Source organism: Phoenix dactylifera, chromosome 3 (genome assembly GCF_051530095.1).
Source record: "Phoenix dactylifera cultivar Ajwa chromosome 3, Ajwa_hap1_PhDact_Kaust_v1.1, whole genome shotgun sequence".
In the NCBI taxonomy this organism is placed as follows: domain Eukaryota; kingdom Viridiplantae; phylum Streptophyta; class Magnoliopsida; order Arecales; family Arecaceae; genus Phoenix; species Phoenix dactylifera.
The window spans coordinates 55,009,174-55,295,404 of record NC_143192.1 but is presented as its reverse complement, the minus strand read 5'-3'; the positions used below and the strand labels follow the sequence as shown (position 1 = coordinate 55,295,404).

Here is a 286,231-nt window from a genome sequence, read left to right as displayed (position 1 = left end):
GACCTTACCTATACATTTTAATGACTTAAGGATACTTTGGGGAGAAAAAAAAAGGACCCCAATTTCTAACTTCCATATCCTCCATAGATTTTCTTTCTTATGAAATATAGAAATCTTATTTCTATGCAAATACTACTTTCTCATCACGTTCCTTTGAAAACTCTAATTAAACAAAAGGCATTTTTTTGTTCTCTCCCATTGACCACACTTTTCTCTTCTTTTTCCAAGAGCCAAATGAGTCCTTGGAAAAGTTTGATCGGGCTTAGTTTTGTCGGTCCTATTTATCAATAAAAGTTTGTTCATTTTCTCTCTTTCCAAGTTTATTTTCTCTGCGTACTCTCTTTTCACGAGACATCCTTTGTTCTCGCGATCCTGGCCATTGGACAATCCTAACATAGGGTTATTGAAATGGGAAGATGATCTGATCCGCTTAGAAGGAAGAAGGTAAAAAAGAAAGAAAGAAAGAAAAACAAAATTTTGGCACAAAAGGTCGATTTCCCCTTTCACAAGAACTTAATTAGTTGTTCTTTTCCATCACAAGGTTCTGAAAATCTGGTCTTTGAACGATTTAGGAAGACATATGTATCATCTTTGCAATCCAGAGGAATATAGATTGCAGGATAAAATATGAACTTTTTCCCTTCAGAGAGGCCTGTAAAAAGTGGATTATTTGGTGATCTAGATTGCCAAATAAAGGCGTCCGAGTGTAATCATAGCCTTTTAAGAATGGGGATGTTTTAATGATCCAGGTCACCAAGTAAAGCAGCCTAAATCTAAATTCTGGGATAATTGTAATACCCACCAATCAAAGTACGCATGCACCTTTTTTTTGTTGCTTATTTTTCTACTCTAGCTTTCAGGATATAGCAACAAAACCAACAATCTCGCTAGAGTCGAGAGTTTTACAACACTTTTCAGTTTTCTAGTTTAATTTTAGCTTTGCAGCGCTTTTTTGTGCTCAGCTCAGTGTCTTGGTTGAGTAGAAGTATCAGGATCTGTGCAAGGATATGTTTAATTCTACATCAACTATGTAATAGATAAATTTTGAATATATATATACAGAGGCAAGGAACTCAAATAACACTCTCTAGCTAGCTTTTTTAAATGAGGTCGGGATGATCCAATACAGGTCTATTAGGCCTCATCATAGATTGGCCATAATAGTTGTGATTGGATCTGAATGAATTTGGATCCTTTAGGTCAAGATCCTAGATTGTTATAACGAGCAGGAGAAAGTATTAGAAATGATCAGTTTCGAGATTGCAGCTTGGATAAGTGGGAATTCTTGAGGAAGTGCAGGATTCGTGAAGCTGAAGAATATAATAGAAAGAGACTCTAACGGAAAAGCTGCAGGCAGTCGAAGTGCAAGGCCCTTTCTAAGTTTAAAAATATATATATATATTCTAGAAGGTAAAAGAGAAAACTTATATATAAAGTTGAAGGCTAATATGGAGATTAGGACTCGTTTTTGGGCCCCTGATTGTGGGAGGGAATGAGTACCAATTTGCTGTTAACCAAGTTTTGCCGCATCGCATGAGTAATAAGTTGCAGAAAATCCAGTTCCGAAATTACTTCGTCGAGCTTGACTGCTGGATTAGTTTCGACGCAAAGCTTATTTTGTTGTTAGTCTTGACACACTTTTCTTACTTGTGGTATTGTTAGGCTATATATTGATGTACATATTGTTGTAACTTGAATTCAAGATACAGAGAATAAACATATACTTTTTATATAGATTTTTAACATAACACTCTGAAAGCACTTCATCCATGTCACTGATGTTGATGTTCACAATATCTTATATGGATGCCGCGTGCGCGTGAGTGGCTGAAGACAAATGGCTGTAAGGATCTGGTTAGAAAAATCTGAAGTTTGTTGAAGCATCCATCTGGACTGAAGTATTTGAACATTAGTTTCTGTTTCGGATTGCAGAGCATAAAAGTTTCGTGCTTGATCCACTTTTGAATATGTAGGATAATTGTTAAGCTTTAATCTGAAGAATGCTCCCCATCACACAATGTCATTGATTAGTAGACTAACTCGGAAAAACTAGAGGCAGCGGCCATAGGAGTTGTGACGGTCTGATTTTTTACAAGGAGAATCATGAAACTTCATATACATCAAAGTATTAATCCGTCTTGTCTAGCCACTCATACGGATCTCCTCCACTAAATTTTGGAAAATCTATTTTGGATTTCCTAAGCCCTTGCTTTTTCGGTTGTAAACCCCTATAATCATCCTTGATGTATTGGCAAATCTAAAGACCATGTTCTAATTGCACTTCCATATGATATCTGCCTCAGCTAGGGACTTTGGTGTTGAGGTTCAAGAACTCCTACAATTTAAACTACCCATTTTGCGAAAGATTAGAGTAGTTATCTTCTTTCATTCTCTTCCCGTATAGCCTCAAACATAATTCTTGTAATAAATTAGGACTAGGCAGAAGGTGTTATTTGGATTTTTTAGTTCTGTATAAGTACCCAAGATTTACCAATTATCTTCTTTCATTCTCTTGCAGTATAACCTCAAACATAATTCTTGTGACAAACTAGAACTAGCCAGAAGGTGTTGTTTGGGTTTCTTAACTCTGTATAAGTACCCAAGATCTACTCAGTACATAGTCAATATAGGATGCCCTTACATACTCACCAGATAAATGATCTAAATCTATTCAAATCTAATCACAAATACCATGATCAGCCCGTGGTCAGTCCCAATGGACCAATACTGCGATGTCTTCTAGTCCAGATAGGCTATAGACCATGTTGGCTCGGATATCATTTATACTAACCTAGGATCTCATCCAAAAAAACTAGCTAGAAGATATTAGTTGAGTTTCTTGGTTCTGTATAAGTACCCAAAATTTACTCGTTGCATAGCCAATATAGAACTAAACACATGTCTGCACAGACCTAAACAATCATCTTCGCATCAAGACATTCTTTGGTCGGCAACTGCTTTGATCGTCGCTCTCTTTCGGGAAAAAAAGCTCGACACCAAGGCAAGTCATCTAGATCTCACGTGAACCTCAATCATATTATGTTGCCCATTATACTGAATATTATCATATGATAATCGATGGTACATGGAATCAAGGATCAAGTGCTGCCACTTGCTCTGGGACTGGCTGCGCAAAGGCCGATGCTTCGAAACCCTGCTTTACAAGTTTCAGAGGAATGGCAATATCCAAAAATTAGCTGAGACTGTCGACTGAATGCTGCAGGCTTAACCTGGAATACAAGACAATAACAAGAGTGGAAACTTGCTCCAAATGATCTAGAGCTTGAATCCTGCCTGAGGTGCTCAAAACATGGACGAGTGGATGAGCCTAGGTGGAAGTTGGAAGCCTCTGAGAACTTCTCTGCTAAATCAAATTAAGTTGTAAATTAAAAATTATCATTTCCTTCATAGCTCTTAGGCAAGATTAGACTTCAAAGTCATCTTATATATATGGCATCATCAAGTGATTAAGTAAAAATTTGAAGCAACAAGAAAGCATGGGCTCAAATAATGCAAAACTTAGAATGAGACATGCTGAATATACGCGCCTAGACTTAAAAGCCTACTTTCAAGGGTCGATGCATTCTTTGGGTCATCCAAATGGAATCCTCTCAATTCTCGTGCTTTTGTATTTTTCAAAGTGTGACGATGTGTTATGGATTTCTAAGGTGCAAGAGCTTCAATCAACATTTTCTTTTATTATTTCAAAAGAAAAATATGTGATTCGATTTGTGATCAACAAGCGTTGTAGTTGAACTCTTTCCTTCACCTATGCCAATAATGAACCTGTTGAGAGAAAATAAAGTAACTGGGTATTTTGGGTTCGGGGTAACTAATGTTACCATTTCGGATTCAAGCACTTTTAGATCTTCACATAGTTTGAAAACTCGCCGGGTCGACTCAAAACCTAGCCAAGTCGACTCGACTCAGCAAGTTTTCAAGTCGACTCGATAGGAGACTCTCGGCTGGCGTGGTCTTGACTCGGCTGATGTGGAGTTACTTGAAATATGGTTCAAGTCATTTGAAGAGTCTTAGACACTTCAATTCTTTTTTCAGATTTTCACCTAATGTTAAAGGAGTGTCTTTTATTATATTTAATGTATAAGAATGCTAATAGAATATAAAAGGTTGGGACTTTTATTTCTTATTCCTCCCAAAAGTTCATTATTCCCAGTATTCCCAACCATCACCACAAATCAAAATGTTACTAATTCTCTTCAATGTCATGTGTCAAGGGGTTCTACTGGCTACCCTCCTAACACTCGGTACCAAAAGAAATCATTGCCGAACTACACTAATACTTTTGATTGCTAGTCAGATGAACTTAACCAGCCAAGAAGTTCATCATCTTCTCCATTTGCATCACAGATCTTCAGAGTTTTCTATCAAATTTTCGATGTCTATTATACTCTGCACTAAAGAATGAATGATTGCGTGTATTTATTTTAATTGTCGAAAATTATATATAAAGTTATCTCCGTTCATTTAACTTCCCAAGCAGAAGTCCAAGAGCTTAGGATTCCAAGGGGCTAACAATTAAAATGGTTTGAGCAAAGTAAGAATGATTCTTTGATTCTTAGAAATTTTACAAGAATTCCAGAAAATAGCATTGAACAATGATGATATTATGGTATTGCGACCAAATATGTCTAATTCTCAATCGAGCGAAGCAATACAATATATTGATAGCTTGGACATGCTTGCATATATTACAATCTATTAAACTGACAGCAATGTGAATTTGATCAACTTAACCCAAGCAAGTATTTCTCTATCTAGGCTTATCATATCTAAGGGTCATCAAGCTAAGGTTAAAGTTTTATGCGTGCACACATAGGCAAACACATACGAGCTTAACTAGTTTTCTAGCCAAATGAACTCAAATAGACCTTTTATTGAGCAAGCCAAAGCTGTTAATTAAGAACCCTGGTCTCTTGCAACCTCGTGGTTTGGAATCTAATACAAATTGTTTGACTGTCGAAAAGTTCTGATATAGTTAAGTATATGTGATAAGAGTGATGAATATGTACATTTAAATTATTAAAGCAAGAATATCTAGTTATGAGAACCACAGTTGCCATGGCTTTATGCCACCCAGGTTTGGAGAGAAGGTGATTCAAAATGGTTGTTTAAAATGGGAGGCCAACCAAGCAAGCCCATTCATGTACTCGAAATGCCCACATTATTATCAGCACTTGCAAACCAAAAGGGTAAAAACCACCTAAAAAGCACATAAAATTTCACTTACTTTCACAAACCACATAATTGTTGTTTTTCTCTTCGTTACAAACTTTAGATGCTACCCATGTCCCACCTATCTCTACCCTTCAAGTTAAAAAAAATAAAAAAAAATACAAATTAAATAATTAAAAGAAATCTAGAGAGTAATCCTAATTCTACACCCCGCCATGTCGAGCACTCAAACCTAGCCAATCATTCAAGCCGATGTCATTGACCCATCCTAGCTCTCCATTACTCTTGAATTATACTCTATAAATAGGGTTCTTAACCTTGGTCAAAATAAAAGCAAGAAGTTGAAAAAAGACTACCACTTTGAAAACTTATCTTGCACAGGTTCTTAGACGAGTGCGGTCTAGCATGGGCCTTACACGTCTATTATCCATGATTGTAAAGAATACTCAGCGATGGAATTTTCTATTAAGAACGACCACTTTCTCTCCAATTAGTAGCTCATGGATGAATCAACAACCAAGCATGCCCTGGAGTCCTCCTCTACAATATCAATGAGATTATAAAAATGTGTTTTCATTTTACAAACATACTCATACTTTATCAACAAAGGTCTGCTTACAATCATCATCCTTGTGGGCCTAGCCACTTATAATTAACCGATTATTATCGACAAATCCATTTTGGCACACCTAATGTATGCCAAGGGCTCCATGAACCTTTGTCTCTCGCATGTCCACATTCATTCTCTGTCCAACATGATGCTGATATGGTAGTTGAGGAGTGACCTTATCTCCTCCTTGTTTGGTTGGAATAAAACAACATTAGGTTAAAAATGCTTAAGTGTCACTTTTTGAATTTTACGAAGAATAGAAGGCAGCAACAAAGAAAGGTAACAGGTGACCAAAAATGAAGGATAAGTGGCTCAATCACTTGGCTAAAGTTACTTTGTTCCCCTCCATGAAATGTCTTTAACCATCGTTAGTTAGTTGATTGGTTAAATTTAACTAGCTAAAAAGTTGAGGTTCTTAGCGGATTAAATGCAGCCTAAACTTTCACTTAACAGCCTATATTACTCATTTATTAGCGTGTTTTTTATCAACATATTTTTTTTTTGTTAGTACGATTTTATTAGAGTAATTTTAGATATTACATAACAATTTATATTAGTCAGTAATATTTTTCATTGTTAGTATTATTTTATATCAGTCTATATTATTTTTTTTATATAGAGTCTGTATACGAATATATGTAATTTTTAATATGTGTCGTATATTCAACAACTTCAACTATTGTAACCATGGTGCGCCGTACCAATGTACATATCGACCGTGCCATACCGGTACGAAATTGATGCATGCTACGAGGAGCGTACAAGTGTCAGTACGCCAAACCGGCCCCATATCGACTGACATATAGTAGGATGGTACCAGTATAGTTCCAATACTAAGATGACGAACTTTGATTGCAACCAAATGGGCCTAATAGTTCTAAGAAATAGAGAAGAAGGTTACCTCCAAACAGCCAACATTGACCTCTTTTGCTGAAAAATAACATTTGGCCCCTTAACCTGCCTTCTTTCATATACTTATTTTCTTGTACTCTTTACTTTTTCGTGACTTGGCAGGATGTACTCACATTAGAGCTATATGAATTGTCGTTTTCATCAATATATATATATATATATATATGATGATGATTTTTTATAAATATTTTAATAATTTGTGACCTATCTAGGGATGTAAATGGATCAGGTCGGATCCGAGTCGGATCGGGTTTGGTCCGAGTCGGGTCCATCTCCTTTGAAAAGAATTTGGGCAAATTTAATTTGGTCATATCATAATTATGAGGTGCTGGGTGACTTATGACTCTGAAACAGTTGCAATTGACCTCCGGTCAGAACAGATGGCCCATGGCTTACTAACTAAGTCGGCCTACAAACCAAATTTCATATCACACTATTTTTTATCCACATGACTGATTGGACGGAACTTGGTGTCTCTCAGGCCCCAGCTCCCCTCTCACGAGGTCAAAAAAAAAAATCCCAGACCTTCTTCTAGAATCCAGTTCCATTGCGGAAAACTGGCACATGACCCATATTCGGTTCAGTGTTCCCTCACTTCCTCCCTGCAAAAGTTAAGAAAAACAAAAACCAAAAAACAGAAGGAAAAAAGAAAAGAAAAAAAAGCCAGCTACCAAGACACCAGAGATATCAACGGTGTAAGAGATCGAGAGAGAATCCTGGCAGACCAACAGTGCCACGACCCACACATACAAAAAAAAAAAACTCTCTCTCTCTTTGGGTCTATTCGAGTCGGATTGGATTCATTCGGTAAACCCAAATTCGATCCAAAAAATGATTTGGATCTAATTTTAGAATTTGATTCGGACCCGTGAATCCTAAAATTTGGATCAGATCGGATCAAATCTATACGAATCGGGTTGAATCTCGGATCGACCCGATCTATTTGCAGCCATAGACCTTTCCGAGACGGTAGAGGCGGAGCAACAAGACTGCGGACAAGCCCGAAGGGTCGCGAGGAGGTCACCTGACCGGGAGATTGTACGAACTCGAGTACCGGCCTCCAGGACTACGATGGCGTTGGACGAGGCTGGCAGCTGGGAAAGCATCACGAAGAGGTCACCAGACCGGGAGGTTGTACGAACTCCAGTACCAGCCTTCACTCCAGGACCGCGCATTTCGTACATGGCGTTCAAATCCACCGATGAACCTGAATGGCGATGCGGCAACCAACTTCGGGATGGATCCAAGGGCCATAATTGTTTTGCCATCAATTATTTTGCCATGGTGGGCTCTGCGAAATGGACTTTGGAAGGTACCGCGTGTTGCACGTGCCCTGTGCACCACCGAGCGCCTACGGTGGACCATCGGGCAATTCATCACCATCAACGCCTTATCTGCTCTTCCTGTGAGCCCCACCTGATCAGCAGCCCAGATCCAAGTTCAAACCTACCACCGATAGCTTATGCACATACGTATATAGCGTAAAATTATAAACCACTGTTGTTATAATATAAGCTCTCTGACCATTATAAGCCTTTTAAACCTCTCTCTCTCTCTCTCATGAAAATGTTTGAGTATGCTATTAGCTTTAAGATTTGATTTGCTGCAGATCGAGCTTCCTATTGTCCGATAAAAGATGTTTTATTGGATAATAAGGTGCAGTTTGGAGAGAAAATATGCGAAGAGTGTTTAATTTTCTTTTGATGCGAGCTCTGCCACAGAATGCAAATATATCCAATATAGCGACCCAATTAAAAAAATATATAAAAGATTGTTAAAGATGAGATTTGAAGAGAAAATGTGAAAATTTGTACGGGTGTATGTTTAGTTTCATATTAATTAATTATTAGGTAGATCTTGAGTACTTATATAAAATTAAATAATCAAAATAATACTTTCCGGCTAGCCATTTTATGTGAGATTCTGCATTGTTACAGAAAATATATGACTATTTAAAATATATAGAAAGTTATATGCATGTGGTAATCTACTATGCATATAAATAATCCAAACATCATAAGGTGGGATGGCATGCCATGCTTGTTTATACGTTCATAATACTTAATAGTCTAATATTTAGTAACATAGGTGGAAAGATTAAAAAACTAAAATAATTGCACTGTAAATTATCAGTCGCGTATCAATCATGGAAGCAGCAAGACCTCAAAATTTTCAAGAAAAATCAGGATCTAAAAAACAGCAAAATAGAATGAATGATTGGATCCTGTTATTTGTCTAGATCTGTAATTGTCGATGCAGTCGCATCACAACGAGGACGGTCGTGCGACCAACCGCAATAATGCAGGTGGATACCGACCTTGTGAACAAAATTCGGATGCGTCCGACGGACCGCTGACATTATTTTATTCCAGGGCCCTTGGAACTATGACCTATCCGTGATGCTTTAAGAACGGTGGCCCTCTTGCTCACTTAGATATGATCTCCAGGTAAATTCAATGGGTGTACGTGAATACGTGTTAGAAAAGGATGGCATGCGACCAGTGAACGGTTAGGTGTATCATCTTATCATAGATTGAAGAAAACGTGGCTGTCCTTTTTTTGATTAAGAATCTTGATCACCACCCATGCAGCTTTTTAAGGAAAAAAAAACACTCCTTCAAATCTGAACAATTTATGCTTAAATTCTACATATTTGAAAAATATTAATTAGTCATGAAAAATTTTAATTCATTGCAGTATGACCTAGCTGTCTATATTCATTACAAAATGTCATCGCATAAATATCGTATAAGAACTATTTTTTGTAAAATTTTGGAACTGGCCATCCTATTAACTTGGCAAGAGGATTGAGTACTTTAAGATCTATGCAGATGGATGGCTGACGAAGGATAGACCACTTCGAAATTTGTGCAAATGGATGGATGATAGAGGATGGACTGTTTCGAGATCCGTATAGACAGATAAAAGATAAAGGATATAGTACTTTGAGATATATGATAGGAGAAAGATTGCTTTGAGATTTTTAGGAGTAAATAGATGATAGAAGATGGAACGCTTGTGAGATATGTGAAGGTGAATGGATCACTAACAAAGTGTTTCAAGATCTGTGCAGTTAAATAAATAACAGATGGAGCGCTTCAAAATATATGCAAGTGGATGAGTGATAGAGAATGGAACACTTTGAGATCTATATAGGTAGATAAATAATAGAGAATAGAGCGCTTTGAAATTTGTGCAGATAACTGAATGACAAAAGATAATCTCTATGAATCAAGAATATTTTTTGTTGTTTCTTACTCTGTGAACGATGTTAAGATCCAGATAGACAATTGAGCTATATTACAACAAATTTGAAGTTTTGCTGGCTAATTGATACTTTTTAGTTCTAAACTTTTAGGATCTAAATATAAAAGGCTTAAACTTGAAGAGGTGTTTCTATAATTTATTTCTAATTTTAATTATTGTGCTTTCCTACGGAGAACCATTGGAAATGAAACCAAAGTGCCATGACATCTCTTGTGGGACTAATCATGTGATCTCATATTGTATCATGATTGGGTGAGCTGAACTGCCCCACTGCATCTTTATGGATATAACTCATACACGGAAACTCGATAACTTGACTATATTATTTTATGCTAACCGCTAGATCCAAATTAATTTTTGGATAACTTTATCATATCGAATTCAGATTCTATGTAGAATCTGTTGTCTCATTAGATGGAACATGGATTATATATAGTATATATAAATATAGAAATGCGAAGAAAATTGGCTGCATGCTTCACATTAACCCTTTTCCTTTAAAATTTTGCTTTACACTTTTTTTCTTATGTATACTCTTCTTAAATCTTGACCATTTCTATTTTAGCTTCGAAATCCTGACAGATATTTAGATTTTGATTATATTTCAATCAAACTAATTATATATAGAAATTTAGATCTATTTTAAAAATGATTTCAATTTTTAGGAACTAATTATTTACTTCCAAATCATGCTCCTTTTACACTAAAAGCTGCCATAAACTGTTATGACGAGTTTTTTTAGTTTTGAAAATTGTTAATCCTTAGCTACTCAGTTCACTAGAATCATGTTGTAAATTAAACCTTAAAAAAACTTGGATCTAACTTGCACGTGATTATTCATTTCAAAAATTTAATCCTTAGCTAGTTCAGCACTTACTTATTTTGATGGATCCAAGGCATTAAAATGGCAGGGAACGTGGGAGATATAGTCATATGTTTATAATGCCATTCTGTAATTGTGGTTACAAGCCACGATAATTATTTTTCTATTCTTTTATATTTGGTACATTTTAGGATGATATATATTTACATACATACTATATATATAAAAAAATATAAGTTGATATAGGATCATGCTAAAAAAAAAAAAAAATATTGACTGATACAAATTGTTACATGATCTCTAAAATTACTCTAATATGATCGTACTAACAAAAAAAATAAAATATAGTTTAATATAGGATCATGTTAATAAAAAAATAATATACTCTGATATATGATCATGCTAACAAAGAAAAAATATTATGGGCCGACACAAATTGTTACATGATTTCTAAAATTATACTAATAGGAACTAGCTACATATAATTCATATTAGACATGATATGAGTGAAAAAAGAATTTTTGATGTTAAGTGTATAATTTTCCTTTCTATATTCATGATCATGTGGTCCTAGCCAATGTTTCTTTCTTTCTTTCTTTCTTTCTTCTTTTTATTTTTTTTTTATGAAGTTGATTGGACACCCAAAAGGACTTACCCTAAAACCCCCAATCCGCAATGTCTTTAGAGGAAGGTCCAGCAGATTTTGAGGGTCTCCTTGCAGTTACGCTGCTACTATGTGTGTACCAAATACCAACCTCTCACTTTTTAATAGATAAGTGTGTATGCTATCAAGTCTCGCCAAGTCTAGCAATTTGTATTTTCCTTTCAAATAAAAACCCATTACTAACCTTTTTTTTTTTTGGCAATTTCACATTGTCCTTCTCTAGTTTCTTCTTCTTCTTTTTTTTTTTTTTCAAATTTCATGCTAGAAAAAAACCATTACAAATCCTCAAAGTATATCCATAACCATTAAAAATTATCATCTAAAGATAGCCAAGGTGCATGATGGTTATTTTTCATTGAGCTGCTAAGACCAGTTGATAAAAAGAAAAGAGGGATGGGGATTGTTTACCATAGATAACTAATAGGTTTTTTTTTTTTTTTTTTTTTTTTACCGCATGCAACAAATTTTTAAAAATATATATTCAATGTAAAATTAATCTAGAAAATTCCTTAACAGGTTGATCTCAACAAATTGGCAAAAAATTTAATTCCTTATTAATTCATTAATGAGAAATGATTAAAGTATCAATATTAATGTTTCAGCAAATCAATTAATTTTTATTTTATCATATTGACCAAAATTTTCAATATCTTTGCCAGTTATATTTGTTGTAGCAAACTCTAGTCACTTAATTAAGCACGGAGACAATTCCATTACTATTGTAATAAAATACATATATTTTAATTATATCTATAATTAATCTGTTTAATTTGATATTTTGACTATATTTTTTGGTGTGAGAAGTTTACTTGGTGTGATGCAGAACACCGCAGGAACAACTTACCTTGCGATACTCCTCAGGCATATCACAACATCACGCTCCATCCCTCCCTCTATAAATACCCCTCCTCCCCAACTCGCAAAACCAGATTAGAAGAGTTTTATCATTAATAATAATATAAGTTATAATTAATAACAAAAAAGAAGTGAGGAGTGGGAGCAAATCCAAATCAAATGGGTTCCCTCGCCCCTCCCCGCTCTCCGCCACCCGCGATGGCCGCCCAGGTCGGCGGCGCCGCCCATAGCAAACATCCGACCCCGCTATGCGCCGAGGGGCTCCGGCGTCTCTTCGAGGCGCAGCAGCGGCACCTGAACCACTTCTTCGACAAGCTGGACCTCGAGCAGGCACTGGCCTTCGCCCAGGCCCTCCTCGACGCCCCCGGCGGCGTCTTCTTCTCCGGCGTCGGTAAGTCCGGCCTCATCGCCCGGAAGCTCTCCCAGACGCTCGCCTCTCTTGGCTTCGCCCGCGCCGCCTTCCTCCCCCCGGTGGACGCCCTCCACGGCGATATCGGCGCCCTCTGCGCCGCGGACGTCCTCGTCCTCCTCTCCAAGTCGGGGTCCTCCGACGAGCTCCTCCGCCTCGTGCCCTGCGCGCGGGCCAAGGGGGCATTCCTCGTGTCGATGACCTCCGTGGAAGGCAGCCGCCTCGCCGCGCTCTGCGACATGCACGTCCACCTGCCCCTGGAGCGGGAGCTCTGCCCCTTCGATCTGGCCCCCGTGACGTCGACGGCGATCCAGATGGTGTTCGGCGACACCATCGCCGTCGCCCTCATGGCCGCCCGCCGCCTCACCAAGGAGCAATACGCCGCCAACCACCCCGCCGGCAAGATCGGCAAGCGCCTCATCTTCAAGGTCTCTTCTCCTCCTCCCCCACTGTTACCAGCCATCATATTTTTCTTTTCTTTCGTCATTTCCTGGTTCCCGTCAAAATCTTATTTTGGTTCACTTTTCTCGTTAAAGATTGAAACTTCAACTGCTTTTGTTCGTGAATTCGATAACGTGAGTCTTGTTCTTCTTTTTCTTCTGTTTTTGAGCAAATGATTGCTGCTATGATCCCTTTATTCAAGAATTTGTATTTTGAAGTGAGATACTTGTGAAGGCTTTTAATATTTTATTGCTGTCTAACTAACGGTGCTTTATTCAACTATAGAAGAACTGAAAGTAGGATATGCTTGAAGATTGCTTATTCTTCTCCTTTGGTTTGTACTTTGTATATAGCAAGCAGATGGACTTTACACTATAAATCTGAACTCGTCATTTAACCTATAAGACCACCATCTTCTTGAGCCATTGAGGCGATCATCCTAGTGAAAATTATAAAACTTTTACATTAGATTAAAAAAAAAAAGTTTTGCTATATGTAAGGCTGCAAATGGGTCGGGTTGACCCGAGACCCGACCCGGCCCGACCCGCGTAGATCCGACCCGACCCCGAATTTTAGGACCCGCGGATCCGGGTCGGGTCCTAAAATTGGACCCGAATCATTTTCTGGGTCGGATCTGGGTTTACCGAACGGACCCGGCCCGACCCCAATGGACCCGAAAAAAGAAAGAGAGAGGGGAAAAAGCAAAAGAGAGTTTTTTTTTCTTTTTTTTTGTGTGGGTCGTAGCACTATTGGTCCGTCAGGATCCTCTCTCGGTCCATTACACTGTTGATACCTCTGGGTCATGTCTCGGTAGCTGGCTTTTCTTTTTTTTTTTTTTTTTTTCCTTCGGTTTTTGGTTTCTGTTTTTTTAACTTTTACAGGGAGGAAGTGAGGGAACACCGAACTGAATATGGGTCATGTGCCAGTTTTCTGCAATGGAATTGGATTTTGGAAGGTCTGGGATTTTTTTTGTCCTCGTGAGAGGGGAGCTGGGAGACACCAAGTTCCGTCCAATCAGTCATATGGACAAAAAATAGTGTGATATGAAATTTGGCTTGTAGACCGACTTAGTTAGTAAGTCGGGGCCATCTATTCCGACTGGAGATCAATTGCGAGTCTTTCAAGTCATGGGTCACCCAGCACCTCATAATTATGATATGACCAAATTAGATTTGCCCAAATTCTTTTCCAAAAATACAAAAAAATTGGATCCTATTCGGACCCGAACCCGATCCGACTCGGACCCGGATCCGATCCGGACCCAACTCGGACCCGACCCGACCCGACCCGATCTTCAACCGGGTCGGGTCTGGGTCCAAAGTTAGAACCCGAACAAAAAATCGGGTCGGATCGGGGTCACCCAGGACCCGACCCGACCCGACCCATTTGCACCCCTAGCTATATGAAGTTTTGCCAAGTATCCTAATGAAAAAAACTCGAGGATTAAATGGTACTACTTTTGCTTGCTTAAGTTTTGCTATACAAAATTAATGTTTTGTTAGATGAAAAATCCATAATGCAAGCATATATCAATTGTTTAATTTTACTGTAGTTGGTAACATGAGCTTCTGCATTTTTGGCAGCTGAAAACTGGAATCTTTTCTTTTCACCCATTTTATTACTTCTTCTAATGTATAACATGATGCTTTTTCAGGAGCTCCTTTTATTTTTATTGCTTCATTTAATTTTACTTTTTGTACGTGTGTGCGGGGTTCTTGAATGGTCCAGTTCAGTATTGGAAGCTTGTATTGAGATGTTTTTATGATATTATTGGTGAATCATGTTAACAAAAATTACTATACTTTGCCTTTATACTGTTACTAATGCAACGATAGTTATTTATATATAATTGGTTCTCATTTTTAATGTGAATAGGTCTTAATATTACTCAGCATAATCCTGACTTGTAATACTGTTAATGATATTTTCAATTTGCAATAGTTCTAAATAGATGAAATGGTGGAGGTGAGTGTATGTCCAATGATAGGTGCATACATATTGAAGAAAAAATTGTAAATAGACTAGTAGTAGATTATAAGACAATGGTGGTTGCTCATCACATTTGCTTTTCTTCCCAAGGAGATGTTGGTAACAATACTTCGATTGTATTCTATATAGGTGAAAGATGTCATGAAGAAGCAGGAGGAGCTTCCAATCTGCAAGGAAGGAGATCTCATAATAGATCAGCTCGTAGAGTTGACAAGCAAAGGGTGTGGATGTTTGCTTGTTGTGGATGATGAGCACCATATGATCGGGACATTTACAGATGGCGATCTCCGGCGTACACTCGGAGATAGTGGTGAGGCAATCTTCAAGATCACAGTGGGTGAAATGTGCAACAGGTAAAGAGTTAAAATACTCGATTATCGAAGTAGAATACTAGTACTTTTTGTATATTACATAGACCTAGATGTGGTTATTTTAAGTAGCATTATGCTTGTTTTCTTGTTTTTTTTTTATTGGAAAAGATAAAAGAAAATGATTTCTGATTTTATGATATTTCATATGAGTCCTGATTAAATAGTTCTTGGTGATACTTCGTAGCTGAAAGAGAAGAAAAAGAAACTACCTAGGACTAGTATGGATGGTCATGTAACATAAATAAGATTCAAAGATGGGCATGAGTGCTTATTCTAATTGGTTGGCAAAGCTACTTCTGTAAATGAAGAAAAAGGTTGACAAAGGTGGTGGCAACCTTGGAGTTCGAGGATTTAACCAGTAGCCAAAAACACGAATCAAGTGGGGCTTAATTTATGGGCACTCTTTCAATATTGACACATCAACATGCCCTTTTCATGGTTACATAAGAGAATTCTGCAAATTTACATCCTATTTCCCTCATATTTAGCATTTCAGTAGAGCGTGTGGCTGTTAACCACAAGGTCGAAGGTTCAAGCCCTTCCTCTAGCGTTTTTCTTTTCTCTTGTTTTTGTTACTTTATCACCAAACAAATGTTCTTTTCTTTATTTTTTTTCTACTTTATCACCAAGCAAACATTATTTTCTTTTCTTTTTTTTCCTTTATCACCAAATAATGTGTCTCACTGTTCTACAAACTTTCTGCTTTCTAAGATATATAGTTATATGCATTTATGCTTTATCACCAAACAAATGTTATTTTCTTTATTTTTTTTCTACTTTATCACCAAGCAAACATTATTTTCTTTTATTTTTATTTTTTTACTTTATCACCAAATAATGTGTCTCACTGTTCTACAAAGTTTCTGCTTTCTAAGATAGTTATATGCATTTATGCTTTCTAAGATAGTATGTATGCAACTATAACTGCCATTCATATTCTACTGACCCCCACCACAAAACCGAGAGAGAGAGAGAGAGAGAGAGAGAGAGAGAGAGAGAGAGAGAGAGAGAGATGATGTTATTCATAATATATTAGTCGAGATATAACTTCTACTTAAGAAACTAATCCAGTACTGGTTCCATTGTATCGTCAGTCGGTAACATTTTCTTTCTCATTTGGTCTTTTAGATGCCCGAGAACAATCAGCCCTGATGCGATGGCAGTGGAAGCAATGCAGAAAATGGAGTCACCTCCATCTGCTGTGCAGTTTTTGCCCGTGGTCGACCATCAGAACATTGTGATTGGGATTGTTACCCTCCACGGACTGGTTTCTGCAGGCCTGTAAATTTAGTGCCATGTATGCTCTGTCCTCCCTTCTTTGTGTGTTTCTAAGTCACCAGGGTCCTAAGCTCCAAGGGTCTTGAGAATTAATGCTGTGTTTGTTAGGTCCTTCTGTTGATCTGGTTGAGGTTCACCACCCCTTTTGGTGGACTGACTAGGAGGGCATAATGCCTGGGAAACTCAGTCCTATGCTTCCCTATCTTTCTATGTATAGTTTTTTCCTTGTTTTGTTTCTTCTTCTCAGTCCTTTGGAGCTCTGTAACTTCAGCTGCCTTGAGCTGCTTGGAGGTGTGGTCTGAGGTGATTTAAGCACTGCTGTATTTGGCTCTTGAATAAAATATAATAAGAATGAGAGTTGCTCCCACTTCTCCTGAAAGACATTCTTACTCCTGTATCTAAAACTTGCCTCTTGGATTAGCGGTGATAGGTGGGACAATAATGCATTGGTGGATGAAAATATAACATGAGCAATGTAAGTGTTGCATGCGTGCTGTGACTGTTAATAAAAATGGCTGGTATGAGGGTTTGAGCACATTGCATCTATGTCATAGTTCTAGCGACCAAAAATAATAGCCGTCGTTATTATGCATGCCTTACAACAGCCATTATTCAACCATCTCGCTATATTATTGGAATATTGTTTATAATTATTTATTTAAATAAAAGATGCAATGGTGAAAAGTATTCCATTATGACCTAGCAATAATAGTAAGTAATAGGAATATGTGTGATTGATAAGGTAAGTCAATACTTTTGATTTGGTGTAATTATGCACAGCCGCACTAACTCGATAATACTTCAGCCCTGTAAATCTTGCAAGCTGCATGCCATTTTACCTTTTCTTTCTTCTTTTCTAAAAGAAATGTTTTTTAGTCAGGCATGAGGGAGGCGATCTTTGCCTGGCCTGGGGTCAAGCTGTGGATGGGGTTGAATCTCTCATGGCAAAAAAGGATCCACCTTCTTTCATCCATAATGGTCGCTTTGAGATCTATGCAGATAGACGGATGAAAGAGTTTAAAGATCTATATGAAGCATGACCCAACAGTTGACGCTGTGAAAGATGATCAATCATTCTTTCATGCAAAAGATAAAACTTTGAACCCTCGAACCACAGCCTCTTGCTTACCACTTTTTACCGTTCTTAGCTTGGGTTTCTACACCCTCCAAACGGCTCAAGTTTGTTCGCAGTGCATTAAAAAGATAAAAAGGTCTACTTGGGTGTCTACGCCCTTATTTTGAAGCCGAGCAAGATGCAGAACATCATCATCATCTCTAATTGTTTTACCTCATCATTGGTTTACACCCTTTAATTTATTGATATCACTGGAGAAATTCTTGTTCCTAAGTTCTTGTAGTCGCAAACCTGTGAAGTATGAACACAACACCACTACGATATAGGGCTCTGGATCAAATCTGAACATGCCTCTGAGCCACCTCTAAACCTTATATTAATGTTTATCTGTAATATTGGAGTTCTATAGGATATTGCACTTTAAAAACAAAAAGAATAGCAAGGACCTTAAAATAACGCATGCTTAACACGCTCGACGCATTGCCAGCATTCATGCAGAAAATCATACGATAAAATAATTTAAGAGTTAAATATTTAAAAAATCAGCAAATTGTTGTTTATGTCTTCTCTACAAGTGAAAACTCCATGTTAAGGTGGTGAGGACATCATCTTGTGCTTCCATCATTGCATATAATAATACTTCAGAGAGATCTTGACGCAAGGAGGCGCCTAACCAGCCAAAAAAAAAATGGTATGCTTTTGTCCATTAATTAATTCTTCAATCCAGAAATTACATTATGCCGCCAAGCTCTTTATTTCAGCCGTTGTCTTCATAAATCCACAACGAAATCCACAAGCAATGATATATGAAACCCAACATGAATGAATGAATAATTGTTCTAAAATTCATAACGTTTGCACTAAGAAAATAAGGCCTTGCCCATCACCCGTTTGGTATCAATTTCCAGTAACATGATCTAGGAGTATTTGTCAAACTAGGAGTGTATTTATATAGACATAAAATAGAAGATCTTGTTGGAAAAGAGAGGTTACTTGCACTTCCTGTTTAAAAACCTGCCACGAGCACAGCACGTCTCCAAGAAGGAATTCTTCCACATATCATCTCAAAAGCAACTTCAATCAGGCTGCAGCTCTGCTGGTCAAGAGAAGCGTTAAATAAACACGAAACATCATTTTGCATACAACAGCCTGCGATTGATCCATATTTGCTGATAACCTCAACTGAAGTTACATATCTCCAACAAATAAAAGCCAATCAAGTATGCATAGGGAAAAAAAAAAATTTAAAACAATTTTTGAGGTTCATGGATACAATTTCTGCAGCATATCTGAAACTTTTTCTGGACTTGTGCCTACTTTGTGCAAAAAAGAATGTCTGTACATCAGTTCAAAACCCTAAAAGAAAAGGTGCAGTATTACCTCTACAGAATAGGCAGAAACACAACTAAACTAATTACAGATTGGACTAGAAAATATCGATCCTGAGCGGCTCTCAATTTCTTCATTGAGAATTTCAATGACTTCCTGCTTAGAACTCTGATGGTCGTTACTTAGGATGCTATGCAAGATATGCAACTCCTCGGCATTGGCCTTTTTAAGTAGCTCTCTAAGTGCTGCATCAGTTCCGACCTCCTTAGCACTTGGTCTTTGATCCGCGATTGACGCAGTAGGAGTAGGAGGAGCATCAGGCCTAGATCTCCAGTACTCCGAGCAAACATGATTTGGGTCAATTGCCTCGATGGCCTGTAAAAATCAAAACAAACAACTGTCAGCACAGACTTTAAATTGGGTCACTAAATAAATCGGGCAATGATGGAGATAATGTGCTAACATTGTTTTCAATGCATTGATAATGAGAACTTGGAGGTAAAATAGTAAATCTAATAGTTCTTTTGGAGGTAGACTACCAGAATCATAGATTGCATCTGTAAATTTTGAGGTAACATAGTCCAGTATTATATGTCTACAAAGAGCTTTCTAAATGGGCTCTAGATTTCAGGTTACACTGTGAGCCAGATTTTTTCAGTTGCCACTAGTCTCTTCACGTTCAAGATATGGAGAGCCTGAGAGTTCTGCTAAATGGTACCAGACAGGTTAGCTGATGAGGGGAGGAAAGTAGTTTTATAAACTCGGATATGGGATCATGTAGTGTGGTACCTTCTGATATAGCCTTTTATCTGGCACCGATATGTACATTCAGTTACTAACAAAACACAAACCAAACTACAAACAAAAGAAGGAAAATTTATTTCTCATGCCAAAGACTATCCCATTATCTGGGATCTGTTTGGTCTCTCTCTTTCCATGTGGCATGTCGCATTTTCTCAGAATCCTGTCATAATAGTTCCTCCCCTTTCTCTAATACTGGCCGCTGAAACAATTTCCTCAAAGCTAAGACCAAGTTTGTTTTCGGTATGTCTAAAGGCAATCTCTCCAACATCAGCCAGTTAAAAGAGACAGAGGACAAGGATGTGGCTTTACGTGATCTTGCGCACCTCCAGAAACATGTCTCAACTATGATTTTTCCTCTGTCAGCTTACATGGAACACTAGGGTGTCTTTACTAGTTTTAAAAACTCTCATTTGAAAAATATACAGGGTCAAACTTCTAAAAATCAGGATTCGTTATTTTCAAATTATGTTCATGATTTTGCACTAGCTAATGTCTGCTCTTCATAATTTGCCAAATGACCTCCTTGTTCAATCTATATTAAGTGACAACGTATTTTCCAAAAACATACCCATAAAATTTGTTCGAAGTGTTAGCTTGGTAACCCAAATCTTCTACGTAGGGTGCACCACCTACTCTTGAATCTTGCTACAATTCTCGCACCCATTCCTTGACCATTCAAACTTTCCTGAATTCAACCATGTCTGGTTACCACCATATTTAGAAACAACTTCTTACTTCAAATGACTAATCATTTATTTTTTGTTTCTTGTGTTATGCAGATAAATGTAGAACCTATGATCAATTTATTATTATACATTTATGCACACATATTTTTAATAACTTCGACATCCTAAATTTTATGAGAGCTTGGTCCCCATTCAAAGTGCCCAGGTTACCCCCAAAATATTGCTCCTAGCCAGCACATCTAAAGGTATCAGTACTTTCTGCCCCTAAAATAAGCTCATCTCTTTAATTACCCAGCCTGTAATTGCTTTTCTTAGCATTATCCAGAGGATAGAAACATGTGATAGCCAGCAAAGCAAGGAATCCTTGCATGCTTTGGAAATGTAATCCTAATCTAATTAGTAAAAACAACCACCAAACTTAAACCTCACATCTCTCACACTCGGTCGTCTTTAGCAACATCATTTTTTTTATTTAACACTTAGGTAGCATGAGAAGCATTATTTTAGGACGAAGTCTTGTTAATGAAATAAATATAAATGAGTCTAAGTGATTGAATACATAGGAACATAGAAAGATAATATGGTTCTTGGAATTGGAGAAGAAACATAAAATTCAAATGCGTGCCGCACAAAATTTAGTTGTAGGAACCTTCTACTTTGCTGGCACGCATGCTTTGAAGAAGCTCATCCCACTTCTACATACATTCAAGCTACTGAACAATAGTCCAGGTGTTTCCTAATAATGTTCTATTTGCCATTTTTAACTTGGCTAATTACATGCTCTGTATTTCCATCTGATGGGTCTATATGTTCTGTCTATTGCCAACCCATTTCAAACAGTAATATGAAGTTTAATAGTCAGAGTATGAATTATGATTAAAGTATGATATCATTATTCACAGACTTTTTAGACACCATTGATTCCCATCATTTTCTAGATCACCATTTCCCAAATCCCCAAAATTGACCTGCCATCATTTTCACTCCTTAGCTAGCAAATACTGTCCAGAATATATTAAATAGATGCAGCAAATTCTAGTGAAGGTACATGATAAAATGAAAACTCTATCAACGACGAAATTAATGGAATTCAAAATGGGAAAACTACTCCAAGAAAATGATCCACTAAATCAGAAAGTTTCTCAAGTTCCTGTGGATAGTTTCATAGTTTGAAGAAGAGGCACTGGCAATTGAACATGTTCATGGGAAGGAAATGCCTACATAGAAGAACTAAATCAAATACTACATAGAAGCATCAAGGGGGTAAAGTTCTACCAATGAGGGATTTGATGCACAATTACCTGAATGATCTTTAGTGAGGTCAAACCAAACATATCAAGCCCATCAAGGGATCCTGGAGGCTGTAGTGGAGGAAGGTTAACCATTCCCAGGTTGTGCTGTCTCCTTATTTCCTGATTCACCCGCTCTCTAACCATATCCCAGCACTTTGTAGCAGATACATGAAAGAATACCTCACTTGGACATTGCTCTACTGAAACCTGCAACATCAGGAAGCTCAAAGATGACATGCATGCATATTTTAGCAGGATAACAATAAAATCACAAATTCATCCAGAGAATGACCCCCTGCAAAAAAGAAAAAAACATCGACGAGGTCTATAACACATTAAAGTGTGTCAGAATGCCAAGCAATGCCATCCATATGGTATTCCTAATGTCAGAGGAAACATGACTTCAAGCTCTTGGTTCGGCTGGAAAGACGTAGAGGGAGTAGGAAAGCTCAAAGTTAACATTAAACCACCATACCAAGGTTCTTAGATACCACAGATCACCTCTTTTTTTTTTGGATCATGGTTTCAGTATTCATAGGGTGGCAGTGGATTGGATTGAGTCATGTTTGGGTTGTGTCAACTATGGGCTAGGTCAAAAAACCCTAAAAAATACCCAACCCAATTATAATCGAGTTGGTAAAAAGAATAAAGTTATGTCCAACCCAACTACTTTCAATGGACTTGTACTCAACCTGCCAACCCCCATTAGGTTGTCACTTGTCAGTTACATAACCTAGAGAATGCAAACAAACAATTCTAGGAAGAAGTGAACTAGAGTGGGTCTTCTCAAAGAGAGAGAGAGAGAGAGAGAGAGAGAGAGAGAGAGAAGATATAAAAACTTGATAAATCGTGAGCAAGTTATTGCTCCACTTTTTCTTCAGCATATTTTGTTCTCTCTTAACAATCAACACAACCTTATTAATCAGTTGAACCAAGCTTTTAACTATGAAGCAAGGACAAGGATGGGATACGGATACAATATGATACAGATATACTGATAAAGCAAATCCTGAAAAAGTAGGATACAAATACAACTAGAATATGTCAATATATATACATATTTATACACACATACACATATATATATGTATGTGTGTGTGTGTATATATATATACATATCTACATACATATATATATATGTACAAATATACATATATAGACTTGCACATATATTTATGTGTGTATTTACCTTGTACTAGCATTTTGCATGTGTTTTGCATGTGCTCATATAAAAAAAAAAACAGAAAGAAAGAAAGAACATCCCCCATACCGTGTACCGGTATCGAACTATTTTTCATGACTAGAATCTACAAAAGGCTGCCTGGAGACATCATAAAAGGATAGAAAGTTACCTCAGGTATATATTCTACAAATAAAATATGGAAAGATAAATGAGATGTATGACATGCAACAAGCACATGATTGTTTACCATTTTAATTCAAAGAAAGCAAAGATTGAACGGCATAAACATCAAAAAAGTAGGCTGGACCAAGAATAAAATTGGCTATTGCTACCAACAACAGGCCCAAAAAGACAGCTAAAACTTTTCCCTTCTTGTAGCAATCCTCATTGCAGCTAATCCCTTATCAGTTCTCTTTGTAGAAATTCACATTCAGGGGCATGCTGTAGAGGAAATATAGAACACCAACAGGTTTTGTTTCTAACAATCTAAGCAAAGAGGAGTCAGCATACAAGGAAAACAGCATAGGAAAGAAAAATATGTTTAAAGTGATTAAGGAAAATATGTTTAAACTGAATTCAGGTGAAAAAAATCTTATATCATATAAGCAGAGGAAAGGGGGGAACCAGGATATTGGCTGAGAAACCACAAATGAAGTAGCACTAGCCGGTCAAAGATTAGACTACCGTATTGGAATTTCGCGAGAGAAGCAATACTCGCATTAATCACACTCTCAAATCTTTACTAAATTAAGTCTAAGAATAACCGTGTGCAGAACTCATGTTAAACAAAACTGCTTCTTACACAGATATCTTGCTTATATGCACATTTAACTACCATTAATTTATAAAAAATAATTAACCATCTTAAATAAATTAGTTGAATATTGTCCAACAAAGAAGGTGAGAATTATTACCATAAATAGAGGTCCAAGCAGACCAGCATCCAGAATTTCCGAGATGTAGTTACACATTTGAGTTGGGTCTCGTACGCTGAAGTACCTAACTTGACTCCTAAATCCTGCAATGAAAAAAAGCGAAGAAAGTTGTGATGAAAGCCACAAAAATATAATCCACTCTAGAGTATTGAATGATGAAAAAATAGATAATTATATTGATGTAACATAGATAATTCTGAATTCAAAAGAAAAAGGCAAATATGAATACAAGGTCGAAAGCTGCCTAGTAGAAGGAATTAGGATGCTGGAGTTCAGTTTGGCCATTCAATCATATTAACAATACAGACCTCAAAGGTGATTCAAAACATAATTGTAACCTGAAAGCATACCTTTAGGGAATATGGCCTTGCTTGAAGACCACAACTTTCCCGACAAGACAACACCATACTCCAAGGGTTCAACACTACAATTCATTCTCCGCACCACCTTGGCCATGCGAGGCCCCTTCTGTGGACAGTTGGATCTATCTATGCTATTTCTAGGGCAATATGAGCCTGCTGTGACAGAATCTGTTTTATCTATTAGGTTATGAACAAAATCTGGTCCACTTTTGTCGCCCTTTATTCCACCTTCTGTTTTTACACTTCCAGACTGCTGAAGATAAGATCTAATATTTGTAGTAACAAACTCATGCTTTCTTTTAGCAATCAAAAATTCTACATTTTGCCTTGCATTTGATACAGCAACAGAGTTCTTACTGTGAGAAGTGTTTTGAGGATAGGACCTAACAAACTGCTGATTTTGTAAACTGGAACTTTGTGTTTTCCCATCACTGCCCCATAGAGATACTGGGTATGGCCTATGACCAGACTTCCCCACAATGGGTAACAAACTGGCATCTTTTTCACTCGTCACAGATGCATTAGTCTCGGGTGTTACCAGAACTAGATCCTTCTGAGAATTGCAGAAATTCACCTTATCATCACCATTTGTCAGCCTAGCAAAAATTTCTGAGCTTTCTAAAACTGGCTGTTTCTTTAAGTTATCCAAAAGCAGCTTTTCTGCTCCTTCATACCCAGCACCATTTAGATTTTTAACATCACCATCATTAGCTAATGCATTTTTTCCAGTACAGCACACCAATTTACCCGAGTTGCTCGAGTGCTTACCCTCAGGCACCAAGACAGGGTAAACCACTGAGTTCCTTTCGCTAGAAGTATTTTGCAGTGTACCAATGTTAAGCATGCTCCCTTTTTCATGACTAGAAATGCTACGTGCACTTGAATCAGAACCTTTGAGTCCTCTATTAGACTGTAAGCTCTGATATACATCAGATGAAGACCTACCTTGTAGATACGATTCTTTTGTAGGCAACATGGTTGTAGATTTGGTTTGTTGGTGCAAGGAAGCGGGATCAGCAATTTTGCATGTTGAATCAACTGTGTTAATCTTTTCTCTCTCTTTTGGTACTGCTACAAAGGTTGGCTGAGGCGAAGATGCCTCGACTTCTTGAGATAAAGCAGAATTTTTTCCACTGCTATTCAAAGTACTTTGCTTTACTTGTCCCTTCTCCCTCTGATGTATATTTTCTGAAAAAGTTTTAGCAGTGGGCTTCTGTGTTTTTTCTTTTGCAACATAAGAACTTAAACTCAATCCAAGATCTGAAAGTCCCCATCTATGAACTGCGCTCAACTTGCCCCCCAGAGCATCAAGAAGGACATTCAGTTCACTGATCTCATAACGAAAGAGAGAAAACCTAGTGCTCCAAGCACATGAGCAAAGCTGCTTTGCATGACTCAGACATGCAAATTTGTCTGGAGAACATAGACAACCAGCAGCAGAAAGGTGTAGATCATAGTGGCACACAATGCACTCCCTTTCACAGTTAGCATCAAAATCTGCATCCATTTTCCTTGACTGAAAAGAACAAAAATATTCTCTTTTTGTACGCTCCATTTCAATCCTCTCCTAATCAAAAGGAAAAATAAAGTCAGCAAACACTTATGACAGCAAAATAAAATGAGGTTGAACATAAAGAGTTTACCTTAAGTGCCTTTGCTAGGATCCCATCCAGGCCACATGCTTCTTTCCATCTTAAGTTATCTAATGTATTTTTCCCTAGAAACAAAATATTCCACTGAGCTCTTACAGCTTCCCTTGCAGCTCCTAGCAACAACTTGTCATGGGAAATCGATATCTTGCGGCTCTGTTCGGAATAAAGCTCCACAGCATTCTGCCCATGAGGCAACCAGTCAATGGGAGCAACATTTACAGCCTCTGCACAGTTGAATCCACAATTGAAACCTGAATGATATGCTCGGGGAAATGTGATAACAAACTCCCCTGAATGCTGAACACAACGATAGACTGGTACACCCTCTGATTTTAAAATGGAAGGTGAAAATTGAGTAACCTGTCAAGAAAGGTAAGGAAAAACATGAGACATCAAGCAGATATAGGGGTGGAGGGGGATGAAAAAATAATAAAAAAGAAGAAGAAAAGAGCATATCAGTAGTTGTCAAGCCTGCATTCAAAAAGTTGTTTTTCCAAGAAGTGGAAACCCTTCCAGGAAGAATAGATGATGCATGACAAATCATTACTCACAAGATTGTGAAGCAAGTCTGGCTGTTCTTCAAACAAATCAGCTAAATGCTTCTTCATAGCCACCTCCAACTTTGTCGCTTCTTTGCCCGGGACTCCATACCACACTTTTGGAGCACCCCAGTGTAAATAATTCATTGAGTACAAATGGTGATCTTCAACATGCTGAAGAAGAAGAAGAGAATAGATTGACTTACCAAAGAAAAGAAACACAAGGCATCATAGGCAACTAAAGTAATTCATGCACAACATTAGTAAGCACAGCATGCCATTATATATGTATATATGAGTGTGCCTGTGTGTACAGAGAGAGAGAGAGAGACTTGGCTATACTCGAGTAGACCTCCATTTAGATCCGATTAGGTCTAGCTCTGATGATGGGTATCCCACATCGATGATTCAAGTTGTTGGATATCTACTACTTCTGAAATTGCTTACACACCAAAAATAATGTGATTTGGAGACCCATCAAGTGATCCAAAATTGGACAGCTTAAATAACATAAAACCTCCAAATCATATAAATTTTGAGGTGTAAGCAATTTAGAGGCAGCAGATCGTATCCACTAGTTCGGATCATTGATGTGGGATCCTATCATCCGATGTAGACCTAATTGGATTTGAGTGGAGATCCACTCAAGTGTAGCAAAGTCAATCTATATGCATGATACATGCATGTATATATATGTGTATATATCTTATGTCTTCTAGAAATGAAAACTAATGAGAAGAAAAATTGCGACCATATTATATAAAGTAAATATAGCAAAAGTATCATCATTGCTGTTGTTAATTGTATAAATCTGGATATCTTCAGTTAATTGGTAAGGACGTAATGAGAATCTTACCCAACAAAATGATGAAAAGCACATCCCTACATACAACCATGGAACAAGAACACCGGAAATGTCCCCATTTTCAAAAGCAAGCAAAGAACCTGGAAGCCTAGCAAAGTTGTTCAAGTTCCAACCTGACTTCACATATTGCTCCTCAAAATCAGAACTTGATGGCGGTGAAGATCCTTTAGGAAATCCGCTGCCAAAAACTCCTGTCTCCAAATCAGCACCATAGAGCACCTACAGAGGTATGAAATTTAATTTTACAGAACAAAAGATTAAGGCAATCAGCTGCCTATTGGGCTAATTTACATCTATTAAAGGTACCTCAATCTCTTCAGTTGGCTTCTCAACAATTCGCCAATATTCACCTTCAATATTCTCCACTGATGGTTCCAATTGGGCTGATCTTAAATCTACATCCATGTCTCTTATGCAAAAATAGTGTTCCTTGAAATCATCAGCATACTTCTGAAATGATTCCAGAGTGTAGTCCGGACCAGGTTCAAATCCAAACCTCTCAGTATTCTTACAGTGTGCAAGTCCATTAGGTTCCACCAGCTTCTCAATATTGTTTCTGCATTCCGCCTCCAGTCTCAAGAGCTTTCTCCTTTTCCTCTTCATAGTACTATCAATTCTGCAATTCTTTTTGACTGGATCACGATTTTGAAGCTTATCCACTTGTTGGGTACGAGTTGCAAATTTTGAATTTTGCCACACACCCTTTTCTTTAAGAGGGCAAGGCGGAGTCCATGATGGTGGAGGTACAATGCGGCAAATTCCATATGGTTCTGCCATCGGACGTATACTTGCAATATATTTGAGAGTATCCTGGAACTCCTACAAGTAATATCCAAAATAATCAAATAATAGGGACTTTGTGGCTCAAAGAATAAATGTTAACATAAAAGCTAATGATTCTCTACAAAACAAAACATGAAATACCTCTTCATTTGGATAAAATACAGGAGCTTCATCAAGAACAGGCCTGCAGGCATCTTCAGGATGCCATCTTGCTGTGACCTGCAAGACTTTAGACGTTAATTGAAGCCAAACGGGTAGGAACCGGGAAGACAAAGCTAACTGAGTATCATGAGATTTAACAAAACCTTTTGACAGGTTTGACATTCAGAACATCCCCGAATAACCCCTTTTGGTAGGCAATGCACTGAATGAATTTCCTGCACAAGAAAATTAAATTGATGGATCGTAAAGTCAAAAGGACTACCATATGACATTACAACAACATATCAGGACCAAGAAGCACCTTAAGCAATAGATGACATCAATTGCACAGTAAAGAAGATCAAGTAAGAAATCCATAATGATACAACGACATTCAACCTAAGCACTTATAGGCAGTGATTAATAAGGCAATATCAGAAATAGTACTAACTTGCTCTAAGAGCTCAGAGTCAGACTCCTCTTCTTCCGAGCTATAATCAAACTGCCTGTAGTTTACCCATGATCTATGCCGAAGCGATTTCCTAAACTTTTTGTCATCAATGATGCCAGACTCAGTATCCTCTGGAGCCTGTATCGAATTTGAAGCACATGCAGAGGCCAAAGCATTTTCTTGTACTCTCTGCAAGGTGAATGGTGTGAGAGACGCAAAGCCAGGAGGAACAGAAGGCATTCCATCAGAGTCATCTTTAAGACAAGCTCCTAGGCATTCTGTCCCCATCAACACTGAAAAAAAAAAAGATTATATTAAATAGATGATCTCAGAAAATCTTAAAACTGATAACTCACAATCACACTATGGATTTGTGCGAACATAAGATAATGGCCTAGAATATCAGTCTTATCATAAAAAAGAAGAAGCATGCAACTTATTATAGCCAGCAGTGCAGATCTGAAAAAACTAAAGAAGCACAAGCATTCCTTGAAATGACAATCATATAATTGCAATTTGAATTACTACCAATTAAAGCTACTCTAAGGAACCATGAAAAGCGCGTGCACACGTGCGTGCGCGCACAAAAAATACTGTAAATTCAATGTAAATAATATTAATGAGTTATTTTTTCATTTCCAATAGCCATCTTCTTATATGTGAAGGATTCAACAGCTATTTTTTTTTTTGTTCCTGGGATGTTTGAGTGCGTATAGAAAATAACAGACAGTTTATGGATGAACTTCTTCCATATAAGAAAGCAAAACAACTATTTCCAGTTTGTCATAATGAATAAGATTTAGGAGGGAGGAACTAGAAGATACAGCAGAGGTGCTGTGATTCAGCATTATAGTCTCAAAGTTCCTATAATCCCTTCTGGATTGAAAAGCTGGATACAGAGAGAAAAAGGAAGGAACGAAAGAAAGAAAGAAAGAACGAGGGGGGGGGGGGGCTTATAAATCTAACAGATCAAAGAAAAAAAAAAAATTTCACAGCCAGCGTCTGCAATCTATAACACAACCGTGTGCGACAGAGACCGTGGTGTATTCAGATCATCTTTTTAATAAACTTATTACAGAAAAATCTATAATTATCAGATCCAGTGACCGATCCAGACGCTAAATAATTGGTTAGGGTCTGAAAATACCCCCTGTTCAACCCATGAAAACATCTCTGTTCGGCGACAGAATCCAGTCCAAAGATTCACAGAAAACAACAAAACAACATCTCGATTACCCATACCCATATCAGAATTCTTTGCATAAGACCTCACAGATCCTAGATTTTATTAATGTTTTAACGAAATCAAATGGACCAAAATATCACCAGCATGGAACTAATCAAAATTTTATGGAGAAAATAGGTGATGTTGGTCTTGATCAGACCGTCAACTTACATGCTCTTGAGAAGCCCACAGATCTTCTGTTGGCCTAAAGCGGTTTGAATTCAGCAATTCATTAACAATTTCCACAAAATCTTGTGAGATGAAAAATAACAAAAGTTAATAGTCCAGATCTGAGTAAAGGGAGAAATAGGGAAATATTCCAATTCCTCCAGATCTGAGCCCAACCCTAACCCTAATCAGCCTGCAAGGAGATGGTCCCGGGCCACCAAAACCGCAAGTCTTTAGGGAAAGTGGCTTTGGGGTGCAGCAGGACAACCCACCCTTTCCACTCTAATAAATAAATCAAACAAAATCTAAGAGAGAACAAGAAGATTTATAGACCAGTAGGGAATCTGGGGGTGGCAAAAAAAAAAAAAAACTTAAAATAAAACAGGGGGTTGGGGGAAATCAAGAAGATGGAATAAGATTAGAAGCCCCAAACCCAAGTCTACCAGTTCAATAACTCCTAACCAAATCAGAATAAGATTGGAATTTTCTTTTCTATTATTATTACTATTATTTTACTATTATTGTTTGGAAGTGGGGACATCAAATTGGGATAATACAAAGCAAAAACTCACATATTTTTTTTCACGAGAAAGTAGTTGAGATTTAATGATCTCCGAATCAGGGCCATCCACGTAGCATTTGTTTTTTTGGGGTAGATAAAGACCCGACGTTTATTAAGTTTCGGGTACGAGAGGATGGAGGATTAGCGCTGGAAGCTCCTGGAAGCTTCTGGGAATCTACGGGAACTACAGGAGGAGGAGCGACCGATCATCATGCCATCATTGCCGTTGATCGCTTGATTTTCTCTTGGATCTCATAAGAGACCCCAGTGTTCTTCCGACCTTTGTCCAATCATTATCCTAAAGCCAATTTAGGTGAGTTTCAAGTCAAGTCGAATAGAACCCGGCTTGACCTATACTACTCGTAGCCCTGGCTATATTCGGTAAAGGGCTTCAATGAGCTTAACTAGTCCATGCTCGAAAAAAATAACAAAAAAAATCTTGGCTTACGTAGAGATTAGAAGTTGTCAGATTAAGCTTTGTCTGAAGGAAAGTTTGACCAGCTTGCCCATAAGATTTTAATTCCCGATTTCTCTTGGGGCTCGTTTCGTTTGCGGAAAGTATTTTTTTCTAAGAATATGATTCCTGAAAAGCAGATTTTTGGAAAGAAGATATTTAGAAAAGTATTTTTGACATGTTTGGTTGATAATGAAAAAATGACAGATTTCCAAAATGCTTATATTTGGAAAAGTTATGTGTAATTTTTATTATACCTTTAATAAAAATTAGGTCTCTAATGCCTCTTTAATGCTGAAAGATTTTTTTTGGAAAAAAATAAAAATAGAGTAATTTCCGGTTCACGTAAAAGTAATTTTCTCATATTTCTCATGAGAAAGACTTTTCCATGAACGTGGGAATCATATTTTCATGGGAATACAACATTTCCATCTTTCTTCTTTAAAAACTCCAATCAAATAAGAAGCATCTCATTACTTTTCCGTTGACCACATTTTTTTCCTTCTCTTCCTGCGAACGAAACGAGCCCTTGAGAAAGAGAGGGAGAGAGGAACTAACTCTATATACTTTACCAGGAAAATAAAAGGTATAAAAGGAGGTAGACAAGGCCTAATATTAATGTTATATTCTTGATCATACACCTGCAATGCATTGCATGTTCCACAATATATTTCATTCTTCTATATTTTTTTAGAAACTGATCACTATTTACGACTATTATCTTGACACCAAAGAAAAGTTCGGCTTGCTCAATTTTTTTTTTCTTAAGTCACTTTTTTTATCTCATAATTATCCTTCAAGTAAAAAATTGCCATCCTCTTTTTTTTGATCTTTTTGGATTTCTTTTATAATTCCAAGTCTTTGCTCTAATCTCCTCGCCTTCTCTATACTCCACCTGGGCAGATGCAGTGTGCCATTGTTAAATACTCTACTCTTTGTAGTGTAGACTTGGACGCAAGCAGTGTATAATTAATTAACAGTTGTACAACCAGCCATATGAATGGCCGGATGATGACTTGTGCCAAAGGACCAACCATTTGGTTTCCCGTTTCCAATGTTAGTGCTCGATGGATCCAGCTCCTGATTGGACCTCACTATTTGTTTTTTATAGTTGGGCAAAGGCTTGGTATAGTTTATAGAAGTTTCAGCCCAATTGCAGGTCCGGTTGGCCTGTTTTTTAAATACTCACTATTTGTTTAAACTCTTCTTACATTATGGTTCCACCATTATCAAAAATTATATGAAATCTATTGAATCTTATGGAAAAGAGCTGTTGCAGTCAAACCTCTACTAGCGGACTGTAATTGTAGAATAATAAAAAGCGTCCGCACGCCTACAGATGCAATAATTCTCAAGTCTTGAGGAGGATGGCCGTGGGCTTATCTGAGGTGACCTCTACTATTAAGACCAATAGACCTGACCTGGGCTCAACCTAAACCCATATAAGGAGCACAAAAGGGCCAGTTTTTTTGATAGACATATGATTGATGGAATTATAAATAAAGTTGGCCTTACAAATTCCCTTATAGATGACAGTTGTTAGAAAAATTAATTTTGGCGCGCGGCCCAAGATGCGCATCTTGAGCATGCGCTGGCGCCCTCCGCGGACAGACCGCATCTGCGGAAGGTGCGGACGCATTGGCGGATTTGCCTCTGTGATGCTTTTTTGGGCCAATGAGACATTGGGCCAAGAGGGCTATAAAAACCCCCCCTTTCCCTTCATTTTGGGGACGGAAAAAAAAAAAAAGGGAGAAAAGAAATTCTGAAAAAATTCTAAAAAAGAATATTGCTCTTCCTCCTCTTGGCCATTTTCTGATTTTATTTTTTGCGCCTTCATTCAGCGAAGTTCTATTTTATTTTTGTTTTCTTTCTTTGCTGGATCTGCAAGTCCGATCAGGTTCATATTGGTTTCTTCCGATACATACAGAAGAAGAAACTTTGGGTCATCGTATCTCGGAGGAGGATTGCCGGAAGATCCGTACATGGGGGCAAATACTTCTTTAGGACAACATTAACGCGCTTCGATCTGCCTTCATTCAAGCTATCTCCATTTATCTTATTTCAAATTTAATATTAGTAGATCTGTAGCACTTACAATTTATGATTTAAATTTATTGCATGTTCTATGGAATAGATTTCTTTTGTGCTCAAATAGATTTCTTTTGATTCCGAATAATATATATATATATATATATTATTTCTTTTTAAGATTATTCTATTAATTGTTATTATAGTTTTATTTACTTATTTAGGTGATATATTGCTAACAATCCAAAGAAGTATTTATTTTTGTTGGTAATCAATTATTCTAATAAGATAATAAATTATTCTAATATATAATACATTGAATTCTCAATTGCATTTGTGACATATTAGATCTTAATTACAATAGTTGTTTTGCTAGCACAAACTTAGTAATCAATTATTCTAATAAGATGATAAATTATTCTAATATATAATTCATTGAATTCTCTATTATATTTGTGACATATTAGATCTTAATTACAATAGTTGTTTTGCTAGCATAAACTTAGTAATCATTTATTTTAATAAAGTAATCAATTATTCTAATAAGGTAATAATTTGCTTAACCTCCAAGAGGTTTATCATACCTCCATTTGGACTCCTCAAGGAGTAATTTTCAAATCCCATTCCAACGAAATTCAGAAATTGGTTAATCCATAATAATTAATTTAAGTTTGCACTTAGACTTTTCTAAAAGTTGAATTTATGTGATATCTAGTGATTATATACACTAATTAATAGTGTCAAAGAAAAGCCAAAAGGACACCTAATGAGATTGACTATCATTGCATCTATAGAATCCTTGGTGCCCTTTCTGAGAGACTGTATGACATTTATTACACAGCCAAAAGTGCCAAAGAACTCTGGGACACCCTAAAAAGCGAATATGGTCTTGATGATGATGGGGTAAAGAGGTTCAAGGTCTCCGACTTCAATAACTTTAGGATGGTGGACTCAAAGCCTATGAATGACCAAATCCATAATTTTGAAATTATGATCCACCAGCTTAGGGCTAATGGAACCAATTTGGATGAATCACTATGGGTAGCCTGTCTGATAGATAAACTACCTAATTCTTGGTCTGATTTTGCTAAGACTTTGAGCCATACCCAAGGAGGTCTCACCCTAACCCAAGTTTTGAACTCCATTAGAATTGAAGAGCATCATAGGCTCAGGAGTAAAACCTCTACTGGATACAAAACTAATGCTTATAATGTAGAGGCCCTACCTAAGAAAAATCAGAATCGACCCTTCCGTCATACCCAAAATAAGTATTTCAAAAAGAAACCCTACAATCCTAAAAACCCTAACCACCACTATAATGGGAAACCTATCCAATCCTAGAAGTAGAAGAAGAAGAAAGAGAAAGGCAGTGGTCGTTTTTGTTTTGTGTGTGGTCGGACCAACCATTTGTCTCCTCAGTGTTTCTATAAAAAGACTGCACCTCTTCAATCCAAGAAGAAAGGTCCAAACACAATCAGTGCTCAAGTCGACATAGTGACTTCCGGCACTGACTCCTTTGAGACTGCTTTAGGTCTATTTTCTTCACTCCTGAAGTTAACATGACTTTACAAGCACTTGATTGGTAGATTGATACCAGAGTTGGTATTCATATTTGTTCGGATCGCTCCTGGTTTTCTTCTTACCAGATCTCAAGTAAAGGAGCTATGATCATGGCAAACAGTTCGGAGGCGCGTGTGCTATGAGTGGGATGTGTGGACTTAAAGCTTACTTCTAGAAAAGTTCTGTCCCTGCACGACGTCCAACATGTCTCGGTTGTTAGGAGAAACCTTATTAGTGGTTCCTTGCTTGTCCAACAAGGCTTTTCTCTTATTTTTGAGTCTAATAAAATTGTAATTTCTCATGGTGTAATGTTTATTGGAAAAGGATTCCTTAGTGAAGGATTGTTTAAGTTGAATGTTGTAGTTCCTTCAATGAATGAAAATCCTCTGATTATGAATATAGAATCTCCTTCTATTTGGCATGGTAGATTAGGTCATATAAATTATAATTCAATTAAGCAACTTATGAACCTAAATTTAATACAAAAAAGTGATCTTAAGAATCATGAGAAATATGAAATTTGTGTAGAAGCCAAACTTTCTAGGAAGCCTTTTAAATTTATTAATTGGGATTCAGATCTATTAGAGTTGATCCATAGTGATGTTTGTGACTCTGGCAGAACTTATAGGAGAGGTAACAAATATTTTGTGACCTTCATAGATGATTTATCCAAGTTCTATTACATCTACCTATTTAAAATCAAGGATTAGGTGCTCAGCAAATTTAAGATTTTTAAGATCGAAGCTGAGAACCAATATGAGAAGAAAATTAAAATTCTTAGATCATATCGGGGATGTGAATATACATCTAATGATATAACTCAATTTTGTGAAGATCATGGAATCATTCATGAAGTGACTGCTCTCTATTCTATCCAATCAAATGGAGTAGCAGAAAGAAAGAATATGACTTTAATGGATATGGTTAACTCCATGCTTATAAGCTTAGAAGTACCAGAGAGTTTATAGAAAAAATTTTAGCCTATTATATTCTCAATAGGATTTTCTCTAAAAATAATGATTTTACCCCATATAAAATTTAAAAATATAGAAAATATAATCTTAGCTATTTGAAAGTGTGGGGATGCTTAGCAAAAGTGAAAATACCTAATTTTAAAAGAAAAAAAATATGACCTAAAATAGTGGATGCCATATTCATAGGATATACAGCCAATAGTAATGCCAATAGATTTCTGGTAATTAATTCAGAGAAAAATGATATTAGTAATAACACTATCATAGAAGCCAGAGATACAACATATTTTGAGGATACCTTTCCACTTAGAACTCTAGTGGATAGTGGTATAGCTAATAGCTCTAGTAGAATAAGGACAAGAGAAATAGAAGTAGAAGCAGAACCTAGGAGGAGTAAGAAATCTAGAGTAGAGAAATCGTTTGGAGATGACTTCTATACCTTTCTTATAGAGGACTCTCCAACTACTTTTGAGGACGCAATGAAATCTTTGGATTCATCTTTTTGGAGAGAAGCTGTGGATAATGAGATGCAGTCAATTATCCAAAATCATACTTAGAAACTGATTGATCTTCCTTTTAGCTATAAAATTATAAGGTGCAAATGGATATTTAAGAAGAAACTTAGGCCTGATGGCTCTGTAGATAAATTTAAGGCTAGATTAGTTGTCAAGAATTTTACTCAGAGACCTGGGATGGATTTCTTTGATGTCTATAGCTAGGATTACTACTATTAGGGTCCTGATAGCATTAGCCTTCATCCATAGATTAGTGATTCATCAAATGGATGTGAAAATAGCTTTTCTAAATTGAGACTTAAATGAAGAAATTTATATGGACCAACCAGAGGAATTTATAATCTCAGGCCAAGAAAAGAAAGTTTGCAGATTAGTCAAATCTCTTTATGGTCTTAAACAAGCACCCAAGTAATGGGACTTGAAATTGATGAAATTATAGACATGTGGATTTGAAATCAATAATACAGACGAATGTGTATACCATAAAAGAGTTGGAAATAAATTTATGATCTTGTGGCTTTATGTAGATGATATACTTATTTTTGAGATAGATCTTCAGATAGTTGATTAATTAAAGCAATTCTTATGTCATAAGTTTGATATGAAAGATTTGGGACAAGCTGACTTAATTTTAAATATCAAAATAATTAGAAGTGAAAATAGAATTGAGTTATCCCAAAGTCGTTATGTTGACAAGATTCTCAATAAATTTAATTATACCGATTGTCAGCCTATCTCTACTCTCTTTGATCTCTCTACACACCTTAAGAAGAACTTAGGAATTCCTATCCTTCAAAGCCTATATGCTCAAATTATAGGCTCACTAGGATTCTTAGCAAACTACGTTAGGCCAGACATAGCATATGCTGTAAATAGACTTAGTAGATATACTATTAATCTAAATAAAGATCACTGGACAACATTAGAGAGGATCCTTAGGTATCTTAAGGGTACCAAGTCCTATAGTTTGCGCTTTAGTGGGTTTCTTGCTGTTCTAGAAGGCTATAGTGATGCCAACTGAATCAGCAATACCTTAAATGTTAAATCTACCACATGATATGTCTTTCTTCTAGGAGGTGCTACTGTATCTTGGAAATCCACCAAACAAACCTTGATATCTGGGAGTACCATGGAATCTGAACTAATTGCTTTAGACACCACTAGCATTGAGGCTGAGTGGCTCAAAGACCTACTTATAGATCTTCATGTAGATGAGTCAACTTTATCACATATCTCCTTATATTATGACTGTAAATATGCAATAGACAAGTGCTACCAACAAAACGCCAATATAAAAATGAACAGGCACTTAAAAGTGCGTCATAAATCATTAAGATATACATTGAAAAATAATGTTATAGCTTTGAATTTTGTAAAATTCGAAAATAATTTGGCTGATCAACTTACAAAAGATTTGTCTAGAACAGTAGTTCTAGAGTCGTCAAGGGAGATGAAGCTTAGCTCATAAAGATAGATCACCACGATGGGAACCCAAGCTTAAAAGGTTCAATAGGTAGAAACAAACTGGAGTGTAATTAAGAGGAATACTATTTTATATTTTCCTCATTCCTATGACGCTAGCGTTCATAAAAGCAAGCAATAGGATGAGTTTGTTTGTATAACTCTTAATAAGTTTGAGACCCAAGAGGCAAGAGCTTTTTTGCTAGCTTCCCAATTAGGACTCACCCATATGTGCAATCGTGAGGCCGCAACTATGAAAAATGGACGATTTCCTAAAAAGCACATGAAAGATATCTGTGCATGGCCATGTTAGCGCAACCCGCTTAGAACCCAGATCGAGCTATATTTTGTGTGCTGTTGATTTAATCTAAGCCATGAACTGAGGTTCACGGTTAAGACCACCTTGACTCTACAGATGTAATCAATTATCACTAAGTGAAGGTTCAAACCGAAAGGCACCTACACCTATTACATAATATAAGATATCCAACATTTTGTTTTAACTTTGAAATTATTTTAAAAAATTAATTTTTATGAGAAATTGTTAGGAAAATTAATTTTGGCGCGCGACCCAAGACGCATGTCTCGAGCGCGCGCTGGCGCCATCCGCGAACAGACTTGTCCGTGGAAAGCGTGAACACGTCCGCGAATTTGCCCCTTTTATGCCTTTTTGGGCCAACGAGACGTTGGCCCAAGAGAGCTATAAAAACCCCCCTTTTCCTCCATTTTGGGGATGGAAAAAAAAGGGAGAAAAGAAATTCTAGAAAAATTCTGAAAAAAATATTGCTCTTTCTCCTCTTGGTCTGATTTTATTTTTTGCGCTTTCATTTAGCGAAGTTCTATTTTATTTTTATTTTCTTTTTTTGCTGGATCTGCAAATCTGATCGGGTTCGTATTGGTTTCTTCCGAGACGTACTGAAGAAGAAGTTTTGGGTCGTCGTATCTCTGAGAAAGATTGCCGGAGGATCCATACGTAGGGGTAAATACTTTTTTGGGACAGCATTAACGCGCTTTGACCTGCTATCTTCATTTACCTTATTTCAAATTTAATATTAGTAAACCTGTAGCATCTACAATTTATGATTTAAATTTATTACATGTTCTATAGAATAGATTTCTTTTGTGCTAAAATAAATTTCTTTTGATTCTGAATAATATATATATATATATATTATTCCTTTTAAGGTTATTCTATTAATTGTAATTATAGTTTTAATTTACTTACTTATAGGTGACTGTATCATATATATATATATATATATATATATATATATATATGGGGGGAGGACGAATCTGGTCTTATTAATTTATATATTTTTTTAATGTATCAATATTTTTATCATTGGTGAATTGAAAGCAGTTTGGATCGTGTGTAATATTTCATGGCTTGAACCTTATCCTATGGAATGCTTTTTTTGTATGGCACTATCTCTTGTGCCTCTCTTCACACGGAACCATTTGGAAGATTGGGAGACGACCAATCCTTCTTGGATGACACAGTCAACAGGATCGTAAAATGATGACTGCCGGCTTCTTTCCACGAACCGAGTTGGTACTTCATTACGATGCCCATATTTATCATGAGAAAAAGCTTCATCACACCTTCCATTCCCCCACGGCACACCGGAATGCGGTGATCAGTGGGCTTATTCACGAAGCTTGTCCATCGCTCATGTGATCCGTGTACCGCACCAATTCCATCTATCTTGGGAGATTGGTGCTCCTGGTGGAGAGGAGAGCAGTGCATACTCTTCTTTATTTATAATAATACAGAACTTTGTTCAAAAAAAATTAGCCAGAAGATATTATTTCAATTCGAACATCAAGCTAGCTGGTAGACAAAACCATAACCACAACAACCACCACAGGTGCTGTCAATCATGCCATAAAGCAAATTAAATCATGTATACAAGTAAAATTATTATAGTGGACGAGGGAAAGAAGGGTTGGGACTGATAGGACTAATAATTAGGCAATTAAGCAACTTTCCAAGCACTAAGATTAGTTCTATTAAGAAAAGCATTTAGTGAGATTAGATTGTGGATTCGATCGAGAAGATTGGTTTTGATTCGCTGAGGTGGGATTATTAGGTAAACATATAGCATACTTGAATGGCCTAAGCCCAGTCATCCACTTGCTATGTAACATAGGCCACGTTTTTTGTGTTTCTAATTTGTAGAAATTTTGGAACTTAAAACCTGCACCATGGGATTCCAGTTTTCAGTCTATAAGTCAAAATATGCAGGCTGGAAAGATTAGCCTCCTTCCTAGCACGGCTATTTGGGGAAATCCATTGACCATTGTGCCACTATTGGTCCTTCTCTTGTTCATGTTTCTCATTTTTCTAATGTGTTTATTTATAAATTGTTTTAAAATTTTAAAACAATTGTTTAATGGGTTTGAAGGAGTGTTATTTTTTCAAAAAATGAAGAATTAATATTTGATGCACTACTTATGAGAATTATCTAAGTAAAATACAAGAAAAACAGAACCAACCAAATCTAAATCCATTTTTTTTCCTTTTACTTGGAGATGGATGCAACTACTGGTTTATAGGTCTACAGCACATTGTTGGTTTTAGAGAATTTTAGATTTTGATAGAATATTTGGAATTTAGGGTGATCTCCTTAAAATAATCATAATAGTTTGTGATTTTTGACGAAACGATTCGTTGGTTTAGAATTTTGTACATTTGGTTGCGCTTTAAGATCACCAAATTAGAATTTTCCACCATCAAAATTTTTCAAGTTTATGATTTTCTTCTTGACATAAATTTCTATTTTTTGATCTTTCTCATTTTGACAACAAAACGACCCAAAAAATCCGTTTCAAAAATACAAAAATTTGAATCTAAATAAAACCATAGTTTCAAATTTAAAAAAAATCTAAATATAATCATTATCTTAATGAAAGCTAGTGGAACTCCCTCCATCCTTTTTTTTTTTAACAAAAAGAAACAACCGCATAGTCTACATCATTTATTTTTTCTAATAAAAAGATCTAAAGAAATAGAAATAGAAAATGCCCCATTATATCCACATTTAAAGTTAATTAAGCAACCCATCACTAAAAAAAAATTGGGCATTAGCGACGCTTTTATCTAGCATCGGCAATATAGAGTCAACAAAAACCTTTTTTGTTGTAGTGCATAACTGCTAATTTGGTAACTCCCCAATCAACTAACCACTTGTTTCTGTAAACACATCTGTGGGTCTCATCAATTCCTTCTTGCCACATAGCAATGCAATTATTTATGTGTATGGAGTAGAATTTCCTGGCATTACTGCATATAAATAGTTCTTTTGAACCAAGCAACTCAATATTCAAATACTCCCTATATATTACACCAATCTAGTCAAATAAACCGATCTTTCAAGCCACATACAAGAGAACTTTTTTCCTTGATCAGTGTGGCACGCACGAAGGAGAACCTTTCATTTGCATGAAATGGTCACCTTCTAGCATTACTGATTACTTAATTGAAGCCAACTTATAGATTAGCTTAAACATGGTGAACTTGGAACTCTATTTTATCATGGGTTCTTGGCTCAAAGAAATTATTTTGGATTGGGGTGCGGCGACGCGGAGTAACACAACTATTAAGTTCACCCTAAACTACGACCTTAAAAAGGTACCTATGAGGATCCTTGCAGGCGTGTGTTTAGTCCCACATCAGTTATTCGCTGGATAGATTTTGGGTACTTATACAAGATCAAGAAATCCAAATAATACCTTCCGACTAGCCATTTTGGGTGAGATCTTGGGTTATTATGAATGGTATTAGAGCATATCCGGCCCATAACTTATGTGGACTAGGAACCTAAATAAGCACGAATCCATTGGGGCTGACCACGGGCCTATCATGGTGCTTGTGATTAGATTTGAAAAGATTTAAACCCTTAGCTCGACGATTACGTTGGAGCTTAAATGGAAAAAGTATACGAGGACTCGTGCGAGCATGTGTTTAGTCCCACATTAGTTATTTGCTGAAAAAATCTAAATAATATCTTACGGCTCACTATTTTGGATGAAGTTCTGGATTGTTACAATAATAATAATAATAATAATAATAATAATAAACTATGACCTCAAACATCTCCCTCAAGGGCACCATGGTCTAGCACCATGGTCTATGAGCCTACGGATATATTTTTTATTATATCTTGTTGGAAGGAAGAAGTAAAAAAGAGGATGAAGGATCTCATCGTGGAAAAGGTGGACCTTTTGAGACAAAGGTTCACACCATAGAGTACCAGATCATGAAAGAAACTAGTTCAGGGAAGCTCGTCAATGAGAAACTGGCAAGAAATCGATCGAGACGTATGGAAGAGGGAGGGTCAGGGTGGTGGTTTATTGAATGCGTTTTCTTTTTTATTATTATTTCATTCTCCAGTAGTAGGGTCGGAGACTTCCTATATTTGTTAATTGCATGCATGCATTGAACGTACTCCTTGTTTGTATACTGGCACAAGTGCAGCACAGGCGCAACAAAATGGGTAACTTTGTGTCTATGTGGGTGGGCACTCTAGAAAATATAAGAAAGGGCTTTTTAATGCATAGTGTGGTGCCAATAAATATATTAACATCCCAGAAGTTCTTATAAGTCCATAAAAAGTGTTGTTTTATTTTATTTTACTTTATTTTCAAACCAAACTTCTATATTTGTTATAAAATAAAAAAAGATCATAGTAAAAATTAAGGTCGTTCATTATAATGAGACCCGATCTGATATAGCCATTGGGGTATATTTCAAGGCAAACTAAAGAGTTTTTCCCTTGCAACTTGGTTAATGAGCCTGGTCTTGAAGGAAATCTATTTGTGTAACATTTTATTTCCTTTTTTGGGGGGGGTCTTTGCGTATATGCGTGTGTGAAGGAAATCTATCAGTAGGCTTGCTGTCACCAATCTTAATTTGTTGTGGCTAAGTTTGTCTCCAATGATCTGGCCAAAAGCGTAAACCCATAACCATAATAAGGATCGAATCATACGGCAGGTTGCAGTCCACCTGCAGGCTGTACTGTATCAGCAGCTCACTATTTTCCATTCTCAAATGTAGAAAGCTGCAGGTGGCGGCCGGATCTGCGGTTCTAATCTATGGTGCCCAAAAATATTTCCATCTAGATTTCTATGAATCTAAGCATTATGAGGCCCCTTGTTTTCCTTGAGCTCAAGACCACATAAAAGAAGACATGGCTGTTTCTCAAGGGCATCGTGGGTGACGTATCAAGCGTTTGTATCATTGTATGCAACAAAATAAGGGGACTAAAATACATGCAAGAGCCAAAATAGGTACCTAATAGTATTTAAATGAGGGTCGGGTACGTTCTAATCCCTCCTCATTTCCTCCAAAAAATTAGAAAGAGGAGATAAGTAAATAATTAAGCACTCATTCCAATTTTTTTTTCTTGCACATAAATAGCTTTTTATTAGATGCAACAAACGTAATATTTACAAAAAAAACGACATTGCCGTGTAGTTGATCACCTACTAGGTAACAGGTACACATATACCACCTCAATCATTCTCTTCAAATCCAAATCAACATGAAATGCCTAGTTTGGAAGCATGCATCTCCCTCCCAACAACCATATCCTCTCTAGAATCCAAAGTCTCTAAAAGTATAGCTTATCCTGGCCACCTTGGAATCTCACATCTCCTAGGTTTGGCATGGCCCCCTCCCCCACGTCAGGGTCCTCAAACCCCATATCCAAGAGGAACCCATACTCATCCCCTCCCCTTGAGCCCATCCCCATCTCCTGTGGGAAGTCAAGAAAGTTGCAGTGCATCAGTGCCAAATTGAGGAGTGGGTTTGCGTTGCTCCCCTCTTGGTGAGTGACGGCGGCCAGCGACGAGCTCATCTGGTCGTAGCACCCATCCGCCATGGGCTGGTCCGCCATGGAAGAGGAAGGACCCGAAGTTGGGGAGGAGGAGCCAATGTTGTCGGCCAGCTCCGTCTCCCCTTTTCTCTTGTGAAAAACTCTGCACAGCACCCAGTCCTCCTGCCATCAAAGCAAAGCACCCAAATGAGCAGCAGAAACAAAAGTAAGGTAGATGCGAGCTTGTCCCGAGCAAACTCACATCACATGCAGCAGATAAGCTCGAGCAAGATGGTCGCCAATGAACGTTGGTGCACCGCTGGAAAGTGTTTTTAAGTCAAATTATCTGACCCACTTGGGAAGCATCAGATGCTTAAAGCTATTGCCTTTTTCCTTCTAATTAATGAAATATATATATATATATATATATATATATATATATATATATATATATATATATATATATATATATATATATATATATATATATATATATATATTGATAAAGAGAGAGAGGCAAAGCCATTCGATATTTATTAAAAAAGAGAGAGTTTACATAAATTATTTATAAAAAATTTACCAAAAAGAAAAACTCAAAAAAACAACAACTTTTTTTTTATAAAAGATAGTGGTATGTAAGGAGACATGTTAAGCTATTTAATAAGCCGAATAATCTCATAAGTGGTTTGAAGGATCTCTGTATGCTATTTTTAGTATACAGCTATATGAGCTCTGTATTCTGATATGATGATGAGTCGGCTTTTTTTGCGGGGTATTGGAAGACGTAATGGGAGAAGAAGAAATTGAGTTTCAATTTGGAAAGAAGAAATCGGATACTTATGAGAGAGGGGTATTTTTGTCTCATAAAAGTAGTTAAAAATGTGTTGGACTGGTTGTTATGAAATTAGTCAGCAGGAATTTATGGTTATAGTGGAGTCTTTTGGAGGGTGGGGAATTTTTTTTTTTTTTTAAAGGATAGATCAACGTCTATTGAACTGTAAAAATTGCCCATAAAGAAGTTGAAGAGTGTACGAAGAAGAACGAAAAAATTTATGTGAGGGGACTTTTCCTTGATCTTGAGTTGTTCTATTGGTGCATCGATCTGCTCAATACTTGCAGAAGACATAATTGCAAATAAATTTTCTTCATCTTTTCTTTGAAGTGTTTTGTTGTCTTACAAACTCTTGTCTGACTAATTATTTGCCACGTATCATTCCTTTCTGTCTTTCATATTCTCAGCTAGATTTCCTGAATTTTCGGAGACAAAAGGCTGTTTCATTACGTTTTAATGAGCAAATTACTATAAAGGCCAATAGCAAAACATACATACCAAGCAAAATAGATGAGATAAATACCGATGTTTTACTTCCACTTAGTCCAAGTATGAGGGTGGAAACAATTAAGGAGCACTATCAAGCAAGTATTTCAGCAAATTAAGCTACGCATCTGGAAGAAATGAAGACAATTAGAAAGCAGCCAAGGAAACAGTGGTTTAAATACCTTAGGGGGTGAATGTGGGGTCTCCAACCGGAACTCATGCATGACCCAACCAGTCTTCACCCCATTGGGAGCTCGCCCTCGGTAGAACACCAATGTCTTCCTCATACCAACGATCACACGCGATGCAGGATCATGGATCGTTCGATCCTTTCCGGTGGCCTTCCAATATCCGGTCTTGGTTGCGCGATTGGTTCTCGAGCCAGTGGCATACTTGCGATCCCGGAAACTGAAGAAGTACCACTCGTTCGCACTCAGCTTAGCCACATCTGAGACCAAGAAATAAAGAGACAGGCTTAATTAGTTTTGAGGCTAGAGAAGTCATCAAAGTAAAAAAAAAAAAAAAGCTAGAAATAAAACTGCAAGCAAGATGAAATTAACCTACCCTAGGTTTAAAGAGGACGACAAAAATAGTACTGTTCCTCATGTGATTCCTTCTAAAAAGACGGGATTGGAATATTATAAACATCATGACAAACATTGGAGGTCTTGTATACGCTACAGGGGACCAATAATTTAACAAGCTATCCCAATTTAGAAAAAACTATCTAGATGGCAGTTTTTTGAGTTCCTTAATTCAGATACCCAAATAAGACTGAATATACATCCATATGAATCTTCACATACTTTTTTCCATTTAAGAAGATGATCTCATTGGGCTAAGGATTCAAATCCGTTCAAATCTAATCATAAGCACCACGATCGGCTTATGATCAGCCTTAATGAGCTTGTGCTAGAGCGTTGCTATAGGCTGGACCTGCTCTGATACCATTTGCAATAACTTAGGAGCTCAGCCAAAATATTAGCTAGAAGGTATTATTTGAGTTCTTTGATCTTACACAAATTTTAAATATCTACCGAGTGAATAATTGATGTGGAACTAAATATATACCTGTATCGATCCTCACGCAACCATTAGGATACTGAAAGGCCAAATGGCTAGCTAGCCAAGCAACATGATTTTAGCTTAATTAATGTCAAGAATATGGATCAAATGGTTGTTGTAGACTATAATTACCATGGAAGAGATATTATTCTAACTCTATATATGGCTGCAAAACTTTGGACTGGAAAATAATTAAGCTTCCTTCCTGATTTCCCTATAAGATCATGATATATATATTAAAAAAAACCATAGTGCTCGCTCCTTGCTTAACTATTAAGAATTTCTTAACGTACCAAACTCAAGATAATCTACAAGAAATTTGTCGGAAGACTGTGCATGAGAATAGTTTTTTTTTTTTTTTTCCTTTTCAAAATTTTTTGATAAGAGAAGGAAAACGCTGATGAGGCTATTATAAATTTCAACGATTGATGAGAAAAGAAACATAAAGCAAATCCTTTTTTGATGAATAAGCCAAAGCTATGCAACAATAGATCAGATTGAAAGAACCAATCTTTATAGCTATTTCTTTGCCAGTTAAGCACTTCTAAGAAAGAATATTACGTGTCTCTGTAAAAAAAAGAATAGAGATTCAGATGCAATGAAGAGGAGAAAATTCAAGGAATTTTACGAGCCCGAGCATAGTATGGATTTAGCGAGCAGACATCCATGAAACTTCATAGAGAATGGGAAGGGAACTCACCTGGAAGCTCCCAAGGCTCGCGAGTATGCAAATCCACCTCAACCAGTGTTCCCCCAGAGATACTCTCGTTGGTCACCTTCTTGTAGAGATAGTGGCAAACAAGCTCCTCATCACTTGGGTAGAACCTGAACCCTGGAGGAAGTGTGGACTCGATGTCTCTCAATCCCATCTTGATCTCTATATGTTACTAACCAGGTAGCTGGATATATATATAGACAGATGCAGGAATATAGATTGCAAGAGGAGAGGGTGGCAAAAAAAGGTGATCAAAGATTGCAGTACAAGGAGAGACCTTGCCTCAAGGCTTTGTTGTGGGGAGCAGGCAAGCTATAACAGTCTTAAATTCTCGAGAGTTGAAGGCTTTGATGCATATATATAGAAGGGGAAGGCTTGAATTTTGGATAGTTAGGCATTCAAAGCTGCGCCCTTGGCATTTGAATTCTCATCTCTATCACCTGGAGCCGTCGCAATCTCCGGGACAATGCTGAGGGCCTCATGCTTGTTCTACAAGAACTAGAGAAAATCCATGATCACAAGAAATCCTTCTAGAGGTAAAGGAAAGCCAAGCCCCACGGCTGATGTGTCATGAGTTGAGTTAACGCAGAATAACTTCAAGGCATATAAGGTCGTTACGCTCGGAAAAAAAAAAAGGAAAAGGAAAAAGATTTGGATGATGATGACAAGTTGGCATGGTGAAATAATTGGCTAAAAAGTTTGCCGTTGGATAAATTATTTGCAACAAAGCGTGTCGAGTGGGGTCGAGCATGTTTGGTCTCTTTCTATCCATGACATAGAGGCACGGATTAATGACAAATATTGTCGGTCCTAGCTAACTTGTACGAAAGAATATATATAATTGGAAGATAATTAGATAAGATTCAGACAATCTATTCATCATTTTTTTTCCTTCAAAAAAAAAAAGAATAGGAATCAGACAATGTAGCAGTACTGTATCAATGTTGTTTTTCTTATCACTTGAGAATGTTTTAAGAATATTTTCTAGTTTAACTTGTATAGTATATAATACAGCAGGCCAGAAGATCATTGCATGCATGTATGTAGATTAATTGCGCCACCTACCGAAGGAGGGACCATTGTAATCTCATGCTAAGTTCTAATTTGCCATGTTGCGCAAATGCCATGGACCTAGCTAGGGTTTTAATTCCGAAAGGGGTTTCGCGGTGAAATAGAGATTCCTTCTCATATTTAATGTTGCTTATAATATTCTGATTTCGTCCATGTCAAGTTAGGGGTGACTAAATAAAATGTGAGGCATCAAATCCTTTTGTCAATGTGTGAATGAATATTTTGGTGACATAGAATATTAAGGATAACGATCTCAATGTTTGCTGTGCCTGAGATAAGCAAGCATCAAAAAAGACGGAGATTCAGTTTCACATGAAAGCTGCAGCCCTTTGATCCAGTTTCATTTGTGGGTCACACCCGGTTGGTTTGTGGGATTCAATTAAAAGAGTCTTGCTTCCCACCACCACTCTGTCCCTTTAATAGTCCATGATTGGCGCGACGCATAGGGTAACATTGGTAAATCATTCCATCAAATAGCAGGAGTAGGGACGGGTGTGAGGATGGGAATGGTGCGACGAAGCATTTTTTTCGATTCAAGCATACCGTGTTCTAGACCTTACCGGTACCAGCCCTTGGCTAAACGTATGGAGAAATTCGAATTGAGCCATTAAAAGTTCTAACCCTTCTTATCAACTAATCCTAGTTACAGCAAACCATGATTGTGGTTTAACGTACGAAGAAACTTGGATCAAGCCATTGAAAGTCGCAACCATCCTTGTCAACTAATTGAGCTATTAACTATACGAAACCGGTATTGCGAATCTCTTGTCTCACTTAGATTAAACTTGAAAATTGTGTTTGAATTATTCGTATTCGATCCAGATTGAAACTAAATCAAGTTAGAGTTAGATTGATAGCATCAATATATATATATATATATATATATATATATATATATATATATTCGATGAAGGTGTATTAAAATTATATTTGTAGGTCATTAAAGTTCTAACTGAACCCTACTAGAGTGGGGAATATGTTTGGGGATTAAAATAATGAATGAAAACAATTATAAATTGATTAAAATTGCTATTGCATAAAGGAAGTAATGATTCTTATTGTAAAAAAAAAAAAATAATGGCGAGAACTCGGACAAGAAGATACGGCGGCGCTTAATCATTGGGCTGTCCAAAAGACAATAACACCCATGCACATGAATAGTTGCTTGACAGCAGCAAGTCAAGAAAACTTGCCGGAATTGCTTCCTTCTCATCACAAAGCCCCGCCTGATACATGGATGGCCGTGATGGCTCCATGGGGCTCTCCCATTCATTCTCGGAACTAGAGAGTACAGTTCCCATGCAATAATATTAGTCCTCTTCTTCTTCTTTTCCATGTACAAAACTTATTACTAGTCTTGAGCAGTGAGGTGATGATGTATATAGAAATTTCACAAGAAAAGGTCCAAAAAAAGAGTTTAATGATTGATCATGTTAATAAAAAAAAAATCATAAATAATACAGGTTGTTACGTAATTTCTAAAATTATGCTGATGTATAGTAATAAATAAAGAGACACAAAAAGTGAAAAGGAGCCATTCCCATTCACCAATCCAAAGTTTGAGATATCGTATTAACCCATGAGAAGGAATAATATCTAACATCCTTAAAAGAAAAGGTCTTACAATTAATTAACTGCAGGATCACCAGTTTCCATCTCTGCTTTTCAACCGTTCTCATATGTATGCGCACTAAGTTTTGAGTTTGAATCCTTGTCAATTCCCACTGATCAAAACTAGGTGATTAAACGGATAATGGGACCAACGAGCCATGGACCAAGGTCATGATTAAACTAGGCTCTTCCAAACCACCTACTTATCTCGAATCAAAACTAGGTGAGAAGCCTCGCCAATGGCCAAGATAATTGAGAGTCTTAACCCTTTTGAGGGAGAAATTAGTAGGTCGATCGGATCCACCGTAGACCTAGGGTGAAATGAATCCATTTTAATAATTTCGCTCTGGAGTAAAACGAATCCATATAGAATGATTTCATCTTAGGTCTACGGTCACCTATTTATTACGTAATTCTGTAAAAAGGGTATTTCGCTCTTCCAAACCACCTACTTATTACGTAATTCTCTAAAAAGGGTATTTCTGACAAATAGAACACGAGCGGACATGGCATCCTTGTCGTCAACCCCCCTTGGTGAGTTGGAAGAAAGCAACCCCATAAATTTGGGTGTGGACTAGAGGAAAACATGTAGCACATGAAGGACGCGCGGAAAAGGAAATGAGCTGCAATTATTTAACTCCATGATTGGGAGCTTGAGGGGGTTTCTCCATTTTGGAGAGCTAATAGTAGCCTTCAGGCCTTGTATAAAGAGTGACGTCTCCATACTCTCTTTCTTCCAGCAGCTGCAATTCCCTCCTTCCCTTCACCAACACACACTTCAAGATCTTTCTTTGTTATCAAGTGTGAGAATACATTGCATCATCGTAAACTAAGCTCTTTAGCCAACACTTGGCATCTCGGAAGCCAATGGAGGGAGCTGACTCCCCATCATAATCAGTCCAATCATTCCGTGATGATATCACGAACAACCATTATCTTATGGTTCACTATCACAAGCCAATGGAGGGAGTAAACAGTATACTTTTACGGTCAGAAGTTGCTGCAGCAAGCTCCACAATCAATCACGTAGAAAGAGAGAGAGAGCAATTTTTACCACACTGTATCTGATATAGGGGAAGCGGGTCCAGGCGAGCACGTCGCCTTCGAATAAGGATGGAAAGGAAAGAGCAAGCATGTTATTCCCTTGTGGTCACAGCAAAAGGAAACTTGTGGAACATTATTTTTTTTACTCAAAACTTCAATGAATCTAATGCAAGGAAGCGGGGTCTTTATATAATAAGAACGAGCCACACATAAGTAGAAAGACAAGAAAAATAAAGTAAAATTTTATGGCAATAATTCTAAAAATGCTGAAAAGATTCAATAGGTTGGTTGACCTTTTCTTTTTTAGCTGGATTCTCCAACTAGGTATGGCTGAGATCACAGATAGGCGATTTGGAGTGGACACCTTGATTGGCCTTTTCTTCTTTAGCTGGATTCTCCAAATAATTAGGTGCAGCTGAGATCGCGGGTAGGAGATTTGGAGTGGGCACCTGTGTCAGTATCACTCAATAAGGGTGAGAGGGAGTTGCTTTCTAGCTTACCATCAAAAAAGAGTTGCTTTCTGGCTTGTTTGTAAGCATTCAAGTTGAAACCATTGATTGGATGATTGGGTTCATTTAAGGGATGCCCATCATTGGTAATTCTCTAAACCAAGGATGTTGGCCATCAAATAAGATGCATTGATTTGGATGGCTTAACCGAGAAATAAATTGATGCAGCTGTAACATCAGTGTTGAATTAAATTAAGGGCTACTGTAGCTCTGACATATGCTCTGATCTAATTAAAGGTTTCAGTTACTGTTATAAGCATCCATGTAATACTTCAGACTATCTTATCATCTATATATGTAAAGGATAGTATATATGTGTTATGACCAGTGATCGTTCCATCTATTCGGATAACAAAGTTTTATGTGCTAATCTTTCTAGATGTTTATTTATATTATTATCTATATCATCGAGTACATAATTTCATATTAGCTCCATGCAAGCTATTGAATACCAACTCATGTAGCTTTTATAATCTCCATGTCTCTATTAAATTTTTGTCGATCGTTGTCACTAAGATCTAGATTGATATCTTATGATGTTCGCTCGATTAATAGACATAAATTAAAAAAAAAACTCGATCTATTTTGCGACTAAGAAAATTCATACCAATCGAAACAATTCTCTTTTGGAATTCCATGCTACAATTACACATTATTTCAGTGGCACTTTTATAAAAAACTCATTAATTTCTACAAGCAGTGTTTTTTTAATTTGCAGAGTGAAACTAACATTTGGGAAAGTTTTCCTAATTAATCTAAAGTATCAGTTTCTATTTGCTTTATCCTTTATGAATAATTAAATCATCTCACTGTCTCTTAATATTTATGATTATGATTATTAAAGTCTAATTTGATACAATAATCATATGGAGACATTATACCGTACATCAGAATTGATAATAATAATAATAATAATAATAATAATAATAAATATAATGGCCATGGCTATGTTTGAGAATATTCTGTGGATATCCTCCTCCAAGATAGGTAGGTCGCAGTTTGGAATCATTCTTCAGCCTCTCTTCAGGATGCGATCTTAAATAATAAATATGTGAATAAATTCATTCCAATGACCCACACTCTTCCATCTGCCGGTGTCTGATGTTCGTCATCAAACGCAAGCCCTCGATCAGGTATGATTTTGATAACTACCATCCATATATACCTGACTACATACCAATGGAGCAGTAGATGCTTCCTTCTTTATTCCAGTAGAGGTGGGATTATTTGTGGTGCATTTTTTGCACCATAGAGGGTTGTGCATGCATGGATTGCCCATATCAGAAATGGAAGGTTCCCACACAAACTCTTAATCTTGTGTGTTTGGCATCCCAATACAATGCCCCAGTGTCCATTCATGCATCTAGCTTTTTGGGTGCAAAAGATGAACAAAAATCCTCTGGTGTGTGCACCAAAGAAGATTGCTTAGGAGAACAAAAATTATATAGGACAAATATTATAGAATATCATATAGAGCGAGATTTCTATTTTGTTACATCTCCTTTAACGCCAATCTTAAAAAAGAAACTTAAAAGTTAAATAAGGATAATTCCATCACTTAAAAAAAATAAAAAAAACTACACGCGCCAAAAAAGATCATTCATGAACAGAGACTATTTGCATTTATTTTTTCTTTCTCGTCCAGCCTCTCCATCTATCTTCTTTATCATCATGTTGTTTATTCTATCCATGAGGCCTTCCTTCTCCTTCCTAGTTTCTATTTTCTCCTCCAAATTTTGCATTTTTTTTAGAATTTTTGCACCTAAAAGTTCATAAAATCTAAGGAATGATATGTATATAATTTCTTGAATTAAACAAAGCTAAAAAACATGTATCGGCATTAATGAACATTGTATTCTAAAAATTATGTATCGATTTATCTAAAGGTATGTATTAGCTTGCGTGATGATTAATTTGATTGGTGTGTATCACTTGGTCATGTAGTGTATATTGGTAAAAAGCATATTCTAGAAATTGAAGGTGTGTATTGGATCACTGGTAGGTGTATATCAAATAAACTTGCAATATGTATCAGGAAGTTGACGGGTATGTATCACGAGCTACATAGTGTGTACTGGTGAATATAATGTTCTTGTATCAATTTGCTTTGAGGTGTGTATTGGATTGCTAAATGACTATTTGCCAAGTGTATCATCTAACCATATACGTGTGCTGGTGAACATAATATTCTTGAAATTGTGTATCGATTTACTTAAATGTGTGTATTGGTTTTTTAAATGACTAATTTGCTTGGTGTGTAATATTTGGTCATATAATATGTACTGCAATTTTCTTGTTTTTAATCATGGGACTGACACTCTGTTAAAAAGAGGGGCTTATAATTTTTGAGTTTCTTCTTTAAGATAGATACTAGAAGAAACATGGCCAAATAGGAAGCCCGCTCTATATTTATTTCTCTGGTGCCCGCCCCCTATGATTTTTGTTATGCTTAGGGATCTGTTCCTTTTGTGCCACGTACCTCGTGACATTAATCTTAGAGTGGAAACCGAAGAGATAAGGTGGGACGGAACTCCTACTAACGTAGTCCGCCCGTCTTGTAACATCCCCCCCAAAAAAAATACGTGAAGTATCCTTTCACTTTCAATAAGCCATTTGTCATAAGACCATTCTACTCCTTCCCAAGTCCCTTTTTTTCCTTCCCACAATCACATACATACCTTCAGGTAAATCGATATATAATTTTAAGAATATGGTATTCACCAATAAATAATCAATAGCCACATAGTACACACTTGACAAATTAATCGTTCAGTACACTAATATATACCTCCAGATAAATTGATAGATAATTTTCAGAATATGATATTCATCCATAGTCTATAATGCTCTAGAAGGCACGAGGAGCAAGGAACTCGGAGGAGAAGGCCTCAGAAATGTATGGAAAGGGATGGACTGAGAAAGAAGCGGTATGGAATGTATGGTGTGAAGATGCTTCACATATTTCTCCGCCCCTTTTTTTTTGTGGAAGTCAAGGGAACAGACGGGCTCTTTTATCTCCCATTAGGTGTAAGGTGGAAAAAAGAAAAAGGAAGAAGATTTTTATTTGCAACAGATGGGTGCTTGGGAAAATATTGATATAGTGAGACAATCGTCATCAATTGTTTCTCTCGTTCTCCTGACAGGGACTGGCTACAATGTCAAAAACAACTAAAATGTTGCAGCGAGCTAGGATTTGGATCCGGCAATCGGGGGATTCTTTTGATAGCTTCGGAGGGTGGGAAAACGTTGTCTGCAAGCATTGCCTAGGCTGATTGGGCTGCTTCGTTTGAAAGCGAAGCACGAACAAAGGAAAAACAAACAACGAGAGATTTCGTACACCAGGAACAAAAACACATATCGCGCTTAATAATTAATTGGCATTCGGGATTGGTAGCGTATCAAGCTCGTGGCTTGCCACGTCAAGGTCACGGGTCTGATCTTGCCATGTCTAAGTTAATTATAGCTCGGCCTCGTTCTTTAACAGCAATTCCTAACATTGGGTTATTTGGTTACAGTTATTGGTTGGATTCAGCAAGATACGAGGATAAGCATGCGCCACCCGCTGCTTAGAAACATTCGGGCTATGACCAGTGGTAGAATGATCGTACAAACGAAGCACGTATATTGGAAGGCCAACGAGGCAGCAGATTGAGTAGCCTCATATGTGGCTAATTAATCATTCTGAGAAAACTCTAGAATTACTTAGTGCACTCCGAAACTTGCTATCTTTTAACTCTTTTGGATGTATTGGTGTCCGACATATATGATACATCCGCTTCAGCAAAAACAAAAAAGCAAAAACAAAAAAGCAGAAACAAGTTGCATCAGAGGGCGATCAGTTTGATAGAAAAGAAGATTTAAAAAGTGACAAGAAAACTCCTATCCGAATCACTCCCTGCCAATTGTTTCCTCTAAAATAATTATCATAGAAGTGTAGTTACAAAAATAGAAAATGCGACATTAAGTGAGGCGACAAAGCAGCGGATTTTGTGACATACATACCAAGGCAAACTTGAGATTTATTAAAGACCATAGGATCCTATAGATGTGTACTCAATTGCATGACGTATCTCCACCAATATCAGCAAACCAGGAGCAAACGAGCGTCTTCAAATAAGATAGAATCAAGTTGGCGCCCTTGGGCTCACGAGAATCGGGTCGGTGGCTCACAAACAAATAGCTTCCTTCTGCCAATTAATAAGTCGCCGCAGCCACACGTGGATAGCCGTCGTCAGGCAGTAGTTAGGACAGATTCTGAGCATCCCCATTAGATTCCAGCCGGCACACATCCGTCCAGAGTCCCAACTCAAAATATAAAGGGATGCGTGAGGTTGGCAGACGAGGCTAGTGACAGTGACTTGTGCAAGAAAAGCTTGAGAAAAGTTTTAGTTCATGCATCTAACGTTTCAACTGTCTGCTGATTGATGCAGATGAACGTTAATATAGGTGCCCAACGATAAAAACTAGTAGATTAGAACTTTGAAAGCATCGACAAAGTTAGATGACATGGATTTTCTGACTTTATTAGGTGTATCCGAATGATCTATCTGCTTTACCAAAAAAAAAAAAAAGATGACATGGATTGTTTTGCACCAAGCTGGAACCTGAAGGGAAGGATTGGTGAAGGTCAGCTGCTTGCATTAAATCCCCTTCTTTGTTAAGGAAAATTGTTCATGAACCGGGATTAAGTACAAAAACATGGTCATGGCAGTGAAATGCCTTAGAGAAAAGCCATGCATTGCATGTCCAGGTTCCAAACTACCAGCCCTAATCACCCTAGGAATGACCGAGGAAGAGTATCCAACCACTTCTGGTTGAACTATGACGACGACACAGAGACTCTTTTGAGAATCACCTGGGGTCCTCTAGACTGGATTGCTGAAGGGATATCTTATCCCTTGTCCCTTTCTCTCTAATTTATTTTGGAGTATCTACCTCCTGGATGGAACCTCCTTTTGTCTCCTTTCAAATCATCTTTTCCCAAACTATATCAAAAATCCAATCCATGTCTTTTTTAATGGAGAATGAAAAAATAAATCCGATCCATGTCGATGACGAGATGCAGACTAAAATTGAGAAAGGATTATTGTGTTGTGTTCCGTCCGCTCTTGGGGCAACAGGCAACAGGAGAAAGCAGGAATGAGGTAGCTCAAAAATCGCAAGTCAATTAACATGACTCTTTGCCCATTGGTATCACATTTGAGTGAGCTTCCTTGAAAACTTCAAATGTAACCTGCTTGTGGCACTAACGAACTTGACAGATGAAACCATTTCCATTGGACAAGAACTATAAGCAGCAGTTTCATAATTTTCACAGTTTCTTAAAGAGTTTTTGTAAGGACCTAAAACCTCATTCAAAAAAGTAGCCAGAATATATTACCTATATTCATTGGCTCTATATAAGTATCCAAAATTTATCTATAACCAATGTAAGACCAAATTCATGCTCTAATAGGTCCTCGGACACTTTCTCCCTTTTAGCCCCAGCTTCTTTGCCAAATTAAGATTCTAAATCCAATGAAATCCAATCACAACCCATAGTCAATCCTAAAAGAGCCTGGATGCGGTATCCCCTAATCCATATGGGTCATGAGCCATGTATGCTTCGATACTATTTGTAACAACCTATAATTCCACCTAGAAAGGGTGGCCAAAAGGTTTTATTTGAGTTTAGTTCTAATTTCATTATGCATTGCTAGATTTTGGATACTTATATATGGGGCTCAGAAACCTAAAATAAATCTTACAACTAAGTCTTTCTGGTGAGATCTTGAGTTGTTACAAATTATGTCATAATAAACCCAACATATAGCCCATGTGGGAGTAGAGGATATTACGGCATAGACCCTTTTGGACCTGACCATAGACGGATCAACATATTTGCTATTGGATTTGACTAGATTTGAATCTTTAGCCTGGTAAGGATATAAAAGCTTAAACAAGAGTATGCAAGGAATCATGCGGGCGTGTATTAGTCCCAAATCAGTTGTGCACTGATAAATCTTGGATACTTATATAGAGCCAAGAAGCCCAAATAATACTTTCTAACAAACGTTTTTAGATAAGATCATGAATTATTATAAATGGTATCAAAGTAGACCCATCCCACACGAGCCCTTTTAGAACTGCCTATAAGCCAATGATGGTGTTTGTAAATAGATTTGGATTATTTGCTTAGCAAGGATGTTAGAGCTCAAATCGAGGGAGTGTTTGAGAACTTATATAGACGTATGTTTAATTCTAGATTGGTTATATGCTAGCAGACCTTAAGTATTTATAGAACTCAAATAATATTTTATAGCTAGCCTTTATAGATAAGATCCTAGGTTATTACGGAAGCGTTTGGTAACCCCAACAGGATCAACACGATGATCTAAGATCCCCGGTGATCCGAATGCCGGGGTGATTTGATCCCCGGTAATTTAAGATCAATGTGTTTGGTAGGCTATGGTTCAGTGATTAAAAATCTTCGGATATCCATGAGTAACTTATTTGGTATGGTACGGAGATCCAAGGTCACTAACCACATAATACCACAAATATTCTTAATATATCTTAGATGGATTTTTTATATATCTTTTAATTCTCATGAATAAAAAATATAAGTCAATATACTAATTTCTATAATAGCTCCATAATTTTGTCACATATTCTACTTTTAGTAGCCCTTATCATATATTTATTAATCATATAAAATATATTATAATAAAATATTAATATATTTATCAATATATTAATTATTAATATATTCTATAAAAATATATTTATTACTCCTATAAATTATTAATCTTATAAAAACATGTTATTTTTCATTATAGAATTAATATTTCTATTTATACTTATAATAGATTTTTTTAATACTAATAATTATTTTGATTGGAAAAATAAGGTAAATAGGAGTAATATAGTAATATATTAAATATATTCATGATATAAATATAAAATATAATAATATATTTCTACTAGAATTTAAAATTATCCTTCAATAATGATAGGATAATAATATGATTAGTAATATATTATAATATATATATATATATGTGTGTGTGTGTATAACATTGATATAATATATTGATAGTATATTGATTTATCAATTTTTCTGCTAACTTGAGAGGTATTTTTGTCTTTAACTTTCAACCCAGGATCACTGCCCTGGGGTGATCTTGGATTTCTGACCTCACGGACGGGTATCCCATCACCGAGTTGGGGGGTGATTTAAGGAGTGGAGGTGATTTAAAATCACCGCCACGTAGGATCATTGTGGTGCAACCAAACGCGGTGATCTCATCATCTCCACCTACATCACCCTTGATCCTAGGACGATCACCCTATACCAAACGCCCCCTACACTTCTTCTCACAAATTAAATGAATAACACATTGTCATGAGCTTTACCAATGGTTTTAATTCAAGCTACTTAGAGATAAGTACCAAAATTGCTTAATATATTTTTTCTTTTCACTTTGATTTTAACTTTCCCTTATGGTTGCATGATATACATCTTATCTTTCATAATTTAATAATGGATCTTGACTTGGTGATTGAGTTGGCAGAAAGTTGGCAATGCAAAATAGGATATACGTAAAAGGATCACATGTTGTTTAAGCAAGCAAAAGAGAGTAACAGAAATATTTACAAGTTAAAAAACTTACGAGGCCAGTATTACTGCCTAATGCTGCTTAGAGATAGCAATCAGATCAAGTAGGACCAAATACGAGCCAGGTCAAATACAGAATAGGTCAAAAATATATCAATCTGAACCCAATCTTTTTATTAAGAGCGTGTTTTTGAAATCCATCTGGACTAGTTTCCTGTTGGATCATGGATTATACAGTTTATTTAAGAAAGGCCCCTATTAACACTCCCTCTCTAGCACAAACCTGGGGAAGAAAAAAAAAATCTCCATAAGTTATTTTTTTTCATCCTATGGTCCAACAGGCTTAGAGATGGGTTTTAGACTTAAGAGTAGGATGGGCCAATAAAAAAAAAGGACTAGGCAGGTTAATACACCTTATTCTTATAAAAAAAATCTAGCTGAATCCTCCTGAATTTTCCAATTAGACCCTAAGAGAGCCCAAAATCCAAACCCGAACCTGATCATTTTATTAAATAAGTGACCTAACCCAATCTACAATAGGTTGAATCAAGTTAAATGGGTTGAACATTGCCGCCCCTAAAATTTCTACCCTAGAAGGATGTTACAAATATTTAAAAAGGATTTGATTACAACACTGCTTTATCTTGTTCAAGACAGCCTGCTTCTTTGATTTCCTGATCTCTTGATAGAAATTAGACAAATCACACTAAATTGAGCCAGCTCTAGCTAATATGAGCATAAGTTTTCTAATTGGTAAAATTCTGCATATGATCCATGACACAGATATCAAACCACCCAGACAAACTAGTACATACCAAAGATTTTTTGGAGGGATTTTTAAGAGAAAGAAAATACCAAAAGTTCGTCAATCCAAGTTAGTACTTAAAAGATTTTACTAGGTTGGCTGCCTAACTTGGGTCTTTTACTGCTGCTATCTACCATCTAGGTAACCATTTCAAGACTCCAAGCCTGCAAAACCAAAATATCACAATAATAATTACAGTAATGACATTAGTGATGATGATAATGATAATGGTAATAAGGTGATGTTAGTCAACTTTGCCAAATTCTATTGGGCTGACCTTGTGTAAATAAATTTCCAGCCTCCCAACACTGAAGAATTCACTCTCCTTGTGTAAATATTGCGGCATTCATCTTGTTTCGCAAAATATATATTCTTGTTCGCATGTCATTGCATGCAGGTGTTCTCAGCCCATGTCCCAGGATAGCTGCTGCAAGAATCAGTTTGGCAAGAGCTAGAGTCCAACCTTGTTCACTTAAATGTTTTCTTGCATTCAGTCCAGCTCTGATTAATTACACAGACATTGTTGCCTACAGGCTAAAATTCAGTTGATAAATCTGTTGGATGTACAAAAATTAAGGACAGCAGATTGATGTGGTGAGAAGCAAATTCGGATTGTCATTTGGTAGGAATAAAGGTTTGGAATTCACAGTGCAGATTGATGTGTTGAGAAGCTAAATTACTTATGCAGCAATCATGTTGGTTGTACAATGCATGTCAATGTATAATGATCAACCAACAGCATGCTTTTGCTACCTTGCTTCTTTCTCAGAAAATGATCAAAAGATAGATGGGGATGTCTCTGGCAGAATTACAGCATCCTTACTTAGAGGAAATTTTTCATAAGACAATATTTAGAAGTAGTTTGTTTTTGTGGATTCATTTTGTACAGTGTAGAGGGCGTGTAATATAAGATGTGCAGTGAAAAATAGATGGTTAGGTGAGCCAACATTAAAGGATATTTAGCCTCCGTTTGGGAGTTTTGGGGAGAAAAGAAAAGAAAGGAAAACTTTAATGAGAAAGGAAAAGAAAAGAATGGAATAGAGTAGACTTTCCTCTCTTCTTGTTTGGGAGTTTTAGGAGGGAAAAGAAAGTATTTTCCTTCCTCTTGTTTGGAAGTTTGGAGAGAAAAGAAAAGAAAGCATACATTTTTAACACTTTTGCTAAAATATCCTTATTATAAAAGAAGCATGCTTATGAGTAGAGGGTAAAATAGGTATTATAAAAAATTATTAAGTTCCAATTCTTTTCTCTCCAAATCCTCCCGGGAGGAAAGAAAGGAGAGAATTGGAGACCAAAATTTTTCCTCCTATTCCCTCCTTTTCTTTCCCTTTTCCTTGACTAAAAAACTCCCAAACATCAAAATTTTTAACTTTCCCTTCCATTCCCATTCCTTTCTCCTCAATTCCAAGTTTTCAAACGAAGCCGTATTGTGAGGGAATCATTTGTATCAGTTGAAATCTATATGGTAAGCCAAATTGGCCTCAGCTAAATGTCAAATACATTCTGAACAATTGGAGTGAGAAGAAGACTAAAAAAAATCTATGTATTCATAGTTAAAATGATATAGATATAATTTCATTTTTGGAGTATGTGGCCTTACACAAGAACTAATGGTCAAATAGAATTCTTATAGTTCTCCCCAATTGATGGAGTAGGGCTTCTTATCTTACAAACAGCTGATACTATATAACAATATATAAAAATGCCTAGTAGATCTCCAAGATCTTAAGAGCCTTCTAAGAAGTGCACAAGGTCTCTTTCCAAAGTCAATGTCTTAAGACATCCTATATTTAGACATTCTAGCAAAACCTATTTCCCCTATAATTGCACAAACCTGACAAGGGCACCTAGCAATTCACTGCATGAAACCTCCAGTGCTGGCACATAATCATGGGCAAAACCTCCTGACCCAAGCTGACTCAATCTGTGCTCCATGACCCCAGGGTTAAATTTTTAGCATGTGCACTCAGGCTGCCCTGCCCTTGCTTCTCCTTCCAACTGCCAAAGCTGGGTTTCCTTTTTGAGATCTCACACCATCATGAACACTTCAATCAAGTGAAAATCCTACAACAAGGAAAAAATAAATCATGGATTTTAGGGATTCTGTGCACAAAGCTAGTCCTCCTAGCATCAAATACTTGTAATAAGTTGATCGCAGATTATTACATTTCTTTTAATCAATCTAAGGCAATCTCTTATTGATTGGTGCCACTTTTATAGAGCAGCTACTATTTTAAATGAAACGCAGGTCACAAGATGGTTTTGGAGCTATTTTTGGTACATTCTGGCAATCTAAATTCTACATCCTATAAGGAAGAGTTATGGCCAATAGAAGGTTTTTAGGTTTCTTAAAGGCCCAGAGTCAATGACCAACTTTGCTTTGAAGTGAAAAGGATTTATCATACTTGCATTAAGTCTATGGCAAAGAAATTAAAATTTGATGGTTTTCTTATCTAGGTGATTTGAATGCTCTTTTATTTGTTGCATTTTCCTCCTAATTTGCTGCCTCAGACTATATGGCTAATCTTCTAGCCCCACTTGCTAAGAGGGCCTCAGCTTTATTTTGTTTGAAAGTGAGTTTTGATCTTCATGGTGTCCATCTAATTTGTACAACAATTTCAATCTGCTCAAGAGTGGTTGAAAACCAGCTAAAGTGAGAGATGCAATGCCTCCAAATGAAGCAATTAAAGCAGAAGGACAACAAGGGGATGTTACTAAATTGCTAGTCAAGACGATTTTAGAATCATGAACATGAGGTGCTTTTGATCGAGTCTCTGAATGCGTTGACAGCATTATCCATCATCATGTTTGAAGTCAACAATTGATGAATATAATGTAAATCAGTGGAGGGATGTCTTACATGACATCGAGGCTGAGTTACCAAAGTTGCACTAAAGATCAAAACCTTGGAGTGGATCACAAGCTTGGTTCATTACCTTGGTGCTTTGAATATTCCACACGGGAAAGTGAACCTTTACAGTTCTGAATATATGTGGATATTTGTTAACATAATAATAACAATTTGTCATAAAAAAGATGGAAGATTAACTGGAATAATCATGGATTAAAGTCAGCACAGAACCGTCTGTACTAGCACCACTGCATGCTAGTAGCCTGCAAAAAGAACTGGCACAACACAACATGTACCATGCTAGTTTCAGACTAGCATGGCACTGGAAAATGATGCTCTAATCCCTGACTAGGAGAAGAAGAAGCAATTTAGGTAGTATTTCCTACTAAGGGTGCACATGTGGACTTTTACCAATGCCACATAAATCTCCAGCAAGGAGGTGAGGTGTTGCATCGCTGAGTTCTTTCAGCTCACATACAGGCATGTGGCGATGAAGCTGAAGACCAAGGTACGCCATACCGGCCCAAACTGGATGGTACAGGACACACCGGACCGGTACCTAGTACCCGATATGGGTGGCGTACCGACACTGGATATGTCAAAAACAATTCCATACCGTACCATACCGACACTGTGCTAGTGTGACATCGGTACGAGGTCTAATACCGAGACGGCGAGCCTTGTTGAAGATGCACATGTTTCTGCACTATTGAACAAACAAAATATCTCCGTTTATGATGAAACAGTGGAATACACAATGTGGTGTCTTGGTAATGCCTCAACAAGCAATCCACTCTGAAGAAAACAAAAGTAATCTTAAATTATTCAAAGATTTAACATGGAAACCTTAGTGCTTAGAATTGGTGTTGTTACCTGTTGTTTCCCATTATAAAAGTTGATAATGCCATTATACCAACAATTATTTTGTAAAAAATACTCAATATAAAGGGTGGAAATCATGTGGTCCAATTGCAATCAGTTGCAATAATGAAATAATGTCATTGTTAATGTATGTATATCTATAGGTACATCATGTGGTCCAATTGCAAGGTATAACTCCTACACAAACCCCACTATATTCACCCAAGAAAACTAAAGTTGAATGAAGATATATGTATGTATGTATGTATGTATGGTACATACATATGTACGTGTGTATGTATGTATGTTTGTGTGGATATGTGCATGCATATTCATAGGAACAACTCAACATAAAAAACAATTGCAATAAAGAAGTGAACAAAGTGTTAAAAATAGAATTTGGGATAAAAGAAACAAAACAAAAGCTAGAAAAGTGAACAAGGGGAAGAAAAAGAGGCAGCTCAGATTCATTGCAGTACCCATCATTGTATCCACAACCAAACAAACTCAGCTGCAAGCAGTTGCCTGCTGAAAAGCATCAGACCTTCCAAGATTGCCTTGCCGTTTGGAATTAGCTGTTTTCTGCTTCACAATGCCGCAAAACCTCTGACAGAATCATCACAGTCTTTTTTGTAAAGCAAGAGAAATAAAAATCTAAGGAGAAAGGAAGAAAACAAGAGGCAAAACATCGTGGCCTTTACCCACCTGGAAGAGCAAGAAGGATAGACGCAAAGTATGAGGCTCAGATGAAATCTTGAATCAATAAGACATAAAGATCTCCCCTTCTCTGCTCCTCCATCCAGCGAACTCTCCATCTCAAGATGGCTGTAGATCGGTTGCCTGCAGAACAGCAGACCTTCCAAAGCTGCCTTGCCTATCATTCATGAAGAGAAGACAAGCAAAAGAGAGGAGAGATGGGGGTTGATTTCCCCATTATTGCCTCGTTACACTATGATAAAGGCAAGTAGAAGAGAAGAGAAGCAGAAAAATGATTTCCCCATCATTTTTTAATAAAGCAACCATGGACTTTTAAGGCACCTTTATCAGCATAAATAGTAATAGCATTCAAAATGTACAATGAACTTGAGAAGGGAAAGAGCTGTGAAATAGGGTTTGGGGCTCCGATAAATCCATAATTTATCAGATCTAATCACCTTCCAACCATTCCCACCTAACAATGGCTACAACAGGTTGCCTGTGATGGCAGACCATGCAAGTAGCCCCACCATCATCAGAGAAGACAGGAAGAAGAGAGGTGATAGGGCTAAACTAGTAAGGGTCTAATGTTCCATAGCATGCAAAGATACTATCAGCAGAATCACATGATTGTGGCTTATCATCATCACCTATTAACATGCACATACACACAACGCAAGTATTGAGAGAAGAGAGACAGAAGGTGGTTCAGATTTTCCTATTTTCCAACATTGTGCTACGAGAGATGCAAAACCCCTCTCTACACAACAGTGTGAATGAATGGCAGAAAGAAACTGGTTCCTGCCACATGGATGATCCTTAAATATTCATCTCACTATATCCAATCAGAATAAAGAAATGAGAGCGCACAACTTAATAAATCCATACAATGTACAGTCATTCAGTGGACAGCAAAATAAATTTCTATATAATCAAAACCAGAGAAGTAGTCTACAAATATTCACCATAAAAATTGGGAAAACTGAAAAAATTGATGAAGATGCAATAGCATATAACAATATCTAGAATTAAAAAAAAGGATAGGCAAGTGCAAGCATGTATGTGGATATACATAAAGATTTTCACGTACCCATGTATATTATCTATGTATGCATGTATGTATATGCAAAAGTGAATAATGGTCGGAAATTATGCAGAGATGTTGTCTCACTGCCAATTATCGCTAAACCAAGCCGAACTGGCCGGTTCAGCCCGAACCGAGCCGACCCAGCCTCCGACTGGGTCGGTTCTCCAATGGAAAACGGTTCCATCCGGTTCGACTCGGATCGGTTCGCACCGGATTCGGGGCCCCGCTGTGGGGCTGCGTCGCTGTGGCAATTGTTACAGTCCGCTGTGGCGTGGTGTCGGCTTTAAAAACCGAACTCCCTTGAATGAAAAGGCCCACGAAGGCCTTCCCAACGATCAGGAGTGGATTCAGAACCTCCTTTTTTTCTTTCCAAAAATCTATAACACCGATTAAGGCTATCAAAAGAAAGAGCCAAGGGTAAGCTGTACTTCCTTTTTCTATTTTCTTCTTTTATTTTTTTTAGGATCTTGAAAAAATAGCTCAAAAATTGCAAAAATAAGAGGAGATCATACCAAATTTTTCAATTTGGGCTCGAGTTTTTTATATGTTGTAAATCTATGGACTATGTATATGCTAACATAAAAAGTTTTAATTTTTGGATTATATATAATTTTTAAAAATTATAAATATATTTTTAGATTATTTTTTAAAAATAAAAATAAAAAAATTTAAAATTAGAAACGTATTTAGAGCCATGCAAGCTATTCTATATAAAAATTTGGTGACCATTTATTCAAGTTTTGATGTGATCATGCGCACAGTAGCGTAGGCCTAAATTTGAAAAAAAATTGAGAAATAAGTAATCTTTTATACATGCCCGAGGGCATAGAAAAATATGTGTAGCATCCATTATTGGGTTCTACATGGGTCTAAGCTGAAATTAATTTTTTAATTATCAATATTTAGAAATTAATTTTAAATATAAAAAATAATTTAAAATATATAATTAATATAAAAAAATTAGTCTATGTATTACATAATTCAGAAGTAATTTCTGAGGTAACAATCATATTTTTCTGAATTTAGGATATATAAACATTTTTAAAAATATAAATTACTAAAATATAAAAATAAATAAAAAAAGTGAAAGAGGAAGAAAAAATTGAATCAAGATCAAGAGCACGGTGGAAGCCTGCTATAAGAAGCAAATATTCCCTGATTTTCAACAACAATTTTTTTAAAAAAAATTGGGGATTTGATTCCACAAAACCATAGCTACTATTTATGCAATCCCCATCCCTGATCACATTCATCAGCCTCCAAAACCTATGAATTTTGAGGAGCCACAGGAACAACTCATCAGAAAAATTTGATTATAGAAAAGAAGTTCGAAAAGCATTGAAATATAGAATCTTGGGAAAGAATACGTACAGATATTAGAAAAGTGAAGAAGGGGAAGAAAAAGGAGATATTAGAAAAGTGAAGAAGGGGAAGAAAAAAGGAGGCTCAGATTCACCATTGTCTCCAGCATTGTATCATTACCTTGAGTGTTCCCTACAACTAAACCAAACTGGCTGCAAATGGTTGCCAGCTAAACAGCAGCAAGCCATCCAGGATTGCCTTGCCATTTGGAATTAACTGTTTTCGACTTCACGATGCCACAAATGCTCCAACTGGAATCATCACAGCCTCTTCTTGTAAAGCAATAGGGAAAGGACTATAGGTAAAGGAAGAGAGAATGACACAGAACATCATGGCCTTTAAACACCTAGCAGAGCAACAAGAAAGAGAAGAATAGCAGATGCAAAATGCGAGGCTCAGAGGAAATCTTGAATAAATGGGACTGAAGGATCTCCCTTTCTCGGCTCCTCCGGCCAGTGACCTCTCCATCTCAAGATGGCTGCAGATCGGTTGCCTGCAGGACAGCAGACCCTCCAGAGCTGCCTTGCCTATCGTTCTAGAAGAGAGAAGACAAGCAGAAGAGAGGAGGAAAGGAGAAGGGACGGGAGTTTGTTTTAACAAAGACCGATGCTAACAAGAATTACCTTTATGAATTCACCTACCATCTCCAAGAAAATTGTGTTTGGTTCGAGAACAAGAAAACGTAGAATAGGAGTAGAAGAAGATGAAGGAGAAGAAGGCCAAAGAAGAGAGAAAAGGAGCAGCACTAGAAGCCCTAAGAGCCAAGCGCCTCTAACAAGATAGAGAGAGAAGCGAGCAATGGAACAGCAGTCAGAAGCACTGCTGCACATTATATAAGCTACCAGCTACGGACCTCTGTAGCCGTTATGCAGAGCTGTTGTCTCAGATGTCACTATTGTTAATACTAAATACATTCTTCTTGCAGTAAATATGCCCCTCCATGGTTGCTCCCTAATAAATAGTTAAGGCAAAGGATGCACAACGACAAAAAATGGGAAGTAAGTTCAACACATTAACACCTAAAAATTGTAAAAGACGAGATTATAGTCATGCATCACATGATCCTTCCCCTAGAACAAACAACATGCACCATACATGACCAACAATAGTACATCTATAGAGATATTTATGCATGCATGTACGTACAATTTTTGTTCATGTAAATTTACAATACATGGATATATGCGTAAAATGTGTACAGAACCAATCTTTTAAAACAAATTAAAAATATAAAACAAATGGTTATATAATCTGGATCGATCAGAAAACATGAAAGTTACATGCATAATCTACATCTACCAGCAAATTACGTTCAGAAAATCTCATTATTGCCTCAGTAATCAGAGAAAAACAATCATACTAGAATCATAACTTGAACAATAAGCCACAACCCTCCTCCACAAATTATCACTATTTTAAGATTGGAAAGAAGAGGAGAAAGGAAAGGATATCGATAGCACCTTCCACCACCACCAGCAAAAAGAAGCCATGGATTAATAGTAAAAGAATTACTGTTTTAGACGAAGGGCAGCCTTTCACGAGATCATCATCAAGACCACCAGAAAACATATGCTGCTAAATTTTACTGGAGGAAACGACCATAGCATTAAAAAAATTCATAAGTTTTTTGATACAAGAATAAGATATAATATTTAATAAAAAATGAAAAGGAGACAAAAAAATGGCTTGCGGAGTTGAGCTGGAGGAAAGGCTTATTTGGCCCCACTTACCAGAAACCTTGTGCCGTCATAAATTGGGGGCAGAGGTAGCCCTCAAAGCAACTGACCTTCCAAATTGCAAAGAATGCAACTTTACATTTTATTTCCACCTTGACCCAAACTAACTGGAAACTAATACTACAAAATACAGAGTAAGTATAAATTATTGATTTTAAAGAATAAAAAAATCAATGCAAGATTAAAACCCTTGTCCGATGGGTAAAAACAACTTAAGTGAAAACAGAAGAAAAAATTGAGTTGAGATTGAGAGCACGGTTGAACCCTGCTAACAAGCAAATATTCCCTGGTTTTCAAAAACAATTTTTTTTTAAAAAAAAATGGGGATTTGATTCCACAAAACCATGGCTACTATTAATGCAATCCCATCCCTGATCACATTCACCAGCCGCCAAAACCTATGAATTTTGGGAGCCACACGAACAACTCATCAGAAAAAACTGATTACAGAAAAGAAGTTAAAAAAGCATTGAAACATAGAATCTTGGGAAAGCACAAGAACAGATATTAGAAAAGTGAAGAAGAGGCAGAAAAAAGGAGGCTCAGATTCACCATTGTCTCCAGAATTGTATTATTACTTTGAGTATTCCCTACAACTAAACCAAACTGGATGCAAACGGTTGCCTGCTAAACAGCGGCAGGCCATCCAGGATCGCATTGCATTTGGAATTAACTGTTTTCCACTTCATAATGCCACAATCACTCCGACTGGAATCATCACAGCCTCTTCTTGTAAAGCAATAGCAAAGAAAAGAAAACATAAAGAGAAAGGAAGAGAGAAAGAGACAGAACATCATGGCCTTTACCCACCAAGCAGAGCAAGAAGAAGAAGAAGAAAGAGAAGAATAGCAGATGCAAAATGGGAGTCTCAGAGAAAATCTTGAATCAACAGGACCAAAGGATCTCCCTTTCTTGGCTCCTCCGCCCGGCGACCTCTCCATCTCAAGATGGCTGCAGATCCATTGCCTGCAGGACAGCAGACCCTCCAGAGCTGCCTCGCCTATCGTTCTAGAAGAGAGAAGACAAGCAGAGGAGAGGAGGAGAGATGGGAATTTGTTTTAACCTAGACCAATGCTAAACTGATGAACAAGAATTAACCTTACAAATTCATCTATCGTCTCCAAGAACAATGGGTTTGGTTCGAGAACAAGAAAACATAGAATAGGAGTAGAAGAAGATGTAGGAGAAGAAGGCCAAAGAACAAAGAAAAGGAGCAGCACAAGAAGCCCTGGGAGCCAAAAGCTCTCTTACCGATCAACCTCCAAGAAGATGGACAGAGAAGTAAGCAGGCAGTGGAACAGCAGTCAGCAGCCCAGTTGCACAATATATAAGCTACCAGCTATGGACCTCTGTAGCCGTCATGCAAAGCTACCAGTTGTACATTCTTCTTTTAGTAAATATACCCCTCCATGGTTGTTCCCTAATGAATAGTGGTGGGGACACAGACCACCGTTTCCAGCATGTGTATAGGCGTCGCTGGCGTGTATAGCACTTTGGCTGCCCTAGTTTTATTTTCTTATGTATTTTTCGTTTATTTATTATGTATTTTCGTCCTTGTTAGTTGTTGACTTGTTATGACTGTATTTAGCTATGTTGTGGGGATCATGGGTAGTTATATGATGTTTTGTGGGAATCATGGGTAGTTACATAGGGGGGGCTATATATGAAACCCTCATGTCTATTGTTGTAGTGAGGATATTTTGGATTAAAAAAAAATCGTTGCTTTGACATCTGGTGGACTCCAGAACTCCCCTCTCCTCCTTTTCCCTTCTTATTTTCTCCTTTAAATCATCTGTCCCGCATCAGTTTGGTATCAGAGCCCTGTTGGGCTTTGCCTCTGTGCCAACGCCCCGATCCTGTCTGTCTATTTCCCTTCCCTTTCTTTCACTGCCATTTTCTGGGCTGCAGTGAGACAGTCGGCAAAAAAAACAAGAAACCTTTGCAGCTGGTCTTCCACATCCATTCTCAGCCGGTTCTTCTTCCACAGAAGCACCACAAAGTGTATGGCAGAGCACCGCCGGATCCCAGGATTCCGGTGGGCACACGAATCTATGCGGTAACCCGACCCCGGACGCCGGAGCGAGCTGACGGACCACGGATGACTCCCTCTGTCAAAAAGAAGAGGAGCATCGCTGCCCTTCTTTCAGATCTGTCCCTCGGACCCGCCGAAGCGCTTGCCGGCCACCGCGCACACGAAGAGAGACAGGAAGACATCTCTAGTGCAAAGAAACCCAGTGCCGGAGCAGGTGACCGGTCGCCGGCCACCACCACAGACCACTGAGATCCACCCGCACTGCTAGCGTGGACTTCGGCACGATCGGCCGCCGGGAACTGCCAGCAACCGTGGGCGTGAATCTCGGCACGCTCACTTGAAACTGTTGGAGAGTTTCAAGTGGGTAAACGGGTAGACTCCAAACCCGTTAACCTTCGGTCAGTAACCCGGATCCGTTCCCAAAAAAAAAAAAAAAAAAGGGTCACATGACCCTCACGTGAGTCTCGCACGTGACTATCACACGTGACAACTCCAGACGCAAGCACGTGACTTGCACGTGCTGTTCAAAAAAAAAAAAAAAAAAAAAAGAAGAAAGAAAGATTGTACCTGTCGTTCGACGGAGAAGAACCCTAGATCTAGGGTTCCGCCACCACTGCCGCCGTCGCCGCATTGCTGCCACGCCACCACCGCCGCTGTCGCCGCTCTTACCACCGCTGCTGGCGCCGATCGTGGGATCCCTGTTGCTGCCGCCGAGCCGCCTCTCCCTTCCGCCGCCAGGCCCTTCTCGCTCGCCGACGCCGCTCACCTCAGCGACCGCATGCACCGCTGCTTCAGTCACACCGCCACCCTCCCCTTCCCCTCTTTTTCATCTTCTCCGTTTCCTCCACCCTCCACCGACCCTTGAGTTCTTCCCATTTTCTTCTCCCTCCCATCTCACCGAAGCCTCTCTTTCCCCGCGCCACCACCTCCACTTCCGTTGCCGACTCCATCCTCCGCCCTCGCCGCTTCCTTCGCTCCCCAAAACGAAGATCGCCACCCTCCGACATCGCCCCTCTCTTCTTCCCCCATGTCTCCCTCAGCCCTTTTCCCCTTGCTCAGAGGGATCCGAAGCTAATCCAGAAGCTTCGGGTCCCTTATAAAATCCTGCTTTCGGGCGAGCGGGCCGGCTTAGTGTTTGGCCCGTTGTCAATTGAGCCCGGCCCATTGTCTTGCGGGCCCAGCTTTCAGGCCCTGTACCTGGATCCAGACCCTGCCGTGAGTTGGGCTTCCACAACGATACTGCAGTCAGCCATCTTCCAGCAGCATCTTCTACAAATCGTCGGGTTCCGGTTCTGCATCCTACACTCTGACATCCAAACTCATCCACTGATTCAGATCTGTAAGAAGAGGTCGTATCTTTCCTTTAAATAATTTTTTCAACCTTTTTCTATAAACTAGTTTATCTTTAGATTATTATTGTTTTCACTTCATGTTGTCGGTTTGATATAGGACCTTAATTTCATAAAAGCCTATGCCCCTTGAAAAATACACATTGAGCTTTACAAATTATTCTCAAATCCTCGAAAGGCAACTAGGAAATCTTACTTGAATCTGGTGAAACCCAAATCAATTTGAAAGACCCCACTTTCATTATATTAACTTGCAAAGATTTTGCATGATCCAGACCAAGGATAGCAGTACCTAAGGTCCTGATATTTTGTTATCACTTGTGCTAATTCGAAGATAACTGAGACCATGTCAAAAGTCGTCTTTTATTCAAGATTGTTGATTTTATTCTGAATGTTAATTATATATCTAGGAATTTTGAATTCTAGAGTATGACAACACGCAGCGGTACATCTTACTCACATGAGATGTCGACCAACCCAAACCAACAGGTGTTAGATGCCATAGCAGCATTAGAAACCAGATTAGGGGCAAGAATCACTGACCTTGAAACTAGGCTGAATACTCGCTTGACTATGGCTGAAAATTCAATCACCAACCTCCAAGTTACTCACAACGATGGAGAATCTGAACTTGGTGAGTTTGAACCGCCCCGCCCCAGAGGCCTTGGGCCACAACACCAAAGGGACTATCTAAGAGCGCGTGAGACACCAGATGAGCATGTAATGCGCAGTATTAAGATCGATGCACCAAGTTATGATGGTCGTCTCGACCCAAAAGTCTTCATTGACTGGCTCGCTGATATGGACCATTACTTTGAATGGTATAACCTGTCTGAAGATCGCAGAGTTCGTTTTGCAAAAATGAAGCTCATTGGTCCCGCAAAGTTGCATTGGAACACAATAGAAAATATGCTTGCTAGAGCTAGACAACCCCCTGTGGTACAATAGGATGAAATGAAGGAGAAGTTAAAAGAAAAATATCTCCCAACATCCTATAAGAGTCGCCTGTTAGATCAGTGGCAACGACTGATTCAAGGAAACAAACCTGTGTCTGAGTACATAGCTCGCTTTGATGAGTTCTTCATGCGATGTGATGCACGCGAGAGTGTGAAATTGACCCTTTCTAGGTTTAGGTCCGGATTGCGAGATGATCTACAAAAAGAGCTTATTCTACGCGAGGTCAACTCATTAGAACATGCCTATCAACTTGTCCAAGACATTGAGCGTTATACTAATAAGACAACCTTTAGGCGATTTGATCTTAAGGAGACCAATTATAAGTTCACCCATGGTAGTCAAACTAATACTTGGAGTAAGCCTAATAATAGAAATCAAGCGACCGAGTCCCCAAAAATTATTGATCAAAAGAATAAGGGAATTTTAAGTGAACCACCCAAAATTTCTCGAGATCAGTATTACAGATGTTTTGGTTTTGGGCATAGAGCTAGTCAATGTTCTACTAAGAAAACACTGGTCATCGAAGAAGATAGAAATGATGAAGAGAATGAGTTGATCCACGAACCAGAGATAGACCCTGAAGAGTCCGATGAAGGTGAGGAACCTGGCTCACTTGAGGGTTCCACTCCTTTAAGCGTTGTTAGGTGTGTCCTTACACAACCTAAACAAGAAGATGATGACTGGAGGCGCCGATCCATATTTCACACCTATATCAAATGTGGTGAACATAACTGCAAAGTTATCATCGACAGTGGGAGTAGCGTCAATGTTGTATCCACAAGAACTGTCAACAAGCTACAGTTAAAGACAGTGCCTCATCCTAACCCTTATAATGTGTCTTGGGTGGATAAAACCGCTATACCAGTTACTGAGCGTTGTCTAGTCCAAATCAACTTTTCTGAATATAATGATAAGGTCTGGTGTGATGTTATTCCCATGGACGTTGGACACATCATCCTTGGTAGACCGTGGCTTTATGATTTGGATGTAACCATTTATGGCAAATCCAATTCCTGTTCTTTTGTTTACCAAGGAAAGAAAATTCGACTAAACCCATTACCTCCTAGGCCTTCTATTGCTGGAAAGAAGGATGTGAAGGTTGAAAAGCGCCTTCACATCATTAGTCCTAAGGAATTTGAGAAAGCAGCAGCCCAAGAATCCATAATCATTGTGTTAGTGTCCAAAGAAGTTGTTCCTGATTTTCAAGTAGATTTTCCACAGGAAGTTCGTCAAGTTCTGGAAGAATTTAAGGATCTCTTTCCTGAGGACCTTCCTGATGAGCTTCCTCCTATGCGTGATATTCAGCACGCCATAGACTTGGTTCCAGGGGCGACTCTCCCGAACTTGCCTCATTATAGACTCAATCCGATTGAACATGCTGAATTGAAACGGCAAGTTGATGAACTATTCCGAAAAGGGTTTATCCGAGAAAGTCTTAGCCCGTGTGCGGTGCCCGCGCTTCTAACGCCCAAAAAAAAACACTTGGAGAATGTGTGTGGATAGCAGGGCAATCAATAAGATAACGATTAAATATCGATTTCCAATACCACGATTGGATGACATGCTTGACATGATGGCAGGTGCCACTATCTTCTCCAAAATTGACCTTAAGAGTGGTTACCACCAAATCCGTATCCGCCCTGGTGATGAATGGAAAACAGCTTTCAAGACCAAAGATGGGTTATATGAGTGGCTAGTCATGCCCTTTGGGTTGACAAATGCACCTAGCACATTTATGCGAATTATGACCCAAGTATTAAGACCTTTTATGGGAAAATTCCTTGTAGTCTATTTTGATGATATCTTAATATATAGCAAAAACAAGGAACAACACCTGGAGCACCTACGTTTGGTCTGCAATTCCCTAAGGAAAGAGAGTCTATATGCAAATCTTAAGAAGTGTTCATTTATGACTGATCGTGTAATCTTCTTAGGATTTGTTGTGTCTTCTGAGGGTGTTTCAGCAGACCCACAGAAGGTCCAAGCTATTCTTGAATGGCCTGAACCCACTACATTATTTGAGGTGCGAAGCTTCCACGGCCTAGCTACCTTTTATAGGAGGTTCATTAAGAATTTTAGTACGATCACTGCACCGATTACGGATTGTATCCGAAAAGGTGAATTTCATTGGACCGTTGCGGCCTCAAGGGCATTCCAAGAGATCAAGACTAGAATGACTGAAGCTCCGGTAATGCGTCTTCCAGATTTTACTAAAGTTTTTGAAGTCTCTTGTGACGCATCTGGTCTAGGTATAGGTGGAGTCTTAAGCCAAGAAAGACATCCTATCGCATACTTCAGTGAGAAGCTGAATGATGCCAAACGAAAATATTCCACCTATGACAAAGAATTTTATGCAGTTGTACAAGCGCTGCGTCACTGGCGTCACTATTTATTACCTCAAGAGTTCGTATTATATTCCGATCATGAAGCTTTGAGGTACTTGAATTCTCAGAAACGATTGAGTTCACGACACGGAAAGTGGGCTGAATTTCTTCAAGAATACACCTTCGTGTTATGTCATAAAGCAGGAATTGACAACAAGGCAGCTGATGCCCTAAGCCGACGTGTCGCATTACTTTTGTCAGTAAGCATAAAGGTTACTGGATTTGATCGTATGATTGCCGATTATGCAACTTGTTCAGACTTCGCTGAGATCTATGCTAGTGTGTTAGAAAGTCACACCAGGGACAATAGTGACTACCTTGTGGTTGATGCTTTCCTGTTACGAGGAAACAAGCTATGTATCCCTCAAACATCCATTAGAGATTTTCTTATTTGGGAACTCCACGCGGGAGGAATAGCTGGCCATTTTGGTAGAAATAAGACCATTGATATGGTCGAACAAAGATTTTATTGGCCTATTTTAAAACGGGATGTTGCAAAAATTGTTAGTCAGTGTCATACTTGTCATCTATCCAAACAGCGCAAACAAAACACTGGCTTATATACACCCCTTCCTGTCCCAGATCGTCCTTGGCAGGATATTAGTATGGATTTCGTGCTAGGGCTGCCAAAGACTAGAAGTAAGCATGATTCCATTCTCGTGGTAGTGGATCGGTTCTCTAAAATGGCACATTTCCTGCCCACTTCCAAGACTTCTGACGCCTCCAAAGTTGCGAGGATCATCTTTGATGAGGTCGTTAGACTCCACGGGCTTCCAAAATCAATAGTGACTGATAGAGATGTCAAATTTGTTAGTTATTTTTGGAAGACCCTCTGAAATTTCATGGGTACAAAGCTTAAATATTCCACAGCGGCACAGCCTATCACCCTCAGACAGATGGGCAAACTGAGGTGGTCAACCGCAGCCTAGGAAACCTTCTACGATGTTTAGTGGGTGACCACCCGGGTAATTGGGATCTTCTCCTATCCACAGCTGAATTTGCCTACAATAGCTCTGTGAACAGGACCTCTGGTTTGAGTCCTTTCGAAATTGTCTTAGGCTATGTTCCGCGAAAACCTGTTGATCTTATCCCAGTAGCACCTAACAATAGAATCTCTGAGACCGCTGAGTCCTTTGCGCAACACATGCAAAATTTACATAAAGAGATTAATAAGAAAATTGAAATCAATAATGCGAGATATAAAATGGCCGTTGACTTACGTCGACGTTATCAAGAATTTCGAGTGGGTGATGATGTAATGATCAGAATCAGACCTGAACGGTTTCCACCAGGAAACGTTAGGAAATTGCACGCCCGAAGTATGGGTCCATACAAAATTCTGAAACGGGTTGGATCTAATGCATATGTGGTGGATATTCCAAGTGATTTTGGGATTAATCCAGTTTTTAATGTAGAAGACTTAGTTGCCTACCGAGGTCCGACAACTATTCCTACCGACCCATTCAATGAGCCTGACACTGACCTCACATCCAACTTTGAGACCATATCTCCTGCTCCTGCCTTGCCTCCTGTACCTATTTCTCCACAGATCACAGACACAGTGGAACAGATTTTGGACGATCAGATTGTCAGTACACAGAATGGTGGTTATCAGCGATATCTGGTCAGGTGGCATGGTCGACCTCCGTCAGATGATACTTGGATTAGCAGAGATGAGCTTCAGCGACTTGCTTCAGACCTGTTGGAGCATTACCAGACATCCGTTTCGCCAGAGGCGAACTCCTCTCAGCTGAGGGGAGTTGGTGGGGACACAGACCACCGTTTCCAGCATGTGTATAGGCGTCGCCGGCGTGTAGCACTTTGGCTGCCCTAGTTTTATTTTCTTATGTATTTTTTGTTTATTTATTATGTATTTTCGTCCTTGTTAGTTGTTGACTTGTTATGACTGTATTTAGCTATGTTGTGGGGATCATGGGTAGTTATATGATGTTTTGTGGGAATCATGGGTAGTTACATAGGGGGGGCTATATATGAAACCCTCATGTCTATTGTGGTAGTGAGGATATTTTGGATTAAAAAAAAATCGTTGCTTTGACATCTGGTGGACTCCAGAACTCCCCTCTCCTCCTTTCCCCTTCTTATTTTCTCCTTTAAATCATCTGTCCCGCATCAAATAGTTAAGGCGAAGGATGCACAAAGCCAAAAATGGGAAGTAAGTTCAACACATAAACAACTAAAAATTGTAATAAATGAGATTATAGTCATGCATCACACGCTCCTTCCTCTAGAATAAACAACATGCCCCAAACATGACTAACAATAGTACATCTATAAAGATATTTATGTATGCATGTACGTACATTTTTTTTTTCATGTAAATTTACAATGCATGGATATATGCATAAAATGTGTATATCCAACTTTTAAAACAAACTAAAAATATAAAACAAATGGGTATATAATCTGGATTGTCCAGAAAACATGAAAGTTACATGCATGATCTACATCTACCAGCAATTTACGTTCAGAATATCTCATTATTGCCCCAGTAATAAGAGAAAAATAATCATAATAGAATCATAACTTTAACAATAAGCCTCAACCCTCCACAAATTATCAATATTTTCAGATTGGAAAGAAGAGGAGAAAGGAAAGGATATCGATAGTACCCTCCACCTCCACCGCGAAAAAGAAGCCATGCATTAATAGTAAGAGAATTACTGTTTTAGGCCTAGGGCATCATCATGACCACCATAAAACATATGCTTCTAAATTTTTCTGGAGGAAACAACCATGGCATTAAAAAATATCATAATTTTTTTGATACATGAATAAGATATGATATTTAACAAAAAATGAAAAGGAGACAAAAAAACAGCTTGCGGAGTTGAGCAGGAGGAAAGGCTTATTTGGCCCCACTTACCAGAAACCTTGTGCCATCACTAATAGGGTGCAGCAGTAGCCTGCAGAGCAACTGACCTTCCAAATTGCAAAGAATGCAACTTTTACATTTTATTTTCACCTTGACCAAAACTAACTGGAAAATAATACTACACCATACAGAGTAAGTATAAATTATTGATTTTAAAGAATAAAAAAATCACATTTTTGTTCGGCATAGCCACTAAGAGGATGTGGCAAAAAATTACATAAGCGAATGATCTCAGTAGACAAGAAATGTTGATATGCTTAAGGGAGGGTTATTTTAGATCGTGTCAGCCAATGGAGTACACATCAAATCCAAGAAAGTCACATGCGCAGGTTTTGTAAGCACGGAGCATACGAGCAAAGCAAATTGCCACTACATCTGCAGAGTTCAGAAGGAAATTAAGAAAAAAAATAAAAGCAGATAAAGAAGCAGCACAAATAAGTGAAGGTCTGTATTAATTTTTGATGAGGTTAAAGAAATCATCGAGGGAAAGTTGAAGTGGGTAACCTTACCTAATACCAGCTCCAAGAAATTCCTATGGATTCCTGCAACTCCTTCATATAGGTTTAAAAAGTAATGCAACTCACAAAGCCCAGACAGCCCCTAAGCAAGCCATGTTAGAAGAGCAATGTTAGAGAACCAGCTCAAAGAACCAGGTAGTTACCGCAAAGTAGACTTTTCAGGTTGACATTTCATCACATTGATGCTCGAAAGAAGAAGGAAAAGAATACAAAGTAATTGAGGAAAAATGGATGCCAATGCAAGATCAAAACCCTTGTCCCATGGGTAAAAACAACTTAAGTGAAAACAGAAGAAAAATTGAGTCGAGATCGAGAGCACGGTGGAACCCTGCTAACAAGCAAATATTCCCTAGTTTTCAACAACAATTTTTTTTAAAAAAAAAATTGGGAATGTGATTCCACAAAAAGGTCCGCCATACCGACGGTACCGGTACAGTACCGGTATCATTCCGAATCGAACCGGATCGTACCGATCCAATTCGGGGACAGCGCGCTCTCACGCGCGCGGCCCCGTGCTCGCGAAACGTGTTTCCGCCCGTTTTCCTCGTTTTCCTACTTAAAACTGCACCCACAAACGCGTTTCCCCGCGTCGTTTCCCTTGCAGGATGCATTTTCCGCGTGGGATTTTCTTCCTTCTTTACGAGCCTTCCCGTTTCTTCTCCTCTCTCCTCCGCTCTTCTCCCGTGAGCAAGCCCTGACGAGGATCCTCTCTCCTCCGCTCTTCTTCCGCGAGCAAGCCCCGACGAGGATCGCACCTCGACGAGGCCCGGTACCGGTAAGTCTCCTCTTTCTATTCTTCTTCCTCTTCTTTCTTTCTCTTTCTTCCTCTTCTTTCATGTTCTTCTTCTTCCTCTTCTTTCTTCTTCCCCGATCGGTTCCGACTTAGAAGGGGCACCGGTCCGGTACGGGCTGAACCAACCAGTTCCGGTCGGTTCAGCATACCTTGCACAAAACCATAGCTACTACTGATGCAATCCCCATCCCTGATCACATTCATCAGCCTCCAAAACCTATGAAGTTTGGGAGCCACAGGAACAACTCATCAGAAAAATCTGATTACAGAAAAAAAGTTAAAAAAGCATTGAAACATAGAATCTTAGGAAAGAACAAGAACAGATATTAGAAAAGTGAAGAAGAGGAAGAAAAAAGGAGGTTCAGATTCACCATTGTCTTCAGAATTGTATTATTACTTTGAGTATTCCCAACAACTAAACCAAACTGGCTGCAAACGGTTGCCTGCTAAACAGCAGCAGGCCATCCAGGATCGCGTTGCCATTTGGAATTAATTGTTTCCCACTTCATAATGCCACAATCGCTATGACTAGAATCATCACAGCCTCTTCTTGTAAAGCAATAGAAAACAAAAGAAAAGATAAAGAGAAAGGAAGAGAGAGAGACAGAACATCATGCCCTTTACCCACCTAGCAGAGCAAGAAGAAGAAGAAGAAGAAGAAATTGAAGAATAGCAGATGCAAAATGGGAGGCTCAGAGGAAATCTTGAATCGACAGGACCAAAGGATCTCCCTTTCTGGGCTCCTCTGCGCGGCGACCTCTCCATCTCAAGATGGCTGCAGATCGGTTGCCTGCAAAACAGCAGACCCTCCAGAGCTGCCTCGCCTATCGTTCTAGAAGAGAGAAGACAAACAGAGGAGAGGAGGAGAGATAGGAATTTTTTTTAACAAAGACCAATGCCAAACTGATGAACAAGAATTACCCTTACGAATTCATCTACCATCTCCAAGAACATTGGGTTTGGTTTGAGAACAAGAAAACATAGAATAGGAGTAGAAGAAGATGTAGGAGAAGAAGGCCAAAGAACAAAGAAAAGGAGCAGCACTAGAAGCCCTAAGAGCCAAAAGCTTTCTTACCGATCAACCTCCAAAAAGATGGAGAGAGAAGTAAGCAGGCAATGGAACAGCCACTCAGCAGCACAGTTGCACATTATATAAGCTACCAGCTACGGACCTCTGTAGCCGTCATGCAAAGCTACCAGTTGCACATTCTTCTTTTAGTAAATACGACCCTCCATGGTTGTTCCCTAATGAATAATTAAGGCGAAGGATGCACAAAGACAAAAATGGGAAGTAAGTTCAACACATTAACAACAAAAAATTGTAATAGATGAGATTATAATCATGCATCACACGCTCCTTCCTCTAGAATAAACAACATGCACCATACGTGACTAACAATAGTACATCTATAAAGATATTTATGTATGCATGTACGTACAATTTTTGTTCATGTAAATTTACAATACATGGGTATATGCATAAAATGTGTACAGAGCCAATCTTTTAAAACAAACTAAAAATATAAAATAAATGGGTATATAATCTGGATCGATCAGAAAACATGAAAGTTACATGCATAATCTACATCTACCAGCAAATTATGTTCAGAATATCTCATTATTGCCTCAGAAATCAGAGAAAAACAATCATAATAGAATCATAACTTGAACAATAAGCCTCAACTTCCTCCACAAATTATCACTATTTTAAGATGGGAAAGAAGAGGAGAAAGGAAGGGATATCGACAGCACCTTCCACCTCCACCGCGAAAAAGCAGCCATGGATTAATAGTAAGAGAATTACTGTTTTAGACGAAGGGCATCATCATGACCACCACAAAACATATGCCTCTAAATTTTACTGGAGGAAATGACCATGGCAATTAAAAAATTCATAAGTTTTTTGACACAAGAATAAGATATGACAATAACAAAAAATGAAAAGGAGACAAAAAAATGGCTTGCGGAGTTGAGCAGGAGGAAAGGCTTACTTGGCCCCACTTATCAGAAACCTTGTGCCATCACCAGTAGGGTGCAGTGTTAAGCCTGCAGAGCAACTGACCTTCCAAATTGCAAAGAATGCAACTTTTACATTTTATTTCAACATTGACCCAAACTAACTGGAAAATAATACTATAAAATACAGAGTAAGTATAAATTATTGATTTTAAAGAATTAAAAAAAAAACACATTTCTGTTCAAGATAGCCACTAAGAAGATGTGGCAAATAATTACATAAGCGAATGATCTCAGTAGACAAGAAATGTTGATATGCTCAAGGGAGGGTTATTTTAGATCGTGTTAGCCAATGGAGTACACATCAAGAACATCATCCTAGCAGAGCAAGAAGAGGAAGAAGAAGAAGAGGAGGAGGAGGAAGAATGAGAAGAATAGCAGATCCAAAATGGGAGGCTCAGAGGAAATTTTGAATCGACAGGACCAAAGGATCTCCCTTTCTCAGCTCTTCCACCCAGCGACCTCTCCATCTCAAGATGGCTGCACATCGGTTGCCTGCAGGAAAGCAGACCCTCCAGAGCTGCCTCGCCTATCATTCTAGAAGAGAGAAGACAAGCAGAGGAGAGGAGGAGAGATGGGAGTTTGTTTTACAAAGACCAATGCTAAACTGATGAACAAGAATTACCCTTACGAATTCATCTACCATCTCCAAGAACATTGTGTTTGGTTTGAGCAAAGCAAGTTACATAAAAGGTGTTTTGTAAGCACAGAACCAAGAGAGCAAAGCAAATTACCACTACATCTGCATTGTTCAGAAGGAAGGTTAAGAAGAGAGGGAAACAAAAAGCAGATAAAGAAGCAGCATAAATAACTGAAGGGTTGTCCTGATTTTTAATGAGATTGAGGACATCATGAAGGAAAAGTTGAAGTCGGTAACCTAACCTAACACAGCCTCCATAGAAATTTCTTGAGGTTTTTGCAACACCTTCATATAGACTTAAAAAAATAATGCAGCATGAAGATGCCACAAAGCCCAAACAGCCCCTAAGCAGGCCATGTTAGAAGAGCAATGCTAGAAAAACCAGAACATGGAATGAAGTTGATAAAATTTTCACTTTGTAAAGAAGATGGAAAAGACTACAAAGTAATTGAGGAAAAAAGGAAGCCAATGCAAGATCAAAACCCTTGCTACATGCGTAAAAACAAATTAAATGAAAAAAGATGGGGGAAAATGACTCAATATTGAGGGCACTGTGGAACAGGCAAATTTTCCGAGATTTTTAACAACATTTTTTTAAAAATAAATTGAGGAATTGGGTTCTCTCAAAACCCTAGCTACTATTGACGCAATCCCTATCCCCGATCATTCACCAGCCTCCAAAACCAATGAATTTTGGAGGAGCCACGGGAACAACTCATCATTAAAATCGGATTATAGGAAAGAAGTTAAAAAAGCGTTGAAAAATAAAATCTTGGGAAAGAATAAGAACAGATATTAGAAAAGTGGAGAAGGGGAAGAAAAAAGGAGGCTCAGATTCACCACCGAATCCAACATTGCGCCGTTACTTTAAATATTCCCTACAACTCAACCAAATCGGCGGCAAAATGTTGCCTGCTAGACAGCAGCAGCCCATCCAAGATCGCCTTGCCGTTTGGCATTAATTGTTTTCCGCCTCACATTGCCACAAACCGTCCGCCCGGAATCATCGCAGCCTCTTCTTGTAAAGCAATAAGAAAGAAAAGAAAAGATTAAAGGGAAAGGGACGAGAACAAGAGACGAAACATCACGGCCACCTGGAAGAGCAAGAAGAGGAAAAAGAAGAAGAAAGATGAGAATAGGAGATGCAAACCGGGAGAGACTCAGGCGAATTCTTGAATCGACGGCCCGGAGGATCTCCCCTTCTCTGCCCCTCCGACCGGTTGCGACCTCTCCGGCTCAAGATGGCTGCAGATCGGTTGCAGCAGACCCTCCAGAACTGCCTCGCCTCCCGTTCAAGAAGAGAGAAGACGACAAGCAGAGGAGAGGAGGAGAGATGGGAGTTGGTTTTAACAAAGACCAACGCTAAACTAAAGAACAAGAATTATCCTTACGAATTCACCCACCATATCCAAGAAGATTGTGTTTGGCTCGAGAACAAGAAAACATGGAATAGGGGTAGGAGAAGCCGAAGGAGAAGAAGGCCAAGAAGAGAGAAAAGGAGCAGCGCTAGAAGCCCTGAGAACCAAACGCTCGCTTACCGACCGACCTCCAAGAAGACGGAGGGAGAATTAAGCGAGCCATGGAAGAAGCGGCTCTGCCCTTTATATAGGCTACCAGTTGCGGATCTTTGTAGCCGTTGCGAGAGACTCCACGGCATGTATCTCACGCCCTTTTGTAGAGCTGGAAGTGGGCCGGCCGGGCCCAACACGAACCTGGCCAGAATTTTTTCGGGCCTTAAGTCGCGCTTAGGCCTAAAAGTTTTTGAATAATCCAGATCCGAGCCTGATCCGAGCTCGGGCTCAAATCTGGCCTGAACATGGTTGGGCCAGCACGAATTACTCATTTGGGCCAAAAATAGGTCCGATCCAAACCCAATTGAAGTTTAATATTTCATAATATTATTTGATAAGTAAATAAACTAGTTAAAAATTAAACTCTCTCCAATAACATAAATAAATAATACATCATAAATTATTCTCAACTAAATCCATTTTAATTTGTTCTTTACTTCCTCAATGTACTCTCTAAATAACAATATACAAAAACAAATTAATTCGGGCTCCGTTTCAAGTCTTATTTGTGCTCAAACTCAAGCCGGGCCGAACCAATGACAAATTCGAGCCCGGCACGCAAAATAAATGAGCTCTACATTTAAGCTCAAACTCGATTTGAAGTTTTTGGGTGACTCTTCATAGGTGCAACCACCTGTGGCGTTTGGTCCCTGGAGAGAGCAATAAATAGCCTGTTAGACCCCTTCTCTAACGCACGCTGTGAGGACCCGTGTGGGCGTGCATTTAGTCCCACATCAGTTATTCACTGGGTAGATCTTGGGTACTTATACAGGATCAAGGAACCCAAATAATACCTTCCAGCTAGCCATTTTGGGTGAGGTTCTAAGTTGTTACAAATGGTATCAGAGCGGACCCGGCCCATAACCTATGTGGACTAGGGGACACTGCAGCACGGATTCATTGGGACTGACCACGGGCCAATCGTAGTATTTGTAATTAGATTTGAATAGATTTGAACCCTTAGTCTGACGAGAACGTCAGGGCTTGAACAAGAGGAGTATGTGAGGACTCGTGCGGGCGTGTGTTTAGTCCACATTGGTTATTCGCTGGGTAGATTTTGGGTATTTATACAGGATCAAGGAACCCAAATAATATCTTTCGGCTAGCTATTTTGGGTGAGATTCTGAGTTGTTACACACACATTAAGAGCTCTCTCTCCAGAAAACCTCTATGCTAATCTCTGTTTAGACCAGAGTTATTTCATGTTGATCGCGGTTGCAGATCAAATTGCACGCATCTCAAAGTTCAAGATAAATTTAGCGAATCAAGGTATGATTACGGATTAAAGTTTAATTATTCCATCATGAACTATACATCTACCAGCAACTTACATTCAGAAAATCCCGCTATCACTGTTTTTAGATTGGAAATAAGAGGAGAAAGGAAGCAAATTATCATTGTTTTTAGATTGGAAATAACTCGTGCCATCACCAATAGGGTGTAGCAGTAGCCTGCAGAGCAACTAACCTTCCAAATTGCAAAGAATGCAACTTTTACATTTTATTTCCACCTTGACCCAAACTAACTGAAAAATAATACTACAAAATATAGAGTAAGTATAAGTTATTGATTTTAAAGAATAAAAAAATCACATTTTTGTTCAAGATAGCCACTAAGAAGATGTGGCAACTAATTGCATAAGCGAATGATCTCAGTAAACAAAAAAATGTTGATATGCTTAAGGGAGGGTTATTTTAGATCATGTTGGCTAATAGTGTACACATCAAATCCTAGCAAGATGCAGGCTTTGTAAGCACAGAAGCATACAAAGCAAATTGCCACTACATCTACAGAGTTCAGAAGGAAGATTAAGAAGGAAAAAAAAAAAAAGCAGATCAAGATGCAGCATGAATAATTGAAGGTCTGTATTAGATTTTAATGAGGTTAAAGAAATCATCACGCGAAAGTTGAAGTAGGTAACCTTACCTAATACCAACTCCAAGAAATTTCTACAGGTTCAGCAAGCCATGTTAGAAGAGCAATGTTAGAGAAAGCAGCTTAAAGAACCAGGTGGTTACCGCAAAATAGAATTTTCTGGTTACCATTCGGAAAAAAAAAAACATGGTAATTGAGGAAAGGAATACATATTTTATTCTCTATTTCAATTTTTCTGTACGATAATTGGTGGGTTGTTTCATGAAATCGTAGAATTGGGTGGCGAGCTTTTTTTTTTTTGATAAATCGTGCTACTTCGCCAATGAAGCAATGTTTAATGATTCGTGCACGGAGCCCACCGCCCACATCCCGTTACTTTTGTCACTCGTGGCGCCCAGGCATGCCACGTGTTCCCGACGGTTCTGGAACATCCTTTCCTTTATAAATTCCGGTCGTCCTTCTTGAAATTTATCCTCTCGAGAAATCCATTCCAAAACCCCAGGCTGTTTTCTTCTTCGATCGCATCGATCCAGAAGCCCTATATCAAATCCCTCTCTCCTTCACTTGAATTCGATCCCATCCTCAGCTCCATCGACGGCGGTGATGGCGGCAGAATCAATTTCGAATTCCTCCGCCGCGTCCCAGTTCGTGTACCCTGCCCCGATCTACTTCCCCGTACCGTTCCATCTCCAGAACGCCTACGGGACGGTCCAGCAGCCCACCGATCAGCAGTACGCCCCGGCCATCAACCTCCCGGCGGTGCCGGCGCCGGCCGTTGTTCCGGTTTACCCCGCCGTGTATCCGTTTCCCCAATACCAGCAGGTATAGCTCTCCTCCTCCTCTTTTTTTGGAGGATATCTTGATCTTTAATTATATATTTATCAAGATTTGATGAATCTCATGATGCGTTGATGATGCATATGGGCAAACGGACCTTGCGGCATCTCCTTCAAAACTCTTCTGGAAGAGAAAAATAAGGTTGTCCTTATTATCTCTCACCGGGAGAGTGTCGGAAATGTCCGACAACTAGAGCCAGAACCAAGGATGGCACGAATCGCTCGAATGCAGAGATTGGCCAAGAGCTGACCAAGCGAGAGGACCGCTGGGAAGAGGGTTTTAGGGTTGTTCTGTTTAGTAATTAATATGTGCGGATGATCTTGTTATGGATCCAGTTAAGATGGTTGATTTTATCGGTTTTTTCTAGCTGCCTTTTGGGGAATTTTTTATTTTGCCCGTGTTAGAATCGGTGATTTGATGGAACCAACGATGTCCTTGATTGTTACATGATTTGTTACAAAACCTATTTGAGTAGAAGAAGGGAAAGTTGTTTTTTGATTGTTTCTGATGATACAAATAGAAGAGGTGGCAAAAAGAATGAGAAAGCGTCTTTTTGTTAGCACATACTGATTTGAAGAAATTTGTGGCACGTTTTCCTACAAAACTGGAGGGTGTCAGTGCTGGGGGCGTTTTTTTTTTCGCTCTCTCTCCGGCCATAGGTGAATTTATTTCTAAGATTCTGAAAGATAAATCCTGGTGCATGTCATCTGTAGATGACATAAAGTTGATCGATGGAAGGAAGACAAGATAAATGTTTGCTGGAATAGTGAAGAGGGAGTCTTAAAGGAAGCCACAGAAAACAAAAATAAAATGAGATTATGGACTGCAATTTTAATAGATATTGAAGTGAATGTTAGACCTATGAAAATAGGCAGCAAAGAGATACATAGGGTGATTGGCTGGTTCTATATGCAAGAAAAGAGAAAAAAAAAAGGGTATACATGCAAAACAAGTATTTTATAAGGGCATACATGCAAATATCAATTTTAGAAATGTATTAATATAAATTTTAATATATAGGAGGACATGTACGCAAAAAATCCAATTATTTATATAGTTGATTCCAGGTATAGAGGGGTTCGCTTACCTTGGCAACATTAAGTGTCCTGTTACTTTACAATATTATGTAGTTATGCTAAAGTAGAATTTACTTTTGTGTTTGAGGAGAGATAAATGCACATGTGGATGTCATAGGAAGTCGTGTAAAATTTGTTCACCGCCAAACGTTACCTTTTCATCATAAATTCGCCATAGCTTTTCCAAATTTGCTGCCTATGGTTACAAAATTATATCATGGTCTTGTAGAAATCTGAAGCAGCTTAACATGCAATCTGAAGTTTGCAGATGCTATGTTGAATATTATGTTTCTTGAATTGCATTATCATGTAGTCTGTATTTATTTCCACTTACCATTTGAAATATTCTTGTGTTAGAGGTTCGATTTGTTAGATATATGCCCTAGAAGCTAATTTGGCTGGCACATTATTAATTCTGGGGCATAGTTTTGTACTTGACTTTATTATTATTGATTAATAAATGGGCATCTTGTGCATTCATATTGTGTATGTGTCTATGAATCGTCCAAGAAATTAATAAGATGATGCATATTCTCAAGAGTTGAGAATTTAAGCCATGTATCATTGGTTATTAATTTCTAAATGCTCTTGATTGATGGATCATCACGAGGACGGTGATCAATCCGATGAGATCAGTGCACAGATCACTTTCTTTTTGGGTGGACGAGTCTCGAGTCCATAGTGTAGAGACACTGAAGTGATAGTGCAGGTGCTTGTTAGAGAACAAGGATACTGAGCTTGACCAAAATAAGAAGTCACTTGGATGTCTATTCACTCGTCAGTGACTTACTTGATATTGCAGTAGTGTGACTAGTTCTTTGACCTGCAGTGCTTCGGCTATTCACAGTGAGATTGCTGTAGTTTGACTGCACGTATACATGGTCTCTAGCCATATAGGTTCTTGTGGATTGTGGTATAGATTGGCTGCAGTAGGTTCACTGTAGAAGTAAGGTATGCACCTACAAGAAATCTATCAATTTTGATAGATAAGGAGTGATCCTATGTGATTTATAAGATTAAGTTTGTAAGACCTCGGCCGGGGCTGTATGTACAATGAAAAAGGAGTTTTCCACTCTCAAACTTCAGTCGAATAAATTCAGACATATGACAGACGATGGGGTTTGACGAGTTATCTATGACCTCCGTCCTGTAGGGATCCATGATAGAAGGACTGTATCATACGAGCTCCTAAAGGAGCTACGCCCCTTCTCTCTTAGAGATAGACTTGAGCTCCTAAAAAGGGATAAAAGAAAAGGAGGGCTTGCGGCACCCCTCCTAAGGGATTCCTCTTGGGATATACGTGAAAGCCTCTCCTCTTCCTCTTGGGTTTCAGCCGCAAGCAACACAAAAGGAGGAAGGCTTGTGGGCTATTTCCTCCTCTATTCCTTCTTCCACCATAAGAACAAAAGAAAAGGCTGCAAGGGGTGTTTTGATCTTCTTCCCTTTTCTCCTTTGTTCTTTCTCTCAAATCAATCAAGAGTGGATTGCAAAAGGGAGAACTTCAGCCATCAAAACAAATCTCTGCAAGGGAGCTAGCACTCCGGAAAGATTCAGGTGTTTAGATTGGTCCTCTGCCTCGTGTGGATACCTGTAGAGGCCGAACGTGTGTGCGGCTTCAAGCGAACCTTCAATAATTTCACGATCATCAGATTTGTGGTGATCATCTACCCACACAAGGTAAAGATCTGGTCTTCCTAATATTGTAAAAAGTTTTTAATCCTAATCTATCTACGAACGACGGTTTTAAAATACGTTCATGCGATGAACGGGATCTCGTGCATGTCCCTTCCGTTGTGTTTTGATTTTTCTGCAGCGTGCGTGGGATCCCAACAGGATTCGCCAGTCTATTTTTCGCTTCATGGTTGATCAAGAGCTCAAAATGTTTGATAATTAGGTGAAATCATCTTGTGCATCTGCTTTTCTTTTTTCTGAATTTTAAAAGAACATGTTACCTTCGATGTATTTGGTTGCCAACAAATTGTTGGATGCCAGCTAGAAAATTGTAGCTTTTTCTTTTTGCCGTTGACTCTTTGATGGCTTTGTTATCCCCTAAGATTGAAGAACGAGTATATCAGTGGAAATGGTTATGTATTTATTCTTATACTGTTGCTGTTACTTTGATGAATCTATTTATGCTGTCACAATCATGATTTTTTTCTGTTATGACATGGCTTTGTGGTTTAATTTATGAATAGGCACAGCAATTGTTCCAAAAGGATGCTCAAAAAATTACACCAGAAGCTCTGGCAAGTGTAAAAGCAGCTATTGCAAGCAGTGAAATTGAGCATAAAGCAGAAACAAAAAAGAAAGCAATACCTCGTAAAGCAGCTGGCCAGACCTGGGAGGATCCAACATTAGCAGATTGGCCTGAAAGTATGAACTCTAACCAAGTTACTCGACTTCTTTTTTATTTATATTTAAACACATCCTGGTTTTGGCTGTGACTGGGTTATTAGGTTTATTTTTGAACACTAATCCGTCTGTTGTAACTGTCTTGGTCATGCGGAATAATAGATCTATCCTTGCCTCTCACACGCTCCTGTTTTGTGCATCCCTGCATTAACTTGATGTAAGTTGAGTTCGTCTTTGACTTTTGTATGTTTCCCACTGCTATTTTTTATTCTGCTCCTGAACAAGAAGTGCTACTTCTTTGGGTTTTGTGGAACGTGGTGCAAGAATCTGATGACAGCCCATAAATACAGCAAGTATAAGACTTGACACATATAAGCCACATGAAGTTGGTTCAAATTTCTTTGGAGGGATTTAGGTGGGCCAGGTGATGTTGTCGTAAATATTATTTCTTACCACTTGGCTTAGTCTTAAGAGTTATTTTAGTTAAATGATGTCATTGTTTACTGTGGAGATTTTGGGTACAATTAAGGAGTGGCGTCAGAACTGCTAAGAACTTTTTTATCCAAAAAACTGTGTATATGTAAAGAAAATGTTGTGAGCCATGTGGGTGCTAATGCATGGTTATATATGAAATGTTATATAATGTTACGGTGTGTCAGAACTTTCCATTATGATACGCGCATGCTATTTCGTCCTATCCATTTTTATACAAATACATGTTATTTCATAAGAGTCCTCGATTCACTTCTCAAACACCACAAGTTGGTTTATGATATCAGTTTCTTGTGCATAACGAAGTTCTCTCTGTTTTTGCCCTCCCTCGCTCGCCATCTTGCTTTTTATTTCCCAAGAAAAACTAGTTTTTGCATAAGGTGGGCCATATTTGCATGATATTGCGTGTGCTTTTGTTGAAAATAACAAAACTATCCAAGTTGTAATATCTTTTATCTGCTGGTGTTGTACCTAAAATTTATTGGATACACTCATTAAAAATAGTGCACATAAAAGTTCTGCACTTCCATTACCAACTATGTAGATATCTTTGTACTCATAAGCATGTAACATTTTCTTTTTTCCTTCTCTCCCAACTGATATGCATCTTGAAATTATGCCGAAGTTTCTCGAGTATTGCTGCAATCTGACAATCATATAACTTCTCATGATCTTCCAAGCTTTTCATTCTTTTATACCATGGGAACAGATTCCTAACCTTTCCTGGAAGTACTGGAGATATTTCATGGTTCTAAAGAACCTTCAGTGATCTTTCATACTCAGCTCTGTCCTGCCTTCGTTCTCCATTTCTTTTCTTTTCTTTTCTTTGTTTTGGCCCATCTGTTACTTCTAAATTGTCATCTTGTCCCCATTTCCAGTCTCCATGTGCAGTGTTGAGGAGGTGGGGTTTTATGACTGATATACATTATGGCACATTTCCTAACTGGCACCTCTGAATTGTTTTAAGATACTTTTTTGACTACTGGCATCACATGATGATTGTATAACATTTTCTCATGATCATCCCATTCTCTCTAAGGACAAAAGTAATTTTATTTGGTGCTTTTAGACACACTCTTCATGGTTGAGAAGTCTCCGGTGATCTTTTGTCTGAATGATTGTTTCTTTTAAAATTGCCTTCCATTTTTGTAGATTTTTAGTTCACATCTTCTTTTTTGAGTTGGCAGTTTTCTTAGCGCGGGAAGAGTAGAAAGCGGAGTTACCATATGTCAGAGCATGATGTCATATATATGTATATATATATACATATATATGTATATATATATACATATACATGTATATATATATACATATACATATATATATATATATATATATAGCTTCTTTATGATTTTATAAATTCTAATTCATCTTGATTGCAGTTTCATCTATGTTATTATTTTTCGAATTTATCATTCCTATAGCTGTTTTACATGTTGCTGACTACCAGCAATCATCCTCTTGTGAGGCAATTGTGGGCTTACATGTTCTAATTGTTTGTACAAAGAATAAAAGAGTGGAGTATTTTTTTTTGTCAGTTGAAGAAACTGAAACATTTACCAGGCAAAATGCATAGGATAGCAAATATTTTCAAATGACTCCATGCAGGATCCTTGATGGGGTCATTCAAAAAACCAACCAAAATGGAGCGGTAAAATATAAAAGATGTATACACAAGGGAGCGGTAGGAGGTGGAGGTTTTCTTGAGCAATACCTCCAAAACATGTACTGCAAAGGAGTACAATATAGATTTCAAATAGTAGAATAGTTAATGTGGCAAAACATGCAAGACTATATGATTCTCTGTAACAAGCCTGAAATAGCATGACACACTGGTCGTTGAGATTACACTGGATACGTGGAGGATAAAGATGGTCAGACCCTTATGGGAGATATTTGGGATCATGCTTGGAGAAACGCCTCCAAATGATTTGGTGAGAATTCTGGATTTGCATTAATTTAGGTAGAGATTTAAGGGCGAGAAGAATTATAATGGAGTGTAGCAAAGATGAAGAAAGTTCAAGCTTTCAAATCCAATGCAATGCTGATTGAGGCATATAATTACTAATAGCAAAGAAATATTTATTGATTTGTAATATGGGCATTCTGTAGATATTTGTGGAAAGATTTTGGGGTTTGCACTGTAGGTATCTGTGTTACCTAGATGTTGGGCATAGCTTCCAAATATATGTGTTCTACAAGTGATGTATCAACTTTCAAAAATTTTGACAGTTCTCTGTTCCTTGACTGTTAGGCCCAAGGGAACATGATAAAATAGGGTAAGCCAATGCATGAGGCTCCCATTACTTGTGGGGTCTAGAGAGGGTCCGATGTACACATTCTTACCCCTGCATACGGGTGTTGTTTCCTTGTTCCAAATCTGTGACACCTATGTTAGAATAGAGCAACCTTACCCATGACATCCGTGACATGGTGCCTTTGCTTATAAACAATTTTTTTTATAGTATCAAATTAAAGAAAAAAGGAAATATGTAAGGTGTCAATCATGTTGCTGGTAAAACATCAAATTAGATTATACGTTAGTGGAATTTTTGTAATTTAGAAAAATCTTATATATGACAATGTCAAGACAGATTGGATGCCTGTTAAAGGACTTTGGAGGCACATAAAGACATTCCAAATTTTCCATTTGTATTGGAAATTTGACTTGAAGTAAATTTGATCATGGACTATGACTATAAGTTGGGGAAGAATTTGGACGCGCTATCAATGAAGATGGGCTTATGACTGCACAGAGATGTGTGTACCATGTATTTCTTTCACACACATCTGTATGCTTGTATTATGTACAACGATCCATTTGTGCATATTTTACTCATCATCTACTCTTTTGTATGGCTAATCACTCAACTCCGGTCCTTTTTGCTGTTGATATTTAGACTGCCTTCAATTATTATGGCCATAAACTCGGAAAATAGCTGTGGAAAACACCCATTTAGTTTGCAGTGTTCCTCATTTAGTTTTTCTGTTTTTGGTTCTTTTGTGCAGATGATTTTCGTTTATTTTGTGGAGATCTGGGCAATGAAGTCAATGATGATGTTCTTACAAAAGCATTTGCAAGATTTCAGTCATTCAACATGGCAAGAGTGAGTAGCTTGGCATTGCTTGAAATTATCAATATTTATTATTTTCTTTCTTTCTGTGCAGTTTTGGTTGCACTGTTTAATGTTGAAGTCTGTTCATCCCAATTTCGCAATATCATAATTTACTAGTTTTAATCAGTGATCAATCTGATCTTTGGCAGCATTCTGGAAAGCTTTATGAATTCTGAGAGAATCATTATTTCCTTGTATTTAACTGTAGTGTCGTGTGTCTCCCTGATGGCTAGTTAATGGCTTAGGTTCTAATATTTGATGTTCAATTTATATACTAATTTCTTTTATTGTTTTAAATGATTAGTTCCTTATAGCTGAAACTCGAGAAACCTCAACTGAGTTTAGAGTTGACTTGAAGTGGGTGCCAGAAATATCAATGAGCTAAGATGATCTTTCCTTCTTGTTAACTGAAGAATTTCGGATGTTTATGACTAGATATAATTTTATTATTCTTTCTTCAGGTGGTGAGGGACAAGAGGACTGGCAAAACTAAAGGTTACGGATTTGTGAGTTTTTCAAATGCTTCGGACCTTACAGCAGCATTGAAAGAAATGAACGGTCTGTATATCTTTGTTGTTGCAGTTAAAATGTCATATGATATGTGTACATCTATGCAGACTGTACCTCTTTTATACTAAACTAATTTACTCATGCTACAAATTTTTATCGACGAAATATTGCAGGGAAATATGTTGGAAATCGTCCAATCAAGTTGCGGAAGAGCACTTGGAAGGACAGGATAGATTATGAGGCTATGGAAAAGCAGAAGGTTGATTTTCATTCTTCCACCCAAATAACTCCTTTCAGTTCAGTCTCGTGTTATCGTATGTCTCTTCTCACTTTTAGTTTTATGTTGTGATCTTTAGACTCAGGCTCCGAAGAAACCTAAACTGCCAAAGAAAGGCATCCTCCACAAATGATGCTCCGCTCTGGTTCCATGAGTCACTGAACACTGGTAATAACTTGGTTAACCATAAAACTAAATGCCGTTGTGTCTCGTGTTGAAAGGTTTTTGTTTTGCTCGTGTTAGACTAGCACCTCGCTGAAAATTATAATGCAAGTTGTTTTTATTTTTATCTATTTATATATTTATTTTTGTCTTGTCCTTGTGTCAGCTGAAAGTTTCAAAAGCATCTCTGACAGGATTAAACTTATCAACTTTTGAATTAGCTTCAGGTTAGATGTTCTTGGTTGTAAAGTGAATTAATTTCATCCATTAATGTACATTTGTTGGGAGTTCTTCAGATTTGAATGGAAACTCATGTTTAAGTTGGGTACCTCTTCAGTTTTATTTGAATGTCAGGTGATTGGTATTTCATTACCAGCTTTTACTTTCTTCTGAAATAATATCATGCAGACCAAGAATGGATTAGCCCTCTGTAACAGGTACGGGTATGCTATTGTTGTTATTTTAAGTTGGGGAACAAAAATATATTGGCGTGGTGTGAGTGAAATTTGACTGCTAGTTGCTTTGAGAACTCCAGGACCGAAGAAAGCAGGATACCAGGGGTAATGAAAAAGTAAGAGACTGAAGGTATATTATGCTAGGTTTGCTTTAGCTATGAGCTCATCTGCTAGATTAATAACAAGAAAAACCACCCCATACACATACTGGTAACAGGAATTTAAATAACTGTTTATTTAAAGACGATAGCAATTTTCGAATTCCAATTTTTATGCTATTGGCATAAATAAACCAAATAAACCACCATCATCATCATCATTATTACTATTACTATTATTATTATTTGGTGGTGGGGTTTTTTTTTTTTTTTTTTTTTTTTGGGGGGGGGGGGGGGGGGGGAATGGCTATCATTCTCCTCAAAATTGGAGACCGCGTCTCTTGATTAATGTTTTCCGTTGGTATGGAGGGCAGTGCAGCAACTTATTTTTGGGCTTTAATTACGTCGTGAAACACTTATTGCGAACTTGAGAATGCTTATATGAGTCACGATTTAGACGTCATCTTTCGTTGCATCTTCGGATAAAACTCAGAGCGTTCTTTTTCTCCCCTGGTTGCGCAGTTCTCCTCTTGGCTTGAGTACTTCGGCTTAGGCATAAACTGAACATCCAAACTATTGGCTTGTGCAATGTTTTATCCGGCATGCGTTGATATATATTGAAAGTGGAATTTCTGATCAAAGTTGAATGTGAGGGAACTGACGGTTGAGATTCCAGGATTCGAGGAGCCTATGCATTAGAAATGGTATAGCTCCCATCTGCTATAATAATACATGATCAGGGGCCTATACATTGCTCTAACACCGACGACCTAATTTCAAATATATTCTGTTGTATGCGAATATGCTAATTTTTTTTTATATTTATAATATGAAAAGATTTTTCTATCAACGAATGATAATGAAAAATGCTTTTGTTTGTTTTTTTTTTTTTGGTCTATCGATTTCAAGCTTCACTCAAATTGAGTCCAAGTAAAACTTCGCTTCAGCTTGGCTTGCTCATTAATTGATCAAGCTAAACTTTAAACTCGCATGACCTAGTTGTGTGTGAAGAGATCGTTCGGATGACAGTATTTCTTGGGAATACAGATATCCAGAAAGGTTGAGAGCTTGCGCACGCCATGTATGTATGGCCATTGAAGACCGACGGTTCGGTTTTGAAGGGTGTCAACCTTCCTTTCCATACTTCCTTTTTTTCCTTCAGTATCCCGCTTTTGCAAGTATTATGCTCAGTCTGCTCGGTGAGGGCGTGTATGTATAGGATATATGAAGTTGGAAACCAGACCAATCTTAAAAACAAATATATACATGGTCTTATTGAATCTTTAGGATTAGAAACAGAATCTTTAGTATTGTAGAATATGAGATCTATTATAGCCCATGTCAGTTGAGCCTCTCCTAGTTCATTTCTATAGGATAGGAAAAAATAGATCTAGTACATTTTTTTTTTATCTCTCAATAAGTTTCGGGCCTGCCTGCTGAAAAAATTTCTATGCATTCTGTGAATATAGGCTAAGCCTGGCCTACATCCCTATGAATCTTATTAGACTGAACAAGACCATCCAAGCAAGCCCTAAAAATATTTTTAAAAACTTCCCTCCAAAAATAATTGTGGTAGAAAATAATATTTTTTTATCTAATAAAAGACATGGAAGATAAAACTATTATTGTCCCATTAGATTGTTGTCACGCCATTATAATAACCTTTACTTCAATGTTGTTTCAATAATAAAAATTTAAAAAATAACTTTTTGGGCAAACCCTTCTGTTCTGCTGTTATTCGGAATTTGTTTACAAACCCAGCAGTAAAAACTCTGAGGATGATAGTGTTATTTTGATGATTAACAAGTAATTATCTAGAGTATGTTATAAGTTAAATTGATACTTCATTTATAAGTTCATTACTCTCAGTATATTTGTGTGATTGATAATAGATACATGCTTTGTTCATTTGAATGAATCTAACCTTGAGAATGCAGCAAAGTGTGGATTGAGTCGACCCAAAGATTGTTTGAGTCGACCCCGGCACATCAAGAAATCATTTGGCACACTCCTGCAAAAATGGCACAGATGAACAGTTGGTTGGGTCGACCCAAGGTAAGCATGAGTCGACCCAAACTTCAAGAACCTCAAACCATGAAGGAAATATGTTCTCTGGATTTACTGAGAGGGTCGACCCAAACAGTGGTTGAGTCGACCCAAGCTTGAGTCGACCCAAACTCTGAGAGGGTCGACCCAAAGGCAAGACAGAAAGACAGACAGAAAATGGTTCTCTGAAATTACTGAGGGGGTCGACCCAAGAAGAAGTTGAGTCGACCCAAGTGAACTTTAAGTCGACCCAAAGAAAGGATGGGTCGACCCAAGTGAAGGAAGGCTGAAATCAAAGTTTCTGTGTTCTCTGAGAGGGTCGACCCAAGGAATGTTTGAGTCGACCCAAGGCAAAGTTGGGTCGACCCAAGGACAGGTTGAGCCGACCCAAACACGGGCTGAACAGTAACGGCTAGTTCTGCAGATGTACTTTTTGTCCTTCCCAAGGTCAGTAACGGCTAGTTTTTGAATTCTAACCATTGGGGCTTGACCAAAGAAGGTGGGAAGCTATTTAAAGGGGCACTATTCATCAGAGAGAATAACTTTTGAAAGGAATATCAAAGAGTACTCAAGAACACAAAAGTGTCCTAATCTTCTTCATCAAGAGCTTCATTCAAGAATCAAAGAAAGGGATTGAGCAGATTCAAAGAGGCATCAAGAGCTCCATCCCCCCTTGAAGAGTGAAGCATCCTTGACAAAGAAGAGCAAAGCCACTTCAAAGCGATAAATACTTTCTAACTCTTCTTTGTAGTTTATATTGTTTCATATGCTCATTTAGGAGTTTGAATCTTTTCTTTTTGTTTGTCAAACACTTTGTAAAGGTTCGTTGGTTAGCCCGCAAAACCAACAAAGGTTTTTGGTGAACCCGGAAAACCAAAGTGTAAAGGTTCGTTGGTGAGCCCGCAAAACCAACAAAGGTTTTTGGTGAACCCGGAAAACCAAAGTGTATAGGTTCGTTGGTGAGCCCGTAAAACCAACAAAGGTTTTTGGATTGTGAGCTCGGAAAACAATCCAACTGTAATCCGCGGGATTATAGTGAATTCCCAAGGGGACGCTTGGGGAGTGGACGTAGGTGCTAAGGAGAGTACCGAACCACTATATATTGTTGTGTTTGTGTTGTGCTTGTGCTTACGTTTATTCTTGCATCATCTTCTATCTTTGCACTAGTTTAAATCATTCAAATAGTTTAAGGAAGCATCCACCGCACTTAATTAAGAAAACGTTTAAAGCACCAAAATTTAGAAGAAACCAATTCACCCCCCCCCCCCCTCTTGGCTTGTCACCTTGGGCAACAAGTGGTATCAGAGCCAGGTGCTCTAATAGTACTCATTGATCTCACAATCAAGAGTTAAAGATCATGACAACCCAAGTGGGATGTTCTATGAGTGAGGGACAATTAATTGATAGACCTCCACTATTTGATGGTATAAACTACACATATTGGAAAGCACGCATGCGCATTTTCATTCAAGCACATGACTATGATTTATGGAGTATCATAGTCAATGGGCTACACACAAACACTAATCATGATAAAGAAAGGGCTCAGCAAAATGCAAAAGCCATGAATATTCTATATTGTGCATTGGATGATAGTGAACTTAATAGCATATCTTTTTGCATAACTGCTAAGGAAATATGGAATATGCTTGAAGTTAAATATGAATGCACTAACGTTTCTAGTGAATTTGAAACTAGTTCCGAAGAAGAAGAGTATCAAACTGAAACTGAAAATCTATGCTTTGTAGCACATGAAGATGAGGTATGTACTCGAACACAAAGTGATTTCTCATTCAAAAATCAAGTACATACTGAAGCTCAATCTGATTTTACATTTGATGAACTTATGATGCTTTTTCTGATTTATACTTAGAATACAAGAAGCTTAATTTAAAAAATAAGAAGCTTAGTTTAAAGAATAAAAAGCTAAATCTGAAAATGTCAGAAGAAAGAAATTCTACCGTTGAAATGAAAGACAAATTAAATTTTGAGAATGAACATTTAAGGTTAAATTCAGAAGAATTAATTCAGAAAAATCAGAATTTAATTAAAGAAAATCAAAACTTAAGTAAAAAGGTTAACCAACTGAAATCTTTTATTAACAAATTCACTGTAAGTTCAGAAAGATTAAAAACAATGTTTGAAAGCCAACATGCTGATTTTGATAAATCAAAACTTGACTGGACTTCCTTACTTAACAATAAACCCCTAAATAAAAAGGTAATTAATTCACCAAGCAAACCATCAAATAAGATAACTTGTTTCAAATATGAAAAGAATAGGCATAAAAACTTTACCTATTGTTTCAATACAAGCAAATCAAATGATAAAATTATTACAATTAAACAGATTTGGATTCCAAAAGGAACCATATGCACTAACTCCCAAAGACCCAAGCAAGCTTGGGTACCTAAAATGAAAAACTGAGATTATCTTGCAAATGTGTCAAAGCAGCCCTTGAAGCTCATGTGAAACTCTTAATTGGGTGCCATGGCACGTGACTTATAAATAAATTTTATTTCATCATTTGTGAATGTAATTTGAATTGTCATTTTATGTCTTGATATGCTTAACTTTATAAATTCAGTTAGGCTATTGAATATTTATTAAATGCCTTGTATGTATGACAAATCTTATCTACACGATCTTAGCATGAAATTTTCTAGTACTTGCATGATGATAAGAAAACAATGAATGAATATGTATAACTTTCTCCTTCAAGTTTTCAAAATCTAAATTTTCTCTCTAGTATAAATGATTGATGCTGATTTCATGCCTTTATGTTAAAACTTCATTGAGCATAATCATTGTATCCATGATTAATATCTTTCTCTAAATTATCTCAAATTCTACTGATTAATTGTAACATGTCATGCTTAACTTGATCATAAAAATCTTTTAAAGCATGAATATTAATTCTTTTAAACTATCACTCATAAGTCAAAATAAAATCCTAATTGCTCTAAAAGAAGATTGCTCAACTCCCTGAAACATGATTATTAGTGTTGAAAACTAAATCATAATCAAAATTTTTGATAGAAACAACTGTTTAAGATAATTTGATTAAAACTCAACTTGTATATCTTATTGATAATTATCTTAAGCAAATAGAATCTAAGCTAAATTAATTCTGAAAATAAAAAAAATTTGATTTGACCTTGATGAATCCTTCTATTGCCTCACATGCTTGTCCTTGAACCATTTTACTTAATGAAGTTATCTCTTTAGTTCAAGTGACTTGTGCTTGCTTATATTTAGGCAATCTCTTGAGTAAAGTGACTCAAATTCAATTATTATCATGTCTCATGTTGAGTCATCTAGTTAAGAAATATGTTGTATGAATGTTTTTGTATCCTAGAGAACCTAATGAATTGCCTTCAAGAAAAGAAAAAGATTTAGCTAATGATACAGGACTTATGAGCAAGAAATTTCAACTCGAAGGACACCTTGATGAAAGATACAATAAACATCCCCTTGCAAACAAAAAAAAAGAGAGATTTTCTTCAGCCAAGGATGTAAAGAATTTAAAAGATATTTGGCTTGAAGAATGCTAAATGCATTGGTAATCTAAACCCTTCTCTTGTGAGTTAGTTGAGCAAAATTAATAGTCTGAAATTATATGGTAGCATGATTAAACATTTAATTGCTAATCTTCTTGATATCATGCTTCATTCTCATGCTAATGATAATTGTTTCATGGTATGATTAAATTGAAGTTCACTTTTGCCTGTATAATGCATAACCATGAAATACACAAGTTTATGCCTCAAGTTTCTAATTCAAAATAACTTGTGATAAGCTATGAATCATTGGGCATAATGAAAATGCTGTTTGCATGATATATATTTATATGCAGCATATTAGATTAATTCTTTATTCTGCTCTTTCATGTAACTACTTGAAAATGACAAAAAGAGAGAGAGATAAAGAAAAAGAAAATGAATATTGCTCAGAAGAAGTAAAAGCTAAGTAAATACTCCAATCTTAAGTAAAAGCAGCGCAAGCATAATATATTCAGCATATTTGTGAGACTTGTGTGAACATTCTTTTGGAAGGGATAAAATTCGTAATTAATTATATTTAAATAGGGAGAGTTTGGAGTGAATATCTTGTTGCTAAAGAGAACAGTTTAACATTTCTACATTGCTCATTATAGGGATGGTGCCAATGGGGAGGCTAGTGGTAGTACCCGGCACTATTTGACCCAACTATTCGGTGTAGGGTATATTAGGGACGGCACAAGAGGGAGGCTAGTGGTAGTACCTCGTGCCCCTTCCAACTCCACCGGATAGGGAGCAAATGGAGTATAGAGCATAAGAAGGTAAAAATGAAAGTATATAAAAAGAATCAAGTCAAATTTTTAATCACTTGAAAACACACTTTAAGGATGAAATCAGTGCAAGATTATATTTAAATAGGAGGAGTTTATTTGAAAAGAATTAATTTTGATCATTGACATGCTTGCTCTTAATATTTTAATGCATGACTTAACACATAATATATTTTGCATATGGCATGATGTCTTAAATTATGGGTTCTCAATATTTTGTAATGCTCCATGCTTGGACAATTTGATTGAATGTTTGAAATATTACATAAAATTTTTATTTGGTATTATTGAAAAGAAATTTCAGAATTGTCGTTCACAATCATCTTTAAAATCTGAAAGTTGAATAAATTTGTAAAAAGGAGAAGAGAAGGATATCTCTATTTAGGCAAAATGAATTGATTTTGTTTTATCCTTCAACTTGCTTAACTTTGGTATATAATGTTCAAATTCATACCAAAACTCAACATAAATACAAATATTCTGAATATGCTCTTATATGTTTGAAATATGTGTTTTCAATCGTAATGATTTAAGATGAGCTACAATGTGAAGATACATATCTCAAATTACAACTTTGAAAGCCTCCTTGAGAATCTTTATGAAATTCAGAATCTGATTTTGTATAAAAGCTTAAACTCAATATGAATTTCTAGATAAAACTATAGCTTAAGAAAAATAGAATAATTCTGATGCCTTGATTGCTTGCCCCGATACGCATCTGAAACATATCATTTCTTATCTTCAAAGTGTACTAATATTGGTCTGAATGATGTGTCTTTCGATGATCTTGATTGCAAACAAATATTTTTAAATATGTGATTTTATTTTGATATTGAAAAGATTTATTGTGCTTCATATATACATTGCTGAAAAACTTTGATTAAGAAATTGAGTTCTATAAAGATATATACTTCAATGATCATCTATATGTTTTTTTTTTCCTCTCCTACATTATTAAAGACTTCTATCAAAATATATATGTATATATATATTATTAAAAGAGTGAATGATCTTAAGTTTAGAAATATTTCAGCTCACTCAAATGATTCTTAAAAGAAAGAAAATGTAAATGCTTTTGAAAGAATTTGAGCTTCAAATGAATTATTTTCTGATTAATATTTCAGTACATTTTCTCAAAGATTAAGAGGAAGCATAACTTGTTCTTAAAAGATTAAAAAGAGTGATTGCTATAAATTTTGAATAATTCTAGATCACTCTACATTCTTGATATCATAAAGTTTCAGTTTTATTCACGTTTATCATTAAAATCTGAAATTCAACAAAAGATAAGAATAATTAAAGAAGAATGCATCTTTTAAGGGGGAGCTTTAGATATTCAGTATCTTATCCTAAAGTTACTTTAATTTGATGCATACCTTGAATTTTATGGATTGATTTTGATGAACCTCCTTATATTGCAAGACTTGCTTTAATTATATAATAAGTTTATACCTTGAGATGAGTTCTATAAAGGTTGTCTTATCTCAAACCTTGAGTCTTATGAAAATAAAATATATTTTCGAGATTGACAATTTTATTGAACAAATTCTAAAACTCTCAAATGGAATGATTAATTAAGGGGGAGAAAGAAAATTTCAGAGGGAGAGATCATATAGAACTTAATCATGTAAATTCACAACTAAAGATGAGAGAAAGAATACTAAATGTAAAGTGGTATTAAACTTTGTGCCTCATTGAATATCTTTTGAAAGTTGGATTTTCATCTGTACTTAATTGGTAAATCACTTGTTTTGAAAACTAAGTGAAAAGGATTCCATTTGTCTTAGTATTGGAATTTTACTTTGGAATCTACTAATGAGCTCTTATTGGCTTGCACTTTAGTGTTTCAATCATGAGCCAATTCATTTTAATTGATTTTGATGATATGATCTTTAAAGGAGTAAAAGAAAGTCTTTAAGAGAGCTTTCAAAAAACTTTCAAAGCCCTGAATTTTATGTATCCTACATTGCATAAATTCATATTTTGGTATCTATGCTCCAATACTTTTATATCATGAAAGAACTTTGAAGTCATTAAGAATTAAGGATTCAACATAATCTTATGTTTTTCGAGTATATAAGTTTTGATCTTTATCTGCTCTTATACTATACTCTAAAAATTAATTAGATTGCTCTCATGTTGCTATATACTTAATATATTAAAAAAAAAGGTATTGAAGTTTCATTCGTGCTTTCTTTGAATATTATTCTTGATACTTCTTGAAATAACTTGAAAAAGATTCCATCTACACTTGATTTCAAAACTATCTTTGGAATCTACATTTAGAGATCACTTCTGGCTTATATCCTAAATATCTCATTCCTAAAGCCAAACACATAGAAATAAGATATGATTTTATTAGGGATCATGTGCAAAATGGAAACATATGTTGATGTGGGGTCGGAACCCCGACACCAGCCCGCACACCGGATGAGCAGGGAAAGCATCCGCGTCCTCGCCGAGGTATTGTCCGCTCTGGGATTGCCGCTTCGGGTCTGCGGGAGGTCGCCCAGGGCCGGAGCCCAATGACAGTCCCAATGACAGTCCCGAGCCCTGCCGGCGCGGGGGTCCGCGGAGGTTGCCCCCTACCCTCATGGTTTTGTCCCGCAAAAGGGCCCTCGGTCATGAGAGAGTGCTGGAGCAGCTCAGCTCAGAGCGATATGGTATTGTCCGCTTTGGGAACCGTGGGCGCTTTGGCTCGCACGGTGGCGGACCCACCTGCAGGCGCGTGGCAGCTGGACAGGTGTCCCTCACGGTTTTGTCCCCCCGTAGGGGGGCCCTCTTACCTCCAGCCCGTGGGCCTTCGGTGAGAAGAGGTGTTTGCACCCCCCATTTAAGGCACAGACCTTTCCGCTGATTATCCGATGTGGGACTAAACTGGGAACCCCATCCCACAACACAGCCCCCCGAGCGGGAAGGTCTGTGCGTGGCCGGGGCCCTTCCTCTAGCGCCATCTGATGTGGGGTCGGAACCCCGACACCAGCCCGCACACCGGACGAGCAGGGAAAGCATCCGCGTCCTCGCCGAGGTATTGTCCGCTCTGGGATTGCCGCTTCGGGTCTGCGGGAGGTCGCCCAGGGCCGGAGCCCAATGACAGTCCCAATGACAGTCCCGAGCCCTGCCGGCGCGGGGGTCCGCGGAGGTTGCCCCCTACCCTCACGGTTTTGTCCCGCAAAAGGGCCCTCGGTCATGAGAGAGTGCTGGAGCAGCTCAGCTCAGAGCGATATGGTATTGTCCGCTTTGGGAACCGTGGGCGCTTTGGCTCGCACGGTGGCGGACCCACCTGCAGGCGCGTGGCAGCTGGACAGGTGTCCCTCACGGTTTTGTCCCCCCGTAGGGGGGCCCTCTTACCTCCAGCCCGTGGGCCTTCGGTGAGAAGAGGTGTTTGCACCCCCCATTTAAGGCACAGACCTTTCCGCTGATTATCCGATGTGGGACTAAACTGGGAACCCCATCCCACAACATATGTATTGAGCATATATGCACTGAAAAACAATTAGCCGACATATTCACAAAACCCTTGAGTGAAGATAGATTCTGCACGCTAAGGAGAGAATTAGGTATATGTGATCCTTTTTATTGAAGAAATATAAAAGGGAGCAAGCAGTCTCATGATACATTCCTCCAATTTCTAAAAATCTATGAAACATGAGTCAAACTTGTTATCTATAGATTCCTTACTCATGTATCATTGTCCCAGAAAGAATTTATAAGGATTGGAAGCAAGGAAAATTTTTAGAAGCAAAAAGGAAGAGAAAAGAAAAATTCTGCACTTGGGTCAACCCAACCCAGAATAGGGTCGACCCAACGTTGAGTCGACCCAAGAAGTTTCTTGAGTCGACCCATCGTCGGGATCCCACTGTTAAAAGGGGGACCCGTGAGCTATCTAGGGCACTGTTTACCCTTTGTCCTCTTCCGAAAACCTTATTTTCCACTCTCAAATCTTCTCCAATCATCTCCAAACAGTAGATTACTTCAAGTCTTGGAGAAATAGGATCCGAGAGAGCCGTAGCCAAGCGATCCGGGAGAGTCTCACGATCTTGTTTAGAGACTAGGATATGTATCTAGTTCTCATATGTATTTGGTGGTTATCATGCATCTTTAAACTTTGATTGAGGAATATTGTATTTGCTTTTGCTTTTGATATACTAAAATGTTCCTATTTTGATCAATGAAGTTTGAAGTTTGGTATTTATTGCATCTTTTCCCATGTACCTATTTGATGATAACAAAAAGGGGGAGAAGTAAAGAAAGAGTAATAGGGGAGAAGTAAAGATATCTTTAGAGTAAATAGAGTAACAAAAAGGGGGAGAAGTAAAGAAAGAGTAATAAGAGGAGAAGTAAAGAAAGAAAGAGAAATAATTTGTAAAACAAATAGAAAATCATATAGGAAAGCATATACATCCAAGGGGGAGCAATTTGCAATAATGAAAATGATCAACTCAAAAATTTATATCAAATTTCAGAATTTGGCACACATAATTTCAGAATTTGGCACGCACCTTTCACACCTCGATACATAATCTGAAACTCATGTTTTATCTCAAATTTTTGGAGTTTCATCTTTAATGAATTATAAATGAAAGGGGGAGCAATTCAAAGAGTCAAATTGGCAACATTTAAATGATATAGGGGGAGATTTCACTCGTATATATGCAAAGCTGAAATTCAGCAATTTAATCCCTTTTACAAACTGATTTTAAAGACAAGTATCAACAGGCTTATACTCTTTATTTTGTAATCATCAAAAAGGGGGAGATTGAGGATGATAGTGTTATTTTGATGATTAACAAGTAATTATCTAGAGTATGTTATAAGTTAAATTGATACTTCATTTATAAGTTCATTACTCTCAGTATATTTGTGTGATTGATAATAGATACATGCTTTGTTCATTTGAATGAATCTAACCTTGAGAATGCAGCAAAGTGTGGATTGAGTCGACCCAAAGATTGTTTGAGTCGACCCCGGCACATCAAGAAATCATTTGGCACACTCCTGCAAAAATGGCACAGATGAACAGTTGGTTGGGTCGACCCAAGGTAAGCATGAGTCGACCCAAACTTCAAGAACCTCAAACCATGAAGGAAATATGTTCTCTGGATTTACTGAGAGGGTCGACCCAAACAGTGGTTGAGTCGACCCAAACTCTGAGAGGGTCGACCCAAAGGCAAGACAGAAAGACAGACAGAAAATGGTTCTCTGAAATTACTGAGAGGGTCGACCCAAGAAGAAGTTGAGTCGACCCAAGTGAACTTTGAGTCGACCCAAAGAAAGGATGGGTCGACCCAAGTGAAGGAAGGCTGAAATCAAAGTTTCTGTGTTCTCTGAGAGGGTCGACCCAAGGAATGTTTGAGTCGACCCAAGGCAAAGTTGGGTCGACCCAAGGACAGGTTGAGCCGACCCAAACACGGGCTGAACAGTAACGGCTAGTTCTGCAGATGTACTTTTTGTCCTTCCCAAGGTCAGTAACGGCTAGTTTTTGAATTCTAACCATTGGGGCTTGACCAAAGAAGGTGGGAAGCTATTTAAAGGGGCACTATTCATCAGAGAGAATAACTTTTGAAAGGAATATCAAAGAGTACTCAAGAACACAAAAGTGCCCTAATCTTCTTCATCAAGAGCTTCATTCAAGAATCAAAGAAAGGGATTGAGCAGATTCAAAGAGGCATCAAGAGCTCCATCCCCCCTTGAAGAGTGAAGCATCCTTGACAAAGAAGAGCAAAGCCACTTCAAAGCGATAAATACTTTCTAACTCTTCTTTGTAGTTTATATTGTTTCATATGCTCATTTAGGAGTTTGAATCTTTTCTTTTTGTTTGTCAAACACTTTGTAAAGGTTCGTTGGTTAGCCCGCAAAACCAACAAAGATTTTTGGTGAACCCGGAAAACCAAAGTGTAAAGGTTCGTTGGTGAGCCCGCAAAACCAACAAAGGTTTTTGGTGAACCCGGAAAACCAAAGTGTATAGGTTCGTTGGTGAGCCCGTAAAACCAACAAAGGTTTTTGGATTGTGAGCCCGGAAAACAATCCAACTGTAATCCGCGGGATTATAGTGAATTCCCAAGGGGACGCTTGGGGAGTGGACGTAGGTGCTAAGGAGAGCACCGAACCACTATATATTGTTGTGTTTGTGTTGTGCTTGTGCTTACGTTTATTCTTGCATCATCTTCTATCTTTGCACTAGTTTAAATCATTCAAATAGTTTAAGGAAGCATCCACCGCACTTAATTAAGAAAACGTTTAAAGCACCAAAATTTAGAAGAAACCAATTCACCCCCCCCCCCCTCTTGGCTTGTCACCTTGGGCAACAAACTCATATGGTGACATTCCCTGAATAATTAACTTGAACAAATAACTTTCTGGTGATAATAACGGCTTGTCTTGCTGGAATCTACTTCAACTTCGTTTACACACTGCAGAAAACAAAAGAAAAGGGACATGTGCCTATCAAATTATGAGCCACTTGAGGACAGTTTTCTTATTACTTAACAAAAGAGAACAAACATGAAGAGCTTGTAAAAGAGCCACAATCAGCTGATTAGGGGTTTAAAAATCAACTGTAACACCTGGAGTGTTAAAAATATACAGCTGACAGAAATGATCTGTGCAATCAGGCAACGCTTCTTTGGCCCAACCTGCACAGTCAAGATAACATTATGCTGAATCCTTGAGGCTCCCATCTGCAGACCACATTTTCTTCCGGATCACAAACACCATCTCAGTATCTTCTGAATCTGGATTGGCCTCAGCATCCGCCACAGCTACTGATTCCCAGTGCAATGCTGTCAAATACTTTTTTATAAATTTCACAACTGGCTGCTTGTCTCGAATAATTACAAAACCAGTTGGTCTGAGTATACGGTCCATCTCAATGAGAAGGTCCTCAGCACTGCAGCCTTTCTTCTCAAGATCAGAGAAGACGGTCCATGCATGGAGGAGATCATAGGTTCGAGGGTAGGTTGAGAAGGCTTGGCACCTGTCAAGAGTGATGCATAAGTCAGTTGGCAAACACAAAATATGCAAATAGATAAACACATGATATTTTGACTGATGCTGCAAGCAAGATACCGGTGTCTTTCTAATTGAGACAAAAAATCAGGTTGTCTATCCTATATGATCTTTTCCCTCAATCATTTCTATTGAGTACAGCCAAATTGACCAGGGAAAAAATATTTCATACATAATGGAAGAAAAAAGACGACGAAATAGTAAACCTAATGAAGAAAGGATTTTGTACTTACTAATCTTCACATGAAAATTAAATATATATCACTTTCTACTGACATAGGAAGCATATGCGAAAGTAACAAAACACTTCTGCAACTAAAAAGAACCACAACTATTGAGAGATGAATCTTTTAGATAGATGGCCTTCAAAAAGCCAGGGTTGACTGCAAATGTGTTTACCATGAACAGCTTAGGTCAGAAATAACTGTTATAAGATGGTAACCCATTTTAATATTAAATGGTCAAAAAGAAAGGGAGACAAATAAAGATTTGGGTGGACAAGAGACTTCACAAAAACTACTTCAGAGATACGATGCATAAGCTGACCCCAGTAGATGGAGCATAGCTTGATGACCACGATTATGTTCATATCACTTACAAAGTGCTTCTCAAGGGCACGAGAACAATATAATCTCATTACAAAAGAACTAGTAAAAATCTCATACATTTCCGCTCCAAGCATATATGAAAATTTGGAAGTAAAATGAAGGTTCATCCCCAACTCCTCCCCCCCTCTCCCTTCAAAAAAAAAAGAGGAGAGGGGGGGGGGGGGGGGGGGGGGGGAGGTAAAGAAGAAAATAACATATACACACATGCAAAGTTCACCGTCTTGGTACCGGACCTCGTACCGGTGCCATACTAGCACTGTGTCGGTACGGTATGCTATGCGATCATTTCTGCGTACCAAGTGTCAATACGCTATCCATACTGGGTACCGGTGCCGAATCGGTATGGTACGGTATGTCATGTACCACCTGGTTTGGGCCGATATGCCAAACCATGCACACATGCATGCACACACACACTGACACAGATAGAATCTTGGCAAATCTGTTGATAAATTTGAAAGTCCTATCACATCCTTTGCCAAAAAACAAGGATATTGGAACTCTTTTGTCATCACATACTGATGGTCCTAACCTGCCTTGAGTGTGATGTTTCTTTGCCAAAAAGTTAATGGTTGAAGATTTATTTTTCATTATTTTCACAATTGTGTGCCTTGCCCAATTGAACCTAATTATTCAGGCATCCTTGTGCTAGATCTGATTGTCTTTATGATGCATAAGAACAAGCAATTAACAATCAGCTGCAAAAAAGTAGATTAGAGTTGTCTCAAAAAAGATGCACTAATATTAAAATCTAAAACTAACAATAGCCTACCAGTCATGTACAGTCCCTATTAGGCCTCTGTCATAAATTATTTTAAGGGTGTTTGGTCCATCTTCTGGCACAACATTCATCACCCAAACATCCTTGTCCTTGAGAGCAGCTGCAAATGACCCCATATTTGCCTTCATGTCCATCAAGTTTCTTACAGTGTTTGGTTTGATTTTCTGATTCAATAAGCTCCAATATTTGTCAACCCTTCGTCGCCAAATTTCCTACAGCATATTAGAAACTATAAGTTATCAGATTTCCATTTGTCAAAGCATCTATGCTTGCTAATGAACCTATATGGACAACAACAAAGCAGGTACAAAGAAACATGCAACTCAAAGATAGTAAAATACCATGTCTTTTGTAAACATTTCACTGGTATAGTCAAAATCAGCAAGACGGGGAGGAGGAGTAGTTAAGCGAGCAGGCCAAGGAGCCAATCCACTACCCCTAGCTCTATGCATCTCTGTCAAAAACAAGATTTGTTAAGAAACTGAAAATCTTTCTGGAAAGAAGTAAGAAGCTGATTGTAATGGCCAAAAGGTCAATTTCGATAAGAGCCATTGCTTCTTCTCGAACAGAGCTCCTCGTACTTCAGTTATCAAATTTGAAAACTTTTCCAGTATAAGCATCATGTTACAACAAGTAGTAAACTTTATCATACTCTATGGGACATGACAATGGTCATATGAAACCTTTTGGAAGGGAAAGCTCATAGATACACAGGATTCGTTTGAAAATCAAGCCATGACAAAAAAGGAAAACAAAGAAATTTTAACTATGCTTATTTAATTATTATAAAACATATGGTGTCTTGTCATATTTCCTCTCCTAAAGTATCTATATAGAACTGTGGAAAAGTGAAAAATGATTCACAGACTAACTCAAAACAAATGGAAGACAAAATAACTGTTGTCCAGATCCCCCCTATCCTTCCCATACCCTCATTTAGGCTTGTGGCTCTGAGTTCAAGAGCTATAACTGAACATTGATGGACATTATCTTCATGACCCATTTTATTCCTAGTCCCTTGTAATGTCATATTTCTGTTTCAATATATGGAAATCATGCAATTAATGACTGGATTGAATTAATGACGAAGAATATTTGTTATTAGTTAGTTCAAAAATTACTTCTGAAACCTAGTGATGATCTGGTAAGCATTTTAACTCTAATTCCTTACCCTATTTGGTATATTTATTGCAAGTTTAAGTTTTTCTTCAATTTCCAATTCCAGTAATGTATTTGGTGCTCACCAACCATACCAAGTTATTGATTTAAACCAAGGCATCCCACCATAAGAAGTCCCTGGTACTCTTTTATATGACAAGATTACTCTTATTCTCATTTGTTACTATTCTTATTAGAGCAATGCTGAATTAATATGAAGCAGATAAGTAACCCTACGAAATCAGGATTAATGCCCAAAACTGTTTGCTTATAGGGGAACCTGCACACACTAGCACTGATCATTTGGAGTAATTTGTCCTTTTTCATAAGCAAGTTCGCCTGTTGCAAAATACAAATATTCACAAGCAAAACCTACTTGGGTATATGCAAGAAAGGTGCAGCAGTTTTCTTAATATGTATATATGGTTAAGATCATTCTATTTGGTGCCCTCGAAGGAGGAGAGATTTTATGGCTAGGTAACTCAATACTTTAAAGGATGTTAGCATTGACAAATTAATATGTAATGCTAGCAGCAAAGTATTAATTTCTTTAATTCCATTGGTACTGGTAAAGCAAATTTAGTCTTAACACTTTCAATGAGCATGGCCTCTGATGTGCTACATATAAACAGTTATGAAATGCACTGACACTGAAATGCATTATCATGACAAGCTCATAATCAACGGGTAGAAACCTGCAAATAGCGGAGCTAGTGGGATGGGTTAGGTCCAGGTCTTGCTTCAGCCATATCTCTCCCTAATTACCTTGAGTCAACAATCTAGATCTACCTCCAACAGATTCATGTTTGACACAGGTATAGTCTCATCATTTCTTTCTGATGGAAAGTTCTTTATTTATATCTACGCTCTTCTATATTTTATCTTTGACAACATAATAAACCTATGGCTATTTTCGGCATTAACAACACAGTTTTGATTCAACTTTTTCTCAATATTCATCAAGGCACTTCACAAGTCAACATGAATCTTGACAAGATGCATCCTAGTTACAAACTTAAATTCCATAATCAACAAAGGAAATTTCCCTACTTGCCAACTAGTCTTCTAGATTTCATGGCATGCCCCTCCAACAAAGTAGCCTCGACTAGGAATTGGACATTGATAGTTACACAGTTGAGATCAAGTTATTGTGCCCTAGTCCATGAAGCTGACAAAATACGGATGCACTAAGGCTTGTTTGTTGGATTGAGGTTTCACACATTAGTATATGACAAATTTGTTGCCAAGCCAGCTAACTGTCCATGCAATGAACCAAAAGTAAAATCAGGAACTTTGAAGGTTCCTACAACAGATACGCAGAAACGTGAATCTATCATTTCTTACAGAAAATGATCAGATAAAACAACATGCATTATGAATTACTAAATTAAATAATGATCATGTTCATGTAGTTGCATGTGGGAGATATGAAGTTTAAATGCAAAATTTTAATTTACACAACTAAGCACCAAAATTATTAAATCTGATGTTTATAACAATACACAGCACAACCAACTAAATAACCCAGTAAAGAACATTAATTTCAATGCATGGTCATTGACACAATCAGGGTACGCCGAACCATTACCGGTGGCGACCCAGACCGAGTCAGTACCGGTTTGGGCCGTACCGAACAGGTACCAACCCGGTCAGCCGTGGGAGCACGCCCGCGAGGTTCCCAACACGCACAGGCGCGCTGCCCATCACGCGCGAGACGCGTTTCCACGCATTTCTCCGCGCTTCCACGGGTGAGGCCGCACGCACGGGAGCATTTTCCCGCGCAAGACGCGCGCGGCCACGTTCCTTTTGTTTTCTTTTCTTCTTTTCGTTTTCTTTTCTTCTTTTCGTTTTCTTTTCTTCTTTTCGTTTTCTTTTCCTTCTCTTCTTCCTTCTTCCCGAATCTTCTCTTTTCTTCTCCTTTCTTCTCCTCTCTCCTCCTCTCTTCTCCTCTCTTTCCCCCTTTCTCCCGCGAGCAAGGAAGGATGTTTCCCCGCGCGAGGCCTGGTACCGGTACGTCTTCCTCTCTTCTTCTTTTTCTCCTCTTTCTCTTCTTCTTCCTCTTCTTTCTTCCTCTTTCTTCCTCTTCTTTCCTCTTCTTCTTCCCCGCGCGTGCGAGCGCGCTGCCCTGTGCGTACCGGTGGAACCGGTCCGGTTCGCACCTGTATGCAGCAGAAACCGGTCGGTTCCGGATAGGGGCCGGAACCGTTTTACACGGCTGAACCGTACCAGTTGGCCTCAGTACCAGTACGGTACGTGCAGAACCAGCCGGTACGGGCCGATTCAGCATACCATGGATGCAATCCTAGAATTCATCAATGTACTGAAGAAGAATGAAACAAGCATGCAAAGAATTTTGGCAGTCAGGTAAATGTAGTCAAGAAGCTTCTTAAAAATCCCATGGGCTTTTATAGATTCTAGAAGATCACTCCATAAATATCCCATAAGGAAAAGGTACTCACGTTTAGAATAAGGGGTAATACAGGTTTCCATCCGTACACCCCATACTGCATCTGGATCATCATTGGCTCTGCACAAAGGAGGTCGAGTGCCTGGTTCTCTGTTCATATAGCAATCATTTGTTAGAGGTTTGACCCAAATTACAGTCTGGTTTCGTTTAACAGCAATCTTCCAGCACATTCGTTCAACAAAAGCACTCATTTCCCTCCATATTCTAAGATCCTCTTCATCCTGTGCATATGCTTCAGGAGATGAATAAGCAAAGTAGCCTCCAGGCCTAAGCAATCTATCTAACTCAAGCAGAAGAATCCCATCCCTTTGAAGCCAATCAATCCTACAACGAGAACAATGAGCAAGTTCAAAGGATCTGCTAGGGTACGGGAGCCTCTTTGTCCCTAAAACACCAAGGTAAGCAGGAATTCCTCTCTCAAGAGCAAACTGGATCTGGTTTTGATGCACATCATTGGGTGCGAAAGACATTGCTACAATATCAGATGAAAGTAGATAACCCCCAAAGCTTGCAACACCACAGCCAACATCTAGAACTGTCCGGATCCTTCCTTCATTGTTGAGATTATTATTTGGAAAGCCGAGCATCTGTCAATCCAAATCAGGAACCAGATTTGTCAATGTTGAAAGCATGCTCAAAAGGGCAAGTCAAAGACTCCTAACATCAACTTAGCAATAGTACTAGCTTTCCATGAATGGAAAAAATAGAACTAAAATCTATGGAATAACTTTAGACATGTGTTATGATCAAAATAAACTTACATTTGCAATTAATGCTATATACTTATCTGCTCCATAATGAAAATGAGTGCCTCCCCCTGGAAATTTAATTTTTTCTCCCGCATCAACCATCCAGTTTTGATCAGACTTTTCATGTGCAAGGTGTGTATGAGGTATGTTCACTTTCCAAACTTCATCTCGACTTTTTGGCCATTTTATAGGAACCTGTAACGCCAAATTATTGATGCACTCAACTAAAATGCAGATGCCATAAATCTTACAGTGTAACTTTAAACAGGAGACAAGGAAAGCATACACGACAACATTAAGGGAAAAAAAGAAAATATGCTTCTACCTTATAGCCAGGTGGTGAAGGAATCAAACAATTGTAGCGCCTCTCTGGCTGAGGGCAATGCCTTTCATAGTGCTCCATCAAATTCAAATCCAGCTTCAATCTCATCTGATATATAAGATTTCTGTCTAAGCAGGGTATCAACTCAGAATGCCGATCATCACACACCTACACAAGCAGATCATGATTAAAAAAAAAAAAATCAACACAAGTTATAGACAATCTACGATCATGAGCAGATACAGGTAATTCAAAAACACTCACTGGAAAGGTCTTAAGCATGAAATTGTCATCACCACCTTCCTGCCCAAAAATAGACTCATCTGATTTGATATTCCCTCCATTGTTATCGCTAACCCACTTGAATGTTCGTAATTTACTAACCGACTCTATAGTGGTACTGGCATGCTGCTTTCCAGGACCAAAGAAAGATCCATAATATAGAAACAGTAGACCAAGAAAGACCACCATAACCCACATCAAAGTAACCAAATGCCTATTCTGTCCTCCATCACTTCTTCCCCTCATTGTTTTAGGAGCTGAGCCCAAGCTGGCAAACTTTATAAGATAAAAGATTTTGTTATTCAACACCACATGAGCTGTCTTCCACCTTCAATCATAGCGTACCCAATAATGAGCTCACTTCTCACAAGTTCTATCAATTTCCAAGCGGCATAAATCAGATCCAAATTGAAGAAGAAAAAAAATCAACAACAGAAGTTCTTGGATATGATGCTCCGAAAACCAAAGCAAATCTGTGACACAATAGAGCCATGAACCATACATCAGCAATTACCACATTAAGAATACATAACGGGAAAGAAAAACGTAAACTAGATTGAAAATGAATGAAATATGAAATGATTGCTCACATATTTCTGCCAAAGATAGGCCAAAAAAACCAAATACAAAGCAGTACCAGGTAGATCTCTTTGGCAAATCAAGAAAGCAAATTTCACCGATGAGAAAACAGGGAATCCTAAAAGAATTCGAAGAAGCAGCGGAGGAGATGGCAGAGAACCGTGAAAAACTAAACAGTATTCATGTGTGAAAGATGCCTCGACTCATAATGTTAGCGGGGAAAACAGACACCACCTCTTCTGGCGCAAGTTAGCCTGACTCAGGAGGAGCCAAATCCATCAATAACATTAACGGCCGACAGACCATACGTAATAAAAGCCCCTCACGGCAGTAAATTAAAGAAAAGGAGATCGGTCGATAGCGACACACCACGACAAACCGTGTCGGTGGTATTCCCACGAATCCAATAATAAGCAAATAGAAAAATAATCAACAAGTAAATTAAAAAAATTACGAATTCAAGAATTCGTCGAATTCGTTTCTCCCGATTTTAATCTCGAATCCTGATGACTTCACAAATTGGATGGCTTTTAATCGAAACTCACGAGGCAATTCACACACGCAAAAAAAAAAAAAAAAAGAAAGAAATCCAACTTAATACTCGCACAAATAGCAGAACCATCCGAACCCGCCGGAACTTCAATCAAATCAGTGAAGAAGCGAGGAAATTTTGTACCACGAGGAGAAACCAATCGAATCCAAGCTGTATTGCTTGCAAAACAAGCAGACTCGTCACTGCCCGGTGGCAGTTATTCAATCAAATCCGTGAAAAAAAATGAGGAATTTTTAACCGGGCAGGACAAACCGATCGAATTCCACTGGTCGATTGAAAAGAAAGAAAGATGGGGAACTTACTGGTTCCAACGCTGGGGATGCGGATCGGAATCTCGATTTCCAATAAGACGAGATGAAAACAAAGAACCCTAGATTTTGAGAGGATTTGTAAAGCGAGAGTGGGGAGAGGGAGCGGAAGCAGAAGGGAAGTGACGAAGAGAAGAGAATGTAGATCTGGTAGCGTTAAATAGATACTTCTTGTTATTATTATTACTATTATTACTATATTATGTCCGAGGATCCATACACTACTATATTTTTATTTCTTTATCCCGAAATAGAAATAATAAATAAGTTCTGAGAAGAAGTGCTCATTTAATTATCTAGTACCTACTGGGTACTACTTAGAGCTTAAATTTTTTTTCAAAAGTTATGCTTCAATTCTATATCAGCAAAATCAAAGCGAAGGAATTAATGCTGATTTCTTTGTGGCTGACCATGCTTTTTTTTATATTTGATCCTAAGACGATGCACCGACGATAGAGCATATTTGGATGACCATGCGTGAGCCTTTAACTTTCATGGTCCCACGTTTGAGGACGAGGGGTCCGGGAATTCATTAATGCTAGTTAATCAAGTCTGATCGATTGAGGAAACGAACAACGATATATCATTTCATTCATATCTCAAGGTGCGAATAATCAATTCACGGTGTTTACGGAGCGTGCAGGCAAATCAAATCAGTTTGCCACCTCTGATGCTTTTTTTTTTCTTTTCATATGCCCATGCCCACAAATTTTAAAATAAATTATATTTTTTTAAAAAATAGATAAATTATATTTATATTCAATAATTTTTTAAAAAAATTATACTAAAATTTATTTTTATCCAATATTTTAATTTATGACAGAATATTAATTAAATCATCAACTTTAAATAAAATCTAAATGTCTCATCAAAAAATATTTCAAAAATAATTTTATGCCATATAACAGCCATCAAAAAATATAAATAAATAAATAAATAAATATATATATATATATATATATATATATTCTTCTTTTGGCTTAAAAATAATTTTAACTTTTTATATGAGATAAACAATTTTAATAGCATCGTTAATTTAATTGGATATAAACATAAATATTATAAATTAATAAGTATATATATGTAATAAATATAAAATGAGAGGTTTTAAGTACTATTTTGTTGGTGGTGTAACGGTGTTCCGAAGACGGGTTAAAAATGGAAGCTACATCAGTTGGCACAATTTCTTTCGAGCGTGCAGTTTCGGGTTGAAGCAAAACAATGAATCCATTGCTGCCCGCGATAAGCTCGCAACCAAAATTTCAGCGCCACATTCAAAGGGCTGAAGAGCAAAAACAATTTACAAAACTATCTTTTTCCATTGCGATTATTTTAAAAAAAAAAAAAAGCTTCTCAGCGCGCACCCACGTGAACCCATCAGTATACAACAAGAATCCCTGATTGGGAGGAAGTGGATTAGTTGGAGGAAGAACCACTCTCGTGACACCTGTCATTCTCACCGTCATAATTCTCAGCCCATATAAAGCTTACAATTTACAATACGGAAGACAGCGTTATTCTTTCCGCTCACTATAGTGTATTTAGGGTTTTAGGCCCTGTATAGAGAGCTTTTGGAGGACCAAAAAGCACTTTCTGTCCCTCTAAAAATATTTTTAGATAAAAAATAGTATTTGGTAAAATTTTTGGAAAGCTGTTTCAAAGCTTAAAACAGATTTTGAAGAGAAGCTTCAATTTGGAGCTTTCCGAAAATGCTGTTTTCAGTTTTATCGGTAATCTGTCTTTTGGACGAAAATACCCTCATTTAAATCTCACTTTTTTCTCCAAAACCCTCATCCCACCTTTTACTCTCTCACCCATCCTCTCCCTCTCCCTCTCTATCTTCTTCTTCCTCTCAATGCCGCCGCCTCTATTCCTTCTTTTTTCTTTTTTTTTTTTGTTTTGGGAGATCGTGGCTGCCCACGGTGGCAGCTACCATGCCAGCCACCACCCATGGCCGGCGACTCTTCTATATTTCAATGAAATAAAATAATAAATAAATAACTAAATAACTAAATAAAATAAATAAAAAGAAAAATAATGAGTGAGTGGTAAATAATCTGATCTAAATAAATAAATAAATAAATAAAAATATTAGTAATTATTTAACCAATTTTATCACCTAGTTAGAAAATTTGTTAGAAAGATAAATGGTCATTAAAAGGATGAAAAATTAATTTACACTAATAACTATAATATTTTATATATTTATTATTGTATTATACTATAAATATAATATTATATTACATTATATCATAATACATTGATATGTTATGTTAAATAATTTAATACTATATTAAATTATTATTCTATAATACATAATGTTATAGTACTATATTATAATAATATTATATTACATTACACTAATATTATATTATATCATATATTTATGTATTAATACGTATTATATTTTATTATTCTCTGTTGTATAATACTGGTAATGTCCTTTACGGTCATTTTGTCACACAAAAGTACTTTCTCAGTTTGTTTATCAAATACATGTTAAAGTGCCACAGCACTTTAGAAATATAGTTACCAAACAGCAAACAGCTTTTTATAAACGCTCTGCTTCAGACAGCTCTACTTCCAACAGCTCTACTTCCAAAAGCTCTATTACTAACAGCTCTAATTAGTTTCACATCAATTATGAGAACCAGTATTGCAGCCTTTGGAGGCGGTTGCCTGCCCAATAGCTAGCTGGCATGATTAGCAAGGCTGTTACGGCCGTTCACTCCCTCCCTCCTTCCTCCTCCACCTTTCTTTCGTTCTCCTCTTCCTCCCAACTTTTCTTTCTTGTCTTTTTTCTCTCTCTCTCTTCTCCTAGTTGACCTCATAGCTACTCAAATTTGTACCCATCAAAAATCAGAGCCGTGTCGGGCACCACCGGAGCCGAGGTAACACTCTGGACTCCCTTCATGTGCCATCTTCTTCTTCTCATGATCGAGATCCACGGCCATCGGCTGAAAATCGATCGGCATGAGGATCCTACTTTTACCTCAGTTTTGGCTGAGCTTCTCTTCTTCTTTTCGGCCACTGACGCTGCCACCTTTGGGCGTCGGACCTCCGATAAAGGCCACAACCTCCTTGCTCTCCTCCACGATAGAGCTATGGTCCGCAGTCGGCGGCCAATGGCCGGAAGTCAAGGAGAGTCTGATTCCCTTGTTTTCGGACCTTTTCTTTGGTTTTCCTTGCCTGCCGACCTCCACCACTGGCCGTCACCACTGCCACCTCGCCGAACCACCTGACCACACCCACCAACCGTCCTCTCTCCCTCTTCTGTTTTGCCGAGAAAGAAGAAAGAAAGAAGAAGAAGAGGAGGAGGAGAGAGAGAGAATCATCTCTCTTTCTCTCTCTTATTCCACTCTCTTCTCCATTTTCTCTCTCCACTTTTTCTCTCTATTTTCTCTCTCTAGAATGTCCAAGGAACTTAGTATCGGGTCATGTCGACCTAATCTACAAACCCAAGTTGACCTTTATAAAGGGTTTGGTTCTGCCCTAGTGCCCGAGCTGCCTACTAAACTGATTACCCTGGCTCTATTGAATGTTTTTAAACCTTGTTGGTTAACTTTAGCCCTGATTGAGGCCATGTCCTATGATTTGTTGATCGAGTCGCTTGGGCCTAAACCACTTGGAACGACCGAACACTGTCGTCCGACCAACTATCTCCTTTCTTATTTCGAATGGAGATTAATCCGCTTTTTATGTTGCTAATAAGGTTAACTAAATCGCCCAATAAAGTTTGACAGCTTAAGACAAAAGAGGTAAGTAAATCTTATACTCCTTACTAGTTTTCAAAATATAAGTAGATCTTGCACTCTTTATGATCATGTCTTTCATGCATAAAATCTAGTTGAAAAGTATCATGCTTTCTTTAAAATTATAGATTAGCATATATGTTATGAAAATCATGCTTTATTATAAAAAAGAGTTTCATTAATATTTTAATGAAAATAGCTTTATTATGAATCTGATCATGTTATTTAGTATTATTGATTTATTTATGTATATCTTTTTCTTAAAAGATATACGTTTTCTAAAGGCTCTCAGATAGCAATATCCGCCTCTAGAAATGGAGGCTAATCAACACCCTGGAGCTAGCATCCAACGAAAATTGTTATTTTCCAATGGGTTAAGTTGGCAACGAATATGAACTATGAAATCTTGTCGACTACGAAGACGACTCTGTCACAGATTATAGTGACTATAGCACAAATATATGTGAGTAATATTTTGAAATTCCTGATAGAATTACATGATATGAAAAATAATTTACGAATTTATTTATGAAAGATGAATAATTTGTTCATGCATGATTTGCTTTATGATCTGTTTTTAATATACTCTGTCATGAAATGATTATTTTGGAATATCTGTTATTTTTCTTAAATAATGTATTGGTACGAAAAACTTATGCTTGATCTAGTAAGGTATCGAAATATTTACTTACTAAGCTGTGTCGCTCATATACCTCTATTTTTATTTTTCTCTCTCCAGACAAATAGGAACAGTATGGATGGAAGATGGTTCAGGCGTGGAGTTCATGCTAGCAAGTTTGATAATTTTGTAGAAGAATTTTAGTATTTAAATTGACTACGAATTTATAGTTAATAATTTTCTAAATATTGAGGATTATAGGTTTGGTATTTATATTTGGATTTAGAAGCTTTGAACCAATATTAGTTTTTATTTAATAAATAATAAAATTGGATTTCTATTTATTCTATTATATTTGGGATGGATTTGAAAACTAAATAAAATGTTTGGCTTCGTGTGATCGTAGGCCGTACCCCTTGGTAGCACGGCCATGTCACACGGCGGATCTAAGGTACGATAAATCATGCTCCGAATCTAGGTTGTGGCATATGTAGAACTAAAAAATCTAAAAAATATCTTTCAGTGAGCCTCCTGAGTTATTACACACTACTTGCTGTTCCGAACAAAATTGGAATATAAAGACAAGCTTGGAGCATGAAAAATAGGTAGCACAAAAAAAAAAAAAGAAGAAACAAGAGTGTGTATCAGTAGTTCAATGCTCGGTCCACCATGGCATACTTCAATCAAAGTTCATATAGTAAATATGCAGGCCTCATTCTATAGATTTTGATAAGAAAATGAAACAAGTGGGAATATCGGTATTTTAATTTGATACTCAATACTGCTAGTATTCAGTACAGAATTCGACAAGACATTTTCCAATTGATAGCAATGGATTCGTTGGTCCACTTTAGCATAATTCAATCATAGTTCTTGCATCAACCTCAGCTGGAATACTAAAAATGGATGTCTTCCAAACATAAAAGATACACTGTCCCAATTCTGCAAATTTAGAGAGGAAAGAGAGATGAGTGGGCAATATGTTATTATTCAGTAGAGAAATACAAAGGAATATTTTCCAATTTATACCTTTTGGTTGATCGATCTACCTTTGGATACTTAAATCTATAGCCTATTTCAAAAACAGGCGGTCAAGAAATCAAATTAATCATAGCCAAGTTTGTTTTTGGTGATCGGATTTGACCATAACATTATATTAGCTCAGCCTATCAGGAATAAGATTCAAATTTCTCACCACTTTGCTAAGAATTTTTCCTTCATCCAATTTCCCCTTTCATCTTCTTCTTCTCTTCTCCCTCCTTCGTTGCTTCGCCGCTCAGCCAATCTTTTATTTGCTCCTCCTATGGGCTGAAGTTGCTGAAGTACAGCAAATTTGCTCGGATCATGCTTGATTTGTAGGTGGAATTCTGCGATGATTTTTTAGAATTTCATTTCTTGCTAGGTTTTTATTCATTCATTTAGTTTTCTTTTTCTTTTTGTTTCTTCGTACAGTGTCTTGATTGTTTGAATTCCTTTCTTAGGCCCTGTTTGGGGGAGCTTTTGGAGGGCCAGAAAGCACTTTTTGGCCCTCCAAAAGTACTTTTAAATGAAAAACTGTGTTTGGTAAATTTTTCAAAAAGCTATTTCAGCTTTTGCGGGAAGCTGAAAACAACTTTTGGGAGGAAGCTCCAATTTGGAGCTTTTGGGAGGAAGCTGTTTCAGCTTTTTCGGAAAGCTGTATTTTTGACAAAAATGCCTATATTAAAATAACATAATTACATAATTTGTCCCTTTATAAACCTAAAAATCTGTTGGAGCCAAGAACCCTAGCCGTCAGACTCCCTTCCATAAGAAAAGATATTTTTCTTTTCAACTTTTGTATGCATCTCTTGAACCACATTTTAGAAGAAAAAAATTTTAATCCTTTTCTATACCTTCCAAAATCAATCTATTGTTTTTTTTTATCAACCTCGCGGCCCACGCTTATGTTATATTATGAAAAATTAATTTATACTAATAATTATAATATTTTATACTTTTATTATTGTATTATACTATAAATATAATATATATTACATTATATCATAATACATTAATATGTTATGTTAAATAATTTAATATTATGTTATATTACCAAATATTAATTTACTCTAATATATATTACTATTATGCTATATTAACATAATATTATTTTATATTACAATAATATTATACTATATCGTATATTTATGTATTAATTTATGTTATGTTTTATTATGTTCTGTTGTATAATACTATGCAATGTCCTTTATAGTAATTTTGTCATATAAAAGTACTTACTCAGTTTGTTTACCAAACACAAAACAAAGTACCACAGCACTTTACGAATGCAGTTACCAAACAGCAAACAGCTTTTTATAACAGCTCTACTTCAGACAGCTCTACTTCCAACAGCTCTACTGTCAACAGCTCCCCAAACAGAGCCTTAGTCCCCTTTGGTTTCTACCCTCTTTTTAAGTGCGTAGTTTCCTATGATTATGCTTTGATCTAATTTTTTTTATAAAAAAAAATGGTACCTTTAATTGGGTTATCTTTTTCTTTCCCAATATTTATGGGTTAGTCAAAATTCTAATAGCTGAAGAAATTCTGTTCTTCTCTACATCCTACCTCGTCAAACATATTATCCCCTCTGGAGTTTGTAATTTACTTCTTCTTACTATGCGAACAATGATCAAAAAATATCAACATGATTTTCAACATGTAAGTACAATACAATTCATGAACTATTAATTTTGGCAACTTCGACTAAATAAGTAAAATAGTTGCCCATAGAAATCATGTTTAATTAATAAATAATAACAAAACATCAAAATAGTTATATAGTTTCAAGACAGTACAGTGGAAACATGAGATAAGGAACACATAAATGGGTTTTAGACAAGAATGGTTTGACGATACCATTAAGGGTTTATTTGGATATTTCTAAAGAATTGGTCTAAAAAACCTATAGAAATTGAGCTTGTTAACTTACCTAGTCCACATCTTCTGGGGCCCTGCCAAATCCTAGCCTTTCGACTGTAGAAGAAAAAAAAAAGACCTAGAAAGATTTTTTTTTTTCTTCCTATAGAATGTGGGCTGGAAGGTGTTTAGTTGATAAAGCTATGCTTAAATGGGCAGCTTAATCTATGAATCCTATAGAATTTTCGACCTAATCCTATAAGAATAACTAAATAGATCCTAAAATTGTTAAAAAAATACTCTTTTTATATTCCATATCACTTACATGACTATCGTTTTCATCCCATAAAATATTAAATATCTTGTTTAATCACAATAATAGAGGATTTCGAAAGATTATAAACATTCGTATCAGGACAGCATGTCTTTTCTTTTCTTCCTATAAGATTCAGACTAGCCCACTTCGAAGTTATTCTTAAGTATTGATGAATATAGGCTCATTCTAGTATGTAATCCATAAATTTAATAGGATTTTCAGCCCAAAATGAGGACCAACGTTTCACAAATCAGGAGTAAACGGTTGGGGCATTCTTTTTAGCCCAAACATCTTGATGGAAATTTGGCCCGTTCTTACACAAATCTCAAAGCTACATCTTACTTTCAAATCACGCATCATGCCATTCTGATGGCCTCTCCTCGGGATTGCCGCCTTGGTTCGCCAAAACCCTAACAAAATCCTCTCCGTCTTCTTCTCTCCTTCCTCAGCAACCCACGATTCTGTAGGTCGGGAAAGATTTCAGGAAAGAGGTCATACGGAGAGCATCTCTTAGGGGTTTTCCGTTAGCTCCGTTTCTCATGGCCCAATTCAACGTAAGCTCATAGATAATTACGGATTCTGATTGTCGTTTGCTCTTATATACGTTTTCTTTTTTTTTTTTTGAATGGTTATGATCTGATTCATGGTTTTTTTCTGGGCTAATGGACCGATATATTTGAATCAGTAACAGGTGATTTTTTTTTCAAAGAATTGCTTCGGTGTTCTGAAGATTTTTTTAATAAAAAATTGCTCCTTTTTCGTTTTCTTGTTTGGGGTGTTGGAGAGAGTGATTTCCGAATAATTGTTGTGCTTAGTCCACTTTAGTGAATAAATATCAATTTACCTCTATTTGATAAAAAATGGACCGATTTAGTTTGAATTCACTTTATTTTTCCCTATAATTTTCTTGCATTCATAATTCTATCCTTTTGGGTGAGGAATTTTGTCACGAAAGGTATAAATCTTGTGTCATTTCTTGTCCTCTTTTCCACTACAGTCGTGCTTTGAGGAAGTATGCTGGCAAATAACTTTACATCTTGTTTGATTGGAATTGGTGATATGGGGCATATGGTATTCACACAACACACCATGGGCGATGTTAATTGCTTTCGTGGATCATTCGCATACTATTCAAACCATTGTTACAGTTCCAAATCTTGCCCATGGATGAGAGCATCCGCGGTTCACCTAGATTATGTGAACAAGCTCGAGCATAAGCGTGACCCTTGTTTGCATCATGACAGTGTCAATTCTTCCCAGGCTGCTCATTATAGGTCAGAGCAAAGAGGTAGTTCTTTAGATGTGGTTAATGGAAGTAGCAAGGTCATTTATAATGCTGAAAAGGCGATGATATCCACACACGCTAGACCTGTGCAGCTATCGAATTCTAATGCAAATGCCCTAACTCTTGATGGGTACTATGTGGAACATGATGAGGTGTCCAACAATGATGTTCTTCGTAATTTCTGTGCAAATGGGAAGCTCGTTGAATCCTGCAACCTGATTAATGTCATGGCACGATTGGGTCAGGTCCCTGACTTCCCTTGTTGCATTAACATTATCCGGGGATTAGTCAATGCTGATAAAATGGAAAAGGCCACTCGCGTTCTTGAGGTGATGGTTATGTCTGGGGGGGTCCCGGATGTCATCACCTACAATAAATTGGTTGGAGGTCTCTGTAAAAGAGGACAACTAAGTTCTGCAATTAGAATTGTACAAGATATGAGTTTCAGTGGTTGCCCTCCTGACGTGATCACATTTAACACTTTATTCCGGTCCATGTTTGACCAGTGTAAGTATGATGAGGCAGTTTGGTTTTGGAAAGATCAGTTAAATAAAGGCTGCCCTCCTTATCTAATCTCTTACACGGTACTTCTTGAACTCATATGCAAGCACTGTGGTATTCGACGGGCTATGGAGGTTCTGGATGATTTAGCTTTTGAGGGATGTCATCCTGATCTTGTGACTTATAACTCTCTCATCAATTTGATATGTAAGGGAGGGAAGTGTGAGGATGCAGCAACAGTTTTTGTTGATCTTCTGGCACATGGCTTGGAACCAAATGCGGTCACATATAATACCTTACTTCACTGTCTCTGCAGCAAGGGAAAGTGGGCTGAGGCTGATGATGTACTTGCAATCATGAACCAGGCTTCTTATCCTCCTACTGTAGTTACCTACAATATCTTGATCAACAGTTTGTGTAAATACCAGCTTTTGGATCGGGCAATTGATGTCTTGCATAGAATGGTAAGTGAAGAATGTTCTCCGGATATAGTCACTTACAACACTCTCCTGGCAGCTATGTGTAAGAAGGACATGACAAAGGAGGCTGTGGATATACTTCACTATATGAGGGACAGTGGATTCTCTTTGGTTGTCATAACATATAATACTGTAATAGATAGATTAGCAAAGATGGGTGATATTAAGAAGGCAATGATTCTGTTTGATGAGATGGTCAATGATGGCATTACTCCTGACGACATCACTTATGGTTCATTGGTCATGGGTTTTTGCAAGGAAGATATGGTGGAGCAGGCACTTGAGATGTTGCAGGAGATGATTAATATCAACTGCAGAATAAGAGGCAGTACGTTTACCCTTGTGATACAGACGTTATGTAGAAATGGCAAGGTCGATGCTGCTATTGAAGTTTTAGATATGATGATATCAAGATGTAGCAAGCCCAACAAAGCAATCTATGCATCGCTGGTAAAAGGAGTGGCTGCCTCTGGCATGACAGAAGAGGCTACCAAACTGCGTAAGAAGTTGATCGAGTACAAGATCCTTAAGGAAGACTCTTGAGTTGGTAGAATTGGGACTGTGGAGATGCAAATCTCCGCTGATTTGAGCTGCTGCTGCTCTGGGTCTACTGCACTTTTGATTCTGAATGCTGCAACGGGTTGCTATGTATCTTCTGTTTCAAGAGGTAATAGACTTTATCTTCTTCAATTATATTTGTTACTTGCTGGAACTTGGTTTCAAGCTTCAATGTTTCCTAAATTTGTCAGTTATTAGTCAGTTAAGATAATCTTTTACCCCCGTAGTCATGATAGCCATTTTCTGATCAAAGACATTGATAGATCACTTGATCTGCACTTGTAATTTTCTTTCTGAGTTTGTAATTTAAACATTCAATGCTCATTGCCCTATAATATCTTGAACTTTTCATTGAGTTCTATAACTTATTATTGTCTTGGTATGCAATGGTTTTTTTTATTCCAACCTTCTCTTTAAATTTTAGCTGTTTTGCATATATAACTAAATTCCTCTCCAACATGTATGGGAATATTGAAATTACAATAGTGAGCGACAGTGGATTATTGAAAGAGAATGTTGGATAATCAAATATTATAGTAACATAAATGTTCCTTTCAAATAGAGCGGAGATGAAGTTTTATGTAGTTAAAATGTGCTTGTAGCTCAATCCATTTAATATTATTCATGACTTGCTGATGTCAGGGTGTATATTTGAATCATGGACCTATCTATTGGAAGGCCCTTTCATATGGAGGTTTGACATAATGAGGAGGGGAAACACTGCAAGAACTTTGTTCGACTTTCTTTATTTAGAACTGCTGACATTTTGCTATGCAAATCAGAGGTTGCAATATCATGTTTTCTATTTTAATATAGTCTTAAGTTATCAGCGCAGCAAGTTTCCTTCTCTAGAGTTTTTCTTGCTTTACTTTAATTGTCACATGTATTATGTTCAAAATCTTGCAGATTCGGGTTCCTAGGGAACACATTATGTGTACTCTTGAAATTACTCTTAGTGCTAGGTTCTGACGTATGGAAATGTGATTATTGTAGGACAAGCTACTTCATATGTCGAACATTAAACACCCTGAAAGTCTGATGCATATTATTAATTTTCTTCACAATTAAAGTAATTTGTTATTGTATGTGACTTAATAAGTCACATGCACCTTCTTCATTTTCTGCTCTCTGTTCTCTTGTACAATATTTGCTATGGCAAGCTTTGTGGCCAAGTCATTTATGTACTTTTGGAACCAGAGGGCAAGCAAGCTTATACATCTTTTACTCAATTGTACATTTGGAATGGCTTGCTCTTGCATGCTTTATGGAGGTTTCGGGTCCATTGTATGGTTGAAGACTAATATGTCATCAGCATGTGGAATATTAGCTAGGCTGGTTATAAACTACTGTTTTGGATGGGCTATAAGGTAAACAGATCCTATAGGCATTGGAACTGAAAGTTTCTTCAAGTATAATCTTCATTTTTAAAGATTTTGCATGTATTCCTTCCACACGCAACAAGATGACTGTCTCAGCCCATCATATAACCTTCTCTTGATTGGCAGGTAGTAAGCGCGATTCTCAAAATTGGTTCTCTTTTGAGAAGCTAAAGCTGATTCATGACTCATGAGTGCATAGGAGTATTTAGAATTGCAATCGGCCTTAACCCTTTTTCTGTGAGACTTTCTGATGCCAAGAAGTAGCTCAGGTAACGAGAACTTCTGGCTTATCAATCCTTTGAGAAAAATTCCTCTATCGAGCTTATCTGGACGCTCTTCGCCTGCAATAAATGGCTCCATTCTATTTTGCTTGCCTGAAAATGGATTTCGATTCACATACATTTGATTGCGGTACACCAGTCTCTTTGGTATCCCTGTGTTTTCTAACTATGTTTAAGGCCTACGTACTGCTCACTCCAAGCTGCAATAGTGCATCCAAACAGCTGAAATTTGTGAGAGTGCACCTTAGGGGATGCATCATCATATAAGCAACTGCGAGCAGGGATCAGAAACGTTTTGAGACCTGAACTTGTGAATATATCATCCATCTATGAAGATTGAAGAATATATATATTTCTTGAATGCAGATATTAGATGAACTTTGTAGGCAAAAGAGTTTCATCAACTTGTTGAGATTTGGTTCTGCTTCCTTTTCAATTTTAAGAAACGAAACATGGGAATCAATTTTCTATAGCTGCTTCCTGTTAATGAAGCTTGACCATTGTTTTGAGGCTCTTAGACGGTACGTTGTTATAAATAATAGTTTATTCTTATCGCTGTCTGGTTGAGAATCTAGACCTCATTGTTTATTCTTTGCGGTAAATCATGTATCTGAGTGTTTTATGAAAAATTGGAGGGTTACCAAAAAAAAAATGGTGGATTCTCATTTTTCTCTAGTTCTCTTCTCCAGTCCCTTTTCTTCCAATGCCCCCGTCTACCAGCAAGATCTTCCAACTTTGTATACAGGAAAGAAAAATCTTGGACCCTTGGATGAGAAAACCATTAGTTCATCACCAAGATGGGAGTAGGGGCGGGGGGGAATATTTTTCGCTGGGGATAATTGAAGGAATAGCTTTTAGATCAGGGGGATGTGTTCTTGGGATTTTTTTTTTTTTTTTGTGAATTTTTGTGCCGTCCGAGCAATAATCATAAAAGAGGGAAACCCATAAGGATGGAGGGTTACCAAAGAGAGCCTTTTGACAGGTTTCTACTATTATGGAAGAATTAGGCTCCTCATATCTTGCCTTCCTCATCGTATAGGTATAAATTGCTATACCTTTCCTTCCCCAACTGATAGCCATCCAAACATTTTTTTTCCCCCCAAAATTATCCAAACAATGTTTTAATATGCGCTTGCTGGATATTGTTTTAACATAATATAGCCAACAATTAAATATATAAAACCAGGACATGCAAGACGACAACATTATAGCATCTTTTTGAAAAATCTACCCGTGAAACTTATTTTATAAAGATAAAATGCAAAAATCTGGCAACCAAACTGCCCAAAATGTATCTGAGATATGAAATAGAGCAATCTCTCTCTAATAGCTGGAGATGCTTGTTATGCCAGCACCTGATCAACAAACAAATGTTCTAACATACATGCCATGCTTCTGAATTTCCACCAAAATTTGGAATAACAAAAACAACTTTGTACAACAGACGTTGCACATTTTCTGTCACATTATCTAGTTGGATAGCGAACTGCAACATTTTCAATATAAAAAAGCATCGGTGACACACTAAACTTTGAGCCCAATAAAAAGATGATGGTCTTTCTCCTTGTCCATCTAAACAGGCATAGCCGATCCCAATAGCCCGCCAATGATTCCGTATCAACACTCATAATAAAAAACATCTCATAACTCATGTCCCTCGAAACAGTGGGATATGCTAAATGGGAACATTTACAACAGCCATGTTAGATGCATAAACTGCTAGCTTCTCTTGGCACACAAAAAGGAATCCCTGATCAAAGTCTCCCAGTGCTTGAAAAGCCTACAAAATTGAAATAACGCTGGAGATTCTCAAAATCCACTTAAGAGGACTTGAGCTTAGCTGTTGCTGAAGCGTGGTGGGAAAGGGTCCTATGACCCACAAAGACCAGAAAAACTCCAAGGAACCCAAGAACCTTCAAAGTAGTGAAGAGATCCAACTGTTCCATAAAAGAGAAGCTTCAGTATAATATGCATGGATCAAAAAATATGACCACAACTGATAGAAGAGATATAACAGACCTTCAGCCAGAAAAGCACATAAAGTAACAATGCAGCTGCAATGCCAGCATGAAAGAGAGTGGAGAATGCAGCTGGTACTGCCGAGGAAGGGAAGCTCTTCAGGTTTACTCCTAAGCGCATCAGCTGTGAAAAATGCATAGAGTCAATTACAACATAACCATGTGAAACAGTTTACTTTTTGGAAACAATTAAGAAGAATACACCTTTCTAATTCAAGTTTGAGCTAAAATATGTTATAAGCAAGGATGGAAATATGATGTACATAAATCTGATTCTCACATAATTCAATCAACAAAAACCTTTGGACCTAAACTCTGAAAGACTTTCAAAACTGAAGAACACAAATAATTTTGATTTCTCCATACTTCAAGTGCACAATAGGAAAAGAAATTTGGTTTTTATAGAGAAAAATTAGTTTCTCTGAGCATCTTTAGATATAATGCTAGAGAGAGAATTCAAGTTAAAAGGCACCACAAGAATCCCAATACAAGATGTAAGCTACCATAAGTAGGTGAAATGCACCAGTTTAAAAACAAAATATTTAACTCACCCCTATCAAAAATCCTACAAATGGTAGAAGAGTAATAGCCAAAAATGCAAGAGAGAGCTCCTTTGGTGGTCTCCTCTCTGCTGACCGGAAGATGTGAGCTATCTCTTGGTTCGGTCCAAATCTTGAGTATGGGTCGACAGGAAGCGGAGGAGGACGTGCTGCCTTTTCTGGTGGTTCTGGTAAATCTAACTCAATATGACCAAGGGCTTGTAGAAAAGAATTCTCCTGCATAATCACAAAAACTTTGTAAGGGCCAGCATCAATAAGTAAAGTTCGTTAAAGAAGCAAGAAGAGCACTACCATTGCTGCATCACCAACTGTAAGTTCAATTTCATATTTTCCAGAAAGATAATAAATTTTTTCCACCAGACCAAGGAAGTCCTACAAAAAAGTTGAAGCATATAAAATATTAGACATCTGAATTTTGCAACAGCCACGCACATTGCAATAACATCATATATAGTCTGCATAGGTATACAACGGAATGCAAGACGAAATAGTGCCACTATAAGCATGCACCGCCATTTAGGATGTGCATGGTTGGCATCTAGGATGGTACTTGGACACCCGCATCCAGCTCCAAAAACATGTCGGATACGTATTAGATACCTGGTAACTTCTGAAGTTCTTTCGTAGCCACTTTAGAGATTGGAAGAGAGTTGAACTATTCTATTTGAACTCTTCCAACAATTGAGTTTAATCCGTTATTTTGATATTAAAAGTGAGTATTTGTTCTTTTTCTGAGATTTGTTAAGAATATAGGTAGTGAAACAACTTTGCAAAATATTATTTTTCTGATATCCTTAAGTAATTGGGAGCTTTGAATGAGAAACATGTATACTCAAGGAGCTTAACAAATAATATCCTTTTAACACCTTTTTAGTATTTAAATATAAGGTTTAAAGGTATAAATATATGATTTAGTTAAATTTATATGTCATCCTAATATCTCTCTTTTTCCCTCTCGCCAAGTCAAATACTGACTTATGTGTCCGAATATGATTCTTGTGTACATGTACAGGCAACACTGTCAACAACTAGCACTAATCTCTGGAATAGTGTGAAACAGATGGGCGTTTAGTGCAGTACAAGGATAAGCCTCTTACATGTAGCCACATCCACATGCATGTGACGGGCATTTGCAGGCACAGTATCTTCCAGTATGAAATCATGCTGTCCGACTTAATAAATGTAGAAAAGTAGAAATTATTTACTCTAGTCTTTCAAGTCATTGGTACACATTCATGCATCTGCCGGCTCAGTCATAAAGCAACATTCTACAGCAAGTGTGGTTAGATTTTATCCACGCATTTTCAAAATATTCAGGCCTACCTAACTTACACAGCATATATATGCTTCAGTACCATTTTGTCCTCTTTCACCGACATCGAACATAATAGATTTGCCTGCTACCATCCTCAACTCTATATTTTGACATATAACCTGCTTAAGTTGTTTTAGGACTTATAATTTATAAAATTTATGCTTGTAATAGAACACACATTTATGAAACTATAAACAAATATTGATGTATCAGCTTTTAGTATTACTGAATGACTATTGTAAAAAGAAGTCATGTAATATGATAAAATATTTATGATATAATACTACAATTTTGTCTATAATATAGACACTCTTTATATCTCTACTACTGAATTTTGTTTTTCCTAGTCTCAGCCTGACCATCCGAACAAAACAAGTAAATGAAAGCCTAGCATTTTGGCCTGACACTGGACCAAGATGTTTCCCAAATCTAATGCTTAGTAGTAAGCTTCTTATTTATTTGCTGATGCCCTTTTGCAGCAGTAATCTTATTATCAAATTTACACTTGTCTAAAAAAGGATTTCTACATAATCATTAAAATTAGCGCAGTATCCTTCTAGTAAGAACCAGTCAGAACACTAATCCAAGCAAGCTTAATCTCATCAAGTTCATTTCAGAACCACACACAATTGTCATAGAGCAGCACTTATACCAAAACTTCAACACACTTAAATTTAAACTTGAAAGTAAAGTCTGATGCTAGAAAGTTCTTTGACATCAATAAGTTGCCACCACAGAATAAAAAAGAAAGTATGTAAAAGAATTTACGGTGACAGAAATTTTACCAAAACTATTTTAAACTGTCTTGCAGAACTCTCCATTACAAAGATATGCTCAACATTGGTTTCATGTCTCAGTTTGAGAAACACCTGTAATCAATTGTCTTTCTATCAAATAAAACCAAAAAATAGTACTACCAGACATGTCATTAGAGTTAGCCTAAGAACCTGGTGTGGCTTAAAATGGTGCCCAAGAGGAGTGGTTAGATGGAAAGACAGGTGTAACTTCTGTAGATGGTTTGCTGCTAGTGAAAGTGTGCTGTCTCTTGATAAATCTAATCTGCAAAATCAATGATAAAAATGAGATAGCAATATGAGTGAATTAATAACACCCTTCTGTAACATGTCTCAAGTCCGCAAGAGACAATGGGGGGGGTGGGGGGGATTGGCGGTGGGAAGAGGAGGGGGAGAGGGGCGGCAGGCCTGATCTTGGCAGGATTAAAAAAGGCCTCCAGAGGTCTTTTTTCTAATCCAACAGCGATCAAGCTCCATGACCCCCTAGCCTCTCTCATGCTCAGGCTCCCTCCCTCTCTCCCCTTCCAAATGCTCTCTTCCCTGCAGATCCCACCAGATCCGGTGGAACTTACCAAAGAGGGCCTCAATATAACAAACATCCTGTCTTTAAATGAATTTAAGATATAAATTGAGACCTCTATGTTGTTAAATTAAGTACTATCTTCTCAACACTGTAAGGAATGTTCAGGAAGAATAACACTGTACACTCAACACCAAGAGATTTATAGAAGCCAAGCACGTGTACAGGAAAAATATTAAAGGCTTACTTTTGCAATGTCTCCGAATTTCCAGGATCACTATCAAAAATTCCAATTTCTGCCTTGTCGATTTTGATAGATCCCGTGATAAATGCCATCACACTAGTGCGTCCTCCAGTAGCATATGTATTAATATTCTCAGGGTCATGAAGTGAGATCTGCACAATATGGACCAACCCATCTCACAAGTGATACTTGCTAATCAACATAGGGAACAGACATCTCTAACTAATGAAGATTCTTAAAATACCTCAAACATTAATTTGTACTTTCCAACATCTAATTTCAGCGGTATGATATCCAAGTAATGGATGGTGTTTTCTGAGTCAAACTGGAGCTCCTGCAATAGAAAACATTCAAAAAATCTCAAGGATGGGCAACAAAAATAATTAAAATAAAAGATCTTATCCAGGGGAAAGAGAAATAGAGATATTAAATCAGGCAGATAGTTAACATGCACAAACATGGAGCCAGACGAAAAGTATACAAAGCCAAGAGACCAATCAAAAATGAAGAAGGTATTAATCAACAATGCAATGAAATGCACTACCTGGTTTTCCATGACAGGGGTGTCTTTTGAATCAGAACGAAAAGCTTGCACCAAACTCACTGTCAGTGGCGGTGCTGCAGAACCTAAAACGGTAGTCACCTCAACCTGAAATAAGCTCAAAAAAGCACTTCCACTAAATCAAGGAAAAACAAATTTAATCAAATTTGTCTAGTTAGCTGTTCCTTGGGGTATTTAATGGATGACGATGCAGGTACAATTATTTTGTTGTTTTCTAATTTTAACTGGGCTCTACAAGAAATCAACTTCTTTTAAGCACATTATTACTATTCTGGCTGCTTTCAGTTCAAGCTTATAGCTCACTGTTTTTAAAGCATTCTTACCACTTAATCATAGTATACAAAGTCACTGCAGACGTTCTAACAAGAAACATCAGGGCTAGGGATACCAGAAGTTGAAGATAAAAAATGGATGGTGGGTCATAGACATGTACAACGTGCAAAATTAAGGCTGCATTTGGTTCCACAAAAAGCAGGAATAAGACCTTACTTATTTTGGTAATTTGGTCCAACCTGTTTACTCCTGGAATAAGTTCTTTCAAAGGAGAACTGAAATATCTTTATTCCTACAGTAAGGCCTTCTTTTATTCCACCTACCTTTTTTATGAACAAAATCATCGTCAGCGGGTTATACAGAAATTTATGTCACATGTTTATAACTATCTTTGAAAGACCTATTCTTAACATAGTAATTGTTCCTAGCCAACTTTTTTTTAAACCAAGCACAGCCTACATGACTGAGGACTGGGAACATTGTCAGAACAAATGGGTCAAGAAACAACTAAGGGAGAAAAATTGAATACTAACTTCAACACAATAATTGTAATTAGCATGTCATGTTCCCCATCTATTTGGGTTGATTTTGTCATGCTTTGCTATTCGTTTCTATAAAGAACATAGCTTCCTGCAACCATATGCTCATAGAACACCCAAAAAAAGTACAAATAGTTGAAAAGAGAGTAGAGAGATGATAGCAAGTTGAAAGTCCAAGAAAACAGTGAGAAAATAATAAAAAAGGCAGACAAAAAATTAATGCAAAATTAGACAACAAGATGCTCAGCAGAATGAGATGCAATCAATTACCTTGAGTTGGTCCCTTGTGGTTAATGAAAATACCATAGATGGAAGTGAAAGAATCAGTGGAATCGAGACCCTATTGCAAGCAAAACAGATAATTGAATTAGTACCTAGGTTACATGATTGGGTAGGAGAAATAGATGTATCTTACTTATATCAACAAAAAGAAAGCATTATCACAGAGATCTTCAAAGGAAATCAGATCGGAAAAAAAAAACCTTCTCCTTTAAGATGGCTATGCCAAAGTTCAGATACCGGCATGATCAACATGGTAAAACAACAGTTGAGGATTCTTGCAAAACACCGATACACCCACCTCAGGAATAGAACTTCGCACTTCCCAGCAGAAACTAATAGGGAGTTTGTTACTTAAAACAGACTCATTTTTTCTGAATATGGATCTCAATTTGTATTCTTCCCCCATTATTGTGCCTTTTTTATGGATATAATTGGCACAAAAACATAGTAGCATTACCACTAAAGGAACAATATCACATGTCACCCAAAAGAACAAGTTATTTCATTCAAGGTACGCGAAACCTATACAGGGACCCATACCGGTTGCCCGGTGGTAGGGTATGGTATGGTACCATGCCATGCCAAATCGCAGCATACCGACGAAGGGGAGCTAGAGAGGGAAGGAGAGAGGGATAATGAAAGAGAGAGAGGGAGGGAAAGGAAGGAGAGGGGGGGGGGCGAGGCCGAGAGAGGGAGAGGGCTTTTGAGCCCCCTCTCCTCCGGCAGCAGCATAAGGAAAGAGAGGAAGAGAGAGAGAGAGAGAGACATGTGAATGGCATGCCCACTAACGGTGGCTTGTTGAACCTTGTGAAGTTGCATGTCTAGCTTGAGGGTTGAGATATGCGGATAGCTCTTTGGACATGTACCAAGCCAAAACCAGTGCTGTATCACCCATCTCTTCTAAACTCACTTTCATGTTAGCAATATAGATGTAATGATAATTTAATTAACATATGAAGCTGATGATTTTTCCATATCTTCACTTTTTTTTGCTGACATTCTCTTCACAGTTTGACAACTGATAAATAACAAAGAAATTAAACAAACAATTTCCAGACATGCAAGGAGAGGGCATGGCAAAATGGTTCCAAAAATGCATCTTATGAACCGTGGAAAATTTTATATGCAAAATTAACAAGCTTATTTTTTTGATGCCTTATGCCATTAAACATATCCTAGATAGTAGATATGACAATCAATCCAATTGTAGAAACAACAGAATTTATGGTCAAACAAGTATGTGGGATCAAGAAGACTAAAATGTACAAAAAGTTCAAAAAGTTAGTAGATTCACTATAATTAAAGCACTCAGGTAATTGGTCAGGCAAACATCACAATATATTACTTGCCTATTGTTTTCCAAGCATGATAAGAATTCTATCTGGTTGAACAAGTCTTTGGTGCTACCAGGAATTCCTATGCTGAGAAAGAACTTTGCCAATCCTAACATTTTATCACTTGGAATCTGCAAATTTGCTTAAGTCAAATAAGAAACATTTTGGCAAAAAAATATTTTCATAAAGCAGATACCATATGCTTAGGAATATCTGACTCACATTTAGCCTACCAGAAGCAACTTCTGCAAATGCAGTAACACCCCGTACTACTGAAGCTGAAGTTGTAAGAGGGCCCTTATATTCACTAGCATCAATATGCTTCTCATCAAAGTACAAGGTGCCATCATCTACATTAAGCCAAGCTCCATAGATACTTGTATCAGAGATATGCTATTGTGATCAACTAAAAATAAGATAAACAAAACTGATAACTTCATAATGATCTTAATTGAAATTATAAAAATTCATGTAGATTTGCGATATCTTCTAAAACATCTTTCATGATGATTCCCATTGAACATTTTATTTTAAAAAGAAAAAGCAGGATTCATAAAATGTAATCAGCTTATTCTAAGCTTAAAAGGTTATGCTATACAACTCTGATACGTAATAATTAAACCACCATTATAAAATTATTCTGCTGCCACATTATATGAATAAACAAAATGAGGATATATGTCGTATGTTCCATTTTCCATGGAAATGCATTCAATACAATCTTTGGAAGTGATCCAGCTACAAAACATCAAACCACGGGCATATCCACAGAATAAACTGTACCCAAAAAATGAAATCATATTTTCAAGAACAAAGCAGCTGATGAAGGTAGAGTGCTAGACCTTCATCCCATTAAAATTTCTTTGGACATAGAATACATACATCAAAATACAGGGCAACAACTAAATGGATCCGATGATATGAGACTACATCTGAGGACCGAGACCCAAGAAGACAATAGAAACCAAATTTCTTCTCAAGAATACAAAAATTTAGATTTATAATATAATTAAGACTTGACATTGCACAATAAACATGTTGCATTCATTGAGAACGACACTCAGAAATTGTGTTCGTCCAGATGAAGACAAATTCTTCAAAACTAGATTCTGTAGCATAACTATAGATAAGAAAATTGAAATAATAATTTATGCATAAAAGTGAAAGAAAATGACAAGATTTAGGAGGCTAAGATATAGGCGTACATACCATAACTTTTGATGCTATCAAACAGTTTAACAATGTCATGTTCTACAATTCCTATCTGCCAAGAATAAGATGGATGCATTAGACAGGAAGCAAGCCAAAAAGTTCACTTATTAGTAAAAAAAAATAAAGAAATTATGCTACAAATATGGGGGAAAAACTCTGTATGAAGGATGATTACGCAGCATGTTTGTGGTGACAGTGATTCTTGTGCAAGTAAAAATCTTTAAGAGAAAGGAAAAGAAACAATAGATATTAAAACAAGCATTAATGACACACCCAAGTCTTAATAAAAGCTGATGTCTATAGTTGCAGTATGCAAGCTGGCAATGTCAAATCTTGCAAACCTGATCCAACCAGTTTAACCCAACATATTGGGTTCATGGGTTGGCCACAGGCCAGGCCTTGACTAGCCTACAGCTTGGTTCTCACCAGGCACAGGTTGATGGGGCCTGATCCATCATGTCATAGTTGGCAGCCCAATACACAAAATCAAATGTTTATAATGTATATATCGATGGCTCAAATGGTTTGAAAGTTGAATGGAGCGCCGATAATCCTAAACTTGTACAAAATCCCCAAGCTTCTGCCTCTAATATGTTCTATCTTCTCCTCTATCTTCTCCTCCTTCACCTCCATCCCTTCTTTTCCATCTCACAACTCCTCCTTTCCTCCTATTGGTTCCTCTATCCATCCTCCACTCCCAGCATCCCATATGTTGCAGCCCTCTGTTGCTGGCTACTCTGGTATCATTCGCCACCATCCAAAAACTCAACAATGCTTAAATATGTTCACAAATCCCATGCAATTCACCACTATACAAAGATTTTATGCTGCCTGCTGTCATCCATTGATTTTGACACTACCATCACTCTAATATTGCCTGCCACCAAGTATCACTTGTCCCCCATCATAGCTTCGTCATAGCTTATGGCCATTGCGCCCCTTTTCCCCACTCTTTCTTCTTCTTCCTTCTTCATTCTCTTTCTCTCCTTAACCGGTTTGTGTTGAAGTCCACCTGACTGAGCCACCAGCTGGGTTGGCATGGGGAAATCTGACCAGCTGATAGGTTAGGCTTGGGTCAAAACAGTTGAGTCTTGATAGTATGTCTTGAACTAATAGGAAACTAACCTGACCAACCCATTCTCCCTAGTCCCTACTATACACAACGATCTCAAAAAACAGCAATTTTGACAAAAAAAAAAAAAAAGGTATGTCAGCATCTAAAAAATCAATGTAAACTACTAAAGTCTTAGAAGTATCAATCAATCAGGTAGTTTCCAAATAGCATGGGCTTGACTTAATAACAAGCTCAGTCAACTTCATTCTTCTAGTAAAAGAGCAAAAGCTCAAACCCCACGTTTAGACTGCTCCCACAGCTCAAATATTAGCTAGCTTGCATATATATTAAGAACCTGGGTTCAACCTGAGAGTCAATCTGACGATTACGCCAAACCTGAACAGCTAGACTGAGCTTGGCTTGTACTCACTCATATGACCCAGTGAAGCCTGACTGAAAGATCTGCCAGGCCAGGCTTTCTGCAGCTGTAATCAAATCCACATGTTTGCGTGATATTAAATAAATATGTAAAGATTGTAAGTAAAAGCATCCATAATGAGAAGGGTTTTGGCATTATTAGCCTATACCGACTGAAAAAATGAAGGAACTCGCCTCACAATCTCAAACACATATAAGACATTGTGATGCTGTACCGACCATTCATTTAAGGATAGAAACATCAAGATGATGCAGCACTAATCAGTCCAACAAGAATGATTTTGGCCTGGAAAATAGAAGCAAAGAAACAAAACAAAAAACTCTGGGGGATTAGACACTTGCCTTAGATTGATCCACCTCTTTATCTGCCAATGAAACAACTCCAGCAAGTGTTTCAAGCGCTATCCCTGCAACAACATAATATGTAACACAATTAACATAGAACAGCACCAGGCTGCCCTTATTATTTTTGTTAAAAACAAAAAGAGCCATTTAAGGACAATAAGAATCATCATCTGCACAAAGTGTTACGCACAGCATCCAAGTTCTCTAAAGAAAATTAGATTGAGAAGAGGTCATGAAAAAACAGAATAAATACCAGCAGCGTAAGTACTAGATTCAGCACTATTGGAATCATAGCGCCATCTGCCATCACTTTGACTGAGTGCCTGCAAATAACCTAACGGTTAACTGAAGACACCCTATTACAAAAATAAGAAAATAGAAACTTCCAGAGAATGTACGAAAAGGAAAAAGTATAGTAGGAAATAGTTATAGCCGTCACCTTTATGGAATGAAATGTACCATCAGTATCCAGCAAAGCAACATTAATACCATAATCCTGCATCAGAAAATAACTGAATTAAAGTCGGAATTAAACGTTAAATAGATAAAGGGTTAAGGATAAGCATAGAAGATGGCAGAGCAACATGCAATTAAACACAAACTTCCAGCCAAATGTAAGAGACAGATAGATCAAACAAAACAAGATACAGCTTAGTGAGCCCTTACCTTGATATGAAGCAAGCCTCCAACAGCATAGTGAAAGTCGAGTAATGAATTTGCATCCTTTATCACAGCTTGAAGTTTTGATGCAACATCCTACAAGAAAGAGGAGTAACAAGATAGCAATAGACCTTATATAAATGCTCAAAAGTCTACAAAATGGCTCACGTGTTCAAAAAGAATTGGTGTGACATCTTACAAATATACCTCAAAGGTTCTGGAATCAATCTGGCATCCCAAGATGCTATTGACCCTTAGTGCATGAAATAAGTCCTTCGGTATAAATGACGATGATCCAAGTTTTTCTACAACAACTGGACATGTTGCATGACTTATTTCAGGGCTCTTTTCTACTCCAAGAATTTGGAATGTTCTTAATGCCTCATACGCTTCTTCTAAACTGTAAAACACAATGCAGTTAGCTATCTTCAATTTCTAGTTCAAAAATTTTGACAACATATTCCAAAATAAAAGTGAATGCCACGTGATACAGCAGAAATCATAGTTCACATCAAGGCTTAAGTTTCAGCAAACAAAAACATTGAATTCCTTCAACAGTTTGGCAAGTAATGGGTGATAATCCAAATATGGATACTCAAATTTGTTTCCACCTGTGCAAAATGCTGTTTGCACATGCAATGGTAAAAGAAGATTGCTTGAATATTGATTGCAGAGAAACACAAGATCACTATGTACTCATAAGCTTAAATAAAAAGCAATCTATGAAGAAAGTTCAGCATAATCTTCGAACCACAAAGACACTGTACAACATTTGCCTGCAAGCATCTACATAATAATAGAAAATTAAACCTAACTCATTTATTGGAGCTTTTTCTCCTTTTCTCAAAAAAATTATATCATTTATGTTTTATCCTCTGACCTTATCTTAGAAATCCACACAACCAAGTCAAAAAGGCCTAAACTTCTTTTTTTTGCGAACCTTTTCCCGTGCTACTTGCTGGCTTAGGATAAATATCCAATCGTCCATTCTTCGATTTGTATTACGACATATATCATGAATGTACATTAGCACATGGATGTGCAAAACATACACAAGGGTGTGCGTATGATTTGACAACTACCACTACCAAACAGAAACAATCACAAACAAGTCAATTAATTCAAGCCCAACCATTTCAACTTTTCAAGGGGTCCAATGAATATGGAAGCTGAATCATCCATATCCTAAAACTTTGAGGTCTCGAAAGAAAGATGAAAACAAATATAAATCTTACGGTTGGAGGGCTTGGGTTTTTAGCATTTGCTGTTTCACTAACATCTAATGAAGACGAACTTAGACATAAAGCCTGCTACTGAAGTTGATGTTACTCAAATCCCTAGGGTTTATAGAAAAAGGGCAAATGATAATCAAGTAATGTGAAATAGTAAAGAATAACGAAAAGGACTAGTAAGTCTTCGATTAAAACAATACTGTCCATCAACTCAGAGATTTGTGAAAAATCTGATGTAGATGGCAAGAAGATGTTTGTTTGAAAAGAAAAGAAAAGAAAAGGAAAGCAGAGGAGGAAGAAGAAAGATAGGGGCCGTTGGCAACTAAAGATGGAGATAAGAATGAATGAAGATAAAACGGGGAAAATTGAGAAACAAACATTAATAAATATAAAATTGGTCGTGCAGAACTGCATGGAGTCTACGAGATGCTAGTTTGAGAATAACATGGACATCCAGTACGCAGAAAACAGACATGGAATATCATATATTATACCTGATTATCAAGTAGCGTCCAATGGATACAACTGAATCCTGTGTCACTAGACGCATCAATGCACGCATCCATAGGAAAAATCAATAAGAATTTGAAAAAAAAAAAACTTTATGCACAAATTAGCATACAATAGCAACAGATCATCAAATGAAAGAATTGATTTGGATGATAGCACTATATGATTTTAAAACCATACTTTAGTCGGACACAAATCGAAGAAACATTGAGCAAGAACATACGCCATCATTCCATCAACCAAAGCTGACATCTCAGAAGGTTCTATAGAATTACGAACTACAACTTCTGCAATAGGACAAAAACTGGAGCAACAAGGACAAGCACAACGACTGATTTTATGTCAAAATTCACCAAATATCTTCACCAACAAAGACAGGGCAACCAGTCTAGTATGGAAAAGCATGAATTGTCACTCGATGTACCCGAGAAAAGAATATGGTTAGAGAACTTTCTCGATTGGAAGATAAACGGTTGCGTAAAATTTTCGAGTCTGACAGCAGACATCACATCAGAAAATCATACATCTTCCAACAAAAACAAAAAACAAGAAAAGAAATAAAAGAAATCAGGAACCTTCTAACTAGAAAAGAAATTTTGCAAATGGATTGAGTGCAATAACAAGATCCACGTTTCCAAGAATTCCAAGTCAAGCAGGTCAAAAAATATGACTACTATTCGAATCTAGATTAACTAAAACCAATAAGAAATTCTTTAGAACCGGAATAAGGTTTTAGAAAAAATCTACAGCGAATTGGAATTATATTTTTCTCATTGGTGATTAGAGTAAAACATCCAACCTTCCGAACGATCCATCGGTCGGCACGAAGATCTCCAATGCAGCGGATCGGTAGGCATCATTGATCGGCCGAATGACGGCAGCCCCGGAGATGGACAGAGACGCACAGATCAGAGCCAGAAACCCTAGATGCCTCAGGTTTCTGGCCATTGCTGAAGGAGGGGAAGAGATCGAGAGCCCAGCAAGGTGAGGAATCGATCGAAAGGATCCAAGGGGACCACGATCAAAAGAGCAGCAACTCTAGGGTTTACTGGCGCCAAGTGAAGGAGCTTTCCACGCCGCCCGTCTGCTCTTCTCACCCCCAAAACCACTGGGGGTTCAACTTGCCGGCTATTACCGGTATCGTTTTCCCCGGCTACAAAAGACCCCATCTTGACGAAACCCAAACTCACACCCGTCACTGTGATTACGTGGGGACCACAAAGGTTTGAAAATGGGCTAATCTTCTTTTCCTTTTTGATAATTGGAAAGCATGGTATTTTTTTTTTTTTTTTGCTAATACGGGTGGATCATACCTGTTGGGTACGGATACACCCAATAAAGTCAAAAAATAGGATACCTCGGAGTGCCCAAGGCAACTCCCCATCTCCAGTCCACACAGTGTCTCCGGAATGGCGAGCTGCAAATGCAGCCACCCAATCCGCAGCCCTATTGGCTTCACGGTAGATATGCTTGGCCTGAAAGGCCCCTCCATCCCTCGCCATAGCCCATATATCACGAAGCAGAGGGTGGTCACTACCATCACCCTTAGGACCCTCACGGATCCAACTGATAACGGTGGCAGAATCACCCTCTAGGGTGATAGACCTAGCCTGTAACACGCACCAGGCATGTCGAAGGCCTGCCCAGGCAGCGCTCAGCTCCGCACTCGGAACCGAGGTATCAAATAGGTGACTGCCCCCAGCGGCTACAACCCTAGCAAAAGGGTCCCGAATGACGAAACCCGCACCTCCCCTCGTGCCACCATCCAAGACTGACCCGTCAAAGTTGACCTTGAGGAAACTCGGGGGTGGGGGCTCCCAGGTGAAAAACACCGTGTGAGATGCTGCCGAAGCATGGTGGGGGCCCCAGATGTCCCGAGCTGTCAAGGTCCCTCCGGTGGTGGAGGCATAACACATCTCTGCCGCCTGACTACGGGCCCTCTCGACCACAAATCTCGGCGACATACAACGTTCACCAAATATACGAGCATTCCTGGCCAACCAGATCTGGTAGGCAGTGCAGCTCACTCGAGTCACCTCCTGACGAAGAGCCGGGGACTCCGAGGCCTGGCGCATGGCCTGTAAGAACTGATCCCTACAGATCCATACCGGCTGCGGGACCCCTGCCAGACACCAAGTGTCCCTCGCCCTAGAGCACCGAAACAAGGCATGGTCGACCGTCTCGGCCACACCGCAAACCCCACACTCAAGGGGGATCCTCAATCCTCGTCCACCAAGTACTGCTCTCGTTGGAAGACGGTCCCAGACCACCTTCCAGAGGAACAGCGCAACCCTCGGGAGGAGGCCCAATCGCCAGATCCAGGCGCAATCAGGACCAGGTTCGTACTCCCGCCTAAGAATGCGAGAAAGGACGCTCATCCTGACTCTGGGACTGGTCGAGAGATTCCACACACGTACGTCTGGTCCACCGCTCTGTGGCAGAGGGAGGGAGCGAACCCGCTCCGCCAGATACTCCCCGAAGAAGCGGGCTAATCGAATCTCGTCCCAACCAGCCTCCCCGGGAATCATAAGATCACAGACCCGTAAACCCTCCCCAGCCTCAACACTAACAGTAGTCGGCCAGCGGCACCGGGGGAGACCATCAACCCATGAGTCCCTGGTCACGTCGATGCTGCGGCCATCACCTATCAGCCATCGAGTGTGATCCGACACCATGGGCACGTATCTCGCAATCTCACGCCATAGAAAAGAACATCCCCGCCCTCCTCGAATCCCGCCCTCCCGGCCTACCCCCCCATAGCGGGCGGTCATAATCCGGCTCCAGAAGCCCTGCGGCTCCAGGATGAATCGGGAGGCATGCCAGGCGAGGAGCAGCTCTCGTCTCTCCCGGAGAGACAACACCCCAAGGCCACCCTCCCTGAGGGGGAGGCAAATACTCTCCCATGCCACCAGGTGCACCCCACGGCCACCACCAAGCGAGCCCCATAGGAAACCTCGAATCAGTCGCTCAATCTTTAGTAGGACGGATCTTGGTACCACAGTGCTAGTCATGAGATAGATAGGCATAGAGCCCATAACAGATCTAATCAGCAGAACTCTACCCATCATAGATAGAGACGCTGCTCGCCAGCCCTCTAGCCTACTCTGGACCCGTTGCACCATCCCGGAGCATTCAGATACACGCAGTCTCCTACCTGTGATCGGAACCCCCAGGTATGTCCAGGTCCCGTCCTGCTCAGGCATCTCCAGAATCCTCCGAAACTCACGTCGAACCCCGGGTGGCGAGCTCGGGCTAAAGGAGATAGAGGATTTCAGGGCATTCACTCTCTGACCAGATGCATAGCAGTAGGCGGCCAAAGCCCGCCTAATAGCCAGGGCATCTGCTACGCGGGCACGCGTCAGGAGTAGGCAGTCATCGGCAAATAGTAAGTGGGATATCGGCTGGGCCCCTGGAGCTGGGGCGTAAGCCTCCAACTCTCCGGCGGCACATGCATCCCGCAGCAATCGAGACAAAACATCAGAACAAATGATGAATAGGTACGGGGATAGCGGGCATCCCTGCCGAAGCCCCATAGTGGAACTAAAGAAAGGGGACGGAGAGCCGTTGATCAAGATGGAGAACCGCGGACTCCGGACACACCCCATGACCCAACCAATCCAGGTCTCATGGAAACCCAGACTCTCCAAAGCTCGCCTCAGAAAACTCCACCTGATTCTATCGTAAGCTCGTTCCATATCCAGCTTGATAGCCATCAGGCTTCGACGCATCGGGGCCCGTCGAAGATCCCACATAATCTCTTGGGCCACCATAACATTATCGAAAATACTCCTACCTCCAACAAAAGCACCTTGCTCTTGACAGATAATGCCGGAGAGAAAGGGCTTCATACGATCCATCAGTATTCTTGCCACCACTTTGTACAAAGTAGTGCACAAACTAATCGGTCTAAAATGGCTCGGCTCGGACGCATCCGATCGCTTAGGTATAAGCGTGACAAAGGTGGCCTTCCAGTCGTCAGGCATACCTGACCGACTAAAGAAACACAAGACCGCTTCAACCACTGCGAGCCGAACGATACTCCAGTATCTCCGGAAAAAGAAAGGAGGGAAGCCATCTGGGCCCGGAGCCCTGTCCTCGCCCAATGCCCAGACAGCCTCTCGCACCTCCCCCTCCGTCACTGGTCGAACCAATAGTGCATTCGCAGCCACCCCGATTTGGGATTCAGCTCTCGGGAGCAGGCCGGCGAAATCCGACCCACTATCCTCCGTCCAACGGGAGCGAAAGAACTCGAGTAAGACGTGGCTAATCGCCGAATCATCGTCCACCCAATGGCCCCGCTCGTCCCGCAAGGACCGAATGGTGTTCCTCTGCCTCCTAATAACTGTCGAGCGGTGAAAGAAACTAGTGTTCCTGTCACCCTCTCTGACCCACTGAATTCTGGATTTCTGTCTCCAGAAAATCTCATGTTGACGTAGGATCGAGTGGTGGGTGGCGAGTAATCCCCGGAGGCTCACCATATCAGCCTCGGGGAGCCCGCCCACCTGATCCTCCCTACTTTGGAGGTCAGCAATCGCAGCCTCCACATCCTCCAACTTTCTAAAAATATCACCTACGACCTCCCGATTCCAGCGACGTAGCCGTCGCTTGGTCAATTCCAGTTTTCGTGAAACCCTCTGCATGGCGTCGCCGTGGACCGGCAGACCCCAAGCTCCCCGGACAATGTCCCAGGATTGAGGAAAGGATAGCCAGACTTTCTCGAAGCGGAATGGGCTACGGTGACTCGAGCCAGATACCGTTGAGAACAACAAAGGACAATGATCCGAAGCAATCCGAGCAAGGTGGCTGACCCTATAGGACGGGAATCTGATGAGCCAGTCAGTAGAAGCAACAACCCTATCCAGACGCTCCCACACCCTAGCTCGTCCGGATTGGTTGTTACACCAAGTGAAGCGCGGACCGGAGAAGCCCAGATCTACTAGGCCATTCCGCGAGAGGAAATCGCGGAACTCCCTCCTGTCCACAGAGTCAGTGAAGGCTCTGCCTCCTCGTTTCTCACTCTCCTCCAAGATACAATTGAAGTCACCCACCATCGCAGCCGGAATACCCAGAGCAATTAGGTGGGTGAGCTCGTCCCACAGAACCCTCCTGGTTCGATGGTTTGTACTAGCATACACTCCGCACAAGACCCACGGTGCAGCATTGGGTTCCGAGATGGTCATGATGACCTGTTGGGAGCAGTTGTGGAATACGTCAATCGTAGCCACGCCCCGCTTCCACAAAGCCACAATGCCCCCCGACAACCCCTGGGAGTCTACTGCATACGACTCCCAGTCAGCCTCTAACCGTCGTAAGATACGACTAAGTCCTCTACCGGAAAGTCGTGTTTCATAAAGTAGGCAGATATTCGGACTATGGATCTGGATCAGCCGCCTAAAGGATGACATAAAGGACGGCTTTGCCGCCCCCCTACAATTCCACGCAAGAATCCTCATGGGGAAAAATCCGAGAGGTCGGCCACAGGCACGTCAACCCTCTGGGCCATAGGGTCTGTCTCCACCTCGCGATCAGGATCAACCTGCTGACCCTCATCCATACTAGTCCCAGACACGACCCGCAACACAGCCGCCTTCACCCGTTGAACGACAGTCGAGTGATCTACGGTCATGCGAGTAGCCACCTCATGACCACTCGGGTCCCCTACCCCTGGCTCCACCAGTGCAAGCGTATCCCGCCCCACCAAAGAGTCGCTCATGGGACAGTCAACGCAGGCAGGAGCCTCACTCAACCTAGTCCTATCACCCAGATCCGGTCCACCAGGGGCATCGTCTCCCTGCCCCATATCCACCTCTAGAGAGCCTGGAATGGTGGGCCTCGCAGACGACGGAACCACCCCGGAGGCCTGGGCCCCGAAATGGAACCCACCATCACTGGGCCCGGCCACCTGGGCCGCAGGCCCGATATCAGAGCCCAAAAGGCCCTTTTGGGCCGTGAATAGCGGCAGACCCCCGCCCCCGGGGGCCTGTCCGCACTCATCCGCGCGCGGCCCAGCCTGGCTGGGCCATGCACAGGCCTCCGCGCGACGGGCCTGGGAACCCGTCGCGCGGGTCACAGTGTGGAACACGCGGGGCACACGTGCCCCGCGGGTCGCCCGCCCCGCCAGGCCACCCCTGTGGCCCGCCCGACCCCGGCCCAGGGAGCGGCCCAGGTCCAGCGAGAGGCCAGGGTTCCTGTGCCTCTTCTTGGGCTGGGCCCCGGGCTGGCCCATCGACACTGAGCTCGGCCCGGCCTGATCCGACAGGCCGGCCCGAGACTCCAGCGGCCCGATCCCGGTCACCGAGGGCACCGAATCGACCCGTCCCACGATCGAGTCGCCGGCCGAATCAACTCGGGAGCTCCCCTCATGCCGACCGAGGGTCCGGGCCGCCGCCACCGGTGAGGACTGACGGCGGGCCACCTTAGAGGGCTTTTGCCAGCCCTCTAGGTCCGGCGGGGACATCGGAGAGCCGGATAGGGGAGGCGGCGGAGAGGACCGAGGAAGGGGGGACCCCGTAGGAGCCACGGTCACCTTCCCCCGCTCCGGCGGACCCTTTTCCCGTGGCTGTCGGGCGCGGGAGGTCACCAGCCACGGGCCGTAGATCCGGCCAGAGCCCACCTCCCCCGATGAACTCACATCGCTCGGCGCCGAATCCCCAAACCCACATGCCGACTCAAGATGCCCCATTCGACCACATCGGACACAGAGATCCGACACATTCTTGAAGACGAAAGGCTGCCAAATAGCCTTCGTCTTCCCCTGTATCCTAATCCCAGGGAGGAGGGGTTCGGAGGCGTCAATGGCCACCTTAACCCGAGCAAACCCCATGGCTCGGCAACCCTCTGTGACCCCGTCCACGACCATAGGCTTCCCTGCCTTGGCGGCGATGCCCAAAATGGTCGAGGGCGACCAGTACCCCGAGGGGAGCCCCGGTAGCCGGAGCCAGACCACCACGGTCTTTACCGGAGTCTCCCTAGGAAGGAAGTCCGGCGCCCACGGCTCCATCGCCAAAAGCTGGCCCGCCACCACCCAGGGACCCTCCCGCAGGGCACGGTCCCGCACCTCCGGCGACCGGAACCGCAACGCGAAGTGATCCTCGGCGAGGGTGACAGCCACCACCTCCCCTGTTGCCTTCAACCGGGCAGCCACATCCTTGGCCACCCATTCAACCGGCACCCGTCGGCCAAGGCTCCGACCGACCAGTGCCAGACCCTCCCACTCCCGGCGGGCAGCCACGATGGGCTCCTCCGGGAGCTCGATGACCGACGGGAAGCGGAGGCTCAGCCGAGCCACCTCCGCCTCCGTCAACCGGTGGGTAATCCAGGGACCAGGTCGCCCCCGGCCACCAGGTCGGTCTCCATTTTTAGGCTTAGACGTACCTGGTTTTTGGGCCGCTACCTCCGCCCACGACCTTGACGACGGCGCCGCAGACTGCTCCGACGATCGGTTAGCGTCCGCCGTTGTCCCCGATATCTGCTTCCCGGCCGAGCCCGACGACCCCAACACACCCACCAAACCAAACATAGAGGAACAATATGATATCGGCAAAATGATGCAATTAAGCATTATTTGCCATTTTCTACTGTATTGTACAACAAATTCATAAGGCTGTTTTTATAATCCTGCAGCACAGGTGATTAATTCTTTATGATTATCAACAACTACAACTATGTGCAATGATGGGATCCTCTTGACAATTGTTTCTGTGTCTCAGCTCTCATATTTACCCAATTTTCAGGTAACAATGGCATACATGTCATGGCCTGGTTAGGCCAGCATTACCTGCGTTATCAAGCATCTAATTGATCTTGCACTGTAACAGACAAGAAGAGATGCAGATCATAGATGTCAGTTATTCCCTTGAAATTAGTCTTCAGTACTAAAGTAAACAACAAACAATTAACAGCAGATTGTCCTCGACATAAGGTTCTACATAACCATGTTTTTCATGCAATGGAATCGCGCAAGAGTTTCTAGTTTCGTGACACCCAGAAGTTGTCCGGGAGCATGGCATGTTTTCTGACATCAGAAGGAAACATAAAGTTCGTCCAATATTGTGCATCAATGATCCCTCAGTACTTTGGTGGTGGCTTCTGGGTTGGAAGCAGACCAAATCGTTTCTTCAGAAGAACCCGTTGCCTGGAGTACCTATCATCTGGGGAGAAGCGAGCTGTAAAGGAGAGTGGCACACTATTAGTGAAATTATCCTGCATCAAGAACAACAATAAATGAAGCTATCGATGAGCTTAGCAGAATGTTAAAAGAATACAGATTAGAGATTCCTAAGCTAATTCTTAATATGAAGATGACGCTGTGAAGCTAATGTTAATGTGTTCCCCTCACCCAAAAGGGAAACATTCACACCCAAAAAGAAAGAATACAAAAAAGAAATGTTGCATGAGGTGAGTTTCATCTACATGCCGTAATTATAGTTTTCTGTTAATTTTGAGACTATTTGCGGTCCTTAATCATGAAGAAATAAAAATGTGTCCTGCATCTGCAAGTTGTGCCCATGAAGCACATGGTATTCTCGATGTATTCAACTGTGACAGCAAACCAGCACAAACTACTGGTTGGAGCGACCCTATGACAATAAACTGTATATGGTCTTCCAGCAAACATTTCTTACCACAATAGGCCCAACACCAAACCTTTGTACCTCACGCCTGTACATAGATGCTTTTCTGTTTTTAAAGGGAATATGTCAAGTACTTTCTTGTCATCGCAAGTATTATCATGTACCTAAAATCTTCACAGACTTCTGGAGACGACCACTGATGCAAAACCAGGTCATATCTTCACATGCATGTAATTCTTAACCATAACCATAAGCCATAAGCCATAAAGCCTTCTCCCAACTGACAGTGTTGGAATATTAGGTGGGAGCACAGGAAAAAAAAAAAGTGATACAAATGATAATGGAATGCACTGGCATGACTTAGAGGTTTTCATCGGTCATTTGGCTGTAAATGAGGGGCATAGAGGACGCAAGCTATTGTTATCAATAGTTTTATATGCAAGCTACTGGATCAAGATTTGATCAATGCGCAATTCAATGGTCCTTATATAAACTATATCCATGGACTTGCAATGAGCCATCCAGGGCCTAAGACACGATTAGGTTAACAGAATCTAAATCAATGCAATGTACTCAATACCCATTTAATCCATTATGCATTTGATTATAGGTTACATCCCAAATTGAGTAAGACTCACATCTTCTGAAATTAGTTTGACCAAACTCAGAAGCAATGAAATTGACCTGATATAACTTGGTTTATTCAGCCTGTAAAACCCCCAGGCAAGTTTCTTGCTCAGCTTTGCTGAAATATTAAACCAAATATCACAAACTCCAGATGCTTTGCTCTTGCAAATGGATTTCAAAGCAAATATCATCATGATGCCATTAGATTGTCCAATTAACAAGGAATAATGCAAGTAATGACAATGTTTTCTTATTTAAATACTTTACGGAGATATTTTCATGACATTGCATTTATGAAGCAAAGTGATCTTAGATCCCTTTAAGTCTTTTATTTTCAATAAAAGATTTTTAAAAAAGTGAATAATCAAGCAGACAAGTTATGATAAACCATTTTACTGTACCTGGATGAGCAGATTGTGTTGCCATACCAAGAGGTGATTCCTTCTATAAGCAGAAATTGAACCAATGTCAGTAGGAAAAAACATAGACACTTTATAATAGAAAAGACAATGCCCAAAAACTGTCATAAAAAATAAATACAGTAAAAAATTAATAAACATGTGGAGTACCAATTTGATGACAAATCAATTAAAGCAAGATGTAAGACATAATAATTTATTAAAAGGCCTACATGGAGGTGCCTCCTTGCAAGATGGAAAAAGAAAAAAAGAAAAAAACTAACACTGCTTACACAAATGGTTATTCAAATGTAAGTTTGAAATTTTTTGCTAATCAACAATAGGCTCAACTAAAGATTCCAAGTAATATTGACCAGGGAAATCCTAATAATCAATACAGATGCACAACTAGAATGATGACATTCAAAATATGTGGAGATGAAGAGGTAATTGCCTTAAATAAATTGAAGGCCAATTTTCGGCAGCAAATTTTTAGACCAACAACATTCCTTCAGAGACATATTACTTCGATTAGCTTATACTTCTAACAAAATAGTAATATATGCAACCTGAAGATATCATCACATCCTATTCTCTGTCCAATTTAAACTAAGGTGAAACATGTCGGAGCTATAGAAATTTTTCTCTCTTTTTTTCTCTTTTTTTTTCCTTTTATTTATTTTTTTTTTTTTTTTTGGGGGGGGGGGGGGGGGGTGGACACATTATGTCATTTATCTTACCTAACAAATCAGGATTTAGTTAAATAACTATCTTCAGAACCTAAATTCGCTTTAAGAGAAAGGGAGAGAAACAAGTTATCTTTCACAGTTCTTCATAAGAAGAATCACATATCGCTTGTTGCTGGCTAGATCAAAATGCAGATCTGTTGATCTTTTAAAACCTTTCAAAAATAAGATACTATTTCGCCTCAAATTTCTCTCTTTCCAAATTTGCTGCCAAATCAAAAGTTCTACAATCAGCACTACTTATCCAAGTGTATTCAAGCTTTGACTTGAATTGGAATTGTGAATATGAACAAAGCTTACTTTGCCTCAAATTTCTCTAATTTCCAAACTTGCTGCCAAATCACAATTTTACAATCAGCACTACTTGTCCGACCTAACATTCAAGCTTTTAACTTCAATTGAAGTTGTGAATATCCCCAAAGCATGCAAAGGAAAATAAATCCAGGTCAATGAAGCCACAATATGGAGGCAGTCTATTATATTATACTCTGCATAACAAACATATCTATTTTGGATAAACACTGATTCCCTTTTAACAATGTCATGCCATTGAAGCTCGTTACAAAAAATATTAAACATGCAACACCTTGAAACTTGCACAAATAAAAAGGGTGCTTCAAGACACTCTTCAAACTATAGCACATAAACCAAATATCAGAAACTAATAAAACGGCCAAACATGAAAGAAATCTTTTAGTTCTCATATTTACAATTAGGATGACTAGAAAATTTTATCTAGTCTAACACAGCAGAGCAAAATTTCCAAAGGTCTAAATCTTCACTGTCCTGATCATGGAGGTCAACATCATAATCATCATTCAAGTTTTCACATATCCCAATTGACTTGATGTCGCACCAAAACAAGAGTGTTAAATCGAAGGATTTGACAGATTTATCTGGTTGTTAATCTTTGGACAAGCCTTGTAGCCCAATAAACCCACATCATCAACTTGCACCGGTTAGCATAAATCAGTTGCTAGAGCTTCAAGGATAGAGTGTATGAAATGGCACAGCAAAATCACTATTCTGATAACAATAATACAAATTCCTTCAAAACTTTATTATGTTATTAATACTTTTGACAAAACTAATGTACAACCACAAACATTTATCCCCTTCCAATATATACTTACAAAGTCCCCAACATCAGATCCTTTAATGGAATCTTTTATTAGCATTTCTAGCTACCAATAATCAAAAGTTGCTTATCCAGAACAACTCTACACATGTTCCTAAAAAACACCATGGATGCTGCTTTTACACACTTAACTAGACCCGACAGGCAAACTCCTTCATTAGGTTCCTCGTCCGTGCTACTCAGAAATTATTTTAAATACTGGTATGCTTATTCAAGCTGCATACATAAGGGATTTAAAGAAAAACATATAACGAAGGTAATCCACCCCTTATAAGATAGCAATCTCCTGTTCCACCTTGCATTTACTCTTCTGAACCTTTTTACAGTCAGATTCCAATCATGCATTGATAGTCTAGGCAGCTTGCTAAAGGCAGAACAGGTAGCCGCACCTCTCTGATTCAGAAAGTACGAAAGCATCTTATTTGCTTTATTCCTTCTTTGAGAAAAGACCTAGACCAAGATAATTGAGAAGTCCTGGTTAGTACATCTTACTCAGTCCTTCGCTGTAAAAGGCAAGGAGGTGGTGTAAAATCCGTTTCGACGATGTCTTCATATTTATATTTGGGCTAGACAAATCGCACCTATTCATATAAACAGTTGTCTTTGGCAACATAGATTAGTTTCTCTCATAGATTTTCTGCACAGAAATCTGAAATGTCATCCTAAGTTCAAATTTCATACGGATGTCCGTATCTGAAGTTATTTTGATTCCCCTGCATATTCTGCGTCCAATCATCCGGATCAGTTGTGCACCAACAATGACCCAATAAAGTTGAACTCGGCAGCTCGGGCATGACCTCAAGCCCATAATTGTTTGATACTCATCAGCGTTATTTACATATGTATTTGTTTACAATTATTGCATTACATTTGCATAATTTAAAATAGAACTCTCACCATCCCTATACTGGCACGCATTGGTGGGGCAGTGGTAAGATATGCAATTTTGTGGATGGTTAATCTACAGCCGTGGATAAAAACATCAAAGAGATATTTTTCATCATGCACAATTGGGGCGAGCTACACAAAGATGATGGGCAAATTTTTCGGATCTTTAAGTTATGTCCCGCTATCATCAGCAAATTACACATAAGTAATCCTCTCAAAGAAGCATTGCTGTTTCACTAAAACAGAAAACCATAAAATAACCCAAAACTAATGACACTATAATAGTATCAAGGAAAGCAAATCTTGGAAATGGTACAAAAATAGAGTAAGTTTACTGCATGTAAATCTATCGAGAACATCAGTAAATCATCTTGAAACCCATAATCATCAATACCAATCAAAATTGAAGAAATCCAAAGTCAAAAATAGCATAAAAGTCGATAAACAGAACTAAGAGGGAGCGAAAGGAGCTACCTTGGTGGTGTAAACCTTGTCCCCATTCTCATTTATGTAGAATTGAAGATACATGGCCGCGTGCGTTGAGATGCTAAACTCTGCAAAAATCACGTATTTTCAACAAAAAAGGATAGGATTCAAGCAGAACGACGTGCGCCGATTTCGCTCCAATCCAAAACTTATCACGATCAAAAAATAACGCAATAGCATCGAAAACCCTTTCAGCAGTTTTAAGGTGAATCAGAAAAATTGCTATCGATTAAAAGGTTCTTTTTGACGCGGCTTCAATATCTTGAGGAAACTCCGGACCCCCCAAATAAAAAAGGAAAAGAAAAACATCGATAAGAGAACTACAGTGAGAATTATAGACAAAGTCCTCTGTTCCTTTTGATTATACGATCCATGGAAAGCTTGATTCGATGCAAAATAGAAAAGAAAAGAAACAAACCCTAGAAATAATGGGGAGGAAGAGAAGTCGCACCTCTGTGAGTTGAGAGGTCCTGGACGTCACTAGAAGTAAACCCTAGAAATATGGGTTTTACTTCTTGATCCTGAGTCGGCTTAAACCCTCGCGCGCCCAATCATCGCGCACTGCTCGCTGTGAGATCTGTTCCGGCGGATGAGCGGCAGAGTTCGGATCGATTTGAGATCTGTGCAGCGAGTGATCCAACGATGGATGGGCACGAAGAAAGGTGAATTCTTCTTTCGAGCTAAGGATAGGACCGCCATTTGGGATGGAACTGCTAATGGATAGCCGGTGGCGTTAGAAACTTTCTGATCAAATAAATTAATAATCACGCAAAAAACTCTGAACTGTTTTTTAATTCTTTTTAAACTTTAATTTTGCGTAACTAGATTACCAAACTTTTAAATTCATCCAATTTAGACTCTGGCTCTGAATTTCTTCTAGCTGCCGTGATGGAATTATTATATGATGTCACATGAGGCATCATCCTCTTCTCCGATATATGCTGATCATGTGACATCAAGTGATAATTCTATCACGGCAGCCAGGCGGAATTTATAGTCAAGATCCGAATTATATAAAATTAAAAATCCGATGGTCTAATTGAATTAAATTAAAGGTTAAAAAAATAACAAATTTTAAATAGTTCAAATTTTTTTACGTAATTATTCATAAAAAAATTGGACCCAACATATAACCTTCAATTTTGGTTTTTTTTAATCATAGAGCAGAAGAATTTTTCTTACTGAAATATTATTTTCTAAGAGGCTAATGCTTATAAAGTGGTTTTTACATATTTGGTTGACTAGCGGCATGTTTCGAAGTGGCTTATGTTTGATTAAGCATCTATTTTTTAAAAAAATTGTATAAAATATCTATTATACCCTTAATAAAGAAGAATACCTTATCTTATTCTATCTAAAAACTTAAAAGTACTTTTGAAAGAAAGAAATTATCCTAATTTTTAGCCAGTGGAAATTTAACGTTTTTATGTCCTATATTCATTTTTTTTCTATAAAATATAGAAATCTTATTTTTATGAGAAAGCTATTTTTTCTTCTCTCTCCTAAAAAAATCCAACTAAATATAAAGTATTTTTTATTTTTTTTATCACGCTTTTCTTCTTTTTCTTTTTGCGAACCAAACAAGTTCATAGAGAACTATTCTAATTACAAGCATTGGAATTGCGTCTTAGCAGCAACAACAAGAAGAAGCAGCAGAATAGTTGGCCTTTGAACTTAGCTTGAAGAATCATAGCCATGCATTGCAGGCTCTCCCGTGCAACAATTAATTTTGCGATTTTGAGAATTGGTCCCCATGTTTGGCATCTCAACAAGTCAATCTCAATTTAAAAATAAGCGAGACTCTATATGGCGGCGAGATCATGCATGCACAGTTCTCTCGAGAATTTAAAATAATAATAATTTTTTTAAAAATAAATATACAATAAAAATATTTATAAAATTTTATGCTGAAAAAAATATTATATATTTTCAAAATACATGCCGACTTATCAAGCTAGTAAAGTCTAAGACAGTTATGTCAAACTAAAATTTTCTTCTTTCAACTGAATGGATCGAGCACAAAGAGAAAAGGGCGATTTTTTTCTCTCTCTCTAACATCTCGTACGTAATGTAGTGAGGCCAAGAGAAATTGAAAGTGAGAAGGCAAAGAGACTTCTAATATCTATTATATATATTTAAGTGATGGTTCAACTTGCGCAAAACTCTTTATTCATAATTTGGACGATGATATATTTAATGATGCTGATATTAATACATTATCATTAAAAATAACTTCTTAATATGCAACATATATTAATGACATCATTATTGATGTACTTGGCTATTATTAAAGTTTATTATTTAAAATGCAATAGAAATTTATCTATTGAAACCTTCTACTTATTATAAATTACTACATTTCCATGTTGTATTTCAAAAATAATTAGAAAAAAAATTATACCTTATGTATAGAGCGAGGCTGTTGTTAATGATGCCAATATCAATGACTGAAGTTTCTATACAAAAACTCCGATGGTGGAAAAAATTTTATTCACTGTGAATATCAGTATTTATGATGAAAGTTTTTGCTCGGCAATCATTAAATTTATTGCTTAATATGCAAAAAAAAGTTCGACTATACAAATCTTCTATTTTTTTATAATTTATTATATTGCTATATTGTATTTCAAAAATATTTTAAAAAATAGAAAAAATTATATGCTATGTATTGTATGGGTTATGCTAGATTTTTATTTAGATGGGGCACAACTTCAAGCTTTAGGATTGGCAGCATGAAGCTCGTCTCCATGCCTTTCTTATTATATATTAATAGATGACTTAGGAATTGAATCCTGCTTTCATAATGTTTTAAGAAGTTAGAAGTATTTATTTGGAGGACTATGGCTATTCTATGTTGTACGACCCCTTCCATATAACCTTTTTCCATAGAGTGTGTGTGTGTGTATATATATATATATATATATATATATTATGATGCTTGCAATTCTAGAATGCATAGAAAACAATAAATGTTCTCCCAATTCTTGGTTATAATTATTGTTTTTTTTTCCTTTTCAGGAGTGATTATTAAGTACAAACAAACGTAATATAGAAAGCAAATCACACGCATTACAGCAAAAGATTAACTTTTGCTGTTTCTGAAGCTAAATACTGAGCGAGTGTCCAATAAATTTAATATATATATATATATATATATATATATATATCCTTCTAAAAATTTAAATTTATATGAGTATTTTTCTAAAATTTATATTTATTTTTATGTCTTCATAAAACACTATTTTTACACAAATGCTCCTAATATAACAGTTCTTCTAACATCATTAATAAAAATAATATTTATTTTAATTAAAAATAAAATAAAATTTTAAGATTATTTTTTTGTCCTCTATCACGATGGCCTTATGTTTCTTTTTGTGCATCTACTCATTAAGGATATTTTAGTTATTTTAATTTAAAATTATTAATTTTTTAAAGGTGTTAGATGGCATGGGTACATATGTCAAAATAAGAATAAAAAATAGTAGAATAGCAAAATAAGTGTTTTATGAGGTATATGCAAATGTCAAATTTAAGAAGATATTCATGCAAAATTTGTTATTTTGGGGGGTATTTATGCAAACAAGTCTTTTAAAAAAAATTTAAATTCATCCATCCGGAAGAAGTAAAGGGAAAAGTTTTTGTTCTGATTCCAGGCTCAATTCGGACGGTCCGATCTCAATGCATGTAACGGGAGCATCGCCGGCACGGTGGGACCGCTCACCACCATCTCATCGAAAAGGAAAAAAAAAAAAAAAAAAAACTCCTGAAATCGAATGAAATAAAATGAAATCACAATCGTTCATCTTCCCCTTCATCCGCGGGCTTTCTGGTGGTGGCGTTCTTAGATCTAGATTCTCGGATGGAGTCGCCGCTGCCCACAGAGCCTGAGCCCTTGGATCTCCGTCGCGATTGCTTCGGGATCGCCGGCAGGTCCCCACCGGCCACCGTCTCCGCGGAGTCACCGTCCTTCTTGCGCGGCCTCCTGTTGCCCCTCCGGGAGCCGTCGGAGGGCGGCTCACGATTTGGGGAGTCGGCGGAGACGGTGGTTTCGGACCGATGCCGCCGCGAGTGGCGCGGCCTCGGGGCGTTGTTGGGGGAGTCGTTCACGGTGCGCTCAGACAAACGCCGGGAGGGTCTCGGCATCATCTCGCCTGACGGATTGTCTTCGATTCCGGCGGCGTTGATCTTAAACTCTGAAAAAAACGAAATTACACAAATACTTATATTTATTTACTTATATTAGTGTTTTTTTTTTGTAGCAATTGGATAAAATAATATATAAATTTTATTTTTAGAGAATTATTTTGTGCTTCAGCTGGGGCTTCAAAATTATATATATATTTATTTAATATTGTATTTCTTATATTTATTAATTATTGTTTATTAACAACTCATTATATATATAGGGTTTTTTTTTCTCTCATGAATCTCCTTCTAAAAATTTGGATTTGCGTGAATACTCTCTTAAAATTTGTATTTATTTTTGTATTTTTTGCACAAATACCCCTAATATAACAGTTATTCTAACATCATTAATAAAAACTATATTTATTTTAATTAAAAATAAAATAAAATTTTAAAATTACATTTTCGTCTTTCGTGCGATCGTTTTATAAATATTTTTCTTGCATAAGTATCCATTAAAGACATTTTAGCCATTTTAATTTGAAACCGTTAATTTTTTTAGATGGTGTAGGTACAAATATAAAAATAAAAATAAAAAAAATAGAATAGCAAAACAAGTATGTTACAAGAGTATATATTCAAATATCAATTTTGAAAAAGTATTCATATAAAAATTGATATTTAGAAGAGTATTCATACAAAAAGAAACCATATATAGCATACCTTGAGAGCTCCAAGGGGTGGAAATTGTGTTCCCATCCGGTCCAATTGTACCGAGTGGTGCCGAGTGGAAATCTTTCATCTGTTTATGATATTGGAGCAAAGAAAAAAATAAATGAGTAAGATCTAGTGGTGATCAATTCATTGGATTATTTTGGGATGCTACAATGGATAAGTAATTTATACCCAGCCGGGAGCATTCATGTTCGGTCCGTCCCATCCTATGTGCGCCACGTGTTTGACGTCCGTGGGAAAGCCTATCTGCAATTCGTGCTCGCGGCCATCTGGATGCCAAGATTTCTGCGTCAAGAGGGAATTGAATCGAAGCCCGGAGGAGATGGTTTAATGGCGATAGCTGACATACCGAAAATTTGGGAGATATAGCGGAGGGGCTTCAAGAATCCCTTCTTCATCCTGGTGGTCATAAATACGGACATTACTTAAAATTCTTATCAAGCAATGGGTACGATCACTAGAAAATAAATAAAATCATTTGAAAAATACATAACTTAAGTTTTTACTTATTGGTTAGACATTATTTGAACAAAATAATGACAAGTTTTTCAGCAAAAAAAAAGGAAAGAAAACTGAACCAATTATACTAAAAATGCATAATCAAAGAAAAACACTTTCATGATTTTGCATGAATACCCTCCTAAAGATTAAATTTTGCATTAATATTCTTTCAAAATTGATACTTGAATTTATATCCTAGTAAAACACTTATTTTGCTATTTTACTTTTTTCTTTCATCCTTATTTTTGCATATATACTTATGCCATCTAACGCCGTTAAAAAATAATATTTTTAAATTAAAGTAGATAAAATATTCTTATAAGGGAATCGTAATAGGGGATAAAAAATTTATTTCAAAATTTTATTTTTATTTAAAATAAATATGGTTTTTATTAACAGTGTTAGAAGATTCGTTATGTTAAAAATATTTGTGTAAAACAGTATTTTATGAGGATATAAAAAAAAATACAAATTTTAAGAAGGTATCCATGCAACCTTGAATTTGTAGAAAAGTGTTCATGCCAAAATTAAAAGAGAGAGAGAGAGAGAGAGAGAGAGAGAGAGAGAGAGAGAGAGAGAGAGAGAGAGAGAGAGAGAGAGAGAGAGAGAGAGAGAGATGCAATGAGAAGGCCACATTATTGGTTTGAATCCAGGATCTTAAAATTAAAGAGTTTTAAACGACAATATATATAAGAATAATGCATGCAGTCATCTAGCCATACCTCAGTAGATAAAGCTATTTAATGGTCTATATATAGAATGTGAATTCATCAAGCACCTTGGATCCCTTTGCTTTACAATTAGGAATTATGAACCCCGCGATATCTTTGTGCTCTGTCTTTTGTCAAGAAAAAAAGAGAGAAACGCGAAGAGATCTTCTGCCACTCGCCCTGAAACAAGGAGGAGGAAGGAGAAGAAGAAGAAGCACTGCATCATGATATCGCCATAGAAACCGATGCCATCTTCGGTCCCCCGAGGTGACGCGTAGTTCGTCGCCGGCACCTCGAGACGGAAGACGGCGAACTGAGAGGGTCGGGGAACGTACGTTTAGGTGCCAAATCCCAAGTTCTTCTAAATCTTTGTTTTCCTTCATTCTATTTTTTGCAGCCACGGGCATTGGGTGGTGCCAAGTGTTCCGTACTAATTATAGGCCCTGGCGCGAATGGCAGGAAGAAGCGGTTAGAGAATTGGAGGTTGAAAGCGGAAGCACATCGCTTGGAAATAGCTGTTGAGTTTTTGGGATGATAAATGGGACTAAAACGAGCGTGAGAAGAAGGAAATTTGGCTTAAGCTTTTTTTGGTCAAATTTAAGCTGTTTCACCTCTCTCTCTCTCTCTCTCTCTCTCTCCTTCCTCTCATTGGGGCTATGAGGATCTCTTGTTTTTATTTTTTGGTACATCATAAGGAACTCTTGTTCAACGAGGCGTTTCTAGTTTAATCGACCTATTGTGGAGGGGCTAAAATATTTTTTTAATAAAAATTATAAAATTATTTAGATTAAAAATTAATATTAGAGAAAGGATTTGAATTTTTGACCCTTAAGCTAATCTCAAGGGAAAGTAAAAGGAGGAACACGATCTGTTTGTTGGTGGATAAATTTTATGAAAAAGTTAGTCAACTTTTCCATTGACCACTTTATCTGTATTCTTATATTTCTCTAGGTGGATAAATTATTTTTTCATAGATAGCATTTACCCACAAAATGAAGAAAAAATCTTGCCCATTTAGAAGATGAATAAGTCATTTTCCCATCAACTAGCAAAACCACTTTTTTATTTTGTTTCTAAAATACCCCTAGCCCTAATATTATATTATAAAAATAAATAATAATGTTATATAACTTATTGTAATATATATTATAATATTATATTACATTATTTGTATAATATTATATATTATATTATATTTTTATTATATATTATTATATAATACTAATATTTATATAATAATATATAAGAATATTGGTAAATTATTTTTTATCTAAATGTTGTCTGGAAAATGTTTACCTAGGAAAATACAGATTCTCAAAAAAGTTTTTTATCCTCCAAAGAAAGAGAGCATGAGATTGGGAAAACCATTGGAGGGAAATGTGGATGGTGAAATATGCCTCACATACCAGCACATCAATGCAATTAGGATCATATAGTAGAATAGTTATTGAATGACCTTTTAGTGGCTTCTTTTGAAGAATAATTGGAGAGAAAAAAAGATGAAGCAAGCTACCTATGTTGCTATAATGCGAACTTTCCCAACATAGCAAGTTGGTCATGAGGTTGTACCATATTATTATTTTCAAGAAGAAAAATAACAAAATACAAGGTATTAACTTTATAAAGAAAAAAGAGTTTTTCTAGGTGATTTCTTATCCATCTACATTCTAAAATGGCATAATATTTTAATATTGTTAAAGGTACATTCTTGAATGGTAAAGGAAACTTCGCTCGGGATGTCATGTTTGCATACTGTATATAGTGCATTGGTATATTCTAGTATTTAGTTGTAGCCTATTGCAATATAACTAGCTCGTCCAAATTTTTTAATCCTCTCCCTTCTCCCTTTAAAACTTCAAATAGGCATGTATTTGTCCTAATTCTCTAACATGGCTGCCAGGAGACTTCACTACTAACCAGTAACTATAACACAAAAACTACATCAAAATCATAACTAAGCAATAATACGGAGAGAGGTGTAAATTAGATGAGAAAATGAACGAGCAATTGCAAGTAAGAAATTGCATGTATACTTGTAACCATGATAAAATCAATACTTACAAACAACTACTTCAAGATGTCTGGCAGTTAACTGCTTGACCATCCATTATGAAATGGATGGCATGATACTTCAACCGAGCTAATAAGTCAAAGTTCTATATATTTTTTTTTTGGTAAATCAAAGTTCTATATTTTTTACTAATCATTTTAAATAAAAGATATATGTACCACTTTCTATCTAGTTTGACCTTGGACTTCTACTTTGTAACCTGTTGATGCTGGAAATCGACTCGACCCAAATGACAAGTTAGTAGGGGTTGCTGGAGATCTTGGCTCTTCTGTTTTCTAAATTGGAAAGATCAGATGGGGTCACTGCACACCTCTATAGTGATGCTTCAGTGGCCGCGATGCTCGATTAGTGGTAATCCCGATGTCGAGCACCTATGAGTCGGCATTGAAATGGCTTCAGGAGGTGCTTCAATGTTGGCTCCGACCTGAAATAGCAAAAACAAAAATGTTCATCCACCAAAGTGTGCCAATAGAGGACCCTCCGATGCCTAAGTCAGATGTGATTATCAAAAAATAGAAGGAGGCCTGAGAGGCAGCGTAAGAGAGTTGAAAGAGAGTTAACTGGAAGGCTTTTGGAAACACAATATATAAAGAAGGGCCGGAGTCCATCACCGAGTAGTTTAGAGCTGGACGCTCATTGATGAAGCAACAAACCGTATATCTCACCTACACTTTTCATTCACAGAATTTGCTCGGATATCATGTTTATTATGAAACAATTAGCGATCACAATAGAGTTGTCGCTAGCCATGGAGAGACTTTAAAATATAAAGGACTTTCTGCACGCCTTTGGATCGACCATGGGGCAAGTTTTGAATGGTTAGCCTGTGGCTAAATGACGAGCTTTCATTAGCCGGTTCACTTTGCTAGCAGGGATCAATTTCAAAGTGTATCACAACCAATTATTTTTCTCTGCAACATAAACTTATTGCTGGCATGCATAGAAAGCTGTTAATGAGAAGTGCAAAGTTTGATCACCGCTGATTAATTACCCTAGGATGGGTACATGATCTTGGCCACCTAAATTTAGAGTTAGGAGAGTTATCAAGTTTTTTTTTTTTTTAGGTAAACCGGTCTCGCGTGAGCATTGTCTATAGAGTCAAGAGCCAAAATACTTCACAGCGTGGGAGTGACTGGTACACGGCGAGTTCAAAAGATCTCTCCAAAATGATGAGCAACAAAGAAGACAACTCAGTCAGCAGCTCTATTTGTCTTCCGAAATACATGAGCAATCTGAAAAATAGCACTTTTGTAATAACCATCTGACGTCCTCTAGACGCGGATGGTCGAAAACCCCAGCTTCTTCTATAAAATCCATTTTACCATCTTCACTTAAGTCCCCTTTCAGAATGACGCACTGAGCCTCCAGCACTTGCTGCCATCAAGTTTTCAAAAGCAGGAGATAGATGCCAACTCGCTGGGCTAGGACCAACCGACGCCCAAATATACCATTAATTAAACTTTGCTTCGCCACCGGTGTCAGAATTGGAATAGAAAGGGGAGTACTCATATTTCTCCGCATTTGATTCGCGACTGAAAGCAAATTCAGAATCAGAAATAGAATTGGAATAGCTGATTAAGATATTATGGAAAAAATTAATTTTTTAGATGCGGCATAATAGAATTTGAATACCAGAGAGGCCGGGATCATTCCAGCGCCCAACTCCCCCTAGAACAAGCATGTCCTCAAAGCTATTCAATGCTTTTTGGGATTCTAAGGATCGCCCTCTTTTTAGTTTTCTGCCTCCCTCCATTCAGGAAGTCGCATGGAAAAACATGCATGTCCAAGCATTAACTCGACAATCTTAGGATCTCTATGATGAAAGATCACACTGTGGAAGAGGAGGACCTTGCTGGGGAAAGAGCTTCGAATGAGGGTATGAATTCTCTTCTTTCAAGAAAGGTGGACATAGAAAGAGGAATTGGGAACCACGAAAGCCAGAATGAGCTATGAAGAACTAACAAACTACAGACGATATTTGAAGAAAGGAGAGGAGAGCTGTCATTACTAAAGAGGAGCTCAAAGGACAGAATGGAAGTCAAATATATATAAAAAAAGTGCAGTTGAAATTTTAACAAATCACCCCTGCTAAATCCCTGACATGTCATAGATCTCTGTAAGAACAGACAGGCCATGATATTTTATCCCAGAATTATACTCATTCTCTGATGGGATCTACCAAGGAGAAAACTGAAAAAGAAGGACCCGGCCACAGGAGTTGCAGGAACTATGTGTTAGTTTAGGATGAGGCATGTCCGCCAGAAATTTGCTTAGAAATCAGACATCAGACTAGTACACTCAAAACGTGGCAGTCCCCTATCATCCCTATGATTCAGTTCCAGAAACAAGCATCCGGCTTCAGAATGCAATAATCTCAGCAAGCAGCCGTTGATCAGAACGCATTCTTGAATCACCTCACATATACAACAAAAGAAATGTAGATATTAGCTATGCATTAATCATAAAAGAAAATAAGACCAGAAAACTACTAGTTATTTGTAATTTCGGTTTTATTATAAGAAACCCAACTGCTACTGTTCATAAAGAAACCAAGTGTACATATTTATATAGATGCCTTATGTACGGTCCAATAGTTTCCTTTAAAACAAAAGTGAAATATATAATTGGTGACAGAAGGGATCACGAGAGATTATCACGATAGGAGGATTTCTACATCAAGAAGCCTTAAGATCATCCAGACCAACACCAGCCTGCAATAAACAAGATACAAGTGTCTCGATCAAAACATGAACAATGTAAGAGCTACCTGATCCATAATAATGGCACGACGAGAGCTTACCAAAAACTTGTGGTTCTCTGCAAGAAGAGGAGCAAAGGTTGTGCAGAATTTCTCAATGTCTGCGTTGATGTCACCTGAGCCACAAATAACCTCCATGAATTTCTTCCTATCAGGAGCAAGTTTCATGGCAACCTGTAATCATGGATGCATCAGTAATCCAGTTACAAGCTATGAAAAAGGAGCAGCATGCTGACAGCTGGAACCATACAAAAAACCAAGACATATTTATGGGAGCTGTTGGCAGAGGTTGACAAGATCCATAACGGAAAAGTAGAGGATAATTGGATATATGTGAAACACAGATAATATCTCAAATCAATTGAATGATGGTTGAAGCAGGGCCCAGAGGTATGACCAAACTACTTTACTGTAATGGTTATATAGCACAATTTTTAGCATTAAATATCTAGATGCAATATTCTCATGATTTACTAGTCAACATTATGTGAGCATTGAAATTAGGAAGCCACTTGTTTACCACATGACCACTTTCAAACAAAACCATACAAAAAATCTGCAGGGGGAACTGAGAGATTCAAACTTTTCAATTTTCTATTGCCCTGTCAAAATTGTTTCATATTAAACCATATACATATAGTTCTACAGAGGGAAACTGAGAAATTGAGAGTAGTTTCAATTCCCATTGTCATGTCAAAGCTTGCAGTCCTGATCAGTGGATAATTGTTTTCCTTCTATGCCACTGCTTTAACGATTATAATTTTATGAGAAGAGTCTGAATGCATTACCGTAAAGCTAGAACTAGCAAGCCAGCCATGCCATTTTTTTAGGGTCTTGCCGTAGGAATCTGTGCAGGCCTGTGACATAGTCCAATCTGGATGCTCAAGCAAGTTACGGAAGAGTTCCACCAAGAAATCCATGGCCCTAAATGGATGGATACATCCAAGAATGATAGCTTTAGACAGCAAATATATATACAAGGAAACCAGGGAAAATAGAAGACCAAAATGAACTCAAGCACTTAAAGGCAAATTTACAATGAATGGAAGTGCAAAAATGACATTTCCATTTGAAAGTGTGAACACATTGTGCACAAGTCATGCGGAATACCTTGTTAACCACAGAAGACCATTGGTGCAGCTCGAAGAACCTTTTGCTGTTTTAGATTCTACTTCTACTTGCACCATGCTGTACAGGTGTTCGAATGTCGAAGGATCAGAAGCATATTTAGATTCCAGCCTCTGCATAAGAAAATCGTAAAATAAACATTTGTGAAGGATTTGGACTAAAGAAACAGAAACAAAAGGAGTAATAAAGAAAGCTGGATCGGACAAAATAACAAGATCTCAGAATGTGCATGTTTCATGACCTGGCAGATCCTATAGTGCATAAAAAAGTTGTCAATAAACTGTACTTAATGTAGTGAAGAATTTATTACTAACCTATCAAAGAAATCAGGAAATATAAGTCCTGAAAAAATCATTATGTACTTTTGATTCTTTTTATCAAGAAAAACATAAAAGACTTCTTACCGCTATGTTGCCTCCTATATCTGACTTTACAATGGACATAGCAGTTCCAAGTTTATCTGCAAACATAACAGTATTTAAAAACAAAAAAATCAACCTCAGTCCAACGCTCATGAAACATGACAATATGCTGTCTCAGTTGTAAGCACAGAGAAATTTATGTTTTCTGAACAATGCAATAGTGAATGTCCATAGGGGCAGCATGTCCAATGCACATAAAAAGAAATCAGATAATTTCGTATTTCTCAAAAGCAGCATCATCCAAGTTAAATAAATTTGTTAGAAAATAACTAAAGTTATTCGAATATCTATGATATTAATCCATACCTTGTATGTGAAAAGAGCAATTCTGAAAATCAAAAGTGATATTAATCCGCTGCAGAATTTCCTATTAACTACTATCATCTAAATTTTCACTCCAGTTACATACTTTAGAAAATTTTCTGTATTCTGAATAAAAAGCCTGGTTTTTCTTTATTAATTGACTCAGCAATAATAAACAAAGATTGAATTTTCTGGTCTACTATTATAATGTTCTTGCATAATAAGAGCCTACAAACAAAATTAATCTACTTTCCTATTACCATCGCTAGTCTCTTTCTTGTAACTCTTCAGCAAGTCTCTATTTGTGGCTACATCAATTTGGTGGTGTCATCTAATGGCAGGACTTGTGACTACTTGGAATGGACTTGGATGGCCCATCAGAAGGAGAAGGTCGGACTTATGTTGGCTTAGGTATAAAAGAGAGCTTAAGCAGACATGAGAACCTTTCTAAATTTCAAGAGCTAATAACAAAGCATTATTGCTCCCGGGCTGCCAACCATTTTAAGGCCTTTTAGTAGATGTATGCGTATCATTTCATGGCCTATGGATACATCTAGCCAAGCATTTAAGTACTGGTTGTACCAGTCTGTACTGGCCATTTCGAACCAGACCAGTGATGGAATGGTACTTGGGGATGACCTTCATATCAATACGTAGGAAAAAGAAAAAGGAAAGAGAAAAATCTGTGCCAGCTGCTACCATGCTGTGTCTGGTTTTACCATCATCATTCTGTGCCGGCACCCAATCAATAAGGATATTGATACCGAGAATTTAAACCTTGCATCTAACCACTAAATTTGACAAAGTTTTACCGTCAACATTATATAGCAAGATAACAAGTGAAATTTGTGCAGGCAACTTTACAGTGTAATTTAGGAAAATGGGAGGAAATATTGAGGCCATGGTCAAGTTGGTACAGATTTTTCCATGACTAAAAAAAGGAAAAAGGGATATGCTTCTTGGCAAATTTTTCAGCATTCCTTAGATGCACGGTGCAAGGCTCTCAGAATATGGGTTCACTAAGTCACCGATACTATACTATGCACATGTTAAATTTGTTATCTTAATTGTGCTGCAAAGAGTACATGCTACTCATAAATGGTGAATAGTGCAGCGCAGATACTTAAATAATTTTCTGTTCCAATTTTCATTACCACAGCAATAATGTCTAGGTCCGATCAGCAGTGGGCTAATTTAGGCAATGTTAGATCAGCAATATTCAGACTGTAACAACTGTAAATTAAACTCTATCAAGGACGAGCATAAAGTTATTCGAATATCTATGATATTAATCCAAACCTTGAATGTGAAAAGAGCAATTCAGAATATCAAAGGTGATATTAATCCACCGCAGAATTTCCCATTAACTACTAGCATCTAAATTTTCACTCCAGTTAGTTACTTTAGAAAAATTTTCTGTATTCTGAATAGAAAGCCTTGTCTTTCTTTATTAATTGACTCAGCAATAATAAACAAAGATTGAATTTTCTGGTCTACTATTATAATGTTCTTGCATGAAGAGAGCCTACAAACAAAATTAATCTGCTTTCCTATTACCATCACTAGTATCTTTCTCGTAACTCTCCAGCACATCTCTATTTGTTGGCTACATCAATTTGGTGGTGTCATCTAATGGCAAGATTTGTGACTACTTGGAATGCACTTGGGTGGCCCATCAGAAGGAGACGAACTTATGTTGGCTGAGATATAAAAGAGAGCTTAAGTAGACATGAGAACCTTTCTAAATTGCAAGAGTTAATAACAAAACATTATTGCTCCCAGGCTGCCAACCATTTTAAGGTCTTTTAGTAGATGTATGCCTATCGTTTCATGGCCTATGGATACATCTAGCCAAGCATTCAAGTACAGGTTGTACCAGTCTGTACTGGCCATTTCAAACCAGACCAGTGATGGAATGGTACTTGGGGATGCCCTTCATATCAATACGTAGGAAAAAGAAAAAGGAAAGAGAAAAATCTGTGCCAGCTGCTACCATGCTGTGTCTGGTTTTACCATCATCGTTCTGTACCGGCACCCAATCAATATGGATACTGATACCGAGAATTTAAAGCTTGCATCTAACCACTAAATTTGACAAAGTTTTACAGTCAACATTATATAGCAAGATAACAAGTGAAATTTGTGCAGGCAACTTTACAGTGTAATTTAGGAAAATGGGAGAAAATATTGAGGCCATGGTCAAGTTGGTACAGATTTTTCCATGACTAAAAAAAAGGAAAAAGCGATATGCTTCTTGGCAAATTTTTCAGCATTCCTTAGATGCACGGTGCGAGGCTCTCAGATATGGGTTCACTAAGTCACCAATATTATACTGTGCACATGTTAAATTTGTTATCTTAATTGGTGCTGCAAAGAGTACATGCTACTCATAAATGGTGAATAGTGCAGCGCAGATACTTAAATAATTTTCTGTTCCAATTTTCATTACCACAGCAATAATGTCTAGGCCCGATCGGCAGTGGGCTAATTTAGGCAATGTTAGATCAGCAATATTCAGACTGTAACAACTGTAAATTAAACTCCATCAAGAATGAGCGTGTCTCTTTTTGTTTGTCTATCTACGCATAGACACATTGACATAAAAGATTTCTTCATGGAATCACTTCTGAAAGTGACATTTAGTTCAAATCAAATAACAGGAGACGTTACTGAAGCCTCTGGTGGAAAAGACAGGAACACTTTAACAGCTTTATACATCACGAGCAATTGGATATGGATAAACAACTAGTCAAGATTAGTTCTCCAACAGGACTTAACGTACATGAAATTTGGGACAATAATTTCTCTAATAAAAGAGCTATACACATGAAAATGAAAATAAAAAGCATGAAACTAGAGACCAATATAGTGAAGTTGCACTTATCCCTAAAATCAAACTGCCACAACTCAGTCTGATCTGGACTGATCCAGCTCAGTTGGACGCAGCATGTTCCATCAAAGCATCCACCACAATTCATACAACAAGGCACACATACAAAGGCAAGAAGAGAGTTTCTACACCATGTGGCACAAAAAAAATTCTGCAAAACTATATACATATATATCCAAATAGGCCATTCAACATTCCCATCCAGAATGTAGAATGTACACTTGTGGATAAATATGTTTTCTCAGCGCTTAAAACCTTCATGAAAGATTCGTATACCAATGTTAGTAAGGACCCTTATTGACCAACATCTTATATTCCAGGCCTTAAATTAGCACGCAAACAATCCAGGCTGCTCATGAGAAGCTCGAGTTTGAGTGTTTGACTCAACAAAGCCTCATTCAGGCTCGGGCCAGTTACAAAATGAGACGAGCTCAAACAGTTTTGAGAGCCCAGCTCGGCTCAATTGCAACAATATATGGAAGCTAGGCTCCATTTGATAAATTCTCAGTTAAGAGCTTATACAAGCCAAGCTTGAACAGCTTTTGAATTATTTTTTTTTCTTTTTCCAAGAATACAAAAGCTTGTATGCTCATCTTTTTTGCAATATATAGGAATTATTCTGGCATATTTTGTCTTTACCTTGTAATTACGTCCAATACCTTATTTTGATTTCTTTAATAAAAGACTTTAGTTTAAGAATTCTACTGTCCTCTGGTGGTTTAGCACAAGATAAACTCTAAATGGAATGTCTCTCAATAAATACTCTTTAGATGACCCTACATGCTACCTGTTCATTCTTCAAAAAAGCATGTTACAAATCAGTAGAATCTGCAACTCCAGAACCAGCAAATCAGGGTCTGGGAGCCAGGCACTCAAATTTGAGCTTTTGACTGTTTCGCTTCTGCCAAGGATTTTGGGCATAACAAATTGGACTCGTGCCTAGGAGGTCATGTTCACAGCCTAAAAGAACATGTGATGCAATGTCACTCCTATCGAGATGCTGACATACAAGAAGTAGCAGATAGTTGGATCCCCGAATACAACTATGTCTAAAATGATAGGACCAAGTATGTGAGAAATCGTGCGGGCGTGTGTTTAGTCCTACATCGGTTATTCGACGAGTATATCTTAAGTAAATATACAGGACTAAGAAACCCCAAAAAAATACCTTTCGGTTTGTTTTTTTTTGGATGAGATCCTGAGTTGTGACAAATGGTATCAAAGTGAACTTGACCCATAGCCTATGTAGATCAGGAGACACTGCAGCATGGGTTCATGGAGGCTAACCATGGACCGATCATGGTACTTATGATTAGATTTGAATGGATTTGAACCCTTAGCCTGATGAGGATGTCAGGATTTGAATGGGAAGAGTATGTGAAGACCCGTGCGGTTGTGTGTTTAGTCCTACATCGGTTATTCGCTGGCTAGCCTTTTTGGGTGACGTCCTGGGTTGTTACAAAATAAATAATATCATTGATGATTCTCTCCCTCCCTCTCTCTCTTGAAGGCGTGCAGCACCCATTTGATAAAAGGACTAAAAGGGTGGTTTAATTGGCTGATTAGAGCATATAATTTTTAGTTGAATGGTACATGTGATATATGGGGAGAAGCAGTTGCAAACTGACAATACATGAAAACTAGTTCCAGCAAGGACTACAGTAGAAAAAGGACTTAGATAGCATAATGTAGGGCCTATTTATGAGAACCATCTCTATGCCAATAAGTTCTGTATTCTTGAAGATCATGCAAAAACATAAGCTGATAAAAATTGAACTCAATTAAAATGGATTAGATTTGAAAGTTGGTTTAAGCATGAGAAAAGATTATTCCTTTGAAAAGGCTTCTTTGATCCCATTTCCTATATATATTCAAAGGCCTCCTAGAAACTAAGATTGGTTGCAATGAAATGATGTTATTCTCATTCCCATTGTAGTAAGTCCATAAACATCTGAACAACTATGCAGCATGTGAATAACATGTCCAAAAACTATAATACATCCATGTGATTGGCCTTTGATATTTCTTAATAGGTTATCAAAAACCAAGGCTATAGTATCTTGCAAAGATTTCATAATAACATGGGTTTGGCCGTATCACACGATATAACCAATAGTGGACACTCAGCATGGAGCCAATTCCTGATGTATCTGAACGTATTTGTTGCTTAGATTTCCAAAAATCTGACAAAAGGACACTTTCATACAATGCAAAAAGATTTTAAAAAACAAAAAGCTATCTATCAACCTAGTAACGCTTACTTCTAATTGATGATGAGGTTGACATCATAATGCACTGAAGAAAATGAAAAGAAAGGGGTGATGCTTCATTATAGCAGTTCAAAAATGGGGTTAAAATTGCCTCGCATTTTCAATAATTTTTCATTTTTTTCTTTTACAAGAAGATAATTGTCATCACTTGGAATAAAGTGCCTCTTGACATGACACTACTAGAGGCCATATCAAATGTCAAAATTTTTAATTGACATGGGTGTCATACACCACTTTTGGAGTGCCAAGGAATCATATGCTCTATTTTTAACACAGGACATATCCCACAGCACATGATTGCCCAAGCAAGACATGCAATTTTCAAAAAGAACCTAACCAGTGATAAAACAAAGCACAAAACGCAATTTGAATTCCATGTTAATATAGATGTCGGGATTTTATATCTTCAATGAAGTACAACAATGAAAATCATCTTTCAATAAGCTTTACATGTTAAAAAGAGCAAAAATGAAAGAAATAAATATAGGAATACAAATTAGTTATATATAAGAAAAAGAGAGAATTGGAGTAGATCTTGACCGAAATGAAGAAGTAAAAGCAAGGCAAAGAAAAGGCGAGCAGAACAAGCCACATACCTAAAACAGGCAGGATGAGCTTGCAGACATCCAGAAAAGGCTTGGCGAGCATTACCCCATCCTCTGACTTAACATGCTTCATTCCTTCCAACGAGGGAGTGAATACAGTCCCCTCCATCTCTATCGTCGATCCTTCCACCTACAAAAGCCGCCATCAAAATCCAATCTTTCTCGTTCTCGCACAACCACAAAAGTGAAAAAATGCTCAAAAAATCCATATAAGTGAAGAAAAAACATAAAATTGTTCTGACAGACAACACCTTGCCGGATCAATAACCGGTGCCAAATTTAGGCAATTCGACCCGACAGTCATATCTATCCGATCAAATTCCGATCCAGGGAGCCACCAATCCATTGGGTGGCGGATCCGGGCCCGGTCGAGCCCCTCGCAACTGGCATTTCCATATAATGCATGAAACAAATGATTCATCACATCCGATCAACTTCTAACTTTCAAGATGGTAATTCTAAAACAAAATCGAAGGATAAAAAAAAAAAAAAAAGACAAAAAGCAAATACCACATCGTTCTTGAATCAAGATCTTCCCAAGGAACAAAAAAAAAACCCAAGAAGCTTAACCCTAACGTACCAATTATAAGGGAAAGAAAGCAATCTGAATCCAACTAAACTAAAAGATTTCACATAGATTCTTGCATTGATTCCCATTTATTAAACTTCGATTTCAGATCGAGATCAAAACATGATCAGTTCAAAAAAGAAAAAGATTTTGACGCCAGCCGCTAACCGTTCCCGAGAACAAATCTGCAGCGATTCGCGACGAATCCTACGGGCCGCCCAGGTCTCTGCCTCCGCACTCCGTCCGGCGGAAGGGAACGGATTAATCAATTTATAATAGTCGCGACCAAAACCGGGCCGGGCCGATAAATCGAATTTCAAATCTCTCTCCTAGCAGCGGGGATGCACCGCTACAGATCACTCGTATGTCGCCACCAGCGACACCTGTCCCATGCGGCAGCCATCTATTGGTCGGTAGACGTGGGGTATGGCTGGCCCTTTCCCAAAATCAACCAATAACTGGTCTCTGCATAGACATGGTGGTGAATAATTAGGTGACCCATATCATTTTTTTTTTAATTGGATGAAAGTGGGAACCAGATGCTGGAACGAATATTAAAGGAGGTTGAATAAAAGAAACCCACCGTCGTGTTCGGAGGTGGACGTCCTGAAAAAAATAAAATAACGGTGCTCCAATAGCGGTTCGGCCACAATTATTAGTTGAATTTAGCAAGATATGAGAATGGCCATGTGCCACCCGCTGCATAAGAACATTCACCATAGAATCAATGATGAAATGATTTTGCAAGTGAAGCATGTATATCGTGAGACTAATGAAACAGTAGATTGGATAGCTTCGTATGTGGCTAACCACTCTGAAGAGATCCTGTGACTAGGAGAGATGAGATTATTCGGTGTACGATAAAACTTGTTATTTTTTGACCTTTTTAAATATAATCATACCCGACATGTATGATACATCCGCTTCAGCAAAAAAAAAAATTAAAAATAATCAAAAAAAAAGATGGCCGGCTCTCAGGGTCAGGGTGGGCTGAGTCGGTCTTGTTACACCTGAATCAGACTCGACCCTGCGAGTCTTACTACTTGTAGTCACTTGTGGAACATTGCCAGAGTTGGTGAGCTCAAAGCCTTCTAAATTTAATCAATTAGTTAAATTCTAGTTTTACATAGCTCCTCAGTTAGAGTAGATTAGATCCATGTCTTTCAAGCATGTGAAAAAGAGATAAGCTAAATGCTCGTTAATTAATATTATGTACTCTCTCTCTCTCTCTCTATCTATCTAAAAACGGTATGGAAGATAAGAGCAAGAAATGACATCTAATATTTTGTACAATTAGAAAAATAGAAAATATCTAAATAACATTATTAGAATTATTCATATATTTGTGTGTTTTGTTTTTCTAAAAAAACCTTTTTAATGGCTACCGCTTAGTTTTCTTAGGCATGGGGTTCATGTTGTGGCTTATTATTTTATTAATAATAGATGACTTGTGATTAAAAATAGTTTTATATTTATAAGACTTTTAATTTTTTAAAAAAAGAAACTTAAACAAGACTCTTGCATGGAAAGAGAACTCATTTGGAAATAATCTCATAAGAGGTTTACTCCTTTAAACTTCTTGACGTACGGGAAACTAAGAAAATAAAAAAAGTATGCATAAGAATGGAATTTTGAGAGAAATTTTTTTAATAATAGGGTTAAAAGGTGTGGAGATAGAGTTCAAACTCAAGACCTGTACTCTGATACAATGTTAAAATCACTACTTGTCCTAAAAACATATGTTAATAAGATGATGTAGATTTATTTATATATTTTATATTTTTCTGCTCGGATACCATGTTAAAATCACCACTTGCCCAAAAAGCTGAAACGCATAGAATGTGGTAAATTTATTTATATATTTTATAGTTTTTTGTATTCTGAACATGTTCTATACTCGTTTCTCAATTCTTGAAATTTCTGTTCACGTGGGAAACACTTTTTTTTGGCAACTGAGATTAGTACGTATAAATAACTATAGTTGAGGGATGACCTAATGATACTCTTTTGAAGAAGGTAATATTACTTCATATGTTCAAATTTCGATACTAAAATACTAAATGAGAGAGAAATAAACTATTTTAGATTCCATGTATCAATTTTTGCTACCAAAAAATTCTTATTTTCTCTCTTCATGAAAAGGTATGGTTAAGAAGTTCGGTGTATGATGCACATGCATCCTTACCTATTTCTGCGCCTCTATCTCTTGTTTAGATGGATTCTCCAAAATATCAGAAGTTAAAAATATATAATCCATGGGCATCCCTATTTATTTCTGCACTACCATCTCTTATCTAGATTGTTTCTCCTTGATTGTTTAAATCCATTGAGCTCTATTTAAAAAAAAAAAAAAATCCTTGCTACCTTTCTCTCATCCACAGCTCAAACTCTTTTTAAAATTTAATAAATAACTAGAATAAAACAATACTCTTTCTTTAGTGCTCATATTTTATCTCTGTTACCTTCAACTCCCTTGAAGTTTTTGCTAATTTATTTCTCTAATGCGCATTGCATGTGCCCGTTCTAATAACATTTGAGTTATGGCTAGAGCAAGATTCTAGGATTTTATTGTATAATAAGTGGCTACATAAGGATACATTTAATACTAGTGCCTAAAAGGATTAAGCCAATTCTTCTTTCCCCTTCTTTTTGACAGGAAGGCAACTCGTTCTTCTTCTTTTTGATGGGAAATGAATATCTACACAAAGGTGTTTTTACATCTATTCGGACTCCATTAATATATAGTGCTTTGTGACCAGAAACATCAATCTTCTCTATTTCCTTCCTTCTTAAAACCTTTATTGTTCTTCCTTCTAGCAGAATTCCATAAGCTTTGTTGCAAACTCGGAGACAAAATCACCTTAAAGATAGCAATTTACGCACCGCAAAGTCTTGAATTGTTGTATTATTTTCTTCATTTCGAACCACTCTTCCCCAACAACAATCAGCTATATTAAAGCTTGGAAGGCTTGACATCAGCTATATTAAAGCTCAATTGTTCAGGAATATGGTTAGAAGGAGACCCTTTAACAAAAATCAGCTGGATAAATAATATGCAAATGACTATTACCACTTTTCCCCAACTTAGTGGATATAATGCATTTGAAGCAATCTCTTCCGTTCTTCTACTCAACTCACATCCTCGTTCAAATGAAGACTTTTTCTCATTTTCTTAAAAATCCTCCGGTCATTAGACCTCTTATATATGCTGATATGTATTGTACTTTGTTTTCATGAGTTTAGTCCGTGGGTGTTTCCTACTCTGTTTACCCAAAAAAAAAAAGAGAAAAGAAAACATAAACACAGCTAAGAACAAGAGAACCAAGCATCACTAGTTTCTACCACTATAAGCTGAATTAAGCTTTTGCATACATGCTTCTCAAGGATGCAAGACCAAAGACTTTAATAACTTTATTATAGTTTTGAAAGAAAAAAAACTTAGAACTCTATTTAATTTTTGAAAAAGGCATACTCCATCCACAAAACAAGAAGGTACCTATGCAAGTACAGGTTGCATGGTAGTTTTATGCTCTTCATTGGGCTTTAGGAGGAGGGTATTTGATGGCATTTTTGACAATTTTTTTGGTGGCTGCATCTGCTAGATTAATGCCACATATATCAGATAATTGTATCAGGTATAGTAGGACATCTGAAAGCTCCTCTCCAAGATGCTCCTTATCAGATTCCTTCCAATTTGGCAGACCTCTGGCCACTTCTCCCCTCCACATGAATATTTCTGAGAGCTCTCCCACTTCACCAATCTGTTCAAGAGAATAGATGTGCTAGGTTATATTTGAGTGGATGGTAAATATGTAACAAGGTAAAAACCTTAAAGGTATTACTTACAAAAAAAATTCCTAAAAGAGTTGGAAAACCATCATATAATATACCTAAATAATATGAATAAAAAAATTATAACATTCTTTTTGGGAATAACCCTAAAATATTCACATATCATGTTTATGCTTGTTTATAGCAGAATTGCTACATGCAGTTCAATTATCAAATGGTGAGAAAGAAAGAACCATATACTTATTGCAGTCTTATGTTCCATAAAGCATCTAAAAAATTATTAAGGTAATTATCTTTAACTAGTGTTCCTGATTTTTGTCGAAAGGAAAACAATGTCAATAATAGTGCTTTCACATTCAAACTCACTTGGCAAGGCAGGAAATTCGATGGTCGGCCAAGATAAGCAAGGGTGTGTTTTAGAGAGAGAGAGAGAGAGCCCTAGTCTCTGATCACCAGCAGTTGGTGACTGTTTAGCATTCCCTCTTAGCTGCTTATTTCTTTTAGCTTGCTCAAAATAATATGACATCACATTTCTTATAATGACAATGCGAAGTATCAAAACATGCCACCTATTTGTAGAATACCACTTAGCAAAGTAGCAAAATTTGAGTAACTCATCTAGAACCTATAGTTGTTAATTAATGGGGATGCTGATATCTTGCAATATGAGTTGTTTGATGATGAAATATACCAATTGGAATAGTGGCGAGGTGCTACTGTTGGTCTGTTTCTTGATATTGAATTTATATTATTTTAGTTAGCATCAAGAATTCCTACAGCTCTTGTTACAAGGATATGACTGTTAATTCCTCACAAAGCCTATAGTAGTGAACAACTAAACGATGTGGAAATAAATCTGATTTTTGGAGCACTTGAACATGACATCAAATACAAAACCAACTCAAAAGGCGAATTTTGCAAAAATCTCTTCTTCAAAACTTCATTTTTTTCGAACAATAAGGTGTTGGATCACCATGCTTCTATTCAGTTTGAAGGAAAGTAAAAACAAGCAGGATGTAATTAATTCTAAATCATAGGCATCTTCATGATCAGCTCTATGGATCATGTAAATTAAACAGTCACAGAAAACAAGTATAACCTGAATAAACTAATGGCTGTGGAGATTGGAGATAGACAGGAAAATATCTTATTTGTACCTAGTGTCCCTTCCATGAGGCAATTCTAAGAAAACTCATCCTCGACGAGCATCGCATTGAGCGAGCAATGAGTATGCATGCTTGCTTTCTTCTTGCTTCCATTAACTCATTAATACGAGTCAAGTTATGTTTAGCATCGAACTGTTGCCATTGAGGCAACATGAACATCAACATCATCATCATCATCATCATCATCATCATCATCATCATCATCATCATCATCATCATCATCATCATCATCATCATCATCATCATCATGATGTTAAACCTATGCAAGGGTATGAAAGCCTTGCGAAATAAAAGAGCCCTTCCAACCATGCTCTATAGTTTACAGCAAAAGACCACCCAGTCCCCCACATTCCCCATTAAAAGTACCATAAAGTGCAGCTCAGCCTCCCATAAGAACATGTCACTAGTTCCTGTTGTGATTGGCTCCACCTTTTAATCTGCCACCCACTTCACTGGAGCAGCATAAAATGTTGTTGAGGCCATTGCCACATGACAAATAAAATTATGGACTCCCCTCAAAAGATAATATAAAATTATAGACACCCAAAGAAAACATTCTATGACCTCCACCTCAGATTGCACCTCTCTTTAGCTCAAATCCACCAACCCATTTTAACTAAAACCAGGTTCTCCTCATAGTGGGCCTCAAGTGCATCATCATCACTCGCATATTATAAGGCCCTCAAACTCAATCTTTTGGCTGAATTGACTCCAGATTGATTTCTTTAGGAGGATGATTTAGCTAAGCAACCTTCTGAAAAGGACAAAAGCTACTGCTCTAAGAACATATTATACTGGAAAAACTATTCAAAATGGTGCAAGGCTTATAGAAACCAATGGCATTGTGAATTGGATATTTTTGGATGGTTTCTCTTGGAGGATGGCCTTGCGGAATGAGAGAGTAAGAATATGGAATAATGTCAGAACTTATTCATGGATCTTAGCTGACATTATTGCTGCGCTAGCTTATCAAATAATCACCGTCGGAAAATAAGCAGGCGTGGTAATAAGGCTTTGTAGATGCAGCATGCAGACTTAAACAAAAAAAATTCAGCATAAGTTCTTCACCATAATTTTCAAGTTGAAACCTCATATTCAAGAATTCATTGAAACAAGCAAAACAAAATTAAACAAAAAAAAATATATTAAGTTTTGAAGATATAATTAAGAAAATCCTTGAGTAAATATGTTATGATTAGTTCCATTAAGAGATTGGAGAGCAGAACTGGACAAAACTTTTTTTTCTGACCAATCAAGAGAAAAAAAAAATCTCAAAATGGTTAATAATTACAGAAGTTTAAGAGGAATTTGCCTGAAAAAAAAAAAATGATAAGGAAACATAACCACTACCGATCTATGATGCTATGATGTTTGTGATGATAATCTCATTAATTTTTCTCCATATTCCAACTATGTGGACTACCAGAAACATAACCACGGAAATTAACCAGGAATTGTTCACTACCACCACTTTATGGTTATATCTAGTACCCCTTTATGCTTTGCTACAAAGAGAAATGTGAGGGATCTTCACATCAAAAAATAAAAGAAAAAAATCTTTTCCTGCCAAGGATATCACATCCATGTTCTAATGATGCGACGGCATAAAACCGAACTAATCTTCGATTAAGAACATAAAAAAAAACAAGATAAACTAATATTAATGAGAAAATCAACAACCCAAGGATCAAGTTGAGGATGTGTAACGAAGTAAAAATTCTTACCATAGCAAGCAGGAGATTCCTTGGGCTGTGGTACTGCTCCCAGTCCCTCTCCTTGGAAAACTCCTCAAGCTTCCTTGAGAGCTCCTTGAGACTCACATCTGTCGTCACCTTTCCCTCTTCTCTCTCCATTCTCTCCTTCTTCTCTCCTTCCGTGCCTCCTTGTTTCTCTCTGGGCAGTGGGGAGAGGGTGGAAGGGTATTGGTGCTTTATAAAGTGGGAAGGTGGATTTGAAATAAATTAAGGCATAAACAAATGAAAAGAATGTATCCATATTGGAAGAAAATGGCAAGGAATGGGTGGAGGAGGAGGTGTAAGCGGACACGGCTCGTATAATGTTTAATGCTTGCGAGTCCAGCACCCACCATGCACGATGGCCGCCTCGCCCGTCCAAAAATGACGAGGGACTATTAAGTGAGGCCATGTGGTTTGCATTGTCTCCATTCGGTGTATCTCACTCCTAACCAAACTGTCATAGTCCCATATCGGCTCATTAAAGAGTTTATTAGCATGAGCCGGACCTTCTTTCAATTGCTTAAGCTTTTGGATCATGTGTCCACGATAAATAGTAAATTTTTTTTTTTGCATGAATACCCTCCTAAATATCGAATTTTACATAAATCCTCTTCCAAATTGATATTTACATATATACCCTCATAAAATACTTATTTTGCTATTCTACTCTTTTTTTATTTTTGCTTCTGCATATGTACCCATGCCATCTAATACTGTTAAAAAAATTAACGATTTTAAATTAAAATAACCAAAATATTTTTAATGGGTAGATGTGCAAAAAAAAAACATATATAAGGCGATCGCGATGAAGAACAAAAAAATAATTTCAAATTTTTATTTTATTTTTAATTAAAATAAATATAGTTTTTATTAACGGTTTTAGAGAAACTGTTATATTAGAGACATTTGTGCACAAACAGTATTTTATGAGGATACAGAAATAAATATAAATTTTAAAAAGATATTTATGCAAATTTGAATTTTTAAAAGGGTATTCATGCAAAATATCCTAAATAGTATTAAGCGAGATCCATCGTGTGTCTCCTTCCAACCATGGTTCCGATATGTATAGCCGGATTCTGATTTATTTTTAGCTGTCTAACCTAACTCATTTTTTTTAGTGTTTCATCTTCTGATTAGTATGATGCATATTAGTCGGAACTTCTCTTTCACTCCTAAGAAATAGATGATATTACGAGGCACCTGTTCAATCATATGGAAAGTTTCTTTTGCCAAGTGAAATGGCAGGGATTGGTGTGACTAGAAGAGAAATTGATGCAATATACAAGAGGTTGTTTAGTTGCAATTTGTCACGCAAGCATCGATAGGTCGACCTGCATGATCAAACGGTGCTTGAAAACATATTACTCTAAAAATGTCGGTGCAGCATGCATCACAGTGTTTGGCTTCTTATTTGATAAGTAGAAGTGACTATGACTTATATTCAAATGACTAACTAGGAGCAATCATAGCAAGGTCTATACCTTTTCATCTTTGAAGCATTTTAGTCCCGTAAAGCATTGTCAATTTGGAGGCCGTCGACATCGAATCTACAGAAATCAATAATTGGCAACTGATTGATCCATGATTCCAAGTGCATCTCTACCAATTCTAAAGTACCATAGCATGAGCAAACCACAATTTCAGGTGCAAACTTAAAAGAAACAACATCAAGCATTGGAATTATAGATAGCAAAGAGAATCTCAAACCAAAATTTGTATGAGCACATCTTTGCAATGTGAATTTAAATTCAACAAACTAGGCCTTGTACCTAATAAGAAGCCTCCCAATGAATAATGTCCTACCTAATTTAAATCAATTCTATTGTTTTAGTTGAATCGGGCTATAAATTTCATTCATATATAAATCAATTACAATAAGTTTGTTAATCGAACTCATGCAACGCGTAGTGCAAGCCCAGTTCTTCTCCCAATTGGCTTCTTGAACCTACTAAAGTTTCAGCAGTAAATTATTCTATTACTACGAAACCCCACTCAAACCATTATTGATCATATTAATAGTTGTAATGGCTCTTATTTTTTCCTATTATTTATCCCACTTTGTAGATTATGAATTATTTAATTTTATAATAACAAAATATTACAATAACTTTTTTAAGTATATCAAAATGGAAAGTGATGAAATAATAATAGAAAAATAATAACGATCTGTCTAACTAAATTTTTATTTAATAAAAAGTTTTTTTTTCTGGTGTATACCTTTTTTGGAAAGGAAAAGAGCTAAAAACATTTGAAATTTGGGGATAAAACCTTATTTTACTGAAAGAAGAGCGCTATAAGTAACAACCATATTTATTTTTTTATTTATTTATTTTTTTGGGGTTACCGCAAAACGGTTGTAACGGCCGTTATGATGCCTTAACGGCGGTAGCGGATATCGTTTTTTGCCGTCGATCTTGTGCCCTAGATCGGACGGCCAGGGAAGCGAAATAAAACCCCAATCGCTCCCACTCGCAGACCTGAAGCCGCGAGGAAAACCCTCTCTTAACTCTTCCTCCCTCGCGCGCCGTTGGTCTCTCCCCTCTCCCAAGAATGGTGAGAGCCCTAGATTCTGCGCATTTCCTCTTCGACCCATCGATTCCTTCGTCTCTTTTGAAGAATATTTCGATCTTTTGCTGTTCTGTGGCTAATTTGGGGTTTTTTCTTTTGAATTCTGAAGCCGTTCAAGCGTTATGTGGAGATCGGGAGGGTTGCTCTTGTCAACTATGGGAAGGAGTACGGCAGGCTCGTCGTCATCGTCGACGTCGTCGATCAGAATCGAGTACGTTTCTTTCTCTTTCGATTTTTCCGCTATACCTTGTTCTCTTGAATTTGGTTGTATTTTTTGGTTGCAGAAATATGCGTTGGTTGTTGATAGATAATTGTTTCTTTGACTCCATGATGTAGTTTTTTTCGGTTGATTATTAGTTATCTTGATGTGATTCGTTACTTGTTCTTGATGTCCGCTTTTTCGGATCTCAGAGTTTGGTTTCTTTCATACCGTGCGAGTAATTAATCAAAAAGCAGGGATTTTTCGAGTACTTTCATGGTTTAAAATGAACCATCGATATCCCGCAAATTCTAAGCCATATTTTTTTTTTGATACAAATTAGTAATACACCAGTATGCTTGAAGTCATCTCCAACCCTTATTTATTCCATTGAAATGTCCCAACCAATTACATATTGTTGAGGTAGTGACTACTAGCTTTCTCTCCTTCAGGCTCTTCCGAGGGCCTTTGTTTGAGGTGAGGTTCTATAGTTTGATGGTTATCTTACGCGTTGCGTTGTCAGCTTTGCTACCGACGCTTCATCTTAGGTGCTTTGCTACCGAGGCTCAGCATAAAGGACGCTCCTATCTATAGGCTAAGTCGTCGAACCCAGGAAGAGAAGGCCTACCAAGAATCCAGCACTAGAAATCACCACGTCAACTTACTGTTATGTATAGCTAAAAAAAGATTCTAAGGTTAACTTTTTTCTGCCAGCATTGCTATCATTCTGCATCTTCTGGATGATTTTATGGTTTGTGATTGATCTGTTAGATCGCATCCCCGATGGATATTTTGTTTCGATGTGATGTTTGAGATAACATGATTTATATTATACTTATTCAATTGTCACAAAGGAACTTGTTTGCATGTAGAGTTTGTGATCTTGTTTTTATTACCTTCAAGTGCTGCATGTCCATGAGCTTTTAGTTCTGGTAATTACTATGAGAATGTCATGTTATAATACTAATCAGTGTCATGTCGAAATACTGGATTTACGTTTTTTGTTTATTTTATTACATGTTGCAAAGAATAAAACAGTTCCAATCTGAGACCAGCTGAGTTCTATTACATGTCGAAATAATCTTGTACTGATCTTTCACCATCAAGAATGTAGTGAGGAAATGAAGGGCTCTTAGTTTCCTGGTCCATCTACTCTATGTTTTACATATGTTTTATTATTTAGTGAAAATTATGCTGTATATACTTGTTATCTTTGTTGGTCTAGGTTTAGGTTCAATTGTAAGGTGTGAAATCGTGAACATCTCTTTGTGCAATTATAAAAAAGACTTATTTGTGTAGATTTTCAGATTGTACTTGTACTTTCTGACGGGCACACTTTACAAATCTAGGTTGCTCAAGTTGATAATTATTTTGGTGTTTCTTATATCTTATCCTTTGTTTAACCAAAAAAAAAAATTTGTCAGGCTTTGGTTGATGCCCCAGACATGGTGCGAGGCCAAATGAACTTCAAGAGGCTTTCCTTGACTGATATAAAGATTGACATTCCAAGGCTTCCTAAAAAGAAGTCCCTGATTGCTGCCATGGAAGCTGCTGGTATGCTATTGGTTTTCCCTAGTTTGAAATGGTTAACGACATATGGCTGCTTTTCTTTGATCCCTTCTGGTGCTTTTGCTGATATATTTCGGATCGCAGATGTTAAGAACAAATGGGAGAACAGCTCATGGGGAAGGAAGCTGATCGTGCAGAAGAGGAGAGCTTCGCTGAATGACTTTGACAGGTTCAAGGTGATGCTGGCAAGGATCAAGGTTTGTTACAAACCATTTACAATTTGCTCTCACTCTCTCTCTCTCAATTATTCATTTTTTTCCCACTCTATTATGTTCAGAGAGGAGGCGCTATCCAGCAAGAGCTTGCAAAACTTAAGAAGCAGAATGCATCTTGAGCTTCTCATTGATAACAACTTCTGCCAAATCTGGTTGTGATGCATGGACCATTTTTTATTTTGTCAGCAGGTTTAAGAGAGGTTTTTACATAGAGAGGTCCTATGAGCTTTTTCATGTTTTGAGAGTTTTGTGACACTAGATTATTTGTTTGAAGTTTTTATGGCACCCATGAAAAATTATGCTTTCATTTCTTTAGTAAGTGGCATCTTATTTTATATACTGTTTATACTGCCTCTGCCGACAGATCTTAGATTAGAATCACGAGGAATGAGTGTTGGATGGGCTTATGAAATGGAAGATGGACTCGGAATAGCATTGCAATGGCAGGGTGCTATTTGAAGAGGATTCCAATTTTCTTTTATTTTTGTGAAATTTCTTCTAAGACTAGTGCCTCCTTGTTTTTTTTTAGCCCATTGCCTTGAGGTTCTGTGAAGAGACTGTAACAGGAGGTACAAAGAGACATGTCTTGGATATTTTCACCAGTCCGTTTCTAGATAACAGAATATGGATATTGACATCAACAGGATCATGGATAAGAGGCATAATATTTCAATCTTTTTATTGGGTTCTTGTTGCATTTAGACACGTTCGGAAGTACAGAAGGAAAATCATGGTGGATATGGGAGACCATGCTTGGTGGCCTCCTCCGGAGGTAAATCCAAGAAGCAGATGTTTGGTTGTGTGATGTTTAAACTTATTCAGCGTGATGCAATTATTCAAATTTATTTTCACATATCAACAACTTACATATCACACCCACCCCCAGCACAAAAAAAAACTGCATGTCAATTATTTTAAGTTGTTTAATTTATTATTATTATTATTTATTTTCTTAGTTACCCGAACCTTTTCTTGCTCAATATTTAGGTTGAAAATTTTGAGCCAAGTTATGAAGGCAAATGAACTAGAACATATGGCCGAACTGCCTGGTTATCATGTTATCTCTCTATTTTGGAAGGTTACTTATGGGTTGTGCTGGATATTTTGTGGTTTTAGATAACCTAAATCAGATCTGTTTCTTAAACATGTCAAAAATCCAAACTGACCTTATTAATTTGGTAACCTGATCTGGCCTGTAAATAGGTTAAATCAGGTTAGGTAGATATTAAACATATTAAGTAGGTCTTAAATTGGGAAATCAATCAGGTTATGATCCAACCAACTATTAAATTGGTCAGAAATAGGTTAAATGAGTCAGAGATTTAATTTAAACAGAACCAGTTTAATCAATGCATCAACCTGGTAATGACTTAGATTTGTTTATGTGAAACCCAAGCCTGTTTAAAGTACAAGTTAGAGTGGTGGGTCTTAAAATGCCACCTCAAATCCAAAATGATATTGTTTAGTGTTACTTTAACAATCACAAGTATGATGCCTATTTTACCAAGCAAAAGGGGAATGAAAAGCACAGAGCATGACTTATTCTATTTGACCCAATTTGGTTTAATTAACTCTTAATTTTACGACTCCTTCGAATAAAATATCAAGAAACTATGAGAAAAAATTAATAGGGACTTTAGAGCTCAAAAAAATAAAAAATAAAAACAAAGAAAAAGATAATGAAAATACCTGATTGAAGATAAACCCAGCCACAGTCAATTAAAATATATTTGGTTTTATACCTCTTAATGGCTATTGAATGGCTATGATAAACATACGAAAAAAAACAAAGTCAAAATATGGTAGTGGGGAGAATAAAAGACGAGCACAAGTTTAACTTATCCAAGGTGTTGAAGATGGCTTTCGGGCTGCAATTTAGGGAACAAGAACCAAGCCTTGCCAAGTTTAATAAGCAAGCTAAGCTTAAGCTGTTTACGAACAACTTATTTAAGAGATCTATTGAAAGCATGGGATTCATTTATAGTTAATAATCTTAAATATATTAATTAATATGATTATATTCAACATAATTAATATTACATATGATAAATATTATAAAAAATAATTATTGATATAATTAATAATTATTAAAATTATATATGTTGTTTATATATGAGTATTTTGAGCTAATTTAAGTCAAATTTAATTGAAGCTCAGCTCATTTTTTAAAGCAAGCGAGTTTAATTTGAGTCAAATTTTAAACTCGAGCTAGCTCATGCGCAACTTGCACATTTGCCAGCCCTACGGCTGCATAAGACAAGGCCACCAAGGCAATGGGTCTCACTCTTCTCGCCTCCTAAGAATGACTTTAAGCATTGTTTTGTCTTTACTAATATTATCACTAATTAACCTAACCATAAATCTGCAGCGTCCACTTGCCCCTCAAATATCTTAAGATGCAGGACATGTTCAACGCATCTACTCTGCATGGTTGTGCACTTGAAGACAACAATGCATCATCAATTAGGGCCTGTCTCAGTATATATAACTTCTAACAGAAAGCCCCTGACTCAACTCTTCAAACCAAGTTACATGAACCAATTACATATGCCACCAAACAGCTGCATATAAATACAGTTCCCGCAATTAATACTACATCAAACTCTAGTTACTAAATTACAGCTAGTTTTATCCAAACAGGGGTCTCATATTCTTCTTTTCCTCGAAGATCTGCAAAAACTGGTAAGGCATTAAACATATCATGGGTGGCCAAAATTAACTAGAAACCTAGCAAATAGGAGCAGATATATCTTGTATGGCAAACAATACCATGCACCACATGCCACCATTTAAAAAGGAGATTGGCAAAGTTAATCTTAATCATGGTCAATCTTCATTTCAACTAATGATTACAAAAAATTCACCAAATAGATCTTCGGGAGTCCACAACAATCGCCACATATGTTGCAATTAATTCAGCAAGTCCACACTGCTAATTTAGCATTTTATAAGCTAAACAAGAATATGGTTAAACTAGAAAATGGTTAATTTAATATACATATAAGCACAACTTTTAGCATATTAAAATGAATACTCTGTATATCACAGATATTGCAAATTCCACCTCATCAAAATGATGTTTTCTCTAATTTTCATTCGTCTCTGGGATTCTTCAGTGTGAGAAGAGCAAATGCTATCAATGAAACTACAACTTCAAAACAAAGAATGGGATGAATGAATGAAGTCCTTTCTATATCACTCAGCTATCCCCATAGTATTCTTGTGCAAGACCGAGCATAGGAGCAGTGTCTATGGTTTTCTCTTCTATTTTTCTGCAAAGATTTTGGATCAGTTTGCGCACATGCTTTCGACCCTCAGGTTTGCTCCATAGAGTTTGAAGAATTTCAGCTGGAATGACTGTTGCAGGTTGTGCAACCCACTGATGGTGATCAACCATCATACCATTCAATCTATCAACCAAAAGAAATTGAAGAAATGGTAAACCTCAAGTATAATTAAACACGAAGAAACAGTAGACTTCATGAAAAAAGCTAATCAATGATTTCCTAGCAATACTCTTTGATGGTGATCAGACCATGTTATCAGGATCCCTCCAATTTATTATCTATAATTTACCTGTTTAGGATCTTCACCATGTTGCCATATTCGGATAATTTGAAGTGCACATCAAAAGTGTCAATATCTCTGCCAATTATTCTCTTGACTTGCCCATAGGATTCACATATGTTCTGAATCCTTGTTATTCCGCTGAGGGGGTTCACTCTTGAGATTCTCACAACAGTTGTTTTGGGTGCGTCAATCCTGTAGATTGTAAGCTTCTTTCCTACTACAGATACAGTGGCTACTGCAAGAGCCCTTTCCTTTGATTCTTCTGACTGCAAAAAGAGCAACAAAGGGTATGAGAGTCTCAGATCCATAGTCCTCTCTACTTCTAACCTTTTCCTGCAGAAACTTACAACATATAATAATAGGTAAAAGTCATAGCCTGAATCCTTTGAAGCAGAATGAAATTTGAAGTCTGAAGAGCTTGAGAAGGGAAAACTATTTTTTCTACTTACAAGGGTGGCTATCAGATAGATAAAGTTAGAACCAAACTGCATAAAAGAAATGAAGGTTATCCTGGGGATAGTAATTGGGCTCCTAATGGGGAGAAAAGCATTCAGATTGGATGTTCTACCTCGTTGAAAGGTTTCTATTTGACTCTATATCACCAGGAGCTTTTGCAACCAAACATGAGCTTGTCATGGACAGGCTCAAGACCTGTGGTGCACGGCTATAATTAGGAAACTTAGGAGGCGGACATCAGATTGCATTGGCTTTAATTTAAATCCAGGCGTAACCTATCCTATGAGTATGCTGTTTGTAGGGTACTCTTTGATTATCAGATAGAAAACCTATCAAAAATTTAATGTCCCTGACCAATATGTGAAAAACAAAATTTTGTACAAGCAAAAGATAAAACCTCTAGAATCACAAGCAGAGGAAACAGAGAATTAGAACATACGGTAGCAGGACAAAATGTGGTTGAGATGGGTTATAAGGAGAAGTGGACCTAGCTGCAACCCAACTTGTTTTCAAACTTAAACAAATATAAACCCATGCACAGGCAATGTGTACAGAATGGGTGTCAAACAAATAAAACAATAGAATGGTAGTCAGTGTCAAAAGATTGTTAGAGACTTCTGGGAATGATTTTTTTGCAAACAATCGTTTTCTAAGCTTTTCTGTTTAAGCCATGAGTTGCATGATGTGCAAGTTCATTAGAGGTGTAACCCTGAATTTAATCTACTAAAATGTCACTTGTTTGAGTAAGCTGCTTAGTCTTGAGCAGACAGCTTTCCGAACGAGTTTATCCACAGTATAGTTTAAAAAGATAGTTATCTTTACAGCAGATAAATGAACATAGAAGTATCAAGAATTCACAAGAATATGTATCACCTCGTACTCAACATAAACACTGGATCCCGTGGATCCCATGGCAAGGCCAGTGATGCATCCCCAGAATGATAGTGCATGTTTCAGCTGATAAAATGATGTATTTTCTGGCAACCCCTTGACCATTACTGTCCGAGCTGGATTTTTGAGAAAAGCTGCAGGAAAATCTCCATCTTTGGCAGGCTCCATGTTAGACAATCTGCTGTGAAACTTTATAGGAGAAGTTGCCTCTACAACAACATCTGCACCGCATACAGCCACACCAGTTTTACTTAGAGCTTTAATCAGCCCCTCTTCCGTCTGCAAAAATGTTAAGATTCCATCAGACTTTCAAGAGACAGCTATATAGGTTCCATGGCTTGAAGAACTAACAACTTGGGCAACAAAGGAACCAAACATGCAAACTATGAGGCCACAGAAAACATTAAGTTTTTGGCGGTCATCTAAAACAGCTTATTTTACATTTAGTACGTGCAGTAGATATTCTGAATCATGAACCATAAACTGATATCAGGAATCTAAGATGATTGAAACACGTGAAAGTGTGTGCTTTGAAGAGGGGAGGAGGGCAGGTTCTGGCTAGTTGGCAAGTCCAGGACTCCAGATTGTGGCCTGCCTCTCCTAACGACATTTGCATGCAAGAAGCCTATGATTACATTTTTATCCATTTTTCAGGCACATTCTAAGTCCCGGAAGTTTTTTGAAGTAATCTTTATCTATGTCTACGTGTCATACAGTCAATGCTGCATGGGGACAATGCTGTGTCAGAATAGAAAAAAATACAGGACACCGAGACACATTGAACACAAATTTTTATATCTCTAAATTAAAATTATAGTTTCTTTTATTGTATTTGAAATTAGATTATTGTGAATCTATACCTATTAGGAGAGGATTCACATGGCAACCCCTGCTATACAACTCAGGGTCCATCAAGCCAATCTTTAAGAGAATATAACCATGTGAAAAACTTGTTTGCTAACCACATAACTCTGTTGGTCCCATTTTTCACTGTATTTGGTACCATTTTTCACACTCTGAGAAAAAAAAAATTTGGAAGTATCTGATATGTGACAAGATTTAAGGATGCAGGTTCTTCATGGTAGGCTTTTGTGTATGGGTATCCATGCAAGCTATGACAAAAGGCATGAGATAGTGGGACAGAAGTACCTTGAAACAAACATAAGCATAGTTGTATCTGTTCTCTCTTCTTGTGCGAACAACACGGATTTCAGTAATCGGCCCACAATCATGGAAAGCAAGACCAATATCATTGATCTTGGCTGCTTTCAGCAAAAATTTCACCAAGAGGCAGTTTTCATGACTTCCTGTTCCTTCATGTAGAAAAGCATCCAAGTTCTGTGGTTGAGTTGAGAAAGCATCCTCATCCTTTGACTCAGGCTCTAGATAGTCGAATGCTGCAATATCAGAATCACTTTCTTCACTCAAAAGTTGGGACTCCAACATATCTGGGGACCCCATTGCTTTTCCATTTTTACTTAATTGAAGATTCACATTTTTAATATCGTAGCCCCTAGGTTGATTCTTCTGGGTACTATCTCTTACCTTGGAATGTAATGTGTTTACTTCCCTTGGTTCCTCTGTGTCTGTCTGCCCTGCAGATTTCCTGTATTCGTTTTCATCATTCAAAGTCAGTAACTTTATACTTTCATCAACAAAGCCCCTCATTTCCTTGTCATTTTTATTATTAGGTACATGTGCCCAAGATCCAGCCTTATGTGTGTCTTTTGAAAGTTCAATTATTCGCTCAAGAAGACCTTTGACTTCTGATTTCTTCTCAGAATCCTCTCTAATTTCCTCTTTTGGATTCAAGGACTTGTCTTGCTTCATATTTTTCTTGTCGATTACATCATCATCTTTGGAGTCTTTTTGATTTCTTTTGAATAGATCAACTAAACCAAAGACATGCTTGTTTTCCTCTCTCAAATTTGAAGTCTCATGTTTCAAAGTGTCGGTCTTTCTGCACTTCAAACCCACTTCTGTATTTCTTCTAAAAAAGTCAACCAAATTAATGACCTTTTGATCTGATGGTGCAATGTCATTCAATGGCGAACTCTGATTAGGTGTCAGGAAATTAACATCTGTTGCTTGAGAGTTCTGATTTGGTTCCCCGCATTTTTTGCCTGTCAGGTACTCTTCATTACCATTTGGAGTAGCTTCAGTTAATTGAGCCTCATGTCTGTGCATGCTGATAGAATTTTCTTCATCCTCAGCAATATGACTAAGCGAGCGAGATTGCTGCAGGTTCCCCACTGTTTTAGGAGATGCAGGACTATCTACTGATTGTTCCATTTGTTCTTTTTCAAATAGTTCTGTATCCTCCAAACTTCTGACAGATGATAGCACTGATGAATCTATATCCGCTGCACTATGAGATTCTGTTATATTTGACAGCTCTGTTAACAAAGCAAATCCTTTTCCAGGCATGTCGAGCTCTCCAATATCTGAATTTTCATTTATAACTGCAGCCTTAGGAGTTTCCTCTGCTGTAACGTGTGACTGTGAACTTGCAATTTGGCTGTCACTCAGAGATCCAGGCAGCATTTTTGATTTCATTTCTGCTAAGATATCTTTTAGAATGTACCATGATCCACCCACCTCATCATGAACTTCTTTTGTCTTGGGAAAGACACCAGGATGTGTTATCATATATCTGCACAAGGAATGGGATGAAAAGGACATCAATAAGCACAGAAAGGGGAAGACATAAGCTTTTAGAGTATTATGAGTGAGATGCCAAATGCATGGCCTATACAAGCATAACAACACAGGATAATACTGTTAATTCTCTCTCAGAAGAGATGAAGAATGCCTATCATGGAGGATACTTAAATAATCTTGACAGGCCACTAATTCTAGAAAGTACCTTTGATAATGCCAGAAAGGAAGCAGAGAAGACTGCAACCCAACATAATCAAATGGACTGGGCAAGAGTTGACATTTTTTTTCCAGCAACCCTGAATTTTATTAAACCATTATGATAACAAATGTCAAAGCAAATGGTCATTAACCAATGGAATTTGGCTAAGCAACTGGTACCCTTCCTCCTATTCGGAGGAAGTGGTGGTGTACCTTTTGTATCCATAATGTGCAATTTGTTGGTGGCATTTATGTGCAAGGTTTGCGAAAAGGCGCAACATGTGGATGTGGGGGGAATGTGATGCAATTATTGTATGGGCACAACTGGGTCACTGTAGTGGTGGGATAGGTGTGCGAGTTGCTGGGGCAAGTGATGCAGTAGTCAGCTGTATGCCCAACAGCTTGTCAGGTCTAGTGGGGAAGGTTACCCCCATCGCCAGCCCCACTTCTAGCCTAGAACCAATCTATCAATTCTTTTTCTTGACATGAAAATTATATGAAACATAGGTTTCTTAAATCATATATAGTTTTAAATAGAGAGATCATTTGATATGTGGAGTCATACAAAAACATGACATGTAGAGGAAAGCTGGTCTCGCAACATAGGTATATACACTCCACTATGTGAACAGAGAAGAGGTCAAGAAGCATTAGCTTGAATCTTGTCTGGGTCCTTGCTAGAATCATCAAGGTATGTTTTTGATGGTTGTAAAAAAGGTTTCTAAGACAGTTCAAACTTTTGGCATTCAGCCAAATATTGGACGCAACATCAACTATTTAGTTGTAGTTCATAGAGGACATGAAAGACTGTAATTCATGACCCAATAAAATTTACCATAGACCCTTATGGTCTTGCAACTGGCACTCAAATACTTATATTAAGAAGCAATGAAAATAGTCCATAAACTTGAATTATGAGTAAACAGTGAAGTTTGTTGATGTCATAAACCATTATACTTTATTTATAATTATTAACATATATGTAAACATATACTTGTTTGTTCTTGTACCATAGCTGTACTGTATCCTATTTCTTTAAGATTTGACAGATCGGTGTATCGTATTGTGTCTTATTTGTATCTCATATCTATACTCATGCTTCATGGTCAAGGATATTTTCATTCCTTTTTCTTGAGACCACCCTTGTGAAGAGTTTTAGCATCAACTTCAGGCAAGTAATTCCATCCACCTCCGACTACACCAATAATTCCTTGATGCTTTCCACTTATAATCCATTAAGAAACCACATTCATAACTAATATGACTTAGGATCTCTACAACTCTGCGTTTCACAAATATACTATGAAGCAATAGAGGAAAGAGACTAAAACCACCATAGGAAAATGCTCCTCTAACCTATTATCCAGTAAGAATACAGTTAAGCAAGGCACAACAGTGCCATTTTACTTAACATTATACATTACTCCCAGGAAGGTTGACAGGATCATGTCCCCTTAAAGAGCTGGTATAGCTCCCTGCAGCACTCATAATATGGAACTTTGTTCTCCTTGACCAAGAAAAAAATTACACTCAAAATTCCTAGCTCCTAAAACTCTCCACTCTCATCGCTCCTCCTTTCTTCACTTATAATTCAAAGGATCTTACTCTGTTGACTCCATTGAGGACAAACAAAATTCAACACTTAACGACAAAGCAAGACCGAGTAGGTTCTGAATGACCAAACAATGTTAAATGACCATAATATCTGCAGCACTCCATGTAAGGCCAGCACAACACAACCCACTTTGAAAAATCTCTGCACTAACACTTCAAGCGAGCTTACTTCCAATATTTTAAGTTCAGTATCTCGTAAAAGGACAACACTTTGTTATCAACATTCTACCAACATTTCACAACTTACCGACATTCCAAGATAATCTTCGAGTTGCTTGTCATAAATTAATTAAAAAAACTGGACATGAAACCTCCCAATTTCTTTTACTTGTGACCGACGATTCTTGTAGTTCTGGATATCCCCATAACCTTAAAATTTCAACCATAGCATTAAAATACCATTGGAAGTTATTCAATCCCACCTACTCTTTATTTTCCAGATAAAATAGGAGAAAAGCAGAGAAACATAGCGCTGTTTCAAAAAAAAATCAAAATCAGCAGATAAATGAAAGGAGAAAGAAACATAGGATGATCATTGAGAACCTCTGGATGAACGAATTTACAGCTTCTATCTTCCTCTCTTTCGCGACCTCAGCCTTCTTGGAGACCTTCTTAGGAGGAGGAGGAGAAGAAGCGAACCATCTTCGCGGTCTGGGAAAGCCTGATCGGCCAATTCACAGTCTCAGAAAGCAATAGCGAAGACCAAGTTTGGAAAAATAAAAGAAGAATCGAAAGGGGGAAAGAATTTGGAGAAAAGAAACTGAGAGGGTGTACCTTTCTTGGGCAACCGGAGCTCTGCTTGCAATAGAAACAGACGAGACAGCGCCATATGCGCGTGAGAGAGAGAGAGAGAGAGGGGAGAGGAAGGGGTCTCGGAGGGTTTTAAGGGTTTTAGAGAGGAGAGGGAAATGATGCGGCCACAAACCCACACTGCTGTTAGACACGCGCCGTGCATGTGATATAGAGTAACGGATAGCCGTGCCCTTTCGTTTTGACGCCAACTTGATGTTTTTCTCTCGTTTTGATGCCAACTTGATGTTTTTCTCTTGGTGCTCGGGGATGCAAATGAGTTGGATCAGACTGAGTCATAAATAATCTCGATCCAATATAATCTCTTATTTGGGTTCAATCTCTTAGTTGGACCATGACCTAAATGAATAAAATATCAGGTGTGTGGTTATAATTTCTGACCCAACAGGTCATTCGGATCGGATTGAGTCAGATTCATGTATAACCCGGCCCGACCTAAAAAATTCGGATCCAAATCGGCTTCTGATCAGGCCCAGGTTGGATCCCTATACTTGTCATTTCCTATGCTTGTTTTTTTTTTCAATGAGTGAAAATTACAGAAAGCAAGTTATACAGAAACATGCAAGTGAAAGTGCTTAGTCATCGCAAAATAACCTAATAATGATAGGCTCAACCTAGTTAGCTATAAGAATTTTTTTTTGTCCATGCATGCAATACTTTTTTTTTTTGAGTAGAAAAGAATTGCATCGATGCTAATCTTTTTATTTAGCAGTGATATCTCCTGAATTTGTTAGAATGCATCTACTACTATTTTTTCTAAACATCCTACTAGAAAAGCATGCATGGGCCAAGATGAAGAATATAGTTTTGATAATGACATATGATAAAGTTCAACAAGTACAAAGAACTCATCATGAATCCATCTTCTTCTACGTGGCAAAATTATATTCTAGTTGTCTTCATTAGTTTGAACTTCCTTCTTAAGAAAATAATGTTCTCATTTTATGTAACCAATATAAGCTTTGATGGAAAATTCGTGCCATTCGATAGTATACAAGAGATAGTCTCTTCCATTCCTCTCGTCCTCAAACACAAGAAAAGATTAGAGGAATAGAGAGTTAAGGACACTTAAGCACTCCTACGGCCCTAATGGTGTATTGGATTCGGATCGGATCGAGTCGGGTCATAAGGTAGAAAACTTAAAATTGTCCCAAAAATCAAATGGATAGAATTAGGTCGGAATTTAGTAAACCCAGAACAAAATCCGAAAATGGAATGGATCTAATTTTAGAACCCAGCCCGACTCCACGAATCCTTTAAATCGGGTTAGATCGCGTTTAAATGGGTCGGGTCGAGTCATGGCTCAAACCGACCCATTTGCAGCCTTAGTTGGTCTAGTCTCCTTATTTCTTTCTATTAGGACTCATTTGGTTCAGAGTTTCTCTCACTGAAATATTTCTTCCAAAATGCTAATAACTAGGTATATGATATCTGAAAAAGTAATTTTTGTACGTTTGATTGATAATGAGAAAGTAACATATTTTAGAGTAGCTTTTATTTGGTTGAATATCTAATTTTTTAAAAAAATTATATAAAACATCTATTACGCCCTTAATAAGTAGAAAAATCTTATCTCATTCTATCTAAAAGCTTAAGGCTACTTTTGGAAAAAAAAAAATATTGCAATTTCCAACCAGTGAGAATTAAACTTTTTCATGTCCTACATAAGTTTTTTTTAAATAAAATATGAAAATTTTATTTCTATGAAAAAGCTACTTGCCCATCTTCTTCTTTAAAAACTCTAACTAAATATTAGATATTTTATTAATCATACTTTTCCTTCCCCTCTTTCCACAAATCATACGAGTCCTTAGATTGACTAATAACAGAAACTAGCATGTTTACCAATAAATGGTTATTGTCATCGAGATAATGACAGGGTAAGTGATAGACCTAATTTGTGAATCAAGCTGCTGGGAATATTTTCTGATATTGCCACTAGCTTTGAACGCTCAGATTTTATCAAGCAAGTAACTTGGATGGTGGTGGTTAATGTATGCATGTATGCTTAACTTGTGGACTATTTTAGGTGTATTAAGCTAAATGAAAGCTAAAATTAAGAAAAAGAAACCACTGAGATACCATAGTGATCTCTGCATGATTAACAAAATTAAATGCTGGCAACATGGGTTTCATGCTCATTCATGTCAAGAAGCCAAAGAACTGCAGTATACCAAGACACCAAAACCATACAGAATTTTGGGCAAAATGTAATGTCCAGAATTTTGAAGCATCGTGGGAAGTAAGAGTACATCCAACAAAATCAAAAAATAAAATAAAACAAATAGATGCATAGTCAATCTACAAAGCTCTTCCAGATTGCTCTGCCATAGAAGATGCACCCCAATCTGTAGCTTTATCCACTTCACAATGCACATGAGTAGCTCTGAAAGACAAGCAGCTGTGGTTATCCTCCAAATATCCTAAAACAAGGGATATTCATTCATCATGTACTTCTATCCACAAAAGATGCAACCCAGCCTACAACTATATTTGCTTCACGATGCATATGACTAGCTCTAAAACATAAATAGCTGCTGGCTATCCTCCAAATATGCAGCTAAGGGATGTTCATTCATCATGTCCTTATATGTCCCTATCCAGCCAACCACTGTCGCAAAGCCTTCCTCAAGATGGATAAATTCCACCCTAAGGATGAATTCCCATGCCACTCTTAACTTAGCACTAGGAATAGAGATATCATAAAGCTGACTATGCCTACAACAATGAGTCTTGAATCACAGCCTCTGAATACAAATCCAACACCACCTCTTCCACCATCATTCAAAACACTACCATCAAAATTCACCTTAAGAAAACTTGGGTAGGGGATCCTAAGTGATAAAAGATCATTTTGAGCGCAACCACTGCTGAAAAGAAGCCTCAAATCTCCCTCGCTATCAGCTGCTCCCCAATGGTAGGTAAATAAATGATTTTTGAAGCTTACGATGACTCTCGGTGGCTGGATGATGCTATCAAAAAGTTTGAGATTTCTAGCTAGCAAGATATAGTATGCAACATAAGCCGTCCGGACACAATGATTTATATATATATATATATATATATATATATATATATATATATATATATATATTTTCATAATATGCATTATATGTGCTCTTCCTTCCTTTTGGTAGATATATGAGCTGTTTCATTGATAGACTTGGCAAGGAAAATTTAAGCAGGTACTAGGCATAAAAATTTAGTAAGTGAATCCAACCAAGTCTAATAGATGTCAACTAATTAATACCAAATCAAATCAAATCCAAAAAAAGGCATTTCTCTTCTCTTACCTTCCTTTACCTTCCTTTACCTCTTTGCTGTAACCAACGCCTAAGCTTTTATGAAAAATTCATGTCATTCAATTGCAACAATCCAGGACTTTACGTAAAATGGCTAGCCGGAAGTTATTATTTGGGTTCCTTGATCCTGTATAAGTATCCAAGATCTATCCAGCAAATAACCAATGTGGGACTAAACACACGCTCGCACGGATCCTCACATACTCCCCCCGTTTAAGTCTCGACGTCCTTGCCAGGCTAAGGATTCAAATCTATTCAAATCGAATTACAAACACCACGATCGGCCTATCGTCAGCTTCGATGGACCGTGCTGCAGTGTCTCCTAGTCCACATAAGCTATAGCCTGGGTCCGTTCTGATACCATTTGTAACAACTTAGGACCTCACCCAAAATGGCTAGCTGGAAGTTATTATTTGGGTTCCTTGATCTTGTATAAGTACCCAAGATCTACCCAGCAAATAACTGATGTGGGACCAAATACACGCTCGTACGGATCCTCATATATATACAAAAGATAGTGTCTTCTATTCCTCTCATCCTCAAACACAAGAAAAGATTGGAGAAATAGAGAGTTAGAGACCCTTAAGCATCCCTGCGGACCCTAACGGTGTATTGGATTTGGGTCGGATCGAGTCGGGTCATAAGGTAGGAAACCCAAAATTGCCACAAAAATCAAATGGATAGAGTCAGATCGGAATTTAGTAAACCGAGAACCAACCCAAAAATGGAATAGATCTAATTTTAGAACCCGACCCGATCCCACAAGTCCTCTAAATTGGGTTGGATCGCGTTTAAGTGGGTTGGGTCAGGTCAAGTCATGGGTCAACCCAACCTATTTGTAGCCGTAGTTGGTCTAGTCTTCTTATTTCTTCTTGTTAGGACTCATTTGGTTCAGAGTTTCTCTCACTAAAATATTTCTTCCAAAATGCTGGTAACTAGGTGTATGATATCTGGAAAAATGAGTTTTGGATGTTTGATTGATCATCAGAAGTTGACATATTTTAGAGCGGCTTATATTTGGTTGAATATCTATTTTTTAAAAATATATATATATATAATATCTATCATACCCTTAATAAGTAGAAAGATCTTATCATATTCTATCTAAAAGCTTAAGGCCACTTTTGAAAAAAAATATATCCCAATTTCCAGCCAGTGAGAATTGAATTTTTCCATAGCCTACATGAATTTTTTTTTTAATGAAATATGGAAATCTTATTTTTATGGAAAAGCTACTTGCCCATCTTTCTTCTTTAAAAACTCCAACCAAATATAAGATATTTTATTAATTATATATTTTTCTTCTTCTCCCCGCGCGAGTTCTTGGATACAGAAACTAGCATGTTTTCCAAAAATGGATATTTTCATCGAGATAATGACGGTAAGTGATCGACCTAATGTGTGAATCATGCTGCAGGGAATATTTTCTGATATTGCCACTAGCTTTGAACGCTCGGATTTTATCAAACAAGTAACTTGGATGGTGGTGGTTAATGTATACATGTATGCTTAACTTGTGGACTATTTTAGGTGTATTAAGCTAAATGAAAGCTAAAATTAGAAAAAAGAAACCACTGAGATACCACAATGATCTCTGCATGATTAACAAAATTAAATTCCCCGATGTGATGCTGACAAAATGGGTTTCATGCCCGTTCATGTCGAGAAGCCAAAGAACTGCAGTATACCAAGACACCAAAACAATACAGAATTTTGGGCAAAATGTAATGTCCAGAATTTTGAAGCATAGCAAGAAGTTTGTTGTTATAGTTAGGATGGTCCGAGGTGCCTTCGCCACATAGATGGGTTGTGCGTTGTTCAATTAATTTTTACGTCATCTTTTGGATATGTGTTGGGTTCTCTTGTTAACCTTTCGTTGCCCATCTCTTGGGCCGCTGTGGGCTTATTTTGATTTGTTTTGTCACGGCCCTTTGATGTGTGTCTTGCTTTTTTTTCTTTCTTTTTGCCGTTTTCAACAGTCTCGATATTACCTGAGATTTGTGGGGTTCTTTTTTTTTGATACGACAGAAGATTCATATAATTTTAGTGTATGTACATCCAACAAAATCAGAAAATAAAATTATATATATATTCATATAGTCAATCTCCAGAATGCTTTGTTATAGAAGATGCAACCCAATATATAGCTCTATTCATTCCACAATGTATATGAGTAGCTCTGAAAGACAAGCAGCTATGGCTATCTTCCATATAAGTACTTCTATTTACAAAAGACGCAACTCAGTCTATAGCTCTAATTGCTTCACGATGCATATGACTAGCTCTGAAAGACAAACAACTATTGGCTATCCTCCAAATATGCTTCTAAAGGATGTTCATTCATCGTGTACTTCTGTGTCCCTATCTAGCCAATCACTGTCGCAAAGTCTTCCTCAAGATGGATAAATTTAGCCCTAAGGATGAATTCCAGTGCCACTCTTAACTTAACGCTAGAAATAGAGATACCATAGAGCTGACTACGCTTGCAACAATAAGTCTTGAATCACGGCCTCTGAATACAAACCCAACACCACCTCTTCCATCATCATCCAAAACACTACCATCGAAATTCATCTTAAAAAAATTTGGGCAGGGGTTCCTAAGTGATAAAGATCATTCTGAGCACCATCACTGCTGAAAAGAAACCTCGTATCTCCCTCGCTATCAACTGCTCCCTGACGGTAGGTAAATAAATGATTTATGAAGCTTACGATAACCCTCGGTGGCTAAATGATGCTATGAAAAAGTTTGAGATTTCTAGCTAGCAAGATATAGTATGTGACATAAGCCATCCGGATACTATGATTTTTTTTATATATTTTCATAATATGCATTATATGTGCTTTTCCTTTCTTTTGGTAGATATATGCACTGTTTTATTGATAGACTTGGAAAGGGAAACTTAAGCAGGTACTAGGCATAAAAATTTAGTAAGTGAATCCAACCAAGTCTAATAGATGTCAACTAATTAATACCAAATCAAATCAAATCCTAAGAAAGGCATTTCTCTTATATTACCTTCCTTTACCTCTTTGTTGTATACAATTAAGACCACCAACACCATTAATAGTCACCCTCTCCTTCCAAGTCATTTAGCATGCGCAGCTCATGATGGAAGCCGATATGAGGACATGGAGACATCAATAATAAAGATGGAATCATGTAAGAGTTTTCCTCCTCCTTTTTTCCTTTTTCTCTTTCTAATATTTCAAAATTATATTCTTCATATTTTACATATTCATCAAGACTTATTTTATCATTTTAGCTTGATCTAAAACCTATCAAAGACTGTTATCTAAAAAGTAGGTATTTTATCTTCTTTTCCTCCAATCAAATATTGATTAGTCCCAAAAATCTTGATGTTGGCCTGTTGGTCCTCTAAGTTTTACACATGTTTTGATTTAATAAAAGAACTTTGTAAAACAATTAATGACCATTGTGATCATTGGAAGCGCTACATCAAGAAGCCTCTGCATTATTTTTCTACATAAATTCAATTGTTGATTAAAAGATTTAACATTTTCACTGCCTATATCCTATGTACTTTTTTCATTGTATGTATTTACTCTTTCAAGTTTTGTAGGTGACAAGGTGAGAAGATTTTTGAGAAGGATAAAGAAGGGTAAAGGAATAATGAAGGACAGAAGAATTTGGCATGGTATTTCACATGGGTTTCATGTAGTTGAAAGAGGTGTTCAATCTGAAGGCTCTATACTTGCCCAAAGAGAGCAAATAGAAGACTCTGTGATTTGGTTATTTGGAGCTTTTGATCATAATATGGGAGATAGCATTACAAAGTATCTACGGTCAAATATTTTCGGCGAGATACATAATGAGGTAAAGAATACCAAACAAACTTTATTATTTTTTTAAAATCAATATCTGAATTCATAAAAGTTGATTAAGTATACTTAACCATGAAATATAAGAAAGTTGAAAGATGGATCAAAAAATTGAAGGTAAACTTGACTTTTTTTGTTTTTATACTTACTAAAACAAACTTTTTTTCCCTTTCTTCGCATATGTAATTCATTTTTAACTCAACAGGAGCATCATGACCTCATGACTACCAAGAAGAATATTTATATATGTGGATTGACCTATATTAAGCATGTGTTCATGACAAATATGTATACATCAATTATAATAAATGTATGTGCATTTGAGGGAAGAGGCATAATAGTCCACCGAAGTCCAAAATGATCAAACATGCAAAAAAAAAAAAAGAAGAAACCTATTTTTGTAAATGCATAACTAAAGTTCAATTGTTGTGCAAAGTCTCTAAAGTAGTTTACTTAAATAATAATTTTTGATTGGTTAATTATAATGTCATGAACACATTCTCTTTAAATAATTTGATACCCAAATATAAGCTAATAATTTGTATAGGCGCCGACGCCCGGAGTATCATCAGCTACACCAACTCAGATGGCAATTCCTTTTTCAAGCAATGCCATTTGGGTCATTAAGCAACTATAGGCGCCGACGCCCGGAGTATCATCAGCTACACCAACTCATTTCAAAGCTTGAGTTTAGTAGCAGAAAAGACACTCAAAACTATTTTTAAGCCTATACCATTTTGCATTTGTCACAACTTAAAGCATTACTGCTTGAAAGCAAAATCAGCCAAAACTTCCGTATTACCTAACCTTGATATCTATAAAAGAATCCCCAATAGGGCATTAAGAGACATAAGTAATTTTTTTATGACACTTAACAAAATAAAAAAGTTTCAGATCAATATTTGCATGGTGAATGAAAAATAACTCAAGGATCAACTGAACTTTAACAGAAGCAACCAGTGCAACCACTAATTTTTCATTTTCGGTCCAAAAAAAAGAAAAAAAATCAACTAGAAATGTGCTCAATTTGTTATGTGTTTTCCAATATAGTATGGTATAAATTTTGTAGGACCAGGTTGAAAGAAAGGCCAAAGAAATAATGAGGAAAGCCTATCTAATCACAGCACAAAAACAGCAGGGAGATGGAGAAAATGAGCCTGGAGGCTTCACAGCGATGCTTGTCGCGAATGGGGAGAGCTTTGTGGTGGCAAACTTTGGTGAGTATAGAGCCGTGGCATGTATATATGGACTGGCCACCGAAATAGACAAGATGCATCTAAAAGAGAAGAGAACATGCTCCATAAAAGGTACATACTGCCCTCATCTTTCTTCCTTAGTGGTAGCATATCTATTGTAACACAATATAAATAAATTATCATCATGGGAGTCAATAATTTCACAAATCTAAAAATCTTCTATGAGTGCCCCTTGTCTAAGATGATATCCTCTATATTAGATCGCATATGTTAATTCCGATTAGAACGGAAAAAAATTATTGGCTTATCAAATTATCTATCGAGCCGTGAAAAAGATTCAATAAAAGACAAAAACAAATTCACTATCTATTCTACATCAAGCAATACAATTTTAAATATTTAGTTTTTGAATGTCTTTGAACAAGTTATTTCATTTACTACTAAATAAATCCCTCCAATAGCTTAAGGATTATTTAGTTTTAAATATTAGGTTCGATGTGCATCACGGTCTGATTAGTCATATAGGCTCCTCACCGGGGATACTAGGGTGTAGTAGAACCCGGGATTTTTGGAGTGAGTCTACTTGGGGAAAATCCTATAAAGATCCCACCCAAGTCATGACAACTTTGTTTCCAAAGTAAAATTATTTGTTCTAGAAAAAATTATTTTATCTTATTTAACAAGCCTATAGTTAAATAATCCTTACAAACCAAGAATGGCGCCGTCACTTGGTTTGTGTTTACCCTTGATGCATTTTCGCAACTAAGCTCATGTTTGACACGTTTTACATGTGAACTTGCTAGACCTATGGCACCATATGTGCCTTAAAAATGACGGCGAGAAACCTCGAAAAAGCTCAAGATTGATTATCAAGGCTTACAAAGTAACAACCCAGATCGAGTTCGTTATCTTAGCAAGTGATGGTGTATGGAAGGCACTAATTAATTTTCGAGGTTTTTTTTTGTGTGTATTAAAATTTCTGCGAAGTCTGCCATCCTTTTCTTTTCATTGTTATTGCTATGTCTTAGAAACATAAGAAAATATTTGTGAATTCCATTTTAGGTGATGAACAACTAGGAGGCTGTGGACTTGATAAGGCACATAGAGGATGCTCAACTGGCAGCAGAAGATCTGGCTCAGGAGGTTCCCTCTAGAATGAGAAAATCAACCATCTCATGCATTGTGATTCGCTTTCACTGACAAGTTCTTAATCTTTACTCTTCCTAAGTGTAACTCAGTGACTCCCCCGAAGAAAGGATAGTGATTTACAGAGAATATCTGATTTTAAGTAGGTACCAATGTTATGTAATGAATGATTTGAAGAATGTATGGTTGGAAAAGGAGAAGAGTAGTTTTTTTTTAATTTGTCATCTACTAAGTTTACTTTCCTATATGCTAACAGATGGTAACATTGTCGTCCATATGAAAATTCTTGCGCTGCTGCTGCTGCTGCTTCTAAGACTTGATCCTGAGAGATGTCCTTTTTCTTCTTCTTCTCTCAATACCAAATATGTTTTTTTTTTTTTTTTTTTTTTTATGTTGAAGGTTGAAATATGTAAAATTTAAACCATTAGATGAGATCTACAAAGCTTAAAGTGCATGAGTTATATAGTTAAAAGCGCCTTTTTCTATGCGCTGAAACACTTCTAAATCGATATGAGTTATCGTGTAACTAAAACTATATATAAGCAACATTCCAATTCATGCAAGAGATCTATAAGACACATGAATTTTCATATAGTGGGATTTGCAGTCGAAGTAAAAGATCTAGCCTTCCACATTGCCAATGTGCAGTGTACAATTGGCGACAATATTTGTGAGTATATCGAGTCAGACTGAGCCTAAAGTTTAAGACTCAATTGAAATTTAAGCTACACCCAAGCCGGCTAAAATTTATATAGACCAAGCCAGAACAGACCGGGTCAATATTAGAATCATATAAAATATAGATTAGTTAAAATTACATAGAAAAGCTATGAATAATTATATATCGGCCTCTAAAAACTAGCATGAATATGTAAAAATAAGTTCTTAGCAAACTTTGTCTAAAGCGGAGCAGGCTCATGACCCACTCGGACAAAACTGGCCTGGCTTGAATCTACTAGTTTTAAATCTGAAGTCAACTTTGAGCGAAGTTGCTCCAGAATAGATCCATTTATATGAGAGGATTTTTTTTTGCATGAATACTCTTCTAAATATCAAATTTTGCATGAATATCCTTCCAAAATTGACATTTGTATGTATACCCTCGTCAAACACTTGTTTTGCTATTCTATCTTTTTTTTTATCCTTATTTTTGCATACGTACTCACGTCATCTAACGCCGTTAAAAAATTAACGGTTTTAAATTAAAATAACTAAAATATTCTTAATGGATAGATGTGCAAAAAAAAATTTATAGAGCGATCACAATAAAAGACAAAAAAGTAATTTCAATATTTTATTTTATTTTTAATTAAAATAAATATGGTTTTTATTAACGGTATTAGAAAAATCATTATATTAGGAAAATTTGTATAAAAATAGTGTTTTATGAGAATACAGAAATAAATATAAATTTTAAGAGTTATCCATGCAAATTTAAATTTTTAGAAGAATGGTTATGCTTTCTTTTTTCTACGCCTTCTTTCTTTTTTGCTGTGTCTTCTTTTCTGTCTTCACCTAGGGCCTCATAATGAGAAATTCCTAATGGTGAAAATTGCCTCTAACAATTAGAGCAAGAGATCTATGCGGCTGATTGAAAGGAAGATGAGGCTTACTGCAGCAACTTGGACAAGAGAGCTTTCAAAAAGAACACACCACTCAATTCCATTATTAAACCTGCCAGACCCTTGATTTACCATGGTAACAACAATCTTACAATCTGTTAAACTTCACCAGTAGTCCTTACTTTCTTCGTGGATCTCTAATGATCATTTTAATTAACATCAGGAGGTCCAATTTTTCAAATTTCGCAAACTGTTCGAGCAAGCTTTATCTTCGCTCCAGCCAAAATGTTGCTAGAAGCCGAAAATTCAACCGACTCAATAAATCTAATACGACCGAAACATCCAAACATGCTAAGACTCCTAAAGAATTTTGATAGCCATAATAAACTTGTGCTGGATTAATAAAGAACCAGGCCTTAAACAGCCAAGTAGGCAAACCTCCAATTTGATTTATATGAAATTTAATTGTTTGAAGTAAATTGCCCATGTATCCTTCGTTCGGATTCTGAGTGGAACAAAGCCAAGATCAGAAAGAAACACATTTGCTGGGCAAGACTATATTTTACATTCTTCAGAGAATTTTCTCCACTTTTATCTGCATTCAGACAGCTGCTATCTTTTTTATCTTGAGATTTGTCATCCACCGATCCACATCATCAAATTGATCTTATATTAAGTATAAATATACAACATAGAAATCATGGGCAAGGTACCTTCAAGGGCCTGATAACCCCTTGAAAGTGTGGCACTTGGTCCATGGTGGCATTCAAGCAAATTTCTTTTGTAGAGACATATATGTTGAAGGTTGAAAGAAAGAGAGAATACAATTCAAGTGCTATCAGACAAGAAGCTTTGTTTTAACCATCCAATAGTATAGTTGTTGTACAGAAAATAAGATATCATTACATACCAATATCAACAAAAAGAAAGAATTTTTGCAAACACAAATTTTACATTATTGTTTATAACAAAATGGCAGATCATCCATCAACCAACAACCTCTCGGCTGTGTTTCAATAGCAGATACATCTTACTTGTATGAATTGCAGCAATCGGCATATCATGCAGACACCTTCTTGTCACTGCTCTTGCTGCGGAAGGGTGAAAGAATGGAGAAGGGGCGAGAAACTGTAACAGGAATAAGGTGTATGTGCACGATCAACCACATTAAAAACACAAGCAATATAATCTTTAAGCGTTAGGGCAAATTCAAGAAGGGTAGTAGCTCATAATTCAGCCAAAAAATATTTTAAGGGAACGATAGACACCGAGTGCCAAAAGAATTTTACCGCAAAGTTAAAGCAAAGGTTGCATAAAAAAGAAAAATTATGAAAGTAGAGAAAGTACAGGAAGAAACATTGTTCAGGGAGAAATACAGCATCTTGACATACAGAAATAATTCAAATTAATTTATAAAAGATCATTATAATTCAAAGAATTGACAAACAAGCCTAAAGAATTCCGAGAGACCACTTATTCAAACCAAAAAATTATAATTATTTTTCTTAAGTCAGAGTAAAATAAGGAAAAAATGGGTTTCTGGCTTGGGTGGCAATTGATTCCTCCACTTACATCCAACATTAATCTGGATCTAGATCTTAATTATTATAACAGGGCCGTGAATTAAGATCCAAATCCATGTTTGAGCATGCGATTCATACCCAAAACCAACTCTGAGAAAATCTTTCTTGAATTGGGTTCAGTTCCTCTTCCCATCAAAAAGAATTGGGTTTGGATTTGCGTTAGAATTCCTCCCCTCCCCCTCCATCTCCTTACCTCCTTCACCACCAATCCAACCCCACTTGATCCCCTTTAACTCCTTCACCACCGCCCTGACAACACCACTCATCACAATGTGTCCCCTCCTCTTGCCATCCCTCCTTGCCTTCTCACTCTGATCTCTCTAGATTCCCCTCCTGAAGCTCCTTCAGTTCATGGTGGTGGTTTGAAGAAAGATCTTTGGCAAATCTTAATTCACAACAATCTGACATCAAGTTTTCGGCTGAGATATCTTTCTAAATTTGAAGAAGCTCCAATATTTAGGGTTTGGTAGTTTGAACTGGCTACATGCACACCTAAATCCAAATTGTATTCTCAGTTTCAAACTTGGATCAAACCCAATTTGCAAGGTTACGTGTATATTTAGTAGAGGATCTGACAACAAATTGATTCTGGGTTCCAATATTAAGCGTTCATCAGCTATGAGAAGACAAGAAACTTTTAACTAACCTTTAGTGGAAGTGCTTCCAGCATTGCTATCATCTTGAGAAATAAGATTCTTCAGCATATGAACTGAAATACAGAAGAAAGATTTATCAGTTACAAACACTAACATCATTTAAAGGGGCAACTTACGATAGTCCTTGAGGCTTTCTTACAAACTAAAAAAGCATTTTCATGGCCCTTTAAAATAAATTTGGAAATTGTTAATATTTTCATTCTATGATACAATCATCCTAGCTGCTTTTCTCCTGTACATTTGTCGATAACAGACCAAAAGGTGAATATTTATCAAGAAAATTGAGAATTTGCAAATCTTAGGCAACTTTCTTTTACATTTATGCTACATTGAATTGTATAACTTTAGGCCTGAAGTGCTGCAATTTCCAAGCAAGCTGCAGGATTCCAAGATAGCATATGAATGATGAATCTCACATAAAAGCAACCGTTCAGAGAACTAGTATATTTTCACAGGAAGTCCTTTTTAAAATAAAATTTTACTAACAAGTCAATAGATGGCTTTTACAAAAACAACTGGAATTACAGATTCTAACAAGAAAACAAAAGAACCTGTCAGTTATTGGTATAGACAAAAAGAATCTAGTGCACGATAAGATGTCTAATCCTGTGTTACGGTATCTGACATGAAATTTATATTTATTTCAAGGGAATTGGTTGCCTGAAGAAAAACACCTTTAATTCAATCACAGGATAATGGGTCTGAGAGACATTATTTGGATTTGTATAAGTGATTTAGGTCTTACCATCATTCGATGAAGCAGCAGCTATCATGTGCTCATCAACAGAGGATGCTTCTGACTCTTGGTTACCCTCACCTGTTGCTGAGTTGTGGCTCTTTCTTCCAAATTTTAATAACTTTCTAAAACCTTTTGTTTCTCTGCTCCGAGGCTTCTCACATGACTCATTGGTATGATCAACAAAATTCGAGCCCATGGGAAAATTGGGCACAAGTGCCTTAATACTCTCGCTGTGCATTGTAGCCATTTCAGAGTTTAGAACAGGTGGTGCTCGAGCATATTCTACATTACTGGCAGTAGGATCCTCTAAGGATGTTGTTCTGGCATAGGGAGCTTGATAAGGCTTTTCTATGACTGTAGAGTTTGAGAACTTCTGAGGAGCCTCGTTTGAGTAATTAATAACCACCTGATCATCACAAGCATTGATTATCTAGATTCAGGCCATTAAAAATTTTTCAAAAAGTAACATGACATTAAGAGGAAGCTGGGTATAGCTTTACTGTCACCACTACACAAGACAGCTTTATCTATAAGAACGCTAAGTTTCCATTAAGGAGATTCAAGAAATGAAGACCATCAAGCCACTTTTGTCTTCCACAAAAGATTGAAACTACACAAATATATGCTCGAACCCTTAAAAAAAACTTCAATAGAATGTTTGAGACTCAATAAAGCCCATTTATTCCAACACCAGCTCCCTTATGAAGGGAAAAGGAAAACTAGGCAGCATTATTCTCAGTATCCGGAGTCAAAATATAACTGAGACTAAAATGAAGCCCTTCTCTGAATTTTAAAAGATTATTTTTCTTGATACCAAGAAATTTTGATGGTGGTGCTAAATAAAACTTTTAACTGGGGTATCATATAGATGATATAGAAAACAAGTCTTTTAAAAAAAAAATTCATAAGTAACATTTATTGCATTGTATTCCTGTTTCTATTATAAAATTGAGAATGGCTATGCCACCCTTTAGATGATAGCAAACATCATGCTTCCTAAAGAAAATAAGAACTCCTTGATTTCTTAAAGAATGAGAATATTTTAATTCCTTTGACCTACATATTGCATAAATGAGATCACTATCAATTAAAGAAAAAAAATGGTTCTCTAACAAAAACTATGAATTTTAAATCTAAAGTACAATTTGCTTTGTTAAAGCATACCTCATAGGAATTCAGCTGGTCATCAAGCTTATGTTCAGCGAAATTTTCAATTTCACCTACAATAATGGGTGAAGGTGGAGCGCGGATAGCTGCATATTCTGAATCCAGCCCAGTCTTCCCTATTTTATCAGCTCCATATGTTCTATCTTTCATCGCTTCAGATGCTTCAACAGCAGCAGCTGAAACAACGTCATTTTCGAGCATCACAACAGTCTTCTCAATTACTAAGTTATCGTCACTGTTGCTAAGTCTTGATGTCTTATCATCAGTCCTTTTTGCCTGGGTGGTTTCAGAAGCTCGAGAAGTTTTGCTTCCCACTCCTTTCTGCAATGTCTCTTTAGCAGCTTTGTTTTGGACCGCATTGGAAGGGCCTTTTGATGTCCTAATCTTCAGCTCTGGCAAAGTTGCTGACTTGCTTTTGTCCAGTTGGATTATTGCAGAGATCTTTTTTTGTGACTCATCAGGTATGCCTCTCTTTGGTACTTTATCTCTGGTAACAGATTGTAGTGGAGAAGCACGCTGAACATTAGTACCTTTGGGATCTGAAAGCCTTCTAGCTTGAATGGAAGCTGTCTTTGCTTCTGGTCTGGAATTATTATTCTCTTTCTTGATCTCATGCAATGATGATACTGATCGACTTAATCCATGACTACTGCCATTTAATTTACTAGTTCTTGTGATTTTCTGAGAATCATTGGACCCAACCAAAGTGGTTCTGGTAGGCAATTTTTTTAAAGGTGAAGAAGATCCAGGCTCTGAGTCACTAAACTTTGATCCTCTGTGAGAACTTGGAGAAAGCTTTGTTGGTAACCAAGATTTGGTCTGTTGTGGGATCAATGGCTTTTGAGTGGCATTTGAATTACCCCTTGCAGCAATTCTCTTTTGTCTTTCTCTTCTCAAAGCTTCCAATCGCTTTCTCTCTTCCTCTTCCTGAAAGTAACAAACTCAAGACATAACAATCCAGAATATAAGCAAAGCATGCTAGCTAAAAGACGGAACTTAGAGAGATAACACTTTGTAGAGACTGACAAGGCTTTAACAAAGAAAAGGAAAATAGAATTGCTTTGCTAGAACTTCATATAGATATTATCAAATTTTTTTCATAAGCTTATCAGCATAATCAATAAGAAAAGAAAGATTTATATCAAGTATTTATTGAATTACAATCCTTTATATCAGGTATTTATTGAATTATAATCCTTTCGTATGCAATATTTATCAAAAGATGAAAAGTGGACCGACAGCATATTAAAACGAGGAAGAGGGAGAAACAAATCCTTAATGAATCATGAAAAGTACCCTCTCTTTCTTTACTTTCTGAAGCTCAGCTTTGGAGGCCCGCAGCTTCTCTGCACGTTTTTGTGCTTCAACCGATGGATTCATCTTTGACGATGTCCCTTTCCTCACCAGAGCATCTTTTTTCTTTCTCTCCAAACCATTCTGTGAAACTTTTAACTTTTTGTCCTTGTCTGATTTTTTTGACTCTTCTTTGGTGCTTGTTGGGACATCCTCATGGTTTCTGCTTTCCACTTCAACAGCATTTTTAACAGGAATCTGGATGTCATAGTCTTTAGCAGGATCATAACCAATGGATACGCTCTCCATCCCACGCTCAGGCAGTAAGGTCAAATCATTTGGTTCATAAGTGATTTGAATTTTATCCTTACTAGAAAAATCCTCAGTTCTCTGCAGAGCTGGAGGGAATTCAGAATATATGTCAATGGCAGTTCTTCCATCTGCTCCAAGTTGATCTTGTGAGCCTGACCTAAATGGAACCACAAACGACTCATCCATAGCATTATATGAGGATTTCTTATCCAAATTTTTATCATGTTCATATTGCTGATCAACAAGTGGGTCTGAAGAATTCTTACCGCCCACTTGCTTGTCTCGTCCATAAATCATGAATTCATCACTGGTCAAACTCCTATATCCTCCCCTCCCCCCTTCTATTTCCTTGAGCTGGCTATCTATTACACCTCTTCCCTCACCTGAAATCAATAATTCATCATTTGAAGCCATCTGCTTCATCCTCCTTGCCTTACCATTACATGAATCTAACCCTATGATTCTCCGTTCCTGAACATCACCAGAATCTCTTTCACGAGGAAGGATAGGATCATCTTCACCATTATTTTGTTTTCTCTTTACTGGAGGCTCTTTTTCACCAGCAAAGATGTCCACATCAGCAGTTCTCGTCTTCTCTTCAGCTCTCAATAAGAAACTCTGAAATGCTTGCCAGTTTCCAGAATCTGCCTCCTGTCCATAAGTGACTTCATCCTTGGCATATGCACCCGAAAATTCTATAGATTTCAGGCGAACCTCATCTGTCTTTGAAGTTCTTGAGGAACTCTTATGCTTTCTATCGTGGGCATCAGAGATATCTTTGCTTTCCTCTTCAGTTTCAGTATCAGAAGCTGATTCTGATTCACTTCGTGATGTTTCATGCCTCTTTGATGTGATGTAATTTATGTTCCGAATGACAACCATTCCAGCCTTTTTCTTTCCTGAATGGCTAACCCTTTTACGTGATTCACGGCCATAAAAACCTTCTTTCTCAAACTCTGATATATCTTGATATGTACCATCCTGTGATCTTGTACCAGAACCACCCATTTCTGATGCCTCTGACTCAATATTGCTATCTTTACTATCCATGGAATGCCTCTTCTGCCGCACTTTTTGAGGCGTGCTGAATCTAGGATCCTCCATTGGAGCATATGAGGGATGGAAATATGGACCACCTCCTGGATAATTCTGATAATATGGCATGCCTTGCATAGGATAAGGTTGAAAGACGTGTGGAGCTGGCAGAGAGTGCATAGGCCATGGGGGATGTGTAGGATGCTGAAATTGGCCCTGATAATACTCATGGGGTCCCAAAGGAACCTGCAGATCTGGCGGAATCTTCCTATCTGGTCATAAGAAACCAATGAATTCAAGTCACATTGATTTCATCATATTTAATAAAGTATTGCTATAGAGCACTAGAAAACAAAGAGGAATAAAGGAACATAGTCTGCAAGAATACACACATAAAACATGTGAATTTCCACCTGCCTGATTTTTATTGATGAAGAATACTCATCTGCATTGTCATTCAAATGGAGAAAACAGGTATTTGAATTAAGGGGGACATCACAAGACAAAAAACAAATTTCAAATGGCAAATTCCATCTTAGGAAGTTTTAACAGAAGTCACCTAATAAAAAAAGTCCAGTACAATTTAGGAAATGAAAGGCTAGCTCAATTTTTCATAAAAAATGACAACTTGAAAAATTTTAAATTAAGAAAGGTTTATAGCATTTTCATTAACAGAAGGAGGTGCCTGTTATAAAATAAAAAGAACAAACATCTTTTAACAAGATCAAAAATACCTTCAACATGTAAAAGGATCAAGCTGTCTTGAAGCCAAAAAAAAAAGAAGAAGATGATAAAGAAGCTTAACATTTTCTTTAATTCCATATAGAGATAGTGGACATCTTGATAAAAGGTGTGTTACATTTGAGCTGCCAACTTTCTAGGTACTACTGCATTAACTTTTATTTGACTCTGTTTTGATCTGAGCTCAAAAAAGGTCTAATATCCATACCAGTTGTCCCATTGCTCTCAGTGCCCATATCCCCACCGGAGACAGGCCATGCTTCCCCATACTCTTTCTGTTTCCTAGTATCTCCAGAGAGTATAATCCCTGAGACATTCAAAGAAGAAAATTCAGATCGGACGGACATTGCTTCTGCCGCCTCAACTTCGACCCATTGTCCAGTTTCATGCTTTCTCTTCCATAACTCCATAAATCTTAAGCAAGCCTCCCTGTTGAATGATGGAAGGAAAAGCAAATTGATGATTTTTCTCTGGATACAGGAAACACTAAATTTTTTCTCAATTTGTACATATAAAACATACTCTAATTTTGCCACGATTTGATGAAAGACAAATACTTTGTAGTCTTATGATAAGACTTGCAAAAAAGTACACATTATGTCTAGAATTATACTGAATTTATCGAGTAATTCCATCTCTCTCTCTCCCACTCACTCATGAATCTCATTAATTCTCTCTGTACATTTGTTTATAATCGAATATGGTCCACACTTTATCCACCTGTTTCTTCTTGCTGAAATAATTCCACGTCTCCATAAAGTGACGACTGAAAGTTGAAAATATTAAAAGGGGAAAAGGAAGCAAACTCTCCAAAACACTATGCAAGCACATTACTTATAAAGAGCAGCTTACATTAAACGTGATGCACCGAAACTCTCCGCAAATGATATCAACTGTGCCATGTGATCCATGTCAAAACCAGCAGCAACAGCACGTGCAAAGGCCATGCCCTGTTCTTTCTGCAATACAATTTTCCGGGTCTCAAGTACTCTCAAGAGTTGAACTCTGCAAAGAAATATTATAAATAGAAAAATCAACTATATAAACAATTACAGCTTCATTGCAAAATTGAAGATCATGTCAGCATAGTATAAATGGATGTATCATAGTAAACAGTGCACATAAAATTGAACCACTGGATACACCTCAGTTAGCAAATGGGTTATACAGAGCAAGAAAAGATTGCTGTATCCACATAAACAAGAGTTCTATTGTCAATACTATCATTTTAACCAAGTATATTTAAACTAATGACCATCTAACTGAAATATAAGCTTCATTTTACTTTTCCAGACTCCTAATTAGCATGGTACTGGGTTTATACCTACAAAGTGAAGCAAAGAAGATTACTAATGTACTCTTGGAAATGTAATACGAGGAAAAAATTAACAAGGTTTCCAACATAAATCTTAGTTGTCAGTACTTTGAATTCTCCCCCTGTGTTGTGGATCCATTTGAATCTGATGGATGTGGTTGTGATCCAGGCTGCAGTTAATTAAGAGAAACCACACTTAGAAAATCTCTAACAGAGAATCATCGTAATTAGAAAATGTATCTCATTATCAATACCTTGTAAAGAACTATAGCCTTTTCTGCATCAGAATCAGATGTGGACTTGCTCCCTAGCCATGATCATGTAAAGTCAGCATCAGTCATAACAAGACAAGAGAGTATAGCCAATAGTGACAAATCTGAAGCTCAAATGGAGTCACAGTATTGGAGTTTATATTGTCTACTTATAAAGTGATGCAGTACTAAGAAACATTTTATTGGATGACTCTTCGAGAAGTTTTTACAAAGGACTGTTTTAATACAGTTAAAAGTTGAGACAAAATTTTTACCCATATTTTATTACGACAACTGGTGGAAGACACGGTCAACCTTCATCTTCAGGTCAAGAGGTCATCAAATGAAGTGCAAATATCTCAAATTTCAGCATTAATCAGACAACTTCATGCTTGGTTAATTGGTTTGTTTTAAGGTTTCCAAAGATGTAACATCAGATGGTTGGCCAATAAGTTATTTGCCCAATAGACTAAGCTTTTCTGGTCAAGGCGAATAATCAGATGCCACCCCATTCCACAGGATAGTGGGTTTGACCACCAGGCCATGTAAATTAGACACTGGTAATACCGTGTTGAAGATTTAAAACAAGGTAGAACTTTTCTAATAGGCAACCCTTTGGACTATACTATCACAGACAGTCCCACATGCTCATGCGTCATAAAGAAAACAACTTTGATGTGAATGCATGTGGAATAGACGAACTCATGAGGACAAACTCCTAATAGAATTAAAAAATTGAGAGTTGACATGCCTTCAATGTACTCTAAAGGTTTTGTTTGATGATCTTCCACCTGCCAATAGCAAAAAGACAAAGCATGTCATTTGAACTTATAAAACACAAGCACAAAAAAATAGATCAAGAACTAACGGTGCTCAAGCCAAGATTGTCATTGCCCTGAATAGCAATTGCCTCCTCAATCTGCAAGATCTCAGACTCTACGGTGTTCACCCGCTCCAGAACCTCGGGTGTGCTCACAAAACGAACAAACCTACAAGAAATAGCACACTTATGTTAACTATCAAAAGATACCTTCTTTTATTAAAGCATTGGGAACTCCTCCGACACAGAAGAGAAATGCAGCAAGTTTATGCAACAAGATGGATATCCCCATTTGGAAAACCAATTGCAGTTATAAAACAATGAAAGGCAATATGCAATTCATGTCTAGTGAAGCACTGAAGAAGAATTTACTGACCTCTCGACGGTGCCCTTGGTAAACCATACTGCATCAATCTTAGGGTCTGGTTCAAGTGTAATAGAGTAGCCCCCCTTGGCAATTTGATCCTGGGCAGTCTTCAAATGTGCGAGAAAAGGGTTCAACAACCCAGACGCAATCTTCTCCGTCTTACCATTTGCAACAATAACCAAATCACACCTGACAAAAAGGAGACCGTGAGTCTCTAGTCTGCAGCTATTCACAATCAATCAGATTAAGGATGTCCAAGATTAGCCAATTGGAATCCATATTTCGGATTTAAAAAAGCACTAAAACCAAACTGTTCGTATCAATTACAATTACGAGGTTGTGATGCTCTACATTTTAAAAGCAGATATCATAATAGGGACAATTGGAAACAGACCTTCCATTCCATATTGATCCAAATGATTAGAAATTAATTAAGAGGCGTGACAATTAAAATTTCAAGAACTGAAACACCAATACTGTAATTAAGGTAATTCTAATAACAGTAAATCCATAATTCCCAGATCACCTCCTATCACTTTCGTAAGAAATGAATCTAAACTAAAACATTGAAACAGATGGATCCACAAATTCAAGAACCACGATGATCATCATCCTAATGCTAGTTTCCTCGCATAAGCGTCAAGCTTGACTAAATCCACCACTTTCAGACATTGAAAGGATTTGTACTTCTCAAACCCTCTCCTTAATCAAAGAGTGGCAATAACAAAACCCTGGAGATCATCAATCCAAAACCCTAATAGAATCCAATCCCAACATTCCACGCCAGAAACACTAAATCCCCTTCCAAGATCGCATCTTTTTGAGTCCCCCGTTATTCCAAACCCGAACCTAGCGACTCTAGTTGACAGCAAGATCGGGAGGGAGCTGACCTCGTTCGAGTAGGCGTGAGCTGGAATACCACCGAATCTAACCGAGTCTCCGACTTCATCGCACCAGGAGCTCCCGTCCGTCCGTCCGTCCGTCCTTCAACAAAAGCTAGGGTTTTGATCCCTCTCCCTCTCCTCTCCGGCTCTCCCCTCTCCCTAACACTCTCGCATCCAGATCTCACTCAAAGGCGTCGCTTTTTTTAATCCAAAGCACCACTTCTTCCCTTCAGCATGGATCCCCAGAGAGAGAGAGGGGGAAGGAGAAGAAGAAAACAAAATAAGATTCTATGGCGAAAAATAAATAGTTTTAGAGATAGAAAGAGAGGATAGAAGGTCAAATGAGATGCTTTAATGACCAAACTAAGAAACGAGAGAAAGAGAGAGAGAGAGAGAGAGAGAGAGGACGACGAGGAAGAGGGCAGGAAGAGGAGCCTTTTAATGGAGACCAAGAAATAATTATAAGAAATATAAAATCATCGAAAAATTTAAAAAAAAAAGAACGAGAGAGAGAGAGAGAGAGAGAGAGAGAAGGTACAGAGGATAAAGATTTCGTTTTTTTTCGTGAATGAAGACTAAATATCGATTACATAAAAATAAATATCAACAGAAAATAACATTAAAATACAAGCAAGAGAGAGAAGGAGTGGTGGGTGGGGGCTTTGGATTCCGACAGGACAACCCTAGAAATTGCTGCATGGGAATTAAAAAAATATAATTATAAAATGATGGAATATATACAATATATATAGATATATCAGATTGGCTTCATGATGCAGGTCACGGGAAACTGGCCGCCTGCTGCTTTGGAAGTTGAAACTTTGAGTAAAACGGGAGGGGAGAGAGAGAGAGAGAGAGAGAGAGAGAGAACGAGCGGTGGGGATGGAGGAGGAGAAGATGAACTAGAAGGGTGTTATGGTCATTTGGGCATGATGAGGCGGGAACCTGCGCTCTCGTCATTTGAGGAGATTTTTCCGTTTCTCCCTTCTTTCTGATAAATGCACGCTTCTTCCTTTCTTTCTTTGCACGCATGCTTGGTATTGAGTGACCAAGTAGAATTTTTTCTATCTATGATTTGCATGAGCCATGGATATGGGACCCGGGACATGCATAAATATGGGGTCTATGGTTCATTAGCACTTTTCTATAATTAGTGTTTTCCTCATGATACAAGTTCAAATAGTATAGAAAGAACAAGAATGAAAAAAAAATTGCAAAAAAAAAATGGGTCCCTAAACAAAATCAATTATTCCTCAGATATCTACCAAATAGTTTAGAAAAGGAGTTCAAATGGTTATATCTAGTATTTATAGCCATCTGATTTCACATTGAAATAATGTATCCGACAAGAATAGAGGAGTTATTTAAGCCCTTTTTCTTTCCCTTCCTCATTTTTGAAATGACCAAAATTCCCATTTGCAAATAATAACTGATAGAGAACAAGGTAGGGGCTTATTTTATGATATTATATAAACATTAAATGTGGATAATAACTTTTAATGCAAATATAGAGCAAGACTTTTCAGTTCTAACTTGGAACTAAGTAGGGTTTTTTTTCAAGAATTAATTGAACTTTTTTATATTGGTATTTTATCATCCTTAAACTAAAACCTAGAGTTGTACCATCCATGCTCAATAATTTCAACACTACCCAAAAAAATGAGGATAGGAAATCATACCATAAATAAATAATATACATTATAAGCCCAAACTTATGGTATTAACCTTAAATATTTTTCATTTTTCAAATTTCTATTTATTATAATCTCAACCATTATATAATAACACAAAACAAAGATACAATGGTCATATCACTAAAGATGTCTTCAACTTAATTCATAGTGTTAGAATACTAGTCAAAGCTTTCTTTTAAGCTAAAATAATTTTTTGTCTCCAAAATAATATAAAAAGAGTTTACATTAGCCAATTCAAGATTGAAATTCCAGATGTTATATTTTTCATTTATTAGATCATGATAATTTATTTTCAATGAATCTTATCCCTCTCTTTCTCTCTCAAAAATAAGAAAAAAGTATATAATTATAGCTATATACTTAAATTTTGTTTGCTTCCACTAGTTATATTTTTTTTTATCACATACTTTAATATACCTAGATGGCCTCGACATATGATGCATTGGATCTTGTCATTATTATATCCATAATATTTATTACAGGGCATGATCATTAGTTTTAATTATTGTGCTATTTGAGCCACGAATGGATAAAAAATTCTATATTAAATTTAAAAATGGACAACCCTCTACTCATCTATTTCAGTATTAATTATATAGCAAGTTATCATATATTTTCATGTAATCATTTGCACTCTTAGCATTTAATATTTAAAAAAAGGTGGGTTTTAGAAAAGAGAGGTGAGGATATCGGCTGCCTTCCACGGGCGAACCCAACTTGGAGAGTGAAATGACGAGGTTGCCCCTGGGGTGGTGGTTGGGGTGGGAGAGCTGGACTGAGATTTCCGATTTTGGACGCTGAAGTATACACGTAAAGGTCGGAGTTCGGCGGGCCCCACCGTTAGGTCGAGCGGACAAGCTCCCCTTGTATGCCCTCCGATTTTGAACATTTTAACGGAAATGCCCCTCACCCGTTTGTCGGCTACGGGCTGCGGTTATCGTTTTGCCCCCTTTCCACGTTAAAATTCGTGCGGATGCACGAATTGGCTCACGCCAATGCTACTAGGTGCAACATATGGCTGATCCAAACCAACAAATCATGAAAAATGAAACAAATTCTATAATCTTTTTATTTAAAACTTAAATATTTTTATGAATTATTAAACTATTAGATTTAGTATTTTAATCATTGTTAATAATTATTTTAATTGTATATTATAGTAGTACTCACTATCTCCACTTATGCCTCTCATCCATGTAGCCAAAATAGATGTCTAATTTATGATACATTATATATTCTAAATTAACCTAATCATCAATATGCACCATTGTGATGGTCCAATTGTTACGATCAACTAAAATCTGTCTTTTTACCCTAAGATAGCCGATGGAACATCCACTTGACCAACTATGCTGTTCAAATTCGATTAGCTATTATGCATTTCTACTAACATTTGGATGTGATCCACTTTTTTTCCCCATCAAACATTCTTATTGTGATTATATCCATCTGAACACTACTTTAGATTCGCAAATGTTGATTTGATTGGAGGAACATAAGCTTACCTTCGGTAGTGGTTTTCGATAGTTTAAGCAATTTTTCTTTCGTTATTAGCTTCAGAATAGCCTTTTGGGTTGGCTTGGGTCCTACCCTGGCATTAGATTTTTCTGATTGTGATTGCATATTAATTGATTTTAGGGATTCTATTGCAGAACCTCCTCCACTATTTTGTCAGCTTTGCTGACAACTAAAGATATTCTGTAAATGATGAAGGAGCCACCTGCCAATCGAGCATATTGGATGTAATTGTTTACTTGGCGCAGGAATCTTGTCAAATGCCAACCACAATGGAAGTTTTGTGCCCACTTCCCGCGTGGTGGTTGAGAACTTTTTTTTTTTTTTTTGTGAGAACTTTCAAGCACCTTTAGAAGGCACGTAACACAGTATGTGAGTGTGTGTGTGGCTTTCAGTGTAACCACAGCATGGATTAGAAGCACAAAGTTGTACCAATGCATAATATTTAAGCAGAATTCAAGCTACGGGTGTACATGATTCAGGTTTTAGAGTGAGCATCCAGCTCAGAGGCAACAAGATTTTGTTTGGTTCCTAGATCTTCAAAAAAACAAAAAAAAAGGCACAAAATCCAATTTAGACCAATCCAAACCAAAAGCAAATTGGTCGATTTCTTCTGATTCCCGGTTCAATCATGAATAAATAATTGGAATTTTCATAATATGATATACAGTACTTATTAAGAACAAGTAAAATTGAGGGAATATTACATGCAATATGTTCGATCAGAACATATATATAAGCTAAAATGCATTTTAATTTGTTATATTTTAGCATAATCTTAGTTAAAACAATTGATATATCATACTATCAATATATATAGAGATTGTTTTTTTGGCTTGGTTTACATGGGAATTTTTTTTTTTTCCGACCCATAACGCTTCTGATTCTATTAATACGGTTTAGAAGGGAATTTTCGCAAAATATGATTGAGTGTATTTTGTAGGTTGTAGCATTTTGGCATCCACCCACTTCAATTTCTTGCACTAGAAAACAGATCATGGGCATCTTGGCATGTTGACAGAGCAAAGCTTTCTTATCCTGGACCATAGATTCTAGTTAGTATAAGCTAAAAATTTATCTGCTTCTATGAAAATTGGCTTGATAAATAGTTGCAATGCTATAACATATCATGTAAATTATAGAAATTAGGTTCAAAATTTGGGCAACTGTAAAAGATGCAGGTTATAATTGCCTATGCAAAACATATGCAAGTTAGGCTTAATATTATGCAGTTCGAAGAGATTATGTAAGTTGAAGTAATTATGTTATCGCCTAGGAAAATATAGATTCGAGTCATCATGTAAATCCTGCTCACTTCTATTGTATAGTAGTCGACCGATATGGGAGCTTCTACTCTAATGAGGGATTCAAAGATGACAAGTTTAATGGCTGAAACACTGATATTCCCCCCTACCTTCAACTTTAGGAAATGCATTTTTCAAGCAACTTTTTTATGCGCAGTTCTAAACTTTATTAGAAGCTGTAGACGAAATTCTGCAATTTTATTTTTAAAGTTTGTCCAACTGCTCTATACAATTGTGCAGTCTATGAACAAAAATTGTTTAATGAGTTCATTACCTTGTTTGAACCTGCACAATTATGTCCATAGTATTTGTGATGGAACTATCTCTAAAAATTTGTTGAAGGGCGATATCAGATAGGTTTATACTGCCCTCCTTGCTGAGAAATTGTTCATTCCTTTATTACAATTTCTGCATGCCTTTCTTGTAAATTTTGATATTAAACTTGTTAAATTGGCTAATTATCCGAGATTACAAAATATTTTTAAGGGTGATATGATCATATATATCTTGGAGTTGTTCATAATAATAATATTTCATTCACAGAAAAGTATTCATCCAGTATCATATATATCAGAATTTAAAATCAATATCAAATCTGCAAAATGTTAAAAAACAATGAAATCTTCTTCTCAAGGGCATTGTGAGCATTACAAGTGAATAATCCCTTCCAATGTTGGAAACAAGTCAGGCTTCAAAAACTTATGATGAAAAGTTCAGCACAACATATTCAAATAAACTCAGCGAATCGATTCTTGACATCCCTTTCTTTCCTCAGCCCTTGTGTTAGGGAGAGATTCTGACATCATATCTTCACATATTTTTTTGGTGAGACATCTTCACATATAAGTGATGCTGCCAATCTATGGATGGAAAAGAGTTTGTATGTTTCATGAGTCTCATCAGCTAAAATACAACATTTTATTCCAAAATGTAAAACTGCATGTGAGAATCCATATAGGCATATGTTTTGAAGATATTTCTCTTAGTAAGATGATATAGTTTGCAGCTTTTTTTTTTCCTTTTCTCCAACCATATTTCTGTGTAAAATTCCCCAAGAAATTAAGGTAGCCAAGCAAAATATTCAAAGTTAATCATGGTCTTTGGAACCATCAATTCTGAAAAAAGCCGGTTGATCAAGTTGATGGCTGAGGAGTTCATCTCTGAAGGACGACGGCTAGTGGACAGGAACCAGAGTTAAAGGAAGGTAACAAATGTTCAAAGAATAAGAGATAGCAGTAGATTTAATGCTTTGTCCACTGAAAGACTTGCATCACCTAATTAAAGCATCTATAATCCCTTATGTTTTAAGTCTAAAAGTTTGCATCAAAAAAAGGAAATCAAAGGTCTAAAAGATGACGCATCACTGTTGAAAACATGGAACTCCAGAACTCATTCTTCCAAGGATGAAATCAGATAGAAAGCTCCATTACTTTGCAGCCAAAGGCAGAAGGATCCGACAATGACATGATACCAAACAAAGATTATATTTCAAGAAGAATGCAAGCTAAAGTCCGAATCCATCACCAAGTGGAGAAAAGAGCAGAAAACAAAAGAAAAACTTAACACTATCTTACATTTTAAGCTTAATAATTGAGTATAAATTATTATTATTATTATTATTATTTTGGATTCAAAATGTGGTCCTCCTTAAGAATATGAAGCGGGTTACATAGGGGGTTAATCCAATATTATTGAGCAAGAACTGTGAGCACACAACTAGAGTGGGGGATGACTCACAAATTATGGCTAATCAAACCATATTGAATTGTGCTCAACTGTGCTCTCAAACTGTGCCTTGATTAAAACGTGAAAAGAATCAAAAGACTTGTTGGAATGGACCTGTTGATCCAATCAGCTTCTTGCAGTGAAGCCTAGCATAAATACTTGAGACAAGATTTATTGAGACAGGGCCTAGCTGGGTCCAAGACTAATAGCATGGTCCAGTGCACAATCCACATCACAATGTTGCCCCAGTTCTTTAAGATAGAAAAACAAAATTGATCTTTAGTAACTCAAAATACATAACACAAAGAGTCACATATTGAAGCAATGTGATTAGTGGAAAATAGTTGAGTTACTTTCTTGAGTGATTTCTTCCTAGTTATCATAATGTTGTTCTCGAATAAATAACCAAATTCGCATCAGTCATCTCCAGAGCCATGATTTGCTATTAGTCTTGAAATAAGAGTACTCGTTCCTCTGGAGGCCATGCTTACTTGTAACTTTAGTACCAAGAGTAAAGTTTAGTATTTCGGTACCAGATTTCACATCGATACCAACTTATTACCGTATCGATATGTGATATAATATGAAACAGCGAGATGTACTAAATATCAGTGTGGTATAATATTATATACCAGTTTGATATCAGTATGATATGGTATATCTGAAATAGTATGGTACCAATTGATAGTGAATCTTGGTTAGATGTTTAAGAAATCTATAATCTAAACACAGCAGATGTGGAGAAGGACAAAAGAATCGTGAAGTTACACGCACGTGTGGATACATCTGGGTTTTCCAATCTAGCCTCGTAGTACATGGGGTCGCACGGAAGACAAACGACCGTGTGTCATCCAGAAGCGGTGGACCAATTTTTTAGTTTGAAGTTTTTAACATCCTGTAAATTTTTAGTTCTTGTAATAAACATTCAAGTACAATTGGTGAAATCTAAAATTTTGTTCTATCTCAGTCATGGTACCTCTTCAGGAGGATTTTTGACAGTTCGGAATATCTGCGACTCTTCTTTAGCTCAGGTAGCATCTCATAATCTAGTGTTTGCTTGAATGGTATCGAACCAGATTAGGAGTTTGATTTCAATTGGAGTTAGTCTTCAAGAGATAGAAAAGGTATATAGTCAAAGGTAAGGATAAGCCTCTCCTAAATTCAGAAAAAGAAAATATACCAAGACATCACTTAATTATGCCGAACAATTTTTTATCAGACAAATTGTATCTAATTGCTTTAGAACATTATATCTAAATAAATTATATATAATGCTTCCTTTTTTGAATAGAAAAAGAGAACGAATTCAAAGAAGTAGAGTACACGCACCTTTAGGCATCAGCATTAGAGGTGCGTATCAGCATTAGAGAGAAACGATTGCTTGGATGGAAAATATGTCAATATGTCAACCGAATTTGTCTAGCAATAGAAGTAGAGCACCAATTTACAAAAAAACCTGTTAAAAAATTTCTCCCACGACATATATGGTTGGCTTAGAAGCTATGCAAGGATAGAGCAAGGTGTTTTATAGTGACAAGGTGAAGATACAAGGAACTCGGTATGCCCTATAACAATATTATGATCATAGTCTACTCGCCCCTCCATCCAAACATATTGAGCTTATGAGAATAGCAACCCACATATATATATATATATATATAATAGAACTAATATGTAGGTGTCCATATCTACAAATCATATGATTTTTTTAACAAAGTAATTTGGATATAATAAATCACATCCAACCACTCTTGGTGCATATGAAGGTTGTCCAACAGGACCAACCTTATTTAAATCGTTGTATGAAAGCTCCCATATTAGCTCTACTCATATGTACATACCTAAGTATATATACACATACGCATACATAAATTAGATATTATTCCTGATACATAACAGAAGTCTAAATAAAGCCCCATAATTATAATTAACACTGTATAATATAATTATAAAAGAAGATGATAATGTAGTTATAATTTTTTAATTATTTGACTAAAATTATAATATATATATATATATATATATATAGAGAGAGAGAGAGAGAGAGAGAGAGCTTGCATTAGATTATGAAAATCTAGAGATACTAATATAATAAGTATCTAAATATCAAGATTTACATGCAGAGAATAAAATACGATACTTTTTTTTAGGAACAAAATGCATATTTATATCCAACAATTTTTTTATTTCTTTATCTGAATTCATATCTGTTGGGGGGGAAAATGGACCACCCCACAAATACAATTAAAGTATCCAAATCCGACAGCAAGACTGACCTGATGCAGGCCGAGCCAAGCTCATACAGACCGAGCTCAGAAGGCCTAGCTCAAGCAGGCCGAGCTCATGTAAGCCGAGCCGAGCTCAAGCAGGCCGAGCCGAGCTCAGAAGACCGAGCTCATGCAGACCGAGCTCAGAAGATCGAGCTCGTCGTCCACATGCTACGGCCACGCCCTGCAGCAGTCTCACCGTACCATGCTTTGCTTGCCGGCCACGCCATGACACATCAACCAGGGACCATACCCTACTAGACTGTCAACAATTAATGCGCATGGTCTCCACGGATCTCCGGGTTACTCAAAATCTCAAGCCATCCACGGCAACTCATCGACTTACTCAACTACGTCCGGTCACCCACAACAACTCATTGGCTCTAGTTCCGTCCTCCACGGCAACGCATTAATTCAGATGACCACACTCAATCATGATGGTAACTCATTTAATTCGCCCGGTCATATCACAGGTAACCCTGTATTCCTCCTATAAAAGAAAAACCTCTCCCTCTTAGAAAGGGCTGGACTCTACAAAACTAGAGAGGATAATCTCTCTCCCCTTACACATTAACCCCCTCTGACTTAAGCATTGGAGGGGCGACGCTGGAAACCCCGGACACCGGCTTTTTGCAAGTCCCCCGGAGGACGCCGCCAGCCGACAGACCGCCACCCGCCATCTCACGCCGAAGCTCCTCCTTCTCAGCCACTGGTCACCCTCGGGTCCAATTTCCAGCAACAGTTTGCGCTAGAGGAAGGGCCGAGTCGTGGCCATGAAGCTAAGGAGTAAGGGAGCCTCTAACGCCTTCCGGCTTTACGCACCCAAGTCCTGGACACTCAATCCAAAACCCATCACCAAGGCCTCCGGCGGATCCAGTCCCCCAAGTTCAACCAGAGCAGTTCAACCTGCTTGCTCAACAAGTCCAAGCACTCACTGCGGCCGTTCAAGGCCTACAGCAAGTAGAAGACTAACCTCTACTCCCTTCTCACGAGCATTAGTCCTTAGGACGCCGCTCGCGATGTTATTTCCCTGTAGAGCGTCGTCACCACCGAAGCTCCCACCGAGCTCGAACCCCAAGCCGGGAGGGCTTGTCGCGCATCCATTATCCTGAGAGCTCGCGCCGAAGCCTGATGCCTCAAGTACGGGAGCACCCATCTGGGGCGGGGTCTGCCCCATGCCAAGCTGCAACAGGAGCCCCACCGACCTTGGCAGAAAAGTCGAGGACTTGGAGCGGCAGACACAGATGCTTCAAGACCGAGGCCCGAAGCGAGACATCGACCTTGACTTTACAACAGAGTCTCCATTCCCTCAATGGATCATGGATGAGTCAATCCCCCATAGGTTCAAGATGCCATAGATTGAGCCATATGATGGCTCATCCGATCCTCTGGATCATTTGGAGAGCTACAAGGCCCTTATGACACTCCAAGGAGCCACATACGCTTTACTCTGCAAAGCCTTCCTAGCGACTCTCCGCAAGGCAGCTCGTCTTTGGTTCTCCGGACTAAAGCCCAGCTCGATTCTCTCCTTTGAACAGCTGGGCAGGCAGCTCGCCACCCATTTTGCCGCCAGCCGGCGTCAGTGCCGGACCTCAGACTCCCTCTTCGCCATCAAGCAGAAGGAGGGAGAATCCTTAAAAGACTATATCAGTCGCTTTACCTCGGCCACATGGGAGGTTCGCGATCTCGACCAATCAATCGCCATGTCGGCATTGAAGATTGGAGCTCGGTCCTACAAATTTCTCTTCTCCATCGAGAAGAGCTTCCCCGACGACTTTGTTGAAATGTTGGCCCAAGTTCGCAAGTACGCCAAGGCTGAGGAAACCATGGCCTCTCGGAGGGAGGCAGCCGAACGACCTGCCAAGATGCAGAAAACGCGCCACGAGGAGCGCTCCCAACCAAGCAGCAGATCCCCCTGGCATGAGAAAGAGCTTCCTTGGCCCAAGAGCCTAGTTCACTCGAGATCTCTCCTCCAAAAGTTTCAGACATACACTCCCCTCACATCCATCCAAGCAGAGATCCTCATGGAGATTGAGGGTCAGGGCTACCTCCGACCTCCATTGAGGATGCGACCGACAGAGTCGCGGAAGCACTCGAAAAAGTACTGCCACTTCCATCGAGATCGCGGCCATGATACGGAGGATTGCTACGAGCTCCGTGATGAGATCGAGACACTTGTCCGCCTAGATCGGTTGAGTTGTTTTGTCCGTGATCATGCCTACAGGGGAGAGCCTGAGGAACAAAACCTAGTGTCGCGTGAGGAGCGGGACAACAACTGACCTCTCGCGGGCATCAACAATATCATCAGAGGGCGGGCGAGTAGAGGCGCCTGAAGCATCGAGCTCGGAAGAAGGAGCTTCCTCAAAGCATCCGTGCACTGCGAAAATCATCTCCTTTTCCGATGAAGACCAAAGGATTTTATGACGACGCTATAGCTATTTCCTTCATCATTGCAAGGCTTTAAAAAGGATTTTAGTACATAATGAAAGCTCGGCTGATGCCTTATTTTGTAATGTCTTCTAAAGGATGAGCGCTCCTCTGGCTAGATTCACAGGACATTCCACCCCAAGAAAGTACTATGAAGTTAAATCCTCTCATGGTCCAAAAGGCCGAGTTCATGCAGGTCGAGCCGAGCTCATGCAAACCGAGCTCATGCAGCCGAGCTCAGAAGACAGAGCTCATGCAGGCCAAGCTCATGCAGGCCGAGCCGAGCTCATACAGACCGAGCTCAGAAGATCGAGCTCCAAAGGCCAACCTCAGAAGGCCGGTGTTGAGCCAAGTCCTAAGGGACTTCGAAGCTCGAGAGCCATCAAAATATCTCCAAAAGGTACAGGATGCCACTTTGGCTTCAAATAATTTCAATATTTTATCTATTTCCAGGTCGGAGAATTCAAAAAATGACCTACGGGTATCTCTATCTTCAATGTTGCCCCGCTCAGAATAAGGGCGCACGATCGCCAACGGACGAAGTCCGTCTCCTGTATGTGTCTCCAATGATGCCCCGACCAAGCTCGGGATGCCAATTCGACGACATTCGACGCCATTCGACGACATTCGACGCCCTTCGACGATATTTGACGCCCTTCGACGCCACTTTGACGACATTTCAACGTTGTTTGACGCCCTTCAACGCCATTCGACGCCTCCTACGACAACACGCTCGGATCTGAGTGGGGGCACCCTGCTGAGTCGACCACAAGCCAACAGAAGGCTATTGAAGTCGATCTTGGAGCAAAGTCGCTTAGCTCCACTTGGACAGCTCGGCTTAAGGCCGTTAGCTCCGACTGCACGAGAGGTACATCCTACTTAGCACATACATCTCCATAGACATTTAGCTACATTACAGGACGATCGACGACTGGACTACTTCCTTCGCCCGAGCCAAAAAGCAGCTCGAACTCGAAAGTCGGAGGGTAGTGTTGGGGGAAAAAATGGACCACCCCACAAGTACAATTAAAGCACCCAAATCCGACAGCAAGCCTGACCTTATGCAGGCCGAGCCGAGCTCATGCAGACCGAGCTCATGCAGGCCGAGCTCAGAAGACCAAGCTCGTCGTCCACATGCTGCGGCCACGCCCTGCAGCAGTCTCACCGTACCATGCTTTGCTTGCCGGCCATGCCACGACATATCAACCAGGGATCATACCCTGCTACGACTGTCAACAATTAATGCGCATGGTCTCCACGGATCTCCGGGTTACTCAAAATCTCAGGCCATCCACAGCAATTCATCGACTCACTCAACTACGTCCGGTCACCCACAACAACTCATGGGCTCAGTTTCGTCCTCCACGGTAACGCATTAATTCAGATGACCACACTCAATCATGACGGTAACTCATTTAATTCGCCCGGTCACATCACAGGTAATCCTGTATCTCTTCTATAAAAGAGAAACCTCTCCGTCTTAGAAAGGGCTGGACTCTACAAAACTAGAGGATAATCTCTCTCCCCTTACACATTAACCCCCTCTGACTTAAGCATCGAAGGGTTGGCGCCGGAAACCCCGGCTACCGGCTTTTTGCAGGACCCCCGGAGGAGGACGCCCGCCAACGGACCGCCACCCGCCATCTCTTGCCGGAGCTCCCTCCTTTTTAGCCAGTGGTCGCCCCCAGGTCCAATTTCCAGCAACATTGATCACAACGTTATGCATTCTTATTTGACTGGATTTGAATATGAATTCAGTTTTGAGCAGAATTTATCCAATGCACTTTCTGCCTGCATGTTCTTTTATAAATGGTTTGAGTAAAAAATAAAGAGCCTAGCTTTTCAAAAATAATTTGGAAAAATTTCATGCATTTGTTTTCCTACTCAACTGAACAGATGAAAAATTAATATCCTTTCTTCTCGTTCGGCCGTCATCCTTACTGGAAGAGGGAAACAAAAGCTTCACCAAGAGACGCGTGCGTTTGTTAATGTGCCCATCCATCTACTTCGTGAAAATCTAGAAATATAATGTAAGCAGCTCAGCATCAAATCACAACGGATCGTACAACCTGTACAGGATCATGTGGCAGATTTCAACAAGGATGAATTTTCTAAGGTGAAAATTAAACATTATACGTGGCAACCAAGCTTATCTGGCCAGCTCATTATAGTCCCGTAGGCGTTACCGAGACACGTGTAGGCAGTGGATTCTTCGGAATTGGCCATGAGCTTGACGATTGTTGTCGGCAGAGGAGAGCTTGATTCATTGTAACAAACCATAAAAGATTTTTTTTTTATGAATATTTTTTAAAATATTAAATTTTATATAAATAATTTTTTAAAATTAATATTTGCATGTATATTCTCGTAAAATACTTATTTAGCTATTTTATTTTTTTATCTTTATTTTTGCATATGTACTCACGTTATCTAACATTGTTAAAAAAATTAACAGTTTTAAATTAAAATAACTAAATATTCTTAATAGGTATGTTTGCAAAAAAAAATTATAAAGCGATTACGATGGAAAACAGAAGAAAATTTCAATATTTTATTTTATTTTTAATTAAAATAATTATAATTTTTATTAACGGTGTTAGAGGAACCTTTATATTAAGAATATTTGTGCAAACACAGTATTTTATAAAAATACAGAAATAAATATAAATTTTAAAAAAGTATTTATGTAAATTTAAATTTGTAGAAGAATATACATGCAAAAAAAAATTCGATAAGAACCATAGGCCAGTGAACCACAACCTGATGGCTAAAATGAGAAAGGATAGCTGAGACACAGGAAGAGCAGGTGTATTAAAAAAACACGAGGAAATCTTGCAATTCGACAGCAAATTGAGACTAACCTGCCCAGCTTTCAGCTCGGCGCCTCCTTCGACATAGAAGCCATGTTCGATGGCAAATCGCCGACCCTGCTTCACCCTGGTAGATGATACAGGGGTGCTTAATGATTAAAAAAAAAATGGAAAAAATAAAAGTGAGAGTACGCCGATCGAGAACAATTTTCCCCGAGAAAACAGGGTGGGAGTGCTGCCATCCCGGACCTCGCAAACTGATTGAGAAACATCATCGGGTGACGGCACGTTACATGTCCGAAAGGTGCGAGATCCGTATGAGCTTGTAAGCAAACAATCCTACAGGCTCCCGTATCAAACATTTCTGTATGCCATGTCGGTCCCATATCAGCAATTAGATGGAAAACAAAAAGATGGGGTGTTTTGGAGGCGCAGAGCAGAAGTGCTTTCCTGCAGGTATGCAGATTGAATATTCCTACAAGAAGTACCATCATTAGTAGTACAGAATCTGACTATGACACAGCAACAAGGAGCAAGAAATGCTGAGTAAATGGTTTCACAAATCATAAATATAGCCAACAGTCTCTCACCCGTTCCCTCCGACAGGAGACTGGTGATCCTACAGGGCCAACTGTTTACACAACTTGGGAGAAACCTTTTTATCAGCCAACGTCAAAAATCAAAATTCTATATACTAGATTCTGCTTAATTTTAGACAATTACCCATTTTTATTGAGCAAATAATTCAACAAATATAGGTGATAAAAGTTTTCCCATCTTTTTTCATCATAGAAACTTAATCAAGAGAATAATATGTTACAATAAACCACCATATAAAATATAACATCAGGACGGGAAAAGGAAAAGAAAAAGAAAGGAACTGAAGACCAAACATAATAGATTCTCTTCTAGTTATAAGGCCAATAATCCTCAAAACCATGGCACCTGGCTGGAATAATTGGAATAAAAGAAAGGATCAGTAACTGCACTCCTTTTGTGTGCATCATTCGGCATAGCTGATGTGAATGCCACTTGCTTTCACTTGCCCGAGAAGAAAAAAAAATTGCGCATAGGAAAAATATGCGATTTGGAATCAGAACTGTATGGTGAAATTTGTAATTAATCATCAATAAGGATGGATGCAGCTGCCAAGATCCTTCAAAGAAGCATGCCACAATTTACGAAGCCGCTTCTGGGCCACCTTTGAGCAAGCATCCAAAGGACCATAGCATTGTTTCAGGTACCTGCAAATGGACCGCAAAACGAAGTATGAGGAAGATCAACCATCAGAAGCCGATTCAATACTGGAGAAGCAACAGAAACATGTTAATTTTATGTTAGGCATGCACATTCCTACAACCAATACAGAAGGGTCCCCGGTCTGACTAGTTAGGTCTATACTAGCATGTCAAAAGAAGATGCCTAATGTGACTCTAGCATTTTCATTATAATACAATCCTAATAAGAATGGAGAAAGGAGTCTGCCAACAAAGGAGAACAGAGATGGGGTAAACCTACTGCACTCAGTCCCAACAGGCGTTTGAAGCTTGACTGCAAGAACCTCCAGCCTCAGTCTACATATTCCAAATACTTGTTCCTGCCCTAGCACGCTATACCTTCTGCCCTAGTGCTAATAAGTAGATAATTCATTGAATTTATCAAAAAAAAATTTCTTTTTCCCCCCAGAAACCAGTGCTCCACTTTCTCCCACCTGTCTGTATCCTGATTCTAGAATCTTGTAAAAGTTAACTAATTTAATTAATTGTTAGCATGAATTATCATGTCTCAATATGTTAGTCCAATAATGCTTGGGCCCCCTCGTGCAACCAGGGCCATAGAAGTCAAATTAGAGATCGAAATCAAGGAAAGAAGTCAGGTTATTAATTTCAACAGCAACAACTTAGCCTGAAACCTCTAAAAACTAGGATATATCATCGACCACAATGAAAGCAAACAACTTAAACAAACACGGATATGAAAAATATACCTTCAGATTTTGTGTAAACTATGAATTTCTGCACAAGATAGTAGCAAACCAGAAAACAGAATTTTGGGGGAAAAAAGAGTAGCTCAGTGCTTCAAAAGAAAGAAATAATTATCAAAATGACATGAGGGCATACATGATGTAAACTATGGCACACTCAAAGGAAAACTAAAAGGGCAAAATAACCTCATAGAAAGTATAAGAAAGGTGAAAGAAAAAACCAAGAGAATCAAAGTAACGATGGCAAGATGAGTATGAAGAAAAATATAACCAGCATGATGTACATGCCGCTCAAGGAAGAGCTCTTGCAGTCGTCCATGCTTTGCTAAAGACAATGTTAGGGATGACTCGTCCAACAGCACTGGAGCAAGAGACTAGAAACAAAGAGCATGGGGAAAAAGAAATCATCATTTGTAAGGTCTCAGAGCTTCCCACGCAGATTAGCAATGATAGAAAAGGGAGTGAACTGGTGCATGGATAAGAACAGCGGATCTCACATGAGAGAGAGAAGGGGCACCGCTCATAAAAGAAAAAAAGGGAGAAAGGAGAGGAGGTGAATAGCAAACAAGGAGGGAAAAAAATCACCAAGAGTTGCATGGGTCAGAAGGGACACAAGCAGAGGATGGGAAGTCTGTACATTTTACCACATCAGCCCCTAAATTTAAGTTATGATGTAAGCGTGCTTGGAACATGGTCTATTCTCATCCAGTCTTGACTGTTAACAACACCTTTGCTTGGTGCTCCTCTTCAATTGTTAAACCATGTCATATCACTTAAGTTTGTCATCTGAAGGGCATGGACAAACTTAAGTTGGTGTAAAAGACAGAGAGGTGAAGAAAAAAACCAAAATTAAAGAAATGTGTCTGAGTAATAATCAAAAAGATGAGCTATAAAGCTAACAATTCTAGATCAAACTAAGTGGTAAACACAAGAAAAAAGAGCATGCACATATAGTTCCAAGCAAGGATTTAATTGCCAGAGCATACTCGTCCATACCACCAATACCAACTTTATCAGTAAGGTATCCGTAACTGTATGCCTCCTGGTACTGCTCCATACCAATAGCTGGCACATCAACTCATTTATGAGGTGCCTCCACCAAAAATGCTAGCAAATTCCTAGATCAAACTCAGTGGTGAACATAGGAAAGGAAAAAAAGAAAGAAAGAAAAAAGATCATGCACCATGGTTCCAAACAAGGATTTAAGTCCTGGAGCATACCGGTTCATACTAGCCATACCAATTTTATCAAAAAGGTACTGGTACCTGTATGCCTCTTGGTACTGCTATGTACTGGTAGTGGTACATTACGTCATTATTGATGTGTCAGCATGGAAAGAACATGTGTTGGCACAACCAGTACAAATACTGTTACTTCAACTCTTGGTTCCATGTGAAGGTTTATGACCATAAAGCAATCAACAATCTTACCAAATAAATTGATTTGTAAACTCGACCTCATCATTTTTTTAGTTACTGCAAGTTAAACTCTCTAATCCCTTTTATACGACCTCAACAAGCCTCATCAGATTCATATGTCCACTAATCATGGTCAAAGCCTCATTGGATCTTATGCAATTTCTAGTCACTCATTCTGGCTACCTGGGAAGGGGATAGGGGAGAGGGAGGGAGGGAGGGAGATAAAGAAGTGGAGCTGGGGGGGAGGGGGGGTGGGGGAAGTGGGAGGGAGGGAGGGAGGTGGAGAGAGAGAGAGAGAGAGAGCATTCTGCACCCATAAATTATTAACGAAGAAGGAAATCAGTTGCTCACCTCAGTTTGATTTTAAAATGGAGCCTCAAGTGACTCATCCCAAACATCTCCACTCCCATTAGAGGCATCTTCAGCTTCTTCTTCCATAGAGAGCCTAATGTATTCTCTGTGTGCAAAACGATCCCATTCAGTCAGAGTTGGTTCTTCGCGTTCCTGCATAAACCATTGCAAGCAGACTGAGACTCCATTTTAGGTGTAGCAACAGTCACTCGAACGTGTCATGCCACTGACTTTCAAAAGGTTCATCCAAACAAACAGTGCACTTACTTGACGAATAAGAAATGGATCACGAGTTTCAAATGCCATGAATTTGTTCAGATTGAAAAGGATGTTAAAAACATTTCCTGAAAGTTTATTGCCTTTTAAGTCACGTAGTGTAAAGTAACTCTCATTCTGCAGAGAAAGACATTGTCAGAAACATCTAAATTATGCCTAGATAAATGATAAAATATATGTTGTGCAGGCAGCAGCTGTAGGGTGACCTCTGGCGCAATCATATCAATCATCTGGCATAAAATGTCCTCAAAGAGTACAGGTTCTTGTGCCATGCATTCCATACGATGCAACTGCTCCTCATAAAAGAATTGCATTTCATTGGGAGTCAGAATTCCATTTCCATCCAAATCTATACATTTGAACCTGAAAATATCAGTGAATAACTTTAATTGATAGAGGCATTCAGAAAAACAAATTCAAATTAATAAAAAATCATATCACTTATTAAAGGCTGTCTTGAAGCAAGATTTAGTAATTGGTAGGCCCCAATCCACCAGCTATCACTGAGCAGAGATTTTAACAACTTTATGGTATGTTAAAACCCCCTGATGCTGATCCGTGCAGGTCTCTTAGAGTGATACAGTCCAACAGTCCATAGCTTTTCATTTAGTTTTGTCTAGCTGCTGTTTAAGAAAGTTTTTTTCCTCGTCATAGTCAATGCCTGTCCAGAGTAGTTCCCGCCATGGTACAGAAATTTTTAATATGAACAACTATGTAACTATCCCATGTTGTCTTGATGTGGGGATGATCTCCTGATTCCCTCCTCAACTTAAAGTCAAGAGCCTACTAATAAAAATTCCAAACAACACACTAGAGAATGATCAAAGATATTCAGTAGTAGACAGGTGATCGTCCAGACTGACGTCTCTATATGATACACCAATTATACCCTCTTGCAACTCAGTTGCAGCCAGTCACTAAAAAATCATATTAAATACCAGAGTTCTCTCTCATTCATGCCTCTATTACAACTTAAGAAACAGAGAGAGGCCAGGTTTTGAGAGGGAAACAAATCTCGATATATTAAAAGAAGTTACCTATTAAAAGAGGGAAAATATTATCAAAATCTAATGTGTGTTGCAAGAGATCTTCCAACAAACAAAAATTGAACAATGAGATAATGCATTAGTTGAGCAACAATAAAATAATATTATAATAGAAATTCCAGTAAATCAAGTACAGAGGACTTGTAATCTATGAGTTATTTCCCAAGAGTTGAAAATTACCAATACTCAAGACTAGGCTCAGATGATTTATCTTCCTCTGACAGCATAAAAAAAACAAAATCTTCATAACCCATTTTTCCTTCAACCATACTAGTAAACTTCCTGGGTATCTATGGAAGTTAAAACATATACAAGGTTAGAAAGAATTCTAAGAATGTAAATCAAGCATGACCAAACCTTTATGTTATTTTAAGCAATGTCATGACAGCATTAAAAATACAAACCTGGGAAAAAATTCTATCGACGATTCTATACGTCAATGCATGGTTTCCATATCTGATAAGATTCTCTTTGTCAATCAGGAAATCGTGATCTGTATCAAGCTCCCAAAACTTGCAGTATATTACATAGAAGTGCTCATAGGAGAAGTACCTGCAAGAACAGTCAAACTCAGAAAACTCTATCCCACAGCCAACCACTGATAATAACTTAAGAAGTCAAAGGTTCAAAACTGGCGCTAAAATTTAGCAAAACAAGCAACAATAGAAGAATATGTTGGTTCTTCTCGTTATAAACTTTATGGTTCATAATAGCCAACATTATTAGGTACATGACTGCATATGTGACAAACACCATGACGCAGTTTAGATTTGCTTCACTTTTAGATCTAGGTGATTTTAATTTAACAAGATCTATTTCCTGTTACAATTGTTGTTTTCTAGTGCTAACGAGTCAATATTTCAGCCAATGGGGTCAAATTGCTGCAACTTTCTGAATTAGGCATCTTTCAAGGTAGACTAGATTTTATATTTTTTTTGTAATTCTCGGACTGAGTTTTTGAACTAATTTATAAATGGGTTCTGAGTCTTGCTTTACTTGGGATCAGTCCTGCAGATTCTATTTAAGGTGTGCAGCTTGGGCTGTGGAAGTTTTGAAAACGTTAAGTTTGCATTTCAAAGTGATTCAAATGTTATTCTATCAAGGTTGTCAAACTACCCAGGCGAGGCCAAGCGGTGGACCCCTTGTCTGGTTTAGGTGGGCACCTAAGTGCTTAGGCTACCACTTAAGGATGAAAGCTCTCCAAGTTTTTACTATGTGTACTTCTAATCATATGCATAAATAAGCATGTGCAAGTATCATATATAGACTCTTTTTTTACACCATATATGGGATCATCAACCTATTTTTCACACTTTAAACGTCTAAAAATTAAAATCATAAAGAAACCCGCAACAGCATTGCTGCCACTGCAGCATCCAGCAAGCTGCAGAACACGGCCAGACAGCTAGCACGTAGCAAGAAGCATAAGGCAAGCAGACTAGAGCTACCAAGAAAAAAACGGAAGGGAAAATTTAGAAAATTTAGAGGAACAAAGTGGAAAAATGGCCAGATTAAGAAGAGGTATGCTGGTACTGCAGCCACAGCTGCGACTTGCTACTGTTGGCTAACCTGTCGGTAGATATGGATCAGTCCACTAGCTGTTATTATGTTGGTGGTAGCCCTTGCTACACTCCCAGATTGTCCCATATGGGCCTCAAATTGGAATTTTTTTTTTTTTGAAGGGGGGTGGGGGTGGTAAGGAAAGTGGGAGGATTGGGTTTCAAGCAGGCTTGGCCCAAGCCAGTCCAAATAAATTAAACATCTAGGCGGCCACTTTGACCAACATTGAATTCTATAAAAGCTTTCATGCAAAACCATATTTCACTATTTTCAGAAAGTCTTTGGTCGTCTTTTTTTAGGAAAGTTTGAAGATGAATCAATATGATCCTTAGAAATATTTGAGTCAGGTCTTAAGTTATAGAAAAGACAGAATAATTGAAATATCTGAATTTAGTTTTGAATCTCTGCAAAAAGAACGAATCTGGTGACAATGGTGAAGTGCTCTCAACAACATGAATTAATTATCTACATCTTTTCTATGCCACATCTTCTACAACAAGATGACAATGGTGAAGTGCTCTCAACAACCCCCCCCCCCCCCCAACCGACCGGCTGGGGAAAGGGAAAAACACGATAACTTTATAATATTAACAATGCACTTTCATGTCAACTAGAAGGGACTAATGCTTGATTCTAGAGCCACCAAGCATAACAAGGATATTTACAAATATTAAGAGCATACATGTGTATTGTATCACAAATGTGAGTCAACCAAAATTCGCCGTCTCAGTACCGGACCCCATATCGGTGCCACACTAGCATAATATCGATACGGTATGGTACGGTATTTTTTGGCCGTACCAAATATCGGTACGCCGCCCATACCGATATCGGTACGGTACGCTCCGTACCGTCTAGTTCGAGATGGTACAGCATACCATGGTCACAACCACTCTTAAGGGCACGTAGAGTAATATGGACTGAGCAAACCATACCAAATTCTCAATAAACCAGATGAACTGTAAATTTTTGTTTTAAGGAAAATTACCTCAAAACTTTGTTTATATCTTCCTCCTCATCAGCATGCTGCATTGCAGCAATTAAATTCCCGCGTTTCAATTCTCTGAGGGTAAGCTGGCCATTTCCCGATCTATTCATGTAGTAAAAGATTCTGTATATAACAGTTTCCGCTGGCAACAAGGATTAGAGATCATATGCATTAGAGATAGAAAATGCTGATGACATCAAGTTGAGAAAGTGTAATAAGCAGTGAGTGCCAAAAGTTCAGACTAAGCTACTATCCAAGAGTGTGAAATAGAATATGTGATAAGCCATTATATACTGAATGACATAACATTGGTTGTTCAATGTAGATGTTTTAGTTGCAAGAATTGATGAAAAAATAATTCACCAAGCAAATATTTGAGAAAATTCCAGCAAAAAATTGGAACAAGATATGAAAGAAAAACCATGCAGCAATATGATCAATCACATATCTTTCACCAAACACATCCACAAAATCGTGGGCAGGCCAGCTACAAAACATAGTCCAGTCTGATATAAATGGAAACAATCCTTCTATATGAACATTACTTCTATATAACGCCATTTGCTGACAACTAACAGTTAGCAGGAGGCATACCACCAATAGAGACAAGAAGATTGGCAGAATTGGAATGATGAGCATCAATATGCGAAACCCACCTCAATGGAACAGCATTTTATTTATTGAATCAATCAAGTAAAGACCCACTAATCCATGAAATGCAACCTTAGTATATTTTTTTAGGATTGTCATAATATTACATTCCTAACTGGATTAAATCCTAAAAAACGAAACCAACTTATCAGAAAATTTAATTAATAATATGAGACAATTTTGTTCTAGCTAATACAATGTTTTTTTTCCTATTTATGATATGGAAAGTGATATGGAAGAGGTATGCATATAAGCTGAGATGTACACAAGTACACAACTTGTGTCAAAATCTAGAAAGTGATTTGTATACGCGACGACATTGCTTCACATGCCATCACGATCTACAGAAACTCCAGCCTACTACTCATCCAGTAATGAATGTCCTTGCCAACAACTCTCGGACTTTTTCTCTTACCAATTAACATCAAGGGAAACGTATGTTAAACTAGAAAAAGAAAATGAAGCATCAATGATTGGATAGAATGCTTACATGTTTTTCAGTTATCTCATGTCCACAATAAGTGTAAATGCTGGGACATTTTCTTGCATCACACATGTTAAAACTATATGCAAGTTGGAATAAAGTAATGTTCACAAAACCATGGACCTTCCACTGCAGGAGTATCCACTCTATATTCTTATGCAGATCAATTATTTAAAAAATAATTAAGTGTGCCTCGCAATAATCGACATGGCTGCTTAACTTATTCCACCACATGAATCATTCCCTAATGCATGACCTTGTTCTTTCAAATTATAAACTGACTTCTTACACTTTTAATTTTTTTCCTAATCACTTTATCATCCCAAGTCGTATAGGCCAGAAACAAACTTTGGTGGTTCTCAAGTTAAAGATTGAGCCTCTACAAACATAAGAATGTAAAGAATAAGCATAGCACCAGCAATGACATGTAAACATGTTTTTCAGCTTAAAAAGATGATGCTGTTCAGCCAAATAGTAAATCCCTCTGTCAAACACTGAGGATAAATTGGATTAACAATTCTGTGATTATAAACATGTAAAACAATAAAAGAACTCACCATATCTTTCCTGAAACTCAGGCGTGCCCTGTAAGAATTCCAACCCTGGATGGGTCACCAAAAGTTCTCGAAGGACAGGTTTAAAGTCCTCCTATATCAGATAAACTTGAATTAAATATATATATATATGTACATATATACAAGTAGGTAAGCTCATGTAGAAATAAACTAAGCTATGCAACCCCAGCAACCCATTGTCATAGGTTAGCTGTACAATGATTAACTGTACAAGGGCCTCAGTCTTTATGGCATGAAGGTTATAGAGACAAAGAAGTGGTAGAAGTGGCATCTTCAAAAGCTTCAGAAACATGGAAGACAGACCTGAGTGAGGTACTTGCGATCTGGTTGCTTCAGAATGGTAAATATCTGGGTAGCTATATCTCTTGTCATCATGTTGCTATTGACCCAATAATCAACAAATGCATCCCTAGAATCATATCACAGTCCAGCTAGTTAAGTTAGGATTTAGGAAGAAGACCTGTAATGAGAAGATAGGGCAGGTAACTAAGAAATTAAGTCCCCAGCAACTCCAGTAAAATTGGAACACAATATATAATTGGAGGGGAGGAAACTGTCATGACCAAGAATTCCAGAATTCACCTATACCAAGTAATTGCAGCATCTATTCATATGAAAAAAAGAAACAGCATTACGATGTTACCTCCTGGGCTACATAACTTTCCGACCAACCATATAAAACAGATATAAAACAAAAGGCATTAATAACTCAGAGTTTTATACCAACTGAAATAGAACTACAGGATCAAAAATGCCTACCAGAGAAAAAAAAAAGAATCAAACAATAGCTGCAATATTCAAACTAAAGATTGCCATACAGCTCCACCAGTCCAGTGAGTACACAATTATATAAAGGTTGTTGAGGCTTCTGAGGACTTGTACAAAGATAGGGATACAGTCCATCACACAAATCACAACTAGTTGCCAGAAACTTCAACACCGTCGGAGGTATAATTCAGTAGAAGTGAACTTGGAGAAGGCAACACTTTCAGACCTACCATGTCTGTGTGAGTAATGTGTCGACGTGTAATTCCAAGGAATAATTTGTCATTCATATGTTAATCTGGTAATTAGGTTATATCTAAGATTATGTCCAAGTTCTTTGACCAAGAAATCACATTTATGGGCCTTTTTTTTCCTTAAACCTACCATTCTACCAAGTCAGCCCATTAACCCAATGGGTCAGAACAACTTACATTGCATGCCTAGGTGTTAAGATGAATGAATGACATCATATCAATTTAGGAGCATAGCTTCTCAACAATCTAATAAATTAATGGTGAATGGTATTTTAATATAGTCCATTACTTGAAGTAGTTACTAGTCATTTAAAACAAACAACCCCTTAAATGGTAGGCCAGTAAATTTAGAGCCCTACCGCACAAGAAAAACAGTTAGGGGTTCAAATGCACAGATATAAAGGCTGGAAGCTACAAATACCTTGAAAAATGAAAGAAACATTTTTAGTTGTTAATAAGTTGCGGCTGCATATTTCAAAAAGGGAAAAGCCAAGTCTTAAGTTTGTCCTTAATTGACCAGAAAGGACCACTAGCACTCCCATAGTACAGGAAATGTGGGCAAAACAATCATCAGAATAAGGAAGATCTAAAGACTATCACCCAGCCAAAAAAGAGAGTAAACATGGAAATATTCGAAAATCATAAACAAAAATTGAACTGAGTTTAGCATATGAACTTGCATTTTAAATATCAGAAAATACAAAAATTGCATACCTCGTTACAACTCCAGTACAATCAACATCAATTTTTCTAAACAGAGAACTGGAAAAGAATGACGGTAACTTGCAGATGTCCTTTGTGATGGATTTAAATTCTGATATGCAAAAACAGAAAATATTCAAATGCCTCAGATGCAGTTTAAAATTTGAAAACAAAGGGGCATCTCAAATGAGTGATTCACCATGAATTTGTAGTCCATCCATGTGGGCAAAGAAAAGATGATCAATTCTAGATAAGCAATGCTCTTTCATTTCTTTGGGAGGTGGACGCCCATATTTGAAATAGAACTGTAACAGTATGAATCAAGCAGTGAGAACCAAATGTGGCTTTTAACTCCAGCCACTTGGAGAAAATGTTAGTGTCTACACATGGTAAAATTTAATCAGAAAATAGTACCTGAGGTATGACTTCTCTCATTGGCTCACTAACTAATTTTAGTGGAGATCCAAACGATGAAACTCCAGTTCCTGCACCACGTCTCACAGCACGAGGAGATCCAGAAGTGCTTCTAGGTGAAAGAGGAGGTGCACTGCCAGCAGGGAACATGGAAGGCAATGAAGTGCCTGCTGCAGCATTTGTAGTATTAGAGCTGCCAGGAACATTTAAGGGTGCACCAGTTTTTGCGTCCTCGATTAATGATTTCACCTACATCAAAAAGGAAAATGAAAGAAGCAAAATTTTGGCAGGTGTTGCCTTCATTTACTCTAAATTTACAAAACCAAGGAGGAATATAGAAGCATAGTGAGAAATGTAATGTTACAACAATTTGTGACCTCTTACCGCTTAATCACTTGTTAAGCAAGTTTGATGAACGATCATGACATTAGAATTAATACAATGGCCACCTTAAAATCATAATAGACAGACTACAAGTTACTGACATCCAAGGCTGGATGGACAGTGTAATACTGGATAGACAGATGGTATATAGCAAATCAGGCCTGAAGCACCCCATATTGTGTGGTATTTTGGCCTATCACACTTCTACATTTGTTACACCTTTTCTTTATTACTTGTATCCTCCATGCCACCCCATGGCAACATATATACCACATCAGCTACTGATTAATGCACGTCCATATATCAAAACTTAAATCATTGATCGGTCAAAAGTGAGGAAAAAAAAAAAGAGGGGCGGCATGTTGTGTGTCCATCTTGTTCAAGATTATTTGTTACTAATACAATGACAAAAAGTCAATTAAGCAAACAAAAGATTAGATTTATCAGGGCAGATAATCAAAATCACATGACAATTTGTGCATAGAAACTCTTAAGAGCAAGCTAACATTAGTTTTTTTTTTTTTTTTTTTTTGGGGGGGGGGGGGGGGGGGGGGTGGGGAGGGGGGGGGGTGCGGGGTGGGGTAAAATAAATTGTTTTGATAACCAAATATCAACCTTCCAGCAGGTGCTCCTCTAGCAGATCTTTAACTAATGAATTCTCTACATTTATTTTTTTTGCTTCTTTAGCAATTGCACTTCTGATTAGAAGACTGTCAACCATTAGATGTCACGACTAGATAGTCCTCAGATATCCGCTCCTCAAATAGAGCATAGCCTAACTCTTTCACCTTGAAGTTCACCAAAATATGAAGGAAATTATAATAATAAGCCATCCATATTCACATCAAAATTGTCAAACCTGCCAACGTTTTCTTGCATCTTGTAGGATCTCTTTGCTCTAATAATAATGTGAATAAATCTATAAACAATAGGCATTGGATTCTCGGATTGAATCTTGAGGAAAGAGAGAAAGATAGATTAAATAAAATCAACAAGTGAATCCTTAAGATCAAAGCCTAAATATGAATATATCCAATTTGCAATAGAAAAGGAGGAAAACCAGAAAAATGGACTAACACTTATCTAATCTTCATCTAAAGAAGAAGGCTTCACTCCTACTTGCTCCATTAAACCATCTTTTATACTATAAATAGTCTAACTGAACCTCTCACTCTTTTCTGTCCACCGTCTATCATCTTACCTGTAATCAAATATCAATCTCCTTAAGCCAACCACTCCCTTTAAGTGAATAAGATGCTAACTAAGCTTCCATGCAATGTTCAACATTTCATTTCACAAATTTCAGCTACCAGCCTTCAGCCCAGGAGCCCACCAAGCATTGATCCCCATTGGCTTCATACCGCCGCTTCATTCAATCCATTTTATCTTTGAGCATGGGGTGTTCCAAACACAACCATTACAATCAAAAGGGTTTAGGGTCTTAACTCCCTCCATTGGAATCAAGCACAACAGAATTTGACTAAAAATAAGCTTGTGTAATATCTCTATAATAATAGGAAAGCATGAATCCGGAGAATAGAATTTATCAAAATAAAAAATTGGATCCTTTCCCACATTGTTTGGAGTTGAACTATTAGCAATTAGTATGAGTTGACTAATTCACTTTGTTTAATAGAATTCAAAAAGTCAGAAATAAATTTATTCAAAACGTAACAGCCGAAGGTTCAAGATTTCAGGATATGGTACACATCTAGCCACCGAAAGATTCACCAAAATAGTCATTTAAACACCTAAGCAATTTGATGGCTACCATGAACTGTTGTCAATTGTTTATTCCACTTGGATTCTAAACACTCAGTTAAATGTTTTGGCAGATATTGATAACCATTTAAATAGTGAACTAGCATTGGATTCAAATGTTCAATATATTTGATTATTGTCATAACAATTAATGTAAAATCTAATATATCCTACATAAAAAATCCTTCCTAAAATTGAAGAAGGCTAAGCCAACCAAATGATACAGCGAGCCATAAGGAATTATGTGATGCTTATATTGCATCTTCTATTTATTTATTGCTGCACCCTTTTAAGATAAACCTTACCGTACATGTGCTAATGGAAGTGCACAATGGTATGCTAGAAAGAGATAAAATTTGTCGCTCATTGTACTTGCACCCAAGCCAACTTCTGTTCCCATGATATGAAACCCATTTTGATAGCCACAAAGGTAAAGAAAGAAAATGTCTCCTCCCTCCAATTGTATAACTAAATGGTGTGCTCACCTACAACCCCTACTTCGTTTTTATATCAATTTTGTTTCTTTTTCTTTTATCTTTATATTATATGCTAATTTTTTCTTTGACTAATGCAACTAAAACATATCTTTCATTTCTCTTCAGCATCATTGTGACCACCATCTTCTTCTTCTTTAGTCCTTTTTCTTCATCTTCTTCTACTTTCTTATTTCTAATCCTGCTCATCTATCCTTAAACCTTTACTGTTCAGGTCGATTTTAATGTTATGGCCCATATCAAATAGAGAACAGCTGACAGTTTAGTTGCTACTTTTGTTTACCTTGCAGAGATACATACATTTATTTGGATATTAGGATAGAAGACGTGCTCACCTTCTATTATGACCTCTACGCCATTGAGTAGTCCAACAAATGTTCAAATGATTTAAAGATCAAAAAGCATTCCAGCTCGGGGAATTTGGACTAATGTAGCTCGAATCTTTCTAAACAAACCTACCATCAAGAAGGTCCTTAACTTTTAAAACGAGATTAGGAAGAAAAAAAAAAGAAAGAGGATCAGGTTCCTTCCAAAAACTCCTGCAATTATTAAATTCAGAATCTTCCATGATGCTGTATGTGCTATTTTACCCTCTAATGACCTACAACTACAAGCTTGAAAGACCCGTTTTCGATACCAATTAAGTTAAGAACTTAGTCCTGAATCACTAATTTTTTAATGATTTTCTCCGAGTAAATGCCAAAAGAAAGCCAATAAACCAATATGCATAAAAAAATTTCGACCAATTTGCCCCTCCAAAATTTCCAGATGACAATACAAAGTATCCTAATCAGATGGAGCCAAAAAGACAACAAAAGATTGGAGAACGGAGTATATTCGTTATAGGACAGGTACCAGTCTGGAAGTTTCCGGTAGCGTCAGCCACTGCGAGTAGAGCCCTTGTGCAATCTCAGGGCTCTGTTTCAACGCCAACGGAGAAACCTCCGATAGCTGCAGCAGGTCCGGGTCGAGGGCCGCAACGTCTCTTCCTACTTCCGCATCCATGCCCCCCATTCCCTGTCTCTCTCATACACCAAGAACGGGAGCCGATGCAATAAAAGAACCCTAAATCCCCAAATCTCTTCAAGAAAACCCAACAATTCCCTCCTAGCAATCACAGCAGGCAAACCCTAGATCTCCACACCGCTCCAATCCAATCCAGGCCTCCTCCATCCCCCGCCACTGGACCACCAGCATCCAAGCCTCCAATCCCGGCCACAGGAGGCGGAATTCAGCAAAGAAACCCCTGGATTTCAAGCTGGAGAGCTGGATTGCACCTCAGATCGTTCCGAATCCCCGTTTTCTCCGGCTCCGGGGCTTCAGCGATTGGGATCGAAAGAGGCCCGCTCGCTCGAGAAGCGGAGACCGATCGGAGGAGAAGAAGAAGACGCCGAGAGGTTAATGTATCGGAGATCGGAAGCGGCCACCCAGATCGCAAGACCCACCGCTCTCGAAGGAGGAGGATGAAAAGGAGAAGCTTTGGCCCTCGAAACCCTCGCAGAAAGGAAACGAAGGAGGGAGGGGGAGAGAGAGAGAGAGAGAGAGAGAGAGAGAGAGCAAGACCATCCAAATCAGCAAACGGGAGACCTGGAACGCCAAATATAACGGCAAGAAAATGCCTCCCACTCCCAGGCTCCGCACAGGCAAGAGAAGGCCAGGGGCGCGATCGTATCCCTTCGTATACATACATGCATCTATTTGTATACGGTACTTATATACGGTGTACGCGTTTGGGAATTGGTCGATGATCTGAGCCGTCCAACTAATAGCATCTCGATCTGGTCTCGTAGTATTAGTAATGGGAGTGATGGGAGAGCATTGATCAGAGGGGTAGGAGAACTTGCCCATGGAGAGACGCTGATCAAACGGTTAGGATTGGGCATGAGAATAATTTTTGTACCGTTAAAGAATTTTTTTTGCCTTATGACTTCCTTCCATAATTACTTTCTAGAGGCTTCACTCGGTCTGGGTTTTGCATGCCCAATTCAAATTCTCTTTACATAAAGAGAGGTATAGACGCTTTAGTTATAATCTCATCAATTGATAGGTCACCAACCTAGCTCATAAATAAGAATCACCTTTATATAAAGAGAATAAATTAGATCTTAATATTGAGGAACGAAGCATTGTTTATCAACCGCTTTGACCGTTAAAATGTTTGCAAAAGAAGAAAAAAAAGAGAAAAAAAATGATTTTTATTTTGTTGTTCTAACATATTCGGTACATTTCAGAAATTATATATACTTATGTACAGACTCTATACAAAAAAATAATATAGCTTGATATAGAATCACACTAACAATAGAAAATATTACTCGCTGATACAAGTTGTTATGTGATTCCTAAAATCATTTTAACATGATCAAGCTAATAAAAAATAATAATAGAGGTTGATACAGAATCACGTTATTTAAAAAAAAATATTATGGGCGATGCAGCTTGTTACATGATCCTTAAAATTATGCTAATATCGACATTTGTATTGAATTTCCTTCAATAGTAGATGCATCTGCTTTTGATGGCATTGTGAGATAACATAACTCGAAGCCAAAAGTTTTTATTTCTTAATATTTTGGCTGATCACTCTCTCCTCCGTTATCATTATAACAATTTCATGAGATGTTATTCTTAGGGTGAGGCTCATTTTTGTTACAATATTTCTTATTCTTCTTTTGTTATTATCTTATTTTTGTTATTCTTGAGATGTTTTTCTCTCCTCCATTTTACCTTGATTTGCCTAACATTGCTATATAAGACTTTCCTGCAAGGGGAGAGTAGCCGGGGGGAAATAAATGAAGAAAATTTCAAAAGTTGAAAATGATAGATAAAAAGTAAGACGGGAGAAATATATTATTTTGTTGCTAACTATAGATAAAAAAATAAAAATAGACCATTATAATTGTTCAAATGCCTTTAAAAGCATGTCTATGAGCCTTTATTACTTGCCTCTAATTATTACAATGTTTGCCATTTTAATTAAGGATGTTTTTTATCAGAAAAGATAAAAATAATATTTCATTATGTGAATAGTATCGATGTTATATAATTTAATATATATAATTGAAACTTTTAGAGTTGGTTATGTGAAGCTAGACTCCATAATAAAATTCCATTGGATTCACGAACTAAATACATATGGTCTCGTGAATATAGTATTTTTCTTGTCGTAAAGAACAACACCATCGAATCTGTCTCCTTTTCTCCCATAAATATGATATTTTTTTCTCTTAAAAAAAATCTATGATGAACTATCTCTCTATATCTCTCTCTCAGATACTCTCTCCCTTGGTCCCACTCCCTCTATATTTTTTCTTTGGACACATGCACATCACATGCAAAACACTGGTAATATATAATTTCTATTAGTATCTACTAATTGATAAGTCATACTCCCATCGTAGTTGTGTATGTTCATGCTCGAGATCATCATGAGCAGCTTTAATCCTTTGATGCAAATTTTTATAATACTTCTTATCTTCAAAATTAAAATCTTCAATTTCAAAGTTAAACCTCCTCTTCAAATTGTTTATTTCCAATCCTGTAGCATTTTCATCCGACTCATTTCAATCTTTTTCGAAACGTCCTCAAATCCTAACAACCTCAGATGACACATCTTTACATCCTAGCATAATTTCTGTATAAGATCTAAGACAACCAGTAGCTCCGATCTCCATCCCATAAAGCGGTAGACCTAATTTATCAGTGATTTCTTGTAACCTGACCTTCAACCAAATTTTTTATGTTTTTCATTTCTACAATTTTACTTAACTAAAAAATTAGCTATCAAACAACAACCAAACATTTAAAAAAAACAATAACAATTTTTGGTGCATTGAGACTATATCTAACTCAAAAGAATTAGCATTAAATCATATTAACATTTAATCTTTAAAATATAATAAATAAAAAAATGCAATAACAAAATTCTATACATTTGAGATATGTGCAACCCTTCTACGAATTCATGTTAAAATATACTATTAACAATTGAAATTTAAAATGAACAGGAAAATACAATTTCCAATTCAAACTTATAAAATTTTTTGTTGCATCTAGATGATATCTAGCTCGAGAGAATCAGTATTAAATCATAGTAGCATTAAATCTTAATTACATAATAAATAAAAAAATTGCAATAGCTAGATTCTATAGCTCCGAGATTTGTGCGACAACTATACAAATTTATACTTAAACAAATTATTAATGACTGAATTTTCAAATAAGAAGCAAAATATGATTTCCAATTCAAAATTCAAATGCATTAACAAAATTCTATACATTCGAGATTTGGCTAACTATTTTATGCATCGATGTTTAAATAAACTATTAACAATCAAAATTTAGAATGAGTGGAAAAATATAACTTTCAATTTCAAATTATAATTTGTTGCATGTAGATGATATTTAACTAAAAAAAATCAGTATTAAATCATACTAACATTAAATCTTGAATATACAATAAATTAAAAAAAATGCAATAGCTAAATCCCATAGCTCCAAGATTTGTGCAGAAACTATATGCATTTATATTTAAATAAATTATTAACGACTAAATTTTTAAATAAGAAGCAAAATACGGTTTACAAATTTGAACCAACATAAGCATGCAACTAAAGCTTCTCTTTCGATGATAATGTAAATTTTTGATTTGTCTAGAGAGTGCTCTTTCACCAAATAAAAAGAATAAGTGCAAGCTTGGCATGGCTTGTCCTAATGAATTGGTCTAGTTAGATTAGTTGGAAATTATAGTCACCTATTTTGTTGGTCACACGTGCAGCTTCATATGTAATTTTTGATCTAGTTAATGTACTCTACATAGATCTATGTTCTAGAGTAACAAGTGTTATGGTTGACTTCAATACTTATTGTACTTTAAACTCCCAGTAGATTATTAAATTGAATTAAGTACCTCCATTTTATTTTACCTGAGTTACATCTTACCAAGTTTTAGGCAGCCCCTTAGCCAGGGTGCCTGAAACGAAGTTCCATTGTTTGATTGGCCTAGGCAACTTCACTGCCAATAGGCAAGCACGTAAAAGGTCTTCATATTGTTTCCTTGGCATTTCAAAAATTGGCTCAAACTCTAGCTTGCAATGTGATTAGCCATAGGGGGTCTTCCCTGTACTAATTTTAAATCTGACATATACAAGTATCTAAAATCTATCCAACAAATAACTGACGTGGGTTTAAACACAAACCTGCACGGATCCTCACATATTTTTCCTATTCAAATCTTGACGTCGTTGTCAGGTTAAGGGTTCAAATCTATTCAAATCTAATTACAAACAGCACGATCGGCTCGTGGTCAGTCCCAATGGATTCGTGCTGTAGTATTTCCTAGTCCACATAAGTTATGGATCGGATCCGCTTTGATATAATTTGTAACAATTTATGATCTTGCCCAAAATGTCTAGCCGGAAAATATTATTTGGGTTATTTGATCATGTATAAGTATTTAAGATCTATCCAGCGAATAATCGATGTGAGACTAAATACGCATCTGTATGTATCCTCACAGTAACTAATCATTTCTATAACTATAATATTTTTTTCCCCTAAAAAGGTAATTAATCTATGCTGTATCTCTTGACACCGTGACTGCTCTTCTAAAAACAAACGGTTTGGCTTTCAGAAACCCGAGTCTTCTGGTTTCTGAAAGCTTTCAATCCTATCGGCCTGTTGAATTTGTTCTTCGGCAGCTTCCAAGCTTATCCTATTGTCCTAAACCAAGGCTATCATATTTGACCGCAGCCTTTTATAGTATAACTTCGTTTATTTGAAACCATTTTTTTTCCAACCTTTGTGAATTGGACAGAGTCAAGTAAAATCTGTTGCCCACTATTTCTTAGCCGGTTCTCCAACGGGACTGCTTTAACACTCGTGCCACTATTTGTTAGCCGGTGGGAACTCCGTGGAACAATCCGAACACCGGCTTCCTCCCCACCTTCACCCCGCTCTCATCTCCCTCCCCACTCCATCCCTACGTCCTACAGTACCGAAACCATCTTCTCCACCGCCACCTCGGCGTCCCTCCCTATCCTAGCTTCTTTCCACGCCATCTCCTCCCTCCGCCAGACCTCCTCCATCTTCGCCGCCTGAAACCATCTCCGTCACCTTCCCTCACCGCCCCCACTTCTCGTCATCCTCCTCCTCCAAACGCTACCTACGGAGTTCTCACTCTCCCTCCCTACCCCAACATCTTCTCACCCCATCTCCCTCACCTACCAGACCCCCTCCATTTCCTCCGACCGAACCCATCTCCGGCACCTACCCTCCCATCTCCGACCGAAGCCATCGAGGTCTCCATCACCGGCGCTCTCCACCACCCGCCTGAACTCCGGCAACGTCGGCTTCCGTGGAGGTGCGCCGCCGTCGGTGAAGCAGAGCCCTCCACCACCCGGTTGAATCGCCCCCGCCACCGGATCGCTCTGAGATTCGTGCAAGTATTTCCCTCAATCTCACTTTCCTCTCATCTCCCTCCATATATAGGATCCATCCCCCGCTCCCAACCGGATCACTTTGAGATCATTGCCAAGGTAGCCTAACCCATTGAGCTCTTGGAAACATTCCAGAGAGCTCCGATTTGTTCTCTCACCCACCCTCTTTGGATCGCTTCGAGATCTGTGTTGATATTTTCCTCACATCTGCCAACCTCTTCCTGACACCAGATTGCTTTCAGATCCATGCCGATACAACCTAACCTATTGAGCTCTCTGGAACATTCGAAATAGTTTCGGTTTGTTCCCTCGCCCACCCCTCCCGGATTGCTTTGCGATCCGCGTCGGTATTTTCCACTCTTATGGGATCACTTTGAGATCCGTACCCGCTCCTTATATTGGCTACAACAGTGCTCTGAACTTTATACCGGTACGCTGTCCCCCTACCATCCAATCACTTTGAAATCTGCGCCGGTATAAGTTCAAATTTTTGAGCTCTCTGAAATGCCAGAGTTCCAGCTCATTTCCTCTCTCGCCCTTTTCTGAGATCCGTACCGATACGTTGATCCACCTCTTGTCGTCGGATCGCATTGAGATCTATGCCGGTATAACTTAAAATCTGTGATCTCTATGGTATTTCAGACAGATCCCAAGAAGGTCTAGTTCATTTCTTCTTAAGTGTTCGCCTCCAAACACTCTACCTTGCTATCGTACATCGCATTTCCATCTTCTCACGCTGCTTCAACTCATTTCCTCTCACATCCTCTCCTTTCCTCCCTCCTTCAAACCTTACTCTTTGCTATCGTACCTCACACTTCCATCTCCTGATGCTGCCCTCCTTCCTTCTCCCCTTCCTTTATCGCGCATGCAGAATGGAAAGAGGATGGCCGTCATGGCAACCCCCCAATGTTCCAACCCAAAAAAAAGGAGAAGCAGAGAAGAAAACTTACATTTTAGGTCAGCAATGTCCTCCTTTTCTCAAATGATGATGGCGAGAAGAGGATGATTGCATGTCTCCTGCAGCAACCCCCTTATACCTATTGAGAAGGGGACATAGGAGGGGAGAAAGAGGCTACGGTCACAATGCTTTCTAGGCAACAACATATAACGTCGCAGCAATCTCCACATCTCACTGCGGCCATGATGACAAAGTGACCGCACCTGCAGCAGGCATGGCGACGTGATGGCATACACCAGCCTGCGAGCGGAACGACACAATCATGCATGCATGTAGAGTGATATTTTTTGGTTTTTTTCTCTGCCTTCTGTTTTCTTTTTTTGTTTCAGAGGCTACACATTTTGGAGGACAAGCAGGTAGATCACTATTCATTAAAATAGGTACGGAACAGGAGAGACATTTCACAGTTTATTTATTGAGATGGGTACTGTTTCGTCAATTTTTTTCTCTATTTTGTTTTTTTCTTGTTTCCGTATCCGGAGGCAAGACAGACGGATCATGATTCAATTAAGATAGGTACGAAGTAGCGGAGGTGTTTTCCAGTTCAATCATTAAGACAGATACTATTTTTTTTTTCAGACTAGGGTACAGAGTGATCTTCTTTGAACGGCACCGCGTGGGTATGGTTCAGAGCAACCTCCTTCAATGGATGGCACTGTGTGGGGATTTTCAATGCCAGACATCTGGGTAAACTTTAGTCCGGTATTTATTATTTTCAGAGACCCCCGGGCTCTCTTGTATAGATTTTAGCTGTAGTTTTTCATTGGTTTTGAGTAGTGAAGCTTAGTTGCTGAAAAACACCATTTGATTGGGAAATCTTTTGATCCGTACTTGCCCTCGAGTCAACTCTCATGACCCGACTTGATCTCACATGGTTAACTCAGGCCTACAACCTGATTTGATTGAACCCATATGACTGATGAATTACCATGGGGGAAAATCTAATCTTCACTCCAAAAAGATCCTGGCCCAGACCCAGACCAGACTAAGGCTCTGGACGGTGGAGATCAAAATATTTTGCTGTCTGCTGTGCCTGTGATTGCAGCTGATCTGATCGGACCATCCGGGTCCAACCGCGTAAGTCTTCGTTCTCCGGTGGGCCCCTATCTCCCGTCCCGCAGTGGTTAACTGCCCTCCCCGCGTTCGTAATTTTCATCGAGTCAATTATAAAAATCTTTCTTTAACTACACAAAATAAATAGGATTTTTTCTCGGGATCTCCAACGATCACGATCCACAAGCTTCTTCTTCTCGTCTTCCATCTCTTGCCACCAAAGCCCCGATTCTCATCTTCGATTTTTCCCAAGAAGATGAACATTTTCTCGAAGAAACCAACATCCAGAGGTTTCCGTCTCTCCTTCCCATCCGCCTGTTCTTCTTGAATTATATGTAATTTTAATGAATTTTCCATTAATTTTTGTGTTCTTGGATTGTGTTTGCTTCCCCCTTTTTTCGATCTGTGCTAAGAATTCTAGGGTCTTCTCGCTCCCTCATATGATCAATTTATCGAGTTTACCTTGCAAGATTTCCCGATGAAAAATTCAATTCGATAAATGATTGTTTTGGGGTCTTGAGTTCATCGTGATGCACATTTAATGTGTCTTTTTTAAAATTTTACGCCGTAGTTTCATAGATTGCAATTTTGTTGCTACCTTGATGTGTTTCCTCGAGTTTCTTTCGTTTGGTTTGTATAAAATTCTTAATGCGTTGATAGTTCGATAGTTTATTTCTCGATTTTTTTACATTTACTTTAATTCATGTTTATACATCTGAATAAGTTCTATTTTGCTTGACAACAGATGCGCTTCGAGCAAGCAAGCGAGAAATGTCACATGCCACAAGAGGTATGTATGATTCTAGCTTAACTGAAGTGTCTATATATTGGCGCTTCCAAGCCTGGTGTTTTAAGAAGAATCTCTGAATTGCTTAGTTTTTGTTGCTTGCTGTAGAGAAAGAAGGAGAGAGTAAATGTTTCATATGAGAGTCTACTTACTTTATTTGTTCAATTTTAACACTAACAAGCATACGACTATGAGCTAGTAAAAGAAAGGCACTGCAGAGACGTACAATAAAACACGAGTTAGGTATTTTAGAATTCAGATATCACAGATCATTATCATCGGTATGCAACCTCAGTATAAAAGGACCATCACTAACATATAATTTAGCTGAGATCATAAACCTTTCAAAATTCAAATGATAAGGAATTAAACTTCACAATGAAGTTTTGGAAGAACATTTTACAATCAGCCAATTTTTGATGAATCCATGTTAGCTGCATAATTCTTTTCAGCAACACATACCTCAGTATTTTGGCCTTCTCTTAATCGCAATGTTCTTTCCTATAGTTTCAGAGCATTAAGATCTTAATTGTTAGAAAAAGAGTGCGGGGTGGATTCAGGTGTGAAAGTGAAAAACTGGTACTGCCATAGTATGGGTGAGCTGGGGAAAGGATACCACTCATGCTTTGTTCATTGTTTTTGAGGGAAAAAAAATTCTGCTGCATGGTCAGCAAGATAACACCATCCACCTTTTTATCATATATGCAGTTGAGCCATCCGTAAGCTGGTCTGGCTAGGGGGCTCATTCATGCTCATATGTTAGAAAAGGCCAGATTCAATGCCAGATTCAAAACCCACACTTTGACGCATGTTTTTGAACAAGCCAACAAGCTAAGGCCTGGACAGTGTCCTGCTTGCAACAATAAGTACAAGCTCAGGCCCAGTTTGAGAATTATCCTGTCCAAGTGGCTCGTGAACCAAACTTGAACTGCTTATAGCTGATCTTGCCTTTGGGTCAACCCAGGCTTGAACACACTTTTAGCTGAACCAAGTTGAGCTTGAACAACCCAATGCTCTGCTTTGCGCAGCTAATCTCCTAGACAGCTTTATACCTCAAAACACTAGTGGACCAAAATTCATCATTTCTGATTCTTCTAAACCATGAATCATATCGCATACTAGTTTCTTGCAATTAAAAGCACATCATTTGTTAAAGTGTTACAATTTGGAGATCATATTTTGGAATTGAATAGTTTTAGTTTGAATGAATGTTTGTTTTTGATAAGATTATGTACTTAGTGCCCTTTTGAAATACTTGGTAATATTTAATTTGTTAAAGCCATTTTGCCCAGTGACTAGTGCCCTTTTGAAATACTTGGAAATATTTAATTTGTTAGAGCTATTTTGCCTAGTGACTAGCATACTCAAGATAATACTACACACTACGATGTGGGGCTTGCCATTTAAATTTTCTTCAGGCTCTATTTGGTTGCTGGGAAATGGAAGACAGAAAAGAGTTAAAAAGGATGGAGTATGCCTATATTGATGCATTCCCATCCTCATTTTCATTTCCTTTTCCTTATTTATATACCATCCAGATGTAGGCAAAGAACAAGCCACTTTCATGCTACTCAATTATACAAACAATTAGCTGGTTTATGACTGTTTCACTGACCTTAGCTCATCATTTGCTGCCTATATTTGTTGCATTAAATGTTTGACAAATTTATCAAGATTTCACTAGCTTCCTGCTGCTGACTCTTGTTTGCTGCAACCATGTCTTCCTTTTGAAACTTCAATGATTCGGGACCATCATTGTTGATACTGATCTTGGCTTTAGGTTTTGCCAGGACTGGTTTTAGTTGTCTTTCATATTCTGCAAGAAAAGATTTGCAGCTGGATTCATTCTGTTTTGGATTTCTTTCAATAATTTTGTTATTGAAGTTAAGTGCTCTTATGCATATTCTAACCACCTCTATTGAAAATATTTCATGTTGTAGGGCTTGAGAGGGAGATCACAGCATTGCAGCTAGAGGTACATAAAGAATGTAGCTTGAACTGCAAGATAGTTTTGTTTTACCTCAGCATATTGGATGCTAAAGTCATTTCAAACTTAGTCACTTTGAGACAATACAAATATATCACCTAATTAGTTTAGACTTTAGGTACTGTTATTTCTGGTGAACTTGTACTGGTTTGCTTGTGATTGATTAAGTCTGGTAATTTCTAGAAAATACACTTTTTCAAAATTTTAAAACTCTTACTTTATTTATTTTTTACAGTAAGCTTACGCCTATTTTTCTTTCTTATTTGTGCTCATTGACTGCCTATCACATTGCATAGTTTGCTTCCTATGATCATACGGACTTCAGTCATATTTCTTATCAAGATATGTTTGGCAATCTATACTCTCAGTGTCATTTCTAATATAGTTAAAGAAAAGCTATTTTCATTAAACTAATTTAAGTCCTTTCATGAGCATAATTGCCTTTCCCTAATGTTTTGTTGCAATAAGATGAGTTCGTAGAACAGTTCACTTAATATATTACCTATAGATAGAATAACATTTTAATCTTGCAAGAAAATTAGAGCTGATGAAGATTTTTTTTTTCTTGTTTAGCTAGCAACTTTATTGGCGTAAAATATTCTATGTATCATGGATTGTAAAGTAATTAAGCATTTCCCGAGTTTTAAGATTCCCTAGACTGTTACATGATTGTAGTTAGGCCTCACACTAGCTAAGCATAATGGCAGGAAAAGAAGCTGGTTGCGGAGATAAAAAGGACAGCCAAAACTGGAAATGAGGTATGTTTCTTTATGTTAATTCCATTACTTGCAAAGTTTAAAGATTATACTATCGAATTCATCGCCGCCACTTACAAAGTTCATATGATATTTAAACAATGGCTTGATTACTTTGACTAAATGTTTGCAGGCTGCAACCAAAATTTTAGCCCATCAGCTTGTCAGATTAAGGCAACAAATTTCTAATTTACAAGGTAACCGAGCTCAGATGCGAGGTATAGCAACCCACACACAGGTAAACTAACAAGATCTCCCTTCCTTGTTAGTCATTGGCTTTCTTCCCTTTCATTTTGGCATCCATGCATTCTTATAAGTTTATCGTTTGATGTGGCAGGCAATGCATGCCAACACTTCAGTGGCTGCTGGCATGAAAGGTGCAAGCAAGGCAATGGGAGCTATGAATAAGGTCTAATACTGATTAATGATCATTTGCATAGTTAGAATAATTCATATTTTACCACTTTAAAAGATGTTCGTTGATTGTGATGGACATGTGAAATGAAGTGTGATATATATAGCTTTATATCCTATTTCTTTGCAAATTGTTTATCTCTTGCAGCAAATGGCGCCTGCGAAGCAAATGAAGATTATGCAAGAATTTCAAAAACAGTCAGCACAAATGGACATGACAGTAAGGCCACAACCATCCTTAAGTACATGACAGTTTCATTGATGACAATGATATTGTTCATTGCCACATATATGTCACCCTAGCTTGTGGCAGAGTTCTCAATTTTGGCCATTCTTAAGTGATGCATGATGTTACAACTATATACATATGTTGTCTTCCCAACAAAAGTGCTTTCATTTTTAAATGTGAACAAAACAGTTTTCCAATTTCTTTAGTTAGAAGGAAATGCATACTTTTGTATGCACCCACAGTCACACGCAAGCACATATAAATGCATATATATCCATTTAAATATACATATACATATACACATATTATATGTATGTTCATATTTGTGTATATCTGTGTTTATGCGAATGGTTTCCTCCAGTCTTACTTCTTGTTAAGAAGACCATCATTTGGGAATAGTTTTATGTTTGTGAATTTGCCCATTGTTGCTTAAGATAGCCTTTCCTAAATCATTTTGCATTGGTTGCTAGCTATTTCTGGTCTTTCTTGTCAAGATAGTGGATGACCTTGTCCAATGTCTATGCATTAAGATACGCAAAAGGGCATTTCTTGGTTAGCTAGTAAAATCATGATACCTATACATATACATCTATGCAGAGTGAGATGATGGCAGACTCTGTTGACGACGTATTAGATAATGACGAAGCTGAAGAAGAAACTGAGGACCTAACAAATCAGGTAATGCTTCTAATACTGTCTCATAAAAAGTTCTGAAGAAAATGGTCGATATTTTAGCATCAATTTATTTTTAACCCCCATATATTCATCTTTTCTCATATTATTGTTTCTTGTTCGTTAGGTTCTAGATGAAATTGGTGTTGATATTGCATCACAGGTTTGATTTTCTTAATATCACTTCTGGGTTTCAAAGTTACCTTTTCTGCTTTGTTCTATAATTAAAGTTGACCTTCTTTGTGCTGAAAACTACTTAACAGTTATCATCAGCTCCCAAGGGAAAAAATACAGGGAAGAATGTTCAAAGTGCCGAAAGGTTTGACTACCTTGAATTTCTTTTTCTTACTTCTTTTTCTATCTTTGTTTTTCCATTATATGTGTTACTTTCTTGAGCCCATTTTGATGACATCATATACACATGGACAATAAATATGTTGTGCTAGATCCTTGGCAGAACCGCATTACCACAATGCAGTAAAATTGTAATCAATTTTCACTCACCCTTCGATCTTTGGACATATTCATGGCTTGCTAGCTCTGACTATAACCTGATACATTGATCCATTTCATTTAAGTGTAGCTGCATGGGTTCCTCATACAGGCTTCTTTGATGCAAATCTTTACAAATCTTGTTCTAAATTACAATAGATTTTTCTTCTCCTTCACACCATAATAATAACAACCATCAAGTGTTGTCCCAGGCATCTGGGATCAGATTTATGGATACCTGTTTGCCAATTATTCCTATCAGGAAAACTCAAGGTTTTATGCATTTTTTTCTGAATCCTTTCTCACATTTTTTATTTATAATAGCATAGGTCTTCCTTTCTCCATTCTTGGTGATTTAAGGGCTAGGTTTGGGATTTCTGGAACTTTGTTCTAGGACATGTATTCTGAAAATTGGAGAAGTTTATGGTTTTTCTTCCTCCCACTGAGTCTCCAATGCTTCATCTCCATTCCTCCCTCTCTAATCCCTTCTCCCATCCCATTTTTTCTCTTTCACATCTCCTGTCGTGCTCTTTTTATTTCCAATCTTGCTGTCTATAAGAGAAATTTTCAAATCTGACATGATCTGGAATTATTTCTGCACTTAAAAGTCTTTCTTTTGGCCTTATTGCCAAGTGGTCGCATTAGTGGTACTGGGGGAAGGTTAACCTCTGTTGTGTAGCCCAATATTGTTAGCAGACCTTGTTTGCCAAAGAAATAAATTATCATTAATTAAACATCATGCTAGAAGCAGCAGGTTTGGTTGTCTGTATCGACAAGTAACTTGTTATAAAAGCAGTGGTGCCTACAAGTCACTATGCAATTTAAATTGCATTTCTTTCATCCATTTCCATTGCATTATAAGTTGAAGCGGAAAAACTTGTGCCATTATCACGGAATACGAAGATACCGTTTCTATCTTTTCCATCTAGCATGGTGTTTCTGTAATATGTCTGATGTACCCCAAAGAAAAATCTGCACAAATGGCTAGATCTAATTGCATTAACAAAATAGTAAACATATTCTAACTTCTTTTATGCAACATGCGTATTTGTAATTTTTGTTATGAAGGCCCAGTCCAATTTTGAAATTCTTAAACCATATTTTAGTTTGCCGAGATTTGAAATTCCCGTGACTATTTCTATGCTCTCCCTTGGTTTACATTATATGCACAATTCATCTGATCTCATAGGCTTCGTGACCAAATGTTGAAATTATCTATATCTAATCATATAAATTCCAAAGTCCAAGGATTGGATCAAAAAATTATTACAGGATAACCTGCTTCAGTTGTAAAATTATTTGAAATTCCATGAAAATTTTGCTCTTCAAGTTTCATTAGAAGAAACCCACTGTCTTCATAGTACAATTTGACATGTTTAGACCCAAACTGGGACAGTGTGGTTGAGTGGGTTCACTAACACCAATTATATGAAGCATCTCTGAATCCTCTTGAACAGCCAGGTCAAGTTATGTTTTACGTTCCCAGTTGATCTCCTGCCCAACTCACATAACTCAAAAGTTGATCTGTCTTAATTGTTCAATTGGTGAGTTCTAGCTAGATTTTTGGACATGAGATTCGTCTTCCACTGTACTGACCTGTTTATACCATTGTCGAACCGTAAATTTCTCCCTTACTTTTTTGAAATCCCCTACATTTTTTTGTGATTTTTATTGTCTCTGCTTGTGGGTCAGCTACTTAGAAATTGAGACCAGCTTTCCCAAGTGTTTTATCATTATTATACTATATATGCGTGTATGTTTTATTATCTTGCCTAAATTTTTCTTTGATTTGCAGCTCGGAGATGGATGACCTTGAGAAGAGGTTGGCTGCAATCAGAAACTCATGAGTCGAGGACTCCATATATTAGTATTCAGATCTCATTTCCTCATTTACTCAGCACTTCATGAGGTTTATATGATATGTAGAGGTGAATGCACATTGTGCTCGAGATACCTGTGTCAATAGTTTCTAACTGCAAATTCATTGTGAGCATGGATGAATCAAGTGTTGGAATATGCTTGAACCTGCAGTTTTCCAATCAACTGGGTAAGCATGAGAAAAGATTGGTGGGATCAGATTGCAAGTTTGATAAATATTACAGGGCCATACATTGCTACTCCTTTTTGATCGGCCAGGAGGAATTGCATGAAACTTTGCAACTCTACTTTCATGTGAGAAAACTGGCTTCTTTGATTTGGATATAACCAGAGACTATATCCCAAAATTCCTTTCATATAATGGGCATAAAACCATGACACCTTGTGTACAAGAACATGGGTTAACCTGTAGCAGCTTCTCCCTCATTCAGTTATATGCTAGTTGATGTGGCTTTGTGAATAAGGCATGCCAAACTCATGCTTGCGAAAATTTACAGCTTAGAAAAACTTTGTAAATCCAAATCTGGAATCGAGTAAATTTATAACTGAGGCAAGAATTTATCATTTATAGCACAAATAACTTTAGGGCTTCTTTGGTACTTGGGACTGGTGTTTTACAAGCCCGATCGACCCACTTGGCTCATGACCTGAGTCTACATGGACTGGGTTAACCCAACTTGCAGATAAGCAAATCCTGAGAACTTATACATGTTGGTATCCATCCAACTTCATTTCCATCAATACCTCATATAACCGAACATCCAATTTTATTGGCAATTTTCGCTCCGCCTTATATAACTTTAATGAACTTTAAGGTAAAATAAGCAACAATGTATTAAGTAGTTAAATATTTGATTTATATCACTATGTATATGCATAGTATTAATATCTGATTTGTATCTGTAATTGTTTGCAGTAAATAGAAACTTCATCCGATCAATAGCTCTATCCATATTTGTCGACTAAAAGTGGATAACAATATAAATATATAGATATCTAATCTACCGTTGGTCTATTTTCAACCCTAATTGAGCTATCCAGTTTGAGTTGTAATCTCTCCAAATGGATTACTTTATTAAGGTACTTAAGCTAAGCTGCGAACTATACTTATTGATTTATTTATTGAGGTGTTAGGAAAAATAAATGGAAAAATTATTTTTTTCGTAGTTTACTCTTTAGAATTGGGGTTCAACTTTAGACCCAGTAAAAACTTGCCATCTAACTTTTCAATTCTTTTTTATTATCATTTTTGTTATTGATGCCATTGATGCTTGCTATCTTGCCATCCCAAGTCTACTCATCCCCCGCAGTTTAGTATTTTTTCTATAAAAAAAAGCTAGCACAAGTAGAAGCATGCTAAATATTGAAGTGAGGCCAAGATTGAGCAATAGTCTTTTATATCGATATAAATTTCCATTTTGTCAATTGGCACCTTCTCATAATTTATCGTTGATTTTTACTACTATGGTATTACTATATTTGTTTAAGAATTTCCTGTTTTCATAGTAGATTGAGTGGTGTATCCTTCAATTATATTTAGAACTTGTTACTCTATATAATGATTGAAGAACTTGGGGAATTTATAATTTTAGTTGAAAATCAATTGGAGATAATTAATATGGCATGTCTTGCAAGAGTATTAATAGAAAAAATTTCCGTTCTTTCTTTTTTCTTTGCAAAGTGAGGTAGCAAAAGTCTATAATTTTTTATGGTATAAGTATGACATTTAAAGTCGATTATCATTAAAATATTTTCTTTATTTTTTATAGTTTTGTTTATCTTGAAATGTATTTTATTATTTTAAAAATTATTTATTTGTGATAACATGAGTTAATGAGTCATCAACCACATGAACCGTTGGCAGCAACTTGAACTACAAAATTGGTTGATGTTTGAGTAGAGTGTTTAGTGAGAAGAGAATTCTGAAGTAGATATATTGTAGATTAAGCCCTCCGACTTAATAGATTTGTGCCTTATCATTCTCTAAAATATCTGGCAGATGGTATATAATGTATAATTTTTTATTGCCATCTATATCTATCAAGAAGACAATAAACAAGCATATTGGGCTGCGAGTAGAGGAGTTAATGAAGAATTCTCCAATACCAACAATATCACTTTCTACTCTTTCCTCTCCACCATGGATACCATTTATTTTCATTTTTGAGGTTACTTGACCTCACAATGATACCAAAATAATGACTAATTTTATTGGAAACCGATTAATCTCAAGTCAAATAGAAAATATCATGGTATTTTCTTCAATTATAGAACCTATTTAGATTGATGGAGACGGTATATGTGTGAGATACGATCTCTACCAATAACGATCACTACTCCATTATTGATAAAAATATCATTATTGGGATGCAATCTAAAAAATAATTTTTGAATATCAACTTTGTCAAATTACTGAGGCATAGATTATAGAATGATCGACATTACTTGGATGTACAATCGATCAATATATTTCTCATTTCATCTCTACAAAAGTCGACCTTTTCAAAGGGTTTCCCTTTTAAAGAATAGAAACTTAAGTTAAAACAACATCCATACTGCACAAGATTTTAAGAAATATTGATATATATATATATTTATATATATATATATATATATCTCTTATGCAAATCCTCAAAATATATATAATTTTATGCAAGAGTAAGATCATTTTCTTTTTTCCCAACTTATAGTGAGCAAACCATGCATGGGAACATGGCACTGCAGTTGTATAAATTTAACATAAATTGCACAAATATAATATATATCTGTGGTAAGTTAATTGGATGCATTTGGAGATCAATCTGGGGAATTTGTTTTTTTTTTTGGGAAAATTTGTTTGGAAAGCCTTTAAACTCCCGTGTGAGATGCAGTGGGAGGGCGGACGCATCACCGACCGGAGGGGATGCTCCAGGAGAAAGTCTTGGGGGGGCAGCCTCTACAAATCATAATCCTCGGAAGATATTAGCTGCTGGCCACAGGCGCGGGTCCACTAAATGGACGGTCGAGATTTCCCATCGCTGTTAGGCGATCGAGGATCCACCGTCCATCATCTACGAAGGTTCGTTCCCATATCGAACGAGCAAACAAACTAGGATTAAAAAGAAAAAAAAAAGAAGAAAAAAAAAAACGCGAGACGACGGGATCAAAGCCGAGAAAAAGAAGAAACCCTCTCGTTCTTCTCTCTCCATCGGCGAAACGTCTCGGATCGATCGCGTGCGGGAGGACGCCGAGCTCTCCCCGGCCAAATCCCAGAACCCAAACCCTAATTCCGGTCTCTCTCTCTCTCTTCGTTCACGTTTGTTGATGAAGGATTCGGAGGAGATCGCTCCTCCCTGATTGATCATAGATTCGGGGTGAGTACGTACATCCGAGGTTAATTTTTCTTCCTTTTCTTCTGTATTCGTCTATTTTTTTGGTTATTGCGAAGAATCTTGGCTACTCTGATGATCGCCATTCTCTTCTTCCCCATCCGGGAAAAAAGGGGTTTTTTGGTGCTTTGTTTTGGCTAGCTGGAATTAGGGCTTCTTTCTGTTTTACCAATTGAGGAGTATACTTGGGATTTTTTTTTCTTGAAAATATAGCGCTGCCAAATCATGAATTGAATTGGACTTTCTATCGTTATTTTTTTTTTCTCTTAGATCCAGTGCTTCGATGCTTTTACTTTCTGGGATCCTGTCATTTTAACTCCAGGATCCGAAGTAGCTTAAGTTGCATTTCTTAAGTTCTAGGTGAAATTTTTTCGTGCACCATTTTGGACTTCATCATGACTGAAATAGGAAGAGCCAAGTCTAGAAAGTTATGGGGCTTCAAACCTGATTAGGTAGCGACGTCTTGAACAGGCAACTGCACGTTGAGTCATGCTTAAAACATGCGGCAAACTTTGTATAGTACAAGATTTTAGATTTTCTATATTGTTTCAGTGATTCCTCGCGTCAAGCTTGCCCTTGTGCTTGTTTAGGACCCTAAACAGTCCTATCAAAATCTAGCACCAATCAGAATGTTTTCATATTTCGTTGCATTCTTTGCAATCAAACTGGATCATAAGCATTATTCCTGTCTTAAACATATATTGACCTTTCAATTTGGACAAAGGCTGAACCATGTAATTCAAGACCATGGTAACAGATACAATAAGAACTATATTTCCAAGCATGCTCAGTCCAATTAGCACCATCAAACTCAGTCATGATGTTCTTTCCAACTCTGTCATGTATACGGTCTTATTCCATGCTTCAATAAATAGCAGGTGGAGCAAAGAAGCAATCTGAATTTTGACATCCAATAAAGAATGTAAAAATTGCTAATTGCTTGTATGCAAGTGACACTTTTTAATTTGCTAGCATGGTCATAACCAGCCAAGACTGGCACTTGTATTTGAACCATAGATTGCAGGATATGGAAAATGAGCGAATGGGAAATTTATTATGATGATTGAAAACAAAACAACCTCCGGAGATGTCCTCAAAGATCTAGTTTCATGCGATCCTTAGAAAGTTGAAGCGCACTAGTTGATATGACTTTAGTTGGATAGGACTCATTACCACTTAGCTAATGTGGACTGAAGGAAGCATACAGTTTTCTTAGCTTGAGTGCCTCTTGATTCTGTCATATCATTCACTATCCAGCAGATAGAATTTCTTGCATTGCAAGATCCATCTAGCCTTTGGATTTGTCTTCACTATTCGACATTATAACATTAACTGGGATCTAAGTATCATATACCATGCTCGTGCTAATTGTGGCCCATCACACATTTGTGCGATGCTAATCAAGATGCAAGGGTGCTGTTTCCGAGAATAGGGTTAATGTTTTTCCATGCTTTTTGGCATGCACTGGTACTGAACTACATGCATGACACGATGCTGAGCGTTGTACCATGTGTGCATCTTGCTGGTGCAGACCTATGTATTATGGTTGCTCGAGCTTTTGCTACATTGTGGAAATGAACTAACTGCCTTTTGTCTCACATTTTTATGTGCTCCTTTGCTGCAATAATGCTTTTTTATGTATGTCCTGTTCCTTATACCATCCAGTTAGACATATTTTGCAAATTGCTTTAGAATATTTTTTTTTCTTCTAAATCTGATGGTGACCCACATGACCTGACAAGGAAAGAGGAACTACCACTTTCTGATTTACCACCCACATCTTGGCATTGCCTCTTTTCCAACTCCCACTTTGTGATCACGAGCACCGCCATTTCTCTTTGTCAAGATTCATGAACTTTACCATCTCTATCCTCATCACCTATGATTGCCAAGTCTCCACCTCCAGCAAAACTTATAGCAAGAATTATAGCGGCAAAGAATGGGACCTTGAAGGTACACTTGCTGTGCGGCTTGATATCATTTTCCTTTTTGCTTCTTCTTGGAGAGTAGGAGCTCATGCAAATGCATGTTTTCTAAAGATGCCACTTTGTCCTAAATTTGGCCACAATGTGCTTCACTTCATCTTCTTAACCTCGATATCCTTCAAATCTTCACTTTGTCGTCAACTATCTCGTCGCCACTATCTTGTTGACTCATCTATTTCCTCCAGCATCTTGCTCTTCTCATAAGCTAATTGTTTGCGCTTTCTGTTTACTGTTTCATTTGAAACAACATGATATATGTTGGCATCAGATTTGCCTCAGATGATGGAGAACATAGTTTAAGATTGGTTGGTCATGCTTCAACAAGAAGCTGATATAAGCACCACATGAGGTTGAACACTAACCTCCAGTAGTAGAGATTGAACCAGGTGTTAGCTATGAGTAGCTTTTGTGATTGAACAAAGTACAAAGTGGTATAAATATATTTGCCTGTATTTTATTGGACATGTGTCAACCTGTATTCTATTGGCCATACGGGTGTACTCTTGAACTGAATACATGATACATGTGACTGCTGAGCACAGGTGGTGATTGAATTGACAGATGCAGTTTACTGATTGTTTTATGTATTTGTATACAATGTATTATGCTGCATATATTTCTGTACATTGTACTTGAAAATATAATAAGTACTTGGTTCATGAGTGCAAGAATGCTGGTTTTTGTGGATTCAAGGCATTGATAGGGTGTTAAAATGTGCCTATCTCAAACATTTAATAAGATGTTACCACATAATTGAAATGTTTTTACAATATAGTAAATACAATTAACGTAAAATGCACATTCAAGCAGCCAATGAACAATGTGGGGTTGTTATGTACCTCCATTATAGCTGTTTCAATGATGTGATATGTGTATTTGAATAAGTGCATATTTATTAACGTGTAAATATTTCTTTTTTAAATACTACGTAATAGTTAATGTTCAAATTGCATATTTGTTGTTTTGCAGATAACAACATTATTTAAATCACTAAAGAACAAACTTTATGCCATTATTCCCAGAATCTAATCATACTTTTTCTAGCCCGTTAGTTCAAAAAAGTTGTTTGCAAATCTTTTGATTTCAATACCATATTTAGATTTTTCATAAGATTGAATTTCTTTTTTTGGCCCATGGAAATGGATCTCTTGCAGTTGAGGCTATTTATCTTAAAAAGGGCACTCAATTAAGATAGGTTTCAACTCTTTGGGAAGATGATTTGTTTTATGATGGTGGTTTTTTGATTGATTACCATAAGTAAATCCCAGTAACACTTATTGTTATCTTTTGTTTTACATAGAAATCTTTGGAGCTGAAGGCTAAACATTACTAGTTGATGATTTCAAGGAGCTCTACTTACTCTCCTTTAAGACCATGTTGGACCAACTTCGAGGCTTCATTGATTTCCTTATGCTTTTTTATCCGAGATCTGCATTTTGAAGTAGGAAATGCTGGTACATTGAACATGCACAAACTTATCCACACTTCTACAAAACCTATATATGTCAATAAAGAAACGAAGGTTACGCCATGTAGTTCTATTCTTGTCACATAAAAATCGACATCTTTAATTTGCTAAATGAAACATTGTTCAAATACGGTAACCAAAAAGAGTGGGGAATTTTTTACCATCGTTAAGAGCCTCTTGATTTGGTCCATAATGTTACCATCAATTGTGCCAGCAGTCAGTGCCTTCTTATCATATTACAGCCTCATTATTAATCAAGTAGTATGACCAATTTTTAGACCTCTTTTAAGCGAAATCTTAAGTGGCATATCCGTCATAATTCTTAAAATTTTATAAAAATCTGTAAGAGAATGTCATCGGATAAGTTTTCCCTACTGATTTAGATTGTATATGGTGTTTTGAGCTTGTTGATTAGTCTTGTGTGAATTCATCATTAATCTCAACAAAGTGGTGCCTCACATTTGTAACCAGAAGCACCACCACTCAATTAAAGTAATAGGAACACAATTAATCCCAAATGGATTCTATACTAGGTTATTATGTATTTCTTAGAATTTTGTTGGAATCTACAGTGAATTGTGTTGAAAACCATTGACTCTGAATTGCATGGCAAATAGTTTTCCCTGACCTATTTTTCCCTCTTCACATCGGATGGTAAGCAAGAAAAAGAGATTTTCCACATGCAATGCATGTGCATGGCCTAGTATTACCCTAGTGCACAAAATTCAACTTACTTCCCCAGTCATGCTAATTTAAGGTCTTGTGGATTCGCTCATTTATGTGGTTCTTTTACTCAGGCATTACACACACCTCACTAGAAATATTTAAATATTGCATATTGATGTTGTTAAATTATGAAATATCTGAATATTTCATAAGAGTCCAGCGTGCACGTGCTGGACTCTGGGGCTTTCCCATTATATAGTAGTAGATGTCAAGAGATCAAGTGAAAGGCTTATTATAGGATAATCATTAGGAGTGTCTGAGGGGCCAGAAACAGGAAGTGATTATTTTATGAAAAGTTTAGAGCGATCAACCTTATATATCCTTCCAACCAAGCAATTTTCTTATTTATGTAATGGTGTATGAAGAAAGAAGGTTCATGTTATATAACTTAATTTTGTTTCTACTCAATACTAAGCTATCCTAAGATTATTGCCTTAATAAATTATTGCAATTTCTACCCTTACTGCATATTTTTGGATTTAACACTACGGTATATTTGTAAGCTTGGTTTAAGAGTTACTTGCATTTGTTATCTGTAGCCTTCATTTTTTTCCCTCTGCGTTTGTGCTGAAGATGCTAGCAATGATATTTTTATTTCTTTTCAGCGATTCTTTTGAATATCTGAGGCTACTGTAGCATCTTCATTCACTTTCTTAGCTGGTCTCCATACCATGCACGTGTTTTTGCAATTAGTGACTGTATGAGTATGGCGATGGGGACGAGTGAGCAGCATTTACCGGCTATATTAGAGAATATGCCTAACAGTAATCAGCCTTTGACTCATCATATATCATCTTCCTCGGCCATTGGTACCATGATACCAACACCTGGTATGCCCCAAGGTGGATGCGCAAACTTGGTAGTTTCTTGTTCTTCTGACAGTTCTATTATTACTACTGTTGGTGCTGGTATGGTGCCACGGACCACAGTCGGCTCAGGAACCTTGCTACCGACTGCAAATGGATCAGCTGGTTTAAAACGCAATCCTTCGCTGAATGCTGTCAATGGTAATTATAGTTTTGTACATCATTACCACATGCTTTTAATGTAATTATACAATCTTAGGCTAATGGTGACTGTATTTGGTTGTGTAGGGCCAGGTCTCAATGGGTACCAGACTGCCAATGCTGCTGTTGGGTCTGGCGGTGGAAATAGTATAATATCGTCAATTGGCATGGTACAACAGTCAAGTCAGATGATTCCAACTCCGGGTTTGTCAAGTCAGATGATTCCAACTCCTGGTTTTAATAATTCAGTGCCACTTATGAGTTCTGATTGTTCAAATGGAGGTGCATTTTCTAGAGCCCAGACTACTACTGTCTCAAACCAACAGAGACAAAAGCAATACATTGCCAATCAAAATAGGCGTGTATTGCATAGTCTTGGAGGCCCAATAGGAGCTGGAATGAGGTCCAACATTCAGCACAAGCCTTCTCTTTATGGGTTTCCAAATGGAGTCATGGTTGGTGGCTTAGGGTTGGTAGGTAGTAACATGCAACTGGTGAATGGGCCTGCAGTGTCTGAGGGATACCTAAGTACTGCATCTTATAGTAGCTCCGCAGAGCAGCATTTTGATCAGCAACACCACCAACCAATGATATCGAGTAAACTCTTCCTCCTTTCCTTGCCCTTATCCTCACAGATGTTGCGTTCGTGCTTTTGTCTGTGCAAGCTTCCTAGTTGCTTATGGCCTTCTCGTGTGCTTTATCTGCTTGCTTGTGCTTTGTTCTTGTTGTTGTAATTGTTGATTATTTTGTCAATGTCAGAATTTTCATTAACATTCTTGCTTTTACAGCATCATCATCACAACAGATGTTACCTATAACAGGTGATGGATATACATCAGTTTCAGAAAACATGTGTGGCACTGCATCATCTGCTTTCTCTAGTATGAATAACCAAAATATGAACTCCACAACCTTGCGTTCCAAATTACTGCTAGGTCAACATCCAAATTTGGAATCGATGCAACAGACTGCACATATAAAACCTCAAATTCTTGATCATTCACAGAGGACGAATTTCCAGTCACCTCAGTCAACTAGAGAGCAGATTATGCTGTCACAGCATCAAATGCAAAATTTTAAGCACCTTCAGCTCCAACAGCAGTCTAACCAGCATTATGCAAGGATTGCTCAAAACCAGCAGCCTCAACAGCGGCAGCAGCACCAGCAACTTATTTCAAATACTGATGTGCTGCAGTCCTCTATGACTCCTAGTCTTGAAGGACAGCTTATGCCAGACCAAGGTCTTGATTCCCATAACGATTTGTTGCTCCCACAAGCTGCTGAGCGGTTTGATTTTTCAGAATTAGGAAGTCGGTACTGCCGGGGCACTTCCAATGGTGAACATTCTAAGGGTGCTGAGTTGGTTGGTCTGTTACCTCAGGATTTCCCTCCCTCCTTTTCACAGGGTTCAGAACTGCTGTTGCCTCCACATCGACAGACTTCTGGATCTGTAAATGAGTTTAGTTGCCTCTTTAATGGACCACAATCTGATGCACTCCAGCATGGCAATTGGCAGCCTCAACAAATACAGAAACTTCAAATGGGAGATAAGTCTTCCTTTGGACAGTTCATTGTGGAGGAATTTCATCAGAGAATAACAGAACAGGAGGAAGCTCAACAATCTTGTTTCTCCCCGGAGGGTTCTATCAATGGTCATGCTGCTGTTACAAAAAGTGCTGCATTGTCAAAATCTTCAAGTGGGGTCCATTGTGGACCTGGAAAAAGTACAAATGAACAAAACTATTACAACCAAAGGAGGTGGATTTTGTTTTTGCTCCATGCTCGTCGGTGTTCGGCTACAAAGGGAGCATGCAAAGAAGTCAACTGTATAACAGTTCAGAAGCTATGGATTCATATGCAAACTTGTAATAATGAAAAATGTAATTACCCTCGCTGCTGTAAGTCTAGAAAACTTTATCAGCACTATCGTGTTTGCCGTGCAGTAGATTGTCCCGTCTGTGTTCCTGTAAGGGATTTTATAGCAGCCAACTGTAAGACAAAGACTTGTCCTCCAGCAGATACTGATTGTGCAAATCAGGTGAATGGCTCTTGGAGAACTTCTGATGATGCAGGTGCCGACAGGTTGACGTGTAAGTTGCGTAGATTGCCTGTTGAAACTTCTGATGATCCACAATCTCTGTCAAAACGTGTGAAGATGCACCATAATCTCCCCTCAGTTGTACCAAAGAGGGAAAAATTTTCAGTTTCTGGTCCCCTTGTGAATCACTCTCATACTTTCCAGGAGGGACATCCCCAAGAGTGCCAACAGGCTGAGACAGCCGTGACTATTAAGTCTGAGGTCATTGAAATGAAGCCTGACTCATCCATAGGTTTTGGACAACAAAATTCTCCTGTATGTAGCAACATAATTGGTGATGATTCAATGAATGCACATGCTGCAAAGCCTGATAGTGAAAGTCTTCTCCAAAATGAAGTTGATGGTTGTGCCAACCAAGAAACCAATCTGGCTGAGAAAGAGATTGACCAGACTAAGATAAAAGCTGAAAAGGAAGGAAATGCCGCACCAATTGATCCTGGAAGTGGAAGTAAATCAGGTAAACCAAAGATAAAAGGTGTATCTTTGACTGAACTGTTCACCCCGGAGCAGATCAGGGAACACATAACCAGTCTGAGGCAATGGGTTGGCCAGGTTAGCTATTTTATCAGATATTCCGTCTCTTTTCATCTATAATAATTTATCTATTGCGTTTAGGGTCTATCTCATGCCTTTTTTTTCACTGGTATGCTATTTGTTCTTGATCCATTCAGACACATCAGAAATGCAGTTCTCTTTATTTTTAGTTTCTTCTAAATTTGTTCCTGGTGTTTAAAACAGTTTTAAACTCTCTCTCTCTCCCCCCTCCCTCTCAGCTCCTGTCGGTTCATAACGAGAATAGTTAAATTTTGATTTGATGGGTTATTCCCCTTAGTACTATGCATAGAAGGGGGTGCCATATGAGATGAAAATCTCACTGGATGATTGAGTGGGGTCACTGCTCTAAGTTCAGGTGGTCAAATCTTTCCCCAACCTTGTCCTCCTTTAGGGATCTGCTCCAGGTGCGTGTCTTTCGATGCTTGCTTTCTTAGTAAGCCTATAGCCTTAGCCCTAGCTTCAACTTCTTTGTAAGTCTCTTTCATCGTCTCTCTCTCCATGCATGTATGTGCATGTTTTGACCAGTACAGAGCTAACCTTATTGGTGATTTGAGATTTTTCAATATGGGGATATTAGACGACTAGGCTAGCATTTATAGAATTTCAGTCAAAGAATTCAGTTAATGATGTTTGGAGCTGAGAAGTTGCAGTGTTTCTATTATGTTAGAATTAAGTCATCAAACTGTAGCAAAAGGATTGGTTGTTGAACAGATTTATGGACAATTAACTAGCTTAGAGGTACACTCCCTCCATTTGGGGTTTCTTATCCTGCAGATATAGGCCTTTGTGTGTCATGACTCATGATCTAACAAGTGTATCTTTACAGTTGCTGCATGGCGGGTTCTCTCTAGAGGGGTGAAAGAGAGGTTATGGGGCAGTAAGCAACTTGTTAAACATACAAACTTTGTAAAACTAGGGAATTGGGTAAGGTTTGGATTAATGGACAAAAATTATGAGTATTGCACTTTTGGTAAATGCTCATGAAGACTTGTTGAGGAAGGCTATATGCTCAGAGAGTTATGGGGTTCAAGCAACCTTTGCTAGGAGGCACCTTACTGGTGATGTATGTTGGTAGGTACCTATGCTTCAATTTGTTTTCCAATAGTTTGACGTAAATATAGGGAAAAGAAGAGAGGGTACATAGATGGGACTATGGGAGGCTGGTTTGCTCCATTCACACATTATATCCAGATATTGGTGTTGAATGCTAATGGTGGGAAAGAATGAATCTTTGGAACTGCATTCTTGATCTAGGCTATCCAATGCGCTACCCTGACATCCTTAAGTGCTATTTAAATTGTTATTGATTTTGGTAAATTGTTATTTAACTTGTAGGAGGTAGTTAATGAGATTCATGAGTTTTGGGTGCACTTGGCATCCCATCCATGGACCAGGAACCGATCCCAATCTCTAGGTCTCATATCCTTAGCTTGACAGAGCTCTAGTAGAGTTCGTTACGGGTCTCCAGTAGTTCCTGCCCGATATCCTTTACTCTATAATTAAATATCAGCTCTATACCTTCTATTATGTTCAGGCATTCATGAGAAGAAGAGGGGGGGGGGGGGGGGGGGGGAAGGCCTGCTTTTTTCGTGTGTTCTCTTGTCTTGAAGAGAATCTGTGACATGCCATCGCTGCTCTTCCAACAGAGGAAAACGACATAAATTTGGCAGATGTGAAGATGTACTTAACATATTGCATGCACTACATTTTCATTTTTTTTAAAATTTAGCATTTGACTGTTGCATGATGCCAGAGGTCATCTAGTATTATCCTTTTACCAGAATTTCATTACTTTTTTCATATTCATCTTTTATTTTTTTCTTTTTTTTAACCCCCTTTTTGGTTCACAGAGTAAAGCCAAAGCTGAGAAGAATCAAGCACTGGAACATTCGATGAGTGAAAACTCATGTCAGTTGTGTGCAGTGGAAAAGCTCACATTTGAACCCCCTCCAATATATTGCACACCATGTGGTGCTCGCATTAAGAGGAATGCAATGTATTATACCATAGGGAGTGGTGATACTCGGCACTACTTCTGTATCCCATGTAATAATGAGGCTCGTGGTGACACTATTGAGGTTGATGGCACTGTATTCCCAAAGGCCAGGCTTGAAAAGAAGAGAAATGATGAAGAAACTGAAGAATGGGTAAATCCATACTTCTCACTGGGAGGTTTTGCATGCGTTTTTTTTAGGGGGGTTGGGGGGGGGGGTTGAGGGGAGAGATTGAGGCAATAAATTGCACATGCAATTACTTATTACTGTCTTTGCCCATTGCAGTGGGTTCAATGTGATAAATGTGAAGCCTGGCAACATCAAATATGTGCTCTTTTTAATGGCCGAAGAAATGATGGAGGACAAGCAGAATATACTTGCCCTAATTGTCACACAGAGGAGGTAGAAAAAGGAGAACGCAAGCCTTTACCACAAAATGCTGTTCTTGGTGCAATAGATTTGCCAAGAACTATTCTTAGTGATCACATAGAGCAACGACTTTTTAGACGACTCAAGCAGGAGAGGCAAGACAGGGCAAGGCATCTGGGAAAAACTTTTGATGAGGTAATTTTGATTTAGGTGGCATCATAACGACATTGATTTTATTTCCAATGAACCTGATACCAGATTTGATGTGCATGCTATTGTTATGTACAGTATCTGAATGTTCATATGAGTTATCCGCAGTTTAGCCTCATCAGTTTCTTGCATTTTAAAGCCCCGATCTACTACATTTCCTTTCTTTTATGCTCATGTCAAAATATTTCTAAGGATGCTTGTCTATACCAATCAGACTGACACTCCAAATAAAAATTTCACCAAATTAAAATGATGTGGCATGCCTATATAATAGCAGACTATATACGTTGTCTAAATCAGCTGGATGTTATAACTTTTAAAAAATGCTACTATTATATGCCAATGCTTCACACAAGAAAGGAATTGCAAGCTAGATATTCTGTCCACTTTAATTGTGGATTTTTGTTGAAGAAATAATAAATTTTTACTCTCTCTCTCTCTCTCTCTCTCTTCCTCCTGTATGTTGTCCATGAACTTTTTCCTTTTTTAGGTGAACGTTGTTCATGAACTTTAGACCAGCTATAAGCTGCCCATTCTCCTTCTAAACATCAACTGCTTCCTTAACAATTACTGTGATAGCAGGCGAGAAATTGAAATGATCATCTCACTTTGTATGCTTAATACCTTTCAGCAAGAACTACTCATTTTCCACTTTCCACATTCTCTATACTATTGGTAATCATTTGTATGTAGCATTATCAGGTCATTAATAATATTTCATTCTTGAAATAGGTCACAACCATTTCTTGTTACGGATATTTGCATGTATACCGTCCAAAAATTCTTTACTTCCTTATTTACCCCTTGTAAAGTTAAGCGTGCATACATATCCTTCCAAAAGGTTGAATAACTTGCATATAAGCGCCTTCGGGTATTCAAAATTTGTGTATATTTGTTTCCACAATTTAAAAATTGCATATATGCCTCTACAATTGAATGTCATCTTCCAAAATTACAGTAATGTCACTATATGTTTACCCTTTTATCCCTTCAGGGATTTTTGCATGTATATTTTCTAGAGGCACTTAAAATTACAGACATATGTTAGTATGAAATTTCAAAAAATTATGTATGATAATTTGGTGAAGTAGTAAATGAACAAGTTGATTACCTTTTAGCCCACCAAATAAAGTCTAGAATGATGAAATTTTATACAACATGGCAGGAAGGACATTTATGCGAATAAGGGATTTCCTTTAGGGTATATTGGCAAAATCTCTTCTTCCTATGCCACCATGCTTTTCTTCCATGTTTTATCTAATGAAATAAATCCATGAACTGCATCTAACTGCTTTTATATACTGGCTGGTCTAGGCATCAGTATTAGTTTCTGCATGAGAGCATTTGTATTTCAGTATATTTAGCCCGCTATTTGGACAGGGTAGCAGATACTTTCCAATGACTCTCTGGCAATTACTGCTGCAAGTGGACTTGCTTTTCTTGTTCTTCTTGCTTGCATACGACATGCACACATGCATATACATACGTATGCAATTGTGATATTTTGAAGGTGAAGGTTGAAAACAATGTTTTTTTTCATATTTTTTCAGAAGGGTGTATACAAAAGCTCTTCTTCCTATAGGGCTGTTAACGAGCCGAGCCGAGCCGAGCCCGAGGAGAGCCGAGCCCGAGCCTCCTCGGGCTTGGCTCGGCTCGTTTCACAAAATCAGGCTCGGGCTCGGGCTCGGTACCGAGCCCTGTATTGGGCTCGAGCTTGGGCTTGCTTGGCACAGCCCGGCTCGGGCTTGAGCTTGTAAAGCTCGTTTGCCCGAGTCCGAGCCCGCCCCATCCCCATCCCCATCCCCGACTCCGAGCTCGGTTCATCGTTGGAGAGAAGGACGAAGGAAAGAAAGAAAGAAAGAAAGAAAGAAAAGAAGAAGAGAAGAAAGAAGGAAAGAAAGAAAGAAAGAAAAGAAGAAGAAGAGAAGAAAGAAGGAAAGAAAGAAAAAAGAAAAGAGAAGAAAGGACTCACCGGTTCGTCGTCGCCTGCGGTGGCTGCCGGCTTCGGCCGCGAGCACCACCGGCACGGGCGTTGGCCGCTGGTGCCGCGGGCCATGGCCCGACCTTCCTGTGCGAGGGACTCCTGCTCTGATTCGCCGGTGGAGGAGGGCTTCTCTTCCCCTCCTCTGTTGCCGGTGGAGGAGTCGGCAAAGAGAAGAAAAGAAAGGGGGGAGAAACAGAGAAGAAAGAGGGGAAGGTTCTGGAGAAACCGAGAAGAAAGGAGAAGAAAAGAAAAAGAAAGAGGAGGGAACGGGTTAACGGGTTGAGTCCGAACCTGAACCAATCCAATCCGATTTAAAGAAATTAAATAGATTTGGGTTAGCTCGGGTTGGGTCTGATCTAAATCCAACTAGGTTCAATCATATTGGGATTTAAATTGATTAAGCCAAATAAAATTTAATTGGATTGAGTCCAAGTTTCATTGGGACCTAATTAAATTGTTAATTGGACTGAGCCCTCATTTGGGCTCGTGAGTTGCTCGGGCTCGGGCTCGGATTTAAATGAGCCTCATTTTGGGCTCGGCTCGGGCTCGTTTGACTAATGAGCCGAGCTCGAGCCGGTCTTTTACCAAACCGGGCCCGAGCCGAGTCCGAGCAGCTCGGCCCGTTAACAGCCCTATCTTCCTATATTTCCATGCTCTTTCTTCCATTTTCTAACTAATTAAGTATTACCATGAATTACATCTTATGCTTTTATATACTGTTGGTCCGTGCATCAGTATTAATTTTTGCATGGCAGCCTTTACTGTGCAGTATACTTGGCCTGCTATGTAGAGAGGGAATGCAGTATACTTGGCTTGCATAGGCCCATCTTGCCTGACAACCTCTATGTGATAAATTTGGTTTATCTGTTTGCAAGTGTTATATCATCTGTATTATTGTTTCCTGCTATTTTTAGTAGAATGTTTGGTTTTGTTATGTATCACTTTATCTAAATGCTCGTGATGATGAGAACAATTCCCTGTTTAGGTCCCTTGTATATTGTACCTTAATGTGGATCTGCTTGATAATTTTGCTGCATCACCTAAATTGCTACCTTTCATTTCATTGATCTTGATGGAGTTCCAGTGCAAGAGATCTAGCATGCAATGATTTTAGGCAGCAACTGTCATAATATTGGTTGCTTCCATTTCAGATACCTGGGGCAGAAGGACTTGTGGTTAGAGTTGTATCATCAGTTGACAAAAAGTTGGAAGTAAAACAGCGTTTTTTAGAGATTTTTCGGGAAGAAAACTATGCGACAGAATTCCCATACAAATCTAAGGTAATTTATTCTTAATTTGGCTCCAAATTTGTCACCAGATAAATTCCTTTTCTTTCTTATAGTGAAGATTACTTGAGGGACATGTCTTGGACTCATGGATTGTGTCAGTGGCTATTAGAATCTTATATGGTGTATTTGTTTGTCCAGGTCATATTGTTGTTTCAGAAGATTGAAGGTGTAGAGGTATGCCTATTTGGCATGTATGTCCAAGAGTTTGGTTCGGAATGCCAATTTCCTAACCAACGTCGTGTCTATCTTTCGTATCTGGATTCTGTCAAATACTTCAGGCCTGAAGTAAAAACAGCGACGGGGGAAGCTCTACGTACCTTTGTCTATCATGAAATTCTGGTACTTCAGGACTTTACAAGTCTACCTAGATGCTTATTTATGTTTAGGTTACCTTAATTTTTGATCACTATAATGATGTGCATGTATGCTGGGCTTTGTGGGTGTGTGCATGTGCGGATGCCTGTATACTTTTGTGGATAGTCAAACTAGTTTGTGTTTTTCTATTAATTTATCAATGACAATCTATGTTGTCTAAGAAGCGTGGTGCATATGCATGTGTGGTTGCATATCTAGGTTTGTTTGTTGCATGTGCAAGTGCTCATGCATGTCTTTTGTGGTTGCATGGATGGTTTAGCTTGTTCATGTTTCTATCAATTTATCAGTAATGATTCTATGAAGTTATCGGTAATGATCAACATTTTTCTGGGGAGAATGCAGGTGCATGTGTATGTGGAAGTCTGTGCGTGTCTCTGTGCATGTTGATAGTTAAACCCACCCTTAAAAAAATGTTGATAATTAAACCTGTTTGTGCTTCCATTAATTTATTGGTGATGGTCTATAATTTTTGGGATTTAATTGTGACTTTTGTGCTTCATTTGTATATTTCTATAGATTGGATATCTTGAGTACTGCAAGAAACGGGGTTTCACTAGTTGCTATATATGGGCTTGTCCTCCTTTGAAAGGTGAAGACTATATCTTATATTGTCATCCTGAGATTCAGAAGACACCAAAATCTGACAAACTACGGGAGTGGTGAGACATTGCTTCTAATAATTAGTTCTGTCTTTTGAGCAATAGACGTTGTTTTCTAATATTGCACGTATGCTTAACACATCTAACTTGATGCATGGATTGGCAAAATATATACTGCAGGTATTTATCAATGCTTCGGAAAGCTTCCAAGGAAAACATAGTTGCTGATGTCACTAATTTTTATGATCATTTCTTTGTAAGTGCCGGCGAGTGCAAGGCTAAGGTAACTGCTGCTCGTCTGCCATATTTCGATGGCGATTATTGGCCTGGTGCTGCAGAGGATATGATCAATCAACTTCGTCAAGAAGAGGATGGAAGAAAACAGCAGAAGAAAGGGAAAACTAAAAAGACTATAACAAAAAGGCAACTAAAAGCTGCTGGTCAAGCTGATCTTTCTACCAATGCATCTAAAGATGCTCTTTTGATGCAAAAAGTAATTTTTCCTGTGATTTTGTCCTTACAGTTGTTGGTTACCATTGTAGGTAGTGAAAATATCTTCTTCATAGCTTTACCTCTTGATCTTTAATGCCCTGCGTGCAAGTGGGCAGTGACTTAATGGTGTTGAGCCCATTGGATTGTGATAGGCTGATTGGTGGCTGGTCAATGGCCCTTCAACTTGCTTACCTGACTGATTCTCCCCCCCCCCCCCCCCCCCCAATGTCACAGTTTTTTTACCTTTTGTTCTTTTTAGTGTCTTCAGAATCATCTGACCTTGAGTTTCTTGACATATTCCTCATTTTTATTTTTATCATACTGAATTATTTCTTGCACAGCTTGGTGAAACCATCTTTCCTATGAAGGAAGATTTTATTATGGTCCATTTGCAGCATGCATGCACGCATTGCTGTCTACTTATGGTGTCTGGAACACGCTGGGTTTGCAATCAATGCAAGAACTTCCAGCTTTGTGACAAGTAAGTCATTTTCCAGTTATCTTATTATCTTGTGGACCAATTTGTTATTCGTCATTATCCTGTGTAATCATGCTTCCGGAAGGCACATCAGCGTGCAGTCAGTGCCCATCCTCAGTAGACACTGCAAGAATGATTTATTTAAAATATCACTACTCCCAGATTGCTAGATGTGATGGACTAATAATTTTATTCGATTGCCTTGTTACTATCCTATAACTGTTAGATACTTGTTCCATTTCTATTCACGTTCAAATATTATTTTTCATTTTTTGAGGTTGATAATAGAAAAGGTGTTTATGTTATTTGAATTTTGCTGGTTCAACCATAGGGGATTGAGATCTAAGTTGCAGGAACAAAATGTCTTTAGTTCGTTATTTTAATAATATGACTGACGGCCGCGAGTGAAGGCCTGATTCTGTCAATTGGCGTGACTTTCCCACCTCAGCCTGTAACTTCTCCTTGCACTAACTGGTTGCCAATTATATTCCACTAGAATTGTATTTGGTAACTATTACATTTGTTTCAATAACTTTTACTGTTTGTTATTTTTGTTCTCCAGGAAGCTATAATTCGTAAGTTCGTTTTCCCCTCTAGAATTCGAATATGACAGAATTCATCTTGTATTTGATCATTGCCTTGTCTCTTGTTCTAGAGGCTACTTCCGAAGTCTTGTTTTGAACTAATTAAGTGGTACTGAATTGGAGAGCGAAAGAAGAAGGAAAGAACAGTAATTGCATTAATCTCAGCAAAACTGCTATTCTCCACTTAAATTCTTTCATAATCCCAACTAAATATCAAGGACCTTAAAGACCAAACATGTTTAGATGACCATGATTGTGTTATAAGGGTGGGTTAGCCTGTAGGAACAAATGACCTATTTTCTTCTTCCTCTCTTCTGTTCCCTCATTTTGCCCCTTTATAGATTTGTTCTCCAATTTTTTCTCTATCTTTATGGTGCCCAAAAGTCTCTTCCTGCTAGGAACAACATAATTGTGCAGCATGCAGAATACAGTTACTGCTGTAAGAATTATGAAGCCGTTTGGTTTTCTATTATCAAAGTATGCTTCCACTGCCAAAGTTTTCTTTGCTGAGTGTTGCTTTTGATGAGTGGATGTGGGATAATCTCTTTTTTTCCGCCTTTCATTTTTGCTTTTTTTTATTCAATATGTCACAAGTATAAGTCTGTATAAGACTGGGTTTCCTTTGTAGGTGTCATGCTGCAGATCAAAGACTAGAAGAGAGGGACAGGCATCCTATCAATAGTAGGGACAAGCACATCCTCACTCCGGTGAGTTGCTGAATAACGAAGTCTCCTTATTAAATGTTACCACCTCATGTTCCATGTACATATATATGTAGAAAAACACAGGAACAACTATCAGATATGGGCCCTAATATGAAATGTCTGCAAGCAGGTTGAAATCAAGGATGTGCCTTCGGATACTAAAGATAAAGATGAAATCATAGAGAGCGAGTTTTTTGACACGAGGCAAGCATTCCTCAGCCTTTGTCAAGGAAACCATTATCAATATGATACTCTGCGGCGTGCTAAGCATTCCTCAATGATGGTGTTGTATCACCTCCATAATCCAGCTGCACCTGCCTTTGTAACCACCTGCAATATCTGCCAGCATGATATTGAAACTGGTCAGGGATGGCGTTGTGAAACTTGCACTGATTTTGAAGTATGCAATGCGTGTTATCAGAAAGATGGTGGTGTCGACCATCCTCACCCGTTAACAAATAATCCATCCATTGCTGATCGTGATGCTCAAAATCAAGAAGCTCGGGAGAAACGAGTTCAGCAGGTATTTCCAATTTTTCATTTTATCTTTGAAATCTCAAAATGATATCATCGTGATTCACTGGCTTGTTTCCCATTTCCGGTCATCTTAAAAAGTTTGGATATCTTAGTTGTTTTACTTGTAATATATTGGTCAGCTTGCCCTTCTTTTTACATGAATACCGTTTCATTTTAAAGGATAATGTTGGCTGCAAACTTAGTGTAATAATCTTTACTCCAGTTACTGCAAAACATTGCAACATGAATTATGCAGTACTCATTTGAATCAGGAGTCAGTAATAAGTAAATAAGGCACTTTCTTGGGGTTTGCTGGTTGATTTTTTTTCCCTAAATCTATTTCTATAGTGGGAATCACATTTCTGCTTCTCTGTGAATGGCATATTGAAAACCTTCTATATCATTACATAATTGAGATTGTAATATTCTTATTTGTTGAGTTTCAAATTTGGGCATGTTGTGGTAACTTGTCGGACTGCCCTGCATTATTTTAGTCTACTATTTTTTCCAGGAATCAATTGTTTGAAATTAGTTGATTATCTGTATAATTCTTGAAAACATCTGATTCTCTTTTAGTACTCCTTGGTAATTAGTGTAATACTGACTGCTAAATTTATTTCAGCAGTGAATTTAATTTCTTATTGTTCAAGATTGGCATATTTGAGACCCTTGCATATAGTTAGTACCTGAAATACTAAATGCTATTTAGCATGTTTTCTATGTGAGCATCCGACTGGACTAACTCTTGCTCATTAGTTTGACCTTACATTCCTTAACTCTGATAAAGAAACATCGAACATCCCCGTTCAATATTAGTAGCCTATCATCTGTTCTAATTTTTTGAATTTTTTTTTCCATGCTAGTTTAGTCCTTGCTTGATTTCTTGTTTAGTATTGAATGTTGCTTTGCTAGAGGAGTATGATTATTTGATGAGTTGAAAGTGGCTGAATATCACTCTAGGCCATATACATGCAAGGTGCATGTTGGAGAGTTAAAATACTACTGGAAATGAAATCAAATATCTCAGGTTAGGAAGCTTAGACACGTAGCTAGTTGAACAGTCAATTGTACAATTTTTATTTTATAACGCAGTCCAAATGCGAAAATAAAGAATAAAATGGTTTCGGTACAGTCGGTATGGTATCATCAGTATGCACTTGTATGCACTGGTACAAAGGGTTTCAGTGTCCCGGTTCCTGTAGCAGTGCCACTTTCGGGTCGGAGTGGTATGTTACTGATGGTAACATCCCATTGCGGTGAACCTAACATCTTGCATCTACAGTTAGGTTATGAGGAAAAGCCACAGCTGCCGATTTCATTCCTGAGATCACTTGCATTTTTGAATGCATACTCTATAATCTATATATTTAGCCTACTAAACTTTTGTCTGTTGCTTAGTCTTCCTTGTATCATTCCAAGTCCTGCAGTTGTAACTTACTGTTGTAGGTCGGCCTGAAGAGGCGTCGATAGATCTAAGGGATTAGAAAAGGACTGAGGTCTAAAACCACCTTCTTGTCCTGATACTGCAAACGGGGTAGAAGGGGCATTTTTTTTGGCCTTTTTAAAGTTATGAAATTTTTTCAGAAAAATCTGTTTGAGGCTTTTGGAGGAGATATTGATCCTAGGTAAAGGAATACATAGTTGATTGGATGATCAGTGATGAACCGATGAGTAGTGGACTTGTAAGAAAATCTCAGGAATCTTGTGCAGATTCATGCAGAATCTTTAAAATATCCTGCAAATCTAATGTATTTTCTTCATAAGATCATTGAAAAATTATAGAAAAGAATGGATAGGATGAGGGCACTAACTTATTACATTAAAATATATGATTATTGTAATAAAGATCAGCGATAAAGATGCAGTAATATAGCACTTCGCATAAATATCATAGACATCAATGAGAAAAAGGAATTAAAGAAGGAAATGATGAAAGGGAGAGAGGAGAAGAAAGAACTTAGAAAGGGAAGGATAGAGGGGCTGAAACTGGCCTAGACTTTTTCTTCAAACAAAATAACTTTGATAAAATTCTAAAATTAGTTGCTTTAAATAGAACCTTTTTTTGAAAGAACCTTGCTTTACATGGATGATAGAACCTTGCTTATTCTAAATTGCTTCCTGCTCAAGGAAGGGCTCTCAACTTGTTATGATGTTAGGTCTCTCTCAATATAATCCGGCACCAAAAAGAGTCCTCATTGATATAAAATTCTACTGCATCCAAAACTTTCCAAATAACAGCTAAATAAAAGGGAAGAAAAGATACCATGAATCAGGACTCCTGAAATCTCTCCTTAAGGACTTTGAGAGTATGTCTTTTTTGGACCAAATCCTGGCCATTTTCAATTGCACTGGACACTGATATTGTCTGATTATGCTCCTAGCAGTTGAATTGAGTCCCAAATACTTTGGCACCAGGTTTTAAACACCGTTACTGAACCCTGTAACGGTTTTCCATTGGAATCATATGGTATCGGTACACAGTACTGGAAGTGTCGGGTTATGTACCGAGGCTTATCGATTCAAAAGGAATAAAAAACAACCAGGAACAACCAGTACGATTGGTTCAGTACTGTCGGCACCTATTTGTCCAGTCGGTATGTACCAGCACAACTGGTTTTAGCATCTTGAGCCCAGTTTTTTGTAGGAACATTATGGTACTGGTGATACCGTCCCATTCCGACACTACTGCAGTTCTTGCTTTGATGACTTGCTAATTTGATGATCTGAGCCTTCGGTTGGTCAGAACAGCCATCGTAGCACTTCCAGAGCTGATTCTTCTGGCTGTTGCATCCTCTCATAGGCATGAGCAGCTGATCTTCAACGATTGCTGCATCACGTACAATGACCATAAAGGAATGTTCAGTTCGTCATGATAATAAAAGAAAATGAATGGTTATTTGTTTAGGGCCCCCACAAGCACAGGCTGCTCTCTTATTTGTTGTTTATATTTCATTAATTGCTCGTGTTGCTAGGAAGATTTATTGACACACTCTTCATTTGAGAAGGGATATGCTTTGAATTATTTCACTGCAGTATGTCTGTAGATCTTACGATATATTAACTGCTGATATGAGCTTTCTAATTCGGGCAGATATGTATGTTTTGACTAACACAGTTAAGTGAAAGCCTTATGGTACTTGAAGCAGGGTAAACAAAGTACATATGTTGGCCTAAACCTTTCACCTGGATGACAAACTTTTAGGTCTTAGCACCTTTGGCATGATCTTTTCTCATGTTTTTAGGTTCTGCAGTGTTGTTGTCGAAGCACTGATTTCTGGTGGTGCAATTGAATATGATACACGGTTCTTTTTCTATTGTATTTTCACTATGCATTACTTGAAAACTTTTCTGTCAAATGTTATTTTTCGGACTTTCTTATAAACCTTTGCTTAGCATGAATTCTCGAAGTTTATGTCCTCATCAAATTTCTGGTGTTTTGGGCTTCAGCTACGGAAAATGCTTGATCTTCTGGTGCACGCCTCCCAATGTCGCTCTCCTCATTGCCCATATCCAAATTGCCGTAAAGTAAAAGGCCTTTTCCGTCATGGCATGCACTGCAAAACACGTGCCTCAGGAGGTTGCCAAATGTGCAAGAAAATGTGGTATCTGTTGCAAATTCATTCCCGAGCGTGTAAAGAATCGAATTGCCATGTACCACGATGCAAGTATGTTGAACAATTTATGATCTCTGACTTGTGTACATCACAGTGCCTTTTTCTAGTAACCAACCAAAATTGATCAACATTGACGTGTTTTTCATCCAGGGATTTGAAAGAACATATGAGGAGGTTGCAGCAACAAGCAGAATCCAGACGTAGGGCAGCAGTTATGGAGATGATGAGACAACGGGCTGCTGAGGTTTCGGGGACTGCCGAATGATTTTATCATGTAGTGAAATTTCCTAGGTGAAAGATTCGATGCAGGCTGATGCCTCCTGGACGCCCGAAGTAAATGGACAGTTCCATCAGGCAAAAGATTAAATAGAGGATTCAGCAAATCAGAGTCAGAGGAGGCTAATTGCCCAGCATGGACCAGTTGATTTCATGGGGAAACTGGACTTCCATCTTTATGTTCTTGGGGACAGAGGAGCAGCCAGTCTGGTATTCATTTTGAAGCTAACCATTTTCAGACAACCTTCAAAGGTAATTGTTCAGTCCTGACCTGACAAGGGTGATTCTTTGATTAGTCCTGCATTGTATTGCCGTCCATCATTGAATGGCAGTTGTATTATAGATGCCCTAATTTGTCGAAATGTAGCTGGAAACAAAAGTGCTTGTTTTTCCCTTCATGGTGGGGCGGAAGAAAGGGGGTAGACAGGCCCTGCATTTGTTGAAAGCTGTCCTTTTGTAAAATATTTTATATAAACGATAAAAAAATAAATAGCATGTTCATTTTGGCAGAAATTTGTAAGACCGTCATTTGGTTGTACATAGTGGGAGTTGAAATTTGTTTTCAACCAACAACTTGACAATGATCTAGATTTTGTTAATCCGTATGATAATGGTCTGGAATTCAATAAGAACTTACACGATCCACTAATGATATTTTTTCACCCCCGGTGGCCCTGTTCCCTGATCTCTCTCCCTCCTACCCTGCTATTCTGCTGTCCATCCATGCTCTTCCCCTCTTTTCTCTTGGCTCCAAACTGTTGCCTGTAGCTGCCCAACCGGGACAAAGATCTCAAACGGGTCATCCCTTCCCTTCCCTCTCTACCGACTTCCATGGGTACACCCTCAACTGGTAGAGCTGCCATGACCAGGTCAATTTGGGTTACATTCTTTT

General features: G+C 37.9%; 19 protein-coding genes and 2 long non-coding RNA genes across 38 annotated transcripts; 8 read left to right on the top strand and 13 right to left on the bottom strand.

The window, feature by feature from the left end:
* The first annotated feature begins 12,393 nt into the window (after nt 1-12,393).
* Nucleotides 12,394-17,191, top strand: LOC103716093 (putative arabinose 5-phosphate isomerase). The gene is made up of 3 exons (XM_039116599.2): nt 12,394-13,161; nt 15,293-15,516; nt 16,663-17,191. Exons 1-3 carry the CDS (start codon nt 12,484-12,486, stop codon nt 16,817-16,819), a joined length of 1,059 nt encoding a protein of 352 aa, XP_038972527.2. The 5' UTR covers nt 12,394-12,483; the 3' UTR covers nt 16,820-17,191.
* Nucleotides 17,192-19,108: 1,917 nt separating this feature from the next.
* On the bottom strand, nt 19,109-30,899 carry PKDM7D (Transcription factor jumonji (jmj) family protein / zinc finger (C5HC2 type) family protein). Of its 3 annotated transcripts, none has more exons than XM_088719201.2 (12): nt 30,875-30,899; nt 28,910-29,202; nt 28,623-28,694; nt 28,459-28,536; nt 27,841-28,353; nt 27,526-27,753; nt 26,682-26,843; nt 26,122-26,490; nt 24,467-26,045; nt 24,096-24,199; nt 22,008-22,205; nt 19,109-19,591 (listed from the first exon to the last, which is right to left on the bottom strand). In XM_088719201.2, the coding sequence occupies exons 2-12, from the start codon at nt 29,195-29,197 to the stop codon at nt 19,298-19,300; spliced, it is 3,885 nt and encodes a 1,294-aa protein (XP_088575327.2). In that variant the 5' UTR covers nt 29,198-29,202; nt 30,875-30,899; the 3' UTR covers nt 19,109-19,297. The 3 variants fall into 3 exon arrangements, with proteins under 3 accessions (XP_088575327.2, XP_008802145.4, XP_088575328.2); XM_008803923.5 differs by lacking the exon at nt 30,875-30,899 and adding an exon at nt 30,306-30,795; XM_088719202.2 differs by lacking the exons at nt 19,109-19,591; nt 22,008-22,205; nt 30,875-30,899 and adding exons at nt 23,231-23,319; nt 30,306-30,781.
* Nucleotides 30,900-43,251: 12,352 nt separating this feature from the next.
* On the bottom strand, nt 43,252-47,342 carry LOC103716070 (NAC domain-containing protein 21/22-like). The gene is made up of 3 exons (XM_008803925.6): nt 46,756-47,342; nt 45,173-45,438; nt 43,252-43,855 (listed from the first exon to the last, which is right to left on the bottom strand). The coding sequence occupies exons 1-3, from the start codon at nt 46,922-46,924 to the stop codon at nt 43,469-43,471; spliced, it is 822 nt and encodes a 273-aa protein (XP_008802147.3). The 5' UTR covers nt 46,925-47,342; the 3' UTR covers nt 43,252-43,468.
* A 10,714-nt stretch (nt 47,343-58,056) lies between these two features.
* Nucleotides 58,057-70,455, bottom strand: LOC113463312 (uncharacterized). Of its 2 annotated transcripts, XR_015976823.2 has the most exons (4): nt 63,825-70,455; nt 63,599-63,725; nt 59,685-61,471; nt 58,057-59,571 (listed from the first exon to the last, which is right to left on the bottom strand). It is a non-coding gene; the product is annotated as an uncharacterized LOC113463312 (long non-coding RNA). The 2 variants fall into 2 exon arrangements; XR_003387363.4 differs by having other exon boundaries at nt 58,057-61,471.
* Nucleotides 70,456-71,420: 965 nt separating this feature from the next.
* LOC148714475 (uncharacterized) lies at nt 71,421-79,465 on the top strand. The gene has a single exon (XM_089929866.1). It carries the CDS (start codon nt 72,336-72,338, stop codon nt 73,839-73,841), a length of 1,506 nt encoding a protein of 501 aa, XP_089785992.1. The 5' UTR covers nt 71,421-72,335; the 3' UTR covers nt 73,842-79,465.
* LOC148714474 (uncharacterized) lies at nt 75,927-76,556 on the top strand. Its single transcript, XM_088719365.1, has one exon. The coding sequence runs from the start codon at nt 75,927-75,929 to the stop codon at nt 76,554-76,556; it is 630 nt and encodes a 209-aa protein (XP_088575491.1).
* Nucleotides 79,466-85,494: 6,029 nt separating the features above from the next.
* Nucleotides 85,495-94,178, top strand: LOC103716071 (uncharacterized). 2 transcript variants are annotated; one of them, XM_008803926.5, is made up of 7 exons: nt 85,504-85,850; nt 89,137-89,314; nt 92,795-92,892; nt 93,363-93,459; nt 93,585-93,670; nt 93,768-93,856; nt 94,017-94,178. In XM_008803926.5, the coding sequence occupies exons 1-6, from the start codon at nt 85,632-85,634 to the stop codon at nt 93,819-93,821; spliced, it is 732 nt and encodes a 243-aa protein (XP_008802148.2). In that variant the 5' UTR covers nt 85,504-85,631; the 3' UTR covers nt 93,822-93,856; nt 94,017-94,178. The 2 variants fall into 2 exon arrangements, with proteins under 2 accessions (XP_038972544.2, XP_008802148.2); XM_039116616.2 differs by having other exon boundaries at nt 85,495-85,850; nt 93,768-94,178.
* A 13,048-nt stretch (nt 94,179-107,226) lies between these two features.
* LOC103716080 (putative methyltransferase PMT3) lies at nt 107,227-115,767 on the bottom strand. 3 transcript variants are annotated; one of them, XM_008803937.5, is made up of 8 exons: nt 115,589-115,767; nt 114,137-114,627; nt 113,876-114,040; nt 113,563-113,745; nt 112,794-113,388; nt 109,518-109,630; nt 109,168-109,388; nt 107,227-107,755 (listed from the first exon to the last, which is right to left on the bottom strand). In XM_008803937.5, exons 2-8 carry the CDS (start codon nt 114,398-114,400, stop codon nt 107,434-107,436), a joined length of 1,863 nt encoding a protein of 620 aa, XP_008802159.3. In that variant the 5' UTR covers nt 114,401-114,627; nt 115,589-115,767; the 3' UTR covers nt 107,227-107,433. The 3 variants fall into 3 exon arrangements, with proteins under 3 accessions (XP_008802159.3, XP_008802161.3, XP_038972559.2); XM_008803939.5 differs by lacking the exon at nt 115,589-115,767 and adding an exon at nt 114,745-115,039; XM_039116631.2 differs by lacking the exon at nt 115,589-115,767 and adding an exon at nt 114,792-114,928.
* A 7,628-nt stretch (nt 115,768-123,395) lies between these two features.
* LOC103716082 (Pentatricopeptide repeat (PPR) superfamily protein) lies at nt 123,396-128,215 on the top strand. Of its 4 annotated transcripts, none has more exons than XR_003387373.3 (3): nt 123,396-123,712; nt 124,156-126,090; nt 127,487-128,215. XR_003387373.3 is itself a non-coding variant. In XM_026808098.3 (2 exons), the coding sequence occupies exon 2, from the start codon at nt 124,173-124,175 to the stop codon at nt 125,964-125,966; it is 1,794 nt and encodes a 597-aa protein (XP_026663899.3). In that variant the 5' UTR covers nt 123,572-123,712; nt 124,156-124,172; the 3' UTR covers nt 125,967-126,345. The 4 variants fall into 4 exon arrangements, 1 of the variants encoding a protein (XP_026663899.3); XR_003387374.3 differs by lacking the exon at nt 127,487-128,215 and adding an exon at nt 126,975-127,210 and having other exon boundaries at nt 123,521-123,712; XR_003387371.3 differs by lacking the exon at nt 127,487-128,215 and adding an exon at nt 126,624-127,045 and having other exon boundaries at nt 123,541-123,712.
* A 722-nt stretch (nt 128,216-128,937) lies between these two features.
* On the bottom strand, nt 128,938-142,717 carry LOC103716084 (dolichyl-diphosphooligosaccharide--protein glycosyltransferase subunit 2-like). 2 transcript variants are annotated; one of them, XM_039116645.2, is made up of 19 exons: nt 142,333-142,717; nt 139,999-140,191; nt 139,798-139,887; nt 139,571-139,627; nt 139,385-139,454; nt 139,129-139,193; nt 137,292-137,346; nt 136,305-136,432; nt 136,098-136,213; nt 134,737-134,806; nt 133,637-133,741; nt 133,337-133,426; nt 133,096-133,244; nt 132,482-132,593; nt 132,320-132,403; nt 130,511-130,591; nt 130,211-130,435; nt 129,661-129,783; nt 128,938-129,578 (listed from the first exon to the last, which is right to left on the bottom strand). In XM_039116645.2, the coding sequence occupies exons 1-19, from the start codon at nt 142,479-142,481 to the stop codon at nt 129,462-129,464; spliced, it is 2,079 nt and encodes a 692-aa protein (XP_038972573.2). In that variant the 5' UTR covers nt 142,482-142,717; the 3' UTR covers nt 128,938-129,461. The 2 variants fall into 2 exon arrangements, with proteins under 2 accessions (XP_038972573.2, XP_038972568.2); XM_039116640.2 differs by having other exon boundaries at nt 136,305-136,447; nt 142,333-142,690.
* Nucleotides 142,718-149,349: 6,632 nt separating this feature from the next.
* Nucleotides 149,350-154,999, bottom strand: LOC103716083 (H/ACA ribonucleoprotein complex subunit 3-like protein). 2 transcript variants are annotated; one of them, XM_008803942.5, is made up of 4 exons: nt 154,841-154,999; nt 154,378-154,457; nt 151,135-151,177; nt 149,350-149,698 (listed from the first exon to the last, which is right to left on the bottom strand). In XM_008803942.5, the coding sequence occupies exons 2-4, from the start codon at nt 154,429-154,431 to the stop codon at nt 149,601-149,603; spliced, it is 195 nt and encodes a 64-aa protein (XP_008802164.3). In that variant the 5' UTR covers nt 154,432-154,457; nt 154,841-154,999; the 3' UTR covers nt 149,350-149,600. The 2 variants fall into 2 exon arrangements, with proteins under 2 accessions (XP_008802164.3, XP_008802166.3); XM_008803944.5 differs by having other exon boundaries at nt 154,808-154,906.
* A 2,754-nt stretch (nt 155,000-157,753) lies between these two features.
* Nucleotides 157,754-159,662, bottom strand: LOC103716085 (uncharacterized). Its single transcript, XM_008803949.6, has 4 exons — nt 159,602-159,662; nt 159,424-159,521; nt 159,241-159,319; nt 157,754-158,585 (listed from the first exon to the last, which is right to left on the bottom strand). The coding sequence occupies exons 1-4, from the start codon at nt 159,660-159,662 to the stop codon at nt 158,182-158,184; spliced, it is 642 nt and encodes a 213-aa protein (XP_008802171.4). The 3' UTR covers nt 157,754-158,181.
* Nucleotides 159,663-164,511: 4,849 nt separating this feature from the next.
* LOC103716086 (glycolipid transfer protein 1-like) lies at nt 164,512-173,784 on the bottom strand. Of its 2 annotated transcripts, XM_088719199.1 has the most exons (8): nt 173,647-173,755; nt 173,162-173,293; nt 172,902-173,040; nt 166,825-166,880; nt 166,403-166,533; nt 166,081-166,216; nt 165,335-165,466; nt 164,512-165,245 (listed from the first exon to the last, which is right to left on the bottom strand). In XM_088719199.1, the coding sequence occupies exons 3-8, from the start codon at nt 173,017-173,019 to the stop codon at nt 165,210-165,212; spliced, it is 609 nt and encodes a 202-aa protein (XP_088575325.1). In that variant the 5' UTR covers nt 173,020-173,040; nt 173,162-173,293; nt 173,647-173,755; the 3' UTR covers nt 164,512-165,209. The 2 variants fall into 2 exon arrangements, with proteins under 2 accessions (XP_088575325.1, XP_008802174.1); XM_008803952.5 differs by lacking the exon at nt 173,162-173,293 and having other exon boundaries at nt 173,647-173,784.
* A 3,078-nt stretch (nt 173,785-176,862) lies between these two features.
* Nucleotides 176,863-180,375, bottom strand: LOC103716088 (uncharacterized). Its single transcript, XM_008803954.6, has 2 exons — nt 180,161-180,375; nt 176,863-177,239 (listed from the first exon to the last, which is right to left on the bottom strand). The coding sequence occupies exons 1-2, from the start codon at nt 180,287-180,289 to the stop codon at nt 177,012-177,014; spliced, it is 357 nt and encodes a 118-aa protein (XP_008802176.1). The 5' UTR covers nt 180,290-180,375; the 3' UTR covers nt 176,863-177,011.
* A 2,229-nt stretch (nt 180,376-182,604) lies between these two features.
* Nucleotides 182,605-185,061, top strand: LOC103716089 (large ribosomal subunit protein eL14y-like). Its single transcript, XM_008803956.4, has 5 exons — nt 182,605-182,728; nt 182,853-182,954; nt 184,367-184,496; nt 184,596-184,708; nt 184,789-185,061. Exons 1-5 carry the CDS (start codon nt 182,726-182,728, stop codon nt 184,843-184,845), a joined length of 405 nt encoding a protein of 134 aa, XP_008802178.1. The 5' UTR covers nt 182,605-182,725; the 3' UTR covers nt 184,846-185,061.
* Nucleotides 185,062-187,639: 2,578 nt separating this feature from the next.
* On the bottom strand, nt 187,640-195,045 carry LOC103716090 (RNA-binding (RRM/RBD/RNP motifs) family protein). Its single transcript, XM_008803958.4, has 6 exons — nt 194,891-195,045; nt 194,660-194,777; nt 190,793-192,296; nt 189,626-189,922; nt 188,303-188,562; nt 187,640-188,136 (listed from the first exon to the last, which is right to left on the bottom strand). The coding sequence occupies exons 1-6, from the start codon at nt 194,943-194,945 to the stop codon at nt 187,926-187,928; spliced, it is 2,445 nt and encodes an 814-aa protein (XP_008802180.3). The 5' UTR covers nt 194,946-195,045; the 3' UTR covers nt 187,640-187,925.
* An 11,762-nt stretch (nt 195,046-206,807) lies between these two features.
* Nucleotides 206,808-218,125, bottom strand: LOC103716091 (COP1-interacting protein-like protein). Of its 3 annotated transcripts, none has more exons than XM_008803959.6 (13): nt 217,144-218,125; nt 216,263-216,442; nt 215,935-216,055; nt 215,818-215,857; nt 215,070-215,122; nt 214,924-214,985; nt 214,353-214,505; nt 213,709-213,929; nt 211,416-213,031; nt 210,117-211,046; nt 208,959-209,358; nt 208,204-208,266; nt 206,808-207,102 (listed from the first exon to the last, which is right to left on the bottom strand). In XM_008803959.6, exons 1-13 carry the CDS (start codon nt 217,200-217,202, stop codon nt 207,035-207,037), a joined length of 3,966 nt encoding a protein of 1,321 aa, XP_008802181.4. In that variant the 5' UTR covers nt 217,203-218,125; the 3' UTR covers nt 206,808-207,034. The 3 variants fall into 3 exon arrangements, with proteins under 3 accessions (XP_008802181.4, XP_088575323.2, XP_088575324.2); XM_088719197.2 differs by having other exon boundaries at nt 215,070-215,118; nt 215,814-215,857; nt 217,144-217,969; XM_088719198.2 differs by lacking the exons at nt 215,935-216,055; nt 216,263-216,442; nt 217,144-218,125 and having other exon boundaries at nt 215,070-215,118; nt 215,814-215,906.
* Nucleotides 218,126-230,224: 12,099 nt separating this feature from the next.
* LOC148714473 (uncharacterized) lies at nt 230,225-231,222 on the bottom strand. Its single transcript, XR_015976822.1, has 3 exons — nt 231,129-231,222; nt 230,931-231,006; nt 230,225-230,326 (listed from the first exon to the last, which is right to left on the bottom strand). It is a non-coding gene; the product is annotated as an uncharacterized LOC148714473 (long non-coding RNA).
* Nucleotides 231,223-231,588: 366 nt separating this feature from the next.
* On the bottom strand, nt 231,589-246,644 carry LOC103717602 (putative serine/threonine protein phosphatase 2A regulatory subunit B''delta). Of its 2 annotated transcripts, XM_008806055.6 has the most exons (13): nt 245,842-246,644; nt 242,348-242,596; nt 242,133-242,238; nt 241,946-242,045; nt 240,516-240,621; nt 240,195-240,285; nt 238,503-238,644; nt 236,359-236,506; nt 236,135-236,244; nt 235,115-235,271; nt 234,900-235,025; nt 234,633-234,785; nt 231,589-232,123 (listed from the first exon to the last, which is right to left on the bottom strand). In XM_008806055.6, the coding sequence occupies exons 1-12, from the start codon at nt 245,998-246,000 to the stop codon at nt 234,645-234,647; spliced, it is 1,635 nt and encodes a 544-aa protein (XP_008804277.1). In that variant the 5' UTR covers nt 246,001-246,644; the 3' UTR covers nt 231,589-232,123; nt 234,633-234,644. The 2 variants fall into 2 exon arrangements, with proteins under 2 accessions (XP_008804277.1, XP_008804279.1); XM_008806057.5 differs by lacking the exons at nt 242,133-242,238; nt 242,348-242,596; nt 245,842-246,644 and having other exon boundaries at nt 240,516-240,672.
* Nucleotides 246,645-253,563: 6,919 nt separating this feature from the next.
* Nucleotides 253,564-260,935, top strand: LOC103717601 (vacuolar protein sorting-associated protein 2 homolog 3-like). Of its 2 annotated transcripts, none has more exons than XM_039116709.3 (11): nt 253,564-253,724; nt 254,180-254,224; nt 256,162-256,196; nt 256,916-256,966; nt 257,097-257,201; nt 257,301-257,372; nt 257,526-257,597; nt 258,204-258,284; nt 258,406-258,441; nt 258,542-258,597; nt 260,566-260,935. In XM_039116709.3, the coding sequence occupies exons 1-11, from the start codon at nt 253,691-253,693 to the stop codon at nt 260,615-260,617; spliced, it is 639 nt and encodes a 212-aa protein (XP_038972637.2). In that variant the 5' UTR covers nt 253,564-253,690; the 3' UTR covers nt 260,618-260,935. The 2 variants fall into 2 exon arrangements, with proteins under 2 accessions (XP_038972637.2, XP_088575321.2); XM_088719195.2 differs by having other exon boundaries at nt 253,631-253,769; nt 260,566-260,889.
* A 2,592-nt stretch (nt 260,936-263,527) lies between these two features.
* Nucleotides 263,528-285,852, top strand: LOC103717600 (histone acetyltransferase HAC1-like). Of its 2 annotated transcripts, none has more exons than XM_008806051.5 (15): nt 263,528-264,001; nt 268,801-269,202; nt 269,290-269,799; nt 269,991-271,852; nt 273,706-274,002; nt 274,135-274,413; nt 277,564-277,692; nt 277,840-278,040; nt 278,593-278,735; nt 278,856-279,168; nt 279,509-279,648; nt 280,858-280,936; nt 281,064-281,456; nt 284,897-285,114; nt 285,214-285,852. In XM_008806051.5, exons 2-15 carry the CDS (start codon nt 268,896-268,898, stop codon nt 285,326-285,328), a joined length of 4,986 nt encoding a protein of 1,661 aa, XP_008804273.2. In that variant the 5' UTR covers nt 263,528-264,001; nt 268,801-268,895; the 3' UTR covers nt 285,329-285,852. The 2 variants fall into 2 exon arrangements, with proteins under 2 accessions (XP_008804273.2, XP_088575319.2); XM_088719193.2 differs by having other exon boundaries at nt 263,772-264,020.
* Nucleotides 285,853-286,231: the final 379 nt, after the last annotated feature.

What these genes read in the sequence shown, in the direction of transcription:
- LOC103716093 (XM_039116599.2), top strand. Translation starts at nt 12,484, where the DNA reads ATGGGTTCCCTCGCCCCTCCCCGCTCTCCGCCACCCGCGATGGCCGCC. An exon ending in GCAAGCGCCTCATCTTCAAG is followed by an intron (nt 13,162 to 15,292) that starts GTCTCTTCTCCT and finishes TATTCTATATAG; the next exon opens with GTGAAAGATGTCATGAAGAA. An exon ending in GTGGGTGAAATGTGCAACAG is followed by an intron (nt 15,517 to 16,662) that starts GTAAAGAGTTAA and finishes TTGGTCTTTTAG; the next exon opens with ATGCCCGAGAACAATCAGCC.
- PKDM7D (XM_088719201.2), bottom strand. Translation starts at nt 29,197, where the DNA reads ATGGGGACAGAATGCCTAGGAGCTTGTCTTAAAGATGACTCTGATGGA. An exon ending in AGCCAACTGAAGAGATTGAG is followed by an intron (nt 27,754 to 27,840) that starts GTACCTTTAATA and finishes ATACCTCTGTAG; the next exon opens with GTGCTCTATGGTGCTGATTT. An exon ending in TCCTAGCAAAGGCACTTAAG is followed by an intron (nt 26,046 to 26,121) that starts GTAAACTCTTTA and finishes CCTTTTGATTAG; the next exon opens with GAGAGGATTGAAATGGAGCG.
- LOC103716070 (XM_008803925.6), bottom strand. Translation starts at nt 46,924, where the DNA reads ATGGGATTGAGAGACATCGAGTCCACACTTCCTCCAGGGTTCAGGTTC. An exon ending in CGAGCCTTGGGAGCTTCCAG is followed by an intron (nt 45,439 to 46,755) that starts GTGAGTTCCCTT and finishes TCTTGGTCTCAG; the next exon opens with ATGTGGCTAAGCTGAGTGCG. An exon ending in CCCCACATTCACCCCCTAAG is followed by an intron (nt 43,856 to 45,172) that starts GTATTTAAACCA and finishes CTTTGATGGCAG; the next exon opens with GAGGACTGGGTGCTGTGCAG.
- LOC148714475 (XM_089929866.1), top strand. Translation starts at nt 72,336, where the DNA reads ATGAAGGAGAAGTTAAAAGAAAAATATCTCCCAACATCCTATAAGAGT.
- LOC148714474 (XM_088719365.1), top strand. Translation starts at nt 75,927, where the DNA reads ATGGCCGTTGACTTACGTCGACGTTATCAAGAATTTCGAGTGGGTGAT.
- LOC103716071 (XM_039116616.2), top strand. Translation starts at nt 85,632, where the DNA reads ATGGCGGCAGAATCAATTTCGAATTCCTCCGCCGCGTCCCAGTTCGTG. An exon ending in CGTTTCCCCAATACCAGCAG is followed by an intron (nt 85,851 to 89,136) that starts GTATAGCTCTCC and finishes ATTTATGAATAG; the next exon opens with GCACAGCAATTGTTCCAAAA. An exon ending in ATTAGCAGATTGGCCTGAAA is followed by an intron (nt 89,315 to 92,794) that starts GTATGAACTCTA and finishes TCTTTTGTGCAG; the next exon opens with ATGATTTTCGTTTATTTTGT.
- LOC103716080 (XM_008803937.5), bottom strand. Translation starts at nt 114,400, where the DNA reads ATGAGGGGAAGAAGTGATGGAGGACAGAATAGGCATTTGGTTACTTTG. An exon ending in TCATGCTTAAGACCTTTCCA is followed by an intron (nt 114,041 to 114,136) that starts GTGAGTGTTTTT and finishes CTGCTTGTGTAG; the next exon opens with GTGTGTGATGATCGGCATTC. An exon ending in ATAGGGACTGTACATGACTG is followed by an intron (nt 107,756 to 109,167) that starts GTAGGCTATTGT and finishes CACTCTTGACAG; the next exon opens with GTGCCAAGCCTTCTCAACCT.
- LOC103716082 (XM_026808098.3), top strand. Translation starts at nt 124,173, where the DNA reads ATGCTGGCAAATAACTTTACATCTTGTTTGATTGGAATTGGTGATATG.
- LOC103716084 (XM_039116640.2), bottom strand. Translation starts at nt 142,481, where the DNA reads ATGGCCAGAAACCTGAGGCATCTAGGGTTTCTGGCTCTGATCTGTGCG. An exon ending in TGATAGCATCAAAAGTTATG is followed by an intron (nt 136,448 to 137,291) that starts GTATGTACGCCT and finishes GTATCTATGGAG; the next exon opens with CTTGGCTTAATGTAGATGAT. An exon ending in TTGTAGGATTTTTGATAGGG is followed by an intron (nt 129,784 to 130,210) that starts GTGAGTTAAATA and finishes CATTTTTCACAG; the next exon opens with CTGATGCGCTTAGGAGTAAA.
- LOC103716083 (XM_008803942.5), bottom strand. Translation starts at nt 154,431, where the DNA reads ATGTATCTTCAATTCTACATAAATGAGAATGGGGACAAGGTTTACACC. An exon ending in ACAAGGTTTACACCACCAAG is followed by an intron (nt 151,178 to 154,377) that starts GTAGCTCCTTTC and finishes TTCTGCTTATAG; the next exon opens with AAGGAATCACCTCTTGGTAT. An exon ending in AACACAATCTGCTCATCCAG is followed by an intron (nt 149,699 to 151,134) that starts GTACAGTAAAAT and finishes TCTCCTTTACAG; the next exon opens with CTCGCTTCTCCCCAGATGAT.
- LOC103716085 (XM_008803949.6), bottom strand. Translation starts at nt 159,662, where the DNA reads ATGACCACCAGGATGAAGAAGGGATTCTTGAAGCCCCTCCGCTATATC. An exon ending in CTATATCTCCCAAATTTTCG is followed by an intron (nt 159,522 to 159,601) that starts GTATGTCAGCTA and finishes CTTGGCATCCAG; the next exon opens with ATGGCCGCGAGCACGAATTG. An exon ending in CACCCCTTGGAGCTCTCAAG is followed by an intron (nt 158,586 to 159,240) that starts GTATGCTATATA and finishes CGTTTTTTTCAG; the next exon opens with AGTTTAAGATCAACGCCGCC.
- LOC103716086 (XM_008803952.5), bottom strand. Translation starts at nt 173,019, where the DNA reads ATGGAGGGGACTGTATTCACTCCCTCGTTGGAAGGAATGAAGCATGTT. An exon ending in ATATAGGAGGCAACATAGCG is followed by an intron (nt 166,534 to 166,824) that starts GTAAGAAGTCTT and finishes TTTCTTATGCAG; the next exon opens with AGGCTGGAATCTAAATATGC. An exon ending in GGTCTTCTGTGGTTAACAAG is followed by an intron (nt 166,217 to 166,402) that starts GTATTCCGCATG and finishes CCATCCATTTAG; the next exon opens with GGCCATGGATTTCTTGGTGG.
- LOC103716088 (XM_008803954.6), bottom strand. Translation starts at nt 180,289, where the DNA reads ATGGAGAGAGAAGAGGGAAAGGTGACGACAGATGTGAGTCTCAAGGAG. An exon ending in GGAATCTCCTGCTTGCTATG is followed by an intron (nt 177,240 to 180,160) that starts GTAAGAATTTTT and finishes TCTCTTGAACAG; the next exon opens with ATTGGTGAAGTGGGAGAGCT.
- LOC103716089 (XM_008803956.4), top strand. An exon ending in TGCTGCCATGGAAGCTGCTG is followed by an intron (nt 184,497 to 184,595) that starts GTATGCTATTGG and finishes TTCGGATCGCAG; the next exon opens with ATGTTAAGAACAAATGGGAG. An exon ending in TGATGCTGGCAAGGATCAAG is followed by an intron (nt 184,709 to 184,788) that starts GTTTGTTACAAA and finishes TATTATGTTCAG; the next exon opens with AGAGGAGGCGCTATCCAGCA.
- LOC103716090 (XM_008803958.4), bottom strand. Translation starts at nt 194,945, where the DNA reads ATGGCGCTGTCTCGTCTGTTTCTATTGCAAGCAGAGCTCCGGTTGCCC. An exon ending in ATGCTTATGTTTGTTTCAAG is followed by an intron (nt 189,923 to 190,792) that starts GTACTTCTGTCC and finishes ACATTTTTGCAG; the next exon opens with ACGGAAGAGGGGCTGATTAA. An exon ending in GTGTTTATGTTGAGTACGAG is followed by an intron (nt 188,563 to 189,625) that starts GTGATACATATT and finishes CTCTTTTTGCAG; the next exon opens with TCAGAAGAATCAAAGGAAAG.
- LOC103716091 (XM_008803959.6), bottom strand. Translation starts at nt 217,202, where the DNA reads ATGAAGTCGGAGACTCGGTTAGATTCGGTGGTATTCCAGCTCACGCCT. An exon ending in CTCACGCCTACTCGAACGAG is followed by an intron (nt 216,443 to 217,143) that starts GTCAGCTCCCTC and finishes CCTTTTTGTCAG; the next exon opens with GTGTGATTTGGTTATTGTTG. An exon ending in ACAATCTTGGCTTGAGCACC is followed by an intron (nt 215,858 to 215,934) that starts GTTAGTTCTTGA and finishes TGCTATTGGCAG; the next exon opens with GTGGAAGATCATCAAACAAA.
- LOC103717602 (XM_008806055.6), bottom strand. Translation starts at nt 246,000, where the DNA reads ATGGGGGGCATGGATGCGGAAGTAGGAAGAGACGTTGCGGCCCTCGAC. An exon ending in TGAGAGAAGTCATACCTCAG is followed by an intron (nt 242,239 to 242,347) that starts GTACTATTTTCT and finishes ATACTGTTACAG; the next exon opens with TTCTATTTCAAATATGGGCG. An exon ending in ATCGCAAGTACCTCACTCAG is followed by an intron (nt 240,286 to 240,515) that starts GTCTGTCTTCCA and finishes TATCTGATATAG; the next exon opens with GAGGACTTTAAACCTGTCCT.
- LOC103717601 (XM_039116709.3), top strand. Translation starts at nt 253,691, where the DNA reads ATGAACATTTTCTCGAAGAAACCAACATCCAGAG. An exon ending in GAAGAAACCAACATCCAGAG is followed by an intron (nt 253,725 to 254,179) that starts GTTTCCGTCTCT and finishes GCTTGACAACAG; the next exon opens with ATGCGCTTCGAGCAAGCAAG. An exon ending in GTATAGCAACCCACACACAG is followed by an intron (nt 257,202 to 257,300) that starts GTAAACTAACAA and finishes TTGATGTGGCAG; the next exon opens with GCAATGCATGCCAACACTTC.
- LOC103717600 (XM_008806051.5), top strand. Translation starts at nt 268,896, where the DNA reads ATGAGTATGGCGATGGGGACGAGTGAGCAGCATTTACCGGCTATATTA. An exon ending in TGGGAAAAACTTTTGATGAG is followed by an intron (nt 274,414 to 277,563) that starts GTAATTTTGATT and finishes CTTCCATTTCAG; the next exon opens with ATACCTGGGGCAGAAGGACT. An exon ending in TTGTCTATCATGAAATTCTG is followed by an intron (nt 278,041 to 278,592) that starts GTACTTCAGGAC and finishes ATATTTCTATAG; the next exon opens with ATTGGATATCTTGAGTACTG.